This window comes from Macaca mulatta, chromosome 13 (assembly GCF_049350105.2).
Source record: "Macaca mulatta isolate MMU2019108-1 chromosome 13, T2T-MMU8v2.0, whole genome shotgun sequence".
Taxonomy (NCBI): Eukaryota; Metazoa; Chordata; class Mammalia; order Primates; family Cercopithecidae; genus Macaca; species Macaca mulatta.
The window spans coordinates 23,453,657-23,742,014 of NC_133418.1; the positions used below are offsets into that span (position 1 = coordinate 23,453,657).

General features: G+C 38.9%; 1 protein-coding gene, 1 long non-coding RNA gene and 1 gene segment (V, D, J or C); 2 read left to right on the forward strand and 1 right to left on the reverse strand.

Moving 5' to 3' along the window:
- The first annotated feature begins 47,864 nt into the window (after positions 1-47,864).
- Positions 47,865-224,740, forward strand: ANKRD36C (ankyrin repeat domain 36C). The gene is made up of 88 exons (XM_077958762.1): positions 47,865-48,064; positions 52,181-52,295; positions 52,461-52,634; positions 56,989-57,095; positions 58,605-58,745; positions 61,143-61,213; positions 75,179-75,207; positions 75,302-75,374; positions 77,037-77,065; positions 77,160-77,232; positions 78,872-78,902; positions 81,651-81,717; positions 84,579-84,639; positions 85,228-85,258; positions 88,068-88,134; positions 90,611-90,671; positions 91,247-91,277; positions 94,053-94,119; positions 98,426-98,465; positions 100,585-100,613; positions 100,708-100,780; positions 104,081-104,109; positions 104,199-104,271; positions 110,584-110,612; positions 118,776-118,848; positions 120,513-120,541; positions 120,636-120,708; positions 134,428-134,456; positions 134,551-134,623; positions 136,300-136,328; positions 136,423-136,495; positions 136,605-136,679; positions 138,183-138,211; positions 138,302-138,374; positions 140,060-140,088; positions 140,183-140,255; positions 141,931-141,959; positions 142,050-142,122; positions 143,808-143,836; positions 143,931-144,003; positions 145,679-145,707; positions 145,798-145,870; positions 147,556-147,584; positions 147,679-147,751; positions 149,427-149,455; positions 149,546-149,618; positions 151,304-151,332; positions 151,427-151,499; positions 153,171-153,199; positions 153,290-153,362; positions 155,049-155,077; positions 155,172-155,244; positions 156,894-156,922; positions 157,017-157,089; positions 158,624-158,652; positions 158,747-158,819; positions 160,483-160,511; positions 160,605-160,677; positions 162,322-162,350; positions 162,445-162,517; positions 164,162-164,190; positions 164,285-164,357; positions 166,015-166,043; positions 166,138-166,210; positions 167,870-167,898; positions 167,992-168,064; positions 169,720-169,748; positions 177,251-177,323; positions 180,855-180,883; positions 180,978-181,050; positions 181,829-181,857; positions 181,952-182,024; positions 183,705-183,733; positions 183,828-183,900; positions 184,717-184,745; positions 184,840-184,912; positions 186,575-186,603; positions 186,687-186,759; positions 192,301-192,374; positions 195,342-195,480; positions 202,880-203,093; positions 205,441-205,624; positions 206,746-207,663; positions 215,262-215,414; positions 217,554-217,624; positions 217,963-218,056; positions 219,995-220,037; positions 224,385-224,740. The coding sequence occupies exons 1-88, from the start codon at positions 47,865-47,867 to the stop codon at positions 224,738-224,740; spliced, it is 6,747 nt and encodes a 2,248-aa protein (XP_077814888.1).
- Positions 224,741-247,486: 22,746 nt separating this feature from the next.
- On the forward strand, positions 247,487-248,535 carry LOC114671910 (uncharacterized). The gene is made up of 3 exons (XR_013403087.1): positions 247,487-247,741; positions 248,218-248,313; positions 248,406-248,535. It is a non-coding gene; the product is annotated as an uncharacterized LOC114671910 (long non-coding RNA).
- An 11,381-nt stretch (positions 248,536-259,916) lies between these two features.
- LOC706869 (immunoglobulin kappa variable 2-40-like) lies at positions 259,917-266,885 on the reverse strand. The segment is given in 2 exon segments: positions 259,917-266,414; positions 266,789-266,885. Coding segments are annotated over 2 exon segments (513 nt in total).
- Positions 266,886-288,358: the final 21,473 nt, after the last annotated feature.

Below are 288,358 nucleotides of genomic sequence, written 5' to 3' on the forward strand. Positions count from 1 at the left end.
TGGGTGGACATCTTGACCCTTCAAAGGCCTCCCCCAAAATATCCACCCTTTGACCACCTCCTGGCTACCCCCAGGTTAACTGTGTGTACTGGAGCATGGGCTATGTGAGGAGGGGCTCCGGGTGGGCTTATCCCCTTAGTCCCCCAAGCGCTTCTCCTCACTGGAAGAGTCATGGCTCAGGAGGCCAGAGCAGAGCCCTTGGAGGCACAGGGCCTGGGGCAGGGATCCCAGAGGTCTCATGTCAGGTGATACTGTTCATGAGCAAACTGCTTAGTTTGCCTTTTGGTCCCTGCAGATCTATATGCTTCTGTGTGTTGGGATGAGAGGCAAGCATAGGTGTCTAGAGAAGCAGCTGAACCTGCATAGAAAGAAAACCCCAAATAAAAAGGGGTCAGATTCAAGTCTAAGGGGGCTCTGCTATACTTGTAGGTGAGAAACCTCAAGACCATGAAAGATATTGAGACAGTGGAAATGACACTGACCAGGGGTCGGGGAGCTTGAACTCTCATTCTGTGCCCGGGGCATTGATTGAATGTTCTGACCACAGACCCCAAGGCATTTTGGCCCACAAGAATTCAGGGCCCAAGATACGGAAGAACTCGCCTGCAAGTGGCTCCCAGATCCTCTGAAAATGAACACACCTTGTTCACGGCCCTCGCATGCCTGTGTCCTGTGGCACCTTGGCCTGTCTCCTTCCCAGTTCTAGGGTAGAGCATGTCTCCTTTGTTTTTGGGGCCACCCAGGCTTCCCTCCACATCCATTCAGTGTTTGGTTCCTATGCATAGGGATAATGAGACTCTTATTTAACTCAAATAAGTTCAATTCCATCCCATTCAACTGTCTCCCAGCAACTACAACTCTGTCTTTTATTGCAATCATCATTTGCTTTTTTGATGGAGGTAAAACAGAAAATATAAACAGACGTTCAAAATAAACCCCCGTCTTTTCCTTCATATTTTCAAAGTGCTTTCCCATAAAGCATTTCATTACAGACTCCAGCAGCTGCTGTGAAATATGGTCTCAGATGCAGAAGCCAATGAAAACCAAATGAAAAGAAATCCTAAGAGCGGAAAAGAGGAGACAGTAGTCCCGCTAGGCCCACAGCTCCATTTCTGCCAGACCTGGGCAATGCCCAGCTACCTGCTTGTTGCTTGAGGGGACTGTTCAGAAACTTCTCCTCCCCTCCTCCTCATTCTCCTGCTCCTCCTGCTCCTTCTCCTTCTTCTTTTAGGGACAGGGTCTCACTGTGTTGTCCAAGCTGGAGTGCAGTGTTGTGATCATAGCTCCCTGTAACCTGGAACTCCTAGGCTCCAGAGATTCTCCATCTTCAGCCTTGAGTAGCTAAGACTACACGTGCATGCCACCACACCTGGCAATTTCTTAAAAAATTTTATAGTAGAGATGAAATCTCGCTATGTTGCCCAGGCTGGTGTCAAACTCCTGGCATCAAACCATTCTCCCACTTGGCCTCCCAAAGTGCTGGGATTACAGGTGTGAGCCACTGCACCAGGCCTCATGTGTCTTCTAAAATCCTCCTTTATTTCTTAATTTCTTCTTCCCATATTACACTGCTTCTTAGAAACAAAATTCTAAAATCTCACAGCTGGAAATAGCTGTAGTCATTATTTAGGCCAGTGGTTCTCAAAGCGTGGTCCCTGGGTCAACAGCATGAGCTCCATCTGGGAATTTGTTAGAATTGGTCTTAGGCCCCACCTCCGACCTGCTGAGTGTGAAATTCTGGTGGTGGCGGAGTGGGGGCAGCTGTGTTTTACCAAGCCCTCCAGATGGCCCTGATGCACATCCCAGTTTGAGAACCACTGATCTGGGCCAAGATCCTAATTTCAAATGGAGGCCCTTGGGCAGAAAGATGATGTTCTTTGTCACACACAGTGTAACACGGTCAGCTGCAGGGCCCAAACGAGAAGCCAGTTTCTCGGCTCCTGTCATGATCCACTCTCTCTACTGACCTGTCCACAGAGCAGTTTCACTGGCCTGCATCTCACTCCATGCTGAGGCGCAGAGGGTAAACCGGACAGGCAGCTTGTGTCCCCACGATGGCAGGTGCCGGTGCTGCTGGCCGCCCGAATGGTACGAACTTTGGAAGGTACATTCTCTGAGGACTCATGATTTCTGAAAAGCAGAATACACCCTCCCACCTGCCCCCTGCACTTCCTCTGGTCTTTTTTCTTCAGACAAATCTGCGAATGAACATGTTCAACGTCTCCCCTGCACCAAGCAGATGAATGAGTCTCCCCACAGGCTATATGCTCTCTCTAGCATGTTATCTTGGGTTATGGAAATTGGGCAGGTCTCTCCTTCTTCAGTTCCTCCCCACACTTGGAGTCTGTAAAAGGCAGGGATATGGGCAACTTGATCCTGGACACCAGCATTCTCAGGTTGGTGTTGAATACAATAAAACATGCTTATTAGACGTCAACACTGGGCATGTGTAAGTGGATATTTGCTGAGTGACTACCACATGCCAGATGCAATATCAGGCCTCGCTTCCTCCCTCAAGGCTTAGTGGTCAGTGAGTCCCCAGGGCCACACTCCAGCCCATTTCCGCTGCCAGGATGCCATGCCTTCATCCCATGTCACCTCTCCAATTTATTTTCCCTTCTCTCGATGGCCCCATGTGCCTTGTGGTCCTGATGGGAGGCAGAGAAGCACTCACCCCAGGGAGCCTGACTCCCCAGAACAAGGAGGCAAAGTCACTCGCTGAAAAGGGAGGCGAGGGTGCAACCAGGTGCTCCAGAGGCCTGGAGAATGTTCTGGGCTCCAGGACAGGGAATGTGCTTAAAATGAATATGAGATGGTTAAGACTCTGCTCAGCTGGAGAGAGAGACAGCAAAGAGTTGATGGGGACCTTCAGCCTGACTTGGGGTTTTGCCACAGACTTGGTGGAACTTTGAGAGGCAGGGGCTTCAGTAGGTTAGTGAGGATGGTGGTGGGGCCGGACGTCTGCATCCAGGCTGGATGAGGCTCATGCCCAGCGGACTGGGCGAGGGGAAGCCCAGAGAGATTGGAGACCCTGGGGAGACTAGAGAGGCAGGGGTGTTTTTCAGGGATCTGGGGAGGTGAAAACCATAGTGGTGGGAGTGAGGATGCTAGACAGTGTGAGGATGCTCCCGGTGTGAGCATGCTAGACAGACACCATCCCAGGGATCAAAGTTGGTCAGAAATAATAAGTGTAGTAGCAATGTGTATTGAGCTCAGGCCCCAGGATAACTGCTTAGCATGCATTTTCATATTTATCCCCCACAACAGTTTTTCCAGGACCTGTAATGTGTCAGGTACCATCGAGGTCATGTCACATTCCTATTTCCCTTAGTTGTCCTCTCCACACCCCAGATCAGGAATCTGAGGAATAGAAATGCTTCATGACTTGCCAGGGATCCTTAACTAGCAGGGAGTCGAGCTGGTCCTAGATCCTAGGTCTTCCCACTTGAAACTCACAACTGTTTTGCAAATGTCTCTGTTGGTTCTTTCTACTCAGAGAAGCTAGTGACAGTGACATCCAGAACAACCTAAGGTAAGATGCCACCAGGGGCTCAAATGTTTGGTGCCCCCTGAAGCCTGTGCTGGAGAAAGGGAAGAAAGAAGCAGGGAGCTGTGACACGTCTCAGAATGTGCCAAGTAGCACTCGGGCACCTCAGCATGTGGCATCATGGAAAGCTCAGAAGATTTGTGCTCAGAAACTCTGTGCTGCTCTTATTACTGAGATGCCACCAGAAGAGCCTTGTGTTTACTGGTGGAGAAGAATGCATGCTGAGGCTAACTCTCAGAGTTGCCAGGAAAACCAAAGGAGACAGTGGCTGCAAGAGTGTGTCACAATGCTCACTTGGAGTGATGGGACTTCTATTTGTTATGAGCACCTGTCATGTCATCATACAGATACTTGGGGCCTCAGCCATGACAAGTGTCTGGCTCCCAGCAACATTACAGTCATAACCAAAGAGTGGTGAGTGTCCCACATCTCATAACTCCCCCAGGTCATTTGTAACTTTTGAGGTCACTCTCTTCTTTTAGTCCTAACACAAGCTGTAGTTCCTGACCTTGGACCCTTAAGTAAGTTCGTCAATAGATGCTATCTTAATGCTTTTATTGAGTAGATTTCACCTGGGGGTAGAATAGTAGCCTGCAGGAGAGGTCCTAGACAGGTGGACTTTTTCTGCAGTCCAGACCCTCTTGAAATAGTTTGGGGTCAAGATTGGAGCCTCCTTGCATTTGCTGCTCACACACATAGACTTAGGGCTCCTTCTAGAGGAAACTTCTCCTCTGTCCCTGGTTGTAAGACTTCCCATGAAGCACTACCTCTGAGTACAGAAGTACTACATCTGAGGTAGATGAATACTAGGGAGCAGAATGGTGAAATCTTGCACAAGTTGGCAATTTCAGGGAAGTAGAAGAGAGTGACTTTCTCAGTAGGCATGCTCTTAACTAGTTCTAAGTAATGATTTGGAATGTTTTAATGTTTTACCTAGCTCAGTTTGGTCTTTGCTTCGGATCTTTCTTGTCCTCTGATTTCCAGAGAAGGTCCATTCTGGTCTCAGCTCCTCCTCCTTGGGGCATTTGGACCACTCACTGAGCTCCCAGGCAGAAACAGAGTGGAACTTGAGTTGGACCTGCCATGTACTGTGTGACCTTGAGCAAGACCCTTGACTGCTTGAACCTGAGTTTATTCAACTGTGAAATGGGTATAAAATTATTCACCCAGTTTAGGTCAGGATCAAACTACCATCACCACCACCACCACCACCACTACTACTAACCCTCTTAACCGAGTGAGCATTTATTGTGTCCAATGTTATGCTATGAACTTTACATGAATTATCCCATTTAATCCTTGCAATGATTCTATGATATAGATGTTAGCAGCACTCCGAGTTTGCAGGTAAGGAAATAGAAAATGCCAATATAATTTGCCCAAAGTCATGCAGTTAGGAAGTGATGGGACCAAAATTTGAACACAGGCGGACTGACTCCAGGGTCTGAACTCTTCCGCCTCTGCTGCAACTTGGGAAGCAGGTCTTGCCTGGTTCCTCAACACTGTTGAACGTCTCTTTCTTTTTTCTCACTGTCTTCCTCCCACTTGGATAACTGGATTCAACTTTCATTAACCTGGATTCAAAGAAGCAAGAAGGCATGTCTTCCATGCACTGACTTCGTTGCAAGCATGCTGCTTTCATCTCTTGTGTACCTAAAGATGCCTGCAGAACCCCGTCCAACATGGCTGATACCTGGGCCTTTGCGTATCAAATAGCTTGTGAGGGTCATGACTGGGCCTGAGAAGAGCAGACAGTGACTTGTGGAATGAACTCAATTTGTGCACTTTCCCAGGGCATGGGGGAGGAAATGACAGTGACTTGTTGCTTGGGAAATGCTGATGGGTGGCCTGGTATCTTGGGAATGTGCTCAGGCAACCAGGGGATGTTGTTCCAACCTCTCCTTCTCCTCCTCATTCCTGGGATGGTACTTTGGACTCCTCTTCACTATTCCCAGGCACAAAAAAGAAATATGACTCTGTTGTTTTACAATACTGTTAGTGCTAATTTAATCACAACAAAACTCTACGTATCGGTATATGCCTGCTTCAATGCTAGTATTTGATGCTATCTAATTTACTCCTGGCAATCCTGTGAGGGTGCTATCATTACCCTCATTTTATAAACAAAGAAACTGAAATTCAGAGATGAAGAAACTTCCCCAGGATTGCACAGATAGAAATGATGAAACTGGGATTCAGATACAGAGCCTGGATTCTTAATCACTATGTTATATACTGTGACTCATGGAGTCACCCCAGGCACTTCCCCAGTGCAGTGTCCCACTCTAAGTGGGTCCACCCTTGCTTCCTTTGTAGTGAGCTAGGCTCTATGCATGGATCCAGCACCTTGGTGTCTGGCGCAGGCCAAGCTGCTTGGCTTCTGTTCGTGTGCAGCACCATGATCATTACAGTGATGTGTTCACAGAACCATTGCAAGAACGTGTCAAGGTAAAGCAATAAAACATACTTTCAACTCACCAGGCATTTATTCAGCTCCAACTATTTGCTACTGCTAAATATTGGGGGAGACAGTGACCCCCAGGGCTTGCAGGCTCAGGGAACTAGCGATGTGAACTTAGCCCAAATCTGAGGGTGGGTATCTTAAATGCAAATAACATACTTAGGAGAGGCTGAGAAGATAATTTCAACATTGAGAAATATTTGGAACAGGTGGTCAGAGCCAAGGTTTGAAAGACTTCAAAAAGTAGACGGTAGGATGAGCAGGTACTTCCAGGCTGTGAGAACAACTTGACTGAATATGAGAAATGAGGACATAAAGCATGTGAATGTGTGATGTGTGTGCAGGAGCCAAGAATCCGTCTTTCTGCCTGTGGGCTCCATAGGATAAGGCAGTGGCCAGTTGTCTTAGCATGTTTAGGCTGCTATATAGTGCTGCTATAACAAAACACCATAGATTGGGTGTCTTATAAACAAGGGAAATGTGTTTCTCACAGTTCTGGAGGCTGGGAAGTCCAAGATCAAGGCAGATCGGATATCTGGTGAGGGCCTGTGTTCTGACTTATAGACAGCACCTTATTGCAGGGTCCTCACATGGCAGAAGGGGTGAGGGGGTCTCTCTGCCACCTCTTTTATGAGGGCACTAATTTCATTCCCATAGGCTCCACCCTCATGGTCTAATCATCTCCCAAAGGCCCCACGTCCTAACACCTTCACCTTGTGAATTTCAGAGGGACACAAACATGCATATAATAGCACCAGTCTGAAGCCTTTCAAGCCATGCAGAAGACTTCCACATATATTCTCATATTTTCCATGGGAAGCTTCACCTGGTTTTGACAGAGGAGTGTCATGATATCATCTGTTTGATAAAGATCCCTTTGGGGCAACACTAGAGAGACTGGGTGAGCCCAGAGGCTGGGCAGTGGGTGAGGGGGGTCTTGCAATAATACAGGCAAGAGGTCTCAAGGGCCTGAGATCAGGCAGTCAAAGAAGGGACGGAGAGGAAATGAGGGCTGCTAGAGACATTTGGGAAGGAGAACAGACAAGTATTGGACAGGAAGGAGAAGGGAAGGACTTCTTCCTCCCATGGGGCAGTTCCCCTGCACCCCTGCAGTACACACCCAGCTTCCCCACACACTTGGAGGTGGCCTGGCAGAAGAGATATTGACGTTTCTCTTTATCTGCCGGCCTTTTAATTTTGTTCAGAGCCATGAAGTCCCCTCCTTTTTTTTTTTTTTTTTTTTTTTGCCTTACAACATTTGGATGATTTTCCTTATAATGATTGTCATAGTCATAACTATAATAATTATAGTGGCAATAATAAGATTTTGAATGGCTCCAGAGCCTTTCTTCCAAGGATGTTAATATGTGAGGTGGGGGTAGGAGGGGTCCTGGCAGAAATATTGTTAGATCTAATTTGCTGAAAAGTCACTCTCTGCCATTTGGAGAGAACCTGGCTGAGAGGGAAGCATTTCTGGTCTTGGGAGCATGGACTTCTTCCCAGATGAGAATCCATGTTCCCCATGAAGATTGGCAAGGGGGTTCCTGCTGCCTGGTGGGGTCTGCTAAATGCAGATTGACTGCTAGTGATGGAGAAAGGTGGAGAAGGACGCTCTAGAGCTTTGCCCCTCTCCCATCTCTAAGAAGCCTTCCCACAGGTCTCTGGTGGACAATGACCCCTCCATGCCTGCCTCAGGCTCTCCTATTGTGGGCTGTATGATTAGCATTTAATCATAATATACAACGTATTGTAGCATTTTATAAGTTACAAAACCTGTTTGGCTTCATTACGTCATTTAAACCTCCTAGCTACGGAGGCTAATATTATTATCATTCCCTCTCTACAAATGGATTCATTTGTTCAATGAACTTGCATGGAGCAGATAGTGTTAAATACTAGAAAAATGAAACGTGTGGTTCTGGGGGCTTGGCCCCCAAATCAGGTACTCAGAGGTAAAGTGACTAAGACCTCAAGCAGAAGACTGATTTTCTTTCTCCAAGCTGCTTGCTCTCTTCTTCATTCAGCATACTTCAACAGCATACTTCACTCAGCATACTTCAACAGCATACTACTGTTACCTTAACTTTTAATTGTTCAAACTACCAAATTTGAGCACTTTCCTGCTTCATGTTTCAAATGTTCTTTTTGTCTTCCCAAATACATGGGAAAAATCCATATAAAAAAAGGACTTTACCAATTTACTTTTATTTTGAGATGGAGTCTCGCTCTGTTGCTCAGGCTGGAGTGCAGTGGCACGATCTCATCTCACTGCAACCTCTGCCTGCCTTGGTTCAGGCAATTTTCTGCCTCAGCCTCCTGAGTATCTGGGATTACAGGTGCCCACCACCATGCCTGGCTAATTTTTTGTATTTTAGAAAAAATACAAAAGACCTGGCCAGGCTGGTCTTGAACTCCTCACCTTGTGATCCACCCTCCTCGGCCTCCCAAAGTGCTGGGATTACAGACGTGAGCCACCGTGCCCAACCGACTTCACTAGTTTATTATTATTAAAGCCCATTTGTGGTAAGGAGTGTGAAAGTTTGTTTATACTTAGTAGTAACTGATCAACTATTACACAACACGTTTGTGCATACAGTAATTGATCAATAAATAGCAGTAAGCCAGAGAGTTCCAACTCTCCAGTTTTAGCTGATTTCCTCTTAAAACACTGGGTGTTATCCTCTTCGTCAAAAGTAATTCAAGCACTTTATTTCTGGAACATGTGGAATCTTTCCTTTTAAAGTATTTTGTAGCCAGTTTCAAAATGATGCTGATAGTTTGGAAGAATATTAATGTGCCCATCATAAAGAGAGAACAGTTGAGGCTAGAGGGGGGCAATTTGAAGTCCCAGCTTCCTTGTCTGGCTTGATGGCTGGTCTTCCTAGCATGTGGGTTCTTTAGACAGATATGGAAGGATGGAAAGCCAGAGGTGCCTTATGTTGACGATTTCTCTCCAAGCGCTTTTAGTGCGCAGCACAGAGGAACTCTCCATTGACTGGACGCATGCTCCCACCTTGTGGTGAGATTTGATATCCTCTGGCCTTTTTTCGTCTGTACATCCTGCTGGGGGAAATGCAACCATTTAGTCTGTGTTTGCTGAGCTCCAGGTGTACTCCCAGGCAGTAGGTGCTGGAATACAGACATGAAAGAACAGACGGAATTGTCCTCTTGAGGCTTACTTTACTGGACGTGTGTGTGTGTGGGGGGGGGGGCGGGTAGCGGTGGAGGGGGTGTAAGATGGGCAATAAGTAAATTTATACAGATAAAAAACAAAGTAATTTCAGATAGTGCTAAATGCTATGACAAGGAAGCAAGATGATGCAGTGGAGTGACTGGGGAGGAGACCTGCTTCTGCTGGGGTGGCCTGGGATGTTTAAGCCCAGGCTGACTGATGCACAGAAGTCAGGCTTGTGATGGAAGTCCCCAGGATGAGGGAGCAGAATGAAGGCCGGGGGGATGCCTCATGCTCTGCAATAGGAGAGTGCTTCCAGATGAGGGAGGAAAGGCAGACAGGGGCCAAGTCACACACACAGCCTCCTAGGCCACTCTGTGTGCAATGGAAACCACTGGGAAGATTGAAGAAAAGGGATACTAGTTTGAAGTGCCTCATGAGGCTCTTTGTGTTTGGACTTTTCCTTAAATGCAACAAGCATGTGCAAAGGGCCATGCTTGGAGCTTCCCCAGAAATTGTGAGCAGGGACTCACACTGTATCACTGCACCTTAGAATCATCTGGGAAATTTTACAAAATCCTGTTGCCTAGGCCCTACTCATGAGCAGTTAAATCAGAAGAGCTGCAAATGGAGCCCAGGCCTCAGCATATTTTTTTGTTTGTTGTTTTTCTTTTTGTTTTGTTTTGTTTGTTTTTGAGATGGAGTCTCGCTCTGTCGCCCAGGCAGACACTGCAGGGCCAGTGCAGTGGCACTATCTCGGCTCACTGCAAGCTCCGCCTTACAGGTTCATGCCATTCTTCTGCCTCAGCCTCCCGAGTAGCTGGGACTACAGGTGCCTGCCACCACGCCTGGCTAATTTTTTGTGATTTTAGTAGAGATGGGGTTTCACCGTGTTAGCCAGGATGGTCTTGATCTCCTGACCTCGTGATCTGACCACCTCAGCCTCCCAAAGTGCTGGGATTATAGGTGTGAGCCACTGCGCCCGGTCAGGCCTCTGTGTTTTGTCCAATCTTTTCAAGTGATTCTAGGGCACCACCAGAGTGGACAACCTCTATGTGTCAGGGAACCTCAGCCTCAGCTGAGGGTGGTCAGTGAGGGGCTGACTGTTAAGGCAAGGGCTCCAGAGCGTCTGGGGTGAGGTTCTGAGACAGTGGACCTTGGTGTGTGGGGCAGACCATCACAATTATGGGCTGCAAAGGGAGAAGGAGAGGAAAGCAGACTGCAGAGCCCTGGGTATGGATAAGAAAGAGCTGGCTGAGTCTGGACTCACTTGGCTGCACGAGTATTTACAACAATGGAGGGACGACAGCTGCAGAAAGGGCACAGATTGGAAGGGAGTCAGAGAGGCCCGCAGAGGCAGACTGGTGGTTCTGGGGCAGGTTTGGAGGCTCCTGATGGCTCCTCACAGACCTACCCTGTCTTAACGCTTCCCACCCTAGCCTGTCTCCTAGAGGCCTCGTCTCTCCTCAGAAGTCTCCAGTCAATGCAGTTGCATACAAACTCAAGGCTGGATGCTAGGCTCCTGTCTTTGTGGCAGCTGGCCTTACACGGGCACACCCTCACAGGCACCAGGCTCTGTCTGGATAAATCTTCAGCGCTGTTACGGTTGCACGTGACAGCAAACCCAACCCAAAAATGCTTAAGCAAAGAGGAAATGCACAAACTCAAGTGACGGAAGAGTTTAGGGCGTGGTTTTAGGTGTGGCTTGACCCGGAACCAATCACTATGGCCAGGGGAATGCAAGCCTCTGATTGGTCCAGCCTGAGTCATATTCGACCAAAGGGAGCAGGGAATAGAGACAGCACCACCTTCCAAAGAAAACGTGTGAGAGTCAGGACAGCAGAAGAAAATCATGGGTGCTCTTACGTCAAAATTGGGGCCAAGGCATGCTCGTATGACCCGAACCAGGCAATGTTTCCTGTGGTAGTCCCATAATATGGAGGAAGAGTGTGGAGCTTATGATCTTCCTTGTCTGATTAATCAGTTTTGGTAACTGAAGGCTGGGCTTGGTGATTTTGAGGTGCACGTTGGCTGAGGGACGGTGTATTAGTCCGTTTGCTGCTGATAAAGACATACCCAAGACTGGGCAATTTGCAAAAGAAAGAGGTTTAATTGGACTTACATTTCCACGTGGCTGGAGAAAGTCTCACAATCATGGTAGAGGGTGAAAGGCACTTCTTATAGGGCAGTGGGCAAGAGAGAACGAGGAATAAGCAAAAGTGGAAACCCCTGATAAACCCATGATATCTCATGAGACTTATTCACTATCACAAGAATATCATGAAAAAGACTGGCCCCATGGTTCAATTACCTCCCACTGGGTCTCTCCCACAACACATAAGAATTCTGGGAGATACAGTTGAAGTTGAGATTTGGGTGGGTACACAGCCAAACCCTATCATTCTGCCCCAGGCCCCTCCCAAATTTCATGTCCTCACATTTCAAAACCAATCATGCCTTCCCAACAGTCCCCCAAAGTCTCAACCCATTTCAGCATTAACCCAAAAGTCTACAGTCCAAAGTCTCATCTGAGACAAGGCAAGTCCCTTCCGCCTATGAGCCTGTAAAGTCAAAAGCAAGTTAGTTACTTCTTAGATATAAGGGGAGTACAGGCATCGGGTAAATACAACCATTCCAAATGGGAGAAATTGGCCAAAACAATGGGGCTACAGGACCCATGAAAATCTGAAATCCAGCAGGGCAGTCAAATCTTAAAGTTCCAAAATGATCTCCTTTGACTCCATGTCTCACATCTGGGCCATACTGATGCAAGAGGTGAGTTCCCATGGTCTTCGGCAGCTCCCCCTCTGTGGTTTTGCAGGGTACAGACTCCCTCCTGGCTACTTTCATGGGCTGGCATGAAGTGTCTGAAGCTTTTCCAGGCACACGGTGCAAGCTGTCCCTGGATACACCATACTGGGATCTGGAGGATGGTGGCCCTCTTCTCACAGCTCCACTAGGGAGTGCCCCAGTAGGGACTCTGTGTGGGGGCTCCAACCCCACATTCCCCTTCGGCACTGCCCTAGCAGAGGTTCTCCATGAGGTCCCCACTCCTGCAGCAAACTTTTGCCTGGGCATCCAGGCATTTCCATATATCTTCTGAAATCTAGGAGGAGGTTCCCAAACCTCAGTTCTTGATTTCTGTGCATCCACAGGCTAAACACCATGTGGAAGCTGCCAAGGCTTGAGGCTCGCACCCTCTAAAGCCACGACCCTGAGTGCTATGTTGGCCCGTTTCAGCCATGGCTGGAGTGACTGGGACACAGGGCACCAAGTCCCTAAGATGCACACAGCATGGGCACTCTGGGCCTGGCCCCAGGAAATCACTTTTTCCTTCTGGGCCTTTGGGCCTGTGATGGGAGGGGCTGTTGTGAAGGTCTCTGACATGGCCTGGAGACATTTTCCCCATGGTTTTGGGGATTAACATTAAGTTCCTTGCTACTTATGCAAGTTTCTGCAGCCGGCTTGAATTTCTCCCCAGAAGGCAGGTTTTTCTTTTTTATCGCAAATTTTCCAAACTTTTATGCTCTGCTTCCCTTATAAAACTGAATGCCTTTAATGGCACCCAAATCACCTTTTGAATGCTTTGCTGCTTAGAAATTTCTTCTGCCAAATATCCTAAATCATCTCTTTCAAGTTCAAAGTTCCACAGATCTCTAGGGCAGGGGCAAAATGCTACCAGTCTCTCTGCTAAAGCATAGCAAGAGTCAGCTTTACTCCAGTTCCCAACAAGTTCCTCATCTCCATCTGAGATCATCTCAGCCTGGATTTTATTGTCCATATCGCTGTCAGCATTTTGGGGAAAGCCATTCAACAAGTCTCTAGGGAGTTCCAAACTTTCCCGTATGTTCCTGTCTTCTGAGCTCTCCAAAAAATTCCAACCTCTGTCTGTTACACAGTTCCAAAGTTGCTTCCACATTTTCAAGTATCTTTTCAGCAACGCCCCACTCTACTGGTACCAATTTACTGTATTAGTCAGTTTTCATGCCGCTGATGAAGACATACCTGAGACTGGGCAATTTACAAAAGAAAGAGGTTTAACTGGACTTACAGTTCCACGTGGCTGGGGAAGGTCTTAGAATCATGGGGAGGGCAAAAGGCACTTCTTACATGGTGATGGAAAGAGAGAATGAGGAAGAAGCAAAAGTGGAAACCCCTGATAAACCCATCAGATCTCATGTGACTTACTCACTATCATGAGAATAACACAGGAAAGACCGGCCCCCATGATCCACTTACTTCCCACTGGGTCCCTCCCACAACACGTGGGAATTCTAGGAGATACGATTCAAGTTGAGATTTGGGTGGGGACACAGCCAAACCGTATCAGATGGGAAGAGTTACTTGTCGTAAGTAGCATACTGGACAATGACAGGCTATCTTGCTTGCTTTCCCACACCACCTCCACCCCCAAATAGAGTAATTCCCTAGGGGAAAGAGATGTCTGTCCACAGTGACAAAGAGTGGAAAGAGGAAAGATTACCCCTCCCACCCCCACCTCCATTCCATGTTTGGAGTGGTATGTAGAGACATTTTTCTTTTAAAATAGACTTTATTTTTTAGAGCAGTTTTAGATTCTCAGCACAATTGAGCAGAAGAGGCAGAGATTTCCCTCTTTCCACCCCACAGTTTCCCCATTATCAACATTGCACACCAGAGTGGTACATTTGTAATACTTCATGCACGTACACTGACACATCATTATCACCCAAACTCCACAGTTTCCATTAGCGTTCACTCTTAAGGTACATCCTATGAGTTTGGATGTACGTGTATTTACCTTACTGTCTCCATAGTTTTGCTTTTTCCAGAATATGGTATAGTTGAAATCATATGCTATGTACTCTTTTAAGACTGGTTTATTTCATTTAATTATAGGCACTTAATTTTTCTTCACATATTTTCATGGTTTGATAGCTCATTTCTTTTTAATGCTGAAAAATATTCTGTTTTTTTTTTTATCTGTTCACTTATTGGAGGACCTCTTGGTTGCTTCCAAGTTTTGGCAATTATGAATACAGCTGCTATAAACATTCACGTGCAGGTTTTGGTGTGGTCATAAATTTTAATCCCTTTAGAAATTGTGCCAGGTAGTACAATTGCAGGATCATATGATAAGAGCATGTTTAGTTTTATATGAAAATGCCAAACTGGCTTCCAAAGTGGCTGTATAATTTTGTATTCCCACCAACCAGCAATATTGTTTGTGTTCTGGATTTTGGCCATTTTAATAAATGTATAGTGGTATCTCAATTGTTGTTTTAATTTGAAATTCCCTGATGACATATGAGGTGAAGCATCTTTTCATATGCTTATTTGCCATCTGTATATCTTTGCAGAGGTTAAGATCTTTAGCCCATTTTTAAAAAGGATTGTTTATTTTCTTAATATTGAGTATATTTTGGACAACAGTTCTTTATCAGAAATGTCTTTTGCAAATATTTTGTCCTGGTCTGTGGTTTTTCTTCTCATTATCCTGATGTAGACGCTTTTTATGTAAGTGGAGCTAGTCCCTTTATCTCAGTCATAAACAGTATATGTCTGTTGCTCGGGCCAGAGTAATGGGGATATAATGCACACACACTGGATTGGGTGACAGTAAGGTGCTATGCAGAACTTAAGAGAACAGGAAGCAAGTCTCAGTTCAGTACTTTAAAAGAAAAACTTCAAATGAATTAAATTTAACAGCATTTCATTGAGCAAAGACTGAGATAATCAGAAGCTCCTAAAAAAGAATGGGTTAAGAGTGACTCCAGGGCTGCCACATGGCCGGCTAATGTTTGTTGACAGAACAAGGAAAGTGATGGATAGAAAATGGAAGTAAGATACAGAAACAGCTGGATTGGTTTCAGCTCAGCATTTGCCTCATTTGAACATGATTTGAACAGTCGGCCACCTGTGATTGGCTAAAACTGTGTGATCAATACAAGAATAGATTACAATTTGCCCACACATCCAGTTAGGTTATAGTTCACTACACTTGAAGAAACCTTTAGGCTGAACTTAAATTATGTAAGGAAGCAGCTTTAACTTAATTTAACAATTTCCCCCTTTAGGAAGTTGACCAAGACTTTAGGCATTGACGTCAACAGTTAGGGCCAACGGGAGTTCCTTATTATGCTGGAATCTCCTGTTTTTAAGAGAACAGAAACTGGTCTGTTTGGAGATGTATCTGCTTTCTTAAAGTTTCAGTTTGATTACATGGCACTTAGCATGCATGACTCTATTTTGGTTCAGTCTGGTCTGTTGGGGCCTAGTGCAGTAGCTCAGTCCAGAACAATGCCTCCCATAATTTTGTTTAACAAGTACCAGCAACTAGAATCATCGGATTGGAAGACGGTGAGCAGCAATAGCTGTTGGAGGTAGCTGCATGGTGGCTGTGGGCTGAGTAGAGTCTAAATTAATGCAGGGTCACATAGGGGTTATTACACAGTAAGGGCTCAAACTGTCATTATTGATGAGTTCCTTTTTGTTGGAATCCCTAAGAAATCTTTTGGACTTGGCCAAATTAGAAATTAAATATCTAGATTTTTCCTGCTAATATCTGTGAATCCAGAACTGTGGTCAGAAGTCCAGAAAACAAATGAACATTGACTGATTTTAAAAGAGTGAAAGAAGGAAAGAAAGAGGAGAGGAAGGAAGAGAGAAATGAAAAATAAAGAAAAGAAAAGAAATGAGAGGAGAAAATCAAGCAAGCAGGGAAGCAAGAAATGAAAGGTTTTATAGCAGGTTTTTCAGATGTGGAAGTGTATGGTTTAAAATCAAATAAGGGAGGGCAGTTCCAAGATGGCCAAATAGGAACAGCTCTAGACTACATGTTCCAAATAGGAACAGCTGTATCTCCCAGCGTGAGCGACACAGAAGACGGGTGATTTCTGCATTTTCAACTGAGGTACCGGGTTCATCTCACTGGGGTGTGTCAGACAGTGGGTATAGGAGAGAGGGTGCAACCCACCGAGCAAGAGCTGAAGCAGGGCGAGGCATCGCTTCACCCAGGTAGCACAAGGGGGAAGGGATTTCCCTTTCCTAGCCAAGGGAAACTGTGACACACAACACCTGGAAAATCAGGTCTGTCCCACCCTAATACTGTGCTTTACCAAGGGTCTTAGCAAATGGCACACCAGGAGATTATATCCCTCACCTGGCTCAGAGGGTCCCATGCCCATGGGGCCTCCCTCATTGCTAGTACAGCAGTCTGAGATCTAACTGCAAGGCAGCAGTGAGGCTGGGGGAGGGGCACCCACCATTGCTGAGGCTTGAGTAGGTAAACAAAGTGGCCAGAAAGCTTGAACTGGGTGGAGCCCACGGCAACTCAAGGAGGCCTGCCTGCCTCTGTAGACTCCACCTCTGGGGACAGGGCATAGTCAAACAAAGGGCAGCAGAAACCTCTGAAGATTTAAATGTCCCTGTCTGACAGCTTTGAAGAGAGTAGTGGTTCTCCCAGCACAGAGTTTGAGATCTGAGAACGGACAGACTGCCTGCTCAAGTGAGTCCCTGACCCTTGAGTAGCCTAACTGGGAGACATCCCCCACTAGGGGCAGATTGACACCTCACACCTCACGTGGCTGGGTACTCCTCTGAGATGAAGCTTCCAGAGGAACGACCAGGCAGCAATAGTTGCTGTTCAGCAATATTCACTCTTCTGCAGCCTCCGCTGGCGATACCCAGGCAAACAGGGTCTGGAGTGGACCTCCAGCAAACTCCAACAGACCCGCCATTGAGAGGCCTGACTGTTAGAAGGAAAACTAACAAACAGAAAGGACATCCACACCAAAACCCCATCTGTACGTCACCATCATCAAAGACCAAAGGTAGGTAAAACTACAAAGATGGGGAAAAAACAGAGCAGAAAAACTGAAAATTCTAAAAATCAGAGTGCCTCTCCCCCTCCAGAGGAATGCAGCTCCTCGCCAGCAATGGAACAAAGCTGGACAGAGAATGACTTTGACAAGTTGAGAGAAGAAGGTTTCAGACAATCAAACTTCTCTGAGCTAAAGGAGGAAGTTCGAACCCATTGCAAAGAAGCTAAAAACTTTGATAAAAGATTTGACGAATGGCTAACTAGAATAACCAATGTAGAGAAGTCCTTAAATGACTTGATAGAGCTGAAAACCATGGCACAATAAGTACCTGACAAATGCACAAGTTTCAGTAACTGATTCGATCAACCGGAAGAAAGGGTATCAGTGATTGAAGATCAAATGAATGAAATGAAGTGAGAAGAGAAGTTTAGAGAAAAAACGATAAAAAGAAACGAACAAAGCCTCCAAGAAATATGGGACTATGTGAAAGGACCAAATATATGTCTGATTGGTGTACCTGAAAGTGACAGGGAGAATGGAACCAAGTTGGAAAACACTCTGCAGGATATTATCCAGGAGAACTTCCCCAACCTAGCAAGGCAGGCCAGCATTCAAAATCAGGAAATATGGAGAATGCCACAAAGATACTCCTCAAGAAGAGCAACTCCAAGACACATAATTGTCAGATTCACCAAATTTGAAATGAAGGAAAAAATGTTAAGGGCAGCTAGAGAGAAAGGTCGGGTTACCCACAAAGGGAAGCCCATCAGACTAACAGTGGATCTCTTGGAAGAAACTCTATAAGCAAGAAGAGAGTGGGGGCCAATATTCAACATTCTTAAAGAAAAGAATTTTCAACCCAGAATCGCATATGCAGCCAAACTAAGTTTCATCAGTGAAGGAGAAATAAAATCCTTTACAGACAAACCAATGCTGAGATATTTTGTCACCACCAGGCCTGCCCTACAAGAGATCCTGAAGGAAGCACTAAACGTGGAAAGGAACAACCAGGACTAGCCACTGCAAAAACATGTCAAAATGTAAAGACCATCAATGCTAGGAAGAAACTGCATCAACTAACGAGCAAAATAACCAGCTAACATCATAATGACAGTATCAAGTTCACACATAACAATATTAACCTTAAATGTAAATGGACTAAATGCTCCAATTAAAAGACACAGACTGGCAAATTGGATAAAGAGTCAAGACCGATCAGTTTGCTGTATTCAGGAGACCCATCTCACATGCAGAGACACACATAGGCTCAAAATAAAGGGATGGAGGAAGATCTACGAAGCAAATGGAAAACAAAAAAAGGCAGGGGTTGCAATCCTGGTCTCTGATAAAACAGACTTTAAACCAACAAAGATCAAAGGAGACAAAGAAGGCCATTATATAATGGTAAAGGGATCAATTCAATAAGAAGAGCTAACTATCCTAAATGTATATGCACCCAATACAGGAGCACCCAGATTCATAAAGCACATCCTTAGAGACTTACAAAGAGACAGACTCCCACACAATAATAATGGGAGACTTTTAACACCCCACTGTCAACATTAGACAGATCAACGAGACAGAAAGTTTACAAGGATATCCAGGAATTGAACTCAGCTCTGCACCAAGCGGACCTAATAGACATCTACAGAACTCTCCACCCCAAATCAACAGAATATACATTCTTCTCAGCACCACATCACACTTATTCCAAAATTGACCACATAGTTGGAAGTAAAGCACTCCTCAGCAAGTGTAAAAGAACAGAAATTATAACAAACTGTCTCTCAGACCACAGTGCAATCAAACTAGAACTCAGGATTAAGAAACTCACTCAAAACTGCTCACTACATGGAAACTGAACAACCTGCTCCTGAATGACTACTGGGTACATAACAAAATGAAGGCAGAAATAATGATGTTCTTTGAAACCAATCTTTGAGAACAAAGATACAACATACCAGAATCTCTGGGACACATTTAAAGCAGTGTGTAGAGGGAAATTTATAGCACTAAATGCCCACAAGAGAAAGCAGGAAAGATCTGAAATTGATACCTTAACATCATAATTAAGAGAACTAGAGAAGCAAGAGCAAACACCTTCAAAACCTAGCAGAAGGCAAGAAATAACTAAGATACTAGCAGAACTGAAGGAGATAGAGAAACAAAAAAACCCTTCAAAAAATCAATGAATCCAGGAGCTGGTTTTTTGAAAAGATCAACAAAATTGATAGACCCACTAGCAAGACTAATAGAGAAGAATCAAATAGACGCAATAAAAAATGATAAAGGGGATATCACCACCGACCCCACGGAAATACAAACTACCATCAGAGAATACTATAAACACCTCTACACAAATAAACTAGAAAACCTAGAAGAAATGAATAAATTCCTGGACACATACACTCTCCCAAGACTAAACCAGGAAGAAGTTGAATCCCTGAATAGACCAATAACAGGCTCTGAAATTAAGGCAATAATTAATAGCCTACCAACCAAAAAAAGTCCAGGACTAGACCGATTCACAGTCGAATTCTACCGGAGGTACAAGGAGGAGCTGGTACCATTCCTTCTGAAACTATTCCAATCAATAGAAAAAGGGGGAATCATCCCTAACTCATTTTATGAGGCCAACATCATCCTGATACCAAAGCATGGCAGAGAAACAACAAAAAAAGAGAATTTGAGACCAATATCCCTGATGAACATCGATGCAAAAATCCTCAATACAATACTGGCAAACCGAATCCAGCAGCACATCAAAAAGCTTATCCACCACGATCATCTGGGCTTCATTCCTGGGATGCAAGCTTGGTTCAACATACACAAATCAATAAACATAATCCAGCATATAAACAGAACCAAAGACAAAAACCACATGATTATCTCAATAGATGCAGAAAAGGCCTTTGACAAAATTCAACAGCCCTTCATGCTAAAAACTCTCAATAAACTAGGTATTGATGGAAAGTATCTCAAAATAATAAGAGCTGTTTATGACAAACCCACAGACAAAATCATACTGAATGGGCAAAAACTAGAAGCATTCCCTCTGAAAACTGGCACAAGACAGGGATGCCCTCTCTCACCACTCCTATTCAACGTAGTGTTGTAAGTTCTGGCCAGGGCAATCAGGCAGGAGAAAGAAATAAAGGGTATTCAGTTAGGAAAAGAGGAAGTCAAATTGCCCCTGTTTGCAGATGATATGATTGTATATTTAGAAAGCCCCATCATCTCAGCGTATAATCTCCTTAAGCTGATAATCAGCTTCAGCAAATCTCAGGATACAAAATCAATGTGCAAAAATCACAAGCATTCTTATACACCAATAACAGACAAACAGAGAGCCAAATCATGAGTGAACTCCCGTTCACAATTGCTTCAAATAGAATAAAATACCTAGGAATCCAACTTACAAGGGATGTGAAGGACCTCTTCAAGGAGAACTACAAACCACTGGTCAATGAAATAGAATAGGACACAAACAAATGAAAGAACATTCCATGCTCATGGATAGGAAGAATCAATATCGTGAAAATGGCCATACTGCCCAAGGTAATTTATAGATTCAGTGCCATCTCCATTAAACTACCAATGACTTTCTTTCACAGAATTGGAAGAAACTACTTTAAAGTTCATATGGAACCAAAAAAGAACTCATATTGCCAAGACAATCCTAAGCCGAAAGAACAAAGCTGGAGGCATCACGCTACCTGACTTCAAACTATGCTACAAGGATACAGTAACCAAAACAGCATGCTACTGGTACCAAAACAGAGATATAAACCAATGGAACAGAACAGAGCCCTCGGAAATAATACCACACATCTACAACCATCTGATCTTTGACAAACCTGACAAAAACAAGAAATGGGGAAAGGATTCCCTATGTAATAAATGGTGCTGGGAAAACCGGCTAACCATAAGTAGAAAGCTGAAACTGGATCCCTTCCTTATACCTTATACAAAAATTAATTCAAGATGGATTAGACACTTAAATGTTAGACCTAAAACCATAAAAACCCTAGAAGAAAACCTAGGCAATACCATTCAGGACATAGGCATGGGCAAGGACTTCATGACTAAAACACCAAAAGCAATGGCAACAAAAGCCAAAATTGACAAATGGGATGTAATTAAACTAAAGAGCTTCTGCACAGCGAAAGAAACTACCATCAGAGTGAACAGGCAACCTACAGAATGGGAGAAAATTTTTGCAATCTACTCATCTGACAAAGGGCTAATATCCAGAACCTACAAAGAACTCAAACAAATTTACAGGAAAAAAACAAACTACCCCACCCGGGCAAACAATATGAACAGACACTTCTCGAAAGGAGACATTTATGCAGCCAACAGACACATGAAAAAATGCTCATCATCACTAGCAATCAGATAAATGCAAATCAAAACCACAATGAGATACCATCTCACACCAGTTAGAATGGCAATCATTAAAAAGTCAGGAAACAACAGGTGCTGGAGAGGATGTGGAGAAATAGCAACACTTTTACACTGTTGGTGGGACTGTAAACTAGTTCAACCATTGTGGAAGACAGTGTGGCGATTCCTCAAGGATCTAGAACTAGAAATACCATTTGACCCAGCCATCCCATTACTGGGTATATACCCAAAGGATTATAAATCATGCTGCTCTAAAGACACATGCACACATATGTTTATTGTGGCACTATTCACAATAGCAAAGACTTGGAATCAACCCAAATGTCCATCAATGACAGACTGGATTAAGAATATGTGACACATATACACCATGGAATACTATGCAGCCATAAAAAAGGATGAGTTCATGTCCTTTGTAGGGACATGGATGCAGCTGGAAACCATCATTTTCAGCAAACTATTGCAAGAACAGAAAACCAAACACCACATGTTCTCACTTATAGGTGGGAAATGAACAATGAGAACACCTGACACAGGAAGGGGAACATCACACACCAGGGCCTGTTGTAGGGTGGGGGGAGTGGGGAGGGATAGCATTAGGAGATACACCTAATGTAAATGACGAGTTAATGGGTGCAGCACACCAACATGGCACATGTATACATATGTAACAAACATGCATGTTGTGCACATTTACCCTAGAACATAAAGTATAATAAAAAAGATAAAATAAATAAAAAAATAAAATAAAATCAAAGAAGGTGAGCACAGCAGACCCTTCTCCCCACACCTCCCCTTTCCCCTACTCCCTTGGCTTAGCGTCAGCTCAGCACCCACTCTGTTGCCTGGGAAAGGAAAAAAGGCTGGAGGAGAGGGGACTTTGTCCAAGACCCCATAGCTAGCTCAGGGCACTTGTGCCCTTTCTACTTAAAAGCTCTAAAGAATTAATTTCTTGGATGTAAGACAATTAGAACCTCAGACACACACTGGAAGTCATTAACAGTTGAGTAAGGGTAACAGGGAACAGATTTGCAGAATTAAGGAAAGAGACCAAGCAGAAAGCAGATAACTTAATTTCCTTAATTTAGACAGTTGTGCAATTTAGCAACCAGACTGACAACCTTGAAAGTATGTCAAGGAGAAATAACTCCCAAGTCATAAGAACTCATAGAGCGAAGAGAAATGGAAAGTACAATAAACTAATTTTCTTTTTGGAAGTAAACAATACCTTTTTCAAAATAATCAGATTCATAAAATTGTTGTCCTCACCAGTTTGTCACACGTAGGAAGAGAAGTCCAATAAAGCATAGGTACAGCAGCTGGACTGATGGACCTTAGCACTTGGCTTCCTATTCTCCCTGCTGGTACTCTGCGGTGTCTTTTCTTTATTCTTTATTCTTTTTTCTTTCTTTTTTTGAGAAAGGGTCAGGCCGGGCGCGGTGGCTCACGCCTGTAATCCCAGCACTTTGGGAGGCCGAGGCGGGCGGATCACAAGGTCAGGAGATCGAGACCACAGTGAAACCCCATCTCTACTAAAAATAGAAAAAATTAGCCGGGCGCGGTGGCGGGCGCCTGTAGTCCCAGCTACTCGGGAGGCTGAGACAGGAGAATGGCGTGAACCCGGGAGGCGGAGCTTGCAGTGAGCCGAGATTGCGCCACTGCACTCCAGCCTGGGCAACAGAGCGAGACTCCGTCTCAAAAAAAAAAAAAAAAAAAAGAGAAAGGGTCTCGCTCTGCTGCTCAGGCTGGAGTACAGTAACGAGATCTCAGCTTACTGCAAACTTTATATCCCGGGTTCAAGTGATTCTCCTGCCTCAGCCTCCTGAGTAGCTGGGATTACAGGTGCCAGCCACCGTGCCTGGATAATTTTTGTATTTTTAGTAGAGATGGGGTTTTGCCATGTTGGTCAGGCTGGTCTAGAACTCCTGACCTCAGGTAATCCACCCACCTTGGCCTCCCAAAGTGCTAGGATTACAGGCATGAGCCACCGCGCTTGGCCATCTTTTCCAGTTGTTTATTCTGCCCCTGGCCCATGGTCCCAAGTGCTGGAAAGGGTTTTCCCCACATTTACAGCTCTGAAGTTGAGCTTTTTATCACCTGGCTTGTTGGCTTCTAAGTTTTGCTGCTGGGTAGAATTACCTGGAAAGCTGACTGCACCTCCCAGAGATTTGATTCTTGTGGTGGCATTCTTGTTCTGATCTTTCAAAAAGCCTACGAGGTGATTCTTAAGTACATTGATAACTTTTCCAGCCCCCAGTGGAGGCCTAGTCTTTGTAATTCACAGTTGCCAAAGTTCAGGGACATTGGTGGAGCTTTCTGAGGGCTTCCTTAGAAAATGTGTGAAGAAGCATTTTCTTGTATTCCCCCTAAAAGAAGTCTCACAGTCTCTCCCACCTCCTACCAAGAGATCCTACTGAGAATTCCTATAGGCAGAAGCTGGGGCACCTGTTTTTGTTGGTTTGTTTCAAATAGGCTTATAGTGTAATATCAATTTCTAGAACAAAAAATGAACATATTAACAAGGAAAATGCATATTCAATAACTTCACCATCACAAATTTTAAAAACAAGGCACTAAACTAGAGAGGATAAATATACTAGAGATAAAAACCAATAACCGTGTAGGATGTGGGAAAAGTGGTGGCAAGTATAAAATATGTGGCATTAATCCAGACTTTAAAAAGAAAAATAAAATTCTACATGGAACACCTAACCAAGTAATTAAAATAGTTAGAAAATCAACAAATCAGTCAGCCCTTGCAAAAAACTAATTGTAACTGAAACAAATCATAAAAATATTTCAGCAAAGTAGTATTAACCGAAGAGTGGAAACAAGGATTTGATCCTTTATTTTAAAGTATGACCTGAAATAGTCTGCCTTGACCAGCCAACATGAAAGAGAAAGAGTATTGTGAGAATATTACTTGTTTTTAAAGGGCAATTATCATTATTTAAAAAGGCAATTATCATCAGAGAAAAACCACATTATCCCCAATGTTATATACCAGTTCATGTAACTGTAACTATTATGAAGTACTGTGCAAATTAAATTACACCACAAACTGCTAGAAAGTCCAGTCTTTGATTAAGGAAGACATACACCATTCAAATGGTGGAGGTTCTAGGAATAAGAGAGACCGGCGCCTAGGGGAGCCAGGACTGCTGGTGTTGCCAACTCCTACCTCCCTGACAGAAGGCACTGCTGATCATTCTCCTTTCCTGTCTAGTGTTTGGTGGTCTAGGTCCCCACACTGACCAGTGGGGTTCTATGAAGGAGGGTGTGTCACTGGTGACTCCATTCCCACAGTGCTCCTTTCTATCTGTGCTTCTCCCTGGGTTCTAAGGCCTGAGCTTATTGCATTCAGTCCTCCCTGTCCTGCACTTAGCCTCTTCCAAACAGACCCCCACTACTTCCCATATCCCAAATGCTGTGGCCATATTGACCCCTTAGTCTAAGCACTTAGGAACCCCAATCATTGTCCCTGTTCTCTCTCTCAAGTACCCCAAAGACTAGAAGCCACTGTCCCTTTCCACACATACACCACTCCCAACCACAGCCTTCCTTCAAAGTCTTTCTCTGAGCAGCTTCTTAGTCTTCGCCCACTTGCCATTTAGTTCCTCTGACCCTTTCATACAACATTTATTACCGCAAACCTTCAAGCCACAGGTGACTTGTGTACTGACCTTCTGTTTACTGATCCTTTGGTAAAGATCGATTACTCCTTCCAAGAGTAGACAGGATGACTCCATATTTTCTTGTTTGATCAGAGATAAGGACCAAAAGGAAACAGTATATAAGTCCATTGTCCTGTGCATTATGGGAACTGTGATTATATTGTCCCTGATTTCTGGAAGTTCAGTGTCTTGTAAAAGATGTAACACATGTATACAAAACAACTCCTACAGAAATGCAACTCAAATGTGTTGGTAAGATCACAAGTTCTCTGAGAGTTCAGAAGAAGATAGTGGCTGGGGAATGAAAGAAGACCCCATAGAAAAGGTAACAACTAAGCTGGGTCTAAATAATTTTTAGATTGTTTAGAAATTTTTGTAGTATTTAAATATACCAGAGATAAAAACCAATAACTGTGTAGGAAAGAAAAATATAACTAGTTGGGATCCCAGACAGATGTTGATATAGTTTGAGTATGTGTCCCCACCAAATGTCATGTTGAATTGTAATCCCCATTGTTGGAGGTGGGGCCTGGTGGGAGGTGTTTGGGTCATGGGGGTGGATCCCTCATGGCTTGGTCCTGTCCTAGGGATAGTGAGTGAGTTCTCGTGAGATCAGGTTGATTAGGTTTGTGGCTCCTCCCCCACACTCCTGCTGTTGCACCTGCCTGCACCATGTGACACGCAAGCTCCCTCTTCACCTTCTGCCATGAGTAGAAATTTCCTGAGGCCTCCCCAGAAGCTGATGCTGGCTCTGTCCTTCCTGTACACCCTGCAGAACTGTGAGCCAATTAAACCTCTTTTCTTTTAAATTATGCAATCTCAGGTATTTCTTTTCATTTCTTTTCTTTTTTTTTTTTGAGACAGAGTCTCGCTCTGTCGCCTAGGCTGGAGTGCAGTGGTGTGATCTCTGCTCACTGCAACCTCCGCTCCTGGGTTCAAGTGATTCTCCTGCCTCAGTCTCCTGAGTAGCTGGGATTACAGGCGCACACCATTACGCCCCGCTAATTTTTGTATTTGTAGTAGAGACGGGGTTTCATCATGTTGGTCAGGCTGGTCTCGAACTCCTGAACTCGTGATCCACCCGCCTCAGCCTCCCAAAGGGCTGGGATTACAGGCTTGAGCCACTGCGCTTAGCCAATCTCCGGTATTTCTTTATAGCAACACAAGAACAGTCTAATAAGGATGTATAGACAGGGAACAGTTGAGATAGCAAGGTGTGTAGTAACTCTGTAATTGTACTCTCTAAAGGGGGTATTTTTCCAACATTTAAAAAAATAATATGCTGAGATGAGAGTTTTACATTCTATAATGAAGGACATTAGAAGAGATAGTATAAAACAAATACTATCTGACCTGTAGATAATTCAGTCCCAGGACAGTACATGTCTAGACTCTCATTCGATTACTAGTGAGTGGTGCAGATTGTACCTCCTGACATTGACTGTCCCAGGTCACTTTTCTCATATTAAATCTTAAAGCCAGGTAAGGGAAAAGTGTGAGCAAACACATGGAAACTGAAAAAAAAAATGGGTGTTTCTAGGCGACAGTGAATGAGTAAACCATTTTATCTTGAGCAAAGACCTACATGAGGGAGTAGTAGAGAAGGCAGGGGTGTTTTGTGGCCATTATTTTGATTTCAGTCTTTGATATCATTACCTTTTGGTTCGTGCATTTTTCTAGTCTGTTTTGACTCTAAGGCAATACATTTTTCTTTGGATGTTGTGTTTTGTAGCTGTAGAATTTTCAGTTAATTTCATTTAATTTTTAGTTTTAATTTTTATAATTACTGTTTTTCTTGAGATTTCCCCATGTGTTGTTCACTTATAGTCACTCTTTCCTTTAAATTTCTGAACATGCACACTTATGATGCTATTTTAAAATCCTTGTTTGCTAATTCCAATATCATGTCTGGGTCTGTTTCTACTGACTCTATTTACTCTTGGTTATGGGCTAGAATTGCCTGCTTCTTCAAGTATCTAATAATTTTATATTGTGTCCTGGCCATTGTGGAGGCTATGTTTCTGAGAGTCTGGACTTTATTGCTTTCTTTTAAGGAGTCATGGATTTTACTGATTTATTGGTGAATAAGCTTGATTTTATTGAGTGTTTGTTTTAGACTTTATTAAGGTCTGGAGTTTCCCTTATTCTATGGCTAGAGAAATCCTATTCTTAAGTCATGGCCTTTATTGGATTCTAGATTGAATGCTCAGGGTGTTCAGCAACATTTCTTCACTCTGCATGGTCAGAACCCCAAATTCTATCAGTACATGTGGTCTCTGGAATCTGCTCAGCTCCATACCCCACCCTCCCCATGGCTGTTCTCTGCTAGGCTTTAGTATTTGGCCAAAGATTTAAGGTAACCCATATCCAGGGGATCACAAAACTGCATTGTTGTCCAATATCTGAAAAGCAGTTATTTTATATATTTTGTTCAGTTTTTATAGCTGACCACAGTAAGACGGTACTCTTACTCTTACTCTTGCACAGCAAGGGGGTACTTTTACTCTCTCATGCCTGGAACCAGAGGTGTCTCACTTCTAAAACTCTTTTGTGAAGCTGGTACTGCATAGCCAGGTACCATGGTGCTAGCCAAATTCCCAAGAATAACAGTGCCTCCTTCTTTGAGATTCCCAGTGGGATCTGTTTTTTTGCATTAATTTAGATGAACCAATTATCACCCTTGGTTTACACCAATTGGAACAAGTAATGTGAGAGTTCTGCCCTACTGTCTGTCAGTCTGACAATAACTAGGAGACTATTCCACTCTGGGCACCACACTTTTAGTGAGACATAGGCCACCCAGAGCTCATCCAGAGGAGAATGGCTAGGATGTTGCAGGTAATCCATTTTGTTGTGGATCAGTAAATAGAACTGGGGATATTTAGACTAATTTCTTTAATCTTAGCCTTTGTTTTACAAATCACTGTGATTGTTGTCACACTTTATTCTGTCAGCAAAAGCTTTTAGGGATGACTATTCTCTTCCTTGCTATTTCTAATTTACGTATTATTTAATGGTATGTATTTAACTATGTGGCTTCTCAATTTTTGTCTGGAAAATTACAAATTGCTTTTCAGTTTTTTTCCATTTTATGTTCTCCTCTTTGAGCTTTTTGTTTTGTGAGTTAAATTCTTATTAATTTACTCTATAGTCTAAAATAATTGTGAAGAATTTCCTCCAATTCTTTGTGGCATTATCACCAAGACTGACTTGTCCATTGAACACAGTAGGCCCAGTGTCTAAGACCCACAGTACTTTCAGAGGCCCAGGAGAGTGTTTTAATTTTTATTTATTTTAAAGGCAAAAAAATAAAGATAATAATATTAATCTATAATATTAAGTTCATGTTGGATTATATTAAATAACGAAAATGAGGTCATAAAAATATTGTTTTTGTGGAAGAAGCAGCTCACATAGACAAAATTTCTTAGAAGCTACAAAAGTCATAGCATGATCCTGATTATCATCCCTAACAAAATTAGCATGAATTCCTTGGTAGCGTTTATTACCTTTCTCATAATTGAATTTTCCCAACTATATGAACATTATTGTTTTATAGTTGGCTTGTGAGCCCAGGATCCAAATAGAAGGTAACACATGAAATCTGACTGTCGTGACCCTTCTTTCTCTCACCTAAACTGGCCCCTCTGCCCTCTTAGCCTGACGCCACTAACCTGTTGCAGATATTAGGCTAATTGTCCTAACCAGATTGTTTGTCCTACCATTTAGATGTGTGTATTTGTTTCTTTGTGGTGTCATTTACTCTCTTTCTTTATTTCCTGTATTTCTTGTAATGGAATCTAGTTCTACAGGCTTAATGAATCCATGTGTAACTTCTGTGGCAAGGATATTTTACAGAAAATGAGGTGTGCTTCATGCCTGTTCACAATGGAGGCTTCCAATGTCTGTTAACTCCAATTTTATTGATGCTAAGGTTTATTGCATTCAGGTAGTCATAGATTATTTAATACATGAATATTGTTGCCTGAACATTTTTCTTTAGGCTCTGAAATTGGTGACTTTTTAACTTCATTCTTGTCACACAGTTCTCCTTGTCATCTAGAACTATTTTGTTCTTTACAGTTCATACATAAAAGTTTGGATAGATGCTTATTTTTTCCCTTAAAATGCCAATTTTTATATTAAGTAGTTGGTATACTTGTTGCTTTTATTGCTATTCAATGGGTTATTTTGTTTTCCTGCTGTGAAGCTCAGAAGTGACCACAATCTGATGGCAATGAGTTGCCCATAACTGGCATGTGGTCCTCTTAATCCTGATCTCCAATGAAAGGAAACAGGGTTCCTTAAAGGATAAGGAATCAAGGTTCCTTGAAAGAATGGCTGATTCTGGGTCTGGGGCAGGAAACATACGAGATGATCCTGGAATATTTTCCATGCCAGAAAGCTAGGAAGTTATCAAAGAATAATGGCTTGAGTCAAAAGGACATAGAGGCTCCTACTAGCCAAAAATAGATCAACAGGAACATACAAAATAAAAACGATTAAAATAAATTAACTCAGGCCAGGCTCAGTGGCTCACGCCTGTAATCCCAGCACTTTGGGCAGGCAAATCACCTGAGGTCAGGAGTTCGAGACCAGCCTGACCAATATGGGGAAACCCTGTCTCCATTAAAAATACAAAAATTAGCTGGGCGTGGTGGCAGGAGCCTGTAATCCCAGCTACTTGGGAGGCTGAGGCAGGAGAATCACTAAAACCCGGGAGACGGAGGTTGTAGTGAGTCAAGACCATGCCATTGTACTCTAGCCTGGGTACACACACACACAAACAAACAAAACAACAACAACACACAAACCCATAACCAACAATACAAAGAAACAAACAAAAAGAAACAAAAAAAACAAAAACAAATTAACTCTATGGGATCTCTGAGCTCACTGCTCACTGTAGAGAAGGGAGGAGGGAGGAAGAAAGACAGCGAGAGGTAGAGACACACACAAATAGAGACAGACAAAGAGACACACAAAGAGAGAGAGAGAGAATAAAATACACAAGCATATGCAATTATACATGTTTTTAGAAGATACCGAATTTTCCTTCCATAAGAGTTGCACCATTTTGTATTCCTTCCGTGAATGTATAAGAATTCCTGTTATCAAACAGGCTGACCATCTGAATAAATTATTGAATTTTCATAGCTGAGAAGTGACATCTTGGTATAGTTTTAATTTGCAGTTATCTTCTTATGAGCCATATTGTGTAACTTTTCACATGTTTAAGATCAACTTCCAATTATTTTCCTATGAAATCTCTATGCATATCTTTTTAATTTTTTCCACAGATTGTTGGTCTATTCCCCTTAAATTTGTAAGAACTATTTGTATATTAGAGATAGTACCCCTTTGTCTGTGATATAAGTTGCAAACCTATTTTCCCACTCTTTCATTTGTTTTTTGACTGTGGTGGTAGTCTTTTCTTGCCATGCAAAAAATTTTGTTTTTCTTTGTCTTTGATGCAGTTGAATTGACCAGTCTTTTAAAATTGTGTCATTATTAGATGAGTGACTTTCTTTCCAGATCATCTGAGAATGTGTTTTCCCGCTAAGCTACGGAATGAGCATTGGGTATTCTAATTACCTCCAAAAGGCCCCACCTCTTAATACTACCACATTTGTAATATTTGATTTCTGGAGGGGATACATTCAAACCATAGCAGATGGTCATGAAACTAGAAACAGTGGCTAATGCCAGAGAAAGAAGCAGAGGATCTGGGAAGTCTTACTTGTGGATTTTATGTTATATATTCGTTTCTCACATGTAAATAAATGAGTTAATTGAAATGGAAGAAAATAAAGAAAGGTGGAGAATTTTGTTATAGGACAATGGACAGCAGTCATAACACAATGGGTGAAAACAAAGCTCAAGTCATGAGGATGATTTTATCTTTAATGGTATCTCGAAACTCGAAGAGATTATCAAGTCTTGACTTCTATGTTAAAAAAGAAAGAAAACTGATGACCCATGTTTAAACTGAGGCATGTGACATTTCTGCTCTACTCAGCACTCTTCACTCATCTAACGAAAATTCATTATGGCTTCTTGTGTTCCAGGCACTGGGCTAGGTGTTAAAGGAAGACAGAGAGAGGAAATAAAAATGTTTATAAAATGGTCTTTGTCCTCAAGCAGCTCACAGGGCAGAGAGACCCTGACAGAGTAGAGACTTCATGAAGAGTGGGGATGGTAAGGGCATTCTCTCGACAAGCATCCCTGTCCCATCTCCTTGGAGATTTCCTCCTCAGAACACTACCTCTTACTGCTTTCCTATCTCACTCTTTCCAACTCTCAGACCCTTGCTGACCTCTCAAGTCCAGTGAAAGGCCCTTCTCACTGGTGCCCGGGTGCCCTGTGTACTCTTGTCATGCACACAACACAGCATAGTAAAATGCCTGGCGTGTGTGTTTGTCTTTTCAATACTCTGAGCTCTGCTCACTGGCAAATCTCAGGATGTAGCACAAGATGTGGCCCCTAAATGTTAACTGAATGAATGAATGGAATCACTGGTGTCTCTTTAGCCTGAAGAACAGAAAGCCCTTGTAGGACAAAGAAGATTGAGAGAAATGTGAAGTCTGGTGTGGACTCTGTCAGAAGGCAGAACTGAACCAATGGATGGACTTAGAAGAGAGAGACTTCGGTTTCATATCAGGAATGATATCATAGAACTCACCACTCACACAATAGGTTAGATGAGGGAGGAGGGAGTCCTTCATTACAGGAGTTTTAAAGGTGAATACAAGAAATGGGAGGCATTTGACCCGGCGTGGTGGCTCATGCCTGTTAATCCCAGCACTTTGGGAGGCTGAGGTTGGTGGATCACAAGGTCAGGAGTTCGAGACCAGCCTGGTCAAGATGGTGAAGCCCCGTCTCTACTAAAAATACAAAAATTAGCCAGGTGTGGAGGCAGGCGCCTGTAATCCCAGCTACTTGGGGGGCTGAAGCAGGAGAATCACTTGAACCCGGGAGGTGGAGGTTGCAGCGAGCCAAGTTCGAGCCACTGCACTCCAGCCTGGGCAACAGAGCAAGACTCCGTCTAAAAAAAAAAAAAAAAGAAATGGGAGGCACTGAGTTTCTGGCTCAGTTTGTTGATGCCAGAAATACAGAGATGACTGATCAGTAAAATCCACTAGAAAGTGTGTGACAGGTTACTTTTTCCTTATATTTTTCTTATTCAAATATTACAGTATACCAGTCCACTGAAAATTTGAAAAGAATATGGCATTAAAAAGAGAAAAATAACATCTGATAATCCATCAACAAGATAAACTCTAAAATTTCTTTTCTCTGTTTAAATGAATATAGTTAAGCTTGAAATATAACTTTAAATTTATCTTGATGTTTTACCCAACAACATAGAAGCATCTTTTTTGTCATTATTTTAAGTCACAACCACTTTTAGTGATGATGATTAAAAGAACCATTTGCTTTTTCCTTACTGTTCCCTGTTTTTAGATTTTTGGCAAGTTAATTTTTCCCTGTTATAAATAATGCTGAGATGAACAGAATATGTAGATTTCTGATAATTTGCAAATGAACATCATATGAAAAACATGAACAAAAATTTTGCAGTCATAATTACTCAACGCAAGTTTTAAATAAATTACTTTTATTTTGAGCATTCATTCTTAAATATGTTATAGGAAGTAAGTAAGATGCATTCCTTACTCCTTAGAATTTTGTTTATAAATCAGTGATGAATTGGAAAGGGTAGCTTGCCCCTGGAATTCTCTGATAAGCCCAGGTGATGAGGAAAATGGAGAAATCCAAGAATTCCTTTGTCTTTCCTTGAAAGTAGTCAGCTTTAAGTGCAGAGCAGGCGTGCCCTCTAGCGGCCAAATAAAAAGTAAAGAAATACAGGAAACCTTCAGGCATGTAACAATCGCACGTCCCCTCTAGTGGCTAACGTGTGTAAATACAGCTTTTCTAATCACAGTAGCGAATGTTGCTTGATTTATATTTGTCTCATGAGATGAAGAACTGGGAGGAGTCTTAGAGATCACGTATTTCAACTTCCTCATTTGCAAAGGAAATAAAACGAGGTTTAGAATAGGGAAGTGACTTGCTCAAGTCCACAAAGACGTTACAAACTGAGCTTAGAATAGAACTCTGGTTTCCTGATGCCCTGATTAATGTTTCCTGCTGGCTCAGCCCTAACCCAGATGCTACAACTGTGTCTCTGTTTTCCCCCATCACACTCTTTGGAAATAGCGAGTGTGCATGTGTGTGTTTGTATTGAACTAGGAGGGTGGGCATTAAAAGTCCTTCCTTGCAGCCGCACGCAGTGACTCACGTCTGTAATCCCAGCACTTTGGGAGGCCGAGGTGGGCGAATAAAGAGATCAAGAGATTGAGATCATCCTGGCCAACATAGTGAAACCACGTCTTCACTAAAAATTCAAAAATTAGCTGGTTGTGGTGGCATGTGCCTGTAGTCCCAGCTACTGGGGAGGCTGAGGCAGGAGAATCGCTTGAACCTGAGAGGCGGAGGTTGCAGTGAGCTGAGATCACCGCCACTGTACTCCAGCTTGGGCGACAGAGTAAAAAAGTCCATCTCAAAAAAAAAAAAAAAAAAAAAGTCCTTCCTTGCTAACAATATGAGCCTCACAGAAATAATTTGCTACTCTCAAATGTGCACCACACAATTTCCTTAGCTACACCCTGCCTCCAACATGCCCTTGGCCCAATTTCTACTTCTGATATTGTTCTGGGACTGCCACACTCATAACCTGTTGCTGCACGATTGTACAGTCTTTCCCATGGAGAACGAGTCCAGCATCACCTCAGCAGGGCTGCTGCTCCTTTGTTTTTACTGGGACTGCAGAAGGGCTTCTCAGAGTCAGGATCTCTCAAAATGAGGTATGCATTTATTTCTCATACCTCTAGATACTGGAAATCTCATCATGTAACTTCTTACCAGATGGCATCACACTGAAACAGTCATCTGCCTCAGTGATGTCATTCTTAACAAAGATTATTTCCTTTGGGTACTAACAAATCCTAATGGCATATTTCCCAGGTTGCAGTGTCCTCTGGGAATAGTCAGTCTGAGATTCATTTTGGAGGCTCACAGACCCAAGTTCTTACACAGAGTTCTGAGTCGGTCCTTGGGCAGCACGTCACCACACTGCATCCAATGAAGCTTTCCTGAATGTCAGCAAAATGGGACAAAGAGAATGAATGAGAAGGGACGCAAGAAAGATTTTAGGCACATCAATATCCAAAAGGATGACCACACAAAATGTATTCAGTAAAAGACAGAAAAAGCCATTAGACAGGCAGGAGGAGGATTAAGAAAGAATAAACTCAAAAAGCAAAGTGGCAAGCATTGTAAGATGGGGGTGAGCAACAGCATCCAACCCTGCAGGAAGAGTGAGTAAAAGAAGGGTTAAAACATTACAGTTGATGACTACATGGTGGTTGAAGAAGTGGCCATGACAATTTTGCAGTTCAGTGAAGTGGTGAAGGTTGAAGCCAGGTTGCAATGGGTTGAGAAGTGAGAGGGTGGTAAGAAAGGGAAGACTGCAAGTGCAGGACATTTGGCTCAAAGCAAAATCTTCAGGGAGAGAAAGAGAAAAGTATGGCAGCCCAAGGGCAGGGCATCAGAAGCCAAAGGAAAGATGCTGCTGATGTTAGAGAAGAGAGATAAAGGAGGGGTGGCTGAAGGAGCTGTAGAAAGTTGGGGGTGATGGGTAGGGCAGGTCTGGGAGAAGCCACAGTGGAGGGACAGAGTTCTCTAGGCAGGAGGAAAGTTGGAGACACATCCTCATTTCTTGGAATCTCTCACCTCTCTTTCACCATGTAGGCCCCAGGGCAGCAGGAATGAAGGGAAGCTAACCTGAGCTTTCATATCTGCACTGTCACCTGCCTGAGACCTGTCCTGCCCAACCTCGGCCAGCAGGGATGAGCTCTGGAGAGAAACTGTAAAAATGCCTAAAGAAATTGTTACAGAATTTTGCTGGTTTAGTTCTCAATTTATTTCAACTCTGAACTCTCCCTTTTCATCTAATTCTATTGATGACTTCATCTTAATTTTGGAAATCTCACTGTATGGGATTCATTTTATTAAGTATTTTCCTAGGTCAATGTGCTTGACCTTGAAGAGGGATTTCATTCTATTTTTTAGGTGATATTTTCTTCCAGACATGTTCCAGGTATATTTTGTAAGTATCCTTCCCTTCCTATAGCATGTTTTCGTAGTTGCCATTTTGCACTTGAAAAACTAGTGTAGCTCTTTCTAATGACTCTTTTGGCTCTGATGTAGCAAATATTCTTGAATCTCTTTCTGTTGTATCCAGGATGTGCTTGCCTTCCTTTCTGAGTTAAGGTTTGAGGTCTGTCTACTGGTTTCTGGACAGGTTTCTGTTGCTTGACTGCATGGGAGCAAGGAGAATTTGCATGGGGTGGTCTGCAGCCTCTGTTGGGGCACCCCAGCATTGCTTTCCCTTTTCTGCTTATGGGGGTATGGAACTGCTGCAAGGGAAGGCTGTCCTGGAGTTCAGGTTACTACCTCAAGATCACTGTGGACCTGGGAACCCTCACTTTCACTGTAGAGACACCCTGAACAGTTGACTTGACATGTTTCACCAATTTTCCTTTCATTATTCATTTGTTTCATTTCCCATCAGGTCCACTGGGTGGTGTGGAGGGGAAATTTGCATGGGGCCAACGTGCATCCCCCCAGTACTCTATTGGAGATCTTGTCTTATTTATTGTCTATTTTATCTTAACTGGGTGAAATCCTTATTTATTGTTGAAGATAATTTGTGTTTATTCTGTTTTACATCTCTCCTTTTGTCAGAATTTGAAGACCTTGATATGACATCATAATTCTTTCTTCAGATTCATAATTTTTTTTCTTTTTTTGAGACAAAGTCTTGCTCTGTCACCTAGGCTGGAGTGCAGTGGTGTGATCTCGGCTCACTGAAAGCTCTGCCTCCTGGGTTCACGCCATTCTCCTGCCTCAGCCTCCAAGAGTAGCTGGGACTACAGGCGCTCACCACCATGCCCAGCTAATTTTTTTTTTTTTTTTTGTATTTTTAGTAGAGACGGGGTTTCACCATGTTAGCCAGGATGGTCTCAAACTCCTGACCTCGTGATCCGCCCGCCTCAGTCTCCCAAAGTGCTGGGATTACAGGTGTGAGCCACCGCGCCCGGCCTCAGATTCATAATTTTTCTATTGATAAACTATGCCAGCTTTCAACATCAGCACATTTCCCCAATGTTGACATTTTCCCTTTAGTCAAACATGCCTATTTTCCCTTTAACAACCTCTTTGTTCCTTATCTTGTTTGGGAAGGTTTCCTTCCCTTTTACTTTTCCTTATAGGTTTTCTAAAAGGAGAACGAATACTACAAACCAGCTGCCAATTACTAAGCCAATCACCTGCCCAGTACTTTAAAAAAAAACACACACACACAAAAAACAAAACAAAACAAAACAAAAACCAGCAGTCTCGCTCTTTTGCCCAGGCTGGAGTGCAATGGCTTGATCTTGGCTTGCTATAACCTCTGCCTCCTGTGTAGAGATTACAGATGTAATCTCTTGTGCCTCAGCCGCCCAAGTAGCTGGCACCACATCTGGCTATTTTTTTTTTTTTTTTTGTATTTTTAATAGAGATGGGATTTCACTATGTTGGCCAGGCTGGCCTGGAATTCCTGGCCTCAAGTGATCTTCCTGCCTCAGCTTCCCAAAGTCCTGGGATTACAGGCGTAAGCCACTGCGCCCAGCCAACTTTCAACAACATTGTTATACTTAGTTTTACTTACTGTCCAATATAGATTTTCACATTTTTCTGCCCGTGGCATAATGTGAGACAGTCAGCTGTAGGCAAAAGTTGTATTAATGAAAGAGCTGTGTGAACAGGGGTAAGGTCTTGGGCCAGCTTGGGTTAGGCTGGCCAGTCCCATATCCACAGTGTATCCCTTAACAGACTGAGGAGTTGATACAAACAGAATTCAACTGTTTTGACCATGACTTTCCATGTTTATGGTATACCTCTACCTTTGACTAAAAATATGCCTTGACAGTGGCAGTGTTTGAGAACTGTTACCAGCACGGTTTACTCAATTCTGAAGAATATTTAAAGAGTTTATTATAAATGTTGCAAGTTTATATTTTTTCTTTTCTTTTTTTCCACCTTGGATTTAGAACTTGCAGTACATCTTAGAAAAGTATATAGATGTTCTGTGACAGTTCCTTTTGTTTGTGAAAAGTGATTATTATTTGGGAAAAGAAATACAGGGTGATTTTTTCTGAGGTTTTCTGTTCATTTTAATTTCCTTATTCCCCTAAAGAGTGAATCACACTAATTTATTCCACATTCTCTTACTGTTGGTGCTCCAAGCTGAGCCATGAATGCCTGCAATACGCAAATGAGACAGAGCACACATGGTTCTTGCCCTCTGCAGCTCACTCTCTGCTAGAGCCTTCTAAGTAATTCACAGTGTGGGCCATGGGCCAACCTTAGCAACATCCCCAGGTGCTCTTGTCTCAGGCCTGCTGGGTGAGAATCTGCAAGTGGTCAAGACCTGGGGGATTCATAGCTCAATCAAGTCTGCTTCTCTGGGATAGCCCTATCAAACAGGGTTTATATACCTTATATACCTTGTCAGGCCTCTATGGTTTGTTATCAGTTCCCAGTGAGACAAGGACAGAAATTGAGAGTAAGCCTGTAGATATCTTCATAGTAACTTGACATTATCATGACATCCAAGTGTAGGGAAAGTGGACTCATATTGTTGAAGAGGACATAAATCCTTGAGACCTCAAACTCCTAAGTGAATCCATATGATGTGAGCTGTGTCCTACTTTTATGATGTAAGGTCTTTCTTAGTCAGTGATGGATTCAATATGAGAAACTTGGCTGGGTGTGGTGGCTTACACCTGTAATCTCAGTACTTTGGGAGGCCAAGGCAGGAAGATGGCTTGAGCCCAGGAGTTTGAAACCAGTCTGGGTCACATGACAAAACCCTGTTTCTACAAAAACAAAAATTAGCTGGGCATGGTGGTGTGGTCCCAGCTACTCAGGAGGCTAAGATGGGAGGATGGCTTGAGTTCAGGAGGCATAGATTGCAGTGAGCTGAGATAGCATCATTGCACTCCAGCCTGGGAGACAGGGCCAGACTCTGCCCCAAATAATAGTAATAAACTTGGTCTGTACCACAGGTATTTTGAGATGCATTTTTCTAGAAGGTACTGAAACCATTATTACAATAGTTATAGAAACAAAACACAAAAATTGCCATGAAAGAGAAGAGAAGTTCTCTCGTGGTCACCAGTGGAGGAGTTTGGCATAGTTAGACATCAGGAACAACTTTCCACCAAAAGTGATATCTAAACTGAGATTTGAAAAGTAGTAAATAGAATTAACAGGCTAAAGTAAAGGAATAGCATTTCGGGAGGAGGGAACAGCATGTGCAAAGGCCTGTGGTGGGAGAAACATGGCAATTATTTCTCAATGCTGCCTTCTAAGGTGAAGTTCTTGTGGTCTTCTCATGGGAGTCTCTCCCTCAGATCTTATTTCATTACAGGTAGTGGGTACCTGTAATGGTGGTACCAATTCTCATAAACTTGGCCTTTTTGTTTTATGAGATGAGTATTAGAGCTAACAAAAAAATAGAAAATAATGAAAAGTTGCCAGAGATAAGTTTATTGATAGTTCCAGGCAGGGGCAGCAGCCACCCAATGAAAGAGTAGGAAACTCAAAAAAGCAAAGCGTAGGAAACTCAAAGAAGGTTATTAAGTGTAGAGGGAATTAATTCTAAATACAGTTCTACTACTGAAGGCATTACAGTTTTTTTTTTTAACATGGAATTATTTTTATTATGAGTAATCCTCAAAATATTTAGGTTTAAAAATATGTGAGAGATGTATTTAGTGTTACAGGATGTGCTAAAATATGATTCATCTTCCTACAAGAGACATATCTGAAAGTCAATGGCTTTCCTGAATATGGTAATAAATAAATTACCACTATGATACCCAAGGGAAACATTATTTACAAATGCATAAAAACCCATGAAACAACAATAAATAACTTACGCTTCAATTATACAGGAACTACATGAAGAAAATTATAAAATAATACACAGTAATATTAGTTTAAAAAACTCCAAATAGCTGTAGAGATCATATTATGTTCCTGAATTATAGAATTCATTTCTTTTTTCATTTATTTATAAGTTAATTATAATTTTTATAAATATTTTAATTTTTTACACAGTATGGGGAACATAAAATAATGCTGGAGATTACCTGTAAGATTATACAGGTAACTTTCCTTGCTCCAGCTTTGCGATCAGCAATTTCTTCAAGGAGTTCTTACTTCTAGTGAGAATTACGGTGAAAAACCAAATTCTTGGCATGGGCTGAGTTTTTAATAACTAAAGTGACTGAAAAGTATAGGATCTATCTAAGATGATTTTAAGGAAAAGAAAAAGTAAATTTGTAAAACAAATGTAGGGATGGGATAAAATGATTTTTTGATTATGGCCAGTGAGTTTAGATTGTGCAACAAACTTTTATGCATATCATAAACGTACAGGAATGAACACATTCAAATATTGGCTCAACAGAAGACAGATTAAAAGTTTAAGTTTTGTTAGTAGCAGAGTAGGTAATATCAAGTTAAACTCTCCTACCAATAACAATTACACAATAACAATTGCAAACTCTTTACAAAATATATAATATAGGCCGGGCGCAGAGGCTCACGCCTATAATTCCAGCACTTTGGGAGGCCAAGGAGGGCGGATCACGAGGTCAGGAGATTCAGACTAATCTGACTAACACGGTGAAACCCCGTCTTTACTAAATAATACAAAAAATTAACCGGGCGTGGTGGCGGGCGCCTGTGGTCCCGGCTACTCGGGAGGCTGAGACAGGAGAATGGCGTGAACCCGGGAGGCAGAGCTTGCAGTGAGCCGATATTGCGCCACTGCACTCCAGCCTGGGTGACAGAGCAAGACTCCGTCTGAGAAAAAAAAACAAAAAACAAAAAAACAAAACCCAAAATATATACTACAACTGTTTGGAGGCACCAGTAGGCAACAGAGATTTGGCTGAAAAAAAAATGGAAAGAATGTGAATATTGAAAAGAAAAAGAAAACTAGGCGAGCTTTACATCAAACTGGATTTTTTCCCCTGAGGGCAATTCTAGAAATAAAATGTACAATATCTGAAATGAAAAGTTCAATGGATGAGCTAACAGCACTCTAGACCCCATAGCAGAAATAATCAGTGGACCCAGAAATGGACGCATGGAAAAGATCTCAATAGAAGCGCAGAAAATAAAACACTGAACAAACTTTATCAAGTATTCAAGATGCGTAGTGTAATATAAATGACCTAATATGTAAATAATTGTAATCTCCTAAAGAGAATGGGATAAATATTTTTGAAGAGATCCTGGCCCCAAGTGCGTGTTCTCAACCTGGGCCACGGCAAGTGCACGATGAGTTGCCCTGCTAGAAGCTCTGCCCAGCAGGGAGATTTCCCCTTGCTCTTGCCTTTCAAGGACGTCCTGTGCGTGGCTGTCATGTTGCTGCAGTCCATCTTCTCCTTACACCTGCATACTGAACCAGCCTATCCATGAGCCAAGTTTGAGCTTTTTCCTTTCCCATCAGCTTGTCCTACAAACCTCCCATACTGCCTTAGGTTTGAAGGTTTGAGTTGAGGATGGGAGACATGGGGGGCCCGCTATCTGCCAATGCAGACTTATTCATGCCTCTCATCCAGTTCTATCTCATGATGGAAATTTCCATCTCAGCTACTGAAACCTGCCTGACTTTACCATCTAGTGATTCTGAAGAATGCAGCTTGTGGCAGGTAGTTTTGAAGGCATACTTACTTGGTATTCATGGTCAAGCCTTTTATCTCTACTGGGGTCCTGGAGCACACCAGGAGCATTTTTCAATGGACCTATAATTCTCTGCTTCAGATGGAACAACCATACTCAGAACCCCAGGGGCCTGTGTTGTGATTCTCCCACTGGAATTCACCATAAATCCCACACTGATCCTTCTCCTCCAGTGACAATGCTCACATGATAAAGTCTGCTGGATTAAATGGGCCACACGTCAGGGCTGCTTACACACAGCTCAGACTTGCTGCAGAGCCCGTTCCTATTCCTGGCAAAGTCTTCCACTCAAAGCTGGACTCCACCTTTTGTGTAACTTGGCATAAAGCCCAGAGCAGTGTTTCTAAGTGCCGAATACATTGTCTCTAGAACTCAGAGATGCTCACCTATCATTGTGCTTCTTTGTGACAAGTGGATACAAGATGCAGCAGTTTATTCATTTTTTAAAAATCTGATGGAATGTCCTCAAACACCCTTTACCTCTGGACTTTTAAAATTTAAAATTTTGCTTATGTGGTAACCCCCTAACTCTTAACAGTATTTCCTCCCACCTATAGAATGCATTTTTCTTACTAGGCCTCCACTGAGCTCGCCACCTCTCATTCATCCTGCGTGATCAGCATACCATTATTATTAACTTTCTTGACAGGAGAGAGAAAGGTTTCGAAGGCTTCTACGTGAACTTTTCCCCTTAGTTCTAACTATACAGACCAAAGACTCAATGAGGGAGGTTATGCCAACTTCCAGGTATGTCAATCTCATTACACATTCAAGAACCAGAAAAGGACCACTGTTTAGATCTGCAGACCCAGGAGACCCAGAATAAGCTGAATTTGACCAAGACTTTGTTTATTACCCGCCCTCCATCTCTCTCTCTAATGGGGGCCATAATGGTGCTTTTTTTCTATGGGTATCAATGCCAACTCAGACCCTCAATCCAGTAGTGCTCAAAATGTCTGGGCAGGGAATTTCCCTTCTCCAATGTACAGTATATGGCTCTGGTTCCGTTTGGAGAAGGATTGGAGGAATCACTACAGGACACATGGTCTTCTCTCCTGAGGACACAGCCACCTCTTTCTTTGATCATCAGCTGTGAAAACTGACTCAGGTCCAGGAACTGGGTGATAAGGTTTGGCTGTGTCCCCACCCAAATCTCATCTTGAATTGTAGCCCTAATAATTCCCACGTGTTGCAGGAGGGACCCAGTGGGAGATATCTGAACCATGGGCAGTTTCCCCCATACTGTTCTCGTTAGTGAATAGGTCTCATGAGACCTTATGGTTTTATAAGAGGAAACCCCTTTTGCTTGGTTCTCACCTCAGTCTTGTCTGCCACCATGAGGAAGACATGCCTTTTGCTTTCCGCCATGATTGTGAGGCCTCTCCAGTCAGGTGGACCTGTACTATTAAAACTCTTTTTCTTTATAAATTGCCCGGTCTCGAGCATGTCTCTATCAGCAGTGTGAAAACAGACTAATACACTGGGGAACCTATGACTTTTGATTGAGCAAGCTCCCCCAGTTTCCTGCACCTCTATTTTGCATTCTCCTGATTATATGTGCTGAGCAGCTTCTTTGTAGGCTGCCTGTGCATTTGCTCCTTAGAATGTTGTGTTCCATTAACCACCTTTACAACTCTCTGCAGATCAACCCCCTTGGTTCCCACAATAACTAGAATAATTGCAAGTCCTGGTTTCTAATGGCGAAGCATTGTTTTTGGCCTCTTTTGCTTCAGGGCCCCATCACTCCTACTGCTGATATAATGAGCCATGTCCTATGACTGCTTCTCTGACTGTCAGTACCTGCTCTGTTCTGCAGAGGAGAGCCACTTGTGAACTCCTTAGTGATTCTGGTGCCCGTGTACCCAGGGCGTTCGTGATGACCTAGGTGAGTGGTATTGTCTTCTGGGTCATCCCATGAATATATCCTCTGCTGAGTCTTCTGGCTTCATATAATAGATCTATTCCAGCATGCCCATTTTCCTTAACCTTTTAGTCCATTCCTCCATGATCTGCCAGGGCAATTCAGGTATTTCAACTTTGTTCTTTGTGGACCATCATTTTTCTCCAGTCTCTTAGGACGTTTTCTTGCCACAAGTTTGCACAATCCCTGTGAATCTTTGCCAGGGAGTTCAATTTTGTATCTCAGGAGCATGCTCCCAAATGAATAAACTCCCCTCATCCAATAATATGTCCCATCTCCTTTAAGTCAGTGCACTCAAAATCCATTCTGTGAGTACCTCCCCATATTCCTGCTTGTACATAGCAGCTGATTCTTGCTACTCTTTGGGCACAGTCTCTTTTCTTCCTTGTTATGCTCAGCATATTGGTAGCTAAATTATTCTACCATTTAACCTTAGTTATTGGCCTGGCAACCAGGAGATGAGGTAGGGATATTAATAAAGGTATCCCTGTTGCCCTGTGAGGGAGTGACCTCAGCTTTTCACAACTGTGGGAATGCTAGCTTTTAATAGGGAGAAAGGGCCGGGCACGGTGGCTCATGCCTGTAATCCCAGCACTTTGGGAGACCGAGGCAGGCAGATCATGAGGTGAGGAGATCAAGACCATCCTGGCTAACACGGTGAAACCCTGTCTCTACTAAAAATACATAAAAAGTAGCCAGGCATGGTGGTGGGCGCCTGTAGCCCCAGCTACTCCCGGGACTGAGGCAGGAGAATGGCATGAACCCGGGAGGTGGAGCTTGCAGTGAGCTGAGATTGGGCCACTGCACTCCATCCTGGGCGACAGAGCAAGACTCTGTCTCAAAAAACAACAACAACAACAACAACAACAACAACAACAAAAAAAACAAAAGTAATTTTTAAATTTCCAAGTATTTAAGTATTTTTCCATTTATTTTCCTATTACTGATTTATGACTTGATTCCATGTAATCAAGGACCATATATTGTATGATTCCAATTCTTTAAAATTTATCTAGGTTTTTTTCTGACCCAGGACCGGCTATCTTGGTGACTAATCCATATGTACTTAAGAGAATGTGTATTTTACTATTTTGAGGTGAAGTGCTATGTGACTATCAATCTAATCTATTTTGTTAATATGTTATACAGTTCTCTTACATCCTTACTAATTTTGTGTTCTTGTCCTATATTATTGAGAGAGCAGTGTTAAACTCTCCAACTATAATGGAGACCCCAACTACAATTGTGGGTTTGTGGGTTTCTCTTTTCAGTTCTAACCATTTTTATTTCTTATATGTTAAATTTCAGATGTTAGGTATGTACCCACTTAGAATTCTTATGTCTTCTTTTTTAAAAACTTTTTTTTTTATTATACTTTAAGTTCTGGGATACATGTGCAGAACGTGCAGGTTTGTTACATAGGTATACACATGCCATAGTGGTTTGCTGCACCCATCAACCTGCCATCTACATTAGATATTTCTACTAATCCTATCCCTCCTCTAGCCCCCTACCCTGCTGACAAGCCCCAGTGTGTGATGTTCACCTCCCTGTGTCCATATGTTCTCATTGTTCAACTCCCATTTATGAGTGAGAACATGCGGTGTTTGGTTTTCTGTTCTTATGTTAGTTTGCTAAGAATGATGGTTTCCAGCTTTATTCATGTCCCTGCAAAGGATAGGAACTCATCCTTTTATGGCTGCATAGTATTTCATGGTGTATATGTGCCACATTTTCTTTATCCAGTCTATCATTGATGAATATTTGGGTTGGTTCCAAGTCTTTGCTATTGTGAATAGTGCCACAATAAGCATACATGTGCATGTGTCTTTGTAGTAGAATGATTTGTAATCCTTTGGGTATATACCTGGTAATGGGATTGCTGGGTCAAATGGTATTTCTAGTTCTAGATCTTTGAGGAATAGCCACACTGTCTTCCACAATGGTTGAACTAATTGACACTCCTACCAACAGTGTAAAAGCATTCCTATTTCTCCACATCTGCTCCAGCATCTGTTGTTTCCTGACTTTTTAATGATCACCATTCTAATTTTTTTGCATTTCTCTAATGACCAGTGATGATGAGCTTTTTTTTCATATGTTTGTTAACTGCATAAATGTCTTCTTTTGAGACATGTCTGTTCATATCCTTTGCCCACTTTTTGATGTGGTTTTTTCTTGTAAATTTGTTTAAGTTATTTTTTTTATGTGTGAGACAGAGTCTCACTCTGTCATCCATGCTGGAGTGCAGTGATACAATCTTGGCTCACTGCAAACTCCGCCTCTCAGGGTCACACCATTCTTCTGCCTCAGCTGGGACTACAGGCGCCCACGACTGCACCCAGCTAATTTTTTGTATTTTTATAGAAACAGGGTTTCACTGTGTTAGCCAGGATGGTCTGGATCTCCTGACCTCATGATCCGCCCGCCTCGGCCTCCCAAAGTGCTGGAATTACAGGCTTGAGCCACCGTGCCTGGCCTAAATTTGTAGATTAGCCCTTTGTCAGATGGATAGATTGTAAAAATTTTCTCCCATTCTCTAGGTTGCCTGTTCACTTTGATGATAGTTGCTTTGCTGCAGAGAAGCTCTTTAGTTTAATTAGGTCCCATTTGTCAATGCTGGCTTTTGCTGCCATTGCTTTTAGTGTTTTAGACATAAAGTCTTTGCCAGTGCCTATGTCCTGAATGGTATTGCCTAGGTTTTCTTCTAGGATTTTTATGGTTTTAGGTCTTATGTTTAAGTCTTTAATCCATCTTCAGTTAATTTTTGTATAATATGTAAGGAAGTGATTCAGTTTCATTTTTCTGCATATGGCTAGCCAGTTTTCTGAACACCATTTATTAAATAGGGAATCTCTCCCCATTGCTTGTTTGTGTCAGGTTTGTCAAAGATCAGATGATTGTAGATGTGTGGTGTTACTTCTGAGGCCTCTGTTCTGTTCCATTGGTCTATATATCTGTTTTGGTACCAGTACCATGCTGTTTTGGTTACTGTAACCTTGTAGTAAAGTTTGAAGTCAGTTAGTGTGATGCCTTCAGCTTTGTTCTTTTTAATATTTGTGCTTAATTTACATTTTATGAAATTATTCACATGGTTGCAATTATTCACATGGCATGAAGTCAGGCAGTCGGAGGGTCAGTGGCTCCATCTCAGAAAACCCCCTCAGCCCCATGCATGTGACTGCAGTGTGCCCAGTGCCACGGTCCATGCTCCAGGCAAGGGTCGATTAGGAGTGGACTCTTAAACCAGGTTGGCAGTACACTCAGCGACCCGGAGGCCATCCCAGGGGAGTCCTGCTAGCCTGCTCTTGTGCCTGTAGTGCAGCTGCCATCTGCATGTCTCCCTTGGGCTTCAGTAGCCAGGCAACCCCCATCTGCCCACCCGTTCCCCAGCCAGGACCCTAACCGCAGACTCCGGCACCAGACACTGCCACCACTGTCAACCAGGCCCTGCAGAGGCAGGAAAGCTGAACTGGCTGCTGAGCCCCTTCTGGTTGGCCACGCAGTACCCGTTTCTGTGGCCCCTGGACTCCTAGTGTGGGCTAAGGTGGAGTGGACCCTCGGGCTTTGCCACGGTGCAATGGTCCACCTGGAGACCATCCAAAAGAGAAGACCTACCAGCGCCCTAGGTGCAGCTGCCACCTGCACGTCAGGCACCGGCAGCAATGGTCAGACTATCTCTGATTCTCCATGCCCTCCCCACCCCCGCCTCAGCAGCAACCACTCCCTGACAGGACACTGAGGTAGCGGCTGTCGGGAAGTCGACTGGGCAGGTGCATACGGATGGATAGACTCTCAGCCTCATCCCGCCGGCCACGACTTGCTCATCCACTGGCGGCTCCTCAGCCCTATTCTAGTGGCCACGGAGTGGCATGCAGGCAGCAGCCATGGGAACCCCGATTGCCCCGCCTCACACGTGCCCATCACACGACTTGGGCGACTGGGTGATCAAGTCAGGTTATGGCCCCAGCGGCGCCAAGAGGCCAAGAACCGGCGCTCAGCCTCATCCCCGTGGCTACAGAGTGCCAAGCGCCAGGTCCTGCGCTCTGGGCTCGGGTCAGGGGCTGCTGGCAAGGGCAGCGCAGCCTGTGGGGCCTTTGGGCGCGGCCAGCAGCAGCTCCGGTAAGCCACGTCAGCCCACTGGCGCTGCAGTGCAGCGGCTACCAGCACCTGGAGCAGGGGTCGCCGAGGATTGGGAGTCCCCAACCAGGACTGCGCCTCCAGCCGCTTGGACCCCGGGCCTGGCAGGGCAGCGGCAAGTCAGGCAGTAGGCGGCAGGAGAGCAAGGCACGAGCTTCAGCCTAGGGTGCAGGAGGCGCGCACCCTCCGGCCGGATGGGCGGCGCACTCAGGGACCAGGAGGCCATCCCAGGGGAGCCCCGCCAGCCCCCGCTGGAGCCCGAGCTGCAGCTGCCACTTGCAAGTGGTGCGCTGGCTGCAGCGGTGGCAACCCCGGATCCCGTCCTCCCGCCTCGTGCCCATCAGCGCGGACCCAGGGGGCGACGCAGTAGCGAAGTCAGGCTGTGGGCCCGACGGCGGCACCAGGCGGAGAGGCGCCACTCGACCCTATCCCTGGGCTGCAGGGGGCCCAGCGCGGGAGGCCCCGCGCGTCGGGAGCATGTGGAAGACGGGAAGAGGGCGCGGGCGACAGTCAGGCCCTGGGGCAGGGCGCGCCTGGCGCTCCAGGGAGCCCCGCCAGCCCGCGGCGCCTCCGCAGCAACAGCCGCCTGCACGTGGCTCCGCGAGAGCTGCTAGGGCGGTTACTCTGCCTCGGGCCTGTAGGGCGGGGCCGGCTAAGGTGCGCGTGCTCGCTGGTCCTAACAGTTCTGTTGGGCGTTTCTGCTGAGAGGCGGGAGGCGCTGAGTGTGCTGAGGTCCGTGGACTGACTGCATTGCTTGTTGTTGCGCTTCGGAGGCGGCGATCCCCGAAGGCGAGATGAAATGTGACTGAAGCCGGTGACCTTAACCGAAAGTCGTTCCCAGGCTACGAGTTGCCGCCAAGGAGCGGCCTAGAGATGTTCGACGACTACGAGCCGGAGAGGTGGCCCACCCTCAGGGAGCGCTTGTGCTCAGATGGCTTCTCATTTCCCGAATACCGCATCAAATTGTCTCATCTGAGAAGGATCCACAGAGCTATCTTCTATGGTAGGCTGGAGAAACTGGAGTACCTTCTGCTCACGAGAAGTGACGTCAATAAGAGAGACAAGAAGGAAAGGTAATGGGGGCTGGGAGCCGGGGCTGCGGGAGGAGGCCTGCGGACGTGGGAGAAGTACCCGCTTCCAGGCTGAGGGCTGCGGGGCGGATGGGCCGGGGCTCGGAGTATGGACGGGGCCTAGGGGGTGCCTGGCTGGGGTGGGAGTGAGTGGAGCGGGGCCTGGGGATTGGGGGTATATGAGGTGGCGGGATGTGGAGTGAGTTGGGGGATGGGAGTGGGGAGTAGGGGGTGCTTGGGGTGGGGGTGTGAATGGGCTTAGATGGATGGAATGAAGGCTTGGGGGTCAGGGGCGTGGACGGTGTGGGGTGGGGAGATGGGGGTGAGGGTTCAATGGGATAGAGGACTGGAGGTGGGGCTGAGGTGTGGGGGTGAATGGAATGGGGGAAAGGAGTGCAGAGGTGAAGGGGGAGAATCCTGTCACCAAAGAGGCTGGACTTTCCCTGGCAGGCTCAGCCGCACCTGGGATGTGGCTGGGGCGAGCACCCCAGGGCATTTTCATGAGCAGCAAAACAAAAACAAAACTTCAGTTGATTTCCAATCACTCATCATGCTGCTTCTTTATAAATCATTTTAAAGTGATTTCACTAATAAAATTCAGCATGTACAGCGTTTCATTCTTAATGTACACGTTTTAAAGCATAATGTTACATACATTATGGAAGGTGCATAGTGAGAGAAATCATTTCCATAATATATCAACTTCCTGGCTAAAAATTCTTTGGCTGAAATCCAATATTTATTTTATATCAATGGACACCCATGTCAATATGGTTTTCACTGAGGGACCTTAGAGGGAAACTTTGAAGTGGGAAGGTGGTCTGTGTTCTTGAACAGAAAGACACAGTTTTCTAAAGCTCTGAGCTCTTTCTGTGTTTGTAAATTTTACATAATCCAAATAAAGTTATCAGAGTGTTAAAATTACTCGTGCTGTCTTTTACTATTGTGATGGCATTAAGAAAACTTTTGAAACGGAGTCAGAAAGACTTGCCTTTCTAGATATGAAAATGTGCTTAATTTCCACAAGTTATTTACTAACAGCTGAAACAACAAATCAGTGAATGGAACAGGTTAGAAAATCCAGGAACACCCCAATATGTGTAAGAATTTATTAGGTTGGTGCAAAAGCAATTGCGGTTTTTGCTGCAATTAAAAGTAATGGCAAAACCGCAATTGCGTTTGCACCAATCTAATAGAATTCGATAATGGTGACATTTCATATTAGTAGGAAAAGATGAATTACTCATAAATGAAGTGCCTGCTAACTATTTGGAGAAAACTGGCTAGATTTTTATGTCACAGAAATAAGTTCGTTATGGAATGTAGATTAAACATTTTAAATGCACAAAATAAGAAAGATAACAGAAAAAACACAAATGCCTACTTATATTGATACATGTTTATATTCCTATAAATATCACAGGCACACATTCTGAGGGTCAATTTAGCAAAATAAAAAATTAAAACCTCCTGTTTATAAGAAAAAATTAACAAAAGACAGTATGTACGTATAAATAATAGATAAAAAAGTGATTTTCATTTTACAGCGAATTCTTCAAATCAACAAGAACTCTCATTTAAAGTAGAGCAAAGCACTTTTTTTTCAGATATTCAAGCAACCTATGCACATAGGAAAAAATATTTAGTGTTCCTGGGAGGAGAAGGTATTTAAGTTAAAAAAGGAGTGAAATTCTGTTTTCTTTCCACAAGTTTGTGAGGGTAAAGAGTTAGCAGTACATACACTGCTATTTAAAGTTTACATTTCTGATGACTTTTCAAATAGACAATTTGTTGGTAAGTATCACACTCTAAAAATGTATGTGCCCTTCACCCATCAATTCCATTATACTAAAATATCCTAGGAAATAGAGATACATGCAATTTGTTTTTCTCAGCACTGCTTAAAATAGCAATGTATTTGGAAAACCCCTTATAATGGATTTTATAAATTTTATAAATTTATCAATAAATTTCAGTGCATCCATAGGATGGGACAATATGGGACCTTTGCAGGTGTCAGTGGATAAAGATGCATGTTGAGGTGTGAAGATGTACTTTGAAGAAAAGTTGGTTTGATTATACATATACACAAACAGTCTATGGTGTTTGTAAGCCAAATGTGTGTACAAAATATAACATTTCTTCTTTTCTGGCAGGTGTATTGTGATGTTTTTTCTTATCCGTGATGTATAAATGATCAGTATGTTTAAAACTTCTAATAAATGTTTTTTACTAATGAAATTATCCTTGGAAAAAGAAGAAATTTAAATCTTGCACAGAAAAAAATAATTTTCACTTTCTATTTTATTTTATTATTTATTTATTTGTTCATTTGTTTATTTTTGAGATGGAGTCTTGCCTTGTTGCCCAGCCTGGAGTGCAGTGGTACGATCTCAGCTCACTGCAACCTCTACCTCCCAGGTTCAAGTGATTCTCACACCTCAGCCTCCTGAGTAGCTGGGATTACAGGTGTGCGCCACCATGCCCGGCTAATTTTTGTATATTTTAGTAGAGACATGGTTTCACCATGTTGGCCAGGCTGGTCTCAAATTCCTGACCTCAGGTGACCCCCCTCCACCTCAGCCTCCCAAAGTGCTGGGATTACAGGTGTGAGCCATTGTGCCTGGCCTTATTTTTATTTTTTTGTTTATTGGTATCTTCTATGAACTTTTAGCCTCTTCAGAGGTAAAGGGAATATTTTTATTTGTGCTTATTTTATTATGCATAGATTTTAGTATGTAAATATGTTTTTATTATAGTTTTATTACATATATGTAAACAATTTTAAATTAATCATTTTAGTTTACCAGTGTCCTCATGAAAATGAAAACGAGCAAATATAAGTGATTATCACTATTCCAAAAGCACTGCTTTAATTTATAGTTTTTTTCATAATAAACTCCCCAACTGTATGTATGCATTCTTTCAATCCAGTTATTTATCAAGCATGATCTGAATACCTATTATGTAGCAGACACTTTCTACCATCTCTCAGGACTCTTCCACCCTTAACAACTTCATGTTTAGCTGCCCACCCTGAGCAAGCTGAGAGATTTAAAATGGAAGCATTAGGACTGAATCCCAATTGGATCTTTTATTCCTTTTTTTTTTTTTTTTTTTTAAACAAAAGCAATTCTGAAGTTAGAAAATAGTAAAAGATAACCTTTAACTGCCCTTTCAAAAACTTATGGCAGTCTCAAGTACTACTATTAATCATTGCAAATACCTAATTTATATAACATTCTATAAGTATTGAAAAAAAATGAACCATACCTATTCATTGAATCCTGAGTTTTCTTTGGATTATTTTTTTGAATATTGAAGGAAGAATTCCTTTGTTTAAAATATTGGTTGTTTTATTTTTGCCTTCTTTTTCCACAGTACTTTATTTAGGTGCCAATTATATGAGTAGAACTTCCTATTCTATGTACTGTATCCCACTTAATGTAAGGCATCATGGATTGGGTGATGCCACATTACTTTATATATCAATAAGATAATGTTTAAAATGTTGCCAGTTATAATTGTAATAAATAATGAATTGTAAACAGTATTCCAATGTCAGAAGATATTAATATGTAAGAGAATAGTAGTTTATATAAAAGAATAGTGAGAAAATGAGCATCTGCGAATGATTGAAATACAATGATACATCTAATCTTTAATAGATACCTCAATGTAGATATGATTGTATCATTTTACTTAATTAGAATGTCTTTGTAAGTAGTAATATCTAAAAATTATTGAGCTGTTATTTGTGTTAGAAAGTGTTCTAAATGCTGTACATAGATTCTTATGTAAGCATCTCAGCAGTGTTCTGTGGGATAGCTACTATTCTCTTATATATTTTATTGATAAGGAAATTGAAGCAAAGAAAGACTAGATAATAGCTAAGTGACAGAGCTTTAAGTAAATTTTAAGCCCCAATTAAACTGAATCCAAAAGCCAAGCTTTTTCTGTTAAATAGCCTGCTCTTTCATTAATGTGATGAGTAATAAGTACTAACAAAGATTGTACTTTCTTCACAAGAAAATTAAATATTTATTTTGAAGACAGAGAAATAACACGCTAATTAATGCTTACAGTTACCTGTTTTTAAAAATCCTGTCACTCTCGCAGGACTCCCCTACATTTGGCCTGTGCCACTGGCCAACCGGACATGGTATCTCTCCTGGTGTCCGCAAGATGTGAGCTTAACCTCTACGACCGTGAATGCAGGACACCTCTGATCAAGGTATATAGTAGCCGACTCTTTGAGCATAAGATGGATTTGGTTTAAGTACATAGAATAAAAAGAACTTATCTCATTGGATACCCCTATATAACTAGTTAGTAAATCCTATGGAGTGTTTACTTTGATTTTTCAGTATTTGCATGTTTCTCGGTCTAATACTGACAGGCTGTACAACTGAGGCAGGAGGTTTGTGCAACTATTCTGCTGAAAAATGGTGCTGATCCAAATATTATGGATTTCTTTGGAAGGACTGCTCTACACTATGCTGTGTATAATGAAGATACATCCATGATAGAAACACTTCTTTTTTATGGTACAGATATTGAAGAATGCAGCAAGGTATAGATCAACCAACGTTATTTTCAAACTATCTGAAATGCATTTATTTTAACATTGACACATGTAAGGGCCAATTTTTCATATTTGGAAGATCAAACATTCCTTGAATGAAAATATTTTGAAATGCCTTAACTGTCTAAGATTTTACTTTAAATACTGGAACTTTTAAAGAAGCATTATAGAGTACAACTTTTCTTCCTGTGCTTATGGTAAATAATTATAAAAACAAATGAATTACAATAAATTTATAATTCATGACAACTGAATTTGGGAAAGGGAATAGTTAAGTGGTTTTCCACTAAATTACTTTTTTTCTAATCAGTGTGAAGTGACACAGGAAAGTAAAATTTGCCCTTATTAATAGGCTTTATTTTAAATTTCAAAGAAAATTAAAGCATTTCACAATAAATGTCCTTCTTGCCGCTGTTGACAAGTATTGTATGTGAAGGTGATTTCATTTGAAAGTGATTCCTCTGTGGAAAGGCTTAAGAGCGAGAAATGAGGAAAAGGAGAGCAACCAGAAATGCACAAGCTAATTTGGAAATTAGGTAATGAGGGAAAATACTGTGGAGAGGGTTTTTGTGTGTTTTGTGGTTTGTTTTCTATTTATATGTTGAGACAAGGATCTCTTCAGTTTTGGGGATAATTATTCTTACTTTAGGCAAGAGTTTATGAGTTACAAAATTGCCTGGGGATCAGTTTTGGTAGGACTCTGAGGAAACCAGGTTGGCAGTGAATAGAGGCGATGAAGTGGCACACAGTTCAGCAGAGAGAAGAACACACAATTAATGGATATTATTCAATTCTGGCAGAAACAGCCACTTAGATAAGCATCTAAACTCTACTCTCAAGTCCACAATGTCTTGATGGGCAGGTGGGAGATAAGGAGCTTATAAATAGTAAAATCAAGTTGGATTTTGAGTTTACTAGTCTCTTCTCTACCCCTACCCAGGAAAAGTAAATGGAGTTTTCAGTGAACGGCTCTATCTTTTGCTCTTTCCTCTTTTTGGCCAAATCCCAAATGATAAAGGGCATTTGCCATGTGGGTGAGAGATGAGACTGAAGTGATTATCAACTGTGCTAGTCCACAGTTAGAATTGTGCATGACAGTAACCTGGGGAAATTAAAAGCAAATCTCTAAGTCTAGGATATCCCCTGATGATTTTAATATAGTAAATCTAATATTTACTATTAAATATTACTGGACATGTATGTTTTAAAATATTTCCTTGAAGCTGGGCATGGTGGTGCCTCTAGTCAGAGCAACAGAATAAGACACTGTCTCTAACAACAACGACAACAACAACAAATTTCTTGAGACACTGATAGGCTGCTGGTTAAGAACCACTGAATAGATAAGTATAATGTAAATTCTCATCTCTCAAAAACGTAAAAAATCTGTAGAAGAGTTGGATGATAGGTGCTGCTTCCTTTAAATTTCTCCTTTCCAATAATATTAGCCTGACTTTTATCTGTCTCTACTTCTGTGGTTGGGAAGTTAAAAGGACTATTATTTGCAGTATCTATCAGCTGAAGAATAACAGCTTTTCTTTGCCACCATCACTTATTCACTGCCATTCATAGGGTCGTTAGAAATTTACTATTGGGTACTCTTTCAATAAGTAGAGACTGATTCTTTCAAGACTTCGAGTCTCTTTGTTATCATTCTGGTGATTAGGTCAATACATCATTATTAAAAGCAGGGTTCTCTCAATTCCAATAGTAAAAAATTCTAAACCTTTTTTAAAAGCTGAAGCTCTATTATGGACTGCCTCAGTATGTCAGTTAAGTACATAGAACTATGGCATAATCAGGATAGCAGTTTTAAACACTGAAAACCATGAAGTTAGTAAGAATACGGAGAATACATGTAGGTCATTATTAGAGCTTTAATTGATAAGCCATTGTATTTTTATTTCTGATTTATAGTTTACCTAAAATAAAAAAATTAGGTAACAATATGGACACTAGAATAGTAATTTAAAATTATTTTAATAATATAGTTGCAGCAGTCCTATGAACTAATTATCCATTTGATGAACAATCTGGGAAAATTAAACATAAATTATAAATGCATGCATGTTGCAAAAGTGCTTGAAGTGGGTATTATGACTCTTAGTAACAATTTTTATTGCATTCTTGGACCTGTTTTGGAAAAAAATTCAGAAACTAAAGAAAGGAAGTATTTTACATGAAAATACTTGCTTTACATATAATCGCTTGGAGACATATCCATAGCAAATATAAAAATACAAGGTCTATAGTCTAAATGTGTCCCATAGATGTGTTTAGTTTGCCTCTATAAATTGTCTCAACATGGAAGGTTTAGGAGACTCACGCACAGATCTGGATTCCAGGCTTCTCTTCAAGAATCCAATCTGGTGTCCCTTGAGCCTATCTCACGTTTAGGATGCTGTGCAGAGGTTGCCCCTTTCTGTGAGGTGTGTGGTCTCCATTCTGCTACTGTGCCTACCTAGGTACTTCCTCAGGTCATCTCCCTTGCCTCTGTAGGGATGACTTTACAAGCCCTGTTTTATAGTATATTTTAGTAAATATTTCAAGGTTTTCAAGACATTTTATATCTATTTAAATATAGAGTCTGTATTTTACATAAATCCCTTAGTGATGGGGTTGAACTTTTGAATTTAGAAGGTGGTGTTTTTATAAACTATTTTTCTTTATATATACCATAAATAATCATCTTCCCATTAGAATGCATGTAAGCTTTTTAAGGTGAATAATGTATAGTTGCATAGGTTATGCATATTTTAGACAACATTATATTTTTCTCTTCAGCATTGCCTCCTAAACATGCAAGTAATTGGCCAGGTACAGTGGCTCAAGCCTGTAATCCCAGCACTTTAGGAGGCCGAGGCGGGCGAATCACGAGGTCAGGAGATTGAGACCATCCTGGCTAACACGGTGAAACCCCCTCTCTACTAAAAATACAAAAAATTAGCTGGGTATGGTGGCACACGCCTGTAGTCCCAGCTACTCAGGAGACTGAGGCAGGATAATAGCTTGTGCTTGAATCCAGGAGGCGGAGGTTGCAGTGAGCTGAGATGGTGCCACTGCACTCCAGCCTGGTGGGCAGGCGAGACTCTGTCTCAAAAAAAAAAAAAAATAAATAAAAGATGCAATAAATTTAGTGGCTTTCATTATGCTATAAATAACTAATACAGGTCATTATTAGAGCTTTAATTGATAAGCCATTGTATTTTTACTTCTGATTTATATTTTACCTAAAATAAAAAAAATTAAGTAAGAATTAATATGGAAACTAGAATACAAATTTTTAAAGGAGTTATGTACCAGGATCCTAAGATTATAATTACATAAATCTTTGCACCAAGGTCCTAAGATTGTAATCGAGAATAACATTTCATACAGAGCTTTCTGACAGCTAAGATAAAAATATTGCTAGAGAAAACCCATGGACTATTTAATAACAAGCAGTGAAAGTTCATTTGAAGCCTATCTCTGTTAATTCAGAGCCCAGCTCTCCGAATTAAAAAGAGATAGGCTTCAAATGAACTGTCAATCGTGTCAGATTCTCGGATGACAATGTCAGGTGCTCCTGTTCAGGAGGACCTGACATTGTCATCCGAGATTCTGACACCATCGATGGAAGAGAATCAGGCAAGTGTGTGTCACCCAGAGGAAACCTCCACCTTTACTGGTAAGCTCTCACAACCGTATCCCTGAAACTCTCATTTCTCAGATGTTAGTCTTCTCCATAATAAGTATTTACAAATAGGGATTAGGTGAAGTTCAAAAGATTCCTCAAATACTAGACACGTAATGCACAGTTTTGTAACATTTTTCAAACATGGGTGATCATGGAATCTTTCTTTTGGGATATAATGTGCAACTTCTGGTAAAGTAAATATCCTTTGGAATATATTAATAGTTTAAGAAACCCTGCTCTATAGGTAATAATTTAGAACATTAATAAAAATACCTGAAACATTTATTACTATGTCTTATTAGAGTTTGAGGACATAGAGAAAAAAATACAGCTCCTGCTCTCAAGAAGCTCCTGGCTCAGGTGGGAAACAATGAAATCCTTGAAATATGCCGTGCTAAATGCTGTGACAGAAACAAAGATTCTTGGAGCTGGTAAATGTTTGAAGTGAGCTCTGGAGATGACCAGAGTTCTTGTGGTGAGGCTGAGAAGGTTGTTTCCAGGGGAAGGAGTAGAACCTAGAAAAGCGCCGAGGAGTGAAAAAAAGGGACCACCTCTTATGTCCTTTCAATTGTATATATTCAAGCTCGTACGATCTTATGTAAGGTTTTCAGTTCAGTTGGTAAATATGTAATTTTGTGATTATAAACTGTTGCTGTTGTTTTACAGTATGAATATCAACCACTTTTACTTGCTGTGAGTCGAGCAAAAGTGAACATGGTGGAATTTTTATTAAAGAAAAATGCAAATGTAAATGCAGTTGATTTTCTTAACAGGTACAGACCTTAGTTCTTATTGTGTTGTTTTTAAACCTGAGTGTCATTTTAGAGTGGTGGCAGTCACTCAAGTCAGAAATATTACATTAATAAGAAGACTAACTTTTAATTATTGGGATATAGTGAGAAATATCAACACAGATCATCACTTAGGTAGAAAAACGATTATTTGGACTGAGTAACATAAAGAACAGTGTATAGCAGGATTCATCTCTATAGACATTATACACATAAAAGGCTTCTATATTGACAGATATTTGTTATTTGTAATATGATGTGGTGTTATTTATAATGTAATAATGTGATGCTTTTGATTGTATGATCTTACATTAGCTGTAGGGGTTTCATGTTAGTTTTTCATTTCTGCTGTGTTTTTGTTGTTTTTAATTGATATGGGAAGAGGGAGAAAAGATAGCTTTAAATTGATAAAACTTTACTTTAATGAAGACAAGCTTTAGATTCACACAGGACTGGGTTTAATCCCTAGCTTTCCCACTTGCTAGATGTGTGACCTTGGTAACATTACTTATCACCAAGTATGTTTTCTTCTGTGAAAAGGAGGGTAATAATATATCCTTCAAGGGTGGTTGTGTGTAAATAACATCATATATACATAATGTTAGAATGTCCCACTAACAGAGCAAAGTGCTGATGTTTTGGAAACAATGGCTGAGCATATAAGTATGTGCTTATATATATGTGTGTGTGTGTATATATATATAGTTTATACACACACACGTATACACACACACATATGTGAATATAATATATAATATATATTACATATACACACATTGTAATGTGTAAGTAAGTATATAATGTAAGCAACATAACGTAATGTCTAATATATAATATACAATATTTATTATATATATATAAAATATATAAAATATATTTTTTGTATGTATAAATTTATATATATTGTGTATATATAATATATATACATAAAATATATATTACATATATGATGTTACTTATACAACCACCCTTGAAGGATACATTATTATGTATCCTCCATATATATATATATATATATGGTGTTTAATGCCTAGCACATGCTTATCAGCATCATTAACTGAAGTTACGACTACTATTAGCATTCCTATTAATATTATTGTTTCAAGCCTGCAGATAGCTCTTATCTGACCCCTTAGCTGATTTTGCATTATAATACATAATATCAGACTAGGGAAGAAATGAATAATTTTTCACTTAAATTTGCCTACTGTAGATAGGTGACCTGAGCATAGTTTCTTGCCCATCAAAGGACTTTCAGTTAGCAACTTTATGTCATACCACAGTGGGACAAGAGGCTTCCTATTTGTTCCTTGCTTTTAACCTTTGTGGTAATTTACAAAGATAAACCCTTGAGCACCCAAGATGCTTGTTTCTTAGTACATGTAATTGGGTTAATTCTGCATGGACAGGCAACATATTAAGTTGATAAAGTATTTAAACTTAGCTTTTAAAATGTCATTAAAGTTTTTAATTACCTCTCTGTTATTTTAGATCAGCCCTCATACTTGCTGTTACTCTTGGTGAAAAAGATATAGTCATTCTTCTTCTGAAGCAGCACAATATTGATGTGTTTTCTCGAGATGCATATGGAAAGACTGCAGAAGATTATGCGATTGAGACTCATAATAAAGTGTAAGTCTTTACATAAAAAGGCTAGTGAACACTAAATTGAAGTTTAAAATAATTGTAACAACTGCATCTTATATATCAGGTGAGATTTCATAATTTGGTTCAAGTAGTTTTCAAGCGACAAATTTTCAAGTTTTTAAGTTTTCAAGAGTTGTGCAACTTCGTCAGCCAGAAATCAAGCAAAAGACTAGATAAGTAGCAGTAGGTGCAGGATTCTTGATATTGAAACTTTTAGGACTTTTCTCCTTAGGGATTCCAATGTTGTTCATTTTATTTCAAGCATAGGATAAAGTAGTTTCACATCTTTGATTTTTCTAATTAGTTATTTGGTTCTCAAAATGTCCAGCTTATCAAAAAACCTTGTGCTGTTTACTGGGGACCATCTGCTATAGCCCGATCCTTGAATTTTTCAAGAACCTATGGGGTTCCTTAAGTCCAAGGAAGACAATGAGTTTCTACAAGTCAGAAGGAGAAGGGGAAAGGATATTCTAATCATTGCTTTGTTTTCATTGATTCTGTTGCTGCTTTCTTGCCATTGAAAGAACTCTTGTAGTCTGGTAATGATTAACCTTTGCCACCAATCTTCATGTTGATCCATAAAAAGGCTTCAAACTTACACATACTTTTTTTTAGTTCACTTGCACATACTTATATGCTTATTGTTTCCAAAACAGCAGAACCTTGCTCTGTTGGCTGGATATTCTAACTTTATCAGCACACATACTGAGCAAATTGACACTTTCACCCACACTCAAAACCTGATGTAAAGCCCACATTTTAGCCTGGGCTTCTAGACCTTCATGGTGAGTTATTTTTGAGTCCCTTTTTTTTTTTTCTCTTTAAAGCAAATATTAGTTGGGATAGTTCTAAGCTGTCAGAGATATTCAAATAATGTTGTAGAAAGAGATCATGGTTTTTTTCTTTATTGCTACCAGATCTGTACCCTGACACTTTTTAAATAAACAGTGTAAGAGCTTTTCTCAGGTAGGGGAAGCTTCTATGCCATCTTTCCTTAGAGTAGTAGGCATCCGCTTGTGGTTGGCCCCTTAAGTGATCTGTTGTCTTTAATAATGAAGATCTCTCAAGCTGCTTGCATCACTATCTCAAGTTTTTAAGATTCTACCTCATAGGAAGCCATTCATCAGAATTATTTGAGTCTCAAGTTGCTTAGTTAGATTTAACAGAGCTAAGCCTCATCCATGACTTATCAGCATTTATATGTAAAAGTAAGGCTTTGTGCTTGCTTTGGCAGCACAAATACTAAAATTGGAACAATACAGAGAAAATTAGCATGGTGAAGCATTTCATAATCTTGCAGTCACGGGAAGGTCACTTGACTGTTTGCTGGCTAGCTAAGTAACAGTTTGAATCAAAACAAAATGGGTGGCACCTTATATTAGAATTGTGATTTTTCACTACAAAAATATTTGTGTAAGGTGATCTATAAACTGAGAATGGAGGTAAGTAACACAGGGGGTGTTGTGTAAATATTTTGTTAGTATGTATCTTGGAAATGAGAAAATGTCAATTTTCATCTATTTCATGGAACTTAAAAAACATGAATGTAGGGTTTTGTCTTCCATGTCAGTTGGAGATAACATCACTGATGGCGATTAACCATCATTCTAGCAAACATCTGATGTTCAGTTAGAGTCTGTAGAGAAGTAATAGTGGTAGCCCAAGCCAGATCTTGACATCTGTTAATTTTCTGCCCTTGGAACTGATGAGCTCAATAATAGTGAACAATCATGTTACCTATTTTAATGAAATAATGTATTCATAAATAAGTTTATTTAAAAATTATGAAATGGTTGAGATGCCCTTAATTATAAGCCACAAATAATAGAACAATAAAGCAAAATTAGGACTTAACATTTTTCTTAAACAGAAGCATTTAAATTTTAGAACCTATGAAAAACTACACATTGGGTTTGATTTGGGATTTCAGAATAGTTTCAGCAATAAAGTTCAAGAGCAAATTCCACTGCTTTACTATTTCTCTGTGAATGTTAAAAATGCTACTTCATTAAACCTATATAACAACCTAGTGAAAGAAGTCAGTAAAATCTAAAAGAAGACATGGCGCCTAAGAGAAGCAACTTACAAGAGCAAATACCTGTTGGCTATAGAGCCAGGACCTACCAGTAAGAGCCAGGAAGGTGACTTTCCATTACGTCAAGCCGACGTGAGATAGTTTGCTGCGCTTGCTTCATGAGTACTTCACCTGTTTTTATTATTTAATTAGAAAGGTACTAAGAAGTTTGTAGAGCTTATAGAAGAGAAGTGTATAGGATAATTAACATCCTGATATTGTTTAAGATACTCTAATAATTTAGTATATTTGGTAAATGTTTTTGATAATAGTATTAAAATATTAATTTCATTTGTTTTTATACATAGCATTTTCAGACTAATTTCTGAATACAAAAGAGAAAAGACATCTGAAGAGCTTCCTATAAATAGCAATCCAGGTAAGATTTCTGATAGTGAATTACTCTTGATGGTACTACCACGGATAAAAAAGAATAAAGATGTTCTGGTTACAAAAAAGCAGTTTAAAAAAATCACTGTTTAAATTGCACGCTTTAAAAAAATACTTTCTTAGTAGTCTAGATTTTATAATTATTTAAAAAGTTAATTGTAGATAATTTATACTCTCAGTATTGTTTGAAAAAAATTATTGTTTAATTATGGTTCCTAATAGTCTAGATAATCTTTTTGTGTAAATAAGAAAATTTTTAAGTTATTATGTTATATGTTTTCTTTATAGTCACGTTATAATGAATTAGACTTTTTATATAATTAGAACTTCTATTTAATTTGTAAAATAAATTCTTTGCAGTTAGTAACTGAATCAATAATTACAGTTGACCCTTCAACAACATGGGATTTAGTGCTGCCAATCCCCATGCTGTTGAAAATACATATTTGGTATGTTATATGTATTAAACATATTGTATTCTGAGTACAAGAAAGTAAGCTAGAGAAAAGAAGCTTTTGCAGTAGTTAAAGCTGTAGTTTCCTTGTAGTTCAGTCCTTAAACTACTATCAGTCTAGTGTAAGGTATTCACCCATTCATGGTAAAATAAAGTAAATTTACTCCATTTACTCATTTTAAAATGTTGGTCTTTTTCTTGCCAGGCCTTCTTTGTTTTATTTAATTTTTTATTTATAAAAACAGTAAGAGTTGGTAGGTTTTTTTTCCTGTGAAAACCATCAGTGAAGAGGCCATCTTGATCTAGGAAATATAAACATATTTATTTGGTGGCAGTAGAAATATAAAGCAGAAACAGAAAAGAGGTACAGTTAACATGATTTACTGAATGTAAAACATTAGTGGGGAGAGAGAACTCTTGGATCATTCATACGTTTCCAGGTTGTGTACCAGCCTTTATACTGCACATGAGAAAGGAGTAGGACGTGTTCAGTGAATGGAGAAGTACAGCTGGTCAATAGGGAAGAATAACTTCCCTTCCCTCCAACTCTGAGGTTGGAGTTGCAGACGTAGAATGATGTTATTATAATTATTAGGCAAAGTCAGCGATCTCAATGAGCTGTCCATGATGCAGATGTAGAATGAGAAGGCATCCAGTGACAAAACCCTGGGAATGTTAACATTCCCTCCCGCCCCCAGAAAAAAAAGAGTTGGTAAAGGAGAAAGCAGTGGCTAGAGAAAAGTAGGAGAGGAGTCAGAGGAAGTGATGTTGCAAAAATAAAAAATGTGAGAACTTCAAGGAGGGAGTATGAATTCTAACAAGTAAGATTACTAAAAAGTCAATTAGATATAACTTTTAAAAGCTCTTTGGCGGTGCCCCTTTCAATAGAACCATTTTTGAGGTGTAATGTGGGCCACTGATGTGATTGGTATGTCTGGTGTCCAAATATGGAGGAATAAATCTACCAAGATCCCGCCTAACTCTTTTGTAACTGCAGAAGCTACATGCACAGGGTCAGGGAAAATGGTCTTGACTTCTGAGTACATGTGCCCACACTTTTACTGAATTGTCAAAACCTAAGGGTAATGTGTGAGAAAAACTGTGGTCTTCTTATCAGCTCCTTGTGGAAATACTTAATTTGTACTGAAATCCCTGATAAGTTCTTCTGGATGCATTCTGAAACAAAAGTCTGGCAGCAGTAACTGGACCCAGCTTGTCCAAAGCACATACATCCAGACTCCCTCCGACATGGAATCATAACACAGCCACATTTCGAGAGTTTCGAGTTTCAATCAGAAGTAGTTTACAGACGAGCAGTTTGGAGAAGCTGACATCTTTTATCTAATGTCATGGAGAAAAATATAAGGTGATGTGCTAAATATACCAAGTCTCTGTGTTCTGGCACACTTTGTTTTAGTGCAATTCCCTTTTCATGACCTCTTCTAATAGCTCAGCTTTTACTGTTTTCTTTTGAATTTCATCCCTAAAGAAAATATTATTAGAACACATCCCTAAAGAAAATATTATTAGAACACATTTGAATTTCATCCCTAAAGAAAATATTATTAGAACACATTTCTAACATAGGTATTTTTGACAACTATATATAATTTTCTTTTAAGAGAATTAGCTACTTATTCTCAAGTATATCTGGTATTCTATTAATCTTTAATGCTAAACTTCTTTATATCTTTAGCACAATGACAGTGTAAGTGATGATGGTTCTTTAAGATTTTAAGTTTCTTTTAAATTTTCAAACTTTAAATGTCTTTTAAATTTTCAAATCAAGTTAAGACACTTAAGGTGTCTTTTAAATTTTCAAACTTGACATAGTTTTAATGTAAAACACTTTTCTGGTATTATATTTCTTCAAATATTGCTAATCTGTTACTTAGCTGGAATATTTGGTCAGTTGGATTACCACACCTTTAACCATCTATATAAAACTTTCTTGATTTTTTTTTTTTTTTTTGAGATTGAGTCTTTTGCTGTTCCCCAGGCTGGAGTGCGATAGTGTGATCATAGCTCACTGCAGCCTCAAACTTCTGGGTTGAAGTGACCCTCCTAACTCAGCCTCCTAACTCACTGAGACTGCTACAAGCATATGCCACCATACGAAGCTAACTTTTTTATCTTTTGCTTTTTAGAGACAAGGATCTCTCTCTGTTGCCCAGGCCAGTCTCAAACTTTTGGTTTCAAGTGATCCTCCTGCCTCAGCCTCCCAAAGTGCTGGAATTATAGTCACGAGTCATTGTGCTGGTCCATAACTTCCTTTATTCCCCCAGATAATATTAAAGTCCTATTGACCCTTAATAATAAAAATCCACTGTTTGGGAGGAGAAGTGGATAACTCATCCTACATTTTAAATGCAGTTTTTGACTTTTTGACCTGTTCTGTGAAGAATTGCCTTTAACAGATGGTTTTTAGTTTTAGATATTTTTAGTTTTGTAAGAACTTAAGAAAAAAAATTAGAAACAAATTAAATGAGCTATATGATCAATAGTACGGTATTATACTATATCCAATGGCTACATATATTTCTATAATTATCACAATGACCTGAATGATGCAAATTATTTTATGTATGTTTTTACTAATAGATTTTTTTTGAGACTGAGTCTCGCTCTGTTGCCCAGGCTGGAGTGCAGTGGTATGATCTCAGCTCACTATAACCTCTGCCTCCTGGATTCAAGTGCTTCTCCTGCCTCAGCCTCCCAAGTAGCTGGGACTATAGGTGTGCGCCACCACGCCCAGCTAATTTTTATATTTTTAGTAGAGATGGGGTTTCACCCTGTTAGTCAGGATGGTCTCCATTTCCTGACCTCGTGATCCACCTGCCCCAGCCTCCCAAAGTGCTTGGATTACAGGTGTGAGCCACCGTCCCCAGCCTACTGATACATTTTAGAGACAGGGTCTCCCTCTGTTTCCCAGGCTGGAGTGCAGTGGTTATTCACAGGTACAATCTCCACTGCAGCCTCGAACTTTTGGTCTCAAGCAATCTTCCTGCCTCAGCCGTTGGAGTAGTTGGGAGTACGGGTGCGTGTCATTGCACCTGGCCTGATCCCCAATTATTACAAAAGAAACCTTGCTGAGTTGAAGACAATTGACGGTGATCTTTTTGTTTCTCTTCTAGAAGCTTTCATACTATGGAATATATTTTTAATCATCCATATTCTTTTTTTATTCTGGTTAAAATAAGATTGCTGCTTGTTTTTCATTTTTTTTGGCATAATTATTTCTATTCCTTTATGGATTTATTCATGCGGAAATAAAGGAATCTCAAAGGCAACTGTCAAGGAAAACAGATTAGGGAAAGGTATTTTATAAACAGCCTTCCGATTGTAGTCACATGTCACATCACCTAAAAGAAAACTCATTTCATATAATGCAGTAGTGTTGGGGTTTCCCAAGACCACTTCTGTGTTTAGTGATTCACTTGGAAGGACTCAGCAAACAGTCCTACTCAGGGCTTTGATTTGTTTCAGTGAAAGAATAGAAAGTAAAACTGGCTCAGGGCAAAGGGGCATGTGGCAAGTCTTGGGGAAGCCAGGCACAAGCTTCCAGGAGCCCTCTCCTGTGGAGTTACCAGGATGTGCCGAATTCCTGTAGCCTGGAATTTTGACAGCACATAGGCGGTGGTGTCTACCAGTATGAGTCTGACTAGAGACTGACACAGTAGCCAAGGTTTTTATGGAAGCTGGTTACATAGGCATTCTCTCTCACACAGGTACAAGAATTCCACACTTCCACAAGAAAAGCAGCTGCTCAGAGTCAGCCACATTATTTATGCAAACAGTTTAGGCACAGTGAGCTACTTTTCTCAGTTAGGAAATGGTGACAAACCTTTAAAATGCAAATTTCCAAACAGCAGCAAAGGGCCAATTTTGCATGCAGGCTTTTCTAAGAATGACAGTCTTATGACTGTTATATGAATTATTTTTTTCACAGCAGTTATAGCCCCAACTTAATTTTAGTTATTGTCTTAAAAATTCTATTTAATAGTGAATAATATGGTGATATAACATAGCATGGTGCTTATTTCATTTGTGTCAGTTGCAACTTAATATGAAATATTAAGTTTCTGTGCTGTTAGATTTTGGAATTTTGGTGAATATTTAACAGGTTTCTATACCGAAGTTACTATGGCAATATTAGATAATTATAATCTGTTCTTATTTGATTAACCTTTCAGTAAAATGGTTAGATAAAATAAGTAATGATTTCTGATTTAAAATTAAAAGATTTGTTTCATTTTAATTATATAGATGGTTCAGTTTTGTTTTACATTTTGTTAAATTTTTGTTTATAATTATGAAATTTAAAAAATCAATCATTTATCAGTTATTTTCTTGCCTGTTAATATAGTTATTTGCTTTATGTATTTTTATATACTATAATTCTGGAGAGAATATTCATATTCTGTTTCAAATTGAGTACATCTTGCTACAATATATGGTAATAGAAGATTCAGTGACAATCTTTTAAAAAAAATTAATAACTTTATTTTAAGAGCAGTTTTACATTCTCAGCAACATTGAAAAGAACCTAAAGAGATTTTTCATATACGCCATCCCTCCACACATGCATAGCTCCCCCCATTATCAATATCTCCCACCTGAGTGGTACATTTGTTACAACTGAGAATCTTACATTGACGCATCGTAATAATCACCAAAGTCCATAGTTTATATTTAAGTTCACTCTTTGTATTGTACATTCTTTAAAGTTGGACAAATGTATAATAAATGTACCCGCCATTGTAGCATCTTAGAATACTTACGCTGCCCTGAAATTTGTCTCTCTTTTTTTATTCCTCCCTCCCAACTAACCCCTGTCAACTACTAATATTTCTGCTGTCTCCATAGTTTTGATATGTCCAGCATAGTCTTATATTAAGGATAATATAGTGGATATCTTTTTCAATATTAAAAACCATAAATTTCCAAGATAACAATGTATTCAATTGAGCTATCCATTGTGCTTTTTTGCTTTTAGCTTATTAATGTAGAATTTAATGGCATATGCTTTACATGTTGAAAAAGCATAATTTATATGGACATTTGCCACATAATGGGAGGGTTGAGGAAAATGACTTCATGCTGCATACTACACAGCACTGACTGGATCATCCTTCTCTGTGAGGTGGGTCCAGATAGACTAGCAGTGGAAAGGGACAATCTCGAGAGGCTGTACTTTATAAAACTGGAGTCAGTAGGCCGGGCGCGGTGGCTCAAGCCTGTAATCCCAGCACTTTGGGAGGCCGAGGCGGGTGGATCACGAGGTCAGGAGATCGAGACTATCCTGGCTAACATGGTGAAACCCCGTCTCTACTAAAAATACAAAAAACTAGCCGGGCGTGGTGGCGGGCGCCTGTAGTCTCAGCTACTTGGGAGGCTGAGGCGGGAGAATGGCGTGAACCCGGGGGGCGGAGCTTGCAGTGAGCTGAGATCCCACCACTGCACTCCAGCCTGGGAGACACAGCGAGACTCCATCTCAAAAAAAAAAAAAAAAAAAAAAAAAAAAAAAAAAAAAACTGGAGTCAGAAAGTCTTTCCTATTTACCTTGCAATTGGAAATAAGATCAGCTAGTGAATACTATAGGCATACAAATATGTTTCTTATTGACCTTCTTTCTTTGAGTGATCGGTTTGAAAACAGTATATAATATTATTATAGCATGGCTCACTTATAACTAGGTTTTCCATTGTGAAAAATGCCAAGAGAGTCCTACTAGTTTTGTTTACATGAAGTGACAAAGATTTGTTGTTGTTGTTTTTCCCATTAGGTAGGGGGACAACTGTTGGCACATCTTGGTAGCTCCAGTGAGTTTACGGTTCCTTTATGTATATTTTATATATGAGAAAGTACTCCCTGGCAACTTGCCGTACCTACCCAGTGTTTCTGTATAAGCTTCTCTCTGACGAGGAGACAAGACTCAGATTGGATAAGCTTTTAAGGGAGTGATATTTTCTCTGTGTGTGTTTTTTTGAAGGAGGTAAAATGAAAGCTGAATTTAAGCATTGTTTGTGCCCTACATAGGGTGAATGAACAGCTAGAACTAAGCAAACTCACCAGAATCTTCCCTAGGAAAGGATTAGTGAAAGTAAGGACACTGATCTCTCTTAGGCTCTTCTGCACTGGCAGCCGAAAAGTCTTTGCAGGGATCCTTGACCCTGGTCTGTATCCTGTGTTTTGCCGTAGAATAGAGTGCAGTTTTCATAGACCTAGATTTTTTGAATTAGAGTGCTTTATCCTAAACAGTTTAAACTGAAGAGGTGGAGAAACTGTTGTGTTTCAACACAATAAGTACAGTAATTTCCTCTTACACATGGGGGATGCATTTCAAGACCCCTAGTGAATGCCTGAAAACATGAATAGTGCTGAACTCTATGTGTACAGTAATTTTTAAAAATACATATATATCTATAATAAAATTTAATGCATAAGTTAGGCACAATAAGAGATTAATAATAGCTAATGGTAAAGTAGATCAATTGTAACAATATACTGTAATAAAAGTTATGTGAATGTGATCTCACAAAGTATCATGTACTATAGTCACCCTACTTTCTGCACTGATGTGAGATAATAAAATGGCTATGTGATAAGTGAGGCGAATGTAGTAGACATTGCCATGTAGTCTTAGGCTACTATTGACCTTCTATTTGACTGTATGTCAGAAAGAAGATCATCTGCTTCACATTATCTTGGATCCGTGAGCCATGATAATATCGTTGGTTGGATGTTAGGAACAGATTATGTCAGTGACTAAACCACCAATGTCATATTATGAAATATATATTTGGTCTTCAACCCCATTTTCTGTCATACAACTCCTAAAATCCTCAGAATTTCCAACATGATGTCATTTGTATGCTAATGATTGACTCATGGCAGGCAGCTTCCAGATGGCTTCAGGGTGGGGCCCATCATCAGAGAGATCAGGGTGTGAATAGAGGGTTGGGACTTTGAGCCCCACCCCTCACCTCCTGGGATGTGAGAGGGGCTGAATGTTCAATAATCAGTCATGTGTATGTAATGAAGCTTTCATAAAATCCCAAAAGGATTGGATTTGGAGAGCATCGGGATAGCTGTATTCAGCTACCTGGAAACTCTCCAATACATGGAGGTGTATGGAGAATACGTGGATGTTCCCAGAGAGTGAGTGCCCTGGGAGGACATGGAAGCATGTTACTTTCCCCCCATATCTTGCACTATGCATCTCTTTATCTGTATCCTTGAATATTCTTTATAAGAAACTGGTAAATGTGTTTCAATGAGTTCTCTGAGCCACTCTAGTAAATTAATCAAAGCAAAGAGGGGGTCCTGGGAAACCCAACTTGAAGTCCACCTGGAAGTTGATTGGAAGTTCTGGAGGCCCAGACTTGTGATTGCTGTGGGGGAATAGCCTTGTGGTACTGAGCCCTCAACCTGTGGGATCTGACACAATCCCCAAGTAGATAGTGTCAGAATTAGAGGGCACCCATTTGGTGTCTGCCACGGAATTGTTTGCTTGTTGCTGGGGAAATATACACATTTGGTCACAGAAATCTTCTGTGTTGATGATTGTTGTTGTGGTGTGAGGGAAGAGGAACATTATATTGAATATGTGTTTTCTACACATACAGCAGATAAGGGGGACTACTGTGTACTCTGTTCTAGCTGCTCCTGGTTCATTTGTCCAGAAATCATGTTCTTTGACACTGTCTGCTCATTATATTGATTCTACTAATGATGCCATTTTCTGTCAGTCTGATATGATTCTGTTAGAATTATGACTATTTTATACTGCAATTCACTTGTAACAAATTTTGATAATATATTCTTCTTCGCATTTGATAAGTATATGCTAAGCACATAAGAAAGGAAATAAGAGTTCTTAATTCATTAGTTACCTACAAATAGTATAACTAATAATTTTAGTATAACCTCCAAGTATGTTTCTAAAGTACTGCTTTGTAACAAATCGTGAGAGTCTCTGTAATAAAGCATCAAAGTCTTACACTTTTTTTCCTACAAGGTCTAAAGCATGTACAAAGTTCATGATTTCTTGTTTTTTCTTTTGAGATGAAGTCTCACCCTGTCACCCAGGCTGGAGTGGAATGGCACAATCTTGGCTCACTGCAACCTCCACCTCCTGGGTTCAAGCGATTCTCCTGTCTCAGCCTCCCGAGGAGCTGGGATTACACACGTGTGCTACCACACTAGGCTATTTTTTTTGTATTTTTGTTGAGACGGGGTTTTACCATGTTTGGTCAGGCTGGTCTCAAACTTCTGACCTCAAGTGATCCACCTGCTGTGGCCTCCCAATATGCTGAGATCACAGGCATGAACTACTGTGCCCGGCCTGCGTGATTTTTTTTTTTTTTTAATAAAGAGTCTTGCTATGTTGCCCAGGCTGTTCTCAAACTCCTGGGCTTCTCAAGTGATACTTCTGCCTCAGCCTTCTGAGTAGCTGAGATTATAGGAACCAACCACTGCGTATACACACATACACACGCACACACACACACACTGAGTATGTGCCCAATAATGGGATTCTGGTTCTGGATCCTTGAGGAATCACCACACTGTCTTCCACAATGGTTGAACTAATTGACACTCCCACCAACATTGTAAAAGCATTCCTATTTCTCCACATCTGCTCCAGCATCTGTTGTTTCCACTGCATGAGATGGTATCTCATTGTGGTTTTGACTTGCATTTCTCTAATGATCAGTGATGATGAGCTTTTTTTCAGATGTTTATTGGCTGCATAAATGTGTTCTTTTGAGAAGTGTCTGTTCATATCCTTTGCCCACTTTTTGAGGAGATTGTTTGTTCTTTTCTTGTAAATTTGTTTAAGTTCCTTGTAGATTCTAGATATTAGGCCTTTGTCAGATGGAGAGATTGCAAACATTTTCTCCCATTCTGTAGGTTGCCTGTTCACTCTGATCATAGTATTGGAAGTTGTGGCCAGAGCAGTCAGGCAAGAGAAAGAAATAAACAGTATTCAAATAGGAAGAAAGGAAGTCAAATTGTCTCTGTTTGCAGACGATATGATTGTATATTTAGAAAACAAATTGTCTCAGCCCCAAATCTCTTTCAGCTGATAAGCAACTTCCTCACAGTCTCAGGATCCAAAATCAATGTGCAAAAATCACAAGCATTCCTATACACCAATAATAGAGAGCTAAATCATGAGTGAACCCCCATACACAATTGCTACAAAGAGAATAAAATAGCAAGGAATACAACTCACAAGGGATTTGAAGACCCTCTTCAAGGAGAACTACAAACCACCACTCAAGGAAATAAGAGGACACAAACAAATGGAAAAGCATTCTATACTCGTGGATAGGAAGAATCAGTAATTTGAAAATGGCCATACTACCCAAAGTAATTTGTAGGTTCAATGCTATACCCATCAAGCTACCATTGATTTTCTTCACAGAATTAGAAAAAACTACTTTAAATTTCATATGGAACCAAAAAAAGAACCCATATAGCCAAGACAATCCTAAGCAAAAAGAACAAAGCTGGAGGCATCATGCTACCTGACTTCAAACTATACGACAAGGCTACAGTAATGAAAATAGCATGGTACTGGTACCAAAACAGATATATATAGACCAATGGAACAGAACAGAGGCCTCAGAAATAATGCCATACGTCTACACCCTCTGATCTTTGACAAACCTGACAAAAGCAATGGGGAAATGATTACCTATTTAATAAATGGTGTTGGGAAAACTGGCTAGCCTTATGCAGGAAACTGAAACTGGACTCCTTCCTTACACTTAATACAAAAATTAACTCGAGATGAATTAAAGACTTAAAAGTAAGTTCTAAAAGTATAAAAACCCTAGAAGAAAACCTAGGCAGTACCATTCAGGACATAGGCATGGGCAAATACTTCGTGACTAAAACACCAAAAGCAACGGCAACAAAAGCCAAAATTGACAAATGGGATCTAATTAAACTAAAGAACTTGTATACAGTTTTATTTGGGAGTGTGTGTGGAGTACCTGTGAGTTTTAAAAATGAAGAAAGTAAGTAGTCATGCTTTCCTGACTCTGGTAGACATAGCCTTTTAAGACAGTGATTCTGAGCTGTTATGGTCTTAGAGTTTTCTATACCAATAAAACTTATTGATGACGTGTAACCAAGAGCTTGAATTAAATTAAAAAAAAATCAAAGAGAAATCACCCAAATGCACATTAAAAACCTCTTACCACATATGTGCACATTCATAGATAACATGTAGAACTTGATTTTGTGTATTAAAAACTTGTAGAAAAGTTCAGGCAGTGCACAAAATGACTGCAACTTGGTCTTTGTGAAATCTGTCTATTCACATTGACCCAGTGAGGTATTTCTTGATTTATTATATGATCTCATGATATTCCATGTGGTAACTACAGCATATTATGCTCTCTTCGTGCTGATACCATATCAACTTAAATATGATGACATACCAACATGGATATGCTCATGTGGTTGCTTTTATTGATTTGTACTATATTAGAAATGAAACAGAAGTATTGGAAATCCTAGCAAGCATAGCTGTATCTCTCCCATGGCTGTGCTGATTGCACCTGTTTCCCCCTTAAAGCATGTCTTTTTGACATGTCATAACCCTGAGAAAATCCAGTGTGTGCTTTTCAGAGAATGTCAGTAAGGAGAGGAAATGGCCAATGGTCAAAGTGTTACTTGTCCTCTCGGTTCCTCTTCATGAATGTTAAACTCTAAACTACTCAGGTCACAATTTCGAACCCCTTTGTTGATCCTTATAGATTGTTCCCGGATGTCAAATGACAAATAGGGCCTTGAAGACAAAACACCCTGTAAAGCCATATTGCTCTGTTTTTTTTGGGTGAATGTGTGTATGTGTGTGTGTGTGTGTGTGTGTGTGTGTGTGTATTTTTTCTCTTCTGAAAACTGTAAATAGAATAATTTTCATTACAAATGAAAATATTTTTGTTCCATATTTATTTCCTGTCTCATGGCACTCTTCTCAGATCTAGTAAGGATCTCAACGTGTCTTATTTATATCTGCAAAAAATTATGTCAGTGCTTCATTTTTCATGTCAATTACTGACATGTTTTCAAGTCTTCACAAGTTATTTCTGAAGATATTGGTGCATTGAGGAGAGACAGTGTGATTGTAGTTAAAGAAGTTTTTAAATAGGTTACGTTCAATAACATTTCAGAGCCCGTTTCTCTGGAAGGCATAGAAATAGTGGTTTTATTCATAGTTAAACATAAAATAGCTCCACAAAGTCTTGTGTATATAAAAGTGTTCATATCCTGGAAGATTCTAATTTACTGCTCAGTACTGTCTCCTGGAGAGGAAAATAGGTAAGGTAGATGGGTGAGCCTATGATAATAACTCGTAATATGAAGTGAAAGCATAGAGACAGAATGAGAGACGATAGATACTCAAACGGATGTGAGTGAAGAACAGCTGTGAAACAGAGTGTCTATGGGAGAGAGGAGGCCATGGGGCTGCTTTTGTGAAGAAGGAATTTGTACATGTTAGTCACGTGTCTGACACATTTAACATTTTAATAAAGCAAAACCTTATCTTCACATGTGTCTGTATGGGATTGTACAGATGTCCCAATACAGTGGTGAGAATAATGAAGAAATGAATGTGGAGGTCAAAGAACGAAGTCCACCAATATGGATATTAGATTTATGAATGAAAAAGAGTGTATGTCAAATTGGGCAGGTGTAAACAAAGCATCTAGCTAGGTAATTTGGAGGTTTCTGATGAGGAGACTTGTGGAAAGTCACTTAATGGAAAGCAGAAGTTAGAAGGATGAGGGTGACCCACAGGGTCTCATTTCTTCTCCGTAGAAGTTTTGCACATCAATGATAAGCGCTTCATTCATGTCAGTTAGCATATTGGGATGCTTAATCTAGAAAAAGTTTTTTTTTTTTTTTTCTTTAGGAAAGCTGTGTTTACTAAGGTAGTTATTTCATAAAAGGACCAGAGATACCTCTATGGTATATCATATCAAACTAGCTTTAGGAACAAGGAATCAAATAATGCATTTCTTGAGTACTAAAAGGGTAACTGTCAATAATCTTGGCAATCATGACATATATATATATGTGCATATATATATGTGCATATATATATTTGGTTAGTTAATAATAAAATAAGTCTCTGGTTATTTAGAGATTTTGTTTAACTTATTTACATGGGAATCTGATTATGCATTATTTCTTTGATGTCTATGTTTTTGCAAAAGTGGAAAAAGAGATGGCAAAAGAGCTGAACTGCTGAATCCAGGAAATGTAGGAATATTAGGAGCCTTCATGAGTACAAAGAAAATTATTTTTAAAATTACGACTCTAAGTATAACTGAACTCACTTCAAATGCATTTTAGAATATTTGTGTAAAGGATGATTTGATTTTGGCTGCTCCAGAAACTACTAGAGGAAGGGAAGGGTATAGAATTCAGATAAACCACAGTGACTCATTACTCCTCTTTGTTACTATTGGGAATCAGAGACATAGATTTTGCTGATATTAATTATTCAAATGAAATAAACATGAATATGCATACATTGGCTTTGTTCTTCAAGGAGCTAACTTTTGGATACAATAGCAATTTAATGAAAATTCCTTAGAGAATAACATGATACTTCAGACTATTTTAGAAACAAAAATAATGTTGAATTCATTAATTGACTCCTAAAATGGTTATTGTCAATGAATATTGGAGCTGTTTCTCAATGTAAAAGCTTATTAATATCTAATGCTTGTAGCAGTCTTATTTTGTAGAAGTATGTTAATATTGATAAATGATGATACTTTTTATTGAGGTTTATATATTATACCTTGTTGCCATGAGTGGATGAAAAGACTTTTAGAAGGCTAAACTAGAGGACACAAGAAACACAGGCAATTATTACACCTCATGAGTCTGAGAAATAATGAATACTATCTACTAGAATTCACCAAACATATATCCAAGCTGATCAATTTAGGACACTTCCACTGAGGAGACATGAAGTGTACATTCAGCTGAAGTGTCATTGTAATTGTGTACCTTCTTAGCTATCAGGCAAGTTAAAGAGCATGATGAATGTTTGTAGTATAATGGTATATGTCCTTCTGATCTCTTGAATTAAAGACATGCGAGAGCGTGTACCACCTGCTTTGACATTGATTCCCAGGTGTATCAGTTGCTCCTCTGTTTTTAGACCACATTTGTTTTTATCCCCCAGCATATCCACATTGATACTGACACTGTTTCATTTTAGTTTTAGACATATGACAGATCATATCACGTTTGAAATTGTAAGTGTATATTTCATGAAGCCTGTATTCGTGTTTTCTTCAGTGTATTTCTGTCGTGTTCCAGTCCCAAGACACAAAATATAAAACATAAAGACCTAAACTAATATAGGCAGGAGGATACAGCTTGATGCTAACACTGCATGCATGTATGGATAACTTTATCATATTTACACATGATTGATTATGTGTCCCTTTTGCTTGTCAGTGTCTTCCCAGAAACAACCGGCCTTGAAGGTAATTACACATTCATTTATGTTTTGAACTATTAACTGCATAGTCTGTGAAATATACTTTATGTATTGATTGTTTTGTTTCAAATCCCATTCAGGCTACAAGCGAAAAGAAAGATTCTGCTTCAAATGTAGCCACAGAAACAAAAGATGGAGAAAAATCTGGGACAGGTAATTTTGCAATACACATTTAATGTCATGTTCACTCAGGATAGAAGAGAACTTCCCTTCCCTGAATAAATCGCAGGGGGCTCATTGAAGCTGCACATTCTGATTCAGCAGGCCTGAGATTCTGCATTTGTAATAAGTACTTGGGTGATGCTGATGCTGCTGGTCCTTGGCCATGATCTGAGTAGTAAGATTATACATTTCCCTATATTGAAACTGGCAAGAAGAATCATTGGTGAGCAGTTCAAGACATAACAGACTAAGGGGAAAACATAATTTTGCTTTAAATCTACAGTATGTTTCCATCAAGAGGGAAAGGAGAAAGAGATGAAGTAATAGAAATTATAGGCATCAGATTGTATTGCTAAGACCAGAGGGAAGAGATGATCGTACCAACACATAAACACTGTAGAATGAGAAGTAACAAGACCATTGGTGTAATAATTATTTTCCTCAGAAAAGAGAGATTATGAAGCAGGAAGGAGGGAAAATAAGTTATTTATTTAATTTTGCAGTTTCTGCTGAGGAAACCTGAGTGAACTAACTTCAGAAGAGTTTAGAATATTTGCATAACAGAGGATCTGATTTTGGCAGCTCCAGGAACTACTGCAAACAGGAAAGAGTGCTAAAATTGGGATAATCCACAGTGACTCGTTATTCCTCTTTGTTACTATTAGGCATCAGAGATACTTGTTTTGTTGATATTAGTTATAAAAATGAGATAAACTTAAATATGATGACATTGGCTTCATTTTTCAAGGAGCTAACTTTTGGATAAAATAGCTATTTAATGATAATGCTTTAGAGAAAAGCATGATACTCCAAACAAGACTATTTTCAAAACAAAAATAATGTTGAATTCATCAATTGACTCCTAAAATGGTTATTTTCAATGAATATTGGAGCTGTTTCCAAATGTAAAAGCTTATTATTATCTAATGCTTGTAGCAGTTTTATTTTGTAGAAGTATGTCAAAATTGATAATTGATAATACTTTTTATTGAGGTTTATATATTACTCCTTTCTGTCACAAGTGGATGAAGAAACTTTCAAAAGGCTAAACTAGAGGATACTAGAAACTTAGGCAAATTATTACACCACATGAATGTGAGAAATAATGAATATTATCTACTAGGATTCACCAAACATATACACAAGCTGATCAATTTAGGACACTTCCACTGAAGAGACGTGAAGTGTACTTTCTCAGGAACTGGGCAAGTTAAAGAGCATGATAAATATTTGTAGTCTAATGGTATAAATCTTTCTGATGTCTTTCAAGGAAGACATGCGGTTGCACGTACCACCTGCTTTGACATTAACTCTCAGGTGTATGAGTTGCTCCTCTGATTTTAGATCACATTTGTCCTCACCACTCGGCAAATCCGCATTGATACTGACACTGTTTCATTTTAGTTTTAGACATATGACAAATTATACCACATTTGAAATTGTAAGTGTATATATACACTTACAAAAGGCCTGTATTCCAGTTTTCTTCAGTATATTTCTGTCATGTTCCTGTCCCAAGACACAAAGTAGAAGACATCAAAGCCTGCACTAATACAGGAAGGAGGATACAGCTTGATGCTAACACTGCATGAACGTAGGGATAAATTTACCATATTTACATATGATTGACTATGTATCTCTTTTGTTTTTCAGTGTCTTCTCAGAAACAACCAGTCTTGAAGGTAATTACACTCTCAATTATATTTTGAACTATTAACTGCATGGTCTATGAAATGTAGTTTACTTACTGATTATTTTGTTTTAAATCTCATTCAGGCTACAAGCGAAAAGAAAGATTCTGTTTCAAATATAGCCACAGAAATAAAGGATGGAGAAAAATCTGGGACAGGTAATTTTGCAAAACACATTTAATGTCATGTTCACTCAGGATAGAAGAGAACTTCCCTTCCCTGAATAAATCGCAGGGGGCTCATTGAAGCTGCACATTCTGATTCAGCAGGCCTGAGATTCTGCATTTGTAATAAGTACTTGGGTGATGCTGATGCTGTTGGTCCTTGGCCATGATCTGAGTAGTAAGATTATATCCTTCCCCACAATGAAATTGGCAAGAAAACCACAGGGAAGAAGTGATTGGAAGAACTTATAAACAATGTAGAAAGAGAACTAAGGAGACCTCTGATGTTGTAATTATTTTACTCAAGGAAGGGGATTGTGAGGCAGGAAGGAGGGAAAAGGTGTTAGTTTTGCAATTTTGGGATTTCTGCTGAAGAAAGCTGATGGAACTCACTTCAGATGCATTTGGAATATTTGCATAAAAGAAGATTTGATTTTGGCTGCTCCAGCCAAAACTGCTGGAAGCAGGAAAGAGTGCTAGAATTGGGATGGCCCACAGTGACTCATTACCCCTCTTTGTTACTATTGGGCATCAGAAATATATGTTTTGTTGGTATTAATTGTTCACATAGGGTAAACGTGAATATGCATACATTGGCTTTGTTGCTCAGAGAGCTAACTTTTGGATAAAATGGCAATTTAATGAAAATACTTTAGAGAATAACATGATCCTTCAAACCAGACTATTTTAGAAACAAAAATAATGTTGAATTCGTTAATTGACCCCTAAAATATTTATTTTTAATGAATATTGGAGTGATTTCCAAATGGAAAAGCTTACTCATGTCTAATGGTTTTAGCGGCTTTATTTTGTGTAAGTATATCAGATTTGATAATTTTTTATATATTTTGATTGGGTTTGTATATTATACCTTGTTGCCATGAGTGATTGACAAAACTTTTTGAAGGCTAAACTAGAAAATACAAGAAGTGTAGGCTCATTATTATACCACATGGGTATGAAAAATAATGAATACCATATAACAGGATTCACCAAACATATCCAGCAGATCAATTTGGGATAGTTCCACTGAGGAGTTTTGAAGTGTACATTCATCTAAAGTGTAATTGTCATTGTGTACCTGTTCAATTACCAGGCAAGTCAAAGAACATGATGAATATTTGTAGTATAATGGCTTAAATCCTTCTGATGTTTTGTATGAAAGACATGTGCAATCCTGGCTCACTTCAACTTTCACCTCCCGGGTTCAAGTGATTCTCCTGTCTCAGTCTCCTGAGTAGCTGAGATTATAGGTGTGCGCCACAACACCTGGTAATTGTTGTATTTTTAGTAGACACCGGCTTTCACCATGTTGGCCAGGCTGATCTCGAACTCCTGACCTCAAATGATCCACCCACCTTGGCCTCCCAAAGTGCTAGGATTACAGACGTGACCCACCAAGCCCCGTCTACAGGATATTTTTAAATTTTTAAAATATTTTTTTAAATAAAGATAGAGTCTTTCTGTGTTGCCCAAGCTGGTCTCAAACTCCTGGGCTTCTCAAGTGATACTTCTGCCTCAGCCTTCTGAGTAGCTGAGATTATAGGAACAAGCCATTGTGCTCTTTTATGTTTTTAATATTCTACAGGTTCCAATTGTTGATTTAAAATGCATTTTACTTTTTGTTTGATAGTGCTTCCTCCTGCTAAAGAGTGTTTAAACAGGTATGATTTCACAGATTTTTTAAAGTGATATGTTAACTAAGTGAATAGAGAGAATAGAAACTAGTATCCGTTTAGTGTTCTGCTCTGTGCGAGACACCACATTACATGTACATTTATCATGTCATGTCATCTTCACACAGCTTTACAAACTATTTGTGCTATTATTTATTTTTTTTTTTTACTAATTAGGCAACTCTGGTTTAAAGAGGTTGAAATACTGGCTCATGATTCCACAGTTAACAGGTAGCCAACCCATGATTTGACCATCATCCTGCCTGGCTCTCAAAACACTTATTTTGCCCATAAGTGTGGATGGATAGAGACCTATGTGGCAATGGGATCACGGTACTGATTTACATCAGATCAATTCAGAAAGTCACATTTTGTTACATATTAACTCTCTTTCGAGTGTTATTTAGAAGCCTGTCTACTCCAAAAATTTGTCCAAATATTTTGGAAATGGCAGTAGTAACCATATTACTTATTTTTTTAAAAGGCAGATATCAGTTACCTGTGGCCGCAGGACCCTAAGTTTTTCATTAGCAAGACAAGGCCAGTCCTAGAAAAATATTATCTGACTGTGCATGCAGAATATTTACATATAATTCATGTAATATTAACTGTATTTAGCCTATATTAAAAGGATATTTCTAATTCATTTCTCTACTTACTGCCTACCCACTTTGGTTTTCTCTTTAAGTGAGTACCTTGCCTAGTTCGTTGAAGCTTTTTCTTATTTTCTGGATTCTTTATTTTTCCTTCTATGACATTTTAATATTTTCTTGATTTCTTTTCACTTTCTCTACTGCTTCTCTAAGGGTTTGTGATTTTCTATTATAGTTTTCATTTATGGCAGCTAAATATTCCCCATTTTCCTACAGACAATTTCAGAGGTACACAGAAGTTCAGAATGTTAAGAAATCCTAGAGACTAAACAAAATATCCTCTAGTACTTGAATGCTGGTTTAACATCCTGATCAAGTGGTTGTTCAGATGGAGAACCTGAAACTCAAAGGGAGAAAATTATTTGGATACCGTAAATTGCAGAAGTGAGATTTGCACTCAGGTTTCTTAATTCAAAACCCAGTCTTCTTTGACATCATTCTGTCATTGAGTGATTTTAGTTTTAGAAAGTGGGAGTGGGTCTAGTGAACACAGCGGAAGAGGATGAGCATGGAATGAGCTGTTGAACCCAGTGAAAGTGGGTGAGAATGGAATTTTCAGGGGACAGCCAAAGTTGAAGAGAAACACACACTTAGTTGGATAGAAATGAAGGTTTTAGGGAAAAATCTGAATATTTGGCTTTCTTATAAGTTTGATAAAGATAAGGGAATTGAAAACAGGATGTTGGGAATTATGAAGAAAGATGTATGAGAATAGGACATTCAAGGAGTTCTGAAGGGGTTGCTGCCTTTTTGTTTAACTGGAGGAACTGACAGATTTCAAGGTTTTTATTGAAAAGTATTAAAAGGATTTGAGCCACAGGAAAGAGTCTCTGGAGCAGATAGGAATGTGGTATCATCTTCTTCCATCCCAGCTTACAGAGGGCTTAGAACCCCTCAAGAACTAGGGAGATTGCTTAAGTACATAGATCTGTGAGCCAGGGTGGATGTCTCCTTTTTTCTGCCTCTTTTCTCAATTCTCTCACATACAAGTAGGGTAGGTCAAATGTAGGATTGGCTGGCAAATCAGCAATGAAGCTTCAGGTGGGTAGTCAATAACATGCGTATGCTTGGGGTGGATGACTGAGACTGACTTACTTTCCAGAAGCAGAGGAATAGAGAGCTCCTACTCTCAATTATTATAGCTGGTCTTTTGAGGAATCTGGGCTTTCCTAGGCTGAAGATGTAGATTGGAGATTGCCATGGATCTCTGCAGAAGAGGGATCCAGAAGTGGGAGCCCCTAGGAAGGAAGATATTTAGACAGTGATGAATGGAATGGAGCCGTACGTACGCAGGATGGACTTTTCCAGCAGTCTCTTTCTTGGGTATCTGAGTGTCTATGAAGGTTCTTAAGTTTGCTGGTTTTTGTGAACCTGAATGAGGCAGGATCTGTATAATGCAATAATTGGATGTTAAAATTTTTAATGTTTTAATCTTCTATGAAGAGTATTCCCTATAACAACATAAGAACATGTACATTTGTACTTTGACTTTTGTGCACTCAGCTTTCAAACATTTGCAGTGTTTCAGGGGGCTCCCTGTAGTGTTCTAGGGTAAAGAGAATCAGTGGGCATTCTTTAAGTAACTTAAAAGCGGAAGATCCAAGACTCCTATTTTCCAGTGACAAAGATTAGTCTTTGAATCAGAAATAGTTAACGGGGAAGAGACAGTGCCTTGTTTTAGGTTATCAGGTTTATTCCAGTTCAGTAACAAAAGTTATGTCAGATATCAACTGGATTTTCAGTTTAGCCTTTAGGGTAGATAATTTATAAGGACAAAGTATTGTCTGGCTGTGCCATTATATTGCCTGGTCACTATTTGTTACAGGTTTAAGGGTGAGTCTGCATTGGATATTTCATAGGCTGAGAGAGGTGGAGGCAGAAATAGGTAACTGAAATGTTTTCTAAAACAGAGGCCATATCTTAATTATACCAAGAAATATTATTTAATATACAGATAACTGACCTTCCTCAGACTTTGTTTTACCTTTTTTTTTGGAAGGGACGTGCATATATAGACTGATGGTTTTTGTTTTCTTTTAAGAAATGAACGTGCTCATTTTTGTTGTATCTTTTTCCTCTGTAGGAGTCTCTGTAGACCGGATAATATTGCACAGCCTGTGACAGAGGATGAGTTTGATTTGGAATCTGAGGTAGAGTACTCTCTTGTGAAATCAGTTTTCTCACTCTGAATCTCATTTTATATTATTATCTTCTAAAAGTTAGCTGTTGTCTACCTATCATTGTTTTCTGTTTGTATTATATCTTTTATTAGAGATAACCATTTTAAAGAAATAGGAGGGGTTAATTTTAATTTTTGTTAATTTGGCAAATAAATAGTTGATAAATACTTTGAGTGCTGTGATCTGGAAAAAAATTGCTGGAAAATACATAGTGACAGAAAAATGATGTTTGGGAACGCTTTCCCACAATAGAGCAGATACAAATTTTGGTCTAGGCTTATTGGAGTAAGTGTCTTTACTTTGAGTTGTATATCATATGAGTATGACTAATCATACCTTTGTTTAAATGAATCTTGAATACATCAGATGACTTGTTATAGGAACCAAGGAATCACCCTGTTACACATAGCATATAGTTTCTTTTTATTTCTTGTACACCTATTTTGTCATCATGCCGTATTTTTGCAGAGAGCTATTTATTTTTATTCTTGATTCTATAATTAGACTAAAATAATATTAGAAATTGTGGAAATTTAACTAGGCATGGTATCATGTGCCTGTAGTGCCACCTATTCAAGAGATCAAGCCAGGAAATTCTTGAGCCCAGGAGTACCAGACCAAGCCTGGCAATACAGCAAACCTTCTCCCTAATTTACAAAGTGGTGGGAGATGAGAAATTTCAATTCTGTTCTCACATCGGTATTACAGAGAGTTTACACTGTGTTTTCCAAGCCCTTTTTATTAAGAGTATACTTTAGCTGGGCGCGGTGGCTCCCGCCTTTAATCCCAGCACTTTGGAAGGCCAAAATGGGCGGATCACGAGGTCAGTAGATCGAGACCATCGTGGCTAACATGGTGAAACCCTGTCTCTACTAAAAAAAAAAAAAAATTAGCCGGGCGTGGTGGTGGGCGCCTGTAGTCCTGGCTACACGGGAGGCTGAGGCGGGAGATTGGCGTGAACCCGAGGGGCGGAGCTTGCAGTGAGTCGAGATCGCACCACTGCACTCTAGCGTGGGCGACAGAGCGAGACTCCATCTCAAAAACAAAACAAAACAAAACGAAAACAAAAAAGAGTATACTTTAAACTCTTTATCTAATTGAAGAATATGCATTTTGTTTAAAATAACAGCCTGTTTGATAAGCAGAGACTCTTCATATTCTTAAGGTCAGACTTTAATTTCACAAGGGTTTTGCATTGTAATTAAAAAAATTTCCAGTGAGGGTCTTTGTATCTCATTGTAAATTTCAAATTTCAGAGGCTTTTGTGCTTAGTTATTAAAAAATAACTGTAAAGCTGCTGCATTACTATGAACCACCTGAAGCTAGGAAACCGCTTTGTATGTATCCTGGAGTACCCAGAATAAGGTCTTGCATGTGTGAAACATTTTAATAGTTTTTAATGTGAATCAACAACAGGCAAATGGCTTTTTTTATAATGGAATGTTACAGGTAACATAATATGCATGGCAGATCTCATAATTAAATCTTTTACATTTCTTGAATGTTTTGAATTTATCTTTTCCTCTAATGTTGAGAATGTATTAGCTGAGTTATGTTGATAAAATGTCATAAAAAAGAAAATAAAAATTACAAAAGATGGAAAGGAAATAAGAAAGGTGGATACAGCATGTTTTCTAATATCTTCTAACTGGAAGCTTGGATTAGGATTTTAGATTAAATTTTCTTAAATTTTTAAAGCCCCAACCATGTTCTATTAAATGCATACTTTTCAGGACATACATTACTCTTTCAAAATCAGAACAAAAATTCTTTCTCCAGGTGTTAAGTTGCTGGAACTTTATTTTTATTTTTATTTTTATTTTTTTTTGCTTTCTCTCTCTCAATATTTCTCTGTCTCTGTAGTAAGAATGTTTCAGTTTTCAGGTGAATGATCATGGTTAACTCTTGGGATGTTATTTTATACTAAATAAATTAAACTCTTTATTACCTAAGTATTTACACAAAACACATTGTAGAGTAAATGCTATCCAGTGTTATTAGGCATCTATTGTGAACACAAGCTTTTCTTTTAAGTTCATATTTGATTGACTGGTCATGTCTCTTTTTTTTTTTGTTTGTTCCTCCCTCCTTCACCTTTGTTTAAAAATGATTTACGTCAGTCTGACTTTTTCCTTGCAGACTGCATGTCTTTACTGTCTATTCTGTCATTTCATCTCTGTTTCTATTGTCAGGATACTTAGTTACAGCTTTCTATTTAGTAGGTGTGTGTGGCCTTCATTTATCACTCATTGTTCCATAAGGTGGATGGTTGTTTTGTTCTCTCTTTTTTGGACGGAGCTGAAGTTATACAATAATTTGTTTTTTGCTTTTGACACATGAAATAGAAGCAGCTTGTTCTGTTTCCAATACCAACGCATTTAAATATAGTGCTACTAAAAACTACATTCTCACATTGTCTCCCACAAAATGCAATTTACACAAATACATATTATGTGTATATATTTTGAAAAATAACCTGATTAATTTACCTTTTTATTATTCGTTTTATTCACTAATACTCTAAATTACATATGAGTAAATTTTTGTCCTCGTTTGTTGTTGTTAATAAAAAAACTAATGAATATCAGAGTATTTGTATAATAATCAACTGGGGTTGAAAGAGTAACCTTTTGAGAATATCTGAATCACCAATCATAATCATCACACCACGAGAATACGTAGATAAGTAAGTGGCACACTTGAGGTATGAATCCACATATGAGTGACTTCAATGTCTATACTTTTTGTGTTAGATTGTGTAGTAATGGTGGCAATTATCATTATTTTAACTTGCTTCATGTATTCTTAAACCTATTGTGTTTTTCTTCTAGATTATTTCTAAACCATACATCCCAAAGAGAAGGATTATTTCTCCACAATCTGCAGAAGATGGTAAGCTATTTGAAACCTTCCTATTGTATTATTTACTTATTCTTCATTTCTTTTTCTTTGTCTTTCTTTCTTTCTTTCTTTTTTTCTTTGAAATACAGTCTTACTAGTCTACAGCCCAGGCTGCAGTGCAGTGATGAGACCTTGGCTCACTGCAACTTCCACCTCCTGGGTTCCAGTGATTCTCCTGCCTCAGTCTCCCGAGTAACTGGGATTAGAGGTGTGCACCACCACACCTGGGCCATATTTGTATTTTTAGGAGAGACAGAGTTTCACCATGATGTCCAGGCTTGTCTCAAACTCTTGACCTCAAGTGATCCACCCACCTTGGCCTCCCAAACTGCTAGGATTACAGGTGTGCCCCACCACGCCAGGCCTTCTTGTTTATTATTAGTATCTTTTTTATAAGGATAGATTCTTGCTATGTTGCCCAGGCTGGTCTCAAACTCCTGGGCTTCTCAAGTGATACTTTTGCCTCAGCCTTCTGAGTAGCTGAGATTATAGGAACAAGCCGCTGTGCTCTTTTATGTTTTTAATATTCCTTAGTTTTCTATTGTTGATTTAAAATGCATTTTACTTTTCATTCAATAGTGCTTCCTCCTGCTGAAGAGTGTTTAAACAGGTATGATTTAACAGATTTTTAAAATTGATATGTTTAACTTAGTGAATAGAGAGAATAGAAGCTAGTATCTCTTTAGTGTTCTGCTTTGTGCTAGACAATGTATTACATGCTTAACATTTATCGTATCATGTCTTCTTCACACAGCTTTACAAGCTATTCGTGCTATTATTGCTTTTTTACTAATTAGGCAACTCTGGTTTAAAGAGGTTGAAATACTGGCTCATGATTCCACAGTTAACAGGTAGCCAACCCATGATTTGGCCATCACCCTGCCTGGCTCTTAAATCACTTCTTTTTCCCCTAAGCGTGGATGGATAGAGACCTATGCGGCAATGGGATCACAGTACTGATTCACATCAGATCAGTTCAGAAAGTCACATTTTGTTACATATTAACTCTCTTTAGAGTGTTGTTTTGAAGCCTGTCTACTCCAAAAGTTTGTCCAAATATTTTGGAAATGGCAGTGGTAACCATATTACTTTTTTTTTTTTTTTTAACCATCAAAGTTTTAAAGGCAGGTATCGGTTATCTGTGGCCGCTGGACCCTAAGTTTTTCATAAGAAAGACCAAACCAGTCCTAGAAAAATATTTTCTGACTGTGCATGGGGAATATCTACATATAGTCCATACTATGTTAACTATATTTAGCCTATATTAAAAGGATATTTCTAATTCATTTCTCTACTTACTGCTTACCCAGTTTGGTTTTCTCTTTAAGTGAGTACCCTGCCTAGTTCGCTGAAGCTTTTTCTTATTTTCTGGTTTCTTTTTCTTTTTTTTTTTTTTTTTTTTTTTTACCTTCTGTGATATTTTAATAATATTTTCTTGATTTCTTTTTACTTTCTCTTCTGCTTTTCTTAGGGTTTATGATCTTCTATTATAGTTCTCATGTACAGCAGCTAAATATTCCCCATTTTCCTACAGACAAAATCAGAGGTACATATAATTTCGGAATTTTAGGAATTCCTAGAAACTAAACAAAGTATGCTCTAGTACTTGAATCCTTGTTGAACATCCTGATCAAGTGGTTGTTCAGGTGGAGAATCTGAAACTCAAAGGGAGAGAATTATTTGGATACAGTAAATCGCAGAAGTGAGATTTGCACTCAGGTTTCTTAATTCAAAACCCAGTCTTCTTTGACATCATTCTGTCATTGAGTGATTTTAGTTTTAGAAAGTGGGAGTGGGTCTAGTGAACACAGCGGAAGAGGATGAGCATGGAGTGAGCTGTTGAACCCAATGAAAGTGGGTAAGAATGGAATTTTCAGGGGACAGCCAAAGTTGAAGAGAAATGAACACTTAGTTGGACAGAAATGAGGGTTTTAGGAAAAAATCCAAATATTTGCCTTTAATACAAGTTTGATAAAGATAATGGAATTGAAAACACAGGATTTTGGGAGCTATGAAGAAAGGCAGAATATGGCATTCAAGGAGTTCTGAAGAGATTGCTACCTTTTTGTTTGTTTAACTGGAGGAACTGACAAACTTCAAGGTTTTTACTGAAAAATGTTAAAAGTGTTTGAGCCACAGGAAAGAGTCTCTGGAGCAGATAAGAATATGGTATCATTTTCTTCCACCCCTGCTTACAGAGGGCTTTGATCCCCTCAAGATCTAGGGAGCTGGAGATTGCTTAAGTACATATAGATCTGTGAGCCAGGGTGGATGTCTCCTTTTTTCTGCCTCTTTTCTCAATTCTCTCAAATACACGTAGGGTAGGGCAAATGTAGGATTTGCTGGCAAATCAGCAATGAAGCTTCAGGTGGGTATTCGGTAACATGCGTATGCTTGGGGTGGATGACTGAGACTGACTTACTTTCCAGAAGCAGAGGAATAGAGAGCTCCTACTCTCAATTATTATAGCTGGTCTTTTGAGGAATCTGGGCTTTCCTAGGCTGAAGATGTAGATTGGAGATTGCCATGGATCGCTGCAGAAGAGGGATCCAGGAGTGGGAGCCCCTAGGAAGGAAGATATTTAGACAGTGATGAATGGAATGGAGCCGTACGTACTCAGGAGGGAGACTTTTCCAGCAGTCTCTCTCTTGGGTGTCTGAGTGTCTATGAAACTTCTTAAGCTTGCTGGTTTTTGTGGACCTGAATAAGGCAGGATGTATATAATGACAATAATTGGATTTTGTAATTTTTAATGTTTTAATCTGCTTTGAACAATATTCCCAATAACAACATATACATTTGTACTTTGACTTTTGTACACTCAGCTTTCAAACATTTGCAGTGTTTCAGGGGGCTCCCTGGCGTGTTCTAGGGTAAAGAGAATCAATGGGCCCTCTTTTAGTAGCTTAAAAGCTGAAGATCCAAGACTCCCATTTTCCAGTGACACAGATTTGTCTCTGATTCAGAAATAGATCATGGGGAAGAGACGGTCCCTTTTCTACCTTGTTTTAGGTTATCAGGTTTACTCCAGTTCATTAACAAAAGCTGTGTCAGATATCAATTGGATTTTCAGTTGAGCCATTAGGGTAGATAATTTGTAAGGACAAATTATTGTCTGGCTGTGCCATTATATTGCCTGGTCACTATTTGTTACGGGTTTAAGGGTGAGTCTGCATTGGATATTTCATAGGCTGGGAGAGGTGGAGGCAGAAATAGGTAACTGAAATGTTTTCTAAAACAGAGGCCATATCTTAATTATACCAAGAAATATTATTTAATATACAGATAACTGACCTTCCTCAGACCTTGTTTTACCTTTTTTTTTTTTTTCAAGGGGACGTGCATATATAGACTGATGGTTTTTGTTTTCTTTTAAGAAATGAACGTGCTCATTTTTGTTGTATCTTTTTTCTCTGTAGGAGTCTCTGTAGGCCGGATAGTGTTGCACAGCCTGTGACAGAGGATGAGTTTGCTTTGGAATCTGAGGTAGAGTACTCTCTTGTGAAATCAATTTTCTCACTCTGAATCTCATTTTTATGTTATTTTCTTCTAAAAGTTAGCTGTTGTCTACCTATCATTGTTTTATGTTTGTATTATAACTTTTTTTAGAGATAACCATTTTAAAGGAATAGGAGGGGTTAATTTTAATTTTTGTTAATTTGGCAAATAAGAAATAGTTGATAAATACTTTGAGAGGTGTGATCTGAAAAAAAATTGCTGGAAAATACATAGCGACAGAAAAGCTTTCCCACAATAGAGCAGATGCAAATTTTGGTCTAGGCTTATTTGAGTACGTGTCTTTACTTTGAGTTATATATCATATGAGTATGACTAATAATACCTCCATTTAAATGAATCTTTAATACCTCAGATGACTTGTTACAGGAACCATGGAATCACTCTGTTAAACATAGCATATAGTTTCTTTTTTATTTCTTGTACATCTATTTTGTTGTCATACAGTATTTTTGCAGAGAGCTATTTGGAATTTGTGGAATTCCAAATAGTGGAAATTGTGGAAATGTAACTAGACATGGTATCATGTGCCTGTAGTCCCACCTATTGAAGAGATCAAGCCAGGAGAATTCTTGAGCCCAGGAGTTCCAGACCAATCTTGGCAATACAGCAAACCTTATCTCTAATTTTACAAAGTTGTGGGAGATCAGAAATTTACATTGTGTTCTCACATCTGTATTAAGAGGATTTACACTGTGTTTTCCAAGTCCTTTTTATTAAGAGTATGCTTTAAACTCTTTATCTAGTTGAAGAATATAAATTTAGTTTAAAATAACAACCTGTTTGATAAGCACAGACTCTTCATATCCCTATGGTCAGACTTTAATTTCACAAGGTTGTTGCATCGTAATTAAAAGAAAATCCACTCAGCGTGTTTGTATCTCATTCTAAGTTTCAAATTCATAGGCTTTTGTGCTTACTTCAGAAAAAATAATTGTAAAGCTGCTGCATTACTATGAACCACTTGAAGCTAGAAAACCTCTTTGTATGTATCCTGGAGTACCCAGAATAAGGTCTTGCATGTAACAAAACATTTTTATAGTTTTTAATGTGAATCAACAAACAGGCAAATGGGCTTTTTATAATGGAATGTTACAGGTAACATAATATGCATGGCAGATCTCATAATTAAATCTATTAAATTTCTTGAATGTTTTGAATTTATATTTTCTTCTAATGTTGAGAATGTATAAGTTGAGTTATGTTGATAAAATATGTCTTATAGAAGAAAATAAAAATTAGAAAAGATGAAAAGGAAATAGGAAAAGCGGATACAACGTGTTTTCTAATATCTTCCAACTGGAAGCTTAGATTAGGATTTTAGATTCCATTTTCTTAAATTTTCAAAGCCCCAGCCGTGTATTTAATATGTATCTATTAAATACATAATTTTCAGGACATACATTACTCTTTCGCGTTCTGAATAAAAATTCTTTCTCCAGGTGTTAAGTTGCTGGAACTTTATTGTTTTTTCTTCTCTCTCTCTGTTGTAAGAATGTTTCAGCTTTCAGATGAATGATCCTGGTTAACTCTTGGGATGTGTTATTTTACAGTAAACAAATTAAACTCTTTGTTACATAAGTATTTACACAAAACACATTGTAGAGTAAATGCTATCCAGTGTTATTAGGCATCTATTGTGAACACAAGCTTTTCTTGTAAGCTCATATTTGATTGACTGGTCGTGTCTCATTTTTTGTTTGTTTCTCCCTCCTTCCCCTTTGTTTAAAAATGATTTACCTCAGTCTGACTCTTTCCTTGCAGACCACATGTCTTTACTGTCTATTCTTTCATTTCACTTCTGTTTCTATTGCCAAGATACTTAGTTACAGCTTTCTATTTAGTAGGTATGTGTGGCCTTCATTTATCATTCATTGCTCCATAAGGTGGATGGTGGTTTTGTTTTCTCTTTTTTGGAAGGAGCTGAAGTTATACAATAATTTGTTTTTAGCTTTTGACACACAGAATAGAATCAACTTGTACTGTTTCCGATGCCAACGTATTTAAATACAGTACTACTAAAAACTACATTCTCACATTTTTCCCACAAAATGCAATTCACACAAATATATATCATGCATACATATTTTGAAAAATAATGTGATTAATTTACTTTTTTATAATTAGTTTTATTCAGTAATACTCTAAATTACATTTGAGTAAATTTTTGTTCCAGTTTGTTGTGGTTAATAAAAGAAACTAATGGATATCATAGTATTTGCATAATAAATAGTGTTGAAAGGCGTAACATTTTGAGAATATCTGTATCACCAATCATAATCATCACACCATGAGAATATGTAGATAAGTAAATGGCAGACTTGAGGTTTGAATCTACATATGAGTGACTTCAATGTCTATACTTTTTGTGTTAGATCATGTAGTAATTGTGGCTAATTAATTTAAGTTGCATGTTATTCTTAAACCTATTGTGTTTTTCTTCTAGATTATTTCAAAACTATACATCCCGAAGAGAAAGATTATTTCTCTGAAATCTATAGAAGATGGTAAGTTATTTGGAGCCTGCCTATTGTATTATTTACTTATTCTTCATTTCTTTCTTTTTTTTTTCTTTTCGAAACACAGTCTTACTACTCTGCAGCCCAGGCTGGTGTGCAGTGGCACGATCTTCGTTCACTGCAACTTCCACCTCCTGGGTTTAAGTGATTCTCTTGCCTCAGCCTCCCAAGTAACTAGGATTACAGGTGTGCACCTCCACACCTGGCTACTTTTTGTATTTTTAGTAGAGACAGAGTTTCACCGTGTTGTGCAGCTTGGTCTCAAACTCTTAACCTCAAGTGATTCACCCACCTCAGCCTCCCAAGCTGCTAGGATTACAGGTGTGACTCACCACGCCAGGCCTTCTGGTTTATTATTATTATTATTATTATTTTTATAAGGATAGATTCTTGCTATGTTGCCCAAGCTGGTCTCAAACTGATGGGCTTCTCAAGTGATACTTCTGCCTCAGCCTTCTGAGTAGCTGAGATTATAGGAACAAGCCTTTGTGCTCTTTTATGTTTTTAATATTCTATAGTTTTCTATTGTTGATTTAAAATGCATTTTACTTTTTGTTTAATAGTGCTTCCTCCTGTTGAAGAGTGTTTTGACAGGTATGACTTCACAGATTTTTTAAAGTGATATGTTAACTAAGTGAATAGAGAGAATAGAAACTAGCATCTGTTTAGTGTTCTGCTTTGTGCTAGACAAAGTATTACATGCTTAACATTTATCATGTCATGTCATCTTCACACAGCTTTACAAACTATTCGTGCTATTATTGCTTTTTTACTAATTAGGGAACTCTGGTTTAAAGAGGTTGAAATACTGGCTCATGATTCCACAGTTAACAGGTAGCCAACCCATGATTTGACCATCATCCTGCCTGGCTCTCAAAACACTTATTTTGCCCATAAGTATGGATGGATAGAGATCTATGCGGCAATGGGATCACGGTACTGATTTACATCAGATCAATTCAGAAAGTCACATTTTGTTACATATTAACTCTCTTTAGAGTGTTGTTTTGAAGCCTGTCTACTCCAAAAGTTTGTCCAAATATTTTGGAAATGGCAGTAGTAACCATATTACATTTTTTTTTTTTTTTTAACCATCAACGTTTTAAAGGCAGGTATCAGTTATCTGTAGCTGCTGGTCCCTAAGTTTTTCATAAGAAAGACCAGGCCAGTCCTAGAAAAATATTATCTGACTGTGCATGGAGAATATCTACATATAGTCCATGTAATGTTAACTATATTTAGCCTATATTAAAAGGATATTTCTAATTCATTTCTCTACTTGCTGCCTACCCGGTTTGGGTTTCTCTTTAAGTGAGTACCCTGCCTAGTATGCTGAAGCTTTTTCTTATTTTCTGGATTCTTTTTTTCCTTCTGAGACATTTTAATAATATTTTCTTGTTTTCTTTTTACTTTCTCTTCTGCTTTTCTTAGGGTTTATGATCTTCTATTATAGTTCTCATGTACGGCAACTAAATATTCCCCATTTTCCTATAGATAATATCAGAGGTGCATATAATTTCAGAATTTTAGGAATTCCTAGAGACTAAAGAAAATATCCTCTAATACTTGAGTCCTTGTTGAGCATCCTGATCAAGTGGTTGTTCAGGTGGAGAACCTGAAACTCAAAGGGAGAAAATTATTTGGATACAGTAAATTGCAGAAGTGAGATTTGCATTCAGGTTTCTTAATTCAAAACCCGGTCTTCTTTGACATCATTCTGTCATTGAGTGATTTTAGTTTTAGAAAGAGGGAGTGGGTCTAGTGAACACAGTGGAAGAGGATGAGCATGGAATGAGCTGTTGAACCCAATGAAAGTGGGTGAGAATGGAATTTTCAAGGGACAGCCAAAGTTGAAGAGAATCGAATACTTAGTTGGACAGAAATGAGGGTTTTAGGAAAAAATCCAAATATTTGCTTTTATTACAAGTTTGATAAGGATAAGGGAATTGAAAACACAGGATGGTGGGAGTTATGAAGAAAGGCATATTGGGACATTCTTGGAGTTCTGAAGAGGTTGCTGCCTTTTTGTTTAACCGGAGGAACTGACAGATTTCAAGGTTTTTATTGAAAAGTGTTAAAAGGATTTGAGCCACAGGAAAGAGTCTCTAGAGCAGATAAGAATGTGGTATCATCTTCTTCCACCCCAGCTTACAGAGGGCTTAGAACCCCTCAAGAACTAGGGAGCTGGAGATTGCTTAAGTACATAGATCTGTGAGCCAGGGTGGATGTCTCCTTTTTTCTGCCTCTTTTCTCAATTCTCTCACATACACGTAGGGTAGGTCAAATGTAGGATTGGCTGGCAAATCAGCAATGAAGCTTCAGGTGGGTAGTCGGTAACACGCATATGCTTGGGGTGGATGACTGAGACTGACTTACTTTCCAGAAGCAGAGGAATAGAGAGCTCCTACTCTCAATTATTATAGCTGGTCTTTTGAGGAATCTGGGCTTTCCTAGGCTGAAGATGTAGAGTGGAGATTGCCATGGATCTCCAGAAGAGGGATCCAGAAGTGGGAGCCCCTAGGAAGGAAGATATTTAGACAGTGATGAATGGAATGGAGCCGTACGTACTCAGGATGGAGACTTTTCCAGCAGTCTCTCTCTTGGGTATCTGAGTGTCTATGAAGGTTCTTAAGCTTGCTGGTTTTTGTGGACCTGAGTAAGGCAGGATCTATAATGACAATAATTGGATTTAAAAATTTTATTGTTTCAATTTTCTGTGAAGAATATTCCCAATAACAACATAACAACATGTACATTTGTACTTTGACTTTTGTACACTCAGCTTTCAAACATTTGCAGTGTTTCAGGGGGCTCCCTGGCGTGTTCTAGGGTAAAGAGAATCAATGGGCCCTCTTTTAGTAGCTTAAAAGCTGAAGATCCAAGACTCCCATTTTCCAGTGACACAGATTAGTCTCTGAATCAGAAATAGATAATAGGGAAGAGACAGTGCCTTTTCTACCTTGTTGTAGCTCATCAGGTTTACTCCAGTTCAGTAACAAAAGTTTTGTCAGATATCTATTGGATTTTCAGTTTAGCCTTTCAGGTAGATAATTTATAAGGACAAATTATTGTCTGGATGTGCCATTATATTGCCTGCCACTATTTGCTATGGGTTTAAGGGTGAGTCTGCATTGGATATTTCATAGGCTGGGAGAGGTGGAGGCAGAAATAGGTAACTGAAATGTTTTCTAAAACAGAGGCCATATCTTAATTATACCAAGAAATATTATTTAATATACAGATAACTGACCTTCCTCAGACTTAGTTTTACCCTTTTTTTTGGAGAGGACTGCATGTATAGACTGATGGTTTTTGTTTTCTTTTAAAAAATGAACGTACTCATTTTTGTTGTATCTTTTTGTTCTGTAGGAGTCTCTACATACCAGATATTGTTGCACAGCCTGTGACAAAGAATGAGTTTGATTTGGAATCTGAGGTAGAGTACTCTCTTGTGAAATTAATTTTCTCACTCTGAATCTCATTTTCTATATTATTTTCTTCTAAAAGTTAGCAGTTGTCTACCTATCATTGTTTCATGTTTGTATAGAAATTTTATTAGAGATAATCATTTTGAAGATATAGGAGGGGTTAATTTTAATTTTTTTTTTTTGCTTTGGCAAATAAGAAGTAGTTGATAAAGACTTTGAGAGGTGTGATCTGAAAAAAAAAATGCTGGAAAATATAGTGATAGAAAAATGATGTTTGGGAATGCTTTCCCACAATTGAGGAGGTACAAATTTTGTTCTAGGCTTATTTGAGTAAGTGTCTTTACTTTGAGTTACATATCATTTGAGTATGACTAATAATACCTCTGCTTAAATGAATCTTTAATACATCAGATGACTTGTTATAGGAACCATGGAATCACCCTGTTACACATAGCATATCGTTTCTTTTTATTTCTTGCACACCTATTTTGTCATCATGCCGTATTTTTGCAGAGAGCTATTTATTTTTATTCTTGGTTCTATAATTAGACTAAAATAATATTAGAAATTGTGGAAATGTAACTAGACATGGTATCATGTGCCTGTAGTCCCACCTATTGAAGAGATCAAGCCAGGAGAATTCTTGAGCCCAGGAGTTCCAGACCAAGCCTGGCAATACAGCAAACCTTTTTGTCTAATTTCACAAAGTGGTGGGAGATCAGAAATTTAAATTCCGTTCTCACATCTGTATTACAGAGGATTTACACTGTGTTTTCCAAGTCCTTTTCATTAAGAGTATACTTTAAACTCTTTATCGAATTGAAGCATATGCATTTAGTTTAAAACAACAAGCTGTTTGATAAGCACAGACTCTTCATATTCCTATGGTCAGACTTTAATTTCACAAAGTTGTTGCATCGTAATTTAAAGAAAATCCACTCAGGGTCTTTGTATCTCATTCTAAATTTCAAATTTCAGAGGCTTTTGTGCTTAGTTCTTGAAAAAATAATGTAAAGCTGCTGCATTACTATGAACCACTTGAAGCTAGGAAACCTCTTTGTGTGTATCCTGGAGTACCTAGAATAAGGTCTTACATCTAAGAAACATTTTAATAGTTTTTAATGTGAATCAACAAACAGGCAAATTTTTACAATGGAATGTTACAGGTAACATAATATGCATGGCAGATCTCATAATTAAATCTATTAAATTTCTTGAATGTTTTGAATTTATATTTTCTTCTAATGTTGAGAATGTATAAGTTATGTTGATAAAATATGTCATATAGAAGAAAATAAAAATTAGAAAAGATGGAAAGGAAATAGGAAAGGTGGATACAGCGTGTTTTCTAATATCTTCTAACTGGAAGATTGGATTAGGATTTTAGTTTAAATTTTCTTAAATTTTTGAAGTCCTGGCTATGTTCTATTAAATACATATTTTTCGGGACATACATTACTCTTTTGAATTCTGAATAAAAATTCTTTCTCCAGGTGTTAAGTTGCTGGAACTTTATTGTTTTTTCTTCTCTCTCTCTGTTGTAAGAATGTTTCAGCTTTCAGGTGAATGATCCTGGTTAACTCTTGGGATGTGTTATTTTACAGTAAACTAATTAAACTCTTTGTTACATAAGTATTTACACAAAACACATTGTAGAGTAAATGCTATCCAGTATTATTTGGCATATATTACGAACACAAGCTTTTCTTGTAAGCTCATATTTGATTGACTGGTCATGTCTCGTTTTTTGTTTGTTTCTCCCTCCTTCCCCTTTGTTTAAAAATGACTTACCTCAATCTGACTTTTTCCTTGTAGACCACATGTCTTTAGTGTCTATTCTTTCATTTCACCTCTGTTTCTATTGTCAAGATACTTAGTTACAGCTTTCTATTTAGTAGGTATGTGTGGCCTTCATTTATCATTCATTGTTCCATAAGGTGGATGGTTGTTTTGTTCTCTCTTTTTTGGAAGGAGCTGAAGTTATACAATAATTGTGTGTGTGTGTGTGTGTGTGTGTGTGTGTGTGTGTTTTGAGACAAAGTCTCACTCTATTGCCCAGGCTGGAGTGCAGTGGCGCGATCTCGGCTCACTGCAAACTCCACCTCCTGGGTTCATGCCATTCTCCTGCTTCAGCCTCCTGGGTAGCTGGGACTACAGGTGCCCATCTCCATGCCTGGTAATTTTTTGTATTTTTAGTAGAGACGGGGTTTCACCATGTTAGCCAGGATTGTTTCGATCTCTTGACCTGGTGATCTGCCTGCCTCGGCCTCCCAATGTGCTGGGATTACAGGCATGAGTCACCACACCGGCACATTTCTGGTTAATTTTAAAGGAGGTTTTTAATTTATATTCATTGAATGAGAAAATATATATTTTTAATCTGGAACCCTCTTAAAGAAATAAATTATTACTTCTGGAACTAATCTGACTTACCTTGTGCTGATAACATCTGTACTTAAGAACACACATGCGATGAGTGTAATCAATCCTCATAATTATTTCCTGAACAAAGTACCTATTTCCATAGAATCATAAGGAAAGAAATACTGCCAACAGAGTACACAGAATTATCTCTGGAATATTGCTTTTTACTTTTAAAACTATCTCCTACGGTTGTGACATTTTGTGTTATTCTCTGGAAGCATTATTCACTTTAGTGTTTATAGTTGTTATACCTTGCACATAAATTTATTCAGCTGTAAAACTCAGGAATCCTTTTGATTTGATTTTCAAAATAAATTTCTTCTTTCTTCATGTGAGTGTTGGGTCCTGATTGACAGGCATGGTGTATTTGAAAACATGTAAATCTTCAGCTTGCATAGTCATATGACTATTTTACTTGATCTTTTCTCTGAATTTTAACTATCATCTTTATGGCATAAGTAGGCAATTAGAGAGTTAGTATATCATTTACAGGAGAATCAGAAAACCATATGAACTTTAAAATAGGGTTTTACATTTCTCTCTCATATTTTAGTAGTGCTTAAATGCCTTATAATTGTATAATAGAATAAACGTTTCTACAAGTTAAAAACTTTTAAGATGATTCTTTAAAAATTAGCTTTCTTAGGATACCTTGAATTACTGGTTTTAGATAACTGTTTTCATTAAGTTCAAAAATGCATGTGACCATAATATTCCAGAACTAAATATCTGCATACATTAAGAAAATATATTTTATGTCTTTTAATCCAGTATAGAAATATATAATTGAAATTTTGAATCCCATGTTTTGTTTTCTTTTTATTTTCAAAACGTCAGAGTTCTTCATAGGTTTAAATTACTGAATCCTACCAGTTTAGTATATTTTACAAATGTTGACCTTCTCAACAACGTATGGTTTTTTTGAGTAAGGTCATCTATTTCTACTCCAAATGTATTTACCCAGATCAGTCTTCTAAGTCCCCTTTGTGCCTCAAATTTGATAGGTCTCAAACTGCCTTCCAGATTCTTTCCTGACTCTTTGTAATCTACTCTGTAATCTGGCTTCCTAATCTTAGTAAACAGCACCAAGTAAGTAGCAATGAAACATTGAAGCAGAAAAACTGTACTCCAGGTTTCCCTCACATTGCCAGTCCAGTGACTCACTAAATTTTGTATTTTCTACCTTTAACCATTTCTCATATCTTATTACTGTAATACACTGTCTACCCTATACTTTCGGAATGTTCTTTTTTGTTTCTCTCTTGTCTCCACCTTTATCTGTGTATGTCTTCCAGGGTGACCTTTCTTAAACATGTTTACTTTGATCTAACTCATCTTCTTATAGCTGTATCCTCATTACACGAAGGAAACATTTGCATTCTAGCATAACACTTATTTCTGTGGTTTGGCCTGTTTCTCCCATTGTATCTCTCCACCCCACTTTCTCTGTCTGTGTCCAAGCTTTACCACATTATTGTGGTATTTCTTAGTGGCTATGCTGTTTCATGCCTTATTTTTTTGCACATGCTGCCCTGACTAGAAACTCTTCACAGTCTTACTTCTCACTTGTCTATTTTAAAAATAGAATGCTAAATTTGCAGTGTCTCAGAAGCTTCCCAGGTAGAAATAACTGTTACTGCCTTTGTGCTGTCACTGTATTTTTTTGACTTGAATTGCAGAAATAATGAATTGTGTCTTTCTGCTTTTGTTTGTTTTTATAAAGTTCTTTTTTCACTTGATAAATAAGTAAAATTAGTATTTTATTCATATTATCAGATTTTCCAGGATAGACCTTATGAATTTATAGACCCAGAAAATGTTTCTTGGATTACTGACTGATGGAGTAGGAAACACAACATTTTCTGAAGATTTCTTTTTTTTTTTAACTAGGAAGAAAAATCACTATCAGCAACTAGAGAAGAAGCAAATGGTATTGGTATTATAAAAAGTGCTCCACGAGAGCAATCAAATAATGATAATGTTATTTTTTTGTGTACAAAAAAGGGTGGTGAAGTAGTGAATATAGCTGAATAATTTTCTATGCTTTAATATAATTTTTGAAAATAAATATAATTTATATATAATTTAAAATAAATTTGAAATTAAATTACTTGTTACATTTCATTAAATTATAAACCTAATTTTAATTAAATTATAAATATAATTTATTAATTTTTATAGCAAATATAATTTAATTTAAACATACTTTTTCTTAAAACTTTGGTGAACATTTAAACTTGTAGATCAAAATATAACATTCGTTGTTGAGAAGTGGACGTTAGATTTACAAAAAAAAATGTGAGGTGGGATAGTGTAAATTAAGAAAGCAGCTGAGTAGGTTATTTGGAGGTTTCTGATGAGGAAACTTGAGGGAACTCACTTTATGTAGACTCAGTATATTCCCACTCAAAGAGAAGAGTAAATTATTGCTGCTTTGGAGCTTACTGGAAGCAGAGGATAGAAGAATGACAGGAAACCACAGTAACTCGTTTATTCTCTCTGCAGGAGTTACACATCAATGATATGTGCTTCATTCATGTTTGTTAGTGAATGGGATGCACTTGGATATCAAAACATTGACTGTTTTTTTTTTAAATGCTGTTTTTGATGTAAATAGCCATTGTATAAAAGTACCTCAGAGACTGCTATGCTGTAGCATATCACATTGACTTTAGAAAAAAACAAATGAGAAATTTATTTCTTGAGTACTAAAAGTGTAACTATCAATAATCATGGCAAAGATTTTGATATATAAAGGTTGATTGAGCCAGGTGCAGTGGCTCACAGCTATAATCCCAGCACTTTGGGAGGCTGAGGTGGGCGGATGACGAGGTCAGGAGACGGAGACCATCCTGGCTAACATGACGAAACCCCAACTCTACTAAAAATACAAAAAAATAGCCAGGCATGGTGGCATGTGCCTGTAGTCCCAGCTACTAGGGAGGCTGAGGCAGGAGAATCTCTTGAACCCGGGTGGCGGAGGTTGACTGTGAGCCGAGATTGTGCCGCTGCACTCCAGCCTGGGCAACAGAGCAAGACTCCGTATCAAAAAAAAAAAAAAAAAGGTTGATAATTATGAAAAAAAGTCAATGGTGATTCAGAGATTTTGGTTACATTTTTTTAAATGAAAATCTGAGTACTCATTAGTTATTTGATGTGTAATGTATACATTTTTTGCATAAGTGAATGAAAAAATGGCAAGAGAACTAAAGTTGAGAATCCAGAAGTTGAAAAAATACCAGAAATCTTCATGATTGTGGATAACATGAGTATGGAAACGATTCTTGTCCAAGTAGATATCTGAACTAATGACTGAGAGCACTTCCTGCCAGCAGAAGCGAATGATACTTTTTTTTTTTGAGACGGAGCCTCGTTCTGTCACCCAGGCTGGAGTGCAGTGGCGTGATCTCGGCTCACTGTGAACTCCGCCTCCCGGGTTCACGCCATGCTCCTGCCTCAACCTGCCAAGTAACTGGGACTACAGGCGCCCGTCACCATGCCCGGCTAACTTTTTGTATTTTTATTGGAGACGGGGTTTCACCATGTTGGCCAGGATGGTCTCGATCTCCTGACGTCGTAATCCGACCACCTCGGCCTCCCAAAGTGCTGGGATTACAGGCGTGAGCCACCGCACCCGGCCGCAGATGATACATTTTCATCACTCTCATTGCAACTTCATAGTTTCTAACATTTATTCTTCTGGGGTCCTATTTGGTTTTCTCATTCGACATCACTTTTTTTTTGGCTTCTTTCAGCAAATTCATATTGGTAGAAATACTTTTCTATGTTACTTGCAGTCATGTGAAACCTAATCTCACCCTTGCAACCTAGACTGCATGTTTTATAGAATCTATATTGTGATTTTTCATGTGTATATTCCTGTCATGTTTGTGTGCTAACCAAAACAAGAGCAAAGCAACCTGAAGCCTAATAGGCAACAATTTCAAGGGCAAGCATGAAGATTTCAGCTGGATACAAACACTGCATGATTGATGGTAGGCTGTGTCATATTTACCTGTAGTCACTTATGTGTTCCTTTTGCTTTGTAGTGTCTCCTGAGCAAACGCCTTTATTCACGGTAAACTTTACATACGTATTTTCTTTAATTATTAACAAAATGCTCTGTGATATATACATGATATGTTAATCATTATGTTGTCAAACTCCTTCAGCATACCGTGGAAGACAGAGATCACATTTCAACTAGATTCTCAGGAAGCATGGATTCACTAACTTCCAGCGAAGGTAAATTTCCCCACTACAGATTTCATTTTAGAAAACGTAGTTGAAAATATTGAAAATGCTCATAGTTTTTTGATTCTCACTTTTTCCCCAAATGAGATGGAAGGATTTGATGTAAGTATGCTGATGTTCTTGTTAATATCTTTGTTTATAAAATGATATTTAAAGCATAAGGCAGACATTTTACACCGTGAGCTCTAGCCCAAATGCTTTTCCTTTAAAGCTGTCATCATCTAAAGATCCCAGTTTTGAATTCCTGTGCATGTTAGGGATTCGAGGAGGTGTATTTTGAAACTGTAAATATTTTCAGTGCTTCAAAATTGATTGCAATACTCTTCTGTCTTCATCTAGAGAAAAGCTATACCTACCGACGTTACAATTGTTTTAGAACTTCAACTCCTTTATGTCAGTGTTGTTACATTGAGACTCTTTACTTAATCACATCTTCTGATTACCAGATTGAGTTTCTGCGTGTGTATATGTGTGCGTGTATCTCTGATTAAAAGTGAATAAAGTGATTAATCATTCTTTTGTAACTCTTTGGTAGATATAGTGTTTTAAAACAATGAATCTGAGCTGTTTTGGCCTTAGAATCTTTTCTTCTACTGCAATTCATTGCCTACAGGTAACCAACAGCCAGAATGAACACTTTTTACTTTTAAATCACTGCAATGCACATTAAAAATATTTTACAAGATACATGCACTTTCATAGGTAATAAGTAGAATCCATTTTCAAGTATCAAGTCTTCTATACGATTTCACACAGCATACATAATAGCTGCAACTTGACTTTTCTAATCAGTGGTATATATTTCAGATCTATCCAGGTTGACACAATTTGGTCATCTTTGATTTGTTGTATGGTCTTGTGGTATGCCATTTTATGACTGCACCACAATTAATTAAAGTCTCTTCAAGCTGATACAAAATGAATATAGATATGATGACATACCAACATAGATTTGCTTATGTGGTTGCCTTTATTGATTTGTACTATGTAAGAAACTAAATAGAAGTATTTCAGATACCCTGAGTATAGTTTTATACACTGCCATAGCTGTACTGACTGCATTCATTACCCCCTAGAGCCATGTTTTTCCATCATGCTATGACTCTGAAACTCCAGTGTATGCTTTTCAGAGAATGACATTGGAAAGAAGAAATGGCCAAAGTATCATTGATGCCTTGGTTTCCTTACATGGGAAGGTTGATGTTGAACTCTAGGAATGATCAAATCACAATTTAGAACCCCTTTGTTGAGCCCTGGAAAGGGTTGCCGGATGTCAAATGATAAATAGCCTCCAGGTGAAGAGATGCTCTATAACGCCTCACCGCTGTGTTTCCTTGCATTTTGTCCTGTTCTGAAAACTTTAAATACATGAATTTTTTGGTAGAAATGAAAATCTTTCGATTTATATATTTGTTTCTGTCTCGTGGCACTCTGATCTCTTTGAATCTGGCAAGGATCTAGCCTTGTTTTATTTATACCAGCAAGCAGTGTTGTCACTTAATGCTCTTTTTCATGTAAATGACTGACATTTTACCAAGTCTTCACAAGAGATTTCTGAAGATGTTGCTGCATTGAGCAGAGACTATGTCATTGTAATTGCAGAAGTTTTTAAACTAAGTAGTTCAATAAAATTTTAGAGCCTGTTTTTCTGGAACACGTAACACACATAATGGTGTAATGTGTATTTCACCATAAGTTAGCTTCACAAAAATTTTGTGTACATAAAAGTGTTTATATCCAAAGAGATTCTTATTTACTGCTCAGTAATCTCTCGTGTAGAAGAAAATATATAACATAGTTTGCTGAGACTTTGATAATAACCCCTAGTATAAAATAAAGCCATGAAGATAAAATGAGACTTGATATGATACTCAATGAAACTGATGTGAGTGAATAGAAACTATGAAACAGTGTGTCTGTGGGAGAGAGGAGGACATGGGGCTGCTATTGTGAAGAAGGAATTTGTACAAGTTAGTCCAGTTTCTGTAACTTTTCATATTCTAATAAAGGAAAACCATATCTTCTTATTTATAAAAATGAGATTTTACGGGTTTGATCACAGGGGTGGTGAGAATAATGAAGAACAAAATGTGGAAGGCAAAGAATGAAAACCAGATAGTGAGATTAGATTTATCAACAGAAAAGAGTGCAAGTGGGGTGGGATGGTGTAAATAAAGGTAGCAGCTGGCTAGGTGTTTGGGGGTTTCTGATGAGGAAACCTGAGATAACTCACTTTATGTGGACCTAGTATATTCGTACTCGAATGGAATATTGGATTATTGTTGCTTCAGAGCTTACTGGAAACAGAAGGTGAAAGATTAAGAGTAAACCACAGGGACTCAATTTTTCTCTCTATGGGGTCACACATCGACAATAGGATAGGTGCTTCATGTTAGCAAAATGAGATGCACTACATATCAAACTGACTGTAGAAGCAAAACAATCAAGAAATATATTTCTTAAGTATTAAAATGTAACTGTCAATAATCATGGCAAAGATTTTGATTTTGATATATAAAAGGTGATTAACATTAAAACAGCCTCTGATGATTCAATGATTTTGTTTAGATTTGTTTTATGGGAATCCAATTACACATTAGGTATTTGGAGTGTAATGTATGCATTTTTTGCATAAGTGAATGAAGAGATGGCAGGAGGGCTAAAGTTGAGAATCCGGGAAATGGAAAAACACCAGAAGCCTGCATGACTGTGGACAACATGAGTATTTTTGTTAACTATTCTTCTGTATGTAGATACCTCAACTAATGAACTCAGAATACATCCTGCAAGCAGAAGTGAATGATACATTTTAATGAAATTGATAGTTTTTAAGTTAGAGGACAAAATGAAGAACAGGAGAACTATTGTATTATACTATAAAAGGTTCTTGGGTGATTTCTTCAGGGTACACCATAGCGTTCTACCATGGGCTTTGACATTTATCCTTCTGGGGTCCTATTTGGTCCTTTCATTTGACATCACGTTTTTTGGCTTCAGTTAACAGGATCACATTGGTAGAAGTACTTTTCTGTGTTAGTTGTAGTCATGTGAAATCTAATCTCTCTCTCGAAATCTGGACTACATGTTTTATGAAACCTATATTATGATTTCCATATATTCCTGTCATGTCTGTATGCTAACCAAAACAATAGCAAAAGCAACCCAGAGCCTAATAGGTAACAGTTTCAAGACCAAGCATGAAGATTTCAGCTGGTTACAAACACTACATAGTGGATGGTGGGCTGTGTCATATTTACACGTACTTAATTATGTGCCCCTTTTGCTTTGTAGGATCTTCTGAGCGACCTCCTTTATCCACGGTAAACAAATATATTTTCATCTTTAATTAAAAAAATGCCTTGTGATATATACATGATATATTAATCATTATGTTGTAAAACCCATTCAGCTTACCCCAAAAGAAGCAGATCCCAGTTCAAAAGTAGCCATAAGACGGAAGGATTCACCACCTCCAGGAAAAGGTAAATTTGCCAATATAAATTTCATCTGGAAAGAAGGACATGAATATATTGGAAATGTTCGTAGTCTTCTGATTCTTCTTTTACCCGAATAAGATAGAAGGATTTGATCTAAATGATGCTGATGCTCTTGTTAGTGTTTATGCTTATAAAATGATAGTTACAAGAATAAGAAAACGAAATTTTAAAAATGTAAGCTCTAGCTCAGATGCTTTGCCTTTTAGGTTGTGATAAAGATCCCAATGTGGAATTTGTATGCATGTTAGGAGTTCAAGGAGGTGAATTTTGAAACTAAATATTTTTCAGTGCTTCAATTTCTGGTTTCCTATACTGTTCTTTACCTAGAGAAAAGCTATACCTGCTGACATCACAATTGTGTTAGAACTTCAACTCCTTTATGTTGGTATTGTCACATTGAGAATCTTTGAATCTTCACCCAATCACATGCTCTGATCACCAGCTTGAATTTCTGCACGTGTATGTGCTTGTGTGCTTTTGTTTGTGAGTTTGGGTATGTGTGATACCTCTGATTCTGGAAAATGAATGAAGTCATTAATCATTTTTTGGTGACTCTTTGGTAGATACATGGTTTTAAAGCAGTGATTCAGAGCTGTTTTGGAAAATGATTCTGATTTTGGAAAATGAATAAAGTCACTAATCATTTTTTCGTGACTCTTTGGTAGATACAGGGTTTTAAAGCACTGATTCGGAGCAGTTTTGGCCTTAGAATCTTTTATACTACTACAATTCATTGCCTACTGGTAACCAACAACCTGAATTAATGTTGGTTTGTTTGTTTTGTATTATACTTTAAATTCTGGGATACATGTGAAGAACATGCAGGTTTGTTACATAGGTATACATGTGCCATGGTAGTTTACTGTACCCATCAACCTGTCAGCTACATCAGGTATTTCTACGAGTGCTGTCCCTCCCCTAGGATCCTACATCCCTGACAGGCCCTGGTGTGTGATGATCCCCTCCCTGTGTCCATGTGTTCTCATTGTTCAACTCCACTTATGAGTAAGAAAATGCAGCATTTGGTTTTCTTTTCCTGTGTGTGTTTGCTGAGAATGATGGTTTTTCAGGCTTCATCCATGTCCTTGCAAAGGACATGAACTCATCCTTTTTTATGGCTGCATAGTATTCCATGATGTGTATATGCCATATTTTCTTTATCCAGTTTATCACTGATGGGCATTCGAATTGGTTCCATTGTGAATAGTGCTGCAATAGACATACGTGTGCATGTGTCTTTATAGTAGAATGGTTAATCTTTGGGGTATATACTCAGTAATGGGATTGCTAGGTCAAATGGTATTTCTGGTTCTAGATCCTTGAAGAATCACCACACTGTCTTCCACAATGGTTGAAATAATTGACACTCCCATCAACAATGTAAAAGTGTTCCTATTTCTCCACATCCTCTCCAGCATCTGTTGTCTCCTGACTTTTTAATGATTGCCATTCTAACTGGCATGATCCGGTATCTCATTGTGGTCTTGATTTGCATTTGTCTAATGATCAGTGATGAGGAGCTTTTTTTTTTCCATATGTTTACTGGCTGAATAAATGTCTACTTTTGAGCATGTCCTTCACCCACTTTTTGAAGAGGTTGTTTGTTCTTTTCTGGTAAATTTGTTTAGGTTCCTTTTAGATTCTGGATATTAGCCTTTTGTCAGATGGAGAGATTGCAAACATTTTCTCCTGTTTTGTAGGTTGCCTGTTCACTCTGATCATAGTATTGGAAGTTCTGGCTAGGGTAATCAGGCAAGAGGAAAAAATAAAGGGCATTCAAATAGGAAGGAAGGAAGTCAAATTGTCTCTGTTTGCAGATGACATGATTGTATATTTAGAAAACCAAATCATCTCAGCCCCAAATCTGCTTCAGCTGATAGGCAACATCAGCAAAGTCTCAGGATACAAAATCAGTGTGCAAAAATCACAAGCGTTCTTATACACCAATAAAAGATGAACAGCCAAATCATGAGTGAACTCCCATTCATAATTGCTACAAAGAGAATAAAATACCTAAGAATACAACTCACAAGGGATGTGAAAGACCACTTCAAGGAGAACTACAAACCACTGCTCAAGGATGTAAGAGAGGACACAAACAGATGGAAAAATATTCCATTCTCATGGATAGGAAGAATCAATATTATGAAAATGGCCACACTGCCCAAAGTAATTTATAGGTTCAATGCTATAGACTACCATTGACTTTCTTCACAGAATTAGAAAAAACTACTGGAAATTTCATATGGAATCAAAAAAGAGCCCATATAGCCAAGACAATCCTAAGCAAAAAGAACAGAACTAGAGGCATCACACTTCCTAACAGAAAACTATACTACAAGGCTATAGTAATGAAAACAGCGTGGTATGGGTACCAAAACAGATATAAGGACCAATGGAACAGAACAGAGGTCTCAGAAATAACACCATACATTTACAACCATCTGATCTTTGACAAACCTGAGAAAAAACAAGCAAGGGAAAAGATTGCCTGTTTAATAAGTGGTGTTGGAAAAACTGGCTAGCCTTATGCAGGAAACTGAAACTGGACCCCTTCCTTACACCTTATACAAAAATTAACTCAAGACAAATTAAAGACTTAAACTTTTAAGAAAGACCTAAAACCATAATAACCCTAGAAGAAAACCTGGGCAATACCATTCAGGACATTGGCATGGGCAAAGACTTCATGACTAACACACCAAAAGCAATGGCAGCAAAAGCCAAAATTGACAAATGGGATCTAATTAAACTAAGGAACTTGTGTAGTTTTATTTGGGAGTGTGCATGGGGTACCTCTGAGTTTTAAAAATGAAGAAAGTAAGTAGTCATGCCTTGCTGACTTTGGTAGACGCAGTCTTTTAAGACAGTGATTCTGAGCTGTTATGGTCTTAGGGTTTTTAATACTACTAAAACTTACTGCCGACATGTAACCAAGAGCTTGATTTAAATAAAAAAAAAAAAGAAAGAAAGAAATCACCCAAATGCACTTTAAAAACCTCTTGCCACATGTGTGCACGTTCATAGATAACATGTAGAACTTGATTTTGTGTATTAAAAACTTGTAGAAAAGTTCAGGCAGTGCACATAATGACTGCAACTTGGTCTTTGTAAAATCAGTGATATCTATTTCAGATCTACATACATTGACCCAGTGACGTATTTCTTGATTTATTGTATGATCTCATGATATGCCATGTGATGACTACAGCACATTATGCTCTCTTCATGCTGATATCATGTAGACTTAAATATGATGACATACCAACATAGATGTGCTTACGTGGTTGCTTTTATTGATTTGTACTATATTAGAAATGAAGCAGAAATAATGGAAATCCTAGCAAGCATAACTGTATCTCTCCCATGGCTGTGTTGATTGCACCTGTTTCCCCCTTAAAGCATGTCTTTTTGACATGTCATAACCCTGAGAAAATTCAGTGTGTGCTTTTCAGAGAATGACAGTAAGGAGTAGAAATAGCCAACAAAGTGTTACTTGTCCTCTCGGCTCCCCTTCATGAATGTTAAACTCAAAACTACTCAGGTCACAATTTAGAACCCCTTTGTTGATCCCTATAGAGTGTTCCCGGATGTCAAATGACAGGCTCTTAATGAAGAAACACCCTGTAAAAGTGTATTGCTCTGGTTTTTGTGTGTGAACGTGTGTGTGTGTGTGTGTGTATTTTTTTCTCTCCTGAAAACTGTAAATAGAATAATTTTCATTACAAATGAAAATATTCCTGTTCCATATTTATTTCCCGTCTAATGTACTTTGCTCTTCTTGAATCTAGTAAGGATCTCAGCTTGTGTTATTTATACCTTCAAAAAATTATGTCAACACTTCATTTTTCATGTCAATTACTGACATGTTTTCAAGTCTTCACATGTTATTTCTGAAGATTTTGGTGCATCAAGGAGAGACAGTGTCATTGTAGTTAAAGAAGTTTTTGAATAGTTTATATTCAATAAAATTTCAGAGCTTGTTTCTCTGGAAGGCATAGACATAGTGGCGTTATGGGTAGTTAAACATAAAATAGCTCTACAAAGTGTTGTGTACATAAAAGTGTTCATATCTTGAAAGATTCTAATTTACTGCTCAGTACTGTCTCCTGGAGAGGAAAATAGGTAAGATAGGCTCCTGAGCCTATGATAATAACTCATAATATGAAGTGAAAACATAGAGACAAAATGAGAGGTGATAGATACTCAAACCGATGTGAGTGAAGAACAGCTGTGAAACAAGAGTGTCTATGGGAGAGAGGAGGTCATGGGACTGCTTTTGTGAAAAAGGAATTTGTACATGTTAGTCAAGTGTCTAACACATTTAACATTTTAATAAAGTAAAATCTTATCTTCCTGTGTGTCAGTATGGGATTGTACAGATGTCACAATGCAGTGGTGGTGAGAATAATGAAGAAACGAATGTGGAGGTCAAAGAATGAAGTCCACCAATATGGACATTAGATTTATGAATGAAAAGGAGTGTATGTCAAATTGGGCAGGAGTAAACAAAGAAAGCAGCTAGCTAGGTAGAATGGAGGTTTCTGATGAGGAGACTGGTGGGAAGTCACTTAATTGAAAGCAGAAGTTAGAAGGATGAGGGTGACCCACAGGGTCCCATTTCTTCTCCGTAGAAGTTTTGCATATCAATGATATGTGCTTCGTTCACATCAGTTAGCATATTGGGATGCAGTTTAATCTGGAAAAAATGTGTTTTTTTTTTGTTTGTTTCTTATTAGGAAGCTGTGTTTGCTGAGTAGTTATTTCATAAAAGAACCTGAGAGACCCCTATAGTATATCATATAAAACTAGATTTAGAAAAAAGGAATCAAAGAATACATTTTTAGAGTATTAAATGGATAACTGCCAATAATCATGGCAATCATGACACATATATATATGCATTATGTCATATTGGTTGGTTATTTATAAGAAAAGAAGTCTCTAGTGATTTAGAAACTTTGTTTAGTTTATTTTCATAAGAATCTATGAAAATCTACACATTATTTCATTGATGTGTATGTTTTGGCAAAAGTGGACGAAGAGACAGGGAGAAGGCCAAACTGCTGAATCCAGGATATGTAAAAATATCAGGAGCCTTCATGAGTATAAAGAAAATGATTTTTTAAATTATGACTCTAAGATTAAGTGGACTCACTTCAGATGCATTTAGAATATTTGCGTAAAGGATGATTTGATTTTGGCTGCTCCAGGAACTACTGGAAGCAGGAAAGAATGATGGAATTGGGATAAACCACAGTGACTCATTACTCCTCCTTGTTACTACTGGGCGTCAGAGGTATATGTTTTGTTGATATTAGTTATTCAAATGAGATAAACGTGAATATGCATACGTTGGCTTTGTTTTTCAAGAAGCTAACTATTGGATAAAATAGCTATTTAATAAAAATTCTCTAGAGAATAACATGAGACTTCAACCAGACTATTTTGGAAATGAAAATAATGTTGAATTCATTACTTGACTCCCAAATGTTTATTTTCAGTGAATATTGGAGTGATTTCCAAATGTAAAAGTTTATTCATATCTAATGCTCGTAGCAACTTTATTTTGTATAAGTATGTTAAATTTGGTAATTTATTATACTTTTTGATGAGGTTTATTTATTATACCTTGTTGTCATGAGTGGATGAAGAAACTTTCAGAAGCTAAACTAGAAGATACAAGAGATGTAGGCACATTATTACACCATATGGGTGTGAGAAATAATGAATATTACATACTAGAATTCATCAAACATATATCCAAGCTGATTAAGTTAGGACATTTCCACTGAAGAGACGTGAAGTGTACATTCAACTAAAGTGTCATTGTAATTGTGTACCTTCTCAGTTATCGATCAAGTTAAAGAGCATGATGAATGTTTGCAGTAAAATGGTCTAAATCATTCTGATATCTTGCATGAAAGACATGTGGGCACATGTACCACCTGCTTTGACATTGATTCCCATGTGTATGAGTTGCTCTCTGATTTTAGATCACATTTGTCCTCATCATTCAGCATATCCACATTGATATTGACATGGTTTTATTTTAGTTTTAGACATACGACAAGTCATATTACGTTTGAAATTGTCAGAGTATATTTCTTGAAGCCTGTATTCCTATTTTCTTCAGTGTATTTCCTTCACATTTAGTCCCAAGAAACAAAGTATAAAACATCAAAGCCTACACTATTACAGGCAGGAGGATACAGCTTGAAGCTAACACAGGATGAGTGTATGGATTATATTATCATATTTACATATGATTGACTCTGTATCCCTTTTGCTTTTCAGTGTCTTCTGAGAAACAACCAGCCTGTAAGGTAACTAAACTCTCATTTATATTTTGAACTATTATATTTGTACAGTCTATTAAACATACTTTATGTATTGATAATTTTGTTTCAAATACCATTTAGGTTACAAGTGACCAGAATGATTCTATTTTGAATATCACCACAGAAATAAAGGATGGGCAAAAATCTGGGACAGGTAATTTAGCAATACATGTTCGATGTCATGTTCACTCAAGATAGAAGAGAATGTCTCTTCCCCGAATGAATTAGTGGGGGGGTGGCCCCTTGAAGCTGCACGTTCCAATTCAGCACTTCTGAGATTGTGCACTTGAAATAAGTACTCAGGTGCTGCAGTTGCTGCTGATGCTTGGCCATGATCTGAGTAGCAAGATTATAGACTTCCCTATATTGAAATTGGGAAGAAGTACTATTGGAGAGCAGTTCAAGACATAACGGGCTGAGGGGACAACTTAATTTTGCTTTAATTCTACAGCATGTTTTCATCAAGAGGGGAATAAGAAAGAGATGAAGTAATAAATATTATAGACGTCAAACCGTATTGCGAAAAGCAGAGGGAAGAAGTGATTGTAATAACCCATACACACTGTAGAAGGACAGCTAATGATACCACAGATGTAGCAATTATTTTCCTCAAGGAAGAGGGATTGTGAGGCAGGAAGAAGGAAAAAGAAGATGTTATTTATGTAATTTTGGTGTTTCTGCTAAGGAAATCTGAGTGAACTCACTTCAGATGCATTTGGAATATTTGCATAAAAGAAGATTTGATTGTGGCTGCTCCAGAAACTATTGGAAGCAGGAAACAATGAGAGAATTGGGAAAAACCACACTGACTCATTACTCCTCTTTGTTACTATTGGGCATCAGAGAAATGTGTTTTGTTGATTTCAGTTATAAAAAAGATAAACTTGAATATGAACACATTGGCTTCATTGTTCAAAAAGCTCACTTTTGAATAAAATGGCTATTAAATGAAAATTCTTTGGAGATCATCCTGATTCTCCAAACAAGACTATTTTGAAAGGAAAAATAATGTTGAATTCATTAATTGACTCCTAAAATGGTCATTGTTAATGAATTTTGGAGTGATTTCTGAATTAAAAGCTTATTAATATCTAATGCTTGTAGCAGTTTTATTTTGGATATGTATGTCAAAATTGATAATTGATGATATTTTTTATTGAGATTCGTGTACTATACTTTGTTGCCAGGAGTAAATGAAGAAACTTTTGGAAGGCTAAACTAGAGAACACAAGAAATGTAGGCAAATTATTACACTACGTGGATCTGAGAAATAATGAATATTATCTACTAGGACTGACCAAACATATATCCAAGCTGAACAAGTTAGGACATTTCCACTGAAGAGACGTGAAGTGTACCTTCACATGAAGTGTCACTATAATTGTGTACTTTCTCAGTTATCGATCAAGTTAAAGAGCATGATGAATGTTTGCAGTATAATGGTCTAAATCATTCTGATATCCTGCATTGAAAGACATGTGGGTGCATGTACCACCTGCTTTGACATTGATTCCCATGTGTATGAGTTGCTCTCTGATTTTAGATCACATTTGTCCTTATCACTCAGCATATCCACATTGATATTGACATGGTTTTATTTTAGTTTTAGACATATGATAAGTCATATCACGTTTGAAATTGTCAGTGTATATTTCTTGAAGCCTGTATTCCTATTTTCTTTTTTTTTTTTTTTTTTACTTGTTTAATTGTCTTATCTTTTTTTTTTTTTTTTTTTTTAATTTATTTATTATTATTATACTTTAAGTTGTAGGGTACATGTGCATAACGTGCAGGTTTGTTACATATGTATACTTGTGCCATGTTGCTGTGCTGCACCCATCAACTCGTCATTTACATCAGGTATAACTCCCAATGCAATCCCTCCCCCCTCCCCCCTCCCCATGATAGGCCCCAGTGTGTGATGTTCCCCTTCCTGAGTCCGAGTGATCTCATTGTTCAGTTCCCACCTATGAGTGAGAACATGCGGTGTTTGGTTTTCTGTTCTTGTGATAGTTTGCTAAGAATGATGGATTCCAGCTGCATCCAAGTCCCTACAAAGGACTCAAACTCATCCTTTTTTATGGCTGCATAGTATTCCATGGTGTATATGTGCCACATTTTCTTAATCCAATCTGTCACTGATGGACATTTGGGTTGATTCCAAGTCTTTGCTATTGTGAATAGTGCTGCAATAAACATACGTGTGCATGTGTCTTTATAGCAGCATAATTTATAATCCTTTGGGTATATACCCAGTAATGGGATGGCTGGGTCATATGGTACATCTAGTTCTAGATCCTTGAGGAATCGCCATACTGTTTTCCATAATGGTTGAACTAGTTTACAATCCCACCAACAGTGTAAAAGTGTTCCTATTTCTCCACATCCTCTCCAGCACCTGTTGTTTCCTGACTTTTTAATGATTGCCATTCTAACTGGTGTGAGATGGTATCTCATTGTGGTTTTGATTTGCATTTCTCTGATGGCCAGTGATGATGAGCATTTTTTCATGTGTCTGTTGGCTGTATGAATGTCTTCTTTTGAGAAATGTCTGTTCATATCCTTTGCCCACTTTTTGATGGGGTTGTTTGTTTTTTTCTTGTAAATTTGTTTGAGTTCTTTGTAGGTTCTGGATATTAGCCCTTTGTCAGATGAGTAGATTGCAAAAATTTTCTCCTATTCTGTAGGTTGCCTGTTCACTCTGGTGGTAGTTTCTTTTGCTGTGCAGAAGCTCTTTAATTTAATGAGATCCCATTTGTCAATTTTGGCTTTTGCTGCCATTGCTTTTGGTGTTTTAGACATGAAGTCTTTGCCCATGCCTATGTCCTGAATGGTACTACCTAGGTTTTCCTCTAGGATTTTTATGGTATTAGGTCTAACATTTAAGTCTCTAATCCATCTTGAATTAATTTTCGTATAAGGAGTAAGGAAAGGATCCAGTTTCAGCTTTCTACTTATGGCTAGCCAATTTTCCCAGCACCATTTATTAAATAGGGAATCCTTTCCCCATTTCTTGTTTCTCTCAGGTTTGTCAAAGATCAAATGGCTGTAGATGTGTGGTATTATTTCTGAGGACTCTGTTCTGTTCCATTGGTCTATATCTCTGTTTTGGTACCAGTACCATGCTGTTTTGGTTACTGTAGCCTTGTAGTATAGTTTGAAGTCAGGTAGCGTGATGCCTCCAGCTTTGTTCTTTTGACTTAGGATTGTCTTGGAGATGCGGGCTCTTTTTTGGTTCCATATGAACTTTAAAGCAGTTTTTTCCAATTCTGTGAAGAAACTCATTGGTAGCTTGATGGGGATGGCATTGAATCTATAAATTACCTTGGGCAGTATGGCCATTTTCACAATATTGATTCTTCCTATCCATGAGCATGGTATGTTCTTCCATTTGTTTGTGTCCTCTTTTATTTCACTGAGCAGTGGTTTGTAGTTCTCCTTGAAGAGGTCCTTTACATCCCTTGTAAGTTGGATTCCTAGGTATTTTATTCTCTTTGAAGCAATTGTGAATGGAAGTTCATTCCTGATTTGGCTCTCTGTTTGTCTGTTACTGGTGTATAAGAATGCTTGTGATTTTTGCACATTAATTTTGTATCCTGAGACTTTGCTGAAGTTGCTTATCAGCTTAAGGAGATTTTGGGCTGAGACAATGGGGTTTTCTAAATATACAATCATGTCATCTGCAAACAGGGACAATTTGACTTCTTCTTTTCCTAACTGAATACCCTTGATTTCTTTCTCTTGCCTGATTGCCCTAGCCAGAACTTCCAACACTATGTTGAATAGGAGTGGTGAGAGAGGGCATCCCTGTCTTGTGCCAGTTTTCAAAGGGAATTTTTCCAGTTTTTGCCCATTCAGTATGATATTGGCTGTGGGTTTGTCATAAATAGCTCTTATTATTTTGAGGTACGTTCCATCAATACCGAATTTATTGAGCGTTTTTAGCATGAAGGGCTGTTGAATTTTGTCAAAAGCCTTTTCTGCATCAATTGAGATAATCATGTGGTTCTTGTCTTTGGTTCTGTTTATATGCTGGATTATGTTTATTGATTTGCGAATGTTGAACCAGCCTTGCATCCCAGGGATGAAGCCCACTTGATCATGGTGGATAAGCTTTTTGATGTGTTGCTGAATCCGGTTTGCCAGTATTTTATTGAGGATTTTTGCATCGATGTTCATCAGGGATATTGGTCTAAAATTCTCTTTTTTTGTTGTGTCTCTGCCAGGCTTTGGTATCAGGATGATGTTGGCCTCATAAAATGAGTTAGGGAGGATTCCCTCTTTTTCTATTGATTGGAATAGTTTCAGAAGGAATGGTACCAACTCCTCTTTGTACCTCTGGTAGAATTCAGCTGTGAATCCATCTGGTCCTGGACTTTTTTTGGTTGGTAGGCTATTAATTGTTGCCTCAATTTCAGAGCCTGCTATTGGTCTATTCAGGGATTCAACTTCTTCCTGGTTTAGTCTTGGAAGAGTGTAAGTGTCCAGGAAATTATCCATTTCTTCTAGATTTTCCAGTTTATTTGCGTAGAGGTGTTTATAGTATTCTCTGATGGTAGTATGTATTTCTGTAGGGTCGGTGGTGATATCCCCTTGATCATTTTTAATTGCGTCGATTTGATTCTTCTCTCTTTTCTTCTTTATTAGTCTGGCTAGTGGTCTGTCAATTTTGTTGATCTTTTCAAAAAACCAACTCCTGGATTCATTGATTTTTTGGAGGGTTTTTTGTGTTTCTATCTCCTTCAGTTCTGCTCTGATCTTAGTTATTTCTTGCCTTCTGCTAGCTTTCGAATGTGTTTGCTCTTGCTTCTCTAGTTCTTTTAATTGCGATGTTAGAGTGTCAATTTTACATCTTTCCTGCTTTCTCTTGTGGGCATTTAGTGCTATAAATTTCCCTCTACACACTGCTTTAAATGTGTCCCAGAGATTCTGGTATGTTGTATCTTTGTTCTCATTGGTTTCAAAGAACATCTTTATTTCTGCCTTCATTTCGTTATGTACCCAGTAGTCATTCAGGAGCAGGTTGTTCAGTTTCCATGTAGTTGAGCGGTTTTGATTGAGTTTCTTAGTCCTGAGTTCTAGTTTGATTGCACTGTGGTCTGAGAGACAGTTTGTTATAATTTCTGTTCTTGTACATTTGCTGAGGAGTGCTTTACTTCCAATTACGTGGTCAATTTTGGAGTAAGTATGATGTGGTGCTGAGAAGAATGTATATTCTGTTGATTTGGGGTGGAGAGTTCTATAGATGTCTATTAGGTCTGCTTGCTGCAGAGATGAGTTCAATTCCTGGATATCCTTGTTAACTTTCTGTCTCGTTGATCTGTCTAATGTTGACAGTGGAGTGTTGAAGTCTCCCATTATTATTGTATGGGAGTCTAAGTCTCTTTGTAAGTCTCTAAGGACTTGCTTTATGAATCTGGGTGCTCCTGTATTGGGTGCATATATATTTAGGATAGTTAGCTCTTCCTGTTGAATTGATCCCTTTACCATTATGTAATGGCCTCTTTGTCTCTTTTGATCTTTGATGGTTTAAAGTCTGTTTTATCAGAGACTAGTATTGCAACCCCTGCTTTTTTTTGTTCTCCATTTGCTTGGTAAATCTTCCTCCATCCCTTTATTTTGAGCCTATGTATGTCTCTGCGTGTGAGATGGGTCTCCTGAATACAGCAGACTGATGGGTCTTGACTCTTTATCCAGTTTGCCAGTCTGTGTCTTTTAATTGGAGCATTTAGTCCATTTACATTTAAGGTTAATATTGTTATGTGTGAACTTGATCCTGCCATTATATTAACTGGTTATTTTGCTCATTAGTTGATGCAGTTTCTTCCTAGCCTCAATGGTCTTTACATTTTGGCATGTTTTTGCAATGGCTGGTACCGGTTGTTCCTTTCCATGTTTAGTGCTTCCATCAGGATCTCTTGTAAGGCAGGCCTAGTGGTGACAAAATCTCTAAGCATTTGCTTATCTGTAAAGGATTTTATTTCTCCTTCACTTATGAAACTTAGTTTGGCTGGATATGAAATTCTGGGTTTAAAATTCTTTTCTTTAAGAATGTTGAATATTGGCCCCCACTCTCTTCTGGCTTGTAGAGTTTCTGCTGAGAGATCTGCTGTTAGTCTGATGGGCTTCCCTTTGTGGGTAACCCGACCTTTCTCTCTGGCTGCCCTTAAGATTTTTTCCTTCATTTCAACTTTGGTGAATCTGGCAATTATGTGTCTTGGAGTTGCTCTTCTCGAGGAGTATCTTTGTGGCGTTCTCTGTATTTCCTGGATTTGAATGTTGGCCTGCCCTACTAGGTTGGGGAAGTTCTCCTGGATGATATCCTGAAGAGTGTTTTCCAACTTGGTTCCATTTTCCCCCTCACTTTCAGGCACCCCAATCAGACGTAGATTTGGTCTTTTTACATAATCCCATACTTCTTGCAGGCTTTGTTCGTTTCTTTTTCTTCTTTTTTCTTTTGGTTTCTCTTCTCGCTTCATTTCATTCATTTGATCCTCAATCGCTGATACTCTTTCTTCCAGTTGATCGAGTCGGTTACTGAAGCTTGTGCATTTGTCACGTATTTCTCGTGTCATGGTTTTCATCTCTTTCATTTCGTTTAGGACCTTCTCTGCATTAATTACTCTAGCCATCAATTCTTCCACTTTTTTTTCAAGATTTTTAGTTTCTTTGCGCTGGGTACATAATTCCTCCTTTAGCTCTGAGAAATTTGATGGACTGAAGCCTTCTTCTCTCATCTCGTCAAAGTCATTCTCCGTCCAGCTTTGATCCGTTGCTGGCGATGAGCTGCGCTCCTTTGCCGGGGGAGATGCACTCTTATTTTTTGAATTTCCAGCTTTTCTGCCCTGCTTTTTCCCCATCTTTGTGGTTTTATCTGCCTCTGGTCTTTGATGATGGTGATGTACTGATGGGGTTTTGGTGTAGGTGTCCTTCCTGTTTGATAGTTTTCCTTCTAACAGTCAGGACCCTCAGCTGTAGGTCTGTTGGAGATTGCTTGAGGTCCACTCCAGACCCTGTTTGCCTGGGTATCAGCAGCAGAGGCTGCAGAAGATAGAATATTTCTGAACAGCGAGTGTACCTGTCTGATTCTTGCTTTGGAAGCTTCCTCTCAGGGGTGTACTCCTCCCTGTGAGGTGTGGGGTGTCAGACTGCCCCTAGTGGGGGATGTCTCCCAGTTAGGCTACTCAGGGGTCAGGGACCCGCTTGAGCAGGGAGTCTGTCCCTTCTCAGATCTCAACCTCCGTGCTGGGAGATCCACTGCTCTCTTCAAAGCTGTCAGACAGAGTCGTTTGCGTCTGTGCAGAGGTGTCTGTGTGTCTTAGTTTACTGTGCCCTGTCCCCAGAGGTGGAGTCTACAGAGACAGGCAGGTTTCCTTGAGCTGCTGTGAGCTCCACCCAGTTCGAGCTTCCCAGCAGCTTTGTTTACCTACTTAAGCCTCAGCAATGGCGGGCGCCCCTCCCCCAGCCTCGCTGCTGCCTTGCCGGTAGATCACAGACTGCTGCGCTAGCAACGAGGGAGGCTCCGTGGGTGTGGGACCCTCCCGGCCAGGTGTGGGATATGATCTCCTGGTGTGCCTGTTTCCTAAAGCGCAGTATTGGGGTGGGAGTTACCCGACTTTCCAGGTGTTGTGTGTCTCAGTTCCCCTGGCTAGGAAAAGGGACTCCCTTCCCCCTTGCGCTTCCCAGGTGAGGCAATGCCTCGCCCTGCTTCAGCTCTCGCTGGTCGGGCTGCAGCAGCTGACCAGCTCCGATCGTCCGGCACTCCCCAGTGAGATGAACCCAGTACCTCAGTTGAAAATGCAGAAATCACCGGTCTTCTGTGTCGCTGGCGCGCCTGTATTCCTATTTTCTTCAGTGTATTTCTGTCATGTTCCAGTCTCCATACACAAAGTAGAAAATATCAAAGCCTACACTAATACAGGCAGGAGGATACAACTTGATGCTAATATGCTATCCATGCATGAATATATGGATAACATTATCATATTTACATATGATTGATTATGTATCCCTTTTGCTTTTCAGTGCCTTCTGAGAAACAACCAGCCTTGAAGGTAATTAAACTCTCATTTATATGTTGAACTATTAACTGTATAGTCTATGAAACCTACTTTATGTATTGATTATTGTGTTTCAAATCCCATTCAGGCTACAAGTGAAAAGAATGATTCTGTTTCGAATATAGCCACAGAAATAGAGGAGGGACCAACATCTGGGACAGGTAATTTTGCAAAACACATCTAATATCATGTTCAATCAAGGTAGAAGAGAACTTCCCTTCCCAGAATAAATCAGTGAGGAGTTCATCTAAGCTGCATGTTCTGATTCAGCACGTCTGAGATTCTTCATTTGTAGTGAGTTCTCAGGTGACCCTGATGCTGCTGGTCGTTGGCCATGATCTGAATAGTAAGATTATAGACTTCTCTACATTGAAATTGGAAAGAAGAACCATTGGAGAGCAGTTCGACACATACCAGGCTCAGGGAACAGCATAATTTTGCTTTAATTTTACAGCATGTTTCCATCAAGAGGAGAAGGAGAATGAGCTGAAGTATTAGATATTATAGGCATCATATCGTATTCTTATAAACAGAGGGAAAACTGATCCTAATAACTCCATAAACACTGTAAAATGAGAACTAATGTGACCACTGATGTATCAATTATTTTCCTCGAAGAAGAGGGATTGTGAGGCAGGAAGGATGGAAAAGAAGAAGGTATTTATGTAATTTTGGGTTTTCTGCTGAGGAAACCTGAGTGAACTCATTTCAGATGCATTTGGAATATTTGCATAAAAGAAGATTTGATTTTGGCTGATCCGTGAGCTACAGGAAGCAGGAAACAGTGCTACAATTGGGATAAACCACAGTGACTCATTACTCCTCTTTGTTACTATTAGTCATGAGAGATACATGTTTTGTTGATTTTAGTTATAAAAAATGAGATAAATTTGAGTATGAATACATTGCCTTCCTTGTTCAAGGAGCTAACTCTTGGATAAAATAGCTATTTAATGAAACTTCTTTAGAGAATAGTATGATACTCTTAAGAAGACTATTTTAGAAACAAAAATTATGTTGAATTCTAATTAACTCCTAAAATGGTCATTTTCAATGAATATTAGAGTGATTTCTGAATGTAAAACTTACTAATGTCTAATGCTTGTTTCAGTTTTACTTTGTAGAAGTATGTCAAAATTGATAATTGATGATATTTTTATTGAGGCTAATATATTATGCTTTGTTGCCATGAGTGGATGAAGAAATTTTCGGAAGGCTAAACTAGCAGATACGAGAAACTCAGGCAAATTATTACACCACATGGGTGTGAGAAATAACGAGTATTATCTACTAATTTCAGGACACATATATCCAAGCTGATCAATTTAGGACACTTCCACTGAAGAGACGTGAAGTGTCATTGTAATTGTGTGCCTTCCCAGTTATCGGACGAGTTAAAGAGCGTGATGAATGTTTGTAGTATAATTATGTAAATCCTTCTGATTTCCTGCATGAAAGACATGAGGGATCGTGTACCACCTGCTTTGACATTGATTCTCAGGTGTATGAGTTGCTTCACTGATTTAGGTCACATTTGTCCTCATCACTCGGCATATCCACATCGATATTGACACGATTTTATTTTAGTTTTAGACAAATGACAAATCATACATGTTTGCAATTGTAAGGGTATATTTCATGAAGCCTGTGTTCCCTTTTGTCAGTGTATTTCTGTCATGTTCCAGTCCCCAGACACAAAGTAGCAAACATCAAAGCCTACACTAATGCAGGCAGGAGGATACGGCTTGATGCTAACACTGCATGAATGTATGGATAATTTATCATATTTACATACGAGTGATTATGTATCCCTTTTGTTTTTCAGTGTCTTCTCGGAAACAACCAGTCTTGAAGGTAATTAAATTTTCATTTATATTTTGAACTAGTAAATGCAGAGTCTATGAAACATACTTTATTTATTGATTATTTTATTTCAAATTCCGTTCAGGTTACAAGTGACGAGAAAGATTCTGTTTCAAATATAGCCACAGAAATAAAGGATGGACAACAATCTGGGACAGGTAATTCTGCAAAACACATTTAATGTCATGTTCAGTCCAGATAGAAAAGAACGTCTCTTCCCCAAATAAATCAACAGGAGACTCGTCCAAGCTGCACATTCTGATTCAGCAGGCCTGAGATTCTTCATATGTAATAAGTTCTTGGGTGACACCGATGCTGTTGGTCTTGGACATGATCTTCACAATAAGATTATAGACTTCCACACATTGAAACTGGGAAGAAGAAACATTGGAGAGCAGGCCAAGACATAAGGGACTCAGGGGACAGATAATTTTGCTTTAATTCTGCAGCATATTTTCACCAAGGGTGGAAGGAGAAAGAAATGAAGTATAGATTTTACAGACATCACACCGTACTGTTAAAGACAAGACAGAAAAGTGATCGTAATAACTCGTGGACACTAGAACGAGAAGTAACGAGACCACTGATGTAGCAATTAGTTTCCCCAAGGAAGAGGGACTGTGAGGCAGGAAGGAGGGAAAAGAAGAAGTTATTTATGTAATTTTGGGATTTCTGCTGAGGAAACCTGAGTGAATTCACTTCAGATGCATGTAGCATATTTGCAGAAAGGAGATTTGATTTCACAGCTCCTGGAACTACAGGATGCAGGAAAGAATGCTAGAATTAGGATAAACCACAATGACTAGTTACTCCCCTTTGTTACTATTAGGCATCAGACTTACATGTTTCATTGATTTTAGTTATAAAAATGAGATATGCTTGAATATGAATACCTTGGCTTCTTTGATCAAAGAGGTAACTCTTGGATAAAATCGCTATTTAATGAATATTCTTTAGAGAAGAGCATGATACTCCTAGCAAGACTATTTTAGAAACAAAAATAATGTTGAATTCATCAACTGACCCTTAAAATGGTCATTTTCAATGAATGTTGGTGTGATTTCTGAATGGAAAAGCTTGCTGCTATCCAATGCTTGTAGGAGTTTTATTTAGTAGAAGTATGTCAAAATTAATAATTGATTATGTTCTTTATTGAGGTTTATATATTATACTTTGTTGCCATGAGTGGATGAAGAAATGTTTGGAAGGCTAAACTAGGGAATACAAGAAACTTAGGGGAATTATTACACCACATGGGTGTGAGAAATAATGAATATTATTTACTCAGATTCCAGAAACATATATCCACGCTGATCAATTTAGGACACTTCCAACTTAAAAGACGTGAAATGTCCATTCAACTAAAGTGTCATTGTAATTGTGTAAGTTCTCAGTTATCAGGCAAGTTAAAGAGCATGATGAATGTTTGTAGTATAATGGTGTAAATCCTTCTGCTTTGTTGCCTGAAAGACATGCAGGATCATGTACCACCTGCTTTGACATTGTTTCTCAGGTGTATGAATTGCTGCTCTGATTTTACATCACATTTCTCCTCATCACTCGCCATATCCATATTGATATAGACATGGTTTTATTTTAGTTTTAGACATATGACTAATCATACCATGTTTGAAATTGTAAGGGTATATTTCGTGAAGCCTGTATTCCTTTTCTTCAGTGTATTTCTAAAGTAGAAAACATCAAATCCTACACTAATACAGGTAGGAGGATACAGCTTGATGCTGACACCTCATGAATGTATGAATAACATTATCTTATGTACATATGAGTGATTATGTGTCCCTTTTGCTTTTTAGTGTCTTCTCAGAAACAACCAACCTTGAAGGTAATTAAACTCTCATTTATATTTTGAACTAGTAACTGTATAGTCTCTGAACTATACTTTATGTATTGATTATTTTGTTTCAAATTCCATTCAGGCTACAAGTGACAAGGAAGATTCTGTTTCGAATATAGCCACAGAAATAAAGGATGCACAAATATCTGGGACAGGTAATTTTGCAATACACATCTAAGGTCATGTTCAATCAAGATAGAAGAGAACTTCCCTTCCCCAAATTGGGAAGAAGAAACACTGGAGAGCTGTTCAAGATATAAGGGGCTCAGGGGACAGCATAATTTTGCTTTAATTCTACAGCATGTTTTCACCAAGAGTGAAAGGAGATAGATTTTTACAGACGTCACATCGTACTGCTAAAAACAGGTGGAAAAGTGATTGTAATAAACTGTAGACACTGTAGAACAATAACTAACGAGATTACTGGTGTAGCAATTATTTTCCTCAAGAAAGAGGGATTGTGAGCCAGGAAGGAGGGAAAAGAACTTATTTTTGTAATTTTGAGATTTCTGCTGAGTAAACCTGAGTGAACTCATTTCAGATGCATTTGGAACATTTGCATAAAAGAAGATTTGATTTTGGCAAATCCAGGAACTGCTGAAAACAGGAAACAATGCTATAATTGCTGTAAACCACACCGACTCATTACTCCTCTTTGTTACTATCAGGCATCACATATACATGTTTTGTTGATTTTAGTTATAAAAATTAGATAAACCTTTGTTTCGTTTGATGTTTGTTGGTTTAAAGTCTATTTTATCAGAGACTAGGTTTGCAACTGCTGCTATTTTTTGTTTTCCATTTGCTTGGTAGATCTTCCTCCATCCCTTTATTTTGAGCCTATGTGTGTCTCTGCCTGTGAGATGGGTCTACTGAATACAGCACACTTATGAGTCTTGAGTTTATCCAATTTGCCAGTCTGTGTCTTTTAATTGGAGCATTTAGCCCATTTACATTTAAGGTTAATATTATTATGTGTGAATTTGATCCTGTCATTATGATATTAGCTGGTTATTTTGCTCATTAGTTGATGTAGTTTCTTCCTAGTGTTGATGGTCTTTACAATTTGGCGTGCTTTTGCAGTGGCTGGTACTGGTTCTTCCTTTCCATGTGTAGTGCTTCCTTCAGGAGCTCTTGTAAGACAGGCCTGGTGGTGACAAAATCTCTCAGCATTTGCTTATCTGTAAAGGATTTTATTTCTTCTTCACTCATGAAGCTTAGTTTGGTTGGATATGAGATTCTGGGTTGAAAATTCTTTTGTTTAAGAATGTGGAATATTGGACCCCACTCTCTTCTTGCTTATAGAGTTTCTGCTGAGAGATCCGCTGTTAGTCTGATGGGCTTCCCTTTGTGGGTGACCCGACCTTTCTTTCTAGCTCCCCTTAACATTTTTTCCTTCATTTCAGCTTTGGCAAATCTGACAATTATGTGTCTTGGAGTTGCTCTTCTCAAGGAGTATCTTTGTGGCATTCTCTGTATTTCCTGAATTTGAATGTTGGTCTGCCTTGCTAGGTTGGAGAAGTTCTCCTGGATAACATCCTGGAGAGTGTTTTCCAACTTGGCTCTATTCTCCCCATCACTTTCAGGTACACCAATCAGACATAGATTTGGTCTTTTCCCATAGTCCCACATTTCTTGGAGGCTTTATTCATTTCTTTTTACTCTTTATTCTCTAAACTTCTTTTCTAACTTCATTTAATTTATTTGATTTTCAGTCACTGATACCCTTTCTTCCACTTGAATGTATTGGCTACTGAAGCTTGTGCATGTGTCATGTAGTTCTTGTGCCATGGTTTTCAGCTCCATCAGGTTATTTCAGGTCTTCACTGTACTGTTTATTGTAGTTAGCCATTCATCTAACCTTTTTTCAAGGTTTTTAGCTTCTTTGCGATGGATTCAAATATTCTCCTTTAGTTTGGAGAAGTTTGTTATTACTGATCGTCTGAAGCCTACTTTTGTCAGCTCATCAAAGTCATTCTCTGTCCAGCTTTGTTCTGTTGCTGGTGAGGAGCTGCATTCCTCTGGAGGAGAAGAGGCACTCTGATTTTTAGAATTTTCAGCTTTTCTGCTCTGGTTTCTCCCCATCTTTGTGATTTTATCCACTTTTGGTCTGTGATGATGGTGACGTACAGATGGGGTTTTGGTGTGGATGTCCTTTCTGTTTGTTAGTTTTCCTTCTAATAGTCAGGCCCCTCAGGTGCAGGTCTGTTGGAGTTTGCTGGAGGTCCACTCCAGACCCTGTTTGCCTGGGTATCACCAGCGGAGGCTGCAGAACAGCAAATATTGCAGAACGGCAAATATTGCTGCCTGATGCTTTCTCTGGAAGCTTCATTTTAGAGGAGCACCTGGCTGTATGAGGTGTCATTCTGCCCCTAGTGGGGGATGTCTCCCAGTTAGGCTACTCAGGTGTCAGGAACCCACCTGAGGAGGCAGTCTGTCTGTTCTCAGATGTCAAACTCTGTGCTGGGAGAACCACTACTGTCTTCAAAGCTGTCAGACAGGGAAATTTAAGTCTGCAGAAGTTTCTGCTGCCTTTTGTTCAGCTATGCCCTGCCCCTAGAGATGGAGTCTACAGAGGCAGGCAGGCCTCCTTGAGCTGTGGTGGGCTCCACCAAGTTCAAGCTTCTGGGCCGCTTTCTTTACCTACTCAAGCCCCAGCAATGACAGACAACCCTCCCCCAGCTTCGCTGCCACTTTGCAGTTCGATCTCAGACTACTGTGCTAGCAGTGAGTGACGCTCCGTGGGTGTGGGACACTCTGAGCCAGGTGCGGGATATAATCTCGTGGTGTGTCATTTGCTAAGACTGTTGGAAAAGTGCAGTATTAGGGTGGGAGTGTACCAATTTTCCAGGTACTGTCTGTCACGTCTTTCCTTGGCTAGGAAAGGGAATTCCCAAATCCCTTGCACTTCCCGGGTGAGGTGATACACCACCCTGCTTTGGCTCACACTCCGTGGGCCGCACCCACTGTCCAACAAGCCCCAGGAGATTAATCCGGTTCCTCATTTGGCAATGCAGAAAACACCCATCTTCTGCGTCACTCATGCTGGGAGCTGTAAATGGGACCTGTTCCTATTTGGTCATCTTGCGAAAAAGGTCAATTCAGCAAGAACAGCTAACTATCCTAAATATATATACACCCAATACGAGAGCACCCAGATTCATAAAGCAAGTCCTTAGAAACTTACAAAGATACTTAGACTCCCACACAATGGTAATGGGAGACTTTAACACCTCACTATCAACATTAGATCAACGAGACAGAAAGTTAACAAGGATATCCAGGACTTGAACTCGGCTCTGCACCAAGTGGACCTAATAGACGTCTACAGAACTCTCCACCCCAAATCAATACAATATACATTCTTCTCAGCACAACATCGCACTTACTCCAAAATGGACCACATAGCTGGAAGTAAAGCACTCCTCAGCAAATGTAAAAGAACAGAAATTGTAACAAACTTGTCTCTAAGACCACAGTGCAATCAAAGTAGAACTCAGGATTAAGAAACTCACTCAACACTATTCACAATAGCAAAGACTTGGAATCAACCCAAATGTCCATCAGTGACAGACTGGATTAAGAAAATGTGGCACATATACACCATGGAATACTATACAGCCATAAAAAAGGATGAGTTTGTGTCCTTTGTAGGGACATGGATGCAGCTGGGAACCATCATTCTCAGCAAACTATCGCAAGAACAGAAAACCAAAGACCACATGTTCTCACTCATAGGTGGGAACTGAACAATGAGATCACTTGGACTTGGGAAGGGGAACATCACACACCGGGGCCTATCATGGGGAGGGGGGAGGAAGGAGGGATTGCATTGGGAGTTATACCTGATGTAAATGACGAGTTGATGGGTGCTGATGAGTTGATGGGTGCAGCACAGCAACATGGCACAAGTATACATATGTAACAAACCTGCACGTTATGCACATGTACCCTAGAACTTAAAGTATAATAATAATAATAATAATAATAATAAAAAGAAACTCACTCAAAACCGCTCAACTACATGGAAACTGAACAACTTGCTCCTGAATGACTACTGGGTAAATAATGAAATGAAGGCAAAAATAAAGATGTTCTTTGAAACCAATGAGAACAAAGATACAGCATACCAGAATCTCTGGGACACATTTAGAGCTGTGTGTAGAGGGAAATTTATAGCACTAAATGCCTACATGAGAAAGCAGGAAAGATCTAAAATTGACACCCTAACATCACAGTTAAAAGAACTAGAGAAGCAAGAGCAAACACCTTCAAAAGCTAGCAGAAGGCAAGAAATAACTAAGATAAGTTCAGAACTGAAAGAGATAGAGACACAAAAAACACTTATCAATGAATCCAGGAGCTGGTTTTTTGAAGAGATCAACAAACTTGATAGACCACTAGCAAGACTAATAAAGAAGAAAAGAGAGAAGAATCAAATAGACATAATAAAAAAATGATAAAGGGGGTATCACCACCAATCCCACAGAAATACAAACTACCATCAGAGAATACTATAAACACTTCTAGGCAAATAAACTGGAAAATCTAGAAGAAATGGATAAATTCCTGGACATATACACCCTCCCAAGACTAAACTAGGAAGAAGCTGAATTCCTGAATAGACCAATAACAGGCTCTGAAATTGAGGCAATAATTAATAGCCTACCAACCAAAAAAAGTCCAGGACCAGATGGATTTGCAGCTGAATTCTACCAGAGGTACAAAGAGGAGATGGTACCATTCCTTCTGGAACTATTCCGATCAATAGAAAAAGGGGGAATCCTCCCTAACTCATATTATGAGGCCAGCATCATCCTGATACCAAAACCTGGCAGAGACACAACAAAAAAAAAGAGACTTTTAGACCAATATCCCTGATGAACATCGATGCAAAATCCTCAATAAAATACTGGCAACACTAATCCAGTAGCACATCAAAAAGCTTATCCACCATAATCAAGTTGGCTTCACTCCTGGGATGTGAGCCTGGTTCAACATATGCAAATCAATAAATGTGATCCATCATATAAACAGAAACAAAGACAAAAACCACAGGATTATGTCAATAGATGCAGAAAAGGCCTTTGACAAAATTCAAAAGGACTTCATGCTAGGTATTGATGGGACGTATCTCAAAATAATAGCTATTTATGACAAACCCACAGCCAATATCATACAGAATGGGCAAAAACTGAAAGCATTTCCTTTGAAAACTGGCACAAGACAAGGATGCCCTGTCTCACCACTCCTATTCAACATAGTGTTGGAAGTTCTGGTCAGGGCAATCAGGCAGGAGAAAGAAATAAAGGGTATTCAATTAGCAAAAGAGGAAGCCAAATTGTCCGTGTTTGCAGATGACATGATGATATATTTAAAAAACCCCATTGTCTCAACCCAAAATTTCCTTAAGCTGATAAGCAACTTCAGCAAAGTCTCAGGATACAAAATCAACCTGCAAAAGTCACAAGCATTCCTATACACCAATAACAGACAGAGAGCCAAATCATGAGTGAACTCCCATTCACAGTTGCTTCGAAGAGAATAAAATACCTAGAAATCCAACTTACAAGGGATGTGAAGGACCTCTTCAAGGAGAACTACAAACCACTGCTCAACGAATAAAAAAGGACACAAACAAATGGAAGAACATTCCATGCTCATGGATAGGAAAAATCAATATCGTGAAACTGGCCTTACTGCCCTAGGTAATTTATAGATTCAGTGCCATCCCCATCAAGCTACCAATGACTTTCTTCACAGAATTGGAAAAAACTACTTTAAAGTTCATATGGAACCAAAAAAGAGCCCACATTGCCAAGACAATCCCAAGCCAAAAGAACAAAGCTGGAGGCATCATGCCAGAGCCTGACTTCTAACTATACTACAAGGCTACAGTCACCAAAGCAGCATGGTACTGGTACCAAAACAGAGATATAGACCAATGGAACAGAACAGAGCCCTCAGAAATAATACCACACATCTACAACCATCTGATCTTTGACAAACTTGACAATAACAAGAAATGGGGAAAGGATTCCCTATGTAATAAATGGTACAGGGAAAACTGGCTAGCCATATGTGGAAAGCTGAACCTGGATCCCTTCCTTACACCTTACACAAAAATTAATTCAAGATGGATTAAAGACTTAAATATTAGACCTAAAACCATAAAAACCCTAGAAGGAAAACTAGGTAATACCATTCAGGACATAGGCATGAGCAAGGACTTTATGACTAAAGCACCAAAAGCAATGGCAGCAAAAGCCGAAATAGACAAATGGGATCTAATTATACTAAAGAGCTTCTTCACAGCAAAAGAAACTACCATCAGCGTGAACAGGCAACCTACAGAGTGGGAGAAAATTTTTTACAATCTACCCACATGACAAACGGCTAATATCCAGAATATACAAAGAACTTAAACAAATTTACAAGAAAAAAATCAAACAACCCCATCAAAAAGTGGGTGAAGGATATGAACAGACACGTCTCAAAAGAAGACTTTTATGCAGCCAACAGACACATGAAAAAATGCTCATCATCACTGGCCATCGGAGAAATGCAAATCAAAACCACAATGAGATACCATCTTGTGCCAGTTAGAATGGCAATCATTAAAAAGTCAGGAAACCACAGGTGCTGGAGAGGATGTGGAGAAATAGGAACACTTTTATGCTGTTGGTGGGACTATAAACTAGTTCAACCATTGTGGAAGACAGTGTGGCGATTCCTCAAGGATCTAGAACTAGAAATACCATTTGACACAGACATCTCATTACTGGGTATATACCCAAAGGATTATAAATCATGCTGCTATAAAGAAACATGCACACATATGTTTATTGTGGCACTACTCACAATAGCAAGGACTTGGAACCAACGCAAATGTCCATCAATGATAGACTGGATTAAGAAAATGTGGCACATATACACCACAGAATACTATGCAACCATAAAAAAGGATGAGTTAATGTCCTTTGTAGGGACATGGATGAAGCTGGAAACCATCATACTGAGCAAACTATCCCAAGGACAGAGAACCAAACACCGCATGTCCTCGCTCATAGGTGGGAATTGAACAATGAGGACACTTGAACACAAGTGGGGAACATCACACACTGGGGCCTGTCGTGCGATTTGGGGATAGGGGAGGGAAAGCATTAGGGAGACATACCTAATGTAAATGATGAGTTAATGAGTGCAGCACACCAACATGGCACATGTATACATGTGTAAGAAACCTGCACGTTGTGCACAAATGCCCTAGAACTTAAGTATAACAAAAAAATTAGATAAACTTGAGTATGAATACATTGGCTTCATTGATCAAAGAGCTAACTCTTGGATAAAATAGTTATTTAATGAATATTCTTTAAAGAATAGCATTATACTCCAAGCAAGACTATCTTAGAAACAAAAATAATGTTGAATTCATCAACTGACTCCTAAAATGGTAATTTTCAATGAATATTGGAGAGATATCCAAATGTAGAAGCTTATTAGTATCCAATGCTTATAGCAGTTTTATTTTGTAGAAGTATGTCAAAATTAATAATGGATTATGTTTTTTATTGAGGTTTATATATTATACTTTGTTGCCATGAGTGGATGAAAAAATGTTCTGAAGGCTAAACTAGAGAATACAAGAAACTGAAGTGAATTATTATACCACATGGGTGTGAGAAAAAATGAATATTATTCACTCAGATTCAGGAAACATATATCCAAACTGATCAATTTAGGACACTTCCACTGAAGAGACATGAAATGTTCATTAAACTGAAATGTCACTGTAATTATGTACCTTCTCAGTTATTTGGCAGTTTAAAGAGCATGATGAATGTTTGCAGTGTAATGGTCTAAATCATTCAGATATCTTGAATGAAAGACATGCACGTGCATGTACCACCTGCTTTGACATTAATTCCCAGGTGATTGAGTTTCTCTTCTGATTTTAGATCACATTTGTCCGCATCATTCTGCATATCCTTATTGATATTGACACTGTTCTATTTTAGTTTTAGATGTATGAAAAATCATATGTTGGAAATTGTTAGTGTATATTTCATGAAGCTTGTATTCCTGTTTTTTTCAGTGTATTTCAGTCATGTTCCTGTCTTAAGACACAAAGTATAAAACATCAAAACCTACAGTAATATAGGCAGGTAGATGCAGCTGCATACTAACACTGCATGAATATATGGATAACTTTATTGTATATACATATGATTGATAATGTGCCCCTTTTGTTTCTCAGTGTCTTCTCAGAAACCACCGGCCTGGAAGGTAATTAAACTCTCATTTATATTTTGAACTATTAACTGTATAGTCTATGAAATATACTTTATGTATTGATTATTTTGTTTAAAATCCCATTCAGGCTACAAGTGACAAGAAAGATTCTCTTGTGAATATAGCCACAGAAATAAATGATGGACAACAATCTGGGACAGGTAATTTTGCAAAACACATCTGGTGTCATGTTCAATCAAGATAGAAGAGAACTTCCCTTCCCCAAGTAAATCAGCTTAGGGTTTGTTGAAGCTGCATGTTCTGATTCAGTACACCTGAGATTCTTCATTTGTAGTAAGTTCTTGGGTGACCCTCATGCTGCTGGTCCTTGACCATGATCTGAGTAGTAAGATTATAGACTTCCCTACGTTGAAATTGGGAAGAAGAACCATTGGAGAGCAGTTCAACACATAAGGGGTTCAGGGGACAGAATAATTTTGCTTTAATTCTACTGCATGTTTCCATCAAGAGGGGAAGGTGAAAGAGATGAAGTAACAGATTATTATAGGCATCAGATCGTATTGCTATAAATAGAGGGAAAAGTGATCCTAATACCCTATAAACAGTGTAGAATGAGAACTAACAAGATCACTGAAGTAGCAATTATTTTCCTCAAGGAATAGGGATTGTGAGGCAGGAAAGATGGAAAAGAAGAAGGTATTTATGTAATTTTGGGATTTCTACTGAGGAAACCTGAGTGAACTCACTTCAGATGCTTTTGGAATATTTGCATAGAAGAAGATTTGATTTTGGCTGATCCACGAACTACTGGATGAAGGAAACAGTGCTAGAATTGGGAGAAACCACCGTGACTCCTTACTCCTCTTTGTTACTATTAGGCATCAGAGATACATGTTTTGTTGATATTAGTTATAAAAATGAGATAAACTTGAATGTGAATACATTGCCTTCCTTGTTCAAGGAGCTAACTCTTGGATAAAATAGCTATTTAATGAAACTTCTTTAGAGAATAGTGTGATACTCTCAAGAAGACTATTTTAGAAACAAAAATTATGTTGAATTCTAATTAACTCCTAAAATGATCATTTTCAATGAATATTAGAGTGATTTCTGAATGTAAAACTTACTAATATCTAATGCTTGTTTCAGTTTTACTTTGTAGAAGTATGTCAAAATTGATAATTGATGATATTTTTATTGAGGCTAATATATTATCCTTTGTTGCCATGAGTGGATGAAGAATCTTTTGGAAGGCTCAACTAGTGGGTAAAAGAAACTTAGGCAAATTATTACACCACATGGGTGTGAGAAATGATGAATATTATCTACTAGATTTCAGGAAACATATATCCAAGTTGATCAATTTAGGACAGTTCCACTGAAGAGACGTGAAGTGTACATTCAACTGAAGTGTCATTGTAATCATGTATCTTCCCAGTTATTGGAAATGTTAAAAAGCATGATGAATGTTTGTGGTATAATGGTGTAAATCCTAATTTCTTGCATGAAAGACATGAGGGATCGTGTACCACCTGCTTTGACATTGATTCTCAGGTGTATGAATTGCTCCTCTGATTTTAGATCGCATTTGTCCTCATCACTCGGCATATCCACATTGATATTGACATGGTTTTACTTTAGTTTTAGACATATGACAAATCATACCGTGTTTGAAATTGTAAGGGTATATTTTGTGAGGCCCGTATTCCTTTTCTTTCAGTGTATTTCTATCATGTTTCAGTCTCCAGACACAAAGTAGAAAACATCAAAGCCTACACTAATACAGGCAGGAAGATACAGCTTGATGCTAACACTACATGAATGTATGAATAAATTTATCATATTTACATATGAGTGATTATGTATCCCTTTTGCTTTTCAGTGTCTTCCCAGAAACAACCAGCCTTGAAGGTGATTAAAATCTCATTTATATTTTGAACTAGTAAATGTATAGTCTATGAAACATACTTTATTTATTGATTATTTTGCTTCAAATTCCATTCAGGCTACAAGTGATAAGGAAGATTCTGTTTCGAATATAACCACAGAAGTAAAGGATGGACAACAATCTGGAACAGGTAATTTTGCAAAACACATAATGTCATGTTCAGTCAAGATAGAAAAGAACTTCTCTTCTCCAAATAAATCAGCGAGGGGCTCATTGATGCTGCACATTCTGATTCAGCAGGCCTGAGATTCTTCATTTGTAATAAGTTCTTGGGTGATGCTGATGCTGCTGGTCTTGGACATGATCTTTGCAGTGAGATTACAGACTTCCCCACATTGAAATTGGGAAGAAGAAACATTGGAGAACAGGTCAAGACATAAGGGGCTCAGGGGACGGCATAATTTTGCTTTAATTCTGCAGGATGTTTTCACTACGGGTAGAAGGAGAAAGAGATGAAGTATAGATTTTACAGAGGTTACATTGTATTGCTAGTATTGCTAAAAACAGACAAAAAAATGATGCTAATAACCCGTAAACGCTGTAGAACGAGAACTAACAAGACCACTGAGGTAGCAATTACTTTCCTCAAGGAAGAGGGATTGTGAGGCAGGAAGGAGGGAAAAGAGGGAGTTATTTATGTAATTTTGTTATTTCTTCTGAGGAAACCTGAGTTCAGATGCATATTCAAACATTTGCCTAAAAGAAGATTTGATTTTGGCTGCTGTGGGAACCAGTGGAAGCAGGAAGGAGTACTAGAACTGGGATAAGCCACAGTGACTCATTACTCCTCTTTGTTACTGTTGGGCATCAGAGATATGTGTTTTGTTGATATTAGTTATTCAAATGAGATAAACATGAATATGCATATATTGGCTTTGTTTTTCAAGGGGTAGCATTTGGATAAAATAGCAATTTAATAAAAATGCTTTAGAGAATAACGTGATACTTCAAATCAGACTATTTTAGAAACAAAAATAATTTTGAATTCATTAATTGACTTTTAAAATTGTTATTTTCAATGAATATTGGAGTGATTTCCAAATGTAAAAGGTTATTCATGTGTAATGCTTGTAGCAACTTTATTTTGCATAAGTATGACAAATTTGATCATTTATTATACTTTTTGATAAGGTTTATGTATTATACTTTGTTGCCATGCATGGATGAAGAACCGTTCTGTAGGCTAAATTAGAGGACACAACAAGCGTAGGCACATTATTACACGACATGGGTTTGAGAAATAAAGAATATTATATACTAGGATTATCCAAACTTATATCCAAACTGATGAAGCTGAGACACTTCCACTGAGGACTTGTGAAGTGTACATTCTACAGAAGTGTCATTGTCATTGTGTACCTACTCAATTATCAGGCAAGTTAAAGATCATGATGAATATTAGTAGTATAACGGTATAAATCCTTCTGGTGTTTTGCATGAGAAACATGCAGTAGCATTTACTACCTTCTTTGACATTGATTCCTGGGTGTATGAGTTGCTCCTCTGATTTTAGATCACATTTCTTTTCATCATTCGGGATATCCACATTGATGTCAATACTTTTTATTTCAGTAATACACACATGACCCATAATATCTCTTTGTAATTTGTGACTGTGTATTTTCTGGAAGCCTGTATTTCCATTTTCTTCAGTGTATTTCCTCATGTTCCTGTCCCAAAGACACAAACTATAAAACATCAAATCCTATGCTAGTACAGGCAGGAGGATACAGCTTGATGCTAACACTGCATGAATGTATGGATAACTTTATCATATTTACATATGATGGATTATATATTTCTTTTACTTTTCAGTGTCTCCTCAGAAACAGTCAGCCTGGAAGGTAGTTACTCTTTCATTTATACTTTGAATTACTAATTGTATAGTCTATGAAATATATGTTATGTATTGAATATTTTGCTTCTCATTCCACTCAGGTTATATTTAAAAAGAAAGCTCCTGTTTTGAATATTGCCACAAGAATAATGGCTGGTCGGAAATCTGGAACAGGTAATTTGGCAATACACATTTAATGTCACGTGCACTCAAGATAGAAGAGAACGTCCCACCCCTGAATAAATCAGCGGGGGGATCATTGAAAATGCACTTTCTGATTCAGCAGGCCTGAGATTGTGCATTTCTAGTAAGTTCTCAGGTGATTTTGATGCTGCTGTTCCTCGGCCATGATCTTAGTAACAAGGTTATAGACTTCCCTACATTGAAATCATGTAGAAGAACCGTTGGAAAACAGTCCAAAACATAAGAGGATCAGGGTATAGCATAATTTTGCTGTTATTTCAGAGCATGTTTCTAAGGAGAGGAGAAGGAGAAAGAGAAGAAGTAATAGAAGTTATAGATGTCAGATGGTTCTGCTACAACCAGAGGGAAGAAGTTGTCATAATAACCCATAAACACTGGAGAATGAGAAGCAAAGTGACCACTGATGTAGTAATTATTTTCATCAAGAAAGAGGGATTGCAAGGCAAGAAAGAGGGAAAGGAAGAAGTTAGTTAGGTAATTTTGGGGTTTCTGCTGAGGAAACCTGAGCGAGCTCACTTCAAATACATTTGGAATATTTACATACGAGAAGATCTGACTTCTGGCTGCTCCAATGTCTACTGGAATCAGGAAGGAGTGCTAGAATTGGGATAAACCTCAGTGTCTCATTATTCCTGTTTATTACTATCAGATATCAGAGATATATTTTTATTAGTTATTCGAATGAGTTAAAATTTAATATGAATACATTAGCTCTTTTCCAAAGTGCTGACTTTTTTGTTAACATAGCTATTTAGTGAAAATTCTTTATAATAAAGTGATATTGCAGAGCAGACTAATTTTAGAGACAGAAATAATGTGTGAATGCATTAATTGAATCCTAAAATGGTTATTTTCAATGAACATTGGACTGATATCCAAATGTAAAATTTATTAATATCTAATGCCTGCTGCAATTCCATTTTGTATAAATATGTATAATTTTTTGTAGTTTTTGATGGGTTTTATATATTATACCTTCTTGCCATTAGTGGATGAAGAAACTTTCTGAAGGCTAAACTAGAGAATACAAGAAATGTAGGCGGATTATTACACCATATGGGTATGATAAATAATGAATGTTATCTACTAGGATTCACCAAACATATATCCAAGCTGATCAATGTAGCACACTTCCACTGAAGAGACGTGAAGTGTACATTCAACTGAAGTGTCATTGTAATTGTGTACCTTCTCAGTTATCGGATAAGTCAAAGAGCATGATGAATGTTTGTAGTATAATGGTGTAAAACCTTTTGATTTCTTGCATGAAAGACATGCGGGATCATGTACCACCTGCTTTGACATTGATTCTCAGGTGTATGAGTTGCTCCTCTGATTTTAGATCACATTTATCCTCATCACTCGGCATATCCACATTGATATTGACACGGTTTTATTTTACTTTTAGATATATGACATATCATACCATGTTTGAAACTGTAAGGGTATATTTTGTGAAGCCTGTGTTCCTTATTTTTTTTTCAGTGTATTTCTATCGTGTTCTGGTCCCTAGACACAAAGTAGAAAACATCAAAGCCTATACTAATACAGGCAGGAAGATACGGCTTGATGCTAACACTGCATTATGTATGGATAACTTTATCATATGTACATATGAGTGATTATGTATCTCTTTTGCTTTTCAGTGTCTTCTCAGAAAAAAAAAGCCTTGAAGGTGATTAAAATCTCATTTATATTTTGAACTAGTAAATGTATAATCTATGAAACACACTTTATTTATTGATTATTTTGTTTCAAATTCCATTCAGACGACAAGTGACAAGGAAGATTCTGTTTCGAATACAGCCACAGAAATAAAGGATGAACAACAATCTGGGACAGGTAATTTTGCAAAGCACATTTAACGTCATGTTCAGTCAAGACAGAAAAGAACTTCTCTTCCCCAAATAAATCAGCGAGGGGCTCATTGATGCTGCACATTCTGATTCAGCAGGCCTGAGATTCTTCATTTGTAGTAAGTTCTTGAGTGATGCTGATGCTGCTGGTCTTGGACATGATCTTCGCAGTAAGATTATAAACTTTCTCACATTGAAACTGAGAAGAAGAAACATTGGAGAGCAGGTCAAGACATAAGGGGCTCAGGGGACAGCATAATTTTGCTTTAATTCTGCAGCATATTTTCACCAAGGGTGGAAGGAGAAAGAGATGAAGTATAGATTTTACATAAGTCACATCGTACTGCTAAAAACAGACAGAAAAGTGAACGTAATAACTCACAGACACTAGAGAAGGAGAACTAACGAGACAACTGATGTAGCAATTATTTTTCCTAAGGAGGAGAGATTGTGAGGCAGGAAGCTGGCAAAAGAAAGAATTATTTATGTAATTTTCGGGTTTCTGCAGAGGAAACCTAAGTGAACTCACTTCAGATGTTTTTGGAATATTTGCATAAAGAAGATTTGATTTTGGCAGCACCAGGAACTACCGGATGCAGGAAAGAATGCTAGAAATGGGATAAACCACATTGACTAATTACTCCTCTTTGTTAATATTAGGCATCAGACTTACATGTTCTGTTGATTTTAGTTATAAAAATTAGAGATACTTGAATATGAATACATTGGCTTCTTTGATCAAAGAGCAAAGTCTTGGATAAAATAACTATTTAATGAATATTCTTTAGAGAATAGTATGATACTCCTAATAAGACTATTTTAGAAACAAAAATAATGTTGAATTAATCAACTGACTCTTAAAAGGATCATTTTCAAAGAATGTTGGAGTGATTTCTGAATGTAAACACTTATTAATATCCAATGGCTGTAGGAGTTTTATTTACTAGAAGCATGTCAAAATTAATAATTGGTGATACTTTTTATTGAGGTGTACGTGTTATACTTTGCTGCCATGAGTGGATGAAGAAATGTTCGGAAGGCTAAGCTAGAGAATACAAGAAACTTAGGCAAATTATTACACCACATGGGTGTGAGAAATAATGAATATTATTTACTCGGATTCAGGAGACATATATCCAAGCTGATCAATTTAGGATACTTTCACTTAAGGGACGTGAAGTGTATATTCAACTGAAGTGTCATTGTAATTGTGTAAGTTCTCAGTTATCGGGCAAGTTAAAGAGCATGATGAATGTTTGTCGTATAATGGTGTAAATCGTTCTGATTTCTTGCATGAAAGACACGCGGGATCATGTACCTCCTGTTTCGACATTGATTCTCAGGTGTATGAATTGCTGCTCTGATATTAGATCATATTTATCCTCATCACTGGACATATCTGCACTGATGTTGAAACGGTTGTATTTTAGTTTTAGACATATGAGAAATCAAACCATGTTTGAAAATGGAAGGGTATATTTTGTGAAGCCTGTATTCCTTTTCTTCAGTGTATTTCTGTCACGTTCCAGTCCCCCTGGGATACAAAGTATAAGACATCAAATCCTAGACTAATACAGGCAGGAGGATACAGCTTGATGCTAACACTTCATGAATATATGAATAACATTATTATATGTACTTGTGAGTGATTTTGTGTCTCTTTTGCTTTTCAGTGTCTTGTCAGAAACAACCAGCCTTGAAGGTAATTAAACTCTCATTTATATTTTGAACTAGTAACTGGATAGTCTATGAGATATACTTTATTGATTATTTTGTTTCAAATTCCATTCAGGCTACAAGTGACAAGGAAGATTCTGTTTCAAATATAGCCACAGAAATAAAGGATGCACAAATATCTGGGACAGGTAATTTTGCAAAACACATTCAATGTGATGTTCTATAAAGACAGAAGAGAATTTCCCTTCCCCAAATAAATCATCCGGGGGTTCGTCGAAGCTTCACGTTCGGATTCAGCATGCCTGAGATTCTTCATTTATAATAAGTTATCAGATGACCCCGATGCTGCTGGTCTTCGGCCATGATCTGAGTGCTAAGATTATAGATGTCTCTACTTGGAAATTGTGAAGAAGAACCATTGGAGAGCAGTTGAACTCATACCAGGCTCAGGGGACAGCATCATTTTGCTTTAATTCTACAGCATGTTTTCCATCAAGAGGGGAAGGAGAAAGAGATGAAGTAATAGATATTATCGGCATCAGATCGTATTGCTATAAACAGAGGGAAAAGTGATCCAAACACCCCATAAACACTGTCGACTGAGAACTAACCAGACCACTGATGTAGCAATTATTTTCCTCAAGGACGAGGGGTTGTGAGGCAGGAAGGAGGGAAAAGAAGAAGTTATTGATGTAATTTTGGAGTTTCTGCTGAGGAAACCTGAGTAAACTTACTTCAGATGCATTTGGAATATTTGCATAAAAGAAGATTTGATTTTGGCTGCTGCAGGAGCTACTGGAAGCAGGAAATAATGCTAGAATTGGGATAAACCACATTGACTTGTTACTCCTCTTTGGTACTATTAGGCATGGGAGATACATGTTTTGTTGATTTTAGTCGTAGAAATGAGATCAACTTGAATATGCATACGTTGGCTTCACTGTTCAGGGAGCTAACTCTTGGATAAAATAGCTATTTAATGAAACTTCTTTAGAGAATAGCGTGATACTCCCAACAGTAATATTTTAGAAACAAAAATTATGATGAATTCAAATTAACTCCTAAAATTATCATTTTCAATGAATATTGGAGTGATTTCTGAATGTAAACCTTATTAATATCTAATGCTTGTAGCCATTTTACTTTGCAGAAGCATGTCAAAAATGATAATTGATGATATTTCTATTAAGGCTAATATATTATCCTTTGTTGCCATGAGTGGATGAAGAAGCTTTTGGAACTAGCTAAACTAGCAGATACGAGAAACTTAGGCAAATTATTACACCACACGGGAGTGAGTAATAATGAAAATTATCTACTAGGTTTCAGCAAACATATATCCAAGCTGATCAATTTAGGACACTTCCACTGAAGAGACGTGAAGTGTACATTCAACCAAAGTGTCGTTGTAGTTACGTACCTTCCCAGTTATTGGGCAAGTTAAAGATCATGATGAATGTTGTACTCTAATGGTGTAAATCTTTCTGATTTCTTGTATGAAAGACGTGCGGAATCATGTACCACCTGCTTTGACATTGATTCTCAGGTGTATGAGTTGCTCCACTGATTTTAGGTCACGTTTGTCCTCATCATTTGGCATATCCACATTGATACTGACACGGTTTTATTTTAGTTTTTGACATATGACAAATCATACCATGTTTGAAATTCTAAGTGTACATTTCATGAAGCCTGTATTCCCTTTTTTCAGTGTATTTCTGTCACGTTCCAGTCCCCGTACACAAAGTAGAAAATACGAAAGCCTACACTAATACTGGCAGGAGGATACAGTTTGTTGCTAACAGTGCATGAATGTATTGATAAATTTATCATATTCAGATATGAGTGATTATGTATCCATTTTTCTTTTCAGTGTCTTCTCAGAAACAACCACCCTTGAAGGTAATTAAATTTTCATTTATATTTTGTAGTAGTAGGTGTATATTCTATGAAGCTTACTTTATTTATGGATTATTTTGTTTCAAATTCCATTCAGGCTACAAGTGACAAGAAAGATTCTGTTTCGAATATAGTCACAGAAATAAAGGATGAACAACAATCTGGGACAGGTAATATTGCACAACATATTTAATGTCATGTTCAATCAAGATAGAAAAGAACTTCTTTTCCCCAAATAAATCAGCGGGGTGCTCGTCAAAGCTGCACATTCTGATTCAGCAGGCCTGAGATTCATTTGTAATAAGTTCTCGGGTGATGCTGTTGGTGCTGGTCTTGGACATGATCTTCGCAGTAAGATTATAGACTTCCTTACACTGAAATTGGGAAGAAGAAACATTGGAGAGCAGCCCAGGACATAAGGGCTCAGGGGACAGCATAATTTTGCTTCAGTTCTACAGCATGTTTTCCCCAAGGTGGAAGGAGAAAAGGATGAAGTTTAGATTTTACAGTCGTCATATCTTACTGCTAAAAACAGATGGAAAAGTGATCGTAATAACCCCTAGACACTGTAGAACGAGAACTAATGAGACAACTGATGTATCAGTGATTTTCCTCAAGGAAAAGGGATTGTAAGAGAAGAAGGAGGGAAAAGAAGAAGATATTTATATAATTTTGGGGTTTTTTGCTGAGGAAACCGGAGTGAACTGACTTCAGATGCATTTGGAATATTTGCATAAGGAAGATTTAATTTTGGCAGCACCAGGAACTACAGGATGCAGGAAAGAATGCTAGAATTGGGATAAACCGCAATGACTAGTTACTCCTCTTTGTTACTATTAGGTATCAGACTTACGTGTTTTGTTGATTTTTGTTATAAAAATTGGATAAACTTGAATGTGAATACATTTGCTTCTTTCATCAAAGAGCGAAGTCTTGGATAAAATAGCTATTTGATGAATATTCTTCAGAGAATAGCATGATACTCCTAACAAGACTATTTTAGAAGCAAAAGTATGTTGAATTCTTCAACCGACTCTTAAAATGGTCATTTTCAAAGAATATTGAAGTTATTTCTGAGTGGAACAGCTTATTAATATCCAATGCTTGTAGCAGTTTTATTTGGTAGAAGTATGTCAAAAGTAACAATTTATGACGCTTTTTATTGAGGTGTATATTTTATACTTTGTTGCCATGAGTGGATGAAGAAATGTTTGGAAGGCTAAACTGGAAAATACAAGAAACTGGCAAATTATTACACCACATGGGTGTGAGAAGTAATGAATATTATTTACTCGGATTCCGGAAGCACATGTCCAAGCTGATCAATTTAGGACACTTCCACTTAAGGGACGTGAAGTGTACATTAAACTGAAGTGTCATTGTAATTGTGTAAGTTCTCAGTTATCGGGCAAGTTAAAGAGCATGATGAATGTTTGTAGTATAATGGTGTAAATCGTTCTGATTTCTTGCATGAAAGACATGTGGGGTCATGTACCACCTGCTTTGACATTGATTCTCAGGTGTATGAATTGCTGCTGTGATCTTAGGTCAATCACATTTGTCCTCATCACTCGACATATCGGCACTGATGTTGACACGATTTTTAGTTTTAGACATATGAGAAATCAAACCATGTTTGAAATTGGAAGGGTATATTTGTGAAGCCTGTATTCCTTTTCTTCAGTGTATTTCTATTGTGTTCCAGCCCCCAGACACAAAGTAGGAAACATAAGTCCTAGACTAATACAGGCAGGAGGATACAGCTTGATGCTAACACTTCATGAATATATGAATAACATTATCATGTGTACTTGTGAGTGATTTTGTGTCCGTTTTGCTTTTCAGTGTCTTGTCAGAAACAACCAGCCTTGAAGGTAATTAAACTCTCATTTATATTTTGAACTAGTAACTGGATAGTCTATGAGATATACTTTATTGATTATTTTGTTTCAAATTCCATTCAGGCTACAAGTGACAAGGAAGATTCTGTTTCAAATATAGCCACAGAAATAAAGGATGCACAAATATCTGGGACAGGTAATTTTGCAAAACACATTCAATGTGATGTTCTATAAAGACAGAAGAGAATTTCCCTTCCCCAAATAAATCATCCGGGGGTTCGTCGAAGCTTCACGTTCGGATTCAGCATGCCTGAGATTCTTCATTTATAATAAGTTATCAGATGACCCCGATGCTGCTGGTCTTCGGCCATGATCTGAGTGCTAAGATTATAGATGTCTCTACTTGGAAATTGTGAAGAAGAACCATTGGAGAGCAGTTGAACTCATACCAGGCTCAGGGGACAGCATCATTTTGCTTTAATTCTACAGCATGTTTTCCATCAAGAGGGGAAGGAGAAAGAGATGAAGTAATAGATATTATCGGCATCAGATCGTATTGCTATAAACAGAGGGAAAAGTGATCCAAACACCCCATAAACACTGTCGACTGAGAACTAACCAGACCACTGATGTAGCAATTATTTTCCTCAAGGACGAGGGGTTGTGAGGCAGGAAGGAGGGAAAAGAAGAAGTTATTGATGTAATTTTGGAGTTTCTGCTGAGGAAACCTGAGTAAACTTACTTCAGATGCATTTGGAATATTTGCATAAAAGAAGATTTGATTTTGGCTGCTGCAGGAGCTACTGGAAGCAGGAAATAATGCTAGAATTGGGATAAACCACATTGACTTGTTACTCCTCTTTGGTACTATTAGGCATGGGAGATACATGTTTTGTTGATTTTAGTCGTAGAAATGAGATCAACTTGAATATGCATACGTTGGCTTCGCTGTTCAGGGAGCTAACTCTTGGATAAAATAGCTATTTAATGAAACTTCTTTAGAGAATAGCGTGATACTCCCAACAGTAATATTTTAGAAACAAAAATTATGATGAATTCAAATTAACTCCTAAAATTATCATTTTCAATGAATATTGGAGTGATTTCTGAATGTAAACCTTATTAATATCTAATGCTTGTAGCCATTTTACTTTGCAGAAGCATGTCAAAAATGATAATTGATGATATTTCTATTAAGGCTAATATATTATCCTTTGTTGCCATGAGTGGATGAAGAAGCTTTTGGAACTAGCTAAACTAGCAGATACGAGAAACTTAGGCAAATTATTACACCACACGGGAGTGAGTAATAATGAAAATTATCTACTAGGTTTCAGCAAACATATATCCAAGCTGATCAATTTAGGACACTTCCACTGAAGAGACGTGAAGTGTACATTCAACCAAAGTGTCGTTGTAGTTACGTACCTTCCCAGTTATTGGGCAAGTTAAAGATCATGATGAATGTTGTACTCTAATGGTGTAAATCTTTCTGATTTCTTGTATGAAAGACGTGCGGAATCATGTACCACCTGCTTTGACATTGATTCTCAGGTGTATGAGTTGCTCCACTGATTTTAGGTCACGTTTGTCCTCATCATTTGGCATATCCACATTGATACTGACACGGTTTTATTTTAGTTTTTGACATATGACAAATCATACCATGTTTGAAATTCTAAGTGTACATTTCATGAAGCCTGTATTCCCTTTTTTCAGTGTATTTCTGTCACGTTCCAGTCCCCGTACACAAAGTAGAAAATACGAAAGCCTACACTAATACTGGCAGGAGGATACAGTTTGTTGCTAACAGTGCATGAATGTATTGATAAATTTATCATATTCAGATATGAGTGATTATGTATCCATTTTTCTTTTCAGTGTCTTCTCAGAAACAACCACCCTTGAAGGTAATTAAATTTTCATTTATATTTTGTAGTAGTAGGTGTATATTCTATGAAGCTTACTTTATTTATGGATTATTTTGTTTCAAATTCCATTCAGGCTACAAGTGACAAGAAAGATTCTGTTTCGAATATAGTCACAGAAATAAAGGATGAACAACAATCTGGGACAGGTAATATTGCACAACATATTTAATGTCATGTTCAATCAAGATAGAAAAGAACTTCTTTTCCCCAAATAAATCAGCGGGGTGCTCGTCAAAGCTGCACATTCTGATTCAGCAGGCCTGAGATTCATTTGTAATAAGTTCTCGGGTGATGCTGTTGGTGCTGGTCTTGGACATGATCTTCGCAGTAAGATTATAGACTTCCTTACACTGAAATTGGGAAGAAGAAACATTGGAGAGCAGCCCAGGACATAAGGGCTCAGGGGACAGCATAATTTTGCTTCAGTTCTACAGCATGTTTTCCCCAAGGTGGAAGGAGAAAAGGATGAAGTTTAGATTTTACAGTCGTCATATCTTACTGCTAAAAACAGATGGAAAAGTGATCGTAATAACCCCTAGACACTGTAGAACGAGAACTAATGAGACAACTGATGTATCAGTGATTTTCCTCAAGGAAAAGGGATTGTAAGAGAAGAAGGAGGGAAAAGAAGAAGATATTTATATAATTTTGGGGTTTTTTGCTGAGGAAACCGGAGTGAACTGACTTCAGATGCATTTGGAATATTTGCATAAGGAAGATTTAATTTTGGCAGCACCAGGAACTACAGGATGCAGGAAAGAATGCTAGAATTGGGATAAACCGCAATGACTAGTTACTCCTCTTTGTTACTATTAGGTATCAGACTTACGTGTTTTGTTGATTTTTGTTATAAAAATTGGATAAACTTGAATGTGAATACATTTGCTTCTTTCATCAAAGAGCGAAGTCTTGGATAAAATAGCTATTTGATGAATATTCTTCAGAGAATAGCATGATACTCCTAACAAGACTATTTTAGAAGCAAAAGTATGTTGAATTCTTCAACCGACTCTTAAAATGGTCATTTTCAAAGAATATTGAAGTTATTTCTGAGTGGAACAGCTTATTAATATCCAATGCTTGTAGCAGTTTTATTTGGTAGAAGTATGTCAAAAGTAACAATTTATGACGCTTTTTATTGAGGTGTATATTTTATACTTTGTTGCCATGAGTGGATGAAGAAATGTTTGGAAGGCTAAACTGGAAAATACAAGAAACTGGCAAATTATTACACCACATGGGTGTGAGAAGTAATGAATATTATTTACTCGGATTCCGGAAGCACATGTCCAAGCTGATCAATTTAGGACACTTCCACTTAAGGGACGTGAAGTGTACATTAAACTGAAGTGTCATTGTAATTGTGTAAGTTCTCAGTTATCGGGCAAGTTAAAGAGCATGATGAATGTTTGTAGTATAATGGTGTAAATCGTTCTGATTTCTTGCATGAAAGACATGTGGGGTCATGTACCACCTGCTTTGACATTGATTCTCAGGTGTATGAATTGCTGCTGTGATCTTAGGTCAATCACATTTGTCCTCATCACTCGACATATCGGCACTGATGTTGACACGACTTTTAGTTTTAGACATATGAGAAATCAAACCATGTTTGAAATTGGAAGGGTATATTTGTGAAGCCTGTATTCCTTTTCTTCAGTGTATTTCTATTGTGTTCCAGCCCCCAGACACAAAGTAGGAAACATAAGTCCTAGACTAATACAGGCAGGAGGATACAGCTTGATGCTAACACTTCATGAATATATGAATAACATTATCATGTGTACTTGTGAGTGATTTTGTGTCCGTTTTGCTTTTCAGTGTCTTGTCAGAAACAACCAGCCTTGAAGGTAATTAAACTCTCATTTATATTTTGAACTAGTAACTGGATAGTCTATGAGATATACTTTATTGATTATTTTGTTTCAAATTCCATTCAGGCTACAAGTGACAAGGAAGATTCTGTTTCAAATATAGCCACAGAAATAAAGGATGCACAAATATCTGGGACAGGTAATTTTGCAAAACACATTCAATGTGATGTTCTATAAAGACAGAAGAGAATTTCCCTTCCCCAAATAAATCATCCGGGGGTTCGTCGAAGCTTCACGTTCGGATTCAGCATGCCTGAGATTCTTCATTGGTAATAAGTTATCAGATGACCCCGATGCTGCTGGTCTTCGGCCATGATCTGAGTGCTAAGATTATAGACGTCTCTACTTGGAAATTGTGAAGAAGAACCATTGGAGAGCAGTTGAACTCATACCAGGCTCAGGGGACAGCATCATTTTGCTTTAATTCTACAGCATGTTTTCCATCAAGAGGGGAAGGAGAAAGAGATGAAGTAATAGATATTATCGGCATCAGATCGTATTGCTATAAACAGAGGGAAAAGTGATCCAAACACCCCATAAACACTGTCGACTGAGAACTAACCAGACCACTGATGTAGCAATTATTTTCCTCAAGGACGAGGGGTTGTGAGGCAGGAAGGAGGGAAAAGAAGAAGTTATTGATGTAATTTTGGAGTTTCTGCTGAGGAAACCTGAGTAAACTTACTTCAGATGCATTTGGAATATTTGCATAAAAGAAGATTTGATTTTGGCTGCTGCAGGAGCTACTGGAAGCAGGAAATAATGCTAGAATTGGGATAAACCACATTGACTTGTTACTCCTCTTTGGTACTATTAGGCATGGGAGATACATGTTTTGTTGATTTTAGTCGTAGAAATGAGATCAACTTGAATATGCATACGTTGGCTTCGCTGTTCAGGGAGCTAACTCTTGGATAAAATAGCTATTTAATGAAACTTCTTTAGAGAATAGCGTGATACTCCCAACAGTAATATTTTAGAAACAAAAATTATGATGAATTCAAATTAACTCCTAAAATTATCATTTTCAATGAATATTGGAGTGATTTCTGAATGTAAACCTTATTAATATCTAATGCTTGTAGCCATTTTACTTTGCAGAAGCATGTCAAAAATGATAATTGATGATATTTCTATTAAGGCTAATATATTATCCTTTGTTGCCATGAGTGGATGAAGAAGCTTTTGGAACTAGCTAAACTAGCAGATACGAGAAACTTAGGCAAATTATTACACCACACGGGAGTGAGTAATAATGAAAATTATCTACTAGGTTTCAGCAAACATATATCCAAGCTGATCAATTTAGGACACTTCCACTGAAGAGACGTGAAGTGTACATTCAACCAAAGTGTCGTTGTAGTTACGTACCTTCCCAGTTATTGGGCAAGTTAAAGATCATGATGAATGTTGTACTCTAATGGTGTAAATCTTTCTGATTTCTTGTATGAAAGACGTGCGGAATCATGTACCACCTGCTTTGACATTGATTCTCAGGTGTATGAGTTGCTCCACTGATTTTAGGTCACGTTTGTCCTCATCATTTGGCATATCCACATTGATACTGACACGGTTTTATTTTAGTTTTTGACATATGACAAATCATACCATGTTTGAAATTCTAAGTGTACATTTCATGAAGCCTGTATTCCCTTTTTTCAGTGTATTTCTGTCACGTTCCAGTCCCCGAACACAAAGTAGAAAATACGAAAGCCTACACTAATACTGGCAGGAGGATACAGTTTGTTGCTAACAGTGCATGAATGTATTGATAAATTTATCATATTCAGATATGAGTGATTATGTATCCATTTTTCTTTTCAGTGTCTTCTCAGAAACAACCACCCTTGAAGGTAATTAAATTTTCATTTATATTTTGTAGTAGTAGGTGTATATTCCATGAAGCTTACTTTATTTATGGATTATTTTGTTTCAAATTCCATTCAGGCTACAAGTGACAAGAAAGATTCTGTTTCGAATATAGTCACAGAAATAAAGGATGAACAACAATCTGGGACAGGTAATATTGCACAACATATTTAATGTCATGTTCAATCAAGATAGAAAAGAACTTCTTTTCCCCAAATAAATCAGCGGGGTGCTCGTCAAAGCTGCACATTCTGATTCAGCAGGCCTGAGATTCATTTGTAATAAGTTCTCGGGTGATGCTGTTGGTGCTGGTCTTGGACATGATCTTCGCAGTAAGATTATAGACTTCCTTACACTGAAATTGGGAAGAAGAAACATTGGAGAGCAGCCCAGGACATAAGGGCTCAGGGGACAGCATAATTTTGCTTCAGTTCTACAGCATGTTTTCCCCAAGGTGGAAGGAGAAAAGGATGAAGTTTAGATTTTACAGTCGTCATATCTTACTGCTAAAAACAGATGGAAAAGTGATCGTAATAACCCCTAGACACTGTAGAACGAGAACTAATGAGACAACTGATGTATCAGTGATTTTCCTCAAGGAAAAGGGATTGTAAGAGAAGAAGGAGGGAAAAGAAGAAGATATTTATATAATTTTGGGGTTTTTTGCTGAGGAAACCGGAGTGAACTGACTTCAGATGCATTTGGAATATTTGCATAAGGAAGATTTAATTTTGGCAGCACCAGGAACTACAGGATGCAGGAAAGAATGCTAGAATTGGGATAAACCGCAATGACTAGTTACTCCTCTTTGTTACTATTAGGTATCAGACTTACGTGTTTTGTTGATTTTTGTTATAAAAATTGGATAAACTTGAATGTGAATACATTTGCTTCTTTCATCAAAGAGCGAAGTCTTGGATAAAATAGCTATTTGATGAATATTCTTCAGAGAATAGCATGATACTCCTAACAAGACTATTTTAGAAGCAAAAGTATGTTGAATTCTTCAACCGACTCTTAAAATGGTCATTTTCAAAGAATATTGAAGTTATTTCTGAGTGGAACAGCTTATTAATATCCAATGCTTGTAGCAGTTTTATTTGGTAGAAGTATGTCAAAAGTAACAATTTATGACGCTTTTTATTGAGGTGTATATTTTATACTTTGTTGCCATGAGTGGATGAAGAAATGTTTGGAAGGCTAAACTGGAAAATACAAGAAACTGGCAAATTATTACACCACATGGGTGTGAGAAGTAATGAATATTATTTACTCGGATTCCGGAAGCACATGTCCAAGCTGATCAATTTAGGACACTTCCACTTAAGGGACGTGAAGTGTACATTAAACTGAAGTGTCATTGTAATTGTGTAAGTTCTCAGTTATCGGGCAAGTTAAAGAGCATGATGAATGTTTGTAGTATAATGGTGTAAATCGTTCTGATTTCTTGCATGAAAGACATGTGGGGTCATGTACCACCTGCTTTGACATTGATTCTCAGGTGTATGAATTGCTGCTGTGATCTTAGGTCAATCACATTTGTCCTCATCACTCGACATATCGGCACTGATGTTGACACGATTTTTAGTTTTAGACATATGAGAAATCAAACCATGTTTGAAATTGGAAGGGTATATTTGTGAAGCCTGTATTCCTTTTCTTCAGTGTATTTCTATTGTGTTCCAGCCCCCAGACACAAAGTAGGAAACATAAGTCCTAGACTAATACAGGCAGGAGGATACAGCTTGATGCTAACACTTCATGAATATATGAATAACATTATCATGTGTACTTGTGAGTGATTTTGTGTCCGTTTTGCTTTTCAGTGTCTTGTCAGAAACAACCAGCCTTGAAGGTAATTAAACTCTCATTTATATTTTGAACTAGTAACTGGATAGTCTATGAGATATACTTTATTGATTATTTTGTTTCAAATTCCATTCAGGCTACAAGTGACAAGGAAGATTCTGTTTCAAATATAGCCACAGAAATAAAGGATGCACAAATATCTGGGACAGGTAATTTTGCAAAACACATTCAATGTGATGTTCTATAAAGACAGAAGAGAATTTCCCTTCCCCAAATAAATCATCCGGGGGTTCGTCGAAGCTTCACGTTCGGATTCAGCATGCCTGAGATTCTTCATTGGTAATAAGTTATCAGATGACCCCGATGCTGCTGGTCTTCGGCCATGATCTGAGTGCTAAGATTATAGACGTCTCTACTTGGAAATTGTGAAGAAGAACCATTGGAGAGCAGTTGAACTCATACCAGGCTCAGGGGACAGCATCATTTTGCTTTAATTCTACAGCATGTTTTCCATCAAGAGGGGAAGGAGAAAGAGATGAAGTAATAGATATTATCGGCATCAGATCGTATTGCTATAAACAGAGGGAAAAGTGATCCAAACACCCCATAAACACTGTCGACTGAGAACTAACCAGACCACTGATGTAGCAATTATTTTCCTCAAGGACGAGGGGTTGTGAGGCAGGAAGGAGGGAAAAGAAGAAGTTATTGATGTAATTTTGGAGTTTCTGCTGAGGAAACCTGAGTAAACTTACTTCAGATGCATTTGGAATATTTGCATAAAAGAAGATTTGATTTTGGCTGCTGCAGGAGCTACTGGAAGCAGGAAATAATGCTAGAATTGGGATAAACCACATTGACTTGTTACTCCTCTTTGGTACTATTAGGCATGGGAGATACATGTTTTGTTGATTTTAGTCGTAGAAATGAGATCAACTTGAATATGCATACGTTGGCTTCGCTGTTCAGGGAGCTAACTCTTGGATAAAATAGCTATTTAATGAAACTTCTTTAGAGAATAGCGTGATACTCCCAACAGTAATATTTTAGAAACAAAAATTATGATGAATTCAAATTAACTCCTAAAATTATCATTTTCAATGAATATTGGAGTGATTTCTGAATGTAAACCTTATTAATATCTAATGCTTGTAGCCATTTTACTTTGCAGAAGCATGTCAAAAATGATAATTGATGATATTTCTATTAAGGCTAATATATTATCCTTTGTTGCCATGAGTGGATGAAGAAGCTTTTGGAACTAGCTAAACTAGCAGATACGAGAAACTTAGGCAAATTATTACACCACACGGGAGTGAGTAATAATGAAAATTATCTACTAGGTTTCAGCAAACATATATCCAAGCTGATCAATTTAGGACACTTCCACTGAAGAGACGTGAAGTGTACATTCAACCAAAGTGTCGTTGTAGTTACGTACCTTCCCAGTTATTGGGCAAGTTAAAGATCATGATGAATGTTGTACTCTAATGGTGTAAATCTTTCTGATTTCTTGTATGAAAGACGTGCGGAATCATGTACCACCTGCTTTGACATTGATTCTCAGGTGTATGAGTTGCTCCACTGATTTTAGGTCACGTTTGTCCTCATCATTTGGCATATCCACATTGATACTGACACGGTTTTATTTTAGTTTTTGACATATGACAAATCATACCATGTTTGAAATTCTAAGTGTACATTTCATGAAGCCTGTATTCCCTTTTTTCAGTGTATTTCTGTCACGTTCCAGTCCCCGAACACAAAGTAGAAAATACGAAAGCCTACACTAATACTGGCAGGAGGATACAGTTTGTTGCTAACAGTGCATGAATGTATTGATAAATTTATCATATTCAGATATGAGTGATTATGTATCCATTTTTCTTTTCAGTGTCTTCTCAGAAACAACCACCCTTGAAGGTAATTAAATTTTCATTTATATTTTGTAGTAGTAGGTGTATATTCTATGAAGCTTACTTTATTTATGGATTATTTTGTTTCAAATTCCATTCAGGCTACAAGTGACAAGAAAGATTCTGTTTCGAATATAGTCACAGAAATAAAGGATGAACAACAATCTGGGACAGGTAATATTGCACAACATATTTAATGTCATGTTCAATCAAGATAGAAAAGAACTTCTTTTCCCCAAATAAATCAGCGGGGTGCTCGTCAAAGCTGCACATTCTGATTCAGCAGGCCTGAGATTCATTTGTAATAAGTTCTCGGGTGATGCTGTTGGTGCTGGTCTTGGACATGATCTTCGCAGTAAGATTATAGACTTCCTTACACTGAAATTGGGAAGAAGAAACATTGGAGAGCAGCCCAGGACATAAGGGCTCAGGGGACAGCATAATTTTGCTTCAATTCTACAGCATGTTTTCCCCAAGGTGGAAGGAGAAAAGGATGAAGTTTAGATTTTACAGTCGTCATATCTTACTGCTAAAAACAGATGGAAAAGTGATCGTAATAACCCCTAGACACTGTAGAACGAGAACTAATGAGACAACTGATGTATCCGTGATTTTCCTCAAGGAAAAGGGATTGTGAGAGAAGAAGGAGGGAAAAGAAGAAGATATTTATATAATTTTGGGGATTCTGCTGAGGAAACCGGAGTGAACTGACTTCAGATGCATTTGGAATATTTGCATAAGGAAGATTTAATTTTGGCAGCACCAGGAACTACAGGATGCAGGAAAGAATGCTAGAATTGGGATAAACCGCAATGACTAGTTACTCCTCTTTGTTACTATTAGGTATCAGACTTACGTGTTTTGTTGATTTTTGTTATAAATATTGGATAAACTTGAATGTGAATACATTTGCTTCTTTCATCAAAGAGCGAAGTCTTGGATAAAATAGCTATTTGATGAATATTCTTCAGAGAATAGCATGATACTCCTAACAAGACTATTTTAGAAGCAAAAGTATGTTGAATTCTTCAACCGACTCTTAAAATGGTCATTTTCAAAGAATATTGAAGTTATTTCTGAGTGGAACAGCTTATTAATATCCAATGCTTGTAGCAGTTTTATTTGGTAGAAGTATGTCAAAAGTAACAATTTATGACGCTTTTTATTGAGGTGTATATTTTATACTTTGTTGCCATGAGTGGATGAAGAAATGTTTGGAAGGCTAAACTGGAAAATACAAGAAACTGGCAAATTATTACACCACATGGGTGTGAGAAGTAATGAATATTATTTACTCGGATTCCGGAAGCACATGTCCAAGCTGATCAATTTAGGACACTTCCACTTAAGGGACGTGAAGTGTACATTAAACTGAAGTGTCATTGTAATTGTGTAAGTTCTCAGTTATCGGGCAAGTTAAAGAGCATGATGAATGTTTGTAGTATAATGGTGTAAATCGTTCTGATTTCTTGCATGAAAGACATGTGGGGTCATGTACCACCTGCTTTGACATTGATTCTCAGGTGTATGAATTGCTGCTCTGATCTTAGATCACATTTGTACTCATCACTGGACATATCCGCACTTATGTTGACACGAATTTTTAGTTTTAGACATATGAGAAATCAAACCATATTTGAAATTGGAAGGGTATATTTGTGAAGCCTGTATTCCTTTTCTTCAGTGTATTTCTATCGTGTTCCAGCCCCCAGACACAAAGTAGGAAACATAAGTCCTAGACTAATACAGGCAGGAGGATGCAGCTTGATGCTAACACTTCATGAATATATGAATAACATTATCATGTGTACTTGTGAGTGATTTTGTGTCCGTTTTGCTTTTCAGTGTCTTGTCAGAAACAACCAGCCTTGAAGGTAATTAAACTCTCATTTATATTTTGAACTAGTAACTGGATAGTCTATGAGATATACTTTATTGATTATTTTGTTTCAAATTCCATTCAGGCTACAAGTGACAAGGAAGATTCTGTTTCAAATATAGCCACAGAAATAAAGGATGCACAAATATCTGGGACAGGTAATTTTGCAAAACACATTCAATGTGATGTTCTATAAAGACAGAAGAGAATTTCCCTTCCCCAAATAAATCATCCGGGGGTTCGTTGAAGCTTCACGTTCGGATTCAGCATGCCTGAGATTCTTCATTGGTAATAAGTTATCAGATGACCCCGATGCTGCTGGTCTTCGGCCATGATCTGAGTGCTAAGATTATAGATGTCTCTACTTGGAAATTGTGAAGAAGAACCATTGGAGAGCAGTTGAACTCATACCAGGCTCAGGGGACAGCATCATTTTGCTTTAATTCTACAGCATGTTTTCCATCAAGAGGGGAAGGAGAAAGAGATGAAGTAATAGATATTATCGGCATCAGATCGTATTGCTATAAACAGAGGGAAAAATGATCCAAATACCCCATAAACACTGTAGAATGAGAACTAACCAGACCACTGATGTAGCAATTATTTTCCTCAAGGATGAGGGGTTGTGAGGCAGGAAGGAGGGAAAGGAAGAAGTTAATGATGTAATTTTGGAGTTTCTGCTGAGGAAACCTGAGTAAACTTACTTCAGATGCATTTGGAATATTTGCATAAGAGAAGATTTGATTTTGGCTGCTGCAGGAACTACTGGAAGCAGGAAATAATGCTAGAATTGGGATAAACCACATTGACTTGTTACTCCTCTTTGGTACTATTAGGCATGGGAGATACATGTTTTGTTGATTTTAGTCATAAAAATGAGATCAACTTGAATATGCATACATTTGCTTTGCTGTTCAGGGAGCTAACTCTTGGATAAAATAGCTATTTAATGAAACTTCTTTAGAGAATAGCGTGATACTCCCAACAATAATATTTTAGAAACAAAAATTATGATGAATTCAAATTAACTGCTAAAATTATCATTTTCAATGAATATTGGAGTGATTTCTGAATGTAAACCTTATTAATATCTAATGCCTGTAGCCATTTTAACTTTGTAGAAGCATGTCAAAAATGATAATTGATGATATTTCTATTAAGGCTAATATATTATCCTTTGTTGCCATGAGTGGATGAAGAAGCTTTTGGAACTAGCTAAACTAGCAGATACAAGAAACTTAGGCAAATTATTACACCACACGGGAGTGAGTAATAATGAAAATTATCTACTAGGTTTCAGCAAACATATATCCAAGCTGATCAATTTAGGACACTTCCACTGAAGAGACGTGAAGTGTACATTCAACCAAAGTGTCGTTGTAGTTACGTACCTTCCCAGTTATTGGGCAAGTTAAAGATCATGATGAATGTTGTACTCTAATGGTGTAAATCTTTCTGATTTCTTGTATGAAAGACGTGCAGAATCATGTACCACCTGCTTTGACATTGATTCTCAGGTGTATGAGTTGCTCCACTGATTTTAGGTCACGTTTGTCCTCATCATTTGGCATATCCACATTGATACTGACACGGTTTTATTTTAGTTTTTGACATATGACAAATCATACCATGTTTGAAATTCTAAGTGTACATTTCATGAAGCCTGTATTCCCTTTTTTCAGTGTATTTCTGTCACGTTCCAGTCCCCGTACACAAAGTAGAAAATACGAAAGCCTACACTAATACTGGCAGGAGGATACAGTTTGTTGCTAACAGTGCATGAATGTATTGATAAATTTATCATATTCAGATATGAGTGATTATGTATCCATTTTTCTTTTCAGTGTCTTCTCAGAAACAACCACCCTTGAAGGTAATTAAATTTTCATTTATATTTTGTAGTAGTAGGTGTATATTCTATGAAGCTTACTTTATTTATGGATTATTTTGTTTCAAATTCCATTCAGGCTACAAGTGACAAGAAAGATTCTGTTTCGAATATAGTCACAGAAATAAAGGATGAACAACAATCTGGGACAGGTAATATTGCACAACATATTTAATGTCATGTTCAATCAAGATAGAAAAGAACTTCTTTTCCCCAAATAAATCAGCAGGGTGCTCGTCAAAGCTGCACATTCTGATTCAGCAGGCCTGAGATTCATTTGTAATAAGTTCTCGGGTGATGCTGTTGGTGCTGGTCTTGGACATGATCTTCGCAGTAAGATTATAGACTTCCTTACACTGAAATTGGGAAGAAGAAACATTGGAGAGCAGCCCAGGACATAAGGGCTCAGGGGACAGCATAATTTTGCTTCAGTTCTACAGCATGTTTTCCCCAAGGTGGAAGGAGAAAAGGATGAAGTTTAGATTTTACAGTCGTCATATCTTACTGCTAAAAACAGATGGAAAAGTGATCGTAATAACCCCTAGACACTGTAGAACGAGAACTAATGAGACAACTGATGTATCCGTGATTTTCCTCAAGGAAAAGGGATTGTGAGAGAAGGAGGGAAAAGAAGAAGATATTTATATAATTTTGGGGTTTCTGCTGAGGAAACCGGAGTGAACTGACTTCAGATGCATTTGGAATATTTGCATAAGGAAGATTTAATTTTGGCAGCACCAGGAACTACAGGATGCAGGAAAGAATGCTAGAATTGGGATAAACCAGAATGACTCATTACTCTTCTTTGTGACGATTAGGCATCAGAGATACATGTTTTGTTGATTTTAGTTATAAAAATGAGATAAACATGATTACGAATGCTTTGGCTTTGTTGTTCAAGGCTTTGTTTACTCTTGTATAAAATAACTATTTAAACTTCTCTAGAGAATAATATGATACTCCTAACAAGACTATTTTAGAAACAAAAATTATGATGAAATCAAATTAACTCCTAAGATTGTCATTTTCAATGAATATTGGAATGATTTCTGCATAGAAACCTTATTAATATCTAATGCTTGTAACATTTTTACTTTAGAGATATATGTCAAAAATGACAGTTGATGATATTTTTGTTGAGGCTAATATATATGAACCTTTGTGACCATGACTAGATGAAGAAACTTTCGAAAGGCTCAACTAGTGGATACAAGAAAGTTAGGCAAATTATTACATCACATTGGTGTCAGAAATAATGAATGTTATCTACTAGGTTTCTGCAAAAATATATCCAAGCTGAAGGGACGTGAAGTGTACATTCAACTGAAGTGTCATTGTAATTGTGTACGTTCCAAGTTGCCGGACAAGTTAAAGAGCATGATGAATGTTTGTAGTATAATTACATAAAACCTTCTGATTTCCTGCATGAAAGACATTGGGAATCATGTACCACCTCCTTTGACATTGATTCATAGGTGTATGAGTTGTTCCACTGACTTAAGTCACATTTCTCCTCATCACTTGGCATATCCACATTGATATTGATAGGGTTTAATTTTAGTTTTAGACATATGACAGATCATACCGTGTTTGCAATTGTAAGGGTATATTTCATGAAGCCTGTATTTCCTTTTTTCAGTGTATTTCTGTCATGTTCCAGTCCCCAGACACAAAGTAGAAAACATCAAAGCCTACACTAATACAGGCAGGAGGATACAGCTTGGTGCTAACACTGTATGCATGTATGGATAACGTTATCATATTTACGTATGAGTGATTATGTATCCCTTTTGCTTTTCAGTGTCTTCTCAGAAACAACCAGTCTTGAAGGTAAATAAATTTCCATTTAAATTTGGAACTAGTAACTGCAGAGTCTATGAAACCTACTTTATTTGTTGATTATTTTATTTCAAATTCCATTCAGGTTACAAGTGACGAGAAAGATTCTGTTTCGAATACAGCCTCAGAAATAAAGGATGGACAAGAATCTGCTACAGGTAATTTTGCAAAACACATTTACTGTCATGTTCAGTCCAGATAGAAAATAACTTCTCTTCCCTGAATAAATCAGCGTGGGACTCGTTGATGCTGCACATTCTGATTCAGCAGGCCTGAAATTCTTCATATGTAATAAGTTCTCGGGTGACGCCGATGCTGCTGGTCTTGGACATGATCTTCGCAGTAAGATTATAGACTTCCACACATTGAAATTGGGAAGAAGAAACATTGGAGAGCAGATCAAGACGTAAGGGGTTCAGGGGACAGCATAATTATGCTTTAATTCTGCAGCATGTTTTCACCAAGGGTGGAAGAAGAAAGAGATGAAGTATAGATTTTACAGACATCACACCGTACTCCTAAAGACAGACGGAAACTTGATCGTAATAACTTGCAGACACTAGAGTGACAAGTAACGAGACCACTGATAATAGCAATTAGTTTTCCCAAGGAAGAGGGATAGTGAGGCAGGAAGGAGGAAAAGAAGAAGTTACTTATGTAATTTTGTGATATCTGCTGAGGAAACCTGAGTGAACTCACTTCAGATGCATGTAACATATTTGCAGAAAGAAGATTTGATTTTGGCAGCTCCTGGAAATACAGGATGCAGGAAGAATGCTAGAATTGGGATACACCGCAATGACTAATTACTCCTCTTTGTAACTATTAGGCATCAGACTTGCATGTTTCATTGCTTTTAGTTATAAAAATGAGATATGCCTGAATATGTCTACATTGGCTTCTTTGATCAAAGAGGTAACTCTTGGAAAAAATCGCGATTTAATGAATATTCTTTATAAAATAGCATGATACTCCTAGCAAGACTATTTTAGAAACAAAAATACTGTTGAATTCATCAACTAACCCTTAAATGGTCATTTTTAATGAATGTTGGCATAATTTCCAAATGGAAAAGCTCACTAATATCCAATTCTTGTAGGAGTTTTATTTAGCAGAAGTATGTCAAAATTAATAATTGATTATGCTCTTTATTGTGGATTATATATTATACTTTGTTGCCATGAGTGGATAAAGAAATGTTTGGAAGGCTAAACTAGAGAATACAAGAAACTTAGGGGAATTATTATACCACATGGGTGTGAGAAATAATGAATATTATTTACTCCGATTCCGGAAACATATATCCAAGCTGATCAATTTAGGACACTACCACTTAAAAGACGTGAAATGTTCATTCAACTAAAGTGTCATTGTAATTGTGTAAGTTCTCAGTTATCAGGCAAATTAAAGAGCATGATGAATGTTTGTAGTATAATGGTGTAAATCGTTCTGATTTCTTGCCTGAAAGATGCAGGATCATGTACCACCTGCTTTGACATTGATTCTCAGGTATATGAATTGCTGCTCTGATTTTACATCACATTTCTCCTATTCACTCGACATATCCTTATTGATACAGACACGGTTTTATTTTAGGCAGGAGGATACAGCTTGATGCTAACACCTCATGAATCTATGAATAACATTATCTTATGTACGTATGAGTGATTGTGTGTCCCTTTTGCTTTTTAGTGTCTTTTCAGAAACAACCAGACTTGAAGGTAATTAAACTCTCATTTATATTTTGAACTAGTAACTGTTTAGTCTATGAACTATACTTTATGTATTGATTATTTTGTTTCAAATTCCATTCAGGCTACAAGTGACAAGGAAGATTCTGTTTCGAATATAGCCACAGAAATAAAGGATGCACAAATATCTGGAACAGGTAATTTTGCAATACGCATATAATGTCATGTTCAATCAAGATAGAAGAGAACTTCCCTTCCCCAAATAAATCAGCGTGGGGTTCGTCGAAGGTTCATGTTCTGTTTCAGCACGCCTAAGATTCTTCCTTTGTAATAAGTTCTCAGGTGAGCCTCATGCTGCTGGTCTTTGGCCATGATCTGAGTACTAAGATTATAGACTTCCCTACTTTGAAATTGGAAAGAAGAACCATTGGAGAGCAGTTTAACACATAAGAGTCTCAGGAGACAGCATCATTTTCCTTTAATTCTACAGCATGTTTCCATCAAGAGGGGAAGGAGAAAGAGATGAAGTAATAGATATTACAGACATCAGATTGTATTGCTATGAACATAGGCAAAAGTAATCCTAATACCCCAAAAACACTGTAGAATGAGAACTAACAAGATCAATGATGTAGCAATTATTTTGCTCAAGCAAGAGGAATTGTGAGGCAGGAAGTAGGGAAAAGAAGAGGTTATTTATGAAATTTTGGGGTTTCCGCTGAGGAAACGTGAGTGAACTCACATCAGATACATTTGGAATATTTGCATAAAAGAATATTTGATTTTGGCAGCTCCAGGAACTACTGGAAGCAGGAAACAGTGCTAGAATTGGGATAAACCACAGTGACTCCTTACTCTTCTTTGTTACTATTAGGCATCAGAGATACATGTTTTGTTGATTTTACTTATAATAATGAGATAAACTTCAATATGAATACATTGACTTGGTTGTTCAAGGAGCTAACTCTTGGATAAAATAGGTAGTTAGTGAAACTTCTTTAGAGAATAGTGTGATATTCCCAACAAGACTATTTTAGTAACAAAAATTACATTGAATTCAAGTTAACTCCTCAAATGGTCATTTTCAATGAATATTGGAGTGTTTTCTGAATGTAAATTTTATTAATATCTAATGCTGGTAATGGTGTAACTTTGTAGACGTATGTCAAAATTGGTAATTCATGATGTTTTTATTGAGGCTAATATATTATTTTTTGTTACTGTGAATGTTTAAAGAAACTTTCAGAACGCTAAACTAGCAGATACAAGAAACTTAGTCAAATTACTACACCACACGGGAGTGAGAAAAAATGAATATTATCTACTAGGTTTCAACAAACATATATCCAAGCTGATCAATTTAGGACACTTCCACTGAAGAGACGTGAAGTGTCATTGTAATTGTGTGCCTTCCCAGTAATCGGACGAGTTAAAGAGCGTGATGAATGTTTGTAGTACAATTATATAAATCCTTCTGATTTCCTGCATGAAAGACATGCAGGATCGTGTACCACCTGCTTTGACATTGATTCTCAGGTGTATGAGTTGCTTCACTGATTTAGGTCACATTTGTCTCATCACTGGGCATATCCACATTGATATTGACACAGTTTTATTTTAGTTTTAGGCATACGACAAATCATACCGTGTTTGCAATTGTAAGGGTATATTTCATGAAGTCTGTGTTCCCTTTTGTCAGTGTATTTCTGTCATGTTCCAGTCCCCAGACACAAAGTAGAAAACATCAAAGCCTACACTAATACAGGCAGGTGGATACAGCTTGGTGCTAACATTGTATGCGTGTGTGGATAACTTTATCATATTTACGTACGAGTGACTATGTATCCCTTTGCTTTTCAGTGCCTTCTCAGAAACCACCAGCCTTGAAGGTAATTAAATTTTCATTTATATTTTGAACTACTAACTGTAGAGTCTATGAACCTACTTTATTTATTAATTATTTTGTTTCAAATTCCATTCAGGTTATAAGTGACGAGAAAGATTCTATTTTGAATATAGCTACAGAAATAAAGGATGGACAAGAATCTGGGACAGGTAATTCTGCAAAACACATTTAATGTCATGTTCAGTCCAGATAGAAAATAACTTCTCTTCCCTGAATAAATCAGCGTGGGGCTAGTCGAAGCTACACATTCTGATTCAGCAGGCCTGACATTCTTCATATGTAATAAGTTCTCGGGTGTCGCCCATGCTGCTGGTCTTGAACATGATCTTCGCAGTAAGATTATAGACTTCCACACATTGCAATTGGGAAGAAGAAACATTGGAGAGCAGATAAAGATGTAAGGGGCTCAGGCGACAGCATAATTTTGCTTTAATTCTACAGCATGTTTTCACCAAGGGTGGAAGGAGAAAGAGATGAAGTATAGATTTCATGGACATCACACCGTACTGCTGAAGACAGACGGAAACTTGATCGTAATAACTCGCGGACACTAGAACGAGAAGTATCCAGACCACTGATATAGCAATTAATTTTCCCAAGGAAGTGGGTTTGTGAGGCAGGAAGGAGGGAAAAGAAGTTATTTATGTAATTTTGTGATTTCTGCTGAGGAAACCTGAGTGAATTCACTTCAGATGCATGTAGCATATTTGCAGAAAGAAGATATGATTTTGGCAGCTCCTGCAACTATCGGTCGCAGGAAAGAATGCTAGAATTGGGATAAACCACAATGACTAATTACTCCTCTTTTTACTGTTAGTGATCAGACTTACCTGTTTCGTTGATTTTAGTTTTAAAAATGAGATACCCTTGAATATGAATACATTGGCTTCTTTGATCAAAGAGGTAACTCTTGGAAAAAAATCGCGATTTAATGAATATTCTTTAGAGAATAGCATGATACTCCTAACAAGACTATTTTAGAAACAAAAATACTGTTGAATTCATCAACTGACCCTTAAAATGGTCATTTTCAATGAATGTTGGCGTGATTTCCGAATGGAAAAGCTCACTAATATCCAATTCTTATAGGAGTTTTATTTAGCAGAAGTATGTTAAAATTAATAATTGATTATGCTCTTTATTGAGGTTTATATATTATACTTTGTGGCCATGAGTGGGTGAAGAAATGTTCAGAAGGCTAAACTAGAGAATGCAAGAATCTTAGGCGAATTATGACACCACACGGGTGTGAGAAATAGTGAATATTATTTAGTCAGATTCTGGAAACATATATCCAAGCTGATGAACTTAGGACACTTCCACTTAAAAGACGGGAAATGTCCATTCAACTAAAGTGTCATTGTAATTGTGTAAGTTTTCAGTTATCAGGCAAGTTAAACAGCATGATAAATGTTTGTAGTATAATGGTGTAAATCCTTCTGCTTTGTTGCCTGAAAGACATGCAGGATCATGTACCACCTGCTTTGACATTGATTCTCAGGTGTATGAGTTGCTGCTCTGATTTTACACCACATTTCTCCTCATCACTCGCCATATAGACCCGGTTTTATTTTAGTCTTAGACCTACGACTAATCGTACCATGTTTAAAATTGTAAGGGTATATTTGGTGAAGCCTGTATTCTTCTTCTTCAGTGTATTTCTGAAGTAGAAAACATCTAATCCTACGCTAATACAGGCAGGAGGATACAGCTTGTTGCTAACACCTCATGAATGTACAAATAACATTATCTTATGTTCATATGATTGATTATGTGTCCCTTTTGCTTTTTAGTGTCTTCTCAGAAACAACCAACCTTGAAGGTAATTAAACACTCATTTATATTTTGAACTCGTAACTGTATAGTCTATAATCTATACTTTATGTATTGATTATTTTGTTTCAAATTCCATTCAGGCTACAAGTGACAAGGAAGATTCTGTTTCGAATATAGCCACAGAAATAAAGGATGGACAACAATCTGGGACAGGTAATTCTGCAATACACATTTAACGTCATGTTCAGTCCACATAGAAAAGAACTTCTCTTCCCTGAGTAAATCATCGTGGGGCTCGTCGAAGCTGGACATTCTGATTCAGCAGACCTGAGATTCTTCATATTTAATAAGTTCTCTGGTGACGCCGATGCTGCTGGTCTTGGACATGACCTTCCCGGTAAGATTATAGACTTCCACACATTGAAATTGGGAAGAAGAAACATTGGAGAGCAGATCAAGACGTAAGGGGCTCAAGGGACAGCATAATTTTGCTTTAATTCTACAGCTTGTTTTCACCAAGGGTGGAAGGAGAAAGAGATGAAGTATAGATTTTGTAGACATCACACTGTACTGCTAAAGACAGACGGAAACTTGATCGTAATAACTTGCGGACACTAGAACGAGAAGTAACGAGACCACTGATGTAGCAATTAGTTTTCCCAAGGAAGAGGGATTGTGAGGTAGGAAGGAGGGAAAAGAAGTTATTTATGTAATTTTGGGTTTTCTCCTGCGGAAACCTGAGTTAACTCACTTCAGGTGCATGTAGCATATATGCAGAAAGAAGATTTGATTTTGGCAGCTCCTGGAACTACAGGATGCAGCAAAGAATGCTAGAATTGGGATAAACCACAATGACTATTGTTGCTATTAGTCATCAGACTTACATGTTTCTTTGATTTTAGTTTTAAAAATGAGATACGCTTGAATATGAATACATTGGCTTCTTTGATCAAAGAGGCAACTCTTGGAAAAAATCGCGATTTAATGAATATTCTTTAGAGAATAGCATGATACTCCTAACAAGACTATTTTAGAAACAAAAATACTGTTGAATTCATGAACTGACCCTTAAAATGCTCATTTTCAATGAATGTTGGCATGATTTCCAAATGGAAAAGCTAACTAATAGCCAATGCTTGTAGAAGTTTTATTTAGTAGAAGTATGTTAAAATTAATAATTGATTATGCTCTTTATTGAGGTTTATATATTATACTTTGTTGCCATGAGTGGATAAAGAAATGTTCGGAAGGCTAAACTAGAGAATACAAGAAATTTAGGCGATTGTGACACCACACAGGTGTGAGAAATAGTGAATATTATTTACTCAGATTCCGGAAACATATATCCAAGCTGATCAATTTAGGACACTTCCACTTAAAAGACGTGAAATGTCCATTCAACTAAAGTGTCATTGTAATTGTGTAAGTTCTCTGTTATCAGGCAAGTTAAACAGCATGATGAATGTTTGTAGTATAATGGTGTAAATCCTTCTGCTTTGTTGCCTGAAAGACATGCAAGATCATGTACCACCTGCTTTGACATTGATTTACAGGTGTATGAATTGCTGCACTGATTTGACATCACATTTCTTCTCATCACTCGGCATATCCATACGGATATAGACATGGTTTTATTTTAGTTTTAGACATATGACGAGTTATACCATGTCTGAAATTTTAAGGGTATATTTCGTGAAGCCTGTATTCCTTTTCTTCAGTGTATTTCTAAAGTAGAAAACATCAAATCCTACACTAATACAGGCAGGAGGATACAGCTTGATGCTAACACCTCATGAATGTATGAATAACATTATCTTATGTACACATGAGTCATTATGTGTCCCTTTTGCTTTTCAGTGTCTTCGCAGAAACGGCCAACCTTGAAGGTAATTAAACTCTCACATATATTTTGAACCAGTAACTGTTTAGTCTATGAACTATACTTTATGTATTGATTATTTTGTTTCAAATTCCATTCAGGCTACAAGTGACAAGGAAGATTCTGTTTCGAATATAGCCACAGAAATACAGGATGGACAAGAATCTGGGACAGGTAATTTTGCAAAACACATTTAATGTCATGTTCAGTCCAGATAGTAAAGAACTTCTTTTCCCTGAAGAAATCATCCTGGGGCTCGTCAAAGCTGCACATTCTGATTCAGCAGGCCTGAAATTCTTCAAATGTTATAAGTTCTCTGGTGACGCCGATGCTGCTGGTCTTGGATATGATCTTTGCAGTAAGATTATAGACTTCCACACACTGAAATTGGGAAGAAGAAACATTGGAGAGCAGATCAAGACGTAAGGGGCTCAGGGGACAGCATAATTTTGCTTTAATTCTACAGCATGTTTTCACCAAGGGTGGAAGGAGAAAGAGATGAAGTATAGATTTTACAGACATCACACCGTACTCCTAAAGACAGACGGAAACTTGATCGTAATAACTTGCGGACACTAGAATGACAAGTAACGAGACCACTGATGTAGCAATTAGTTTTCCCAAGGAAGTGGGATTGTGTGGCAGGAAGGAGGGAAAAAAAGAAGTTATTTATGTAATTTTGGGATTTCTGCTGAGGAAACCTGAGTGAAGTCACTTTAGATGCATGTAGCATATTTGCAGAAAGAAGATTTGATTTAGGCAGCTCCTGGAACTACAGGATGCAGGAAAGAATGCTAGAATTGGGATACACCACAATGACTAATTACTCCTCTTTGTTACTATTAGGCATCAGACTTGCATGTTTTGTTGATTTTAGTTACAAAAACGAGATATGCTTCAATATGAATACATTGGCTTCTTTGATCAAAGAGGTAACTCTTGGAAAAAATCGTGATTTAATGAATATTTTTTAGAGAATAGCATGATACTCCCAACAAGACTATTTTAGAAACAAAAATAATGTTGGATTCATCAAGTAACCTTTAAATGGTCATTTTCAATGAATGTTGGCGTGATTTCTGAATGGAAAAGCTTACTGCTATCCAATGCTTGTAGGAGTTTTATTTAGTAGAAGTATGTCAAAATTAATAATTGATTATGCTCTTTATTGAGGTTTATATATTATACTTTGTTGCCATGAGTGGATGAAGAAATGTTCAGAAGGCTAAACTAGAGAATACAAGAAACTTAGGCAAATTATGACACCACACGGGTGTGAGAAATAATGAATATTATTACTCCAATTCTGGAAACATATATCCAAGCTGATCAATTTAGGTCACTTCCATTTAAAAGACGTGAGATGTTCATTCAACTAAAGTGTCATTGTAATTGTGTAAGTTCTCAGTTATCAGGCTAGTTAAAGAGCATGATGAATGTTTGTAGTATAATGGTGTAATAATCCTCCTGCTTTCTTGTCTGAAAGACATGCACGATCATGTACCACCTGCTTTGACATTGTTTCTCAGGTGTGTGAATTGCTGGGGATTTTACATCATGTGTCTCCTCATCAATCGACATATCCATATTGATAGAGACACGGTTTTATTTTAGTTTTAGTCATACGACTAATCATACCATGTTTGAAATAGTAAGGGTATATTTCATGAAGCCTGTATTCCTTTTCTTCAGTGTATTTCTAAAGTAGAAAACATCAAATCCTACACTAATACAGGCAGGAGGATACAGCTTAATGCTAACACCTCATGAATGTATGAATAACATTATCTTACGTACATATGAGTGATTATGTGTCCCTTTTGCTTTTTAGTGTCTTCTCAGAAACAACCAGCCTTGAAGGTAATTAAACTCTCATTTATATTTTGAACTAGTAACTGTATAGTCTATGAACTGTACTTTATGTATTGATTATTTTGTTTCAAATTCTCTTCAGGCTACAAGTGACAAGGAAGATTCTGTTTCGAATATAACCACAGAAATAAAGGATGCACAAATATCTGGAACAGGTAATTTTGCAATACGCATCTAATATCAGGTTCAATCAAGACAGAGGAGAACTTCTCTTCCCCAAATAAGTGAGCGTGGGGTTCGTCGAAGGTTCACGTTCTGTTTCAGCACGCCTGAGATTCTTCCTTTGTAATAAGTTCTCGGGTGAGCCTCATGCTGCCGGTCTTTGACGTGATCTGAGTACTAAGATTGCAGACTTCCCTACTTTGAAACAGGGAAGAAGAACCATTGGAGAGCAGTTTAACACATAAGAGGCTCAGGAGACAGCATCATTTTCCTTTAATTCTACAGCATGTTTCCATCAAGAGGGGAAGGAGAAAGAGATGAAGTAATAGATATTATAGACATCAGATCGTATTGCTATGAACATAGGCAAAAGTAATCCTAATACCCCAAAAACACTGTAGAATGAGAACTAACAAGATCAATGATGTAGCAATTATTTTGCTCAAGCAAGAGGAATTGTGAGGCAGGAAGTAGGGAAAGAAGAGGTTATTTATGAAATTTTGGGGTTTCCGCCGAGGAAACCTGAGTGAACTCCCTTCAGGTATTTTTGGAATATTTGCATAAAAGAATATTTGATTTTGGCAGCTCCAGGAACTACTGGAAGCAGGAAATAATGCTACAATTGAGATAAACCACAGTGACTCCTTACTCTTCTTTGTTACTATTAGGCATCAGGGATACATGTTTTGTTGATTTTACTTATAATAATGAGATAAACTGGAATATAAATACATTGGCTTTGTTGTTCAAGGAGCTAACCCTTGGATAAAATAGCTATTCAGTGAGACATCTTTAGAGAATAGTGTGATATTCCCACCAAGACTATTTTAGTAACAAAAATTATGTTGAATTCGAATTAACTCCAAAATGGTCATTTTCAATGAATATTGGAGTGATTTCTCAGTGTAAATTCTATTAGTATTTAATGCTGGTAACAATGTGGCTTTGTAGACGTATGTCAAAATTGGTAATTCATGATCTTTTTATTGAGGCTAATATATTATTTTTTGTTACCGTGAATGTTTGAAGAAACTTTCAGAAGGCTAAACTAGCAGATACAAGACACTTATTCAAATTATTACACCACACGGGAGTGAGAAATAATGAATATTATCTACTAGGTTTCAACAAACATATATCCAAGCTGATCAATTTAGGACACTTCCACTGAAGAGACGTGAAGTATCATTGTAATTGTGTGCCTTCCCAGTTATCGGATGAGTTAAAGAGCGTGATGCATGTTTGTAGTACAATTATATAAATCCTTCTGATTTCCTGCATGAAAGACATGAGGGATCGTGTACCCCCTGCTTTGACATTGATTCTCAGGTGTATGAGTTGCTCCACTGATTTAGGTCACATTTGTCCTCATCACTGGGCATATCCACATTGATGACACGGTTTTATTTTAGTTTTAGATATATGACAAATCATACCGTGTTTGCAATTGTAAGGGTATATTTCATGAAGCCTGTGTTCCCTTTTGTCAGTGTATCTCTGTCATGTTCCAGTCCCCAGACACAAAGTAGAAAACATCAAAGCCTACACTAATACAGGCAGGAGGATACAGGTTGATGCTAACACTGTACTCATGTATCGATAACTTTATCATATTTACGTGAGAGTGATTATGTATCCCTTTTGCTTTTCAGTTCCTTCTCAGAAACCACCAGCGTTGAAAGTAATTAAATTTTCATTTATATTTTGAACTAGTAACTGCAGAGTCTATGAAACCTACTTTTTTGGTGATTATTTTGATTCAAATTCCATTCAGGTTACAAGTGACAAGAAAGTTTCTGTTTCGAATACAGCCACAGAAATAAAGGATGGACAAGAATCTGGGACAGGTAATTCTGCAAAACACATTTACTGTCATGTTCAGTCCAGATAGAAAATAACTTCTCTTCCTTGAATAAATCAGCGTGGGGCTCTTCAATGCTGCACATTCTGATTCAGCAGGCCCGAGATTCCTCATATGTAATAAGTTCTCGGGTGACGCCGATGCTGCTGGTCTTGGACATGATCTTCCCAGTAAGATTAAAGACTTCCACACACTGAAATTGGGAAGAAGAAACATTGGAGAGCAGATCATGACGTATGGGGCACAGGGGACAGCATAATTATGCTTTAATTCTACAGCAGGTTTTCACCAAGGGTGGGAGGAGAAAGAGATGAAGTATAGATTTTACAAACATCACACTGTACTGCTAAAGACAGATGGAAACTTGATCGTAATGACTCGCGGACACTAGAACGAGAAGTAACGAGTCCACTGATATAGCAATTAATTTTCCCAAGATAGAGGGATTGTGAGGCAGGAAAGAGGGAAAAGAAGAAGTTATTTATGTAATTTTGTGATTTCTGCTGAGGAAACCTGAGTGAACTCACTTCAGATGCATGTAGCATATTTGCAGAAAGAAGATTTGATTTTGGCAGCTTCTGAAACTACAGGATGCAGCAAGGAATGCTAGAATTAGGATAAACCACAATGACTCATTACTCCTCTTTGTTACTATTAGGCATCATACTTACCTGTTTCGTTGATTTTAGTTTTAAAAATGAGATACGCTTGAATATGAATACATTGGCTTCTTTGATCAAAGAGGTAACTCTTGGATAAAATCGCAATTTAATGAATATTCTTTAGGGAATAGCATGATACTCCTAGCAAGACTATTTTAGAAACAAAAATACTGTTGAATTCATGAACTGACCCTTAAAATGGTCATTTTCAATGAATGTTGGCGTGATTTCCGAATGGAAAAGCTTACTAATATCCAATGCTTGTAGAAGTTTTATTTAGTAGAAGTATGTCAAAATTAATAATTGATTATGCTCTTTATTGAGGTTTATATATTATACTTTGTTGCCATGAGTGGATGAAGAAATGTTTGGAAGGCTAAACTAGAGAATACAAGAAACTTAGGCCAATTAGGACATCACACGGGTGAGAAATAATGAATATTATTTACTCCGATTCCGGAAACATATATCCAAGCTGTTCAATTTAGGACACTTCCAACTTAAAAGGCGTGAGATGTCCATTCAACTAAAGTGTCATTGTAATTGTGTAAGTTCTCAGTTATCAGGCAAGTTAAAGAGCATGATGAATGTTTGTAGTATAATGGTATAAATCCTTCTGCTTTCTTGCCTGAAAGACATGCAGCATGTACCACCTGCTTTAACATTGATTTTCAGGTGTATGAATTGCTGCTCTGATTTTACATCGTATTTCTCCTCATCACTCAGCATATCCATAATGATATAGACCCGGTTTTATTTTAGTTTTAGACGTATGACTAATCATACCATGTTTGAAATAGTAAGGGTATATTTCGTGAAGCCTGTATTCCTTTTCTTCAGTGTATTTCTAAAGTAGAAAACATCAAATCCTACACTAATACAGGCAGGAGGATACAGCTTGATGCTAACACCTCATGAATGTATGAATAACATTATCTTATGTACATATGAGTGATTGTGTGTCCCTTTTGCTTTTTAGTGTCTTCTCAGAAACAACCAGCCTTGAAGGTAATTAAATTCTCATTTATATTTTGAACTAGTAACTGTATAGTCTATGAACTATGCTTTATGCATTGATTATTTTGTTTCAAATTCCATTCAGGGTACAAGTGGCAAGGAAGATTCTGTTTCGAATATAACCACAAAAATAAAGGATGCACAAATATCTGGGACAGGTAATTTTACAATTCGCATATAATGTCAGGTTCAATCAAGATAGAAGAGAACTTCTCTTCCCCAAATAAGTGAGCGTGGGGTTCGTCGAAGGTTCACGTTCTGTTTCAGCACGCCTGAGATTCTTCTTTTGTAATCAGTTCTTGGGTGAGCTTAATGCTGCTGGTCTTTGGCCGTGATCTGAGTACTAAGATTACAGACTTCCCTATTTTGAAATTGGGAAGAAGAACCATTGGAAAGCGGTTTAACACATAACAGGCTCAGGAGACAGCATGATTTTTTTTAATTCTATGGCATGTTTCCATCAAGAGGGGAAGGAGAAAGAGATGAAGTAATAGATATTATAGACATCAGATCGTATTGCTATGAACAGAGGCAAAGTGATCCTAATACCCCTAAAACACTGTAGAATGAGAACTAACAAGACCAATGATGTAGCAATTATTTTGCTCAAGCAAGAGGAATTGTGAGGCAGGAAGTAGGGAAAAGATGAGGTTATTTATGAAAGTTTGAGGTTTCCGCCCAGGAAACCTGAGTGAACTCACTTCAGATACATTTGGAATATTTGCATAAAAGAATATTTGATTTTGGCAGCTCCAGGAACTACTGGACGCAGGAAACAGTGCTAGAATTGGGATAAACCACAGTGACTCGTTATTCCTCTTTGTTACTATTAGGCATCAGAGATGCATGTTTTGTTGATTTTACTTATAAAAATGAGATAAACTGGAATATAAATACATTGGCTTTGTTGTTCAAGGAGCTAACTCTTGGATAAAATAGCTATTCAGTGAGACATCTTTAGAGAATAGTGTGATATTCCCCACAAGACTATTTTAGTAACAAAAATTATGTTGAATTCGAATTAACTCCAAAATGGTCATTTTCAATGAATATTGGAGTGATTTCTCAGTGTAAATTCTATTAGTATTTAATGCTGGTAACAATGTGGCTTTGTAGACGTATGTCAAAATTGGTAATTCATGATCTTTTTATTGAGGCTAATATATTATTTTTTGTTACCGTGAATGTTTGAAGAAACTTTCAGAAGGCTAAACTAGCAGATACAAGACACTTATTCAAATTATTACACCACACGGGAGTGAGAAATAATGAATATTATCTACTAGGTTTCAACAAACATATATCCAAGCTGATCAATTTAGGACACTTCCACTGAAGAGACGTGAAGTGTCATTGTAATTGTGTGCCTTCCCAGTTATCGGATGAGTTAAAGAGCGTGATGAATGTTTGTAGTATAATTATGTAAATCCTTCTGATTTCCTGCATGAAAGACATGCGGGATCGTGTACCACCTGCTTTGACATTGATTCTCAGGTGTATGAGTTGCTCCACTGATTTAGGTCACATTTGTCCTCATCACTGGGCATATCCACATTGATAATGACACGGTTTTATTTTAGTTTTAGATATATGACAAATCATACCGTGTTTGCAATTGTAAGGGTATATTTCATGAAGTCTATATTCCCTTTTGTCAGTTTATTTCTTTTATGTTCCAGTCCCCAGACACAAAGTAGAAAACATCAAAGCCTACACTATTGCAGGCAGGAGGATATAGCTTGATGTTAACACTGTACACGTGTATACATAACTTTATTATATTTACGTATGAGTAATTATGTATCCCTTTTGCTTTTCAGTGTCTTCTCAGAAACTACCAGCGTTGAAAGTAATTAAATTTTCATTTATATTTTGAACTAGTGACTACAGAGTCTATGAAACCTACTTTTTTGGTGATTAATTTGATTCAAATTCCATTCAGGTTACAAGTGACAAGAAAGTTTCTGTTTCGAATACAGCCACAGAAATAAAGGATGCACAAGAATCTGGGACAGGTAATTCTGCAAAACACATTTACTGTCATGTTCAGTCCAGATAGAAAATAACTTCTCTTCCTTGAATAAATCAGCGTGGGGCTCTTCAATGCTGCACATTCTGATTCAGCAGGCCCGAGATTCCTCATATGTAATAAGTTCTCGGGTGACGCTGATGCTGCTGGTCTTGGACATGATCTTCCCAGTAAGATTAAAGACTTCCACACACTGAAATTGGGAAGAAGAAACATTGGAGAGCAGATCACGATATATGGGGCTCAGGGGACTGCATAATTTTGCTTTAATTCTATAGCATGTTTTCACCAAGGGTGGGAGGAGAAAGAGATGAAGTATAGATTTTACAGACATCACACTGTACTGCTAAAGACAGATGGAAACTCGATCGTAATAACTCGCGGACACTAGAACGAGAAGTAACGAGTCCACTGATGTAGCAATTAATTTTCCCAAGATAGAGGGATTGTGAGGCAGGAAAGAGGGAAAAGAAGAAGTTATTTATGTAATTTTGTGATTTCTGCTGAGGAAACCTAAGTGAACTCACTTCAGATGCATGTAGCATATTTGCAGAAAGAAGATTTGATTTTGGCAGCTTCTGAAACTACAGGATGCGGCAAGGAATGCTAGAATTAGGATAAACCACAATGACTAATTACTCCTCTTTGTTACTATTAGGCATCAGACTTACCTGTTTCGTTGATTTTAGTTTTAAAAATGAGATACGCTTGAATATGAATACATTGGCTTCTTTGATCAAAGAGGTAACTCTTGGATAAAATCGCAATTTAATGAATATTCTTTAGGGAATAGCATGATACTCCTAGCAAGACTATTTTAGAAACAAAAATACTGTTGAATTCATCAACTGACCCTAAAAATGGTCATTTTCAGTGAATGTTGGCGTGATTTCTGAATGGAAAAGCTTACTAATATCCAATGCTTGTAGAAGTTTTATTTAGTAGAAGTATGTCAAAATTAATAATTGATTATGCTCTTTATTGAGGTTTATATATTATACTTTGTTGCCATGAGTGGATGAAGAAATGTTTGGAAGGCTAAACTAGAGAATACAAGAAACTTAGGCCAATTAGGACATCACACGGGTGTGAGAAATAATGAATATTATTTACTCCGATTCCGGAAACATATATCCAAGCTGTTCAATTTAGGACACTTCTAACTTAAAAGGCGTGAGATGTTCATTCAACTAAAGTGTCATTGTAATTGTGTAAGTTCTCAGTTATCAGGCAAGTTAAAGAGCATGATGAATGTTTGTAGTATAATGGTATAAATCCTTCTGCTTTCTTGCCTGAAAGACATGCAGCATGTACCACCTGCTTTAACATTGATTCTCAGGTGTATGAATTGCTGCTCTGATTTTACATTATATTAATCACTCAGCATATCCATAATGATATAGACCCGGTTTTATTTTAGTTTTAGACGTATGACTAATCATACCATGTTTGAAATAGTAAGGGTATATTTCGTGAAGCCTGTATTCCTTTTCTTCAGTGTATTTCTAAAGTAGAAAACATCAAATCCTACACTAATACAGGCAGGAGGATACAGCTTGATGCTAACACCTCATGAATGTATGAATAACATTATCTTATGTACATATGAGTGATTGTGTGTCCCTTTTGCTTTTTAGTGTCTTCTCAGAAACAACCAGCCTTGAAGGTAATTAAATTCTCATTTATATTTTGAACTAGTAACTGTATAGTCTATGAACTATGCTTTATGCATTGATTATTTTGTTTCAAATTCCATTCAGGGTACAAGTGGCAAGGAAGATTCTGTTTCGAATATAACCACAAAAATAAAGGATGCACAAATATCTGGGACAGGTAATTTTACAATTCGCATATAATGTCAGGTTCAATCAAGATAGAAGAGAACTTCTCTTCCCCAAATAAGTGAGCGTGGGGTTCGTCGAAGGTTCACGTTCTGTTTCAGCACGCCTGAGATTCTTCTTTTGTAATCAGTTCTTGGGTGAGCTTAATGCTGCTGGTCTTTGGCCGTGATCTGAGTACTAAGATTACAGACTTCCCTATTTTGAAATTGGGAAGAAGAACCATTGGAAAGCGGTTTAACACATAACAGGCTCAGGAGACAGCATGATTTTTTTTAATTCTATGGCATGTTTCCATCAAGAGGGGAAGGAGAAAGAGATGAAGTAATAGATATTATAGACATCAGATCGTATTGCTATGAACAGAGGCAAAGTGATCCTAATACCCCTAAAACACTGTAGAATGAGAACTAACAAGACCAATGATGTAGCAATTATTTTGCTCAAGCAAGAGGAATTGTGAGGCAGGAAGTAGGGAAAAGATGAGGTTATTTATGAAAGTTTGAGGTTTCCGCCCAGGAAACCTGAGTGAACTCACTTCAGATACATTTGGAATATTTGCATAAAAGAATATTTGATTTTGGCAGCTCCAGGAACTACTGGACGCAGGAAACAGTGCTAGAATTGGGATAAACCACAGTGACTCGTTATTCCTCTTTGTTACTATTAGGCATCAGAGATGCATGTTTTGTTGATTTTACTTATAAAAATGAGATAAACTGGAATATAAATACATTGGCTTTGTTGTTCAAGGAGCTAACTCTTGGATAAAATAGCTATTCAGTGAGACATCTTTAGAGAATAGTGTGATATTCCCCACAAGACTATTTTAGTAACAAAAATTATGTTGAATTCGAATTAACTCCAAAATGGTCATTTTCAATGAATATTGGAGTGATTTCTCAGTGTAAATTCTATTAGTATTTAATGCTGGTAACAATGTGGCTTTGTAGACGTATGTCAAAATTGGTAATTCATGATCTTTTTATTGAGGCTAATATATTATTTTTTGTTACCGTGAATGTTTGAAGAAACTTTCAGAAGGCTAAACTAGCAGATACAAGACACTTATTCAAATTATTACACCACACGGGAGTGAGAAATAATGAATATTATCTACTAGGTTTCAACAAACATATATCCAAGCTGATCAATTTAGGACACTTCCACTGAAGAGACGTGAAGTGTCATTGTAATTGTGTGCCTTCCCAGTTATCGGATGAGTTAAAGAGCGTGATGAATGTTTGTAGTATAATTATGTAAATCCTTCTGATTTCCTGCATGAAAGACATGCGGGATCGTGTACCACCTGCTTTGACATTGATTCTCAGGTGTATGAGTTGCTCCACTGATTTAGGTCACATTTGTCCTCATCACTGGGCATATCCACATTGATAATGACACGGTTTTATTTTAGTTTTAGATATATGACAAATCATACCGTGTTTGCAATTGTAAGGGTATATTTCATGAAGTCTATATTCCCTTTTGTCAGTTTATTTCTTTTATGTTCCAGTCCCCAGACACAAAGTAGAAAACATCAAAGCCTACACTATTGCAGGCAGGAGGATATAGCTTGATGTTAACACTGTACACGTGTATACATAACTTTATTATATTTACGTATGAGTAATTATGTATCCCTTTTGCTTTTCAGTGTCTTCTCAGAAACTACCAGCGTTGAAAGTAATTAAATTTTCATTTATATTTTGAACTAGTGACTACAGAGTCTATGAAACCTACTTTTTTGGTGATTAATTTGATTCAAATTCCATTCAGGTTACAAGTGACAAGAAAGTTTCTGTTTCGAATACAGCCACAGAAATAAAGGATGCACAAGAATCTGGGACAGGTAATTCTGCAAAACACATTTACTGTCATGTTCAGTCCAGATAGAAAATAACTTCTCTTCCTTGAATAAATCAGCGTGGGGCTCTTCAATGCTGCACATTCTGATTCAGCAGGCCCGAGATTCCTCATATGTAATAAGTTCTCGGGTGACGCTGATGCTGCTGGTCTTGGACATGATCTTCCCAGTAAGATTAAAGACTTCCACACACTGAAATTGGGAAGAAGAAACATTGGAGAGCAGATCACGATATATGGGGCTCAGGGGACTGCATAATTTTGCTTTAATTCTATAGCATGTTTTCACCAAGGGTGGGAGGAGAAAGAGATGAAGTATAGATTTTACAGACATCACACTGTACTGCTAAAGACAGATGGAAACTCGATCGTAATAACTCGCGGACACTAGAACGAGAAGTAACGAGTCCACTGATGTAGCAATTAATTTTCCCAAGATAGAGGGATTGTGAGGCAGGAAAGAGGGAAAAGAAGAAGTTATTTATGTAATTTTGTGATTTCTGCTGAGGAAACCTAAGTGAACTCACTTCAGATGCATGTAGCATATTTGCAGAAAGAAGATTTGATTTTGGCAGCTTCTGAAACTACAGGATGCGGCAAGGAATGCTAGAATTAGGATAAACCACAATGACTAATTACTCCTCTTTGTTACTATTAGGCATCAGACTTACCTGTTTCGTTGATTTTAGTTTTAAAAATGAGATACGCTTGAATATGAATACATTGGCTTCTTTGATCAAAGAGGTAACTCTTGGATAAAATCGCAATTTAATGAATATTCTTTAGGGAAAAGCATGATACTCCTAGCAAGACTATTTTAGAAACAAAAATACTGTTGAATTCATCAACTGACCCTAAAAATGGTCATTTTCAATGAATGTTGGCGTGATTTCTGAATGGAAAAGCTTACTAATATCCAATGCTTGTAGAAGTTTTATTTAGTAGAAGTATGTCAAAATTAATAATTGATTATGCTCTTTATTGAGGTTTATATATTATACTTTGTTGCCATGAGTGGATGAAGAAATGTTTGGAAGGCTAAACTAGAGAATACAAGAAACTTAGGCCAATTAGGACATCACACGGGTGTGAGAAATAATGAATATTATTTATTCCGATTCCGGAAACATATATCCAAGCTGTTCAATTTAGGACACTTCTAACTTAAAAGGCGTGAGATGTTCATTCAACTAAAGTGTCATTGTAATTGTGTAAGTTCTCAGTTATCAGGCAAGTTAAAGAGCATGATGAATGTTTGTAGTATAATGGTATAAATCCTTCTGCTTTCTTGCCTGAAAGACATGCAGCATGTACCACCTGCTTTAACATTGATTCTCAGGTGTATGAATTGCTGCTCTGATTTTACATTATATTAATCACTCAGCATATCCATAATGATATAGACCCGGTTTTATTTTAGTTTTAGACGTATGACTAATCATACCATGTTTGAAATAGTAAGGGTATATTTCGTGAAGCCTGTATTCCTTTTCTTCAGTGTATTTCTAAAGTAGAAAACATCAAATCCTACACTAATACAGGCAGGAGGATACAGCTTGATGCTAACACCTCATGAATGTATGAATAACATTATCTTATGTACATATGAGTGATTGTGTGTCCCTTTTGCTTTTTAGTGTCTTCTCAGAAACAACCAGCCTTGAAGGTAATTAAACTCTCATTTATATTTTGAACTAATAACTGTATAGTCTACGAACTATGCTTTATGCATTGATTATTTTGTTTCAAATTCCATTCAGGCTACAAGTGACAAGGAAGATTCTGTTTCGAATATAGCCACAGAAATAAAGGATGCACAAATATCTGGGACAGGTAATTTTACAATTCGCATATAATGTCAGGTTCAATTAAGATAGAAGAGAACTTCTCTTCCTCAAATAATTGAGCGTGGGGTTCGTCGAAGGTTCACGTTCTGTTTCAGCACGCTTGAGATTCTTCCTAAGTTCTCGGGTGAGCTTAATGCTGCTGGTCTTTGGCCGTGATCTGAGTACTAAGATTATAGACTTCCCTACTTTGAAATTGGGAAGAAGAACCATTGGAAAGCGGTTTAACACATAACAGGCTCAGGAAACAGCATCATTTTCCTTTAATTCTACAGCATGTTTCCATCAAGAGGGGAAGGAGAAAGAGATGAAGTAATAGATATTATAGACATCAGATCGTATTGCTATGAACAGAGGCAAAGTGATCCGAATACCCCAAAAACACTGTAGAATGAGAACTAACAAGACCAATGATGTAGCAATTATTTTGCTCAAGCAAGAGGAATTGTGAGGCAGGAAGTAGGGAAAAGATGAGGTTATTTATGAAAGTTTGAGGTTTCCGCCCAGGAAACCTGAGTGAACTCACTTCAGATACATTTGGAATATTTGCATAAAAGAATATTTGATTTTGGCAGCTCCAGGAACTACTGGACGCAGGAAACAGTGCTAGAATTGGGATAAACCACAGTGACTCGTTATTCCTCTTTGTTACTCTCAAGCATCAGAGATACATGTTTTGTTGATTTTACTTATAAAAGTGAGATAAACTTGAATATGAATACATTGCTTTCGTTGTTCTAGGAGCTAACTCTTGGATAAAATAGCTACTCAGTGAAACTCCTTTAGAGAATAGTGTGATATTCCCCACAAGACTATTTTAGTAATAAAAATTATGTTGAATTCGAATTAACTCCTAAAATGGTCATTTACAATGAATATTGGAGTGATTTCTGAATGTAAATTTTATTAATATCTAATGCTGGTAACAGTGTAACTTTGTAGAAGTATGTCAAAATTGGTAATTCATGATCTTTTTATTGAGGCTAATATATTATTTTTTGTTACCGTGAATGTTTGAAGAGAATTTCAGAAGGCTAAACTAGCAGATACAAGAAAGTTAGCCAAAGTATTTCACCACACGGGAGTGAGAAATAATAAAATTATCTACTAGGTTTCAACAAACATATATCCAAGCTGATCAATTTAGGACACTTCCACTGAAGAGATGTGAAGTGTCATTGTAATTGTGTACCTTCCTAGTTATCAGATGAGTTAAAGAGCGTGATGAATGTTTGTAGTATAGTTTTATAAATCCTTCTGATTTCCTGCATGAAAGACATGCGGGATCGTGTACCCCCTGCTTTGACATTGATTTTCAGGTGTATGAGTTGCTTCACTGATTTAGGTCACATTTGTCCTCATCACTCGGCATATCCACATTGATATTGAGATGGTTTTATTTTAGTTTTAGACATATGACAAATCATACCGTGTTTGCAATTGTAAGGGTATATTTCATGAAGCCTGTGTTCCCTTTTGTCAGTGTATTTCTTTTATGTTCCAGTCCCCAGACACAAAGTAGAAAACATCAAAGCCTACACTAATACAGACAGGAGGATACAGCTTGGTGCTAACACTGTATGCGTGTGTGGATAACTTTATTATATTTACGTGTGAGTGATTATGTGTCCCTTTTGCTTTTCAGTGCCTTCTCAGAAACCACCAGCCTTGAAGGTAATTAAATTTTCATTTATATTTTGAACTAGTAACTGTAGAGTCTATGAAATATACATTATTTATTGATTATTTTGATTCAAATTCCATTCAGGCTACAAGTGACAAGAAAGATTCTGTTTCGAATATAGCCACAGAAATAATGGATGGACAAAAATCTGGTACAGGTAATTTTACAGAACACATTTAGTGTCATGTTCAGTCCAAATGTAGAAGAACTTCTCTTCCCTGAATACATAGCGGGGGACTCATTGAAGATGTACATTCTGAATCAGCAGGCCTGAGATTCCTCAGTTGTAATAAGTTCTTGGGTGATGCTGATGCTACTGGTCTTAGACATGATCTTCATAATAAGATTATAGACTTACCCACATTGAAATTGGGAAGAAGATACCTTGAAGAGCAGGTCAAGACATAAGGGGCTTAGGGGACAGAATAATTTTGCCTTAATTCTACAGCATGTTTTTACCAAAGGTAGAAGGAGAAAGAGATGAAGTATAGATTTTACATTCACATCCTACTGCTGAAAACAGACAGTAAAGTAATCGTAATAACTCGTACACAGTGTAGAACAAGAACTAATGAGTCCACTGATATAGCAATTAGTTTTCTCAAGGAAGAGGGATTGTGAAGCAGGAAGGAGGGAAAAGAAGGAGTTATTTATGTAATTTTGGGTTTTCTGCTGAGGAAACCTGAATGAACTCACTTCAGAGGCATTTGGCATATTTGCATAAAGAAAATTTGATTTTGGAAACACCAGGAACTACAGGATGCAGGAAAGAATGCTAGAATTGGTGCAAACCACATTGACTAATTACTGCTCTTTGTTACTATTAGGCATGAGACTTACATGTTTTCTTGATTTTAGTTGTAAAAATTGGATAAAGTTGAACGTGAATACATTTGCTTCTTTGATCAAAGAGCAAAGTCTTGGATAAAATCGCTATTTAATGAATATTCTTTAGAGAATAGCATGATACTCCTAACAAGACTGTTTTAGAAACAAAAGTAATGTGGAATTGATAAACTGACTACTTGGTCATTTTCAATGAATATTGGTGTGATTTCGGAATGGAAAAACTTATTAATATCCAGTGCTTGTAGCAGTTTTATTTAGTAGAAGTATGTCAAAATTAATATAATTGAGGATGCTTTTAATTGAGGTTTATGTATTATACTTTGTTGCCATGAGTGGATGAAGAAATGTTCGAAAGGCTAAACTAGAGAATACAAGAAACTTAGGCAAATTATTGCATCACATGGGTTTAAGAAATAATGAATATTATTTACTCGAATTCAGGAAACATATATCCATGCTGATCAACTTAGGACACTTCCACTTAAGAGATGTGAAGTGTATGTTCAACTGAAATGTCATTGTAATTGTGTAAGTTCTCAGTTATCAGGCAAGTTGAAGAACGTGATGAATGTTTGTAGTATAATAGTGTAAATCCTTCTGATGTATTGCATGAAAAACATGTGGGATCATGTACCACCTGCTTTGACATTGATTCTCAGGTGTATGAATTGCTGCTCTGATTTTAGATCACATTTGTCCTCATCACTCGGCATATCCACATTGATATTAACATTGTTTTATTTTAGTTTTAGACATAGAACAAATCATACCAAGTTTGCAGTTGTAAGGGTATATTTCGTGAAGTTTGTATTCCTTTTTTTTCAATCTACTTCTGTCGTGTTCCAGTCTCCATACACAAAGTAGAAAACATCAAAGCCTACACTAATACAGGCAGGAGGATACAGCTTGATGCTAACACTTCATGAGTGTATGAATAATATTATCATCTGTACATGTGAGTGATTATGTATCCCTTTTGCTTTTCAGTGTCTTCCCAGAAACAACCACCCTTGAAGGTAATTAAACTGTCTTTTATACTTTAAACTATTAACTGTATAGTTTATGAAATATACTTTTTTAATTGATTATTTTGTTTCAAATTCCATTCAGGCTGCAAGTGACAAGAAAGATTCTATTTCGAATATAGCCACAGAAATAAAGGATGGACAAGAATCTGCGACAGGTAATTTTGCAAAACACATTTAATGTCATGTTCAGTCCAGATAGAAAATAACTTCTCTTCCCCCGAATAAATCAGTGGGGGACTCATCGATGCTGCACATTCTGATTCAGCAGGCCTGAGATTCCTCATATGTAATAAGGTCTCGGGTGACACTGATGCTGCTGGTCTTGGACATGATCTTTGCAGTAAGATTATATATTTCCCCATGTTGAAATTGGGAAGAAGAAATATGGAGAGCAGGTCAAGATATAAGGGGCTCAGGGGACAGCATAATTTTGTTTTAATTCTACAGCATGTTTTCACTAAGGGTGGAAGGAGAAAGAGATGAAGTATAGATTTTACAGTAAGAGCATGATGAATGTTTGCAGTACAATGGTCTACATCATTCAGGTATCTTGCATGAAAGACATGCGGGTGCATGTACCACCTCCTTTGACATTGGTTCCCAGGTGATTGAGTTGCTTCTCTGATTTTAGACCACATTTGTCCTCATCACTTGACATATCCTTATTGAAATTGACACTGTTTTATTTTAGTTTTAGTCATATGACAGATCGTAATATGTTTGAAATGATTAGTGTATATTTCGTGAAACCTGTATTCTTGTTTTCTTCAGTGTATTTCTGTCATGTTCCTGTCCCAAGATACAAAATATAAAACAACAAAGGCTTCACTAAGACGGGCAGGAAGATGCAGCTTGATGCTAACACTGCATGAATGTTTGAATAACTTTATCATATGTACATATGACTGATTATATATCCCTTTTGCTTTTCAGTGTCTTCTCAGAAACAACCGGCCTGGAAGGTGATTAAAATCTCGTTTGCATTTTGAACTATTAACTGTATAGTCTATGAAATATACTCTATGTATTGATTATTTTGTTTTAAATCCCATTCAGGCTACAAGTGACAAGAAAGATTCTGTTTCAAATATAACGACAGAAATAAAGGATGGACAAATATCTGGGACAGGTAATTTTACAATACACATTTAATGTGATATTCAATCAAGAGAGAAGAGAAATTCACTTCCCCAAATAAATCAGTGGGGAGTTCATCAAAGCTGCACGTTCTGATTCAGCACACTGGAGAGTCTTCATTTCAATAAGTACTCAGGTGACCCTGATGCTGCTGGTCCTTGGCCATGATCTGAGTAGTAAGATTATAGACTGCCCTACATTGAAATTGGGAAGAAGAACCATTGGAGAGCAGTTCAACACATAAGGGGTTCAGGGGACAGAATAATTTTGCTTTAATTCTACTGCATGTTTCCATCAAGAGGGGAAGGTGAAAGAGATGAAGTAACAGATATTATAGGCATCAGATCGTATTGCTATAAACAGAGGGAAAAGTGATCCTTATACCCCATAAACACTGTAGAATGAGAACTAACCAGACCACTGATGTAGCAATTATTTTCCTCAAGGAAGAGGGATTGTGAGGGTGGAAGGAGGGAAAATAAGAAGTTATTTATGTAATTTTGGATTTTCTGCTGAGGAAACCTGTGTGAACTCACTACAGATGCATTTTCAGTATTTATATTAAAGAAGATTTGATTTTCACTGCTGCAGGAACTACTGGAGCGGGAAACAATGCTAGAATTGGGATAAATCACAGTGACTCCTTACTCTTCTTTGTTACTATTCGGCATCAGAGATACACGTTTTGTTGATTTTAGTTATAAAAAATGAGATAAACTTGAATATGAATACATTGCCTTCCTTGTTCAAGGAGCTAACTCTTGGATAAAATAGCTATTTAATGAAACCTCTTTACAGAATACCATGATACTCTCAAGAAGACTATTTTAGAAGCAAAAATTATGTTGAAATCTAATTAACTCCTAAAATGGTCATTTTCAATGAATATTAGAGTGATTCCTAATGTAAAATTTACTAATATCTAATGCTTGTCACAGTTTTACTTTGTAGAAGTATGTCAAGATTGATAATTGATGATATTTTTATTGAGGCTAATATATTATCCTTTGTTGCCATGAGTGGATGAAGAAACTTTTGGAAGTCTCAACTAGCGAATACAAGAAATTTAGTCAAATTATTACACCTCACGAGTGTGAGAAATAATGAATATTACGTACTAGATTTTAGCAAACATATATCCAAGCTGATCAATGTAGGACACTTCCACTGAAGAGACGTGAAGTGTACATTGAACTGAAGTGTCATTGTAATTGTGTATCATCTCAGTTATTGGGCAAGTTAAAGAGCATGATGAATGTTTGTAGTATAATTATGTAAATCCTTCTGGTTTCTTGCATGAAAGACATGCGGGATCATGTACTACCTGCTTTGACATTGATTCTCAGGTCTATGAGTTGCTCCACTGATTTTAGATCACATTTGTGCTCATCACTCGGCATATCTGTATTGATATTGACACGGTTTTATTTTAATTTTAGACATACGACTAATCATACCATGTTTGAAATTGTAAGGGTATATTTCGTGAAGCCTGTATTCCTTTTTTGAAGTGTATTTCTGTCAGGTTCCAATCCCCAGACACAAAGGAGAAAACATCAAAGCCTACACTAATGCAGGCAGGAAGATACGGCTTGATGCTAACACTGCATTAGGTATGGATAACTTTATCATATGTACATATGAGTGATTATGTATCTCTTTTGCTTTTCAGTGTCTTCTCAGAAAAAAAAAGCCTTGAAGGTGATTAAAATCTTATTTATATTTTGAACTAGTAAATGTATAGTCTATGAAACATACTTTATTTATTGATTATTTTGTTTCAAATTCCATTCAGGCGACAAGTGACAAGGAAGATTCTGTTTCGAATACAGCCACAGAAATAAAGGATGGACAACAATCTGGGACAGGTAATTTTGCAAAACACATTTAATGTGTTCAGTCAAGACAGAAAAGAACTTCTCTTCCCCAAATAAATCAGCGAGGGACTCGTTGATGCTGCACATTCTGATTCAGCAGGCCTGAGATTCTTCATTTGTAGTAAGTTCTCGGGTGATGCTGATGCTGCTGGTCTTGGACATGATCTTCCCAGCCTAAACTAGAGGAAACAACAAATGTAGGCACATTATTACATGACATGGGTTTGAGAAATAAAGAATATTATATACTAGGATTTTCCAAACCTATATCCAAGCTGATGAAGCTGGGACACTTCCACTGAGGACTTGTGAAGTGTACGTTCTACAGAAGTGTCATTGTCATCGTGTACCTGCTCAATTATCAGGCAAGTTAAAGATCATGATGAATATTAGTAGTATAATGGTATAAATCCTTCTGATGTCTTGCATGAGAAACATGCAATAGTATTTACTACCTTCTTTGACATTGATTCATGGGGGTATGAGTTGCTCCTCTGATTTTAGATCACATTTCTTTTCATCATTCGGGATATCCACATTGATGTCAACACTTTTTATTTCAGTAATACACACATGACCCATTAATGTCTCTTTGTAATTTGTGACTGTATATTTTCTGGAGGCCTGTATTTCCATTTTCTTCAGTGTATTTCCTCATGTTCCTGTCCCAAAGACACAAACTATAAAACATCAAATCCTATGCTAGTACAGGCAGGAGGATACAGCTTGATGCTAACACTGCATGAATGTACGGATAACTTTATCATATTTACATATGATGGATTATATATTTCTTTTGCTTTTCAGCGTCTCCTCAGAAACAGTCGGCCTGGAAGGTAGTTACTCTTTCATTTATATTTTGAATTACTAATTGTATAGTCTATGAAACGTATATTATGTATTGACTATTTTGCTTCTTATTCCATTCAGGTTATATTTAAAAAGAAAGTTCCTGTTTTGAATACTGCCACAAGAATAATGGCTGGTCGGAAATCTGGAACAGGTAATTTGGCAATACACATTTAATGTCACGTGCACTCAAGATAGAAGAGAACGTCCCACCCCTGAATAAATCAGCGGGGGGATCATTGAAAATGCACTTTCTGATTCAGCAGGCCTGAGATTGTGCATTTCTAGTAAGTTCTCAGGTGATTTTGATGCTGCTGTTCCTCGGCCATGATCTTAGTAACAAGGTTATAGACTTCCCTACATTGAAATCATGTAGAAGAACCGTTGGAAAACAGTCCAAAACATAAGAGGATCAGGGTATAGCATAATTTTGCTGTTATTTCAGAGCATGTTTCTAAGGAGAGGAGAAGGAGAAAGAGAAGAAGTAATAGAAGTTATAGATGTCAGATGGTTCTGCTACAACCAGAGGGAAGAAGTTGTCATAATAACCCATAAACACTGGAGAATGAGAAGCAAAGTGACCACTGATGTAGTAATTATTTTCATCAAGAAAGAGGGATTGCAAGGCAAGAAAGAGGGAAAGGAAGAAGTTAGTTAGGTAATTTTGGGGTTTCTGCTGAGGAAACCTGAGCGAGCTCACTTCAAATACATTTGGAATATTTACATACGAGAAGATCTGACTTCTGGCTGCTCCAATGTCTACTGGAATCAGGAAGGAGTGCTAGAATTGGGATAAACCTCAGTGTCTCATTATTCCTGTTTATCAGATATCAGAGATATATTTTTATTAGTCATTCGAATGAGTTAAAATTTAATATGAATACATTAGCTCTTTTCCAAAGTGCTGGGTTTTTTTTTGTTAAAATAACTATTTAGTGAAAATTCTTTATAATAAAGTGATATTCCAGAGCAGACTAATTTTAGAGACAAAAATAATGTTGACTGCATTAATTGAATCCTAAAATGGTTATTTGCACTGTATATTGGCCTGATTTCAAAATGTATAAGTTCATTAATATCTAATGCCTGGAGCAATTTCATTTTGTATAAGTATGTATAATTTATTATAGTTTTTGATGGGTTTTATATATTATACCTTCTTGCCATTAGTGGATGAAGAAATTTTCTGAAGGCTAAACTAGAGGATAAAAGAAATATAGGCAGATTATTACACCACATGGGTGTGATAAATAATGAATATTATCTACTAAGGTTCATCAAACATATATCCAAACTGATGAATTCATGACACTTCCACTGAAGAGGTGTGAAGTGTACATTCAAGTTAAGTGTCATTGTAATTGTGGGCCTTCTCAATTATTGGGCAAGTTAAAGAACATGATGAATATTTTTGTTATAATTGTATAAATCCTTCTGATGTCTTGCATGAAAGTCATGCAGTCACAGTTAGCACCAACTTTTACATATATTTCTAGGGTTACGAGTTGCTCCTCTGATTTTAGATCACATTTCTCCTTGTTAGTCAGCATATCCACATTAATCCTTATTTTTTAGTAATAGATGTGGTGCATAATTTCATTTTTAACTTGTAACGGTATGTTTTTTGAAGCCTATATTCCTAATTTCTTTAGTGCATTTCTGTCATGTTACTATCTCAAAGAAACAAACTAGAAAAACATGAAACCCTACACTAATACAGGCAAGAGTATTGAGTTTGATGCTAACACTCCATGAATGTATGGTTGGCCTTACCACATTTACATATGATTGATTATATACTTTTTTTGCTTGTTAGAGTATCCTGAGAATCTGCCCACCTTGAAGGTAATTGCTCTTACATTTGTATTAACTGTATATCCTATACAATATACATCATGTGCTAATCATTTTGTTTTAAAACCATTCAGGCTACAATTGAAAATAAAGATTCTGTTCTGAATACAGCCACCAAAATGAAGGGTGTACAAACATCCACACCAGGTAAACTTTGTAATGCAGATTTAACTGTGGAAAGATGTACATTAATCTATTTGTAATGCTCATAGTCTTTCTATTCTCAATTATTTCACTTTTTTATATTATTTCAGGATTTCATCTAAATAATGCAGCCGTTATCATTTTTATTTAGGTTTTCAAAAATGAGATTTGCATACATAAGGAAAATACATTTTTTAAAAATATAAGGTTTTTTGTTGTTGTTGTTGTTGTTGTTAGACAGAGCTTTGTTCTTTTTTTTTTTTTTAAATTTATTTATTATTATTATACTTTAAGTTGTAGGGTACATGTGCATAACGTGCAGGTTTGTTACATATGTATACTTGTGCCATGTTGGTGTGCTGCACCCATCAACTCATCATTTACATCAGGTATAACTCCCAATGCAATCCCTCCCCCCTCCCCCCTCCCCATGATAGGCCCCGGTGTGTGATGTTCCCCTTCCTGAGTCCAAGTGATCTCATTGTTCAGTTCCCACCTATGAGTGAGAACATGCGGTGTTTGGTTTTCTGTTCTTGTGATAGTTTGCTAAGAATGATGGTTTCCAGCTGCATCCATGTCCCTACAAAGGACACAAACTCATCACGCTACCTGACTTCAAACTATACTACAAGGCTACAGTAACCAAAACAGCATGGTACTGGTACCAAAACAGAGATATAGACCAATGGAACAGAACCAATTCCTCAGAAATAATACCACACATCTACAGCCATCTGATCTTTGACAAACCTGAGAGAAACAAGAAATGGGGAAAGGATTCCCTATTTAATAAATGGTGCTGGGAAAATTGGCTAGCCATAAGTAGAAAGCTGAAACTGGATCCTTTCCTTACTCCTTATACGAAAATTAATTCAAGATGGATTAGAGACTTAAATGTTAGACCTAATACCATAAAAATCCTAGAGGAAAACCTAGGTAGTACCATTCAGGACATAGGCATGGGCAAAGACTTCATGTCTAAAACACCAAAAGCAACGGCAGAGCTTTGTTCTTATTGCCCAGGCTGGAATGCAATGGCTCAATCTCAGCTCACTGCAACCTCCGCCTTCCTGGTTCAAGTGATTCTCCTGCCTCAGGCTCCCAAGTAGCTGGGATTACAGGCATGCACCACCATGCCTGGCTAATTTTGTATTTTTAGTAGAGACAGGGTTTCTCCATGTTGGTCAGGCCAGTCTTGAACTCCTGACCTCAGGTGATTCTCCCACCTCACCCTCCCATAGTGCTGGGATTACAGGCATGAGCCACCGGGGCCTGGCCTTAAAATACAAGATTTTATTCAGATGTTTCTACTTTTACATTTTGATACTCTGAAGTTTCCAATTTGGAATTTCAATGTTTTTTAGCTATTTAAAGAGATCTATTTTGGTACTCTAAAATATTTGTTTTGCTTTAAAAGTCAGTTCAAATTATGGCTTTTATCTAATGAAATGTTTTGTCTGATAACATATTTGGTTTGTTTTAACTTTTATTGGTTCTGGTCAATTTTGTTACACTTATTATATTAAACCAATCAGATGTTCTGATTAGTACACTGTGTGTTTGTATGTGTGTTACTTTATTTTTTTGTTGTTTTTAATTTTAATGAGTAAATCGTAGATGTTTATGTTTATGGAGTAAATGAGATATTTTGATACAGGCATACAATATGTAATAATGACATCATGGTTAATGGTTTATCCATCACCTCAAGCATTAACCATTTCTTTATGCTTTTAATTTGTACTTCCTCAGTACCGCTAAAATGTACAACTAGTTATTGCTGACTGTAGTCATGTTTTTGTTTTATAAAATGCTAGATTTTATTCATTGTGTCTAACTATAGTTTGTACTTATTAAGCATTCTAATTTCCTACCGCACCCACACCCTTCCTAGACTGCAGTAATGGTGATTTTTCTCTTCATCTCCATGAGCTCTATTTTTTAAATTTCTCACACCCACAAAGGAGTGACAACATGTGAAGCCTTTTTTTTTTGTATTATACTTTGAGTTCTAGGGTACATGTGCACAACGTGCAGTTTTCTTACATATGTATACTTGTGCCATGTTGGTGTGCTGCACCCATCAACTCGTCAGCATCCATCAACTTGTCATTTACATCAAGTATAACTCCCAATGCCATCCCTACGCCCTCCCCCTCCCCATAATAGGCCCTGGTGTGTGATGTTCCCCTTCCAGAGTCCAAGTGATCTCATTGTTCAATTCCCACCTATGAGTGAGAACATGCAGTGTTTGGTTTTCTGTTCTTGCGATAGTTTGCTGAGAATGATGGTTTCCAGCTGCATCCATGTCCCTACAAAGGACACAAACTCATCCTTTTTTATAGCTGCATAGTATTCCATGGTGTATATGTGCCACATTTTCTTAATCCAGTCTGTCACTGATGGACATTTGGGTTGATTCCAAGTCTTTGCTATTGTGAATAGTGCCACAGTAAACATACGTGTGCATGTGTCTTTATAGCAGCATAATTTATAATCCTTTGGGTATATACCCAGTAATGGGATGGCCGGGTCATATGGTACTTCTAGTTCTAGATCCTTGAGGAATCGCCATACTGTTTTCCACAATGATTGAACCAGTTTACAATCCCACCAACAGTGTAAAAGTGTTCCTATTTCTCCACATCCTCTCCAGCACCTGTTGTTTCCTGACTTTTTAATGATTGCCATTCTAACTGGTGTGAAATGGTATCTCATTGTGGTTTTGATTTGCATTTCTCTGATGGCGAGTGATGATGAGCATTTTTTCATGTGCCTGTTAGCTGTATGCATGTCTTCTTTTGAGAAATGTCTATTCATATCCTTTGTGACTGGATTATTTTACTTGATATAATGTCCTCTGGGTCCATCCATGTCATTGCGAATGAGAGGATCTTATTCTTTCATATGACTGAGCAGTATATATATCACATTTTTAAAACCCATTTGTCTGTTGATGTACATTTAGGTTGATTCCAAATTATGGCTATTGTGAAAAGTGCTGCAATAAACATGTCAGGTCAGATTTCTCTTTTATAATACTGATTTTCTTGCTTTTGAGTGGTTACCTAGCAATGGGATTGCTAGATCATGTAGGTAGTTGTATTTTTAATTTTTTGTGGACTCTATACTGTTCTCCATAGTGACTGTACTAATTCACAATGCCACCAGTGGTGTACGAGGGTTCCCCTTTCTCTACATCCTCACCAGCATTTCTTAATGCCTTCCATTTGGATAAAAGCCTTTTTAACTGAGGTGAGAAGATACCTCATTGTGGTTTTGATTTGCATTTCTGTGATGACCAGTGATGTTGAGCACCTTTCCATATACCTGTTTGCCATCTGATAGCAGTTTGTAACATAACAGTGTCATTTTGCTATTATTTCTGAGTATGTTTCTAGCCAGAGGGGAAGGAACAAAAATTTAGGAAATAGAAATTATACATATAAGATACTACTGCTAAATAAAGAGGAAAGAAGTGGTGGGAATAATTTGTGAGCGTTACATAGAAGTGTTGATAATAATTAATCAAATGAAATTTATTTGAACTAAGGAAGTTTGACGGATTTTACTAAGAACCCTATTTTAAAATAAGATCACGGTTCCATGAATGTGCCTTAGAGATTAGCATGGTATATCAAATAAAACCAATTTGAGAAACAAAAAGTTATAGCATTTATTCTTTGAATAACAAAACCAATATATTCAGTGAACATTGCACTGATTTTGAAGTACAAAAAGTTCTTAATGTCTGTGGAAATTTTTCATTTTTGACAATTATTTTTCACATTGAAAGCTTATATACTTTCTTGTTGTTTTGGAATTTTTTTTTTTTTTTTTTTTTTTTTTTTTTTTTTTTGAGATGGAGTCTTGCTCTGTCTCCCAGCCTGGAGTACAATGTTACAATCTCAGCTCACTGCAACCTCCACCTTCCAGGTTCAAGTGATTCTCCTGCCTCAGCCTCCTGAGTAGTTGGGATTACAGGCACATGACACCATGCCCGGCTAATTTTTGTATTTTTAGTAGAGATGGGGTTTCACCATGTTAGGCTGGTCTCGAACTCCTGACCTTGTGATCCACCCACTTCAGCCTCCTAAAGTGCTGGGATTACAGGTGTGAGCCACCTCACCCAGCCTATACACTATTGTTGATGTAGTTTATATATCTTCTTGTATGAGTGGATTCAGAAACTTCTTGACAGGGCCAAACTGCAGGATACAAGCAATGCAGACATAGCAGTAGCCCACCTATGAATGAAAAAAAAAAAATGAATAGTTTTATTAATTTTTATTCTACAACTGTCTATCTAAGCTAATTAATTTCAAACAGTTTCTCTGATGAGAAATAAATTGTATATTTATTGGAAGTGTCCTCACAACTTTGTACTCCCTAAATAATAGGAAAAATAGTTGAACATGATAAATGCTTGTAGTATAATGGTATAATTGAATCTGATGTATTGCATTAAAGATAGGCCATAGCATCCTCCCATCAGCTTTGACACTTACTCTCTCAGGCTCATGATGTGCTATTCTTTATAAGGATCATTTTTCTCGTTATCAGTCAACATGTTTACATTGGAATAGATACACTCTTCTATTGAGACATGATCTCGCTTTTGAAACCTTAACTACATATTTTCTAAAACCTGTATTAAATAAAACCGTTTATCTGAGGAAAGATGGCCAGAGTCAAGGAAGACTTCACGTAGCTAAGTCTTAAATTGTGAAAGAAATGTGTCAGAATAGTTGAGGAAAATATTTTAGATATAAAGAAGAGACTGCACGTTGATAAAAGTGTAAACAGTAGCAGTCATTTTGGAAATGATTAATAATGAACAACAGACTCAATGTGCTGTTATAAGGTACTATTGTGAAGTAAAGAACAGTGTGCTATTACTTCCTCTGTTTCTATTGGATTTTTACATTTTGTTTTATTTCTGATAGTTTTGTTTATTGATGTTGGGTGGATAAATTTGTGAGTGAATCTTTGACCATGTTTGCATGGCTTGAACCTGGTGACATCCGTGCCTCCCCAAGTAGTTTGCTGAAGTTTTGGAGGATTAAAAGCATTTCTTAAAGAAGTAAATATTATACTAAAGATTAAGCTTCGTTTAAACACTTTTATTTTCTGGTTTTAGAAAGACTATGGTTTTGTTTTTTTTTTTTTTTTTTTTTTTTTTTTTTTTTTTTTTTTAGACGGAGTCTGGCTCTGCCCACCAGGCTGGAGGTGCGGTGGCGAAATCTCGGCTCACTGCAAGCTCCGCCTCCCGGGTTCAGCCATTCTCCTGCCTCAGCCTCCCGAGCAGCTGGGACTCCAGGCACCCGCCAGCACACCCGGCTAATTTTTCGTATTTTTAGTAGAGACGGGGTTTCACCTTTTTAGCCAGGATAGTCTCGATCTCCTGACCTCGTGATCCGCCCGCCTCAGCCTCCCAAAGTGTTGGGATTACAGGCATGAGCCACCGCGCCCGGCCGACTGTGGCTTTTATCTAACTGTTCTGTGTAGCTCGTTTTAACTAAATATCTATTTTTTTTTTTTTAGCAGAACAAGACTTAGAAATGGCATCAGAGGGAGAGCAAAAGAGGCTTGAAGACTATGAAAATAACCAGCCACGGGTATGTAAAAATTTAAAATCAAATTTCTGGTTTAATCTTGTTTTCCTTGCTTTGGTAATACAGCATATTTGAAATGAATTTACCTTTGGATTAGCCTTTTAGTATCAGTTGATTGTAATTTAATATTTCATTTTAAAAACATTTAACTAGTTTTAAAACTTAGTGTTGGAATCGATAGTAATGTATATCTAATCTTTACTCTTGGAATTGAGTTAAAAAGTTCCTGATATTGTTTGCACTTCTATTTTTATAGCTTCCTATTATATTAAAGAAGGTAACATCAAATATTGAATTACAATTTTAAGCAATAGAAATTATAAACAATTTAACAGTGACGATCACTGTATTGGATTCAGATTAAAGGAGTAATTATTGCTAGTGGTTCAAACTTTGCAGTTTTTTTTATTGCCAGTCACTAATACCAAAGTTAAGAATTAATTTTCCCTTTGGATCTCTGACTTCAGTTTCTATAATCAGGGAGAGAATGGGTCATAAAATCAACCCAACTGGCTATCAAGAGAATTATACCTTGCAGAATCGCACCTTTGGTATTAGGGTACAAACAATAACTGCCTAATGTATTTCAATATAGAAAATCTGTAAATATTATTAAATTTATTAAATCCACTGTCATTAGTAGACCTTAGAACTTAAGCCTATAATCTATATAAGTATATAACACTGTCAATCATATTACAATATATAATTTGCATTAAAATGTACGAATTTGCTTTTCTTACTGACTGGTGTTGATTTTGGCTCCTAATAATTTAAAGTTTGCCTGATCACTAGTTAGTAATCTTTGGAAAAAGCACTCGAGTGTACACTGTAGGTATAGTGATAAAATCTTTTAAAGTGATGGTGCCTTTATAGTACCACAAGTCATCTCCTAATTCATTTTTGGGAAATTTAACACATAATGAATTAGTCAAGTTTAGTCCAAACAGTGACAAATTAAAGTTTCATGGTTTATGTTTTTGCACCTCTTTTAGGCTAACGCAAATTATTTTTCACTTCTTAGTTACAATCCAGTGATTTGGGAGTAGGTAAACATAGATTAAAGGCCTGGCGCGGTGGCTCAAGCCTGTAATCCCAGCACTTTGGGAGGCCGAGGCGGGCGGATCACAAGGTCAGGAGATCGAGACCACAGTGAAACCCCGTCTCTACTAAAAATACAAAAAATTAGCCGGGCGCGGTGGCGGACGCCTGTAGTCCTAGCTACTCAGGAGGCTGAGGCAGGAGAATGGCGTGAACCCAGGAGGCGGAGCTTGCAGTGAGCCGAGATCGCGCCACTGCACTCCAGCCTGGGCAACAGCGTGAGACTCCGTCTCAAAAAAAAAAAAAAAAACAAAACATAGATTAAAAAGATTAATATTAAACTTTAATTATTTTTTAATTTTTCTCTTTTTACACTTGATTATTTAAAGTTATTTTTAAAACATGTACTCTGACAGAAAAGACATCTGAGAAACAAAACTAGCAAATTTATCTTCCACTTTTGCATGTGCAAAAATTGTCTCAACAACTAGTTGAAAAAGTATTGTGATAGAAATGACCTCTTTATATATGCAGGACTTACTTGTGTGCAAAAGTATGAGAAAATGTGGATCAAACAAGACAAATTAGGGTAAAGAAAACTTTAAAATTCATCACAAATAAAGCAGAGTTTCGGTGAAATTTGTGAAAATTACAAAACTGCTTGTATTGAGGAAGAGCAACTACCTAATAACTCCACAGGAAGAACAAACTTAAGTAAATACCCTCTAATTTGACAAATGATTCACCTGATTGTCAGGAAAGTGATGCATCTGGCATGTCTGTCTCTGTAGTAGTCCAGATATTTCCTGAACAAAAATAACCCGGTCTCAAAAATGCCTTTCTATCTCATTCATATTCTGGGTCCCCAGAATATGCTTGCCAGTCACCCCAGCTTTATTTAAGTGGAAATAAAGTATAGACTGTGAAAATGACAACAAACCAGATACTGAACATGGTTTTAACCCAAACAAGGAAAAATTTTATAATGATACAGAAAGTACGAAGGCAAGAAACCCAGAAGTAGTTATGGTTGAAATAAAGGAAGACAAATAGGTTATTAGGCAAATGATCGAAAAAAAAAAAAAAAAAAATCCCAAAATACCACTAATTGGAAAGTAAACATCGGACATATGCCTCAATTTAGTGATTCAAAAAGCCTTTTAGATATGTGACTTACTTGCTCCAAAGAAATGAAGCCTGTGATTTAAGAAAAAAAAAAGATCATGGTGTTTCTGTTATTACAAACACAACAGTACAAAACCAATATAGAATGTGTTCCAGAAGCCGTTATATGACAACTGTAGTGCAAGTAAGTATGAAAGCATAAAACTTGAATTAGAAAATGTGCATTATTCTCCACCACATGGTGACAGAACATCAGCCGTATGTCTAAAAGTGGAATTAAGTGATATATGCAAAGATTTAAGAATGAGGTAAGCATATTACAAGTAAAGTAGAGCTCCTGGCTTTGAGGAAAGTTCAACTTCAAAAAGACTTAGAGGGTCACTTGCTGCTACTCTGGTTTTTCTCTTCACCAATTATTTGATCCATTTGAATTTTTTACTTATGAAAATCTCTTGTGTAAAATGGGATTATCTAAATACATAATTGTATGTAGAAACAGATTGTTTTTGCAATTAAGATAATTCAACCTCAGGAAGACATTTTCTTAATCTTTGTTCCTTAATTAACCCAAGTCTCTCTGTCAGTTTTCTGAATGGCATAGGAACTGGGAAACTAATTTTTCCGTAGACCATGTGACCTGCTGAACTAGAGTCAACATAAAGGAAATTGCTTTTAAAAAAAAGTACAGAACAAGCACCTGTGTTTGTGCTCATATAAACAGATGGGTAATTCCCACTTCTGTACATTTAGTATATGCTATAAATATTCTGGGGACATTTTGAAACAGTGTTGTTTATTTTCTAGGTGAAAAACCAAATACATTCTAGGGATGACTTTGATGACATAATTCAGTCATCTCAAATAGCCTCAGAGGATGACTCGCTTTGCTCCAATTGTAAGAAAGTTATATTACTCATTGATCAACATGAAATGAAGTGTAAAGGTAGGACCAATACATAAATATAAGGCTTTTTTAATCCTATAGCAATGTATGCACACATTGCTTACCACTGTACTGTACAGTACTGATATGTCACAAGAATGTTCATCTCAGAAATATGCCTTATGTCAACATAGAATGAAAACTACTGTGTCTTGTACCCTTTCAGTCAAAGAGCTATGATCATTTCCTCACTGTACTTTTCTCAGTGTGAATGGCAGGCCCAATGTGTTTGTTTACTCTGCTTCTCTTCTATGCCATTACCCATTTACTCATGGTCAAGTTACCATTTCCTCCCACCTGAAATACTATGATAACCTTATAACTGTCTTTCCTACTATTCTGCCTTCCAAAACCATGACCTGTTCTGCAACCATAATTATATAGTTATAAAAAATCACATCTGATCATGTTACCTGCTTGCTGAAAACCCAGCTGCCATTTATTGCTATAAGGACCTCTTATAGCAATAAGATCTCCATCCTCGAACTTTATACTGCATCATTGCATACCCTTTTCTGTGTCACAGCCAGTGCCTTAGGTGTTTGCTTCTACAGTCGGTAGCTTTAGTGTGGTACAATTGATATATGATAAAGTGCACACATGTAAAAGGTACCATTTGATAAGTTTTAACAGATGTATACACATGTGAAACTATTACTATCATCAAGATAGTCAACATATATCCATCACCCACTGAAGTCTCCTCATGGCCCTTTATATTCCTGTTTTTAAAAACTGCTAAATGATTTTCCAAAATATTTGTACTATTTTCTATTCTCATCAGCAGTAAATGACCATTCCAGTTGCTATGTTGTCACAGTAGTGCTGTATTTATTTTTTTTTAATTTTAGTCATTCTGATGGGTGTATTATGTATATTATTGTGGGTTTAATGTACACGATCCTAATGACTAAAATGTTGAGCATCTTTCCATGTTTATTTGCCATCTGTATATCTTCTTTGTTGAACTGTCTTTTCAAATCTTTTGCCATTTAGAAAATTAGGTTGATGTTTTCTTACCTGTTGAGTTTTAATAATTCTGTATGTATTTGGATACTATTACTTTTTAGCTACTTTTTTACAAGGGTATTTTTTTTTTTCCAGTTTTTGGGTTGACTTTTCACTTGCTTTGTAGTATCTTTTGAAGAGCAGAAGATTTTAATCGTAATGAAGTCCAACTTAATTGTTTGTTGAATTACAGATTTTGCATTTTTTGCCATATGTAAAAAATGTTTGCCTAGCACAAGGTTACAAAGATTTTTTCCTATGCTTTGTTCTAGAAATTTTATAGATTTGGATCTTACATTGAAATCTATCCTCCATTTTTGAGTTTCATATTGTATATGGAGTGAGGTGAGGTATGGATTCAAGTTCACTTTTTGGATATGGACAGCCAGTTGTTCCAGCACCACATGTTGAAAGACTATCGTTTCTCCACTGCATTGCCATGCTGCCTTTGTCAAACATAAGCTGGTTGCATATATGTTATGTATTTCTAGACTCTCTATTGAGTTTTATTAATTTACAGATGCTCCTCAAATTGGGGTAAACCCAGTGTTTGAGTCAAAAGCAATTTAATACTTCAGTAAACCCACTGTAAAGTCAATAAGTCAAACCACCTTAAGTTGGGGATTTTCTGTATTTAACTTTCTTTATGCATGTGGAGCATTGCTAATTTAAATATCCCAAATCTGAAGTGCTCTAAAACCCCAAACTTTTTGATTGCCAATATAGACGCAACAGCGGAAAAATTCTACATCCGACCTCATGTATACAAACATTGTTTCATGTCCCAAATTATTAAAAGTATTGTTTAAAATTACCTTCAGTCTTCGTGTATAAAGTAAATATGAAAAATAAATGTGTTTTGTGTTTAGACTTGGGTCCTATCCCTGAGATATCTCATCATGTATGTGCAAATATTCCAAAATCCAAAATCTGAAAAACTTCTAGTCTGAAGAATTTTGAATAAGGGATACTCAGCCTGTACCTGTGGCACACTGTTTTGGTTACTGTTGATTTATAGTAATTCTTGAAATGAATCCTCCAATTCTGTTCTTTATTCTGTTTTGACTACGCTAGATCCTTTGCATTTTTATATGAACTTTAGAATCAGCTTATCAATAAAATAAAGACTGCTTGCTTGTTGGAAATTAAGTTGGGATTGTGTCATATTTATAGATTTGGGGAGAATTGACATCTTAACAATAGTGAATCTTTCTACTCAATAAAGTGTATGTCTGCTTTTATAGAAGTAATATTTAATTTTCTCAGTAGTAATTTGCAGGTTTTAGTTTACAGGTCTTTTCATATTTTATCAGATTTATCTGTATTTCATTTTTGATGAAGTTGTAAATGATAGTTTAGTTAGTATAGATGTATTTGACTTTATACAGGTTGAGCATTGCTAATCCAAATATACATTTTAATAAAACTATAGAAAATGCTAATTTTAAAATTTTGATTTGATTGTTTATTGCTAGCATATAGAAATGCAGTTAATTTTTCAATATTGAATTTGTATCCTTCAATCTTGTTAAACTCACTTATTAGTTCTGGCATATTCTTGGTAGATTTGATCAGATTTTCTTCACAGACAAAAAGTTATTAAACCTTTCTTTCTCAAATTACCCTCTTACTAATGATAGTGAATATTTTAGACTTGTGGTAAAAGGGTCTCTTTTGCAGCTGATAAACTCTGCCATTTTAGTATGAGAGCAGCCATAGACCATCCATAAATTAATGAACACAGCTGTGTTCCAGTAAAAGCTTATTGACATAGACAAGAAGCTGGCCCACAGGTTGAGGTTTACCCATACATGTTGTATGGTCACAGTTGTGTATAAAGACAATTTTATTTCTTTTTTTAAACCTGGACGCCTCTTATTTCTTTTTCTTGCCTGACTGCATTAACTAGAATCTTCAGAACAATGTTACATACAAGTAGTGAAAGCAGACATTCCTGTGTTGTTCCTCATGTTATGGGAAATGCATTCAGTTTTTCACTATGATGCACGTTAGCTGCAGATTCATCATAGACGTTTTTATCATGCTGAAGAACTTCCCTCGGATTCTTATGTTGCTGAGAGTGTTTCTTCTTTGAAATAGCAGGAGTAAATTTTATCAGATGCCTCTATCTGTTGGGATGATCCTGTGGGTCTTCTCTTTTAGTTCATTTTATGCTAAATAATGATGATGTTTCAATGTTAAGCCAACCCTTCCTTTTCTGGAATAAAACCCCCTTTGTTTATGATGTATTACCTTTTTATTATATTATTGGATTAAACTTACTAAAGTCTCATTTAGAATTTATTATAAAGACTTTTATTTTTTAGACGAGTTTTATGTTCCTGGCAAAATTGAGAGGGAGGTTTGGATATTTTTTTGTATACCCCCACCCCAACACATATGTAGCCTCCCTCATTACCAGTATCCTTCACCATAGTGGTCGTTGCTATGACAGATGAGCCTAAATTGACACATTACAATTACCCAAAGCCCATAATTTGCATTGGGGTTTACTCTTGGTACTGTATATGTATGGGTTTGGACAAAGGTACAATGATGTGTATCCATGTTATAGAAATTATTTTGACTTCCCAAAAAATCCTCTGTGCTCTGCCTATGTATCCTTTCCTGCCATCCCTCACCCTTTGGCACACTTTTACTTTATCCATAGTTTTGCATTTTCCTGATCATATAGTTGGAATCATACAGTAAGTAGCCTTTTCAGATTATCTTACATCACTTGGTAATGTGCATTTAAGGTTCCTTCACATGTTTTCATGAATTGATTTCTCATTTCTTTATGTGTAGAGTGATATTCCACCATATGGCTGTTTAACCGCAGTTTATTCACTCCACTATTGGAGGATGTCTTCGTTGTATCACAAATTGGTTGAATTTTTACATTCATGCTATGAGGGAATTTTCTTGTTGGTAATATTTTCTGGTTTTTGTTCAGGGCAATGCTAACATTACAGACTGAGTTGAGATATACTCTTCTTTCTGTTTCTTTTGGGAGAGTTTGTGTATAATTGTATTATTTTCTTCCAGAAATGTTTTGTAAAATTCACCAACATAGCTAGCTGGGTCTGGAGTTTTCTTTTAGCAAAGTTTTTAACTATAACTTAACTTTCTTTTATAGATATAGGGCAATTCATGTTATCTATTGCTTCTTGATTGAGATTTGCTAATTTTCATTTTAAAAGGAATTTGTTAATTTTATCTAAGTTGTCATGTTTACTTACATAGAAATTATAATATCTTGTTATATTTTTAGTATCTGTAGAATCTATAATAGTGTCACTTTGTTTATTTCTGAAATTTGTAATTTGTATTTTTTTCTTTTTTTTCTGAGCAGCCTGGCTAAATGGAGCTTTATCACATTTATTGATCTCCTCAAAGTGTTTTGTGTTGATTTTTTTCTATTGTTTCTTCTGAAACCAAGAGTATAACAAAATACCATAGACTGGGTCAAACAACGGAAGTTGATTTCTTGCAGTTGTGGGGTCAGCAAAGTCCAAGATCCAAATGCTGTTGGATTTGGTGTATGGTTCGGGAACATGTCCTGGTTCATGAATGAATTCTTTTTCTCTGCGCCCTCACTTAGCAGAAGGGGTGAAGGAGATCTGGGGTCTGTTGTATAAGAGCACTAAGCACTAATTCTGTTCATGAGGGCTTGGCTCATGTAAAAATCACCCCTCCTAATACCGTCACATTGTGATTGGCTTTCAGCATATAAATTTTGGGGAAGACAAACATTCAGACCACAGCAGATGTGTATTATTTTCTTTCTTCTGCTTGCTTTGGGTTTAATTCACTCTTCTTTTATCTAGTTGCGTAAGGTAGAAGTCAAGGTCATTGATTTGAGACTCTTCTAATATAGACATTTGGCAGTGCTAAAAATTTCTATTCAAGTACAGTTGTAGCTGCATTCCACAAATTCTGGTTGACAAATTTTTATTCAGTTCAGAATATTTTCTAATTTCTATTTCATTTTCATTACCTGTTTGACCCAGGGTTATTTAGATGTGTGTTACTTAGTTTCCAAATATTTGGGTATTTCCCAGAGTTATTTTTGTTATTGGTCTTTAATCTGATTGATTTGTGGTCAGGGCACATACTTTGTATGACTTAAATCCTTCTGACTCAACTCTTTAGTTGAGAGTTGTTGTATGGCCTAAAATATGACCTATTTTTGGTAAGTGTTCCATGGGTACTTGAAAAGCGTGCTGTTGTTCAAGTCTATTCTTGCTGATTTTCTGCCTTCTTGTTCTATCACTTATTGAGTAAAGGGTATCGAAACCTCAGATTACTTAGAAATTGTCTGTTTCTTTTTGTAGTTCTATCCACTTTGGTCTCATATATTGTGAAGCTGGTTTGTTATTAGGTGCATAAACACTTAGGATTGTTATGTTTTGTTGATTAACTTAACCTTTTACTATTGTGACATGACCTTTTGTTATTTATTGCTGGTTTTTTTGTTTGTTTGTTTGTTTTGCTATGAGATCTACTTTGGTATTAACACAGCCCACTCCTGCTCAGCTGCCCTTGGCAACTGTTAGCATGTATCTTTTTCCATCCTTGTAACCATTTGTGTCTTTACATTTAAAGTGCATTTCTTATAGGCAGCCTGTAGTTGGGTCTTGCTTTCTTACTGAGCCTGACAGTCTGCATTTGAGTTGAGGTTCTTAGACAAGTGTCATTTATAATGTCATTGACAATAGTTATGTTTGTCTAGTAGCTGTTTGATTGCTATTAGTCCCAGCTGTTCTTTGTTCCCCTTCTTTTTCTGCTTTCTTTTAGTCAACTATTTTTTATGATTCAATTTTGCATATATTTTGGGGTTTATTAGGGATAACTGTTTTGCTATATTAATGTTTAGGATTTTTAGTATATAATTTTAACTTATCACAGTCCACCTTCAGTAATACTATACATCATAGATGGTATAAAAAAATGACAATGATACATTTTCAGTTTTTTCTGTCCCAGACACTTCCTCCCTGAATCTGTGGGATTATGGTTTGTATTAAGGTTAGAATATTTTCGGCCATTTTTTCTTTTAATTTTTTTTCTATCTCTTCTTTTTTTATTTAGGGAGTTATTGATTAGCTGCTTGAAAGTTTCTCACAGTTTATTGTGTCAAATTTAGGAATATTTTCCTTTGTCATCTCTAATTTGTGTTTATTTCCATCCACTATAGTTTTTACTTCTGACAATGTAATTTGCATATCCACAAGTATGGTCTGGTTTAAAAAAAAAAAAAATACCTTCCCTGCCTCCACTTACTGTCTTGAGTTTTATTTGGAGTACAGAGATTTACTTATAATCTTTCCATTCTTGCTTTTAGATTTGGGGTAATTCCTCACTCCTGAGGCAAGACCTTTCTGAATATTCATTGTCATGTGAAGCATGAGAAGTATGAGGTATTTTGGCCTGGCGCATGGGAATGGACCCTCTTCCAGTCATTGTGTGAACCCCAGGCATAGTTTCTGCTGATTTTCTTTAACTGTTTCTTTTAAATTTTATTTTCCACTGTTCTTAGGAAGTTTCCTAGCACACAAGCACTTTTCGTTACTCCACTAAATACCCAAGAGGGAATCTCTGCACATCTCCAGGATTTGTTTCCTGTACTGCTTTCTTCTCTCCAGTTTTCAGTCCTGTGATCTCTATCTGCTTTGGTTTTACTAGCCTCTCAGCTTCATAACCCCAGCTCTATGTCAGATTTTCTCCCTTTGTCATGGCCTTGAACCTCTGTCAAAACTCTGTCAAAAGAGCTGGGACAATTGTAAGGCCTGCTATATATGTTTTCTGTCTTACAGTGATCACCTACCATCTTCATTGCCTGAAGCCCACTGTGTTGGAAATCATTGCTTAATGTATTTTGTCTGTTTTGTTTTTTATTGTTTCCGGTAAGATGAAAACTCCTGTCCGTTACTCCATCAGAGCTAGTAATAGATTGCAGCAGAGCTTCGGCACAGCACGTGCTGTAAACTGGCCAGGGTGTTTTGCTTTCCTTTTTGCCTAACTGCTTCTTTCTCATCCTTCATTTCTCAGTGTAGTGTCTCTTCCTCAGGGAAATCTTCCCTGGGTGAAGTATAGATCAAATTATCTTACGCAGTCATATAACTATGTTTTTTTTTTTTTACAGGACCTGTCTGAGTTTATAATTGTCACCTTTTTATCTTGGTTCTTCATTATGCTTTAAGCTAAAACAATAGCAGAGGTGTTGTCTTATCTGCAGACCTTAGTATAATATCTTCTACCTTGTAGGCACTCAATATGTACATATTTGTTCAATGTATGAATGAATGCATGTTAAAAATGCACAGTCCTTTATATCCAAAAACTTACTCATGTATTTTATCTCTATTTTGTTTTTTCCCGGTTACAGATTGTGTTCGCCTATCAAAAATTAAAAATGCATTTCGTTTTTGTAAAAGATCAATAAAACTTAAAGATAATCACTGTGAGCGACTTATAGTAAAAATTCAAAAAATGAAAAATAAGGTTAGTGTACTACGGAAGAGACTATCTGAAAAAGAAGAAATAAAATCGTGCTTAGAGCATGAAAAACTTGAATGCGAACAAGAACTCTGTAGTGTGAGGTATGACCTTGTTCTAAAGAAATGTTAGAACTATTTGTTTTATACTAAAGACGTATAAGGAAAATTTTTGTAATTGCTAACTTTCCTTCTAGGATTTACAGGGAAAAAAGTTTCTTAATCTTATGGAGTGTGAAATTATTGGATATAATATCACAAGTTCTTAATTGTGAATACTTCTCTAATAATTAAATGCATATTCTTTTAAATCATAGTTTTAATGGCTGTATAGAATTTTACCCTTTGGAAATCTCATTATTTAATTGATGAATTGAATTTTAGGTTTTAAAAAGTTTTTGTATTAATGCTACAAGGAACATCTTTTATTTACACGTAGTTTTCTACATTTTTAATTATTTACTTTGGATAAATTCTTCTGGTTAAAGTACAGAAACTTTTTTAGATCTGTTTTAGATCTTTGATCAATATTTCTAAATTGTTCTTAAGAAAGTTTATATTAATTTATAATTCAATCAACAGGGTATAAAATAGATATTTTCTTTATCCAGAATAATTATTTTAAAAATTATCAGTCGGGTGCGGTGGCTCACGCCTGTAATCCCAGCACTTCGGGAGGCTGAGGTGGGCAGATCACGAGGTCAGGAGTTTGAGACCAGTCTGGCCAACATAATGAAATGCTGTCTCTACTAAAAATACAAAAAATTAGCCAGGCGTGGTGGTGTGCACCTGTAATCCCAGCTACTCAGGAGGCTGAGGCAGGAGAATCCCATGAACCTGGGAGGCGGAGGTTGCAGTGAGCTGAGATTGCACCATTGCACTCTAGCCCAGTGATAGTGTGAGACTCCCTGTCAAAAAAAAAAAAAAAAAATTATCCAGTTTTATTCTTAATATGCAGGGAATAAAAAGTAAAATGGAAAGTGTTTACTGATTAGCTTATTCAACATCCCTCTGCTATGTAGATAAAATTAATTCAAAGTTTTATGCTGAAGACACGTATTATTCTTTATTGTTTAATTAAATATTAGATCTTGTGTTGTTCCAAAACAGATTTTAAAATTGTTTATAAAATACATACTAATCAACAGGATAGATTGAAAGTGTTGCCCAAAAAACAATCTTAAAAAGTGTAGGGGGTAACATATTACATTCTTAACCTAGTCTTGCATTACACTAATCTGCTGATATATATTTCATAAACACATCAAAAGTGCTATCTTACAATGTAAATTAGTTTAGGGATACTTGCAATGAATGTTTCATGAAGGTGGAAATATATTTCTAGTGAATGTATTAACTTGTTTATAAAAAGTTACTTTATGTTAATTAACTCTAAACGATTCATCCTAATTGAAAAGTAATTACTGTGTGAAGAAAAGGTAATTTTTATCTTGTAACTTTACTGAATAATTTTCAGCATCTTTTTTCGTAATATTTGCTAGAGTTACAAGTAACAGAAACTTATGCAGGGTGTTCTTTTGTCAGTACATTTCAACTTATACATGTCCTTTGGATGAGATTGAGGTGAGAAATTAAAAACATGAGAACTAGAAAGAAAAATAGTATTTAAGAACATAGAAACTTTATTAGGATAATAAGCAACATATGAATGTTTTATTTTCTAATATCAACAAAGAGAGTCAAACTCTGTAAAATATTTGAAGAGATTTATTCTGAGCCAAATATGAGTGACCATGGCCACTGACACAGCCCTCAGGAGGTCCTGAGAACATGTGCCCAAGGGGCGCAGCTTGGTTTTATACATTTTAGAGAGGCATGAAACATCAATCAAATACATTTAAAAAATACTTTGGTTTGGTTCAGAAAGGCAGGACAACTGAAAGCAGGGGCTTCCAGGCTATAGATAAATTTAAACATTTTCTGGTTGACAATTGGTTGAGTTTATTTGAAGACCTGGGATTAATGGAAAGAAATGTTCAGGTTAAGGTAAATGATTGTGGGGACCAAGTTTTCTTGTGCAGAGGAATCTCTCAGCAGACTTCAGAGAGAGCAGGTTGTAAAATGTTTTCTTATGGGAACTTTTAAAAAGGGTGCCTGGTTCTTAGCTGATTGTCTCCTGGATCTTCATAGAAAGGAAGGAAAACAAGGGGGAAAAGGGGGTTCTCTATAGAATGTGGATTTTTCCCACAAGAGACTTTGCAGGGCAATTTCAAGGTATGGCAAGGAAATATATTTTTGATTAAATATTTGCTTCCTTGTCTCATAATGTTATGCCAGAGTCAGATTGAAAAGCAAGTCACAATATACGGGGTCAAATAAAATCCATCTGATGAGAATCCATGGTACCCCTTAGGTAGGAATTTGCACAAGATAAAAAATTAAAGCTTACTCCTCACTGATAAAATAAATACTAAGATAAGTATATTTACAGATTTACCATACAGCAAGAAAAAGAGAAAAGAAGAAATGTTGAAGAGTTGCACCAAAAAGTTCGGGAAAAGTTAAGAACAACAGAAGAGCAACATAGGATAGAAGTTGATGTGACAGAACAAGTTAAACTGGCTCTCAAATCACTGGAGATGGAATTGAAGAGTGTAGGAAAGAATTCAAATCAGGTTTGGTAAAACTTCATATTTCTACTTTTTTTTAATGTTACTTATAATATCTCTTTCATTTAATGTATATTATTTAAGCCTAAAAAAAAACCCCAAATTGTATTTCATCTTAAAAATGAATCAAGGAATTTATAGCTACAATTATTTATAATCTTGAAATATTTTATTTTAGTTCAAAGACCTTTTGAAAACAATGCTATTCTATAATGTATACTTAATGATATTGTGAGTATTTTGTTCCTAGTGACATAGTTCAGCATATTTTCCCCTATTTCATGTTAATTACTGTTTCAAATGTTATGGAAAAGAAATAAAAGTGATCACAATAGCAAATAATCTCATGATTTTCTAGGAAGAGCTTTATAAATTTAATTTTCTTGACTTTTGGTGTTTTGAAATAAAAGATTATTTTTGTATGTCTATATCTACCTCACAGAAGTAACGGATTTGGTGGAAGAGCACTAGAAGTAGAGTCAGAAAAGCTGGGAAAAGTCCTGCAGCTTGCTTATATTTTTAACCTTTTGCTATAGAATTATAACTACATGAGTTCATTGATTTGTGCATGTAAAAGTGCTTAGTACAATATCTAGACTTATCATTTATCAATAAATGTCATTCTTAAAACTGACCATAACAATATTAGAAAATTAGAATATCTATACAATATTTTAGGAAAAGGGAAGTTAAAGAATTTGGAAAATGTCATTCATCTGTCCAAATATCTGCCAGGCTAAGGCTCTCACTATAGGGAGATGTATAGCTTAGATGTTAGAGTGTAAACCCAATTTTTTAACGTGATCATAGTTATTAATTCTTTATGTTTTGCAATTTGTTGTAATTCAGTAAAAGCCTTTTTTAATTCTGAAATTTAAAAAAATTTTCGAGTGGTTTTTTTTTTTTGCTTTCATGGATTCACTGTCTTCAAATAAACTTTCAAACTTTGGGGAATTAATGCTTTTTGAGGTTTGAGGTTTTGACTCAACTTCTTTTTTCCCAGTTAGATACCCAGTTATGGCAACCCTCTCATTGTATAAATGCACAGGTTATTATTTAATTTCAAAAGCAATCACAATATGTTATCCTATTGGGTACTAGTTATAAGTTTTCTTTGTTTTACTTAGATTTCTGATACTGATAAAAAAGAAGAAGATCTGCTACATGAAAACCACTTGATGGAAGATGAAATTGCCACGCTCAGACTGGAAATAGACACAATAAAAAACCAAAACCTGGAAAAGAAATACTTAAAAGACTTTGAAATTATGAAAAGAAAGCATGAAGACCTTCAAAAGACGCTAAAACGGAATGGGGAAACATTAGCAAAAACGATAGCTGATTATAGTGTACAGCTTGCTGCTCTGACAGATGAGAATGCAACGCTCCGTTCCAAACTGGAGAAGGAAACACAGACCAGGCAAAGACTGGAAACAGAAACGGAATCATACCGTTGTAGACTGAATGCTGCTCTATCTGATCATGATCAAAGTCACTCATCAGAAAGAGACCAAGAGCTTGCTTTCCAGGGCACAGTAGATAAATGGTGTCATTTACAGGAAAATTCGAATTCTTGTGTTCTGACTCTTTCTCAGCAACTTTCTAAAGCTGAGAGTAAGTTCAGAGTCCTCGAAACTGAGCTCCATTACACAAGAGAGGCTCTGAAAGAAAAGTCTTTGGTTTTTGAACATGTACAAAGAGAACTAAACCAAAAACAGTGTCAAATGAAGGACATTGAAAAAATGTACAAAAATGAATATGATAAAATGGAAAAATGCATAGAAAAGCAGGAAAGATTTTGTCAACTAAAAAAACAAAATATGTTACTTCAACAGCAACTGGATGATGCTCGCAACAAAGCTGACAATCGAGAAAAAGCAATACTTAATATTCAAGCCAGATGTGATGCTAGAGTACAAAACTTTCAAGCTGAGTGCAGAAAGCACCGTCTTTTACTACAAGAAGACAATAAGAGGTTGGTCAATGAATTGAATCATTTGAAAGAAAAAGAATGCCAAAATGAAAAAGAGAAAGCAGAAAGAGAAGTAAGTGTCAAGAAAAATAAGTATTTTTCAAACTTCCTGAAGTAAAATTTGAAGTAATATTTGGTTACAGCTAAATGTTGGATCTAGTTGAATATAAAAAAGGATACATATGATAAATGTATCTGCTATATCAGCTGAAAAACATTCCTTGTTTCCAGCAAGTCAGAGTTAAAACTGAGAGATTCTTTCCTCTGATTAAATTCATGTGTCACTTATACAATTTTAAGTTATAAAATGTTAATGTAGACTAATATTAATAATGTAGCCTTATACTGCTGAAATAATTTTTTTCATTTCAAGACATTTCAAGTCCATGATAAATCAGATATATGGAAATGCTCATACCTAAAATGGTATTTTGAAATTGATTCAATTAAGTGGGGTACTTCGACAGTTAATTTCAGATTTCCCAGATGAACTGAAGTGTATTCCTTATTTCATAATTATTTTTCTTCAGTAGCTTTAAATATATCTTAGTTGGTACAATTTTGTTTTTCTTCATATCAATTTGACTTAAATCTGAAACTATTTCAATCTCAAATTATGTATAGATATGATCATTCCATTCTTTAAAGGCATCTAATTTTACTTATATTATAATATGGGGAAAATGTGGTAAATTTTAGCCAAACCATATTTGATTTAATCTTCCCACTGGCATTTATAATTTACTTTCAGTTTTGTTTTTTTTAAATTTTTTTTTATTATTATACTTTAAGTTCTAGGGTACATGTGCATAACGTGCAGGTTTGTTACATATGTATACTTGTGCCATGTTGCTGTGCTGCACCCATCAACTCGTCAGCACCCATCAACTCGTCATTTACATCAGTTATAACTCCCAATGCAATCCCTCCCCCTTCCTCCTCCCCGTGATAGGCCCTGGTGTGTGATGTTCCCCTTCCCGAGTCCAGGTGATCTCATTGTTCAGTTCCCACCTATGAGTGAGAACATGCGGTATTTGGTTTTCTGTTCTTGCGATAGTTTTCTGAGAATGATGGTTTCTAGCTGCATCCATGTCCCTACAAAGGACACAAACTCATCCTTTTTGATGGCTGCATAGTATTCCATGGTGTATATGTGCCACATTTTCTTAATCCAGTCTGTCACTGATGGACATTTGGGTTGATTCCAAGTCTTTGCTATTGTGAATAGTTCCACAATAAACATACGTGTGCATGTGTCTTTATAGCAGCATGATTTATAATCCTTTGGGTATATACCCAGTAATGGGATGGCTGGGTCATATGGTACATCTAGTTCTAGATCCTTGAGGAATCGCCATACTGTTTTCCATAATGGTTGAACTAGTTTACAATCCCACCAACAGTGTAAAAGTGTTCCTATTTCTCCACATCCTCTCCAGCACCTGTTGTTTCCTGACTTTTTAATGATTGCCATTCTAACTGGTGTGAGATGGTATGTGGTTTTGATTTGCATTTCTCTGATGGCCAGTGATGATGAACATTTTTTCATGTGTCTGTTGGCTGTATGAATGTCCTCTTTTGAGAAATGTCTGTTCATATTCTTTGCCCACTTTTTGATGAGGTTGTTTTTTTCTTGTAAATTTGTTTGAGTTCTTTGTAGGTTCTGGATATTAGCGCTTTGTCTGATGAGTAGATTGCAAAAATTTTATCCCATTCTGTAGGTTGCCTGTTCAGTCTGATGGTAATTTCTTTTGCTGTACAGAAGCTCTTTAGTTTAATTAGATCCCATTTGTCAATTTTGGCTTTTTTGCCGTTGCTTTTGGTGTTTTAGACATGAAGTCCTTGCCCATGCCTATGTCCTGAATGGTATTACCTAGGTTTTCTTCTAGGGTTTTTATGGTATTGGGTCTAACATTTAAGTCTCTAATCCATCTTGAATTAATTTTCGTATAAGGAGTAAGGAAAGGATCCAGGTTCAGCTTTCTACTTATGGCTAGCCAATTTTCCCAGCACCATTTATTAAATAGGGAATCCTTTCCCCATTTCTTGTTTTTCTCAGGTTTATCAAAGATCAGATGGCTGTAGATGTGTGGTATTATTTCTGAGGACTCTGTTCTGTTCCATTGGTCTATATCTCTGTTTTGGTACCAGTATCATGCTGTTTTGGTTACTGTAGCCTTGTAGTATAGTTTGAAGTCATGTAGCGTGATGCCTCCAGCTTTGTTCTTTTGACTTAGGATTGTCTTGGAGATGCGGGCTCTTTCTTGGTTTCATATGAACTTTAAAGCAGTTTTTTCAAATTCTGTGAAGAACCTCATTGGTAGCTTCATGGGGATGGCATTGAATCTATAAATTACCTTGGGCAGTATGGCCATTTTCACGATATTGGTTCTTCCTATCCATGAGCATGGTATGTTCTTCCATTTGTTTATGTCCTCTTTTATTTCACTGAGCAGTGGTTTGTAGTTCTCCTTGAAGAGGTCCTTTACATCCCTTGTAAGTTGGATTCCTAGGTATTTTATTCTCTTTGAAGCAATTGTGAATGGAAGTTCATTCATGATTTGGCTCTCTGTTTGTCTGTTACTGGTGTATAAGAATGCTTGTGATTTTTGCACATTCATTTTGTATCCTGAGACTTTGCTGAAGTTGCTTATCAGCTTAAGGAGATTTTGGGCAGAGACAATGGGGTTTTCTAAATATACAATCATGTCATCTGCAAACAGGGACAATTTGACTTCTTCTTTTCCTAACTGAATATCCTTGATTTCTTTCTCTTGCCTGATTGCCCTAGCCAGAATTTCCAACACTATGTTGAATAGGAGTGGTGAGAGAGGACATCCCTGTCTTGTGCCAGTTTTCAAAGGGAATTTTTCCAGTTTTTGCCCATTCAGTATGATAATTGGCTGTGGATTTGTCATAAATAGCTTTTATGATTTTGAAATACGTTCCATCAATACCAAATTTATTGAGAGTTTTTAGCATGAAGAGCTGTTTAATTTTGTCAAAGGCCTTTTCTGCATCTATTGAGATAATCGTGGTTTTTGTCTTTGGTTCTGTTTATATGCTGGATTACGTTTATTGATTTGCGTATGTTTAACCAGCCTTGCATCCCAGGGATGAAGCCCACTTGATCATGGTGGATAAGCTTTTCGATGTGCTGCTGGATCCGGTTTGCCAGTATTTTATTGAGGATTTTTGCATCGATGTTCATCAGGGATATTGGTCTAAAAGTCTCTTTTTTTGTTGTGTCTCTGCCAGGCTTTGGTATCAGGATGATGTATGGCCTCATAAAATGAGTTAGGGAGGATTCCCTCTTTTTCTATTGATTGGAATAGTTTCAGAAGGAATGGTACCAGCTTCTCCTTGTACCTCTGGTAGAATTCAGCTGTGAATCCATCTGGTCCTGGACTTTTTTTGGTTGGTAGGCTATTAATTATTGCCTCAATTTCAGAGCCTGCTATTGTTCTATTCAGGGATTCAGCTTCTTCCTGGTTTAGTCTTGGGAGAGTGTAAGTGTCCAGGAAATTATCCATTTCTTCTAGATTTCCTAGTTTATTTGCGTAGAGGTATTTATAGTATTTTCTGATGGTAGTTTGTATTTCTTTGGGGTTGGTGGTGATACCCCCTTTATCATTTTTTATTGCGTCTATTTGATTCTTCTCTCTTTTCTTCTTTATTAGTCTTGCGAGCGGTCTATCAATTTTGTTGATCTTTTCAAAAAACCAGCTTCTGGATTCATTGATTTTTTGGAGGGTTTTTTTGTGTCTCTATCTCCTTCAGTTCTGCTGTGATCTTAGTTATTTCTTGCCTTCTGCTACCTTTTGAATGTGTTTGCTCTTGCTGCTCTAGTTCTTTTAATTGTGATGTTAGAGTGTCAAATTTAGATCTTTCCAGCTTTCTCTTGTGGGCATTTAGTGCTATAAATTTCCCTCTACACACTGCTTTAAATGTGTCCCAGAGATTCTGGTATGTTGTATCTTTGTTCTCATTCGTTTCAAAGAACATCTTTATTTCTGCCTTCATTTCGTTGTGTACCCAGTAGTCACTCAGGAGCAGGTTATTCAGTTTCCATGTAGTTGAGCGGTTTTGAGTGAGTTTCTTAGTCCCGAGTTCTAGTTTGATTGCACTGTGGTCTGAGAGACAGTTTGTTATAATTTCTGTTCTTGTACATTTGCTGAGGAGTGCTTTACTTCCAATTATGTGGTCAATTTTGGAATAAGTGTGATGTGGTGCTGAGAAGAATGTATATTCTGTTGATTTGGGGTAGAGAGTTCTGTAGATGTCTATTAGGTCTGCTTGCTGCAGAGATGAGTTCAATTCCTGGATATCCTTGTTAACTTTCTGTCTCGTTGATCTGTCTAATGTTGACAGTGGGGTGTTGAAGTCTCCCATTATTATTGTATGGGAGTCTAAGTCTCTTTGTAAGTCTCTAAGGACTTGCTTTATGAATCTGGGTGCTCCTGTATTGGGTGCATATATATTTAGGATAGTTAGCTGTGCCTGTTGAATTGATCCCTTTACCCTTATGTAATGGCCTTCTTTGTCTCTTTTGATCTTTGATGGTTTAAAGTCTGTTTTATCAGAGACTAGTATTGCAACCCCTGCTTTTTTTTGTTCTCCATTTGCTTGGTAGATCTTCCTCCATCCCTTTATTTTGAGCCTATGTATGTCTCTGCATGTGAGATGGGTCTCCTGAATACAGCAGACTGATGGGTCTTGACTCTTTATCCAGTTTGCCAGTCTGTGTCTTTTACTTGGAGCATTTAGTCCATTTACATTTAAGGTTAATATTGTTATGTTTGAACTTGATCCTGCCATTATGATATTAACTGGTTATTTTGCTCGTTAGTTGATGCAGTTTCTTCCTAGCCTCGATGGTCTTTACATTTTGGCATGTTTTTGCAATGGCTGGTACCGGTTGTTCCTTTCCATGTTTAGTGCTTCCTTCAGGGTCTCTTGTCAGGTAGGCCTGATGGTGACAAAATCTCTAAGCATTTGCTTATCTGTAAAGGATTTGATTTCTCCTTCACTTATGAAACTTAGTTTGGCTGGATATGAAATTCTGGGTTGAAAATTCTTTTCTTTAAGAATGTTGAATATTGGCCCCCACTCTCTTTTGGCTTGTAGAGTTTCTGCCGAGAGATCTGCTGTTAGTCTGATGGGCTTCCCTTTGTGGGTAACCCGACCTTTCTCTCTGGCTGCCCTTAAGATTTTTTCCTTCATTTCAACTTTGGTGAATCTGGCAATTATGTGTCTTGGAGTTGCTCTTCTCGAGGAGTATCTTTGTGGTGTTCTCTGTATTTCCTGAATTTGAATGTTGGCCTGCCCTACTTGGTTGGGGAAGTTCTCCTGGATGATATCCTGAAGAGTGTTTTCCAAATTGGGTCCATTTTCCCCCTCACTTTCAGGCACCCCAATCAGATGTAGATTTGATCTTTTTACATAATCCCATACTTCTTGCAGGCTTTGTTCATTTCTTTTTCTTCTTTTTTCTTTAGATTTCTCTTCTCGCTTCATTTCATTCATTTTATCCTCAATCGCTGATACTCTTTCTTCCAGTTGATCGAGTCGGTTACTGAAGCTTGTGCATTTGTCACGTATTTCTCGTGTCATGGTTTTCATCTCTGTCCGTTCGTTTATGGCCTTCTCTGCATTAATTATTCTGGTTATCAATTCTTCCACTCTTTTTTCAAGATTTTTAGTTTCTTTGCGCTGGGTATGTAATTCCTCCTTTAGCTCTGAGAAGTTTGATGGACTGAAGCCTTCTTCTCTCATCTCGTCAAAGTCATTCTCCATCCAGCTTTGATCCATTGCTGGCGATGATCTGCATTCCTTTGGAGGGGGAGATGCACTCTTATTTTTTGAATTTCCAGCTTTTCTGCCCTGCTTTTTCCCCATCTTTGTGGTTTTATCTGCCTCTGGTCTTTGATGATGGTGGCGTACTGATGGGGTTTTGGTGTGGGTGTCCTTCCTGTTTGTTAGTTTTCCTTCTAACAGTCAGGACCCTCAGCTGTAGGTCTGTTGGAGATTGCTTGAGGTCCACTCCAGACTCTGTTTGCCTGGGTGTCAGCAGCAGAGGCTGCAGAAGATAGAATACTGCTGAACAGCGAGTGTACCTGTCTGATTCTTGCTTTGAAAGCTTCCTCTCAGTGGTGTACTCCACCGTGTGAAGTGTGGGGTGTCGGTCTGCCCCTAGTGGAGGATGTCTCCCAGTTAGGCTACTCTGGGGTCAGGGACCCACTTGAGCAGGCAATCTGTCCGTTCTCAGATCTCAACCTCTGTGTTGGGAGATCCACCGCTCTCTTCAAAGCTGTCAGACAGAGTCGCTTGCGTCTGCAGAGGTTTCTGCTGCTTTTTTGTTGTTGTTGTTGTTGTTTAGCTGTGCTCTGTCCCCAGAGGTGGAGTCTACAGAGACTGGCAGGCCTCCTTGAGCTGCTATGAGCTCCACCCAGTTCGATCTTCCCAGGGCTTTGTTTACCTACTTAAGCCTCAGCAATGGCGGGCGCCCCTCCCCCAGCCTCGCTGCTGCCTTGCGGGTAGATCACAGACTGCTGTGCTAGCAATGAGGAAGGCTCCGTGGGCATGGGACCCTCCCCGCCAGGTGTGGGATATAATCTCCTGGTGTGCCCGTTTGCTTAAAGCGCAGTATTGGGGTGGGAGTTACCCGATTTTCCAGGTGTTGTGTGTCTCAGTTCCCCTGGCTAGGAAAAGGGATTCCCTTCCCCCTTGCACTTCCCAGGTGAGGTGATGCCTCGCCCTGCTTCAGCTCTTGCTGGTCGAGCTGCAACAGCTGACCAGCACAGATTGTCCAGCACTCCCCAGTGAGATGAACCCAGTACCTCAGTTGATAATGCAGAAATCACCTGTCTTCTGTGTCGCTGGCGCTAGGAGCTGGAGACTGGAGCTGTTCCTATTCAGCCATCTTGTTCCGCCCCCCCTTACTTTCAGTTTTTAAAGAAAAAATTTGCTCATAATTTTTATTTCAAGGCTCAGTTACTATCATTTGGATATAACTTTGTCCAGGACAAAGAGAGGCATAGCTATCTGTGATTTATTAGTTTGACTGGATCCCCATTTTCAGACTGAGGAGGATTTCAGACTGATGAGGAGTGTCAGGATTCACATAGAGTAGGAATGGAGTGAGTAGGGAGGAGAGAGTAGCAGCTGAGTCAGGGCAGGAGGTGGAGGGCAGGTTACTTAGAGCATCTAAGGTCACTGGAATTTTACTTTTTTTCTGAGATAGAAATCTATTGGAAGGATTTAAGCATATGATTTAATGTGAAGAACTCTGAGGTTGATTTGAGTTTCTAATTAAAAAAAAGAGGGAAATCATTCCACAATGTATAAGTTACTACCATCAGTCTCACCCACATACTCATTTCTTTTTGAGACTTCAGAAGGTTTTTAAGCATTGCAAATTCATCAGGGGAGGAATGACTAGTGGACTGAATATGTTGTGTGAATAACAATACCAATTTGGCAGGAAGATAACACCTTCTGTATCCTCAACTGGATTCAGTAATACACAGGAGTGAGTACACACGAGGAAAAGAAGGTGAATCGGTCTGTGTGGTGATATTTTTCAAAGTGTATACTTCAGAGTTAAATATTATTAATGGTTTAATAATAAGATGATTTGTAAAATTAGTAACAAAAATAACATCTTATCAGGTAGTTGTGAGACAACTTCAGCAGAAACGAAATGATGTCTTAAACAAACAATCGTCAACAAAAGCTTTGCTGGATGCTTCATCGCGTCACTGCGTCCATTTAGAAAATGAGATGCAGGATTCAAGGAAGAAATTAGACCAGATAAGAAGTCAAGTATGTATGAAACTTTGCACGCCAACAACTGTTAATCTGGAGCTGGTTAACCAATATAAAGTGTCGGGGTACTAATTTTAGTGGATGGCTTTCTTTTGTATTTTTATTATAATTAATTTTATTAAAATTTTATAGTGCATGCTTTCTTTTGTATTTTCATTATTATTAATTATTTTTAAATGTTATTATCTTTATAATGCACCTGTATCTTTTTTTTTTTTTTGAGACGGAGTCTCGCTCTGTCGCCCAGGCTGGAGTGCAGTGGCGCAATCTTGGCTCACTGCAAGTTCCGCCTCCTGGGTTCACGCCATTCTCCTGCCTCAGCCTCCCGAGTAGGTGGGACTACAGGCACCCACCACCACGCCGGGCTAATTTTTTTTTGTATTTTCGGTAGAGACGGGGTTTCACCGTGTTAGCCAGCATGGTCTCGATCTCCTGACCTGGTGATCCGCCCGCCTCGGCCTCCCAGAGTGCTGGGATTACAGGCGTGAGCCACCGCGCCCGGCCTGCACCTGTATCTTAATCTCTGGCTTTCATTCTGCCATTTTTTATACATATTTTTTTCTTAAATATTTAACCTTAGGAAAGTTGAGAATTATGCATCATTTCTCACAGAAGTTCAGAGAGGTTCTTTTTTCCCCTGTTAAACCGTCTGTTTTTAGTGATTTCTCTATTGGCATGGTGAGGCAAGCCAGATTAATTCAGAGGATAATGCCTAATGGAATGTTTCAGAAAATTATCTTATTTTTAATCTCTACTTTTCTGAATGAATAAAGAACCTGTGTATACTTAATTTCATAGATTTCAGGTTAACTTGTTCAGAAAGGCCATTCTACTGAATCAATTTTGATTTTGATGAAAGTCCTCACTCTCTCTTTGTATTGGGCTCAGAGAGCACACTCTGTCTCTATATGAATATGGACAGTTGGCATTTGCAAACATGTATCTATTTTCTCTTGTTTATAGAAAAAGGTAAACTAAAAAGGGGGTTATAGAAGGTCAGCAAAGGATGGGTTTGAGATGTTTGGGTTGGTTAAGTGGGCATTTAGACAACAAGGCTTCTCCTTTGGCATGTTTAATGGGCATCCTTGCAGTTTAAGATGACGCTTTTAAATTACTTCTCTCCTAATGATGACTTGAGTCCTGCCATTCGGTGGGAGAGTCAATAAGATCCTGTAGGATCTTATTTGGAACTGACTTTGTTGATTTTAATATTGTTCCTGCCTTTTTTTTTTTTTTTTTTGAGACAGAGTCTCTCTCTGTTGCCCAGGCTGGAGTACAGTGGCGCGATCTTGGCTCACTGCAAGCTCTGCCTTCTGGGTTCACGCCATTCTCCTGCCTAAGCCTCCCAAGTAGCTGGGACTACAGGTGCCCACCACCGTGCCCAGCTAATTTTTTGTATTTTTAGTAGAGAGGGGTTTCACCGTGTTAGCCAGGATGGTCTCGATCTCCTGACCTCGTGATCCGCCAGCCTCGGCCTCCCAAAGTGCTGGGATTACAGGCGTGAGCCACCGGGCCCGTCCCTGTTTCTGCTTATTTTTAAATTTTCTTCTTGTTTCCCTAGAAAGGAAAGATGATGCTTATTTAGTTTTAAATATTAAAAAATGTGCAAGTTGCTTTGCTATAATAAAACTAAATGCATACATACAAAAAAAAATTATAGTTGATGTGGTAGCGTTTAGAATTCAAAATATAAATGCTTAGCATGAGGTAATCCTTTATCTTTCCACATTTTACCAGTTTGTAAGTTTGAGTGTTTATCTGATAAAATGTAATTCAAAAGCAAGAAGAATGTTGTGTTTTAGTCCTAGAGCAGGGGTCAGTGAACTTTTCTGTAAAGGGCCAGACAGTATTTTTTAAGGCTTTGTGAGCCATAAGATCCTTGTTGCAATAACTCAGCCCTGCCATTACAGCACAAAAGTAGCCGTAAACAGTATGCAGATTGAAGGGGTGTAGCAGTGTCCCACTCAAATTAATTACAAAAAACAGGTAATGGGATGGTTTCTACTAGATTATGATCTTTTTTAAAAGATCTTAATAGTCTAAAAACATTTTATATGTATTTTGTTGGTTCGTTTATCTACTAATGGACATTTAGATCATTTCCAAATGTAATTTTTTTTTAATTCTTTGTTTTAGTTTCAAGAAATACAGGATCAACTTACAGCTACTATAAGATGTACTAAGAAGACGGAAGGCCATGCACACAAGTAAAATTTGAAGCAGTACACAAAATAACTTGAGTATTTATAAAGCAAAAGAGCACTGTAGTATGAAAATTGTATCAGTTATGATAATAAGTATGTCTTTGTGAAACCAAAGAAGTTTCATTTGTACGCTATGTTGAAATACATCATTTTTCTATATTATTCCTAAATTTTTCATATTATCAACAAAACGCAGGTAGAAAAATGACACAGTAGCCCAATCATCTACTTTTACAATTGCTAAGAATTTGTGTAATTATACCTTCAGAAGTTTATGTAGAGTTTACATGATGTTAAAAAATTTATGTGTGAGAGTAATTATTTTAAAATGCACATTTTAGGCTTGAAGTAGAAAATGCCATGATAAGAAAAACTATTAAAAAACAGGATGACCAAATTGAGCGGCTTGAGAAAATCCTGCAGCGTTCAAGTTTGGTAAGCCAATCTCTTAATTTCTGTCATACTGAAAAGGAATTTTATTTTTCCAGTAGGACGGGTTAAATATCCCTTGTCCAAAATGCTTGGGACCAAAAGTAGATTTTTTTCAGATTTTGGAATATTTGTGTATACCTAATGAAATACCTTGGGGGTGGTACCTGAGTCTAAACATGAAATTCGTTTATGTTTCATATATAAGTTATGCACATAGCCTGAAGGTAATCCTCTATGATGTTCTACAGTAATTTTTTGCAGGTAACAAAGTTTTTACTGTTTTCACCGCAGCCTGTCACATGAGGTCAGGTGTGGAATGCTGCAGTTGTGGCGTCATGTCCGTGCTCAGAGAGTTTCAGATTGTAGAGCATTTTGGATTTCAGATTTTTAGATTAGGGATGATCAATCTGCAGGACAGATGCTCCATGACTTACAGTGGGTTTACATGATAATGTCCCTTGTTTGACTGAAACATTATAAGTAATATTTGATTTATTTCAGATGCTGCCTGTGTTCAGGAAGTAGTGAAGGTATGTTGCCAAAATTTATGAATTAAATTCAAATCATTGATTTCTGAAATAAACGGTATTCCTCTCAATTGCTTGGTTAATAAATGCTACATTAAATATTTTTTCTTACACATATCCAGTGAAAGATGTGAAAACATAAACATTCACAGTGAAGAGTATACTTATGCCTTGTTAATTCGTCATGTTCCATAGCTTTAAAAAAATCGTGAGAAGTCTGTGTATCCCTTTTTTTCTGGCCCTACACTTTTCTTCTGCCACCCCTATAGAACTGTCAGCCTGCACACTGAAACTGTTCTCAGAAAACAAAGGCATCATCAATTTCTCAAGGTTTAAGGTAGTGATTTAAGGCGAACAGACCCCACACTCGTTGATAATAATTAGTTAAGCAATTACAGGTCACAAGCAGTCACTTGACCAGTGACATTTTAAATCTCCAGTCATTGACCTTGTTATTGGTTTACTTTTGCCCCTGGGAAAAGTTGAAAATTCCTTAGCATGGAATCAAACCTCCCACATCAGTGTGGTTCTTGTCAAGTTATTCAGCCTTATCTTTCACCACTTACCACACTCTGCCCCTTTGTTCTAGCATCCAGCCAAACTAAACTACATGGAGTTCCACAGTGATCATCCTCACCTCCAGCTCTTTGCATTTACTTCTTCCCTCTATTCTCCATGTGTTTTCCTTCTCCTTCAGATATTAACCTATGAATTGCCTCCACCAAAAAGCCTACAATATTGACACAAACCTGGGCTAGTATCCCTTCTGTGTTTTCCAGTAAGTGTTGTCTTATGCCTGTCATTGTATGTATGACTCTGTATGGGAATTGCCTGTTTGTTTTTTCAGATTATAGCATACAGTTGTTGAGGGGTGGACCGTATCATCTTTATCTTGTAATTCCAGTGCTTGTCCTAGTACCTTAGCACATGGTTGCTGAATACACAAATGAAGAGTGAGAAATGCAGAAGCTCTGATACTTAACTGCCATGATAATGAATTCAGTGTGCAACTATGGGCAAATTACATTTAATAGTAATTGCATATTGTACTTATTTTTCATTCTTATTAACACTAATAAACGTTTCAACTCATACTGACTTTCTCTTAGTTAACTGTGAAATCATTTAGCTAAAGAATATAATTCTTTCTTTTTCATTCTGACTTCTTCTGAATTTAAATCCGGATCCTCTATAGCAGGGGTCCCCAACCCCCAGGTCACGGACAGGTCCATGACCTGTTAGGAACCAGGCTGCACGGAGGAGGTGAGTGGCAGGCAAGCGAGTGAAGCTTCATCTGTATTTCCAGCCACTCCCCGCTGCTCACATTACCACCTGAGTTCTGCCTCCTGTCAGATCAGCAAAGGCATTAGATTCCCGTAGGAGTGAAAACCCTATTGTGAATTGCACATTCAAGGGATCTACGTCACATGCTCCTTATGAGACTCTAATGCCTGATGGTATGTCATCGTCTCCTATCTCTTCAAGATGGGACCATCTAGTTGCAGAAAAACAAGCTCAGGACTCCCATTGATTCTACATTATGATGAGTCGTGTAATTATTTCATTATGTATTACAATGTAGTAATAATAGAAATAAAGTGCACAATAGATGTCATATGCTTGAATCATCATCCTGAAACCATCCCCCAAACCCCCATCTGTGGAAAAATTATCTTTCACAAAACTGGTGCCTGGTGCCAAAAAAGTTGGGGACTGCTGCTCTATAGCTTCTGCACTAGGATCTACCAATGAGTACTCTAAATCAATAACTAGTTTTAAAAGCATAACAAGAATATGTGCTGGCTGCCTGCAGTGGCTTATGCCTGTTTTCTCAGCACTTTGGGAGGCCAGAGCGGGTGGATCACTTGAGGCCAGGAGTTCAAGACCAGCCTGGACAATATGGTGGAACCCTGTGTCTACTAAAAATACAAAAATTAGCCGGGGGTGGTGGTGCATGCCTATAGTCTCAGCTACTCAGGAGGCTGAGGTGGGAGAATCACTTGAAACTGGGAGGCAGAGGTTTCAGTGAGCCAAGATCGTGCCACTGCACTCTAGCCTGAGCGACAGAGTGACTCCATCTCAAATGCAAAACAAAACAAAAAGAATACGTGCTGACAAAACAAAATCTAAAAGATAAAATTGTATTACTAGACTGTTAACATATTTTGTTTCCCATTAAATGTGTGACATGCAAAGATGTTTATTAAATGAAAATATTTTTGGATCATGCATCAAATTCCACAGCCTCTATAGTTAGTGCCCAAGGAACTGTTTTCTTGACAACTTTGCTCTAGGAGGCGACAGGATTTTGTATTTTTGAGTGTGTTTAGACCACAGAAAACAAAGACGTAAGCATACAATGGGCCCACATTCAGAAGCTATCTCCTCAGGATCAGAGGCTGCATCCAGAGTGTGCATACGTGTGTTTGTCACAGATCCTCTACCAAGCTTAATGGAGAGAGAGTGGGAGATAAATGTCCATACTAATCTTCATCATGTAGTTAGAAAGAATTGAAACACTCATCCAGCCTTCTAACTTTTTAACTACATCTGTATCGTCTGGCTCCTACCTTAACCAATTTTTGGTTACCGGCAAGGCATGGCACATCCTAAGTTCCAGGGAGCCACAAAAAACAAAGACAACACTATAGCACACAGGGATTTGAGAGGTACCTGAAGATCTCTGGCTGGAAAGTTTGGTGAGATCCTTTTCCTACATGAGGCCAGTCTTATCAAATGCACAGGAGCCAACAGAGAGAGTCAAGGAAAAATGAAGAAACAAGGAAATACATTCAAAGTAAGAAAACAAGATAAATCTCCAGCACCTGAGTGAAGTACAGATATGTAATTTATCTGATAGATATTTCCAAATAGTGGTCGTAACAATAATCACTGAGGTCAAGATAGCTTTGCAAGAACAAGCTGAGAACTTCAAGAAAAGGAAAAACGTTATACAATAATGTCAAACCAATCATAGATCTAAAGTGTACTGTAACTGAACTGAAAAAAATTTAATAGAGGTGTTCATTGACAGAATCTATCAGTAAGCTTTAAGACTGGTCACTGAAAATTACCTAATCTGAGGATCAGAAAAAAAAAAAAAAGATAATGCAAAAAGGGTGAAGACAACTTTAGAGAGTTATGGGACACCGTCAAGCAGGACCACTCTCACATTATCGGCATGCCTGAAGGAGAAAAGAGGAAGAAAGGAACAGAAAAATGTTTAAAGGAATAATGACATACTTATCAAGCATGGGGAAGAAAACAGAAAGCCTGGTCCAGAAAGCCCAAAGGAAACCAAATAAGGTGAATCCAGGTACTCACAACAAGATACACTATAATGAAATTGTCCAAAGTCAAAGACTAAAAGAGAGTAATATTGTTTGCAAACTTGTACCCTCCAAATACTGTGTCAAGATTTGATCCCCGATGTTGGAGGTGGGACCTAGTGGGAGGTGTTTGGGTCATGGTGGTTGATCTCTCCTGAATAGCTTTTTGCCCTCTTTTCACTAATGAGTGAGTTCACACTGTATTACATGAAAGATGGTTATTTAAAACAGTGTGGCACCCCTCCCCTCTCTTCCTACCTCTCTAGCCATGTGTGACATACCTGTTGTCTCTTCACCTTTAGCCACAAGTAAAAGCCTTCTGGGTCCCTGACCAGAAACTGTGTGGATGCCACTGCCATGCTTCTACAGCCTGCAAAACTGTAAGGCAAACAAACCTCTGTTCCTTATAAATTACCCAGTCTCAGGTATTTTTTTATAGCAACACAAAAATTTGTGTTTTTCTGTGTTGCTCTTTTCTGTGTTATTCTGTGTTGCTAACAGAAATTAGCAACAAGGAGTGGGGTTTTGCTTTAAAAATACCTGATAATGCAGAATTTGCTTTGGAACTGGGTAATAGGCAAAGAAGACAGGAAGATGAGGAAACTTGTGGAACTTATTAGACCTTGGTTAAGTGGTTGACCAAAATGATAATAGGAATGTGAACAGTGAAGGCCATGCTGTTGAGGTACATAAAATACAAATTTCAAGAAGTGGCTGCACCATTTTGCATTCCCACAAGCAATGAATGAAGTTTCCTTTTGTTCCAGATCCTTGCCAGCACTTGATGTTGTCAGTCATTCTAGATTTTGGTTATTCTAATACGTGTGCAGTGGCATCTCATGGTTGCATTTCTCTGAGGAAATATTGTATGTAGCCTCATTACATATGTTTATTTTCCATTTGTATAATTTACTTGGTGAGGTACTTGTTAAGGTCTTTAGCTCATGTCTTTTACTGATCAGCTTTAAGAATACTAATATGTTTTGAATAATAGTTCTCAATCAGATATGTTTTGGCAAATATTTTTTCCATCTGTGGTTTTTCTTTTCTTTCAGTGTCTCTAATGGTGTAAAAATGTTACATTTTCATCAAGTCCAACTTATCAATTCTTTCTTCTATTGACTTCAACTTTGGTGTTTTTTCTAAAGGTCATCATTAAACCCAAGATAATCTGTATTTTCTTCTATATTATCTTCTATAAATTTTATGGGTTTTTGTATATTTATGTTGATGATCCATTTTGAGTTAATTTTGGTGGGGGTGTAAGGTCTGTGATTTATTTATTTATTTTTTGCATGTGGATATCCAGGTATTCCAGAAGCCCTTCCTGAAAAAACTGTTTCATCATCATAATGCCTTTACTTTTTTGACAAAAATTAATTGAATGCATTAATGTGTTTCTATTTCTGAACTCTCTATCTCATTTTATCCGTTTGTTCTTTCACTGATACCACACTGTCTCCATTACTGTAGCCTCACAGTCAGCCTTGAAATTGAGTAGTGTCTGTCCTCCAAGTTTGTTCTTCTCCTTCAATATGGTGTTAGCTATTCAAGGTCTTTTGCCTCTCCATATAAACATTTTCACTTAGATTTTTAATTGCATTGAATCTATACATTGGAAAGAACTGACATCTTAATAGCATTGAATCTTCTTATGAATATGATATGTATCTCTTTTTGCTTCATTCTTCTTTGCTTTCTTTCATCAGATATGGACATTTCTGGGATTACAGAGCCCCCTCTAAGCACAAGACAGTGAAGAATCCACATTCTTCAGCCAGAAAGTCACCTATGAGAGCCAAATGTCTGACCATAGACAGGAGAGTCAGAGAACGATAAAGACATCTCAGGAAAATTGTAAAAATAATCAGCAACCGTACGTGGATAACCCTTTCAAATTTCCCAAGGGCACCTGTCATTTCAGCCAATACTTGCCAACTTGTGCCAAGGATGCTGGCGCTCCCTGGGATGAGTTTCCCGGGGGAGGAGCTGGCCGCCATCTTTGCTGTTTGGGCGACACAACCATTCCAGCCTGTGGGCTTTGGACAGTGCAAACTGATGAGGTAGAAGGGATCCCTGGCACAGCACAGCTGCTCTACCAAAATGTGCCCAGATTCTTTTTTTTTTTTTTTTTTTTTTTTTTTTTTTGAGAAGTCTTGCTCTATCACCCAGGCTGGAGTACAGTGGCATGATCTCAGCTTACCGCACCTTTCACATCCTGGATTCAAGCAATTCTCCTGCCTCAGCCTCCGAAATATCTGGGACTACATGTGCCCATCACCACGCACAGCTAATTTTTTGTATTTTTAGTAGAGATGGGGTTTCACCATATTGGCCAGGCTGGTCTGGAACTCCTGACCTCAAGTGATCTGGCCTGCTGTGCCTCCCAAAGTGTTGGGATTACAAGCGTAAGCCACCGTGACCGGCCCCAGACAGATTCTTTAAGGGGATTCCCAATCTGTTCCTCCCAACCAGGGCCTCCAGCTACCCCGCCGGTGTCTCGGGCTGACAGAAATTTGCATTCTCCCTGGGAAGGAGTTCTGGAGTTCCTGTCCAGTGGGAATCCTTCCAACTGGGGCCTGGGGGAGAGGGTGGGGCCAACTTTGGAGAGTCCAAACCGACTGGGGGCAGAAGAGATCCCCCAGCACAGCACAACTGCTCTACCAAATAGTGGCCAGGCAGATTCTTTAAGCAGATCCCTGATTCTTTCCTCCTTACTGGGTGGAACCTCCCACCTGGGGCCTCCACCACCTTACCTGTGTTCTCAAGCTGACAGAGATTTAAATTCTCCCTGGGAAGAAGTTGTCAAGGTCCTGCCCAGTAAGGAGTAATGGGCAGGAACCTGGTAAAAGAATCTGCCTTCCAAGATTTTGTAGAGTAGCTGTGCTGTGCTGATGGATCCCTTTTGCCCCTGGTAGGTATGGATTCTCCAAAGCCTGCCGGCTGTAACAACTAAGTTGCACAAACAGCAAAGATGGCTCCTTGCTCCTGCCCATGGGAACTCATTCCAGGAATTCAAACCTCTGTCAGCCTGAGAACACCGGTATGGGTGGCTGGAGGCCCCAGCTGAAAGGACCCTCATTGGGCTGGACCTCCAGGCCTCCATGCCAGGGAGAACTCAAATCTCTGTCAGCCCGAGAACACTGGTGGGGGTGGCTGGAGGTCCCAGTTGGGAGGTCCCTCACTAGAAGGGACCTCAAGAACTGCATCCCAAAGATAATTCAAGTCTCTGTGAGCCCCAGAACACCGGCGAGGGTGGCTGGAGGTCCCAGTAAGAAAGTCCCTCACTGAGCAGGACCTTGAGACCTCCATACCAGGGAGAATTCAAATCTCTGTCAGACCGAGAACACTGGTGGGGGTGGCTGGAGGCCCCAGTTGGGAGGTCCCTCTCTGGGCCAGACCCCGAGACCTCCATGCCAGGGAGAATTCAAATCTCTGTCAGCCCCAAAACAGTGGCGGGGGAGGGTAGAGGCCCCAGTTGGGAGGTCCCTCACTAGAAGGGACCTCAAGAACTGCATCCCAAAGATAATTCAAGTCTCTGTCAGCCCCAGAACACCGGTGAGGGTGGCTGGAGGTCCCAGTAGGGAGGTCCCTCACTGAGCAGGATGTTGAGACCTCCATACCAGGGAGAATTCAAATCTCTGTCAGCCCCAGAACACTGGTGGGAGTGGCTGGAGGCCCCAGTTGGGAGGTCCCTCACTGGGCCAGACCCCAAGACCTCCATGCCAGGGAGAATTCAAATCTCTGTCAGCCCCAGAACACTGGCGGGGGTGGCTCGAGGCTCCGGTTAGGAGACCTCTCACTGGGAGGGACCTTAAGACCTCCATCTCAAATAGAATTCAAATCTCTGTCAGCCCCAGAACACTGGCGGGGGTGGCTGGAGGCCCCGGTTGTGAGGTCCCTCACTGGGGGGAACCTCGAGACCTCCATACCAGGGATAATTCAAATCTCTGTCAGCTCTAGAACACTGGTGGGGGTGGTTGGAGGCCCTGGTTGGGAGGTCCTGCCCAGTGAGGAAGAATGCATTAGAGACCTTCTTAAAGACCCAGTGTGGCCACATTTTGGTAGAGCACCTTGCTATGGCAACCCCTCCAGTGTTCTCAGGATGACAGATTTGGATTCTCCCTGGCATGGAGGTCTTGAGGTCCTGCCAAGTGAGGGACCTCCCAACCGGGGCCTCCAGCCAGCCCCACCAGTGTTCTGGGGCTGACAGAGATTTGGATTCTCCCTGGCATGGAGGTCTCAACGTCCTGCTCAGTGAGGGACCTCCCTACTGGGGCCTACACCCAGTCCCACCAGTGTTCTGGGGCTGACAGAGATTTGAGTTCTCCCTGGCAGGGAGGTCTTTAGGTCCCACCCAGTGAGGGACCTCCCAACCCGGGCCTCCAGCTACCCCCACTGGTGTTCTTGGGCTGACAGAGATTTGAGTTCTCCCTGGTATGGAGGTCTCGAGGTCCTGCCCCATGAGGGACCTCCAAACTGGGGGCCTGCAGCCACCCCCGCCAGTGTTCTGGGGCTGACAGAGATTTGAGTTCTCCCTGGCATGGAGGTCTTTAGGTCCCGCCCAGTGAGGGACCTCCCAACCGGAGCCTCCAGCCACCCCTGCCAGTGTTCTGGGGCTGACAGAGATTTGAATTCTCCCAGGCATGGAGTTCTTGGGGTCCCACCCAGTGAGTGTTCTCCTAACTGGGGCCTCTGGCCACCCCCACCTGTGTTCTCAGGCTGACAGACATTTGAATTCTCCCTGGCAGATAGTTATCGAGGTCTCACCCAATGAGGGTTCTTTTAGCTGGGGTCTGCAGCCACCCCCACCGGTGTTGTCAGGCTGACAGAGGTTTGAATTCTCCCTGGCATGGAGGCCTCCGGGTCTGGCCCAGTGAAGGACCTCCCTACTGGGGCCTCTACCCTCCCCCGCCAGTATTCTGGGGCTGACAGAGGTTTGAATTCTCCCTGGCATGGAGGCCTCCGGGTCTGGCCCAGTGAAGGACCTCCCTACTGGGGCCTCCACCCTCCCCCGCCAGTGTTCTGGGGCTGACAGAGATTTGAATTCTCCTTGGCATGGAGATCTTGACGTCCTGCCAAGTGAGGGACCTCCAAACCAGGGCGTCCAGCCACTCCCACCGGTGTTCTGGGGCTGACAGAAATTTGAATTCTCCCTGGTATGGAGGTCTCAGGGTCCCGCCCAGTGAAAGACCTTGGCCTTCAGCCACCCCCGCTAGTGTTCTGGGGCTGACAGAGATTTGAATTCTCCCTGAAATGGAGGTCTTGAGGTCCTGCCCAGTGAGGGACCTCTCAACTGTGGCCTCCAGCTATCCCCACCCATGTTCTCGGGCTGACAGAGATCTGAATTCTCCCTGGCATGTAGTTCTCAAGGTCCTGCCCAATGAGGGTCCTTCTAGCTGGGGCCTCCAGTCACCCCAACTGGTGTTCTCAGGCTGACAGATTTGAGTTCTCCCTGGCAGGGAGGTCTTTAGTTCCCACCCAGTGAGGGACCTCCCAACCGGGGCCTCCAGCCAGCCCCACCAGTGTTCTGGGGCTGACAGAGATTTGGATTCTCCCTGGCATGGAGGTCTCAACGTCCTGCTCAGTGAGGGACCTCCCTACTGGGGCCTACACCCAGTCCCACCAGTGTTCTGGGGCTGACAGAGATTTGAGTTCTCCCTGGCAGGGAGGTCTTTAGGTCCCACCCAGTGAGGGACCTCCCAACCCGGGCCTCCAGCTACCCCCACTGGTGTTCTTGGGCTGACAGAGATTTGAGTTCTCCCTGGTATGGAGGTCTCGAGGTCCTGCCCCATGAGGGACCTCCAAACTGGGGGCCTGCAGCCACCCCCGCCAGTGTTCTGGGGCTGACAGAGATTTGAGTTCTCCCTGGCATGGAGGTCTTTAGGTCCCGCCCAGTGAGGGACCTCCCAACCGGAGCCTCCAGCCACCCCTGCCAGTGTTCTGGGGCTGACAGAGATTTGAATTCTCCCAGGCATGGAGTTCTTGGGGTCCCACCCAGTGAGTGTTCTCCTAACTGGGGCCTCTGGCCACCCCCACCTGTGTTCTCAGGCTGACAGACATTTGAATTCTCCCTGGCAGATAGTTATCGAGGTCTCACCCAATGAGGGTTCTTTTAGCTGGGGTCTGCAGCCACCCCCACCGGTGTTGTCAGGCTGACAGAGGTTTGAATTCTCCCTGGCATGGAGGCCTCCGGGTCTGGCCCAGTGAAGGACCTCCCTACTGGGGCCTCTACCCTCCCCCGCCAGTATTCTGGGGCTGACAGAGGTTTGAATTCTCCCTGGCATGGAGGCCTCCGGGTCTGGCCCAGTGAAGGACCTCCCTACTGGGGCCTCCACCCTCCCCCGCCAGTGTTCTGGGGCTGACAGAGATTTGAATTCTCCTTGGCATGGAGATCTTGACGTCCTGCCAAGTGAGGGACCTCCAAACCAGGGCGTCCAGCCACTCCCACCGGTGTTCTGGGGCTGACAGAAATTTGAATTCTCCCTGGTATGGAGGTCTCAGGGTCCCGCCCAGTGAAAGACCTTGGCCTTCAGCCACCCCCGCTAGTGTTCTGGGGCTGACAGAGATTTGAATTCTCCCTGAAATGGAGGTCTTGAGGTCCTGCCCAGTGAGGGACCTCTCAACTGTGGCCTCCAGCTATCCCCACCCATGTTCTCGGGCTGACAGAGATCTGAATTCTCCCTGGCATGTAGTTCTCAAGGTCCTGCCCAATGAGGGTCCTTCTAGCTGGGGCCTCCAGTCACCCCAACTGGTGTTCTCAGGCTGACAGATTTGAGTTCTCCCTGGCAGGGAGGTCTTTAGTTCCCACCCAGTGAGGGACCTCCCAACCTGGGCCTCCAGCTACCCCCACCGGTGTTCTTGGGCTGACAGAGATTTGAGTTCTCCCTGGTATGGAGGTCTCGAGGTCCTGCCCCATGAGGGACCTCCCAACTGGGGGCCTGCAGCCACCCCCGCCAGTGTTCTGGGGCTGACAGAGATTTGAGTTCTCCCTGGCATGGAGGTCTTTAGGTCCCGCCCAGTGAGGGACCTCCCAACCCGGGCCTCCAGCTACCCCTGCCAGTGTTCTGGGGCTGACAGAGATTTGAATTCTCCCAGGCATGGAGTTCTTGGGGTCCCACCCAGTGAGGGTTCTCCTAACTGGGGCCTCTGGCCACCCCCACCTGTGTTCTCAGGCTGACAGAGATTTGAATTCTCCCTGGCAGATAGTTATCGAGGTCTCACCCAATGAGGGTTCTTTTAGCTGGGGTCTGCAGCCACCCCCACTAGTGTTGTCAGGCTGACAGAGGTTTGAATTCTCCCTGGCATGGAGGCCTCCGGGTCTGGCCCAGTGAAGGACCTCCCTACTGGGGCCTCCACCCTCCCCCGCCAGTGTTCTGGGGCGGACAGAGATTTGAATTCTCCCTGGCATGGAGGTCTTGACGTCCTGCCAAGTGAGGGACCTCCAAACCAGGGCGTCCAGCCACTCCCACCGGTGTTCTGGGGCTGACAGAAATTTGAATTCTCCCTGGTATGGAGGTCTCAGGGTCCCGCCCAGTGAAAGACCTTGGCCTTCAGCCACCCCCGCTAGTGTTCTGGGGCTGACAGAGATTTGAATTCTCCCTGAAATGGAGGTCTTGAGGTCCTGCCCAGTGAGGGACCTCTCAACTGTGGTCTCCAGCTACCCCCACCCGTGTTCTCGGGCTGACAGAGATCTGAATTCTCCCTGGCATGTAGTTCTCAAGGTCCTGCCCAATGAGGGTCCTTCTAGCTGGGGCCTCCAGTCACCCCAACTGGTGTTCTCAGGCTGACAGAGATTTGAATTCTCCCTGGCATGTAGTTCTCAAGGTCCTGCCCAATGAGGGTCCTTCTAGCTGGGGCCTCCAGTCACCCCAACTGGTGTTCTCAGGCTGACAGAGATTTGAATTCTCCCTGGCATGGAGATCTCGGGGTTTTGCCCAGTGAGGAACCTCCCAACCAGGGCCTCCAGCCACCCCTGCCAGTGTTCTCGGACTGATGGAGATTTGAATTCTCCCAGGCATGGAGTTCTTGGGGTCCCACCCAGTAAGGGTTCTCCTAACTGGGGCCTCTGGCCACCCCCACCTGTGTTCTCATGTTGAGGGAGATTTGAATTCTTCCTGGCATGGAGGTCTCCAGTTCCTGCCCCCGGTGAGGGTCCTTTCAACTCGGGCCTCCAGCCAACCCGCCCCCACCCCCAATGTTCTCAGGCTGACAGAGATTTGAATTCTCCCTGGCATGGAGTTCTCAAGGTCGTGCCCAGTGAGGGTCCTTTTAGCTGGGGTCTCCAGCCAACCCCACTGGTGTTCTGGGGCTGACAGAGATTTGAATTCTCCCTGGCATGGAGGTATCAGGGTCCCGCCCAGTGAGGGACCTCCCAACAGGGGGCCTGCAGCCATCCCCGCCAGTGTTCTGAGGCTGACGAGATTTGAATTCTCCCTGGCATGGAAGTCTCGAGGTTCTGCCCAGTGAGGGACCTCCCAACCGGGGCCTCCAGCCAACCCTACTGGTATTCTCAGGCTGACAGACATCTGAATTCTCCCTGGCATGTAGTTCTCAAAGTACCACCCAATGAGGGTCCTTTTAGCTGGGGTCTCCAGCCACCCCCACCCGTGTTCTCAGGCTGACAGAGATTTGAGTTCTCCCTTGTGTGGAGGTCTCAAGGTCCTGCCCAGTGAGAGACCTCTCAACTAAGGCCTGCAACCACCCTGCCAGTGTTCTGGGGTTGACAAAGATTTGAATTATCTCTGGCATGGAGGTCTTTAGGTCCTGCCCAGTGAGGGTTCTCCTAACTGGGGCCTCTAGCCACCCCCGGCCCTGGTGTTTTCTGGTTGACAGAGATTTGAATTCTTGCAGGCATGGAGTTCTTGAGGTCCCACCCAGTGAGGGTTCTCCTAACTGGGGCCTCCGGCCACCCCCACCTGTGTTCTCATGCTGCCAGAGATTTGAATTCTTCCTGGCATGGAAGTCTCCAGTTCCTGCCCAGTGAGGGTCCTTTCAACTCGGACCTCCAGCCACCACCCCCGGTGTCCTCAGGCTGCCAGAGATTTGAATTCTCCCTGGCATGGAGTTCTCAAGGTCCTGTCCGGTGAGGAATCACACCACTGGGACCTCCAGTCACTACTGCTAGTGTTCTCGGGCCCAAAGAGATTTGAATTCTTGGGATAAGATGGCCAAAGATGAGCTGCCATCTTTGCTGTTTGCACAACTTAGCCACTTGAGCCTGAGGGCTGTGTAGAATCCATACCTACCAGGGGCCAAAGGGATCTCCCAGCACAACATAGGTACTCTACAAAATCTTCACCAGGCAGATTCTTTTAGCAGGTTCCTGACCCATTCCTTCTTAATTGGCAGGACCTCGACAACTCTCTCCAAGGGAGAATATAAATCTCTGTCAACTCTAGAACTAAGGGGTGGAAGCCCCACTTGGGAGGTCTCACCCAGTGAGGAACGGATCGGGGATCTACTTAAAGAATCTTGCCATGATTTGGTAGAGCAGTTGTGCTGTTCTGGGGATTCCCTCCACCCTAGTCACTTTGGACTCTCCAAAGCCCACAGACTGGAACAGCTGAGTCACCCAAACAGCAAAGATGGCGGCTCCCTTCTCCCCCAGGGAACTCATCCCAGGGAGAATTCAAATCTGTGTCAGCCTGACAGCACCTGCAGGAGTAGCTGCAGGCCCCATTTGGGAGGTCCTGCCCAGTGAGGAGGAATGGATTGGGGATCAACTTAAAGAGGCAGTCTGGCCACATTTTGGTAGATCAGCTGTGTTGTGTGGGGGATCCCTTCTGCCCTCAGTTGGTTTGGGCTCTCAAAAGCCCATGGGCTGGAATGGCCAAGTTGCCCACACAACAAAGATGATGGCCTGCCCTGTCCCCTAGGAGCTCTGTCTCAGGTGGATAAAACACTGTTGCTGGTGGCTGGCTGGAGTTGTTTCCTTGATTATGTGGGTAGTGCGAGCACCTGGTTGTTTCAGTTGAAGGTACTGTATTCCGTAGCTGCTTCTAGTCAGCCATATTGGCCACACGTCCCCATAATCATATTTGTTAAGTAAATCATTCTTTAAAACTCTAAAAAAATTTCAACATTTAAAAAGTGTGGAGCTTAGAAATGCCTAATTACGTCTTAAGTTTGAGACATGTAGCAGTTATGTACATTGTCAGTTCCAGATTTTGCATCTTTTAAGGACTTAGATCTTATTCAGTCTTTATGTGCCTAAAATATCTTCACCTGTAAAATGAGTATAATGAAGTACTTTATAGAGTTGTAAATGCTATATATAAAAATACAACAGTGAGAGGGCTGTGGGCTCGTCAAAGTGGCCGAGTTGAAGCAGCTGGTGTGTTTGGCTCTCACAGAGAGGAACACAAGGGGAGAGTCAATACTGAACTTTCAACTGAAACATCCAGGTACTCACGTTGGGACTGACTAGGGAAACAACTTGACCCAAGGAGAATGAAGAAAAGAAAGGCAAAACAACAGTCCACCTGGGAGCAACACAGAGCCAGGGGCAACTCCCTCACCTAGGGAAGCAGTGAGTGAATGTGTGACTCCGGAAACCCATGCTTTTTCCATGGATCTTTGCAACCGTTGGGTCAGGAGATCTTCTCGTGAACCCGCTTTACCAGGGCTGTCAGTCTGGTGGAGCTATGTGGAGTCTTGGCACAGGAGCCACTCAGGCACACATGGAGACCTGGGAGCCTTAGGTACCTGGGCTTTCCTGTGAAAGTAGCTACAACTCTGGCAAAGTGGGAGGTTGGACCCTCGTACATATCCCTAGGGAAGAGGCCGAATCCAGGGAGCTGAGCAGCAACAGCCTGCAGGCCCCACTTCCACAGCACCTCACAGGATAAGAGCAACTGGCTTGGAATTCCAGCCAGCCACCAGCAGCAGTGCTGAACCTCCCTGAGACGGAGCTCCTGAGAGAAGGGGCAGGCCACCATCTTTGCTGTTTTTGCAACTTAGCCACTTCAACCTTCAGTCTTTGAAGTGTCCAAGGAGATCAGGGGCTGATGTGGACCCTCGGCATAGCACAGGTGCTCTATAAAAATGTGGCCAGACTGCTTTTTAAGTGCTCTCCCAATGTCATTCCTCCTCTCTGGGCAAAGCCTCCCAACTGGGGTCTCCAGCCACCTCCTACAGGTGTGTTTGGGCCAGTAACAGGTTCATTCATACCTCCCTAGGGCAAAGCTTCCAGAAGGAGTGATAGGCTTCCATCTTTGCTATTTCACAGCCTTCGCTGATGATAACTTCAGGTACTGGAAAATCTGAGGCTACTAGCGACTGAAGTGGGCCCTGGGCATACTGCAGCAGCCCTGTGGAAAAGTGGCCAGACTGTTACCTGGGTTCCCATTCCTATATCTTCTCACTAGGCAAGTCTTGCAGGCCTGGACCTCTACCCACCCCCGTACCAGAGCTGTTGAGCCAGTAGCAACTCAACCACTCCCTGGACAGAGCCTCCAGGGGCAACTGAAAGCCTTTCTGCCACTGCTTCTGCAGTGGAACAGTCCTTGCTACCCTCAGATTAATGAAAGAACTAACACCCTTTTCTACACCTTCAACAAGCTTTAGTTGACCCAAGGAGAGGAAGCCAGACCATCTCCCATGGGTTCTACACACTCCCCACTGCTCATAAAAGACAGGGAACCCCTGGATTGGCCCCCACAGCACAAATTCTCCATCCTGGGCTGATTGCAATGAACAGTTGCTGACCTGTATCTCTCCAGGGGTGGAACCCTGAGGAGACAGACAGAAGACCCTTGGCCACAACCACTACTAATGTCCCTTCCTCTTTTGCCTCTAAGTTGGGGAAGAAATATAAACACTGAGATTGCCCCAGAGCTACAGTGGGCAGCCTAGGAGCCAAGCCATGATCTACAGCCAGTACTCAAGAGGAAGAGAAGCACATTTTCATATCATTGAGAGGGAAAATGGCTGCAACTGTGAGAAAACAGGGGAGCCACATAACCAAGCAAGAGTCTACCAACTGATCAGTAAGCCCAAGTGCCACCTACTGGATCACATCCCAAAGCTTTAACGGCAAAAATACTGTACTAATATGCTCCCCTCTGAAATCAGAAATGAGAAGTCAGCTTCAAATAAAGACCCTGCACAAAGCCTCAGCCTGGTGAAAACACAAAAATAAGTCTACTGACTGTACTCAATCTACACTGCAATTAAAGGAAAACCCATATGTGGAGATGAGAAGAAACCAATGCAAGAACTCCAGTAACTCAAATGGCCTCAGTGTCATATGTCCTTCAAACAACCACACCAGTTCTCCAACAAGAGTTCTTAACCTGGATGAACTGTCTGGAATTACATAAATATAATTCAGAATATGGATAGGAACAAAAATCATCAAGACTCAGGAGAATGGTAAAACCCAATCCAAGGAAAATAATAACAACAATAAAGTGTTACAGGAGCTGAAGGACAAAGTAGCTGGTATAATAAATTAGAACCTAGTTCAACCATTATGGAAAACAGTATGGCGATTCCTCAAGGATCTAGAACTAGATGTACCATATGACCCAGCCATCCCATTACTGGGTATATACCCAAAGGATTATAAATCATGCTGCTATAAAGACACATGCACACGTATGTTTATTGTGGCACTATTCACAATAGCAAAGACTTGGAATCAACCCAAATGTCCATCAATGACAGACTGGATTAAGAAAATATGGCACATATACACCATGGAATACTATGCAGCTATAAAAAAGGATGAGTTCGTGTCCTTTGTAGGGACATGGATGCAACTGGAAACCATCATTCTTAGCAAACTATCACAAGAACAGAAAACCAAACACCGCATGTTCTCACTCATAGGTGGGAACTGAACAATGAGATCACTTGGACTCGGGAAGGGGAACACCACACACCAGGGCCTATCATGGGGAGGGGGGAGGGGGGAGGGGGGAGGGATGGCATTGGGAGTTATACCTGATGTAAATGACGAGTTGATGGGTGCTGACAAGTTGATGGGTGCAGCACAGCAACATGGCACAAGTATACATATGTAACAAACCTGCACGTTATGCACATGTACCCTAGAACTTAAAGTATTAAAAAAAAAAAAAAAGAACCTCACAGATCTGAAAAAGCCGAATAACACAATACAAGAATTTCACAATGCAATCACAAGTATTAACGCAGAAAAAATGAATCTGAGGAACAAATTTCAGAACTTGAAGATTGGTTCTCTAAAATAAGAGGGACAAAAATGAAAAAGAATGAACAAAACCTTCAAGGAGTATGGGATTATATAAAGAGGCCAATTCTACAAATCACTGGCATCTCTGAAAGGGAGGTGGAGAAATCAAACAACTTGGAAAACATATTTCAGGATATCATCTATGAAAGCTTCACTAACCTTGCTAGAAAGGCCAACAGTCAAATTCAGGAAATACAAAGAACTCCTACAAGCTTCTACACAAGAAGACCATCTTCAAGATACATAAGCATCAGGTTTTCCAAGGTCAAAATGAGAGAAAGAATGTTAAAGGCAGCCAGAGAGAAAGGGCAGGCCATCTACAAAGGGAACCCCATTAGGCTAACAGCAGATCTCTCAGCTGAAATCCTATAAGCCAGAAGAGATTGGGGGACTATATTCAACATTATTAAAGAAAATCTTCAACCAAGAATTTCATATCCAGCTAAACTAAGCTTCCTAAGTGAAGAAGAAATGAGATCATTTACAGACAAGAAAAATCTGACGTAATTCATTACCACCACATCTGCCTTACAAGAGATTTTAGAAAGGGATACTAGATACAGAAAGGAAAGACCACTACACGCTAATACAAAAACATACTTAAACACACAGACCAGCGACACTATAAAGCAACCACAAAAACAAGTCAACATAATAACCAGCCAACAGCACAATGACAAGATCAAATCTACACAAATCAATACTAACCTTGAATGTAAATGGGCAAATGCCCCACTTAAAAGGCACAGAGTGGCAAGCTAGATTAAAAAAAAAAAAAAAAAGAGAGAGACACACAAAATGGCATGTTGTCTTCAAGAGACCCATCTCACACATAATGACACTCAGAGTCTCAAAATAAAGGGATGGAGAAAAATCTACCAGATGAATAGAAAACAGAAAAAAAGCAGAGGTTGCAATCCTAATTTCAGACAAAACAGATGTCAAATGAACAATAATTTTCCAAAAAGACAAGGGGGCAGGGACAAGATAGCCAACTAGAAGCAGCTGCAGTTCAAGGCTCCCACTGAGAGGAACTAAAACAGTGTGCAAATCCTGCACCAGCAACTGAAATATCCAGGTTGTACTATCAGGACTGACTAGGTGGTTGGCATGACCCATAGAGAGCAAGGAAAGTTGGGCTGGTGCATTGGCCCACCTGGGAGCCACAGGTGGCGAGAGGAGCCCTCACCTTCAGCCAGCCAAGGGAGGCAGTGAGTGAGCATGCTACCCATCCTGGGAAACTGCTTTTTCCATGGATATTTGCAATTCACAGATCAGAAGATCCCACTCATGAGACCACACCACCAGGGCCTTGGGTCCCAACCACAGAGCCATGCAGATTCTCAAGAGCCACTCAGCTGGAGTCTGCCTAAAACTATCGAGTTCCCAAGTTGGGGATGGGTGGTCATCATCACTGGGGCTGCCTGCTGCCTAAACCCTCTTGAGTTCCCTGGTGGAGGGGGAGCAGTCATCACTGTGGCTTCTGGCTGCCTAATAAAACTGAGCTTCCCAAGAGAGGGGCATCATCATCACTGTGGCTGCCTGCTGCCTGAGGAAACTGAGTTCCTACAGGAAGGGACAGCAGCCATCACTGCAGCTGCTAGCTGCCTAAGACACTGAACTAGGGAGGAAGGGCAGCAGCCATTTCTACAGATCCAGGCCACTGTTTTTCCTTTGCTGATGCCAGGGAGACTGGATGGCTTGATCTCAAGAAGTATTCCCCACAGTGCAGCATGCTGGCCGTGGCAGATCATAAGCCTGATTGCCTCTTTAGGCTGACCCTGACCCATCCTTCCTCACTGGGTGGGGTCTCTCTGTAGGAACTCCAGCAACTCCAGCCAGGGAATTAGGGAGAGAACTCTGATCTCTCTAGGTCTGAGCCTCTGGGGGGAAGGGTGGCTGTTGTCTCCACAAACCAGAAGACTTATTCTTTCCCCCTACTTGCTCTGAGGAATCCAGGCAGCCCAGATGGGTGGGATTTCTCCCAGCACAGCATACCCCCTTCACAAAGGGACAACCAAAGTGTCTCATTAAGTGGGTCCTGGATGAGACACCCCAATGGGTCACCAGACTCTTATAGAGGAGCATTTCTACTGGCATCAGGTGGGTGCCCCTCAAGGACAGAGATCACAGAGGAAGGAATGGGATCCCATCTTTGCTGTTCTCCAGCCTTCTCTGGTGACATCTCCAGGTGTGGGAAGGACCCAGATAAATAGGGCCTGAAGTGAATCCCCAGCAAACCACAGCAGCCCTACAGAAGAGGTACCTGACTGTTGAAAACAGAAAGCACCAACAACATCAACCAAAAAGTCCCCAAAAAAACCTCATCTAAAGGTCAGCAGCCTCAAAGATCAAAATGAGACAAACTCATGAAGATGAGAAAGGAATGAAAAACCCCTCAAAACTCAAAAGGCCAGAGTGGCTCATTTACTCCAAATGATCACAACACCTCTACAGTAAGGGCACAGTGCTGGGTGGAGGCTGAGATGGATGAATTGACAGAAGCAGGCTTCAGAAGGTGGGTAATAGCAAACTTCACTGAGCTAAAGGAGCATGTTCTAACCCAACACATTGGAAAGAATCCCAGAGCTTAAAGATTGGTTCTCTAAAATAAGACAGACAAAAATAAAAAAGAATAAAAGGGAAGGAACAAAACCTCCAATAAGTATGGCATTATATATAGAGGCCAATTCTACAAATCACTGGCATCACTGGAAGGGGGGTGGAAAAATCAATGCATTGGATTAGAACATGCTCCTTTAGCTCTGTGAAGTTTGTTATTATCCACCTTCCGAACACTACTTCTGTCAGCAGAGGAGCTAAGAACCATGACAAAAGGTTACAGAAGATGCTAACTAGAATAACCAGTTTATAGAGGAACATAAATGACCTGAGTCAGCTGTAAAGCACATGAGGAGAACTTTGTAATGCAAACACAAGTATCAACAGCTGAGTTGCTCAAGCAGAAGAAAGAATATCAGAGCTTGAAGACTATCTTGCCAAAATAAGGCAGGCAGACAAGATTAGAGAAAAAAGAATGAAAAGGAATGAACAAAACCTCAAAGAACTGTGGTACTATGTAAAAGACCAAACCTGTGACTGATTGGACTACCTGAAAGAGACAAGGAGAATGGAGCCAAGTTGGGAAAACACACTTCAAGATATCATCCAGGAGAACTTCCCCAACCTAGCAAGACAGGCCAACATTCAAATTCAGGAAATCCAGAGAACTCCAGTAAGATACTCCACAAGATGATCAACCCTCAAGACACATAGTCATCAGATTCTCCAAGATCAAAATGAAGGAAAAAATGTTCAAGGCAGCCAGAGACAAAGGGCAGGTCACCTACAAAGGGAAGCCCATCAGACTAACAGTGGGCCTCTCAGCAGAAACCCTACAAGCCAGAAGAGAGTTGCGTCCAATAGTCAACATTCTTAGAGAAAAGAATTTCCAACCTAGAATTTCATATCTGGCCAAACTAACCTTCATACGTAAAGGAAAAATCCTTTCCAGACAAGCAAATGCTGAGGGAATTTATCACCACCAGGCCTGCCTTGCAAGACCTCCTGAAGGACGCACTAAAGATGGAAAGGAAAAACTGGTACCAGCCACTGCAAAAATGTACTGAAGTACAAAGACCAATGACACTATGAAGAAACTGCATCAACTAGTGAGCAAAATAACCAGCTAGCATCATGGTGACAGGATCAAATTCAAACATAACAATATTAACCTTAAGTGTCAATGGGCTAAATGCCCCAATTAAAAGACACAGACCAGCAAATTGGATATGAAGAGTCAAGACTCAGGTGTGCTGTATTCAAGGTTCCTATCTCATGTGCAAAGACACATGTAGGTTCAAAGGGATGGAGGAAAATTTACCAAGCAAATGGAAAGCAGAAAAAAGCAGTGGTTGCAGTCCTAGTTTCTGACAAAACAGACTTTGAATCAACAAAGATAAAAAAAGACAAAGAAGAGCATCACATAATGGTAAAGGAATCAACAAGAAGAGCTAACTATCCTAAATATGTATGCACCTGGTACAGGAGAACCCAGATTCATAAAACAAGTTCTTAGAGACCTACAAAGAGACTCAGGCTCCCACACAACAGTAGCAGGAAACATTAACACCCCATTGTCAATATTGGATCATCTAGACAGAAAATTAACAAGAAAGGACTTGAACACAGCTCTGGATCAAGTGAATCTCATAGATATCTACAGAACTCTCCACCACAAAACAGCAGACTATATATTATTCTCAGTGGCATATGATATTGACTCTAAAATTGACCACGAAATTGGAATTAAAACACTCCTCAGCAATTGCCAAAGAACTGAAATCACGGCAGTCTGTCAGACCACAGTGCAATCAAATTAGAACTCAAGATTAAGAAACTCAAAACCACACAACTACATGGAAATTGAACAACCTGCTCCTGAGTGACTTCTGGGTAAATAATGAAATTAAGGCAGAAATCAAGAAGTTCTTTGAAACCAATGAGAACAAAGAGACAATGTACCAGAATCTCTGGGAGGCAACTAAAGCAGTGTTAAGAGGCAAATTTATAGCACTAAATGCCCACATCATAAAGCTGGAAATATCTCAAATCGACACCCTAACATCATAACTAAAATAACTAGAGAAGCAAGAGCAAACAAATCCAAAAGCTAGCAGAAGAGAAAATAAATGATTAAAATCAGAGTGGAACTGAAGGAGATAGAGGTATGAAAAACCCTTCAAAAAAAAAAGAAGAGAAAGAAAGAAAGAAAAGAAAGAAAGAAAGAAAGGAAAAGAGAAGAGAAGAGAAAGAAAGAAAGAAAGTTCAAATAGGAGAGAAAATCAAATTGTCTCTGTTTGCAGGCAATGTGATTCTATATCTAGAAAACCACATCATCGCAGTCCAAAAACTCCTTAAGCTGATAAGCAAGTTCAGCAAAGTCTGAGGATACAAAATCAATGTGCAAAAATTACAAGCATTCTTATACACCAGCAATAGCCAATATTCTTCAATTCCTATACACCAACAATAGACAAGAAAGCCAAATCATGAATGAACTCCCTTTCGCAATTGTTACAAAGAGAGTAAAATACCTAGGAATACTGCTAACGAGGGAGTGTGAAGGACCTCTTCAAGGGGAGCTACAAGCCACTGCTCAAGAATATAAGAAAGGACACAAACAAATGGAAAAACATTCCATGCTCATGGGTAGGAAGAATCAATCTCTTGAAAATAGCCATACTGCCCAAAGTAATTTATAGATTCAATGCTATTCACATCAAATTACCACTGACATTCTTCATAGAATTAAAAAAAAAAAAAACTACTTTAAATTTCATATGCAACCAAAAAAGAGACTGAATAGTCAAGACAATCCTAAGCCTATTTATTTATTTTGAGACAAAGTCTCACTCTGTCACCAGGCTGGAGTGCAGTCGCATGATCTCAGCGCACTGCAACCTCTGCCTCCCGAATTCAAACGATTCTTCTGCCTCAGTCTCCCAAAGTGCTGAGATTATAGACGTGAGCCACCACACTTGCCCAGGATTCCCTATTTAAATGGTTCTGGGAAAATTGACTAGTCATATGCAGAAAACTGAAACTGGACCTCATCCTTACACCTTATGCAAAAATTAAGATGGATTAAAAACTTAAATGTAAAACCCCAAACTGTAAAAAAAAACCCTAGAAGAAAATCTAGGAAGTTCCATTCAGGACATGGCATGGGCAAAGATTTTATGATGAAATCATCAAAAGCAATTGCAACAAGAGCAAAAATTGACAAATGGGATCTAATTAAACATAAACACTTCTGCCCAGGGAAAGAAACTATCATCAGAGTGAACAAGCAGCCTATAGAATGGGAGAATATTTTTGCAATCTATCAATCTGACAAAGGTCTAATATCCAGAATCCACAAGGAACTTAAACAAATTTACAAGAAAAGAACAAACAACCCCATCAAAACATGGGTAAAGGACACGAACAGACATTCTGAAAAGAAGACATTTATGCGTCCAACAAACATATGAAAAAAAAGCTCAACCTCAGTAGTGTTTATTAGAGAAACGCAAATCAAAACCATAATGAGATACCATCTCACGCCCGTCAGAATGGCAATTATTAAAAAGTCAAGAAACAACAGACGCTAGAGAGGCTGTGGAGAAACAGGAACACTTTCATGCTGTTGGTGGGAATGTAAACTAGTTCAACCATTGTAGAAGACGGTGTGGCAGTTCCTAAAGGCTCTAGAAGCAGAAATACCATTTGGCCCAGCAATCCCATTACTAGGTTTATATCCAAAGAAATAGAAATCGTTCTGTTTTAAAGATACATGCACACTTATGTTTATTGCAGCACTATTCACAACAGCAAAGACATGGAATCAACCCAAACTTCCATCAACGATAGACTGGATAAAGAAAATGTGATACATATACACCATGGAATACTATACAGCCATAAAAAGAAATGAGATCATGTCTTTTGCAGGGACATGGATGAAGCTGGAAGCCATAATCTTCAACAAATTAACACAGGAACAGAAAATCAAACACCACATGTTCTCATAAGTGGAAACCGAACAATGAGAACACATGGACACAGGGAGGGGAAGAATACACACCGGAGCCTGTTGGGAAGGTGGGGGAGAGGAGAGCATTAAGAGAAATAGCTAATACATGTGGTGCTTAATACCTACGTGATAGATTGACAGGTGCAGCAAACCACCATGGCACATGTTTAACTATGTAACAAACCTGCACATCCTGTACATGTATACCAGAACTTAAAATAGAAAAGACAAAGAAGGATATTACATAATGGCAAAGGTTTCAATTCAACAAGAAGACCTAACTCTCCTAAATATATATTCATCCAACACAGGAGCACCCAGATTCATAAATAAAGTTCTTAGAGACCTACAAAGTATGTTTCACAGTAATAGTGGGAGATTTCCACACTCCAGTGACAGTATTAGACATATCATTGAGGCAAAAAATTAACAAAGATATTCAGGACCTGAACTCAACATTGGATCAAATGGATCTGATAGGCCTTTGTGGAAATCTCCACTCAAAAACAACAGAATATGCATTCCTCTCATCATCATATGCCACATACTCTAAAATCACTCACATAATTGGACATAAAGCAATCCTCAGCAAATGCAAAACAACTGAAATCATATCAAACACACACTCAGATCACAGTGCAATAAAAATAGAAGTCAAGACTAATAAAATTGCTGAAAATCATGCAATTACATGGAAATCAAACAACATACTCTTGAATGACTTTTTAGTAAAGAAATTAAAGCAGAAATCAAGAAGTTCTTTGAAAATAATGAGAACAAAGTTACATACTAGAGCTTCTGGACAAAGCTAAGGCAATGTTAGGAGGGGAATTTATAGCACTAAATCCCACATCAAAAAGTTAGGAAGAACTCAAATTAATAACCTAACATCTCAACTGAAAGAGAAGCAAGACAAAACCCCAAAGCTAGAGGAAGACAAGAAATAACCAAAAATCCGAACTGAACTGAAGGAAACCGAGACATGAAACAAAACAAAACAAAACAAAAAAGCCATTCAAAAGATCTACTAATTCAGGGTAGGTTTCTTGAAAATATTAATAAGAAAGTCTGATGATTAAAATAAACACAATTAGAAATGACAAAGGGAATGTTACCACTGACCCCACAGAAATAGAAACAACCATCAGAAACTACTGCAAACACTTCTATGCATACGAACTAGAAAACTTCAAAGAGATAGATAAATTCCTGGACAAATAAACCCTCCCACAACTCAGCCAGGAAGAAATTGATGTGCTGAACAGACCAATAGAAAGCTCCAAAATTGAATCAGTAATAAATAACCTACCAACCCAAAAAGCCCAGGACGTGATGGATTCCCAGCCATATTCTACGAGAAGTACAAAGAAGAGCTGGTGCCATTTTTACAGGAACTATTTGAAAATATTGAGGAGGAACACCTCCCCAGCTCATTCTGTGAGGCCAACATCATCTTGATACCAAAATCTAGCAGAAACACACCACAAAAAAAGACTTCAGGACAATACCCTCGACGAACATCAATGCAAAAATCCTCAACAAAATACTGGCAAACCAAATCCAGCAGCACATCAAAGAGTTAATCCATCATGATCAAGTATGCTTCATCCCCAGGATGCAAGGTTGCCTCAACATACACAAATCAATTAATCTGATTCATCACATAAACAAAACTAAAGATATAAACCACTTGATTATCTCAATATATGCAGAAAATGCTTTCTTTTTTTTTATTATACTTTTTCTAGGGTACATATGCACAACATGCAGGTTTGTTACATATGTATACATGTGTCATGTTGGTGTGCTGCACCCATTAACTCATCGTTTACATTAGGTATATCTCCTAATGCTATCCCTCCCCACTTCCCCCTCCCCACAAAAGGCCCCAGTGTGTGATGTTCCCCTTCCTGTGTTCAAGTGATCTCATTGTTCAATTCCCACCTATGAGTGAGAACGTGCGGTGTTTGCTTTTCTGTTCTTGCGATAGTTTGCTGAGAATGATGGTTTCCAGCTGCATCCATGTCCCTACAAAGGACATAAACTCATCCTTTTTTATGGCTGCATAGTATTCCATAGTGTATATGTGCCACATTTTCTTAATCCAGTCTATCACTGATGAACATTTGGGTTGATTCTAACTCTTTGCTATTGTGAATAGTGCCACAATAAACATACGTGTGCATGTGTCCTTATAGCAGCATGATTTATAATCCTTTGGGTATATACCCAGTAATGGGATGGCTGTGTCAAATGGTATTTCTAGTTGTAGATCCTTGAGGAATCACCACACTGTTTTCCACAATGGTTGAACTAGTTTAAAGTCCCACCAACAATGTAAAAGTGTTCCTATTTCTCCACATCCTCTCCAGCATCTGTTGTTTCCTGACTTTTTAATGATTGCCATTCTAACTGGTGTGAGATGGTATCTCATTGTGGTTTTGATTTGCATTTCTCTGATGGTGAGTGATGATGAGTACTTTTTCGTGTGTCTGTTGGCTGCATAAATGTCTTCTTTTGAGAAATGTCTGTTCATATCCTTTGCCCACTTTTTGATGGGGTTGTTTGTTTTTTTCTTGTAAATTTGTTTTGAGTTCTTTGTAGGTTCTGGATATTAGCCCTTTGTCAGATGAGTAGATTGCAAAAATTTTCTCCCATTCTGTAGGTTGCCTGTTCACTCTGATGGTAGTTTCTTTTGCTGTGCAGAAGCTTTTTAGTTTAATTAGATCTCATTTGTCAATTTTGGCTTTTGTTGCCATTGCTTTTGGTGTTTTAGACATGAAGTCCTTGCCCATGCCTATGTCCTGAATGGTACTACCTAGGTTTTTGTCTAAGGTTTTTATGGTTTTAGGTCTAACATTTAAGTCTCTAATCCTTCTTGAATTAATTTTCGTATAAGGAGTAAGAAAAGGATCCAGTTTCAGCTTCTACTTATGGCTAACCAATTTTCCCAGCACCATTTATTAAATAGGGAATCCTTTCCCCATTTCTTGTTTTTCTCAGGTTTGCCAAAGATCAGATGGCTGTAGATGTGTGGTATTATTTCTGAGGGCTTTGTTCTGTTCCATTGGTCTATATTTCTGTTTTGATGCCAGTACCATGCTGTTTTGGTTACTGTAGCCTTGTAGTATAGTTTGAACTCAGGTAGTGTGATGCCTCCAGCTTTGTTCTTTTGGCTTAGGATTGTCTTGGCAATGTGGTCTCTTTTTTGGTTCCATATGAACTTTAAAGTAGTTTTTTCCAATTCTGTGAAGAAAGTCATTGGTAGCTTAATGGGAATGGCATTGAATCTATAAATTACCTTGGGCAGTATGGCCATTTTCACAATATTGATTCTTCCTATCCATGAGCATGGTATGTTCTTCCATTTGTTTGTGTCCTCTTTTATTTCACTGAGCAGTGGTTTGTAGTTCTCCTTGAAGAGGTCCTTTACATCCCTTGTAAGTTGGATTCCTAGGTATTTTATTCTCTTTGAAGCTATTGTGAATGGAAGTTCATTCATGATTTGGCTCTCTGTTTGTCTGTTACTGGTGTATAAGAATGCTTGTGATTTTTGTACATTGATTTTGTATCCTGAGACTTTGCTGAAGTTCCTTATCAGCTTAAGGAGATTTTGGGCAGAGACAATGGGGTTTTCTAAATATACAATCATGTCATCTGCAAACAGGGACAATTTGACTTCTTCTTTTCCTAACTGAATACCCTTTATTTCTTTTTCTTGCCTGATTGCCCTAGCCAGAACTTCCACCACTATGGTGGAAGTCAGAACTTCCACCACTATAGGAGTTCCACCACTATAGGAGTGGTGAGAGAGGGCATCCCTATCTTATGCCAGTTTTCAAAGGGAATGCTTCCTGTTTTTGCCCATTCAGTATGATATTGGCTGTGGGTTTGTCATAAATAGCTCTTATTATTTTGAGATACGTTCCATCAATACCAAATTTATTGAGAGTTTTTAGCATGAAGGGCTGTTGAATTTTGTCCTAGGCCTTTTCTGCCTCTATTGAGATAATCATGTGATTTTTGTCTTTGGTTCTGTTTATATGCTGGATTACGTTTATTGATTTGTGTATGTTGAACCAGCCTTGCATCCCAGGGATGAAGCCCACTTGATCATGGTGGTTACGCTTTTTGATGTGTTGCTGAATCCAGTTTGCCAGTATTTTATTGAGGATTTTTGCATCGATGTTCTGTTCTTTTACATTTGCTGAGGAGTGCTTTACTTCCAATTATGTGGTCAATTTTGGAATAAGTGCGATGTGGTGCTGAGAAGAATGTATATTGTGTTGATTTGGAGTGAAGAGTTCTGTAGATGTCTATTAGGTCCGCTTGGTGCAGAGTTGAGTTCAATTCCTGGATATCCTTGTTAACTTTCTGTCTCATTGATCTGTCTAATGTTGACAGTGGGATGTTAAAGTCTCCCATTATTGTATGGGAGTCTAAGTCTCTTTGTAAGTCTCTAAGGACTTGCTTTATGAATCTGGGTGCTCCTGTATTGGTTGCATATATATTTAGGATACTTAGCTCTTCTTGTTGAATTGATCCCTTTACCATTATATAATGGCCTTCTTTGTCTCTTATGATCTTTGATGGTTTAAAGTCTGTTTTATCAGAGACTAGGATTGCAACCCCTGCCTTTTTTTGTTTTCCATTTGCTTGGTAGATCTAGAAAAGGCTTTCAATAAAATTCAATGCCTCTCCATATTAAAAACTCCAAAAAATCTGGGTATTGAAGAAACATAACTCAAAATGATGAGCTGTTTTTGTACCAGTATCATGCTGTTTTGGTTACTGTAGCCCTGTAGTGTAGTTTGAAGTTGGGTAACGTGATGCCTCCAGCTTCGTTCTTTTTGCGAGGATTGCTTGGCTATTAGAGCTCTTTTTTTGGTTCTGCATGAATTTTGAAATAGTTTGCTCTAGTTCTGTGAGGAATGCGATTGGTAGTTTAATAGGGATAGCTTGCATCTGTAAATTACTTTGGGCAGTATAGCCATTTTAATGACATTAATTCTTCCTATCCATGAGAATGAAATGTTTTTCCGTTTGTTTATGTCTTCTCTGATTTCTTTGAGCAGTGTTTTGTAATTCTCCTAGAGATCTCCTAGAGATCTTTCACCTCCCTGGTTAGCTGTATTCCTAGGTATTTTAGTTTTTCTGTGTGTAGCAATTATGAATGGGATTGTGTTCTTCATTTGACTCTCTTCTTGACTTGATGTATAGGACTGCTAGTAATTTTCACACATTGATTTTGTATGCTAAGATTTTGCTACAGTTTATCAGCAGAAGCAGCTTTGGGACCAAGACTGTGGGGTTTTCTGGACATGGAATCATGTCATCTGTAAACAGAGACAGTTTGATTTCCTATCTATTCCTCTCTTCCTTCCTCTATTTGGATGCCCTTCCAGTTTTGCACATTCAGTGTAATGTTGGCTGTGGGTTTGTCATGGCTAGCTCTCATCATCTTGGCACTTCTGACTAGAAGGGCAAGAGGGGCCAGTGTTGTTGTTCCCTGAAAGGTAAGTGTAGCCCACAATTACAAATGTAGTGAAGAAGATACATGCATATGTATAAGTAAATATAATTGAGATATATTTAGCAGACATAATCAATAGAGTTGATGAGTGACTGACTGGATGTGTGGGGAATTTATATCACTCCCAGGTTTTTGACTTGGGCAACTGGACACTCACGAAGGAAAAAGAGGATCCAAGGAGAGGAACTTGTCTGAGGACTGGGGTAGGGCTGAACAGCTGCATTTGAGACTAGTGAAGGGTGGGCTGGGCATGGGATGCACAAATGGAAATTCCACTGGGTCTGCAGCTCACACATGGGCATGACCAGCATAGAGATAGAGAGGCCCCAACACTGCTGAGAAACTGTAATTCCCTGGTGATGGTGTCAGCTGAGAAGGGAAGGAAGCCCATTTGAGGACACCGATCATTTGAGGACACTGAAGAAGGAGTGAGCAGACAAAAAGAAGCCCACAGAAGACAGGGAAGAAACAACTAGAGGGAGAAGCCAAGGCAAGCGTGTGTGGTAACATATAGGAACTGAGGGAGAGGACATTTCAAGATGGAGGGGATGTCATACAACAGGACTATGCAATGGTTTTTGACTGTGTCCACAGGAAGTCACAACAGGCAAGGGAAAGAAACCAGAACCCTGTCATGGAGTTAAGGAGTGAGTCAGAGAGGAGATGGGTAGGGACAGTGAGGTAAGGCCTCTTTTTAAGGAAGTTTGGCTGAAGGATAGACTAGCTGGACACATGCTGGGTGTGTGGGGTAGAGGGAGGAATGATGCGGGGTAGGAGAGCCTTGAGCCTGTGAGAAGAATCTCCTAGAACAGAGAAGCTGAATTTAAAGTTATGGGAGAGAGTGGGGATAACTGAGTGACAGATAATCAGTGACCTTTGCCAAGAGCACAGCCCTCTTTCACTGTCACAGAGAGGAAGGACAAAACAATTGGTGTTCAAGAGTTTGTAGCACAATATTTTAACTATGTCCTTTAAAAAGTTTATCCACAGACACTACCCAAAGCAGTCCTTCACTACAGTGGCAGATGGACCTGAACATTTTCACCTGAAGCAGCAGAGGGAACTGCAGAGTCAGGTAATTTCTAGAAGGCTTGCTTTGTTAGATTGATACTAAAGATTATTCATGAGGCCAGTCTTCTGAGATTTCTGTCATTTCTGTCATGCCAGGTCACCAACCAGTAAGGAGGCTAAAAGCAGGCCTCTTTGGGGATTCCAGATGGAAGTGTTAGACATCTGTAGTATTCCTGGTCTCGAATCATCCTGATATTCTTCATTTTGTTATTCACATTGGACTAGGGCAAGGAAATGAGTTCTGGTCCAAGTTAATGTTTCCCAATAATGTTGATGTATTTGGTTCTAAATATTTAAACACATTTTATAAATAGCTTTTCCACACCACATATATAGGGAAAAGCCAGGAGTTAACTTGGGCCAGCAGCACTGTATGCGGGGCTAACACCTTGTCTGTGTATCTCACACCAACCCTAAGCTTTTTTTCCTTCCTGTCACTTTACTCATCTTTCTTTCACATGAAATAATGTTCATTTTCTTTGAAAATGAGCTCATTTCCTTGTTTTCTTTCCATATTTCAGCAAGAACAAAGATCACCACAAGTGGCCCCCCCCTTCAACTATGCTAGATGGCAACTTGCCTTCAGTATGGTGAAACACATCGGTTAAGACGGGTTGTGCATGGCAGGACTTTCTACAAGGACACCCAATCTCCTTAATAAACATGAGATGTTCTCTTTCCAGAAGTTCTCTTGCCTGACACAGCACAGGAAGATGCCGAATGGCCACACAGTGATCTATTGATCAGTGGTGACGTAAGGGGGTCAGAAGGGAGGAGTGAGGAGAAGCAGGGAAGACTGGGTGGTTGTAGGCCTCCTTCATCTGTTCATTGGCTGTGGCATTAGGCCAGCTACTCTTTGCACTTCTGTAAAGTGAGACGGTCGATCTTGTCTACCTCTCCAGAGGATGGCTGCAAGTGTCAAATGTGGGGTAGTTAGGTGGGAGGGCATTTCAAAAAGTTAAAAAATGTGATTTTGGAGGCTTGTAATGTTGATGATTGTTATAATCCCTGATAATTCTTAGTATGAAAAAGGGAAAAGAAGATAATCTGTGAAAGAAGTAAGTGTCCAGTTACTAGTCTTTGAAAAGTGTCAGTCTGTAGCTCTTCTTAATGAGAATAGGCAGCTTTCAGTTGCCCAGGGTCAGATTTCCTTAGTGGTGTATCTAATCACAGGAAAGATTGTGGTTCCCTCCAGTCTCTTTCTGGGGGACTAGAGCCCACTTCTCATTTCATTTAATTAGCGGAAATATAACTCAAAGTAGAATTTACTGTTAACAATGCCACAGAAACATGGTTGGAAACTATTTTTTGGTTTGTGTAAAATGCTGTTTTTATGTGCTTATAATGGCTCCAAAAATTGGGTGCTGGCCAAAGAGAGATAATGTTACAGAAGCCAGCAAGAAGACCTCTGTTCATTCACACCCCGGGGGTATCAGGAATTGACACCAGTGTGTGCAAATCCAATTTGCCTGTCTTCTCAAGTTAGGGTTAATTGGATAATTCTGGAGAAGTACACACTGAAAACTATAACTAAGCCTAGCAATTAAATACTAGCTTCCTGCCTATTACATGCCTTTGTACCGTGCAAAAGAGCTCACAGGGCCTCTGAGGAAAGATCATTAACACACACCTCAAATGACTATGTCTGATTTCCTGGAAGGACTCAGAAAGGGAACGATGACTGTGGATTGGACTGGATAGTGCCTCATGCTGGAGGTGGCGTTTGAATGGAGCCTTGAAGGTTGAGAAAAAGTGATATAAACACTGGCTCCTTCCTTTTGAAAGCACATGACACTCTTTGGGCTTAGTGGTTATAGATACCTTTAGCACAGCCCAGGAGCAAGCATTCATTGTCTACCTATCATATGCTTGACTTTGGAAATGCAAATAAAAAAGGAGGTCACTGTTTTATGAAAGGATGATTTTATTCTACCTGATGTAGTCAGCTGCAAGCTTCAGAAGGCAGCACATACAATAATTATGGGCTGGTGAGATGAGAGCTAATGAAGAGATGTACAAAGTGCCATGGGATCACCAAGCAGTGGTCAGGTGAAGGCATCTGATTTTCTTTAAGATCTTGCTCAAATGTCATCTCGTCTAGAAGAAAATGTAGGGTTTCACTAGGCAGACAACATAGGGAAATTCATCTCAGTTCAAGAAACATGTATTGATTATCTAATACGTTCAAGCAGTTGTGCACTGGGGCTAGAAAAACATCATCATCATCATCATCATCATCATCATCATCATCAACAACAACAATCTTGCTGTATTCCAGGCACATAATTTTACATGTATTATCTCATTTAATCTCAAACAACTCTATGACATAGGTGTTTATTATTATCCCTATTTAGATGAAACATTTAACCTTCAGAGAATTTAAATGAATTGCACTTGCAAGCTTAGCAGGTGAGGAATCAAATTTGGAATAGGACCTAGATCAGTGATCCCCTAGATCCACAATCTTGACCAGTACCCTGTTCTCTTTGCTTAGAGAGCACTGAGAGAAAATCTGTAAGCAAATAATCACAAAACAAGGGATGATGCAATATACGTAAAGGTAGGATTTTACCTTAAGTGGAAGGAGGAAGAAGTCATTATTTATTTTTTCTGGGTGAGAGATGAAAACACTTCTGCAAGAGTATTTCCAATTTCACCAAAGTATGGAAAGATGTTTATCCTAATAACAACACTCAGTAATGGTGTTTAATTTCAGCCTAGTACATGATTTGATTCTAAAACACAACATTTCCTTAGAATTTTTGATATCTGGAATTCTATAGCTCAATGGTTTTGGTGGAAAATTGACTATTAATATTTTATATACTTCTTTTGATAATTTTGGGACTAAATGAATCAAATCTATTCATAATTCTTAAGTTTTCAAATTCTGAAATCTTTTAGAGTTGTTTGGTTAAAACTAGTTCTTCCAGTTTGTTAGCTTACCAAATGAGCCAAAATAAGGAAAAAACAAAAATTTATTTTCAGTCAGATATAGAAAGTTATTTAGTTTAGTTACATGATGTTATCTCTGCCTTTAAAAAATTTCTTCTTTCTTTTTTTCTCCCTCTCTCTTTTTGAGGGGATTATAAACACTGCCAATATTTTTTGCCTAAAGGGTAAATCCTCCTAAACTCTTTTGGGATCTATGTTAGGTGCCAGATTGTCATAAGAAAATTATGTGAACTACTGGTGAATAAACAAGCAAACCAGAAGTTAGTTTTTCAGAACAGATGCAAGCCAGTAGTTCACAGGCATTATCCAGCAACTGGTGGGGATCTACTTGGCCAGCCCCTGACCACTGTAGATGTGAACTTCCCTGGACCTTGGCAGTCAAAAGGGAGAGAGGCAGAGAAATCCCCGTTCTCATCACTAATTCCCTTTTGACCACACATGACAGCATGACCTGCTTCAAAGAAATAATTCTATAAATTATAGAATTATTTATAGAATTCTAAATGGTGGTTAGGTGCCCCCACAAGCTCACAGTAGCCCATTCAACAAAGAGCAAAAGTAAAATTACTTCTGATGGATTTAGCAACATCATAGTTCACCCGTGAGGCAACAGGCTTTTATTGCTTGCTTCGAGACTGGTTTCTTCTCATTTTCTTTAGGAAAGTGAGCCTACCTGACTTAGAAACAAAATTTTGGAACAGAAACCCTTTGTAAGTTGGGAGATCCCTAAACTAAAATTTCAAGTGAGATGAAAAGCCCCTTGAGAAATAAAATTCTGTCTGGTCATGGTGGCAGATGCCTGTAATTCTGGCACTTTGGAAGGTTGAGGCAGGAAGATCACTTGAGGCCAGGAGTTTGAGACCAGCCTAAGCAACATAGGGAAACCCCTGTGATATGTTTTGGACATGTGTCCCCACCCAAATCTCATGTTGAACTGTAATCCCCAGTGTTGTAGGTGGTGTCTGGAGGGAGGTGACTGGATTACGAGGGTGGATTTCTCATGAATGGTTTAGTACTATCTCCGTGGTTCTCCTCATGATAGCAGGTGAGCTCTCACAAGATCTGGTTGTTTAAAAGTGTGTAGTATCTCCCCTCTCACTCACTTGTTCCTGCTTTCACTATGTGACATGCCCTGCTCCACTTTCACAATCTGCCAGTAATTTGTGGCAAGTTATGAGTGTGTGTAATTTATGAGTGCTGATAGGATGAAAGATAGAAAATGATTTTAGATAGAAAGAAAATCATTCCGGAAGCTTCGAGTCTTCCTTTTGTAATCTATGTTGGTTCTTTTTTAATATTCCCTATTTCAACACTGACTGACTTGGAGTCTCTCTCACCATGACTACATGTAATATGTGATTCTAGGATGTATACTAGAACAGAAAATGGACACTAAATAAAAACTGAGGAATTTTGAACAAGTATGGTCTTTAGATAATAATAATATAACAATATTGATGCCTTAATTGTAATGCATGCACCACACTAATATAAAATGTTAGTAATAGAGAAAGCAGAGTTTGGGTACTTACCAGGAACATTATACTATTTTTACAATGTTTCTGTAAACCCAATAGTGTTCAAAAATTAAAATTTTATTTAAATCAATTGCACTATATAAGATTAATTAAACCCAAATTGTGGAAAATATAACTTCTGTTATAATGTCCTTGGAAGCTTCTAAAGACAGGCTTTTATTTTTTTATTTTTAGTAGAAATTGTACATATTTTCAAGTCAAACTGTTAATATGTGACAATATTTGCAGTACTGAAAGCTTAATAACTTATAGATTCATGGTAATGAAAAGCAAAGCATACTGTTGTTTTTTGGAATACTGTATGAATTATGTTTTGTTTTGTTTTTTAAGACGGATTCTCACTCATTTGCCCAGGCTGGAGTGCAGTAGGATGATCTCAGCTTACTGCAACTTCTGCCTTCCAAGTTCAAGCAGTTCTTCTGCCTTAGCCTCCCCAGTAGCTGGGACTACAGGCATGTGCCACTATACCTGGCTAATTTTTTTTTTTTTTTTTTTTTTTTTGTATTTTGCATAGAGATGGGGTTTTACCATGTTGGCCAGGCTGGTCTCGAATTCCTGACCTCAGGTGATCTGCCCACTTTGGCCTCCAAAAGTGCTGGGATTACAGGCATGAGCCATCATGCCTGGCCAACACATGTAATCTCCTATACAAGATTTATAATAACAGTTATGTAATACTCAGTAAGGGACAGTGATCTACATAAAATAAAAGGCCAGGCATAGTGGCTCATGCCTGTAATCCCAGCATTTTGGGAGGCCAATACACGAGGACTGCTTGAGTTCAAAACCAACTTTGTCTGGAGGCATCATGCTACCTGACTTCAAATTATACTACAAGGCTACAGTAACCAAAACAGCATGGTACTGGTACCAAAACAGAGATATAGACCAATGGAACAGAACAAAGCCCTCAGAAATAATACCACACATCTACAGCCATCTGATCTTTGACAAACCTGACAAAAACAAGAAATGGGGAAAAGATTCCCTATTTAATAAATGGTGCTGGGAAAATTGGCTAGCCATAAGTAGAAAGCTGAAACTGGATCCTTTCCTTACTCTTTATATGAAAATTAATTCAAGAAGGATTAGAGACTTAAATGTTAGACCTAAAACCATAAAAACCCTAGAAGAGGCGGAGCAAGATGGCCGAATAGGAACAGCGCCAGTCTCCAACTCCCAGCGCGAGCTACACAGAAGACCGGTGATTTCTGCATTTTCAACTGAGGTACTGGGTTCATCTCACTAGGGAGTGCCAGACAATCGGTGCTGGTCAGCTGCTGCAGCCTGACCAGCGAGAGCTGAAGCAGGGCGAGGCATCGCCTCACCTGGGAAGTGCAAGGGGAAAGGGAATCCCTTTTCCTAGCCAGGGGAACTGAGACACACAACACCTGGAAAATCGGGTAACTCCCACCCCAATACTGCACTTTAAGCAAGCAGGCACACCAGGAGATTATATCCCACACCTGGCCGGGAGGGTCCCACGCCCACGGAGCCTCCCTCATTGCTAGCACAGCAGTCTGCGATATCGCAGCAAGGCAGCAGTGAGGCTGGGGGAGGGGCGCCCGCCATTGCTGAGGCTTAAGTAGGTAAACAAAGCCGCTGGGAAGCTGGAACTGGGTGGAGCTCACAGCAGCTCAAGGAAACCTGCCTGTTTCTGTAGACTGCACCTCTGGGGACAGGGCACAGTAAACAACAACAAAAGCCAAAACCAGCAGAAACCTCTGCAGACGCAAATGACTCCATCTGACAGCTTTGAAGAGAGCAGTGGATCTCCCAACATGGAAGTTGAGATCTGAGAAGGAACAGACTACCTGCTCAAGTGGGTCCCTGACCCCTGAGTAGCCTAACTGGGAGACATCCCCCACTAGGGGCAGACTGACACCCCACACCTCACAGGGTGGAGTACACCCCTGAGAGGAAGCCTCCAAAGCAAGAATCAGACAGGTACACTCGCTGTTCAGCAATATTCTATCTTCTGCAGCGTCTGCTGCTGACACCCAGGAAAACAGGGTCTGGAGTGGACCTCAAGTAATCTCCAACAGACCTACAGCTGAGGGTCCTGACTGTTAGAAGGAAAACTATCAAACAGGAAGGACACCTACACCAAAACCCCATCAGTACGTCACCATCATCATCAAAGACCAGCGGCAGATAAAACCACAAAGATGGGGAAAAAGCAGGGCAGAAAAGCTAGAAATTCAAAACATAAGAGTGCATCTCCCCCAGCAAAGGAGCGCAGCTCATCGCCAGCAACGGATCAAAGCTTGACAGAGAATGACTTTGACGAGATGAGAGAAGAAGGCTTCAGTCCATCAAACTTCTCAGAGGTAAAGGAGGAATTACGTACCCAGCACAAAGAAACTAAAAATCTTGAAAAAAAAGTGGAAGAATTGATATCTAGAGTAATTAATGCAGAGAAGGTCATAAACAAAATGAAAGAGATGAAAACCATGACACGAGAAATACATGACAAATGCACAAGCTTCAGTAACCGACTCGATCAACTGGAAGAAAGAGTATCAGTGATTGAGGATCAAATGAACAAAATGAAGCGAGAAGAGAAACCAAAAGAAAAAAGAAGAAAAAGAAATGAACAAAGCCTGCAAGAAGTATGGGATTATGTAAAAAGACCAAATCTACGTCTGATTGGGGTGCCTGAAAGTGAGGGGGAAAATGGAACCAAGTTGGAAAACACTCTTCAGGATATCATCCAGGAGAACTTCCCCAACCTAGTAGGGCAGGCCAACATTCAAATCCAGGAAATACAGAGAACGCCACAAAGATACTCCTCGAGAAGAGCAACTCCAAGACACATAATTGCCAGATTCACCAAAGTTGAAATGGAGGAAAAAATCTTAAGGGCAGCCAGAGAGAAAGATCGGGTTACCCACAAAAGGAAGTCCATCAGACTAACAGCAGATCTCTCAGCAGAAACTCTACAAGCCAGAAGAGAGTGGGGGCCAATATTCAACATTCTTAAAGAAAAGAATTTTCAACCCAGAATTTCATATCCAGCCAAACAAAGTTTCATAAGTGAAGGAGAAATAAAATCCTTTACAGATAAGCAAATGCTTAGAGATTTTGTCACCACTAGGCCTGCCTTACAAGAGACCCTGAAGGAAGCACTAAACATGGAAAGGAACAACCGGTACCAGCCATTGCAAAAACATGCCAAAATGTAAAGACCATTTAGGCTAGGAAGAAACTGCATCCACTAACGAGCAAAATAACCAGTTAATATCATAATGGCAGGATGAAGTTCACACATAACAATCTTAACCTTAAATGTAAATGGACTAAATGCTCCAATTAAAAGACACAGATTAGCAAACTGGATAAAGAGTCAAGACCCATCAGTCTGCTGTATTCAGGAGACCCATCTCACAAGCAGAGACATACATAGGCTCAAAATAAAGGGATGGAGGAAGATTTACCAAGCAAATGGAGAACAAAAAGAAGCAGGGGTTGCAATACTAGTCTCTGATAAATCAGACTTTAAACCATCAAAGATCAAAAGAGACAAAGAAGGCCATTGCATAATGGTAAAAGGATCAATTCAACAGGAAGAGCTAACTATACTAAATATATATGCACCCAATACAGGAGCACCCAGATTCATAAAGCAAGTCCTTAGAGACTTACAAAGAGACTTAGACTCCCATACAATAATAATGGGAGACTTCAACACTCCACTGTCAACATTAGACAGATCAACGAGACAGAAAGTTAACAAGGATATCCAGGAATTGAACTCATCTCTGCAGCAAGCAGAACTAATAGACATCTATAGAACTCTCCACCCCAAATCAACAGAATATACATTCTTCTCACCACCACATCGCACTTACTCCAAAATTGACCACATAATTGGAAGTAAAGCACTCCTCAGCAAATGTACAAGAACAGAAATTATAACAAACTGTCTCTCAGACCACAGTGCAATCAAACTAGAACTCAGGACTAAGAAACTCAATCAAAACCGCTCAACTACATGGAAACTGAACAACCTGCTCCTGAATGACTACTGGGTACATAACGAAATGAAGGCAGAAATAAAGATGTTCTTTGAAACCAATGAGAACAAAGATACAACATACCAGAATCTCTGGGACACATTTAAAGCAGTGTGTAGAGGGAAATTTATAGCACTAAATGCCCACAAGAGAAAGCAGGAAAGATCTAAAATTGACACTCTAACGTCGCAATTAAAAGAACTAGAGAAACAAGAGCATACACATTCGAAAGCTAGCAGAAGGCAAGAAATAACTAAGATCAGAGCAGAACTGAAGGAGATAGAGACACAAAAAACCCTCCAAAAAATCAATGAATCCAGGAGTTGGTTTTTTGAAAAGATCAACAAAATTGACAGACCACTAGCAAGACTAATAAAGAAGAAAAGAGAGAAGAATCAAATTGGTGCAATAAAAAATGATAAAGGCGATATCACCACTGACCCCACAGAAATACAAACTACCATCAGAGAATACTATAAACACCTCTATGCAAATAAACTGGAAAATCTAGAAGAAATGGATAATTTCCTGAATTAATAGGCTACCAATCAAAAAAAGTCCAGGACCAGATGGATTCACAGCTGAATTCTACCAGAGGTACAAGGAGGAGTTGGTACCATTCCTTCTGAAACTATTCCAATCAATAGAAAAAGAGGGAATCCTCCCTAACTCATTTTATGAGGCCAACATCATCCTGATACCAAAGCCTGGCAGAGACACAACAAAAAAAGAGAATTTTAGACCAATATCCCTGATGAACATCGATGCAAAAATCCTCAATAAAATACTGACAAACTGGATTCAGCAACACATCAAAAAGCTTATCAACCATGATCAAGTAGGCTTCATCCCTGGGATGCAAGGCTGCTTCAACATTCGCAAATCAATAAACATAATCCAGCATATAAACAGAACCAAAGACAAGAACCACATGATTATCTCAATAGATGCAGAAAAGGCTTTTGACAAAATTCAACAGCCCTTCATGCTAAAAACGCTCAATAAATTCGGTATTGATGGAACGTACCTCAAAATAATAAGAGCTATTTATGACAAACCCACAGCCAATATCATACTGAATGGGCAAAAATTGGAAAAATTCCCTTTGAAAACTGGCACAAGACAGGGATGCCCTCTCTCACCACTCCTATTCAACATAGTGTTGGAAGTTCTGGCTAGGGCAATCAGGCAAGAGAAAGAAATCAAGGGTATTCAGTTAGGAAAAGAAGAAGTCAAATTGTCCCTGTTTGCAGATGACATGATTGTATATTTAGAAAACCCCATTGTCTCAGCCCCAAATCTCCTTAAGCTGGTAAGCAACTTCAGCGAAGTCTCAGGATACAAAATCAATGTGCAAAAATCACAAGCATTCTTATACACCAGTAACAGACAAACAGAGAGCCAAATCATGAATGAACTTCCATTCACAATAGCTTCAAAGAGAATAAAATACCTAGGAATCCAACTTACAAGGGATGTAAAGGACCTCTTCAAGGAGAACTACAAACCACTGCTCAGTGAAATAAAAGAGGACACAAACAAATGGAAGAACATACCATGCTCATGGATAGGAAGAATCAATATTGTGAAAATGGCCATACTGCCCAAGGTTATTTATAGATTCAATGCCATCCCCATGAAGCTACCAATGAGTTTCTTCACAGAATTGGAAAAAACTGCTTTAAAGTTCATATGGAACCAAAAAAGACCCCGCATCTCCAAGACAATCCTAAGTCAAAAGAACAAAGCTGGAGGCATCACGCTACCTGACTTCAAACTATACTACAAGGCTACAGTAACCAAAACAGCATGGTACTGGCATCAAAACAGAGATATAGACCAATGGAACAGAACAGAGTCCTCAGAAATAATACCACACATCTACAGCCATCTGATCTTTGACAAACCTGAGAAAAACAAGAAATGGGGAAAGGATTCCCTATTTAATAAATGGTGCTGGGAAAATTGGCTAGCCATAAGTAGAAAGCTGAAACTGGATCCTTTCCTTACTCCTTATACGAAAATTAATTCAAGATGGATTAGAGACTTAAATGTTAGACCTAATACCATAAAAATCCTAGAGGAAAACCTAGGTAGTACCATTCAGGACATAGGCATGGGCAAAGACTTCATGTCTAAAACACCAAAAGCAACGGCAGCAAAAGCCAAAATTGACAAATGAGATCTAATTAAACTAAAGAGCTTCTGCACAGCAAAAGAAACTACCATCAGAGTGAACAGGCAACCTACAGAATGGGAGAAAATTTTTGCAATCTACTCATCTGACAAAGGGCTAATATCCAGAACCTACAAAGAACTCAAACAAATTTACAAGAAAAAAACAAACAACCCCATCAAAAAGTGGGCAAAGGATATGAACAGACATTTCTCAAAAGAAGACATTCATACAGCCAACAGACACATGAAAAAATGCTCATCATCACTGGCCATCAGAGAAATGCAAATCAAAACCACAATGAGATACCATCTCACACCAGTTAGAATGGCAATCATTAAAAAGTCAGGAAACAACAGATGCTGGAGAGGATGTGGAGAAATAGGAACACTTTTACACTGTTGGTGGGATTGTAAACTAGTTCAACCATTATGGAAAACAGTATGGCGATTCCTCAAGGATCTAGAACTAGATGTACCATATGACCCAGCCATCCCATTACTGGGTATATACCCAAAGGATTATAAATCATGCTGCTATAAAGACACAGGCACACGTATGTTTATTGCAGCACTATTCACAATAGCAAAGACTTGGAATCAACCCAAATGTCCATCAGTGACAGACTGGATTAAGAAAATGTGGCACATATACACCATGGAATACTATGCAGCCATCAAAAAGGATGAGTTTGTGTCCTTTGTAGGGACATGGATGCAGCTGGAAACCATCATTCTTAGCAAACTATCACAAGAACAGAAAACCAAACACGCATGTTCTCACTCATAGGTGGGAACTGAACAATGAGATCACTTGGACTCGGGAAGGGGAACATCACACACTGGGGCCTATCATGGGGAGGGGGGAGGGGGGAGGGATTGCACTAGGAGTTATACCTGATGTAAATGACGAGTTGATGGGTGCTGACAAGTTGATGGGTGCAGCACACCAACATGGCACAAGTATACATATGTAACAAACCTGCACGTTATGCACATGTGCCCTAGAACTCAAAGTATAATAATAATAATAATAAAAAAGAAGAAAAAAGAACAGTTAGAGTCACAGAGTTTTTAACAAATGACTTTTTAGCAGCAATTATGAAATAGTAAATGACTGCTTCAAATAAGCTACCACATATGTATGTTTATTGTCAAAATATATCTACAAGAATCATGTAAACACATTTTCAGATTCAAACAAACAAACAATGAATGTGGCTTTATCAGGAGATCCACTTAATGGAAAATTTCTCAAATCCGTGATTGAGTCAAAAGTACATTTGTCACTGATGGAAAGCTTGAGGTTTTATTTGTTTCTGTTTTTATTTTTGGTCCTTAGAAATAAACAACTTTCTCTCCACTCTGTCCCACCTCATGCTGCTGAGGATGGCCATGGGGGCAGTGACTCTAAGGTAGGAGGAAGGCTGTGTTCTCAGGGTGTTCGTGCCTCCTGCCCACCTGAGTGACCTCATGGAGCAGAGCCACCTACATCACCAAGGTCACCTGCCTGCCTCTGCACTGCCATGGCACAGACATAGAAACCTTGTCCCATTTAGTCCACCATATTTTGAGGCTTCTTTGTAATAAATTTGATTATGCTCTGATTCTCCTTGTATCTCTCCTCTTTCAGATTTGGAATCATGTATTTTCCACCAATTTGACTTGAGAGTATAGACCTTTGGGATATCAGCATCATGTAGGTTGTACATTTGTTTGCTTTTCCTAAAAACATATCTAACCAACCTTGAATGGGTTTTGATTTTATCTCCTGTCTCGTAGAAAAGCAGAAATTCAAGGTGGCTAGGTGCTGTCAATCACAGGAGGGCTAAAAGTGATGATGGCATTGCTTAGCTCCTGTTCTTGCTATTTACATTTTATTTTCTTTTACTGCATTCTGTAACAACATTTAGGCTCAATGATGCATTAATTAGTATTTTTGAATAACATATTAAGTGTTTATGTTTCTTAATTTGAGGGCTACGATCTAATAAATATGTATATACATTTTGCCATGCAACTTTTAAACCTAACAGAAATGACACATTGGAATTTTAATTGCACTTACTACAGAATCTGTTATCTTAACATAAATCATCTCAAGCATAATTTAAACCATTAGCCTGCACCAGGATCTTGTTCTATTGATTCAATCTGCCTTCTTCTATCTCTACACCGTGTTATCACATGTAACAGACGTCACTCATTACTCGGGTTCATATAAATTTATTTGGCAGGACAATCAGATCATGGATGCAGATTAGTGGTAACACAAGTGAAATATATGTTAGAAATGACTGGTTTGGGGATAGTTTTTTACGTGGTAACACTTGGTCATATTGGGAAATTGCTCTCTTCCCACTTTCCAAACGTTCTCTCTCCTTTACCACTCACACAAAACTGCCCTCTCTAGCATTATGGTAGAGAAAGCACTACTGCTTTTTTAACAGAAAGCTTGTCTGTTAGGTTTAAAATTTGCATGGCAAAACGTATACAGATATGTATCAGACCGTAGCCCTTGTATTAAGAAAGCATATAAATTTAGAACATTATTGTCAATAGAATCTATTAAGAGCATAATTTTTCTATGCATTTACAACTAAAATAGAGGATTCAGATTTATTTTCAGGAAAAAATAGTGTCACATAAAAATAATGCATTTATTCATTCTTTGAATGATTTTCTTATGACAACATAGTACTAAATATTTCCTCTCTAAAGTACTATGTCAGTAAAATACTTTTAAAATTCTAAGAATTTGAGAATAAAAGTCTCATACAATTCTACATTGTTCTTATGGTACATTATGTAAACTTCATGTTTTCCTTCTGAGTTATTTTGTTTATTTTCAAATCCCACTTTTGGAATTATAAGAACCCCATTTTCAGTCAGCAAAAGGTAATTAAGGTAAATCAAACTATTTCAGTATTAGGATTTATATTTCCCCTGGATTTTAAAAATCTATAAGTAGTAAAAAAAACAAACATGATAACTGATTATTCTTAGCCATATTCCCATGAAAATAGCTGGTGTAAAATGTTTTCTCCACCATAATACTAGGAAGGGTAGGTTTGTGCCAGTGGTAAAGGAGAGAGAAAGTTTGGAAAGCGGGAAGACAGTAATTTCCCAACATGACCAAGTATTACCATGTATAAAACTATCCCCAAACCAGTCATTTCCAACATGTATTTCACTTGAGTTAGCACTAACCTGCATCCATGATCTGATTGTTCTGCAAATAAATGGACTCGACAAATATGGGCCAGACAGGGAGGCTGAGGATGAGCTTTCACTCACTCTTCCTTCATCAGAGCTGGCTGTTCTCAGAGCACGTGGCCACATGTGACAGCTGATGGGGCCTTAACATGTGGGACTGAGGTGCAGCTGAGGGTCTCATGGGCCGGAGTCCTCAGCCAAAAACTTTGCCCTGAATTCTCCAACAGCCTCTTCTTCGGCAGACTCAGAGACCCTGCTGACCTGCTCCCCAGACAAGCAGTGCATGTGAGCAGCTGGGACACCCCAGAAGGCAGGTTTCTCTATGGGGTTGTACCACTGTGGGAAGAAGCTGTAGAGCCTGCATGCAGTAATAAACCCCAACATCCTCAGTCCCCACCCGGCTGATTTTCAGTGTGAAATCAGTGCCTGACCCACTGCCATTGAACCTGTCTGGGACTCCAGAGGCCCGGTTTGAAACAAAATAGATCAGGAGCTGTGGAGACTGGCCTGGCTTCTGCAGGGACCAATACAAATAGGTGTATCCATCACTGGACAAGAGGCTCTGACTAGACCTGCAGGAGATAGGGGTGGCTCTCCAGGGGTGACAGGCTGACAGGCCAGGAGAGTGGAGTCTGGGCCATCAAAATATCCCCACTGTACCCTGAAATAATAACAGAGAAGTGCAAGGTTATATAGACACATTATGAGCAGCTTTCATGATTTCCGTTTTACAGTTACATATATTTTCAAGTTTTATATCATGAAAAGTAGACTTTCTAAAATGAGCCCATTATTTACAAGCCAGCAGGGAACTCTTTATTTTCAGGATCTTAATCAGAGGTCATTGTTCCTTGGAGGTGAATCCTGATTATTTGTAAGACAAAAATACGAATTCTCTTTCCTGGAACATAGACCATGTGCCTCTAACACATGGTTGAAATAAATATGGGAAGCTGTGGAGCACCCAGAACTCACCTTCTGACCCCATTTTCCCACGTCATATTTTTTCTGTCTTTACCAGGGAGCCAGAGCATTAGCCGCCCCAGGAGCTGAGCAGAGAGCCTCATTGTGAGAAGGTGAACTGAGGAGTCCTGGTCTGTCAAGGCAAGGTTACAGCTGAGCTTTTACCTCCTTCCCTAGGGCACAACATGCAAATCACCTGGTGGGTGCAGCAGTGTGGAAAGGGTCAATGGTGGAGGGGTATGTCTCTACTGTAAACAATGTGATATAAAATGTCCGTTGGAGTAAAACAAACATAGTTCAAGTCAAGTATGCCTGTAGCAGGTAAAGACAGGAAACACTAGGATCTCCTCCCAGTGACGTGACTGAGCATCCCTGCAGCCATGAGGACAGCAGGAAACTTTAGTGGCTGCTCCAGGGAGGATATGGCAGCCAACACTGGAGGGTCTGTGGGGCTTGAACGCCCCAAGGAGTTAGGAAGGAAGAGGCTCTGGAAGGTGCCTTGGAGAGACCTGGCCCCTGTTCACACAGAAGAGGAGCATGCACCCATGACTGAGGCCTCATGTCCTCTTCCTCAAAGACTCTCCAGGCAACTGCCTGAGCCCACCTGATTCTACCCTCTGTGGACACATTCCCTGGCACCACAACCTCTCCTTCCACACGGAGAGGCTGAGCTTCCTTGAGAGCTTTGTGTTTGGGGCCGTCACACTGTGCAGGGTCCCAATGAGCGTCCTGCTCACAGGAGGATGTGCAACATCTCCAGGTTCCAAAGTAGTGTTTGTGATGGTGAAATCCCTTGAATTTTGGTTAGATGTGAGTCCCCACTTGTGAATACCTTCTACAGACATGTCATTCTTTGTTTTGCAAAATATTTTCTATAAAGCATCCTTTCTTTGTTTTTGAACTTTTTTTTGGTTAGGAATATAATTTTAATTGCACTACCTTTAGTCTCCACACTGGTGATTGTGGGAGTGAAATCGATAGATTTTGGGTTGGATGTGTGTTCTCACTCATGAATGGAAAAGTAAAGACTTGTCATTCTTTGTATGTGTGACAAATTCCTTGCTGTATTCCATGATTTCCTTTTTTTTTGACATTTCTGCTTGGAAATACAATTTTAAATTCATTCACAATGGGATCCATCATCTTAGAATAGACAATAATTTCTGATGTGATTCATTTCTTAACCAGAAAAAAAGATATTTTGTCCTTTTGATACAAACATTACTTTAATCATATCACCTCATGACAGGTAACTGACATGCTCATGAAAAATTCATAAATATTTTTGGAGCATTATTTTAAGTGACTCTATGCAAATCATACATTTTTCTATACCATTACTGTTAGAATATAGAAATCAGATTTATTTTTAGGTAATGACCACATTGTGTAAAAATAATACATTTACTTATTTCAAAATCTTTTATTGATTTTTATGGCAACTTAATATAAAAATTGTCATTTATCAAAACCTGCTGGATTACATCCTGCCTGGCCTTCTGCTTAGCATATCAGTGCTTCTGACATCTCCCAGACCCAACCAGTGGTCTCTGCTAGACCTCCTCGAAGGACAGAATAAGTTTCAGAAGCTCTGCTTGGCTGCTGTGATTTGACTCGGACTGAGTGACATGACCTCAGGTCTCCTTGTACAGGACTTCATTAAACCTTTGGTGATTATAGAAGTAAAGCCCTACTCACTACATTACTTTCCTGTGAGACTCCCAGTGTCACAGGCTTCACCCAGGAAGCCAGGCAGCAGTGCCTTCAACTCTGTGGTTCTTCACAAGTAACATATTTGGCCTCTTTTTGGATCCACATCATCAACTACCATATCCACCACCATCCACATCCCATCCACCATAATCAAGGGCAGTTTAATTGAACAGTAGCTGACCTCTCCTATGTTCTTTTGATGTTCCCATACCTGCAGTCTGCCCAATCTCAAATTCTGAACTTTGGAAAATAAAACAGTTTACATCATCCTGTATTTTCTCAGTGATCCATGGAAAATACGACATTTTTAGTATACTGCGTCTTCCAGCATATGCATTTTATTTTTAAAAACAACGTTTGAAATGTTATTAACTCCCTTTTTCTATCAGCAAGAGGTAATTGTAATCAAAGGATTTTAGTATTGGGAACTTGTGTCTGCTATGAAATTACAAAATATATTTAACACTCACAACCTTGATTTTACTTACTGTCCTCAGCCAATTCCCCCTGAGGAGAACTCGTGGAGAATCCTGTCTCTACTGTCTCATGGAGTGGAAGAGAATGGTAAATAGAAGAAGCAGGAATTTAGAAAGTGGGAAATGCCAATGTTACATATAACCAAATATTTTCTTTAAAATGTACCCCAAACTGTTAAACCCTAAGATGTATTCGACATGTTTTGCCAGAGATGATCAATTGTCTGGCTGTTTTGCTCAATAAATTTAAACAAATGCAGGCAAGGAAGGAGGATTCAGATGAACTTCCATTCTCCTTGCCCTTTCCTCCCAATTTTTTACTCACAGGGCCCTAGAACCTCCTCATTCTCCAGTCGCTTATGAGAGTCAGGGCTGTGGCAGGAGACAGGAACATAAACAGGGCACTGACCTGGCACAATGGCTAACACTGGACTCCCAGCACGTGGGGACGCCAAGCCAGGTGGGTGGCTTGAGCCCATGAGTCTGGGAACAGGCTGGGCAACATGGTGAAGCACCGACTCTACAAAAAAAAATAGAAAAATTAGCCATGCTTGTTGGCATGCACCTGTTGTCCCAGGCAGAGTTCTCAGCAGCAAACTCTGCCCTGAATTCTCCAACAGCCTCTTGTTCTGCAGTCCCAGAGACCCTGCTGAACTGTTCCCCAGACAAGCAGCACATGTGAGCAGCTGGGACACCCCAGCAGGGAGGTTTCTGTTCGGGGCTGTACCACTGTGGGAGGAAACTCTAGAGCTTGCATGCAGTAATAAACCCCAACATCCTCAGCCTCCACTCTGCTGATTTTCAGTGTGAAATCAGTGTCTGACCCACTGCCACTGAACCTGTCTGGGACTCCAGAGGCCCGGTTGGAAACCTCATAAATCAAGAGCTGTGGAGACTGGCCTGGCTTCTGCAGGTACCAATCCAAATAGGTGTTTCCATCCTCACTATCCAAGAGGCTCTGACTAGACCTGCAGGAGATGGAGGCCGGCTCTCCAGGGGTGACGGGCAGGGAGAGTGGAGTCTGGGTCATCACAATATCCCCACTGGATCCTGAAATAACGGAGAAGCACAAGGATATATAGACACATTTTGACCAAGGTTCCTGATTTCCCTTAAGATATTGATTTACAGTTACATATATTTTCAAGTTTGGATTTATATCATAAAAAGTAAACTTTCTAAAATGAACCCATTATTTACTAGCCAGCAGGGAACTCTTTATTTTCAAGATCTTAACCAGAGCCCTGGTCATTGTTCCTGGGAGGTGATTCATGCTTATTCCTGACACAAAAATATGAATTCTTTTTCCTGGAGCATAGACCATGTGCCTCTAACACATTCTTGAAATAAATATATGAAGGTGTGGAGCCCCAGAACTCACCTTCCCACCCCATTTTCCCACCTCATTTTAATCCTCTCCTTACCAGGGAGCCAGAGCACCAGCAGCCCCAGGAGCTGAGCAGGGAGCTTCATTGTGAGAAGGTGACCTGAGGAGTCGTGATCAGTCAAGGCAAGGTTAGTGCTGAGCTTTTATCTCACACTCACAATGGAGGGACCTTTTTAGGGGACAATATGCAAATCACCTGGTGGGTGCAGCAGTGTGAAAAGGGTCAGTGGTGTAGAGCGGGGATGTCTCTTCAGTGAACAATGTGACATAAAATGTTCGTTGGAGCAAAACAAACATAGTTCAAGTCAAGTTTGCCTGTGGTCAAGGGAAGAAGGCTCTGACTGTGCAAGTTGGGACCTTGAGCAGGGACACATTGTGCAGAGCATGCCACACTGAGAAAGCACAAGTACCCTGATAGTGTGAAAATGTGTTTCCAGGATGCATCTCTGGGAGGTGAATGCCATCCTGCATGGCTCCCTCCAGTCAATCTAGAGAAGAAAACAGCCCCGTTTCCACAAGCACTGACGGACAGAGGGCCTGCAAATGAAAAGTGCTCCTGAGCCAGTTCAAGTGTTGCCTGGTGTCTGCTGTTTCCAGGGTAACTGGTGAAGATGATTCAATGAAAGTGTTAGAATCTCCCCTTCCCTGGAACCTGGTAAGTAGGCCCCAAAAATGCGCTATGGCCAAGGGCCTCACAGGGAGAATGATGTGTGTCTCTACATTTAGAGTCAAGAGCCCAGTGTAAGCAAGAGAACATGGGGCAAGAATTTTATGCCTCAGGCAGTGAATATAAAATTCCTGGTGACCAACTGTTCAATCTGTGATATATCTCATCATAATCATGTCACATGTACAAGATTAACCAGCAGGATCTCATAGGGAAGAATTTCCTCAGTTAATGATACAGAACAAATAAGAAATGACATTGCATGATGTTTTTCTGAGTGGTGTTTAGGAAAACTCTTCTCACACAGTCTCCCTGGTCATGTGGGATCAGGTCCTATCAGGGCTTCCAGGTTCTTGCCAACCCTGAGTGAGACCTGAGTCTCCCCCAGCCTAGATGTGGTGCAGCCATGCAGTTGAGAAGGAAATTGTCTACGTGAGAAGAGCAAGGACTGCATCTACAGTTTTATGTCTCAGGGTAACCTGTGCCTGAAGCTGACATTTTCATGGTTTCATGTAAAGAAGTGCACAGCTCAGGGATGTGAGTCTGCCCCACAGCTGATCATTACAAACGGTAACAATCTCATGTTTCTTCATTTGTTAGTGATGTGCTTATTATTTAATTGAACAGCTCCTGAATAATGGTGTCAGCTCCAAACACTATCACAAGGACAGTCACGTTTCGGAAAAAAAAAAAAAAAAAAAGCATAAACAAAACGAAACAAACAAATGAACAAACAAAAAAACCAGGAACAATTGAAATACTAGCTTGCAGTGCTGTGTAATCTTGGGTAATTTGACAGAAATTCTTATTTGATTGCCCAAAAATACAAATAAATTAAATTCTAGGTAAGATTCCAGAGGAAAGCTTGGTTTAAATATCTTCACAAATATTTTTGAGGAATTATTTTGAGTGAAACCATGCAAAGCGTACTTTTTCCATCCCACTACCATTAGAATATGGGAGTCAGGTTTATTTTCAGGTAATGATCTCATCGTGTAAAAATTATACATTCACTTATTTCAAAACCTTTTATTGCTTTTTGTGATAATTTAGAACCCAAATTGTCATTTCTAAATGACTAGTAAGTTTCAAAAGGAATCTTCCTATTTTGGGACAACGATGTGGGGTCGAAAGGCTAAGAGAACCACTGCAAGAACCTGGAGAGAAAACAATACAAAATTTTATATTAATAACATCAGAGAGTGGTGGAAGAAATGAGAACAAAGTGACCTGAAATTCCAAAGTGAATAGGGCCCCTTCTGGCTGAGCTGATGCTCTCCTGACATTTTGTCCTCCTGCCAAATCTGCCATGTTTGCATATGGACACAAGCTCTGTCTTGGCACAGACAGAGGAGGTCTCCTGGGAAAAATGAATCGGGTTGACCCTCAGGGGTTGCACAGGGAAGCCTCTTTACAGGCCTGTATCCTCCATGGGGGCATTTGCTGAGTTCTGAGTCATCAGGCAGCTGGAGGAGATGGGCTAGAAGAACATGAAACTCCCACAGACTCAGCGTGTTCTTCCAAATCCTCAGACTTGCACAGAACACTCTGAATACATGTCTGAATCGCGGACATCGTTCTGGATCCCCACTGCGCCCCCTGCTGGTGTAGACTGTGCTTGGCCTTCCACTCAGCATGTCAGTGTTCGTGACATCTCCAGACCCAACCAGTGGTCTCTGCTAAACCTCCTCTAGGGGCAGAATGAGTTTCAGAAGCTCTGCTTGGCTGTTGTGATTTGACTCGGACTGAGTGACATGACCTCAGGTCTCCTTGCACAGGAACTTCACTAAACCTTTGGTGATTACAGACCTAAAGCCCTACTCACAACATTACTTTCCTTTGGGACACCTGGTGGCACAGGCTCCACCCAGGAAGCCAGGCAGCAGTGCCTTCAACTCTGTGGTTCTACACAAGAAACATATTTGGCCCCTTTGTGGGTCCACATGAACTGCCATGCCCACCACCATCCACATCCCCACCCACCATAAACCAAGAGCAGTTTAACTGAACAATAGCTGACCTCTCCTGTATCCCCTCATGCCCCACTTCCTGCAGTCTGTCCAATCTTGAATTCTGAACTTTGCAGAATAAAAAAGTTTATGACATCCTTTATTTTCCCAGTGATCCATGGAAAATACTACATCTTTAGTATACTACATCTTCCAAGATTTGCTTTTTATTTCTAAAACCAACTTTTGGAATTTCAAGAACTCCCGTTTTCTGTCAGTGAGAGGCAATTGTAATAAAAAGAAAAAGTTTCAGTATTAGTATCTTGTATCTGCTATGAAATTACAAAATCTATTGGACACTCACTACCAAGATGTTACCGATTGTCCTCAGCCAGCTCCCTCTGAGGAGAACTAGTGGAGAATGCTGTCTCTACTGTCTTAGGGAGTGGGCAATGAGTGCTAAGCAGAATAAGCGGAAGTTACAAAAAAAAGTAGGAAAATGACAATTTTAAATATAACCAAATACTTTCTTAAAAATATGGCTAAGTGCGCTGGCTCATGCCCATAATGCCAGCACTTTGGTAGGCTAAGCCCAGTGGATCACTTGAGGTCAGGAGTTTGAGACCAGCCTGGCCAACATGGTGAAACCCTGTCTCTACTAATAATACAAAAATGAGCTGGGCGTGTTGGTGAGAGCCTGTAATCCCAGCTACTTGAAAGATGAGGCAGGAGAATCTCTTGAAACTGGGAGGCAGAGGTTGCAGTGAGCTGCGATCATTGCTCCACTGCCCTCCAGCCTGGGCGACAGAGACTCTGTCTCAAAAAAGATCTATCTATATCTATCTCTATATCTATGTCTATATCTATATCTATATCTATATCTATATCTATATCTATATCTATCTATCCTATATCAAACTGTTAAACCCTAAGATGTATTCAATGTGTTTTGCCAGAAATGATCAATTGTCTGGCTCTTTTGCTGAATAAATTTAATAAACAACTGTAAGCAAGGAGGGAGGATGAAGATGAGCTTCCATCCTCCTTTCCTTTTCGTCCTGATTTTTAACTCACAGGGCCCTAGAACCTCCTCATACTCCTGCTACTTATGACAGTCAAGGCTGTGTCAGGTGACAGGAACATCAACAAGAGCGGGAATCTGGTGTGATGGCTCATGCATCTAATCCCAGCACTTTGGGAGGCCGACTTGGGTGGATGACTTGAGCCCAGGATTTCAAGAGCAACCTGGGCAACATGGTGAAACCCCATGTCTACAAAAAAAAAATTTACAAAAATTAATCAGGCTTGGTGGCATGCACCCTGTGTTTCCAGCTACTCTATAGGCTGAGGTGGGAGAATCACTTGAGCTTGGGATTTCAAGGTTGCAGTGAGCCATGATCACACCGCTGCACTTCATGCTGGGTAACAGAGCGAGACCCTGTCTTGAAAACATAAAGAAGTAAATAAACAGGTAGTGCTTGAGGTCCAGCTGAGGATTCATGGCCCAGAGTCCTCAACAGCAAACCTGAGTTCTCCAACAGCCTCCCCTTTCGCAGACTCAGAGACCCTGCTCAGCTGCTCCCCAGACAAGCAGCACATGTGGGCAGCTGGGCAACCCCAGCAGAGAGGTTTCTGTTCCAGGATGTAGCACTGTGGGGGGGGCCATTGTGTAGTCTGCATGCAGTAATAAACCCCAACATCCTCAGCCTCCACCAGGTTGATTTTCAGTGTGAAATCAGTGTCTGACCCACTGCCACTGAACCTCTCTGGGACTCCAGAGGCCCGGTTGGAAACCTCATAGATCAAGAGCTGTGTAGACTGGCCTGGCTTCTGCAGGTACCAATGTAAATAGGTGTTTCCATTACTATGCAAGAGGCTCTGACTAGACCTGCAGGAGATGGAGGCTGGCTCTCCAGGTGTGACGGGCAGGGACAGTGGAGTCTGGGTCAACGGAATGGCCCCACTAGTTCCTGGAATGGTGACAGAAAAGGGCAAAGTTACATAAAAATATTATGTATCACGTTTATAATTTTCGATTATTCCAGCCTGTATAATTTCTTTGCAATTTCAAGAATATCCAATTTCAAAAAGAACTCAACAGGCACAAAGAGGTCTCCTATACCATCACCCTCTTTCTAAGACTTGAGTTTCTTCAGGGCACATACCCTTCCTTCTTCTAAAGTCTTCCTCACTCTCAGAGATCCGTACATCATATGTTTCATGCTGGAGAATAAGACCTACACATCTAACATGTGGATGGAACACACATGGGAGGCAGTGGGGCCCCCAGAGCTCACCCTCCCACCCCATTCTCCTCCCTCATCTGCCTGCTGTCCTTACTAGGGACCCAGAGCATCAGCAGTCCCAGGAGCTGAGCAGGGAGCCTCATTGTGAGAAGGCGACCTGAGGAGTCCTGATCAGTCAAGGCAAGGTAAGAGCTGAGCTTTTATCTCAGACTCACAAGGGAAGGTCCTCCCAGGGGATAATATGCAAATCCCCTGTGGGTGCAGTGGGGTGGAAAGAGCCAAGGGGATGGTGGGAGCCTCTCTTGAGGGCAAAATGACTTAAATATTGTCTCTGTTTAGAGAGACCAATAGAGATAAAATCTATGCTGCATGAGTAAGATAAATTCCCTTTTCCCTTTGTCTTCTCTCTTAGATTTCTTGTTTCTTAGAATTTCCCAGGTGCATTTCTCACTTCTCCTTAGTAAGGTTAAGATTCTGTAAATATATGATGATTCTTATTTTTTTATTCACATTGAATTAAGAGTAAAGGATTGGCTTCTTAAATTTTTTAATTGATATAAAACACTCACAAAGGATGGAAATGTTAAATATGCAACTAAGTTTTAGGTATGTTCTCCATCCGGATGAATCTCTAGAATATTTCAAATTCTCCAGACTCACCCGTTGTGCACCTTCCCAGGCAACAATTGCTCCCCCATCCCAATCAAGGTAACTGGTATTCAGATATTCATTATAATAATTTGGTTTTCCCTGTGCTACAATCTCATATAAATTGAAGTAAACACTTTTGTTTGACTGCTTCTTGCTTCTTTCTTGTTTCTTTATTATTTTTGAAGTATTCTTTTCTCCCTGTGCATTCAAGCTACTATCTGCTGTGATTTCCTGTGATTTTGAAGAATTTCCTCTTGAATGTCTTATAGAGCACATCTCTGCAAGTAATCATTTCTCTTCATTTTCTAATAAAGAAATGTTTTTACTTTACCTTTATTTTTGAAGCATGTTTTAACAGGATATTGAACCATTTGTTGAGTACCCCCGACCTAGCATTTAAATATGTAATCCCACTGTCTTCTAGCCTCTATCCGTCTCTGAACAGTTAGCCAGTTATTTCATTATTGTGTTTCTGGTATAATGAGCCAGTTTTTTCTTGATACAATTGAGATTTTCTCTTTGTCTGGTTCATCGTTTTAACTATAATATGTACAGTTGTAGTTTATCCTGAACGGTTACACTACTATTTAGGGTAACGCATGGCATTTACCCTGAATAAGTTTCATTATTTTTTCTGTGTGTGTGTGTGTTTTTTTTCTTGATCCTACAGACCAATGTCTTTTATTACTCTTGATGTATTTGCCATTGTTTCTCAGCACTCTCAGGTATGCCATCTCCCAGTGATCCTTTCTGTGTGGTTTTTCTCTGTGTTTCACTCCGCAGTGTGGCTGGATGTTTTCTATTTGTTTTATGTCTTAGGCAATTTCCACAGCGGCCACAGGACCAGGCTCTGGAGTGCTGGTGCACTTGGAGTGACAGCACACTTGGAGTGACAGCAACTCTGGGCCTGGGCCTGGGCTGGTCCACATGGAGGTGGCTCAGTGTCTGAGTTGCCAGCACTGGATGAGGCCCTGGAGCCTGGGTTTAGGGCATTGAAGCCCCATCCTAGGCGGCACAGCAGGGGATGCTTCTTGAGAGGGTGTGGGAGGAGGGTTTCACAGCATCGTCCTCTCTGGGGTGGTGTGATTATAGCTGCAGGTTACCTTAATGCCAAAAGCAGCAGTGTCCTCTGTGGCGCAGGCTGCTACAATCCTCAACAATGAACCCTAATGGGCCTCCTCTGGGAATGTTGTAGGGGTCGGGGCTGCCTGGGGGTTTACTTAGGTCATCAGCTGCAAAGGCTGCAGGGTCCTTTACAGAGCAGACCATGGGGACTGCAGTGGCCCTGCCTCCTGGCTGATAACAATTGCCTCCTGCTTCTTTCATCTTAGAGGTCTCAGGTCTCTCAGGCATGCCATCTTCCAGCAACGCTTTCTGTATGGTTATTCTGGGCGTTTTTTCTAATTGTGTTTCTGCACACTCTTAATTGGGCTCTTGAACACTCCAAGGGCTATTTGCCTTCTTGGATAGCTGTACAATTGTTGGTCTTGCCTTTGTTTTTGTGTTTGTATTTTTTTTTGGGTAAGCAGGCAAAGGCTGGTGCCTCCTAGTCAGTCATCTCGCTGATATCACTCCCCTAGGATATCGTTTTCATGAGGCAGTAACACTATCATGGAATAATACTTGGACATGCTGAGGTGAGAATTAGAGTGTTTAGCATGTGGGAGGAATGTGAATTGCTTTGGTCACAGGGTGGACTGATGCCTGTTGCATTCTCCAACATGGCTGTGACAAGATCTCCTATCCTACATTTTTTTCTAACAGTGTGATCTTGACTCTCCTCCCATTGAACCTACTGCCTTATGCTTCCTTCTGTTGAATTTTGGTAGGCATGCGACTGTGTAGAAGCAATGCTGTTTGTCTTCTGAGTCTATAAGAGGTCATCAACGCTGCATAACTTCTGCCTGCTCCTCCTCTGGAAGTTTCAAGTAAACCAAGCATCCACATGAATTGGCAACCCCAGCTGAGAACCTTATGTCTAATGTCATCCACCTTTGAGGTGACGCCTACCCTAACCACTCACTGACTGTATCCTTAGGAAAGCCTGGCAGGAGCCTTGGGAGCCCAGGCAAAATCCAGAACCATAGAGATGATAGGCAGATGATTGCAGTTTTCATGCGTTATTAAGTTCGGGGGTAGTTCGTTTTGTGTGCATTAATAGTACCTAGGATACCAACTTAGAGAAGGAATATGGAAGTAGAAAGTCAACTATTGATAGTAGAATCTGGGTCAAGTTTATATTTCTTGCAGTGTTTTTCCCACTCGTCACTGTTTGATATTATGGTAAAATAAAGAGTTATAAAGAGTATGTGCAAATGTACAAAAGGTTACTGACAGAGAATCAAGGAGACTCAATAAGAGAAAGGTTTTACCATGTTCTTGTATTAGAAAACTTAACATTGTGAATATAACAACTCTCTCCAAATTAATTGAATACTGTGACAATCAAAATCCTTGTGAATTTTGTTGTCATTTAGAAGCTGTTTCTAACGCAGATAGACATTCAAAGAGGCAAAAAAAAAACAACAATGGTGATCTTACACAATAAGAACAAGATTGGAATATTAACACTTTCCAATATCAAAGCTTATGTTAAGTAACAGGAATGAAAACAGTGTAGTATTGGTGAAGGCTGAGAGAGTTAACCCTGTGCAATGAGTCAGAGAATCTGAAACCAGATCTGCATATATATAATCACTCAATTTACAATAAAAGTGCTACAGCAATTGTCTCAAACCATTTGTGCAAAAAAATCCTTTAGATTGGATAATTAACAAACAATATAAATTTATTTTTTCACAGTTATAAAGGCTGTGAATTCCAAGGTCAAGACGCTGGCAAACTTGGTGTCTGGTGAGGACTGTTCCTGCTTCCAAGATTGCACCTCGTGGCTGTGTCGTCACATGTTGGAGGCGGAAAGGCAAAAGTGGCAAGTCTGTGTAAAGCCACCTTACTAGGCATGAATCTCATTCAGGAGTGCTGAGCCCTCATGACCTAATCACCTCCCAAAGGGTCTACTTTCTAATATTGTTGCCTTGGGATTCAGTTTTAACAGGAACTTTGGAGGTGACACAGACATTCAGGCCATAGCAGTGATGTAGTAGAAAAAAAAATAATAACTGAATTATATTGGATCAATTGTATATCCATATTACATTAAAATGAATCTTAACCTCTTCCTTTTACTTCTACATTGATACAAATATCAACTCTAAATTAGTCAGAAATTGAAATGTGAAAGGCAAAATAATAAAGCTTTTAGAAAATAGTATAAAAAGATATGTCATGAATATGCATGTAGGAAAGATTTCTTAAAGAGAATATGCAAAACACTAAGCATGAAAGAAAAGACTAATAAATCAGTTTGCATTAATACATTTTTGTAGCTTTAAAGAAATAAATTGCAAAATGTTATTTGATACATACGTATAAAAGAAATAAACTACATTGGGAGATAGGAATGTGTGATTGTGGATAACCTCAAATGATATATAAGTTATTGCCCCAGCTTGCATTTTGTGAGTTAGAGTCACAGGAGCTTTACATTCACAGTAATGGAACATTACCATTAATCACCAAATGAATGACTGAGTTTTGAATAAATAAACAACAAAGAGTCGTAGATGAAACTGCATCATGATCAAAACATTGTAATTAACAGATTATCATGGCTGAGTATTATTAATTGAAATAAACAAATGTAATTGCTTGATTTTTAAAAGATTAAAGAAAAAAAACAAAATAAAATATCCTGCAATTTTCGAAGAAACTTTCTACAAAATATTTTACATAATCAATAGAATGAAGAAAAAATATCAGGACCCAGATGAAAATGGAATGAACATACTCATTCATACTCATTTCACTCAGATATAACAAGTGAAAAGGTAAGCATGGATCTATCAACACTGCTGATCTATGAGAAAATAAAACTCTAAATGTACTTGTTTAAAAAAGCAACTAAGGGGCAGGACCGTAGCAACCAGAACTGGCCCTGCAAATGAGCAAATAAGTAATATAAAACTTGGAAGAACAGTCTCAGTTCACGAACAGTCTCAGTTCACAAAGTAGAGGTATATGAGATTAAATAAAGAAAAGAAAGAGTGAAACAGACAGAAAAACAAAATTGAAAGTCAAGCCCAATAATGAAATATTTCCCTGTATACTAGTCATTAGAACAGGGGTGATAAAGAGAAACATAATTTAAAATACGTATGCCTCTGTTATATATTCATGAGTGCAAATTAAACAGACTCAGAAATCTAGGCAAAATTTGGAAGCAAACACACAGGTGATTTTTCTGTGTTAAAAAATCAAGATCCAATAAAAATCCAAAATCTGAGGGAGTTTTTTTTTTTTTTTTCAGAGATAAAAATCAAGCTTGCTTCAGCAATGTAGTTTGTGAGCCCGGTTCCTAGAGAACAATGTAGTGATAGCTACATAACCACAAAAAGTGATTATGCCCAGGCTTGTGAACTAAGGAAATGATCAAATATGAAGGAAATGTGCAATTTTGAAAATATACCTCAACAAAAAGTTCATGAACATGTAAAAAAAATAGAAAATCTTGAAAGATTTATTTTGATTCATCAAGAGTTTAAGCAGCATGCTCAGGTAAAGGAAGCTGTGCTTTGCAATTTAAAAGGCTGTTGGTGGCTGGGAACAGTGGCTCACGTCTGTAATCCCAGCACTTTGGGAGGCCGAGGCAGGTGCATCACTTGAGGCTAGAAGTTTGAGACCAGCCTGGCCAACACGGTGAAATCCTGTCTCTACTAAAAACAAAAATTAGCCAGGCTTGATGGTGGGTGCCTGTAGTCCCAGCTGCTTAGGAGGCTGAGGCAGGGGAATCGTTGAACCCAGGAGGTCAAGGTTGCCGTGAGCCGAGATGGTGCCACTATGCTCCAGCCTGGGCAACAGAGTGAGACTCAATCTCAAAAATAAAAAATAAAAATAATAAATAAAAAAATAAAAACCTGTTAGTAAAACTTCTGGGTTTGGTAAACACATTGAAGTGCTGGCAGGTGGTTGTCTGGAGTGGACATGGAAGCTTTGCACCATCTCACCCTGTCTCAACCTACCCCCTCATCTTGCCATATGCATCTCTTTAGTTAGGCACTTCCTGAGTTTTATGCTTTAAAACAAACCAGGAAATGTAAGAAACAAAACAAAACAAAACAGTCTTGCTGGAAGGAATCTTGCTTGATTGGTAGAAATGATTAAACCAAGAATCTAAATCAGTTGAAAATTCACTTATAAATGCAGGTCACTGTATAGGAATAATTCTTGAAATATAAGGTATGTAATATGATACCATGTAATTATAATCTAAAAAATCTAAATAAAAATGATAATATTCCTTATGCAAAAACATAAAGCAGAGTCAGGGTGAAGGCAATAAAAGGAGCAGTTTTGCTGTTATGCTAATTAAGTATATGTTGAAAATTAATGATCAATTTTTTCTTGACTTTAGAAGTACAAAATTGTAGATTCATGTAGGCTTCATAAAATTAAAGTATGCGTATATAATTTTCCTCATGTTTATCCTTAAAGGAAAATTTAAGACAAATAAAATAAACTATATTAAAAATATGAGTAAAACAAAAAAACAAAGTATAAAAACAAAATCATAAAAAGCAACACAGTGGCATTAATACCAACACTTCTGGATTCTACACTGTTGTGAAGGCCAGAGTAAAACGTGTATTCACTCCCCAAGGGAAGGGAATCCATGTTAAATCAGGACAACTGAAGCACTAATGTTCCCTTAACAAAATCTCCTCTCATCAGACTAACCACTGACCAGATGTTCAGAAGGGACTAATTGCTCCCTATCCCACCATCTTAAAAAATACTGCCTGACAGCAGAACAGTAGATATAAAATAAAATGCAAATATTTTAAACTCAGTTTGTGAAGGGCAATAAATAAATATCTCACAAGACACGGTAAGGATGTTAAGGGCTTCCACCGTGGTCTTGGGGTCCCAGCCTGGTTCCATCTCCCTGGATCTGGAACTGATTTCACTATCACCATCAACACCATGGAGGCTGAGGAGACTGCAACGTGCTCCTCTCAGCAGGAGGATGAGTTTCCTGAAACAGAGACACAGACCTGAACACAACTTCCTGTGTTTTCTTTAAGACTGTAGATGCGTATGCAAAATGTATTTTCTTTGCATTTTGATCCTTCCTATATTTTCCCTCTGTTTTGGTTAGAACTCACTCACAGTGGTCATTTATTAATAAAATATACTTTGTCCTATTGTATGAGATTCATGGGATTGATTCAACTAGGCATTAAAAAAATCTGCCTCCTTGAGGTTCTTCTACTTTATGTGAGGAGTTTCGACAACCAATAAAACAGTTAACTAGTAAAAGGAGTAGACATTAGTGTCCCAGTCACTTCCAATTAGGGGTTGTTGACAGAAGTTTAAGAGCCCAGAAAGCTAAAGATAGGCACACAGCATAAAGACAAGGCATTCCTTCTCAATTTCTTGTTCCTCCCACAGGAAGTTCTTATTTTTCCTTATATAGCTCCCCATTTTAATTTTGATTTGTTTTTCCTAGCTTGAGTCTTGAGCCAATCCCTCCTTCTGTAACCCAACTTCCCAGTGTGGTTCTCAGCCTGTACCTTCCTCTCAATAACTTTGGGAGTGAGTCGGCATCCACAAGGCAGAAACTGGAGACCCTCATGTATGAAGAGTGGGAAAAATTGAAAGAGTAATGAATATCCCTGAGCTACCTCAGATTTATTTTTTACATCCTCAAATATTTCAGCTGTTCTCAATACTCATTCACTAAGAGATTCTTTCTTCTTACTACACAGCCTAATGTTACAGCCACTTTCGGAAACAGTCTGGCAGTTTCTCAAATGGTAAAACATGCAATTGCCATATAATCCAGCCATTCCACTTATAGGATTATACACTCCCAAATGAAAACATATGTCTACACAAAAAAGTGTATGAATGCCCGTAGCAGCAATATTCAAAGAGATAAAAACTAGGAAAAACAAATACCCATTAACTGATACATGGAAAAACAAAATATAGTATTATATGCAATAGAATATTATTAGGTCATGAAAAGAAGTTAAGTACCCACAGACATTATAACATAGCAATACTCGGCATACATTTTGGTAAGTGAACTAAACCAGTCACAAAAGACTGCCTATATGTGAATGTATTTATGTGAAATGTCCACAATAGGCAAATCTAAAAAACATAGAAAGTAGACTCTTGTTTGCCTGAGGAGATGGGCAAAATCCAAGTGACTGCTCATAGGCACAGGGTTTCTTAAGACTGATGGAAATGCTCTATAAGTGATTCATTTTATAAACCCTGAATATCTGAGACAAGTCTCAGTTAATTTAGAAAGTTTTTTTTCCAAGGTTAAGGACATGAGCCTGTGGCACAACCTCTGGTACTAATGACAGGTGCCCAAGGTAGTGGGGGCACAGCTTGATTTTATACATTATAGGGAGACATGAGACATCAATCAATATATGTAAGATGTGTATTGGTTATGTCCAGAAAGGTGAGACAACTCAAGCAGGGAAGAGCCTTCTGGGTCACACGTAGGTAAGGCAAACAGTTGCATTCTTTTGAATTTCTGATTAGCCTTTCCAAAGAGGCAATAAGGTATGAATTAATCTCAGTGAGCAGAGGGATGATTCGAATCGAATGGGAGGCAGGTTGACCCTAAGAATTTCCCAGCTTGACTTTTCCCTTTAGTTTAATGATTTTGGGGCCCCGTGGTTTATTTTCCTTTCACAATGTGATTATTGCATAACTCTGTGAATATATTAAAACAATTAAATTGTTCAATTTAAATTGAAGAAATACGTGGTGTATCAATTATATCACCATAAAGATGGTCATTTTAACTATAAGATTCTAAGAGCAAACAGAAGTTGGGCAAGAAACATGAAGACTGTACGCAAAAGATCTATTTATTGGATGTGCATGGGACCCATTGTTCTGAGATAAGGTTTGCAAATATTGATATGATCTAACTTTAGAACTAGTGACTGACAGGTTTGTTCTTAAATGGGGTCGCCAGAATTCTCTGTGATGCTCTTCTTCAAAATGAATGACGATGAACAACTCTCATCACCTATCTACTTGAATTTTACTCATCTCATTTCTATGAATGATATACCAAGTAGGAAAAAGACTAGGTTTTAGTTTCACCTTTCAATGAGTAAAGTTGGCAGAGGCTTCAGTGCAGTCTCGGGGGTAGAAAATACTTTGAAGCAAATTGTTCTTGTTCTGTGAATATTACCTAATTTGTTTCATAAATTTAGAGGCACTAAGAATCACTGTTAAGTACAATTCATTTTCAGTAGATTGGAATTTCAATTTTTTTGCAGGACCAAAAAGACAGGGTGGTGATTCATGTGTCCCTGAGATCATTAAGACTTTGTGAAACTTGTAAATTGTAGAACCTCTTATGTTTGTTGAGATGGACTTATACATGACATGTGAAAATGAATCTATGATATTATGAAATATAATTTGATGAGATTCTTTGAAAAATTCATTTGAAGTTGATTAGTTGAAATGACATTATGCTTTATAGATTAATTGATTTAATATTTTTTGTAGGGTAAACCCCACATATAAAAAACATAACATATTCACAGTATGTACATTTACAAGTCATAAGTGCCCAACTTAATGAATTTTCAGAGAGAACACTCATGGGTGACCACCAACCATACCATGAAACAAAACATTGGTTGGCCACAGTTACCCATCTCCCTTCTTATAGTCCTGGCCACAGAGCCCTAAATTCACACTGGTGCCCTGTGCTCTCCTTTCCATTCCACTCTCAAGACCCTGGCATGCTAGGCCTGTGATGGGAGTGGCAGCCTGGTAAATCTCCTAAATGCCTTCAGGGACATACTTCATTGTCTTGATGAATAGCATCTGCCATCCTTATAAGTCTACTATTCTCTGTATCGAATGTTCACTTGACCACATCCTTGGTGTACTCCCTCAAAAAAGCTTTTTCATTCTTCATGATCTGGCCAGACTGAGAAATTTTCCAGTCTTTATGTTCTGGTTTCCTTTTGATTTTCTTTAATTCATATCTCTCTTGTCACCTTTTATGGTAAGCAGTCAAGAGAAGCCATGCTGCACCCTCAACCCTTTGCTTAGAGATTTCTTCTGCCAAACATCCCACTTCATCACTCTTAGGTTCTGCCTTCTACAAAACACTGGGACACAAACACAATTCTGCCAAGTTCTTTACCACTTTATGATAAGAAGTGTCTTTCCCCTAGTTTCCAATAGCATGTTACTTATTCACCTCTATTCCCCAAAATAATGCCCTTTATTGTCCATATTTCTGCCAACATTGTCTTCGCAACAATTAGACAGTCTCTAAGGAGACTGAGGCTTTCTCTACAGCTCTGCTCTTCCTCTAAGCCCTCACCAGAGTCACCCTTTGTGGTCTGTTGGTGGCAATACAGGCTTTGCCAGTACACACCTCTAAATTCTTCCAGCCTCTACCCATAGCCACTTCCACATTTTAGGAGTTTAGGAGTTGTGACCGCAGCACCCCACTTCGCAGTAGCAATTTCTGTCTTCCTGTCTTAGTGCATTCTTGCTGCTATAACAAAATACTCAGACTGGGTAATTTAAAAACAGTAGAATTTTATTTCTCATAGTTCTGGAGATGGAAGTTCAAGATCAAGGCACTGGAATATTTGGTGTCTGGTGAGGGCCTATTCCTTGTAGATTCTCCCTTCTCTGCATCCTCACATGGAAGAAATGTAAAAAATAATCTACCAGACTTTCTTGTGCACTTTGATAAGGGTGCGCATCTTATTTATAAGGGGAGAATGAGATGTTTCCTTGTTGCATGAGGCATGAGAAATCTATTTTTAAGCATCCACACCTATGAGTCTGATCAAATGTTGTTGGCAATGAAATTGTTCTAAAACCTGGCTGTACAACTAAGTCTGAGGAAAAAAATCAAGAATCACAATAAAATGTTTGTGGCAATTTACTCCTTGCAACTTCCAAATTTTCAAATAGAGGTAATCATGTTAAAAATCCAGGGGTCACCAAAGCAGCTGTCCATAAAAGAAGCAGCTGGCTTGATCAAAAGAAAAAGAAAATACCTATTGTGTTTTGAAAGGTTTTGTTTCATGCTAATGAACACTGTTGGACACACACCACTATACTGATAAAGTGATAAAGTGTCAAGTCTTCAGGCTCCAGGCTGCTGATGGTGAGAGTAAAGTCCATCCCAGGCACACAGTCACTAAACCACACTGGATGCTAGTGACCCTGGTGGATGCACCACAGATGAGGAACACGGGAGCCTGACCAGACTTCTGCTGACATCAGGCTAAGGAACTGCCAGTGCTCTGACTAGACCCATAGATGACTCAGGCTCTTTTTCCTGAAGACAAAGACATGGAGGCGGGAGACTGCATCAACATAACCTCTCTGGAAGTACCTGAGATTGGAATACAACATGAAAGTCACCCATATAAACTGCATCAAGTCACTCTCTTTCTGGTACAACCAGAATCACTGATCTACATTGAATGATAATTATTATTCTTGCTCAGCAAGAGGTGCCAGATCAGAGGAACCAACAAGGTCGATCGAGTTTCAGTGCAGAGCCATTTCCTCTTCCCCTCACCTGAGAGCCAGAGTCATAGGAGGCAGAGCTGAGTTGGGGCTTCCATGGTTCCCTCTGTGTCTGAACTGAGCAATTCCTCACTTGAGGTCTGACCCAGGCATTGACACGGGCTCTGGACAGCAGGGCAGCTGGGAGGAATGTGCAAAGAGGCTGGGGCAGGGGCTAGGCTTCCACCTGCCTCCTCTTCTCTGCACTGAGCAGCCCGTGCCCAGGAGGTCAGGTCAGAAAAGGCTGTTGGCTCAGCATGAGGGCAAAACTTCTCCCCTGTGGACACAGGTTTTTTTTTTTTTTTTTTTTTTTGACCAAGTTTAGCTCTGTTGCCCAGGCAGAAGTACAGTGGCAGGATCTCAGCTCACTGCAGCCTCCATCTCACGCGTTCCAGCGATTCTCCTTTCTCAGAATCCCAGGTAGCTGGGATTACAAGCACGTGCCACCACGCTCTGCTAATTTTTGTATTTTTAGTAGAGACGGGGCTTCACTGTGTTGTTCCAGGCTGCTCTTGAACTCCTGACCTCAGGTGATCCACCTGCGTCTGCCTCCCAAAGTGCTGGGATTATAGGCATGAGCCACCATGCCCAGCCAGGACATGGAATTTAATCCCTGCCCTCTTGCCTCATCAATCACCCAGAGTCAGACAGATGGTGTGTATTACAAACCTGTTGGAAAAAAATAATAGAAGCCTGTGGTTTCTTTTCTCTTTCTTCTCCCAGTATCCCCAGTCATCTCCCTTGGTGCATGATTGTACCTGGCTGAAAAGTCATTAATCAGAAATTCATTGTCCAAAGACAGTTTTCCTTTTCAGCTTGGTTATCTTTTCTATGAAACATCTTAGCTTCACTCAGCTGCACCACTCTTTGGAAGATCTAGTAAAGGACAACACTCAATTAGGCCCAGCACTGTGGGTACAAGGATGACCAGAGCTGCACAGAGAAGCAGACTCCAGGCTCACTCTTCAGTGTGTGATTCCACTCCCTGCAGACAGTAGATGGCGCTGTGCAGCAGGCCAGGAAGAATTCCTTGGGGCATCTTCCATTCTCTGTGCCACACCATGCTGCATAATGTATCCGCTCACCCAGACTCAGGCTCTTTTCTCTTTAAAAGTTTGGAAATCTCTGTTTACACTCCTCATCTACACAAGAATCTAATCTGGGGTTTCCTGTGTTCCTCAGAATTGTGAACATGTGGTAGTGAGGGATGTTCCCCTGAACAGGTTGAGAAGCTCTTTGGGTTGCATTCTATTTGAAATCATTAATAAAAATTGCAGAAATTTGTTTTCTCTCTTATCTAATACCTAGATAGTGTATTCAGTTTTACTTCTGGGCTAACAAAACTGAAATATTAATTATCTGACTCCTAAAATAATCTGATAAGTTTTATCTTTTAAATAGAGAGTCAATAAATTTAGTATAGTTATAACTAATGTAGTATATATTATTATATATCATGTTATATGTAGAGAGAGAATGTGATCAATTGCATACAATAATACTATATTATAATTATATGCTTTTGGAAAATACCACCTAAAATATCACTTGAGACAAAGTCCATGCGTTAAACTCTGAGAATTGTGATTTGCCTTATTTCCTGAAGAATGAATACGAAAAATGAATAAAAGAAGGAAGAGGGAACATTGTCCATATCACAAGCAGTTTAATCCACTCTTTACAGTCCTCCCAGACTTCTAGACATGCAGACTCCTGGGAAGAGTGGCCCTCGACTAAGCACCTACTGTTTACCAGGCACTCCCATTACACTGGGATACAGCAATACAAATAATAAACAATGGCCCCTGACACTATAAAGCTTAAGTTCTACTAGAGAGAGTCAACCTATCAAGTGTAAAATCATAAAGAAGTAAAATAGATTATAAGTCAGAATGTGAAAAGTGTTTCCAATGAAAGCACGGAGTAGGGTGTCCTATTAAAACATTTAGGAGGATCATTAAGAAGGGAACCTTTAGGCCGACTTTGTGAGTGAGTGAGCCCAATAGGGATCTGGAGAAAAAGCATCACCGCTGAGGGACCAGTGAGACTAAAGCTTCAAGGATGGGACTGTATGAGGCTTGTTTGGGGCAGAACTGGGAGACCAGGGAAGCAGAATCCCAGTGAGTCAGAGGGCAGAGCCATAAAAGGTGTTGGAGAAGTAACAGGGATGATTCAGGGCAGATGGGGCCTGGTAGGCATCAGAAGGACTTGGGCTGTTACTCTGTGTGATGTGAAAACTTGTGCAAGATTTTGACCTAGGAGAAGCGTGATTCGTCTATTTAAAAGACCACTGTAGCTACTGAATTGAGAGTAGACTGCAAGTGGGTGAGATTAGGGATATATATCAAGTCTAAGATTATCAACTCCACCTGTGTTAGTTACAAGGTGTTCTGTGGAATGTGTTGAGCATGAAATACCTCTAAGTTCTCTTGTGTTTTTTTTTTTGTTTGTTTTCATTGAGAATTTTTTTCTCCACCTTCTGGCGCTCAGGAAGAAGAGGTTCTCATTTCCTCTTAGGCTCCTTGTGAGTAACCAAGATTTTGCTCTAGTTCGCATTTCCTTTTCCTGCTTGTTGGCATCTTCTGAAAGGAGATGCCCCATGTGTTCCTCTTCTAGGAGTCTCAACCTGCTATCCAAAGGCCTCAATCTATTTTTTTCTCTTTTGTCTTCATGTTATTCTCTTGTTTCTTTGTCACTATCTTAGCAGTAACATAAAATAACACTTTTTCTTGTGATTCTTAGCTATGAAAAATGACATCTTTATCACACTCCTTATCTTCATATCAATCAATGAACTTATTAAATGGTGTTAAGAGATGAAATCATGTGCGCAGAGAATTGCATGGAGACTACTCCACTCTCTAGCAGCAGTCCTGGGGCCTCTCACAGAGTGTCCCATCCAGCTAGCCCTGCAGAATCCCTAGCTTGTCATGCACCTCACTGACATCTGTGAATCAGATTTTCTGATTAGAATCCTGGCTTACAATCTGATGACCTTGGACACATTTTATGACCTCTTGTTACATCAGTATCTTCAGCTGGAGGATGAGAATAAAACACACTTCTCATATAAAGACTTAGCTCAATTAATGACACACAAAAACCATTCGTTTATATTGCAGCCATACTTACCTTTGTTGATGTGAAATTGATAATTCAAGACATTTATAGGAGATTAGAAAAACTTGGCCACATGGTTCTCCCATGGAGGACCTATTTCCCCATGTTTTGGATCTAGGCTGGGCTCTGGCCTTGCTTTGGCCAGTAGAATGTGGTAAAAAGAAGTCTGTGCCCGAGAGCCCAGGCCTTGCAGCTTTCACCTCCTTCTTGGGGTGTAAACTCATCTAACCTATTAGGAGAGGTCACGGAGTAGAGACCCAGGTGCCGGGTAACCACCAGCACCAACTGCTGAAAGTGCGTAAAGTGGTTAGTGACATAAAGAGGCATTGGGGGATGATGAGCAGTGGAAATGGTCGGTAGGAAGAAATATTTTATCTGATATTTGTCTGATATTGTTCAGAATTGCCAGTGCATGTTTCTAACAAGAAGCACTTTTATTATTAACACAAAAATTTCTGCAGACACTTCATATTTAAAGGCCTGAAGCTGAGCTGGCGTGCTCCCAGTGGCCTCTCATGTCACGAAGAGGAGCCACAGCCAGCACTGACTGACAGGCAGGTGGGTGAGGCCAACAGGAACTGCCCACCCCACTGACCCAGCTGACTGCAGCTGCATGAGAGAGTCCAGGACAGGCGGCAGGTCATAACAAATAGTAAATTGTTGTTTCACTCTTTCAAGTTTTGTGGTACTCTGATACACTGCAAGAAAATGGAGAAAATAATAAATTAAGCCAGGTGAAACACCTCTCTAGAAAAATAATTTGGCGTCACTCCCCCTTTGCCTCTTCTCCTCTGTAGATCTGGTATAATGTGAGGAAATAACTCTTCAATTTGCCCCTGCATCAACAGGTCAGAAATCACAGACTCTGAGAACATGGACATGTACAATGTGGACCCTTTACACGCTCAGGTTATGGCTCCTTCATGAAGCAGGTGTCTTTGCAGCAGGGCAGAGTCTTCCATCCAGAAAGGGTGAGAGGCTGACTGAAGTGCTGCTGGCAGTAAAACATCCCGACATCTTCAGCCTTCAATCTGGATGGCAAGGGAGAAGTAAAAGCCAGAGCCACTTCTATGGAATCTGGGAGGGATTCTAGCAGCCCAGGGAGAGTCCCCAAAGCTGGGCAGCTTGGGAGCCTCCTAGACTCTCTGTTGGTACCAGACCATGGAGCTGCCTATATCTGTGCTGCTTCTACAAGTGATGGAGGAAAAGTCAATTCCATATGCTGCCGACAAACTCACCTCCAGATACTGTCAGGGTCTCTGGAGACTGAGTCAGGATGATCTACCCCCTCCATCCCGCAAGGACAACCTGTTCAGGCAGTGTAATGCATTGCTACTCCCAAAGCATTGGGAGAAACTTGCCCTTTTTCTTAAAAGGCCCATGCCATGCTTAAGCATGACAGATATTAGCACCCCAGACCTTCCCACCTTTCCTGTGCACAAGAGTCCAGATAGAAATGGCTGCAGAGGTGTCCTCAGGACCAGGGTAACTATGAAAGGGCGTACAGCATGGTGCAACCCCACCCTGAGGGACCAATGGGCAGGTTCATTCTTCACAACCTGACCAGGACCTCAGTGAGCCTCTCAAGAGAGGCAGACATGGGGTGGGAGGAGGGACAGAGTCTCTGTGGTCCTAAGGAAGACAGGAGAAATTTAGGGCTGTGGGACCCTTTGCCTCGTGGTAAGCCCTGGACTCTACGCCTCATTTTCCTAATAGAGAGTAAAGGCAAATCACCTCCTTATGTCACACTGTAATTTCCAAAGCATGTTTTAGCCCATCATTGCTGGGTGCAAGGCTAAAGTCCCTGCTCATGGTCTGCAGGGGGAAATGCACTCATCCTGAAAGCACGTCACCGGGAGGCAGAGGAGCAGGGCCAGGAAGCACATCTTGGAGTGTCCAGAGGACCTGCTGCTTCTGGACCTAAGAGCAAGGGAAGTGCGGTTGAGCAGATAGTTCCTGTCAGAGCTGCTCTAGAAGCAGGGCCCATGCCCCCAGGGTTAAATAGACACAGGTTTCCTTTGAGCCAATTTGCCTGCCTGATGACCTGAACCAGTGCCCCTCTCCAAGAGCCTCGCAGGGCAGTCAGGCTCACTCCACCTGTGGCTGCTAAGGGGTGGTGGAGGTGGTGGGGATGCCTCAGGTCCCACAGAGGCTGAGGCTGGACTGAGCAGGGCCAGTGATGCTGCCCCATTCACAGGGCTCCTCTCTAGAGGCTGGAGCAGAGGTCACCCCAGAGCCAACCAGATGTCTGTAGAGAGGTCACTGGACATTCTGTTCCTTTGGAGATGGGCTTGTTCTGCTTTAAGCTCTAAGTGGTTGCCAAGGAA

Bases quoted from the DNA above. Each gene is read 5' to 3' on its own strand.
- ANKRD36C (XM_077958762.1), top strand. From the start codon at position 47,865: ATGTTCGACGACTACGAGCCGGAGAGGTGGCCCACCCTCAGGGAGCGC. The intron at 75,208-75,301 runs GTAATTACACAT...AATCCCATTCAG, and splicing joins AGAAACAACCGGCCTTGAAG to GCTACAAGCGAAAAGAAAGA. The intron at 207,664-215,261 runs GTAAGTGTCAAG...ACATCTTATCAG, and splicing joins AAGAGAAAGCAGAAAGAGAA to GTAGTTGTGAGACAACTTCA.